This window comes from Lissotriton vulgaris, chromosome 7, assembly GCF_964263255.1.
Source record: "Lissotriton vulgaris chromosome 7, aLisVul1.2, whole genome shotgun sequence".
Lineage (NCBI taxonomy): Eukaryota > Metazoa > Chordata > Amphibia > Caudata > Salamandridae > Lissotriton > Lissotriton vulgaris.
This window is the reverse complement of record NC_141695.1, coordinates 800,081,920-800,370,277: the sequence shown is the minus strand read 5'-3', so window position 1 is coordinate 800,370,277 and position 288,358 is coordinate 800,081,920. Positions and strand designations below refer to the sequence as shown.

The 288,358-nt window shown below is 48.0% G+C and overlaps 1 protein-coding gene across 1 annotated transcript; it reads left to right on the top strand.

The window, feature by feature from the left end:
- The first annotated feature begins 109,988 nt into the window (after positions 1–109,988).
- LOC147702435 (chromobox protein homolog 2-like) lies at positions 109,989–278,792 on the top strand. Its single transcript, XM_086931059.1, has 5 exons — positions 109,989–110,327; positions 190,993–191,036; positions 221,863–221,928; positions 271,427–271,496; positions 274,661–278,792. The coding sequence occupies exons 1-5, from the start codon at positions 110,256–110,258 to the stop codon at positions 276,101–276,103; spliced, it is 1,695 nt and encodes a 564-aa protein (XP_086787185.1). The 5' UTR covers positions 109,989–110,255; the 3' UTR covers positions 276,104–278,792.
- Positions 278,793–288,358: the final 9,566 nt, after the last annotated feature.

The window sequence follows — 288,358 nt, the reverse complement described above, 5'->3', positions numbered from 1 at the left end:
AGCAATCATGGCTCAGGGCCCCCACCCACCCTGACGTTGTGTAACCTGCCCACGTCACTGCTCATGTCACTTTTTCCTGCTGTAATGCCCCGTTTGGTACCTGCCCACGAGACACATTATTAGGACTTGTTGGCTGTTCTCCGCAGAGGGGTGACCCGGGTGCTCTGCGTGACGCACAGGCTGTGTCCACTACCTTTTTATATTTTTAATCCCCTCTAATTTCATTGTGTTGAACGTTACCCATCCACCTGCCAGTGATTAGCATAACAGAACAGATTGTCTATGTGTGCTTTCTCTTTCTTTCTTTATACATTCTTTGCTTTTTTTTTATAAATGCTCTTTTTATTGAGCCTCCTTTGTCTCCTTAATGGAAAAGTGCAGGTAGTTAGCGTCACAGAGTACCTGTTTGCCCCTCAGAAGTTCCTGTCCTGTCCCGTCACTTCCCCCAACAACTAATTGATTCAATTTCAAAGGAAATGCCTTTTCTGAACAGCAGACATGCTTTATATTCACTGTGCTCATGGGCCTGATAGCAGTGCTCTGCACGTTTCACAATTCCATGTTATCAGCACCATACGCTCTCATCCGAGAAGAACACTGCAGCTGCTCCACTCTGGCGCACACCTGACAATTCGACATGATTTTCAGCGGTTAGAAGCAATCCATGGCTGCCACAGGTGCTATACAAACAGCCTCTACCTTAACATAAAACAGCATACCAAAACAATGCAGAGATGGCATGCTTGTACCTTCCCAGCACTGGTGGCGATGTCCGGACGGCTGCAGCGGGGGGCTGAAAAGATGGCAGTGGTACAGTGGTTGCCATGGGGAAGAAAGCGTAAGAGCTCGCAGTGTTTGCAGCCTTAAAAACCCTTGGTGTGGGCCCTTTAATAGGAGAGCAAGTGCAGCTCCTCCGATAGTCCCTGGTACCAGCTCTCACTAAATTATTAGAACCGTACAGTACAGTGAATATTCAATCTCTGCAGCCCCTCACTGTCTGCCCGCCGATCCTCACTGCCTGTCCGCCGGTCATGTCCGCTGCTCTCCTGATCTCCGCCGCTCCTCGTAACTGCTCCTCCCCGCGCTGATCTCTGCCGCTCCTCCTCACGCTGTTCTCCGACGCTCCTGTACGCCGCTCCTCGCATGTACGCCGCTCCTGATGTCAGCAAGCACGGCGCGGCTGGCGCTACTTTGAAGGCACTACTTTTTTTTTAACTTATATTTTTTAATAGTGTATTTATTTTTAATTTATATAGCCTATGTGCATCTGCACACCCTGAGGATTACAACGATGTATCGGGTGTGTGGATTGGCGCTGTGGTTCCCGAGTTTACCCGCCTCAAAGTTCTTCCTTTATAATAGTAGTATAGATATCGATTTAATTTACATTTTATAGTGTTAATTGTGGGAAGTAATTATTTATTAATTAATTATGAATTGGTTGTTAATTAGAATTAATTAATTGGCAACCAATTTTGGTAATTGTGTCATTTTTTTAGGAGCGGGTTGTTGGGTTTATAGGGGTATAGGGAGGGAAGTGATTTAATTATCATAAAATAATGTTTTTTTTAAGGTATTAATATTTATTTAATTTAGATTATATGGTGCGAATTGTAGGAAGTAATTTATTATTAAGAATTTGTTGATTGGGTGTTAATTACTATTAATTCATTAATTGGTAATAAATTATATTAATTGTGTCATTTTTTAGTAGCGGGTTGTGGGGTTTATAGGGGTAAAGGGTTGGAAGTAAGTTAAGTATTATAAATTGATGATTTTTTAAAATGCATTAATATTTATTTAATTTAGACGCTATAGTGCTAATTGTAGGAAGATATTTATTATTAAGTAATTCTTAATTGGATGTTAATTATTAATTAATTGGTAATTAATTATATTAATTGTATCCTTTTTTTTTAAAGCGGGATGTTGTGTTTATAGGGGTATAGGGGGAGTCATTTATATTTTATTAATTAATAATTATTTGTTCATTAATGCTAATTAATTAATTAAAATTTAAATATGACAATTGCATAATTAATTTTAGATGTGAGTTGTGGGGTTTATAGTGGTAAAGGGTGAGCAGTAATTTATTTTTAAGTAATTATTAAGTAGTTGCTAATTGATATTAATTTATTATTTTCAAATTAATTATGGGAATTGTGTGGTGATTTTTAGGTGTAGGTTGTGGGGTTTAAAGGGTTAGAGGGTGAAAGAAAATTATGTTTAATTAATTAATAATGAGTTGATCATTAATATTAATTCATCAACTGATAATTAAATAGGGTTAGGGTAATTGTTTATTTTTTGTGTGTGAGTTTTGGTTTTATAGGTGTAACATTTGGGGAGTAAATTAATTTGTATCTGTTTTTATCTGTTTTTTAATTAATAATATTTCTTTAATTGATAGTTAATTATGTGAGTTATGGAGGTACATTTCATTTTTATTTAGATGTGTGTTGTGATTTGTAAGGTGTTATAGGGTAGGATATGAATCAAATAAATGTATGTAATAATTATTATTAATAATAAATAATTTCCAATTAAAAATAGTTATTTGTACATTATTTTTAAATATATTTAATATAATAATTCTAGATATTGGTCATATCTATTTACCATTAGAATATGTATATTTTTCTGATTTTTTAAATATTTTTATATATTTTTCATTTAATTTTTTTAAAATATATTTTGTGTTGGTGATATTTTGTTTGTTTTTAAATTTGAACTGACTGGAGTGGGAATATTAATTTTTACCCCGCCGCTATCCAACAATTTGCCTACTGTTGCACTCACTGGAGTGGGAATAGTAATTTTTACCCCTTCGCTATCCAAAACGTTCCCTACTGATGCGCTCAGTGCAGTTGAAATAGTAATGTTTACCCCTCAGCTATCCAACACCTTCCCTACTGTCCCACTCACTGCAGCGGGAATAGTAATTTTTACCCCTCCACTATCCAACACTTTCCCTACTGTTGCACGCACTGGAGTGGGAATAGTCATTTTTACCCCTTCACTATCCAACACTTTCCCTACTGTTGCACTCAGTGCAGTTGGAATAGTAATTTTTACCCCTCAGCTATCCAACACCTTCCCTACTGTCCCACTCAGTGCAGTGGGAATAGTGATTTTTACCCCTCCACTATCCAACACTTTCCCTACTGTTGCACACACTGTAGTGGGTATAGTAATGTTTACTCCTCCGCTATCCAACACTTTCCCTACTGTTGCACTCTCTAGAGTGAGATTAGTAATTTTTACCCCTCCGCTATCTGACACTGTCCCTACTGTTGCACTCACTGGAGTGGGAATAGTAATTTTTACCCCTCTGCTATCCAACACTTTCCCTACTGTTGCACTAACTGGAGTGGGAATAGTTATTTTTACACATCCACTATCCAACACATTCCCTAATGTTGCAATAACTTGAGTGGGAGTAGTGATTTTTACCCCTCCGCTATCCAACACTTTCCCTACTGTTGCACACACTGGAGAGGGAAGAGTCATTTTTACCCCTCCGCTATCCAACACGACTTTCCCTACTGTTGGACTCACTGGAGTGAGAATAGTAATTTTTACTCCTCCACTATGCAACACTTTCCCTACTGTTGCACCAACTGGAGTGGGAATAGTAAGTTTTACCCCTCTGCTAGCCAACACTTTCCCTACTGTGGCACTCATTGAAGTGGAACATTTAAATTTAAAGACTTTTAAATTGTTTAATGTTTTAATTTATAATATGTTTTTTATTAGATTTTATGTTATTGGTGTATATATATCTCGACAACATTCAGCTCCCGCTACTTCCAACCCCACGCTACGGCGGCGGCGAAGAAGGAGACTCGGACCCAAGAGGACTTCAGGCAGGATTTTTATTGCTCAGAAAAACCTAGGCACGACGCGTTTCGGGCCACTAGAGCCCTTGTTCACATGCGGTCTTTGTTATTCACTGATGCATTTTTTATATATGTATTTAGTAACCACCCCCTTCACCTTTCCGAGTCACATGTTAATAGTCATGGAAAACAGACTCATTCAGAACGGCAGTTTACATAAAAGCCGGAAGCATCTGTCTCTTGATACAATGATTTGTGCATCTTAAAAAGAACACAGATTTAATACATACAATTGTATCATCTATGTGCAAAAATACCAAATCTGAATGAATAAATAAATAAATATAGTATTCAGATGAATACATATTACTGAATAAATCCTCACAGCATTTCTATAAATATTGTCCTTAATAATGAAAGGCAGCCCTTTTTAAAATGATGACACTCCCCCGTTTTTTATAAGTTTTGGAAAACACTCCATTTGTTGTGCCACTTCAATATTTCAAGAGGATAGCGGCGGGCGTCTCTAGTCTACTCTGGGGGTATAAACCAGCAGGTATAACACAGGACAAATTGGTAAGGAGCTGTTATGACGGCGGGATAGCCTTTCGGAATATACAGTTGTACTATTGAGCAGCCCAGTTAAAAATAATCAATCAATGGATACATGCACCTCAGACCGATCCAGCGTTCCAAGCCGACAGACGGGTTGGGAGAAGCGGGAATTATGTCTGTGTTGTACGATAAAAGTAGGTCATCCTCCCTCATTGGGCCGACGGCGCACACAGTTCACATATGGTACGTGGCGCAGGTCAGACTAAAATGCAAGGGAGTTATTACCCAGATGATACCCTTTGGTCTGCACAGCTTGGGCGGCTTAAAAACAGTAAAGGATTCCAGGCATGGGACCTGATAGGTATTTCCACGGTGGGGGATCTATGGGGGATCTATGAAAGAGGGGTGAAATGGTTTCATTTGCACAGCTTAGTACCCATTATGAACTAGCACCCACTGAGATGTTTAATTTCATACAAATTAGGCATACCAGAAGCCACCGCCTTAGAGGACAGACTACTGACAGAACATATGCCAAAAAGGCTACCTCCTTCACCTATTGCAAACTAATCAACAATATACCTGACCCGACGCAGAGGATTCAACACAAATTGGTCCACTGACTTGGAAGATATCGACGATGCGTACGGGAAGTGGCCATACCATCAAGGCTTCGTTTAGTGCAGTTTAAGATACTTCATCGTACATACTATACCAGAATGACCCTCTACAGGGAACCTTTTTTTACACCAAATGGCAGTGCCCCCAAATAGCAGCTTACTGGGTCCAAGTAATGAGAACAATGTCACAGGTTGTAGAAGTGTCACTTGTGCCGGAACCGCAGCGTTGTCTCGTAAATCTGTGGGAACCAAATTATCTTTCACACCCAGCTCAAGATTGGGTAACGATGGGGATGATGTTTGCCAAACGTAATATTACCAGGAAATGGGGATCTGGGGAATCAACGATCCTCTGAGACTGGTGCACAGATATGGTCGAGGCTATGATGGCGGAAAGGGTGGTATACATTAACCGAGGGTGCCCCAGAAAATGGGAAAAGGTGTGGGGAGCATGGAACAAATTCAGAGGCTACATCTGTGACCCGCCCATGCCGGACAGGGATGAAGTGTCTGAGTTGAGGAGGGGGGGTTAAGCAAGAGGCCAACAGTTCTATGTATGATGCAACGTGAATTTTAACATATGTAATATCGCCTATGCTTATTTAAATATGCAGTTATCGATGTGAATGCCATGTGATTTTGCAATGCCCTGATTTTCTTTCAATAAAAAGTTTTAAAAAAACCAGATCTAAAAAAAGTGGCAGTGGGTTTTATTTGACCAGTGCACCCAAATAGTTAGATAAATATCATTTTGTTGTGCTGGTCTAAAATTACCTGGGAAAATCCTGAAAAAACGTTATTTATATTGATAGCCCACGGAGTGTGATTACCTTAGAATACAGAAAAACCCCAATGCACAAAATTAAGCACAGAATAACTTATTTTTACAAAAAGTTGTGCATATCCTCCGTGTTGTTTAACCCGTTGGGCCACTTGCTATCGAACTCTAAGATGATTTTAGTTTCTAATTGTCTGAGTTGACGTTCCCTATTACCACCCCTTCTGGATTTAGGGATAGCATTGATTACATAATAGGAGAGACAATTAATATAATTTGCATGAGTTCGTTTGAAATGCTGTGCCACTGGGTATGCTGGGTCACTATGGAGAATAGCCCTTATATGCTGCAAAATTCTGACGTGCACCTGCAACTTGGTACTGCCAATGTAGTTAAGGCCGCAGGTTCACTTCAGAACATACACAGCATATTCGGTCTTGCAGTTGTAATTGCCCTGGATTGGAATAGGCAATTCACTAAATGGGGTGGAATAGTGTGTCATATTCTAGCCAAATTTGCATGCCCTGCTTGTTGCACATTTTCTGAACCCTTTCGTTGGTTGCAACCATGAAGCAGCTTTTCGGATCTCAGGGGAATTCTTATTCAGAATAGTACCCATAAATTTCCCTTTCCTGAATGTAATCATCGGGTCTCTGCTAATCTGTCAGTCAGCACTATCAGCCAATGTTTATTAATGATGGCTCTGATTCTCCTTTCTTCAGTGCAAAAGGCAGTGATCAATCTGGGGGTATCCATATTTTTTGACCTAGCAGGAGAATCAGACTCTTTCTCATTATTATCATTTTTTTTAAAACTGCGTCCGTCCGCCACCCCCGAGAAAGAGGGACCGTCCGCATGGGCAGAGGCGGTCCCTCCATGCAAATTAGGATGTGCCCACACCCTGGCGGTCACATCCTGTTCCTTTAACCTTTTGGCGGGTGCTGCTTCAAGCAGCACCCGTCGCAAGGTTAAAAATGCATGTTTAACATTTACATGCACAAAGCGGCAGGCACCGCGCGGTGCCTGCCGCTTTGTGCATGTAAATGCTGGGGGTACCACAGGTACCCCCCATGTGCAAACTCAACCCCCCGACACCCTGGGAGCCCGCAACGGTCCCCAAACACCAAAGACCACATGCTTTTCCACGGCGGAAAACCCGCCGTGGAAAAGCATGTTTCCGCGTGAATCCTAATATGGTTGGCGGTGTCTGAAAGACACCGCCACCATATTAGAGCTTTTCCGCCGCGGTCCGGCGGATGGTCTTCACGTCCGCAGATGACCCCCCTGCCATCCTAATCTGGCGGGGGGTCTTTGCAATCACCGCAGCGGTGAATCCGCATCCTCCAGGCCGGCGGTGGCTTCCGGCAGCCCGGAGGATGCGGATTCACCGCAATCCTAATCGGCCCCTATGTCTGGGTCGTGTGCTAGCTTTTGTTATTGCATCACTGACGATTTTATCTGTATACCCTCTGGCTTTTAATCTGTTCACGATATCGATCTGACACCTATTGAAATCTGCCTCATTGCTACATATACGTTTGAGTCTAAGAATTTCTCCATACGGTATACTTGCAATAAGGTGTTTGGGGTGTGAGCTGTTAGCATGCAACGTGATGTTGCCAGAAGTTGGTTTTCTATATAGAGTACTTTCTAATTTTCCATCAATTATGTGAAGCCTCACATCTAGAAATTAGATCTGCGTCTTATGCATGTGGGATGTAAATCTAAGGTACATGGAGTTATTATTGATGTCTTCAATAAAATGATGTGATTCAGTCTCACCACCTTTCCACAACATAAAAACGTCGTCTATGTATCTTAAATATGTCACAACATGCGACTCAAATATTGCTTGGTATGTTGTTTTGAGGACCTGTTCCTCCCACCAGCCAACATGGAAGCAAGCATAGCTGGGGGAGAAACAGGCCCCCATGGCCACACCCCTCAGTTGTTTGAAAATATCTTTATCAAAAAGAAAAAAAATATTTTTAAGGCACCATGTAATGAGCTCAATGAAGAACATAAAGGAGGGGACCCCTCTAATGTTACTTTGAGGTCAGGGAAAAGAGGGGGGAAAGGGTTAATATACTAAAGAAGTCCCCTCATGACCTATATAATTTTAGTTGCCAACATTGTTTGTATATTGCGATATGTTCACACACAACAACAACCTCAGGACTAGTATATAACATTTCTTTAGTATTTTATTTCATCATTCTTTGTTTTTCATTTTCATTTCTTATCAAATATTTTTATCTTTTTTATCTGTAATGCATACATTATTTTGTGCAAAACTCATATTCCAACAAATACAATTACAATTTCATAATCAATGGCCCCTTGTGTTGGACAGGCCTCGTGAAGGGGCCGCTCCCTCCCCGCATGACAGGGCCCGGACACCGACTCTCCCGGTGTCACCAGAAGAACTACCCCGGCAACCCACAGAAGCAACCCGCAACCCGTCCCCCACGGGACGCCTGCTCCCGAACATCCCAGCATCGGCTGACCCGGGCCACCGTCAGCACCATTGCCCGGGCCCAGCCGCCATCTTGGACAAAGCACCACGAGGCCGCGTGGCCTCAGCTCGACCCCAACCCAGGGCCTGGCCAGGCCCCGACATCGAGGCACCACCATCCACCCAGGAGGTGAAGAGACCACTTGGCAGGTCAATGGGAGAGAGGAGTGTCGATGGCTCTCCCCCGCCAGGTGCCGATCGCCCCCAGCCTCCCCGGGCGCTGGCTCCACCCCCCTGCTGGGTGTCTGGACTCCCTCATCCCGGACCTCCCGACCTCCAAGAGCGAGGGTCCGGACATCAAAGGAGGCCAGACCTATAACTGGGGCAGCTCCAGAGCAGGAAGGCAGTTGTATCCTGGAGTCGAGAGACACCTAGAAGAACTCATCCTTGACGGACTGCTGGCGCTGCCGCAGCCCTGCCTTGTGAATCATCGTCCTGCCTGCTGGCGCTGCCGCGGCCCTCTGCAACCTACATCCTCGTCGGGACCTGCTGGCGCTGCCGCGGCCCTCTGCAACCTACATCCTCGTCGGGACCTGCTGGCGCTGCCGCGGCCCTCTGCAACCTACATCCTCGTCGGGACCTGCTGGCGCTGCCGCGGCCCATCCTTGTGTGAACCATCGCCCTTGCCGGCTGGCGCTGCCGCGGCCCTTCTCAAGTGAGACTTATCATCCGAGCCTGCTGGCGCTGCCGCGGCCCGACCTTCCAGAACTCCGAGCTCGAGGATTGTGAGCTATTCATCGTACCACCTCAGTACCAGACCGGTACCAAGACTGTCCCGCTACCCCCTTTCCCTTCCAGAGACTAGAATTGAGAGGACCCTCGTGTCCCGATCTCACTGTATCGTGATATCTTTGCTTCAAGAATCGTATATAAAGAGTGTTGACCTTATCCTTGTGTGGTGTCCATCTGTGGGGGGGAAGTTACTTGTCTGTACGATCGCTGGAGACGGCCCTCACCGGAGGCCTCTCCCCTTGTCCTCGGCCAACCCTCCAGGTCCCCGTCTAACATTGGTGGCCAGCGGCCTGATCCGAACCAACGCGTAATCGTACAGAGAGTAACTCACCCCACGACTCAACCACAATGACAACAAAAGAGAGCGGATCCACAGAGAAATTCCAGATGGAGAAACTAGAAGAGTACAACCACCGAGATCTAAAGCAATTTTGCATAGAGCTAGGCATTGCTACCACCGGGTTGAGCACGAAAGAGGACTTCAAACACGCCCTAGAATCTTGGGCAGAAACGGGTACGGCCGTACCCCAGAACCAAAACCTCGAGGCACCAGAAACAAACACCACTCCGACGGAAGGAAGGAGAGCGGGTCTCTCCCTGGAAGAGATCCAAGAACGAGAGAAAAGCAGACTCCATGAATTAGAGTTGGCACGGCTCCGGCTGGACGAAGAGCTGAAATTGGCGGAACAAAAGATAACATTAGAACACTTGCGGCTCCGAGAGGAGCGGGAAGAGAAACAAAGGCAGAGAGAACTCGAAGAGAAAAAACTGGCATACGAACATGAGCGCAAGCTAGCAGAGATAGAGATGCGGAAACAGAATAAAGATCTCGGGGTGCCCGAGCGCCCGCACACCCCGGGCACTGCCGAACCAAAAGTCCACATCCCCAAGGATGTCGTCAGAGAATATTATCGGAACGATGATGTCCAGCAGTGGTTCAAGGCCTACGAGATCGCCATGGCCTCCCACCGGATTGATCGAAGTGACTGGGGAGCCGGGCTATGGGGGAGGTTCGTCAATGAAGGGCGCGACGCCCATGCTGCAGCTCCCGGACCATCAGATGACATCCTATGACCACATGAAGGCCGCCCTCCTCACTCGATACGGACTCACGCCCGAGATGTACCGCCAGAGGTTCCGCGGCTGCAAGCGGATCCCGGGTACAACTTGGGTGGAGTATGTGAACTATTTCAGCCGAGCCTTCAAGGGGTGGATCAAGGGCAGCCACGTAACCACCTACGAGCAACTCTTTAACCTCATTGTGTGGGAGCACCTCTCCAACAATTGCTTTGTCGAGCTCAGGCAGCACCTCCTCGACAGTAAACTGACTGAACCTCGGCAGCTCGCCGCCGAAGCTGACCGATGGGAAAGCACTCGAGTTGCCCGAAGTGGGCCAAGTGAACCAAACAGAACCAACCAAGGTCCCCATCGCCCCCGAGGAGGAGGAGGCCAGGGCCGGGGCAGAGACGCCGTCCCGGCAGCTCCCACCAGCAACACCCCGCCCCCGGCCGGTAGGGGAAACCCCCCGATGCGTCCAGGGTTCCGAGCCAACGTTACTTGCCACCGGTGCCAGCGGACCGGCCACTATGCCAGCGACCCTAACTGCCCGAAGAACCAGAGTCCCATACCCCGCCAGGTCGCTGCCGCCGCCCTGGGAGAGGAGCAAGCTCCCGAAGATTATGAAGAGTACGAACAGGAACAGCCCGAGTGGGAACCCGCCGCCATGATCCTGGCTTGCCTAGGGGAAAGACACATGATTCCGCGGGCTCCCCTACCCGCCAACACGAGAAAATACAGCCAGTGGGTGAACATTAATGGGCGCAAGGCCGAAGCCCTGCGTGACACCGGGGCCAGTTTGACGGCAGTCCGCTGTCATCTGGTAACCCCGGAACAAATCTTGCCAAACGTTCTTTGCCCCGTCCGATCAGCTGACAATTCGGAGAGCCTGTGTCGGATGGCCTGCGTCCCCTTTGAATGGGGAGGAGTATGCTAAAGGTGACAGTCCGCGATTATGCCCCGGTGGACTGCCTCCTGGGAAACGACCTCGAAAGTTCCCCCTGGGCAGCCGTTGAGAGAAGAGAGCACCTGGGGATGTTGGGCCTCCCGGACTGGGCCTGCGTAACGACCCGGTCCATGACTGCCCGCACCATCCCCAGTCCCGAAGAACCCGAATGGCCAGCACCTCCTCCTACGATCATCCCAGAGAGAGACGCCCTCAGTACTGATCCCCCAGAGCAAAACCAAGAAGGGCCCACTCAGCTCCAGGATCTTCCTGAACTGGCCCAGTGGCGTCAAGAGGGTGGACCCACCCAGGAACAATTCCGGCAAGAACAGAAGACCTGTCCCTCCCTCGAGGGACTCCGACAGCAAGCACTCGCCCAGAGCGCAGGAGACACCGCAGGGGCACACTGGATCTATTGGGACAATGACCTACTGTACAGCGAGCAAAGAATTGCTGAGTTGGGGGCCAGCCGGGTGCTGGTGGTGCCCCTCCGCTTCAGAGACTTCCTTTTGAACTTAGCGGACGATGTCCCCGTTGCCGGGCACTTGGGACAAGACAAAACTTACAACCGCCTGGTAACACACTTTTACTGGCCCAAAATGCGAAATGATGTCTCCAACCACTGCCGGGCCTGCCCCACCTGCCAGGCCAGCGGGAAGAGCGGACGAAAAAATCAAAGCACCCTTGCAACCATTCCCCGTCGTCACCACCCCGTTCGAACGGGTGGGAATAGACATTGTGGGGCCCCTGGATCCCCGAACAGCACAGGGGCACCGGTTCATCCTGGTCCTGGTGGACCACGCCACCCGCTATCCCGAGGCCATTCCTCTTCGGACCGTAACAGCACCAGTGGTAGGCCGAGCCTTAATGGGGATCTTCTCTCGAGTGGGCTTCCCCCGGGAAGTCGTCAGCGACAGGGGCACGAACTTTATCTCCAAATACATGAAATCTCTCTGGCAGCAGTGCGGGGTTACCTACCGGTTCACGACCCCCTATCACCCGCAAGGTAACGGACTGGTCGAACGGTTTAACCTCACTCTCAAGGGGATGATCATGGGCCTGCAGGAACCCCTATGTCGCCAATGGGACGTGCTGCTCCCGTGCCTCCTCTTCGCCTACCGAGAGGTTCCCCAGAAATCCCTCGGTTTTAGCCCCTTCGAGCTCCTGTACGGACACCCTGTCCGGGGGCCCCTCAGCCTGGTTAAAGAAGAATGGGAAATGACCCCCCAGAAGACCCCTCCGGACGTGTATAAGTACCTCCTGGCCCTCCGCAACCAGACCCGGCGATTCAGGGAACTCGCCAAAGCCAATCTTGAGGCCAGTCAGGAGGACATGAAGAAATGGTACGATCAACATGCCTCCTCCATTGAGTTCGAGCCCGGTCAGCAAGTATGGGTGATGTCTCCAGTCGAACCTTGTGCCTTGCAGGACAAATGGACGGGGCCCTTCAAGGTGATTGAGCGCAAGGGCCCTGTCACCTACCTAATAGACATGGAGTCCCCCCGGAACCCCCTCCGGGTCCTCCACGCCAACAGACTCAAACCACACTTCGTACGCTCGGAACTCAGCCTACTGATGGCAACAGATAGTGGGGCGGAAGAAGACTCTGAGCCCCTCCCTGACCTACTGAGGACCCGTGAGAAAGATGGCTCGGTGGACGGGGTCCAACTCTCCGATGCCTTGACCCCGGAACAACGCCAAGACTGTCGGGCTCTCCTGCTGCAATTTGCGAACCTGTTCCCACTCACCCCGGGGGTCACCCCCTGGTGCCTCCACGACGTGGACACTGGGGATAGTCCCCCTATTCGACACAGGGCGTACCGAGTGCCGGATCGGGTGCGCGCCTGCATCCAGGACGAAGTCTCTAAAATGCTCGCCCTCGGAGTCATCGAGCCATCCGACAGCCCCTGGGCCAGCCCAGTCGTACTGGTCCCCAAAGCTGCCGCCCCGGGCACCACCCCCGAGCACCGATTCTGTGTAGACTATCGGGGCCTGAACGCTGTCACCCGAACCGACGCTCACCCCATTCCCCGGGCAGATGAACTGGTTGACCGTATGGGGGCTGCCCGCTACCTGAGCATCTTCGATCTGACAGCGGGCTACTGGCAGATCGGCCTCACCCCCAGAGCCCAAGAACGATCCGCCTTCTCAACCCCGGATGGCAACTACCATTTCAAAGTGATGCCATTCGGCATGAAAAACGCTCCAGCCACTTTCCAACGACTCGTGAACCAGGTATTGGCGGGCCTCGAAGAGTTCAGCGCCGCCTACCTGGACGACATCGCTGTATACAGCCGTCACTAGGCAGACCACCTTCACCACCTCCGGGAAGTCCTGCACGCCCTCCAACAGGCCGGCCTTACCATCAAGGCCAGCAAATGCCAGATTGGCCAGGGGTCCGTGACCTACCTCGGACACCAAGTGGGGAGCGGTCTGGTGGCCCCCCTCCAGCTCAAGATCGCTGCCATCCAGTCCTGGCAGCCACCCATCACCCAAACCGAGGTCCGAGCCTTCTTGGGGCTCACTGGATACTACCGGCGGTTTGTGAAAGACTATGGCAGCATTGTGGGGCCCCTCACGGAACTCACATCCAAGAAAAACCCCAAAACAGTCAACTGGACCCCGGACTGTCAAGCGGCCTTCGAGAAGCTGAAGGCCGCCATGTGCACCGCCCTTGTGCTCCAGGCCCCCGACTACAGCCGGGAATTCATAGTCCAGACGGACGCCTCAGATCATGGCATTGGGGCAGTCCTCTCCCAACTCAATGCCGAGGGAATCGACCAACCAGTGGCCTTCATCAGCCGACGCCTGCTAGCTCGAGAACAGCGCTGGAGCACTATCGAGCGGGAGGCCTTCGCAGTAGTGTGGGCCCTCAAGAAGCTCCGGCCCCCATTTCCGGGTACAAACAGATCATAGACCCCTGCAATGGTTGATGCAGATGCGGGGGGAGAATCCAAAACTGTTGCGATGGTCCATCTCCTTGCAGGGGATGGACTTCACTGTGGAGCATCGTCCCGGCCAGGACCACGCCAACGCGGACGGCCTGTCACGCTTTTTCCGCCTCGACGAGGAGAGTACCCAAGAGGATGGGTGACTCTCCCCGCCTTCAGCTGGGGGGGACGCATGTTGGACAGGCCTCGTGAAGGGGCCGCTCCCTCCCCGCATGACAGGGCCCGGACACTGAGTCTCCCGGTGTCACCAGAAGAACTACCCCGGCAACCCACAGAAGCAACCCGCAACCCGTCCCCCACGGGACGCCTGCTCCCGAACATCCCAGCATCGGCTGACCCGGGCCACCGTCAGCACCATTGCCCGGGCCCAGCCGCCATCTTGGACACTGCACCACATGGCCGCGTGGCCTCAGCTCGACCCCAACCCAGGGCCTGGCCAGGCCCCGACATCGAGGCACCACCATCCACCCAGGAGGTGAAGAGACCACTTGGCAGGTCAATGGGAGAGAGGAGTGTCGATGGCTCTCCCCCGCCAGGTGCCGATCGCCCCCAGCCTCCCCGGGCGCTGGCTCCACCCCCCTGCTGGGTATCTGGACTCCCTCATCCCGGACCTCCCGACCTCCAAGAGCGAGGGTCCGGACATCAAAGGAGGCCAGACCTATAACTGGGGCAGCTCCAGAGCAGGAAGGCAGTTGTATCCTGGAGTCGAGAGACACCTAGAAGAACTCATCCTTGACGGACTGCTGGCGCTGCCGCAGCCCTGCCTTGTGAATCATCGTCCTGCCTGCTGGCGCTGCCGCGGCCCTCTGCAACCTACATCCTCGTCGGGACCTGCTGGCGCTGCCGCGGCCCTCTGCAACCTACATCCTCGTCGGGACCTGCTGGCGCTGCCGCAGCCCTCTGCAACCTACATCCTCGTCGGGACCTGCTGGCGCTGCCGCGGCCCATCCTTGTGTGAACCATCGCCCTTGCCGGCTGGCGCGGCCCTTCTCAAGTGAGACTTATCATCCGAGCCTGCTGGCGCTGCCGCGGCCCGACCTTCCAGAACTCCGAGCTCGAGGATTGTGAGCTATTCATCGTACCACCTCAGTACCAGACCGGTACCAAGACTGTCCCGCTACCCCCTTTCCCTTCCAGAGACTAGAATTGAGAGGACCCTCGTGTCCCGATCTCACTGTATCGTGATATCCTTGCTTCAAGAATCGTATATAAAGAGTGTTGACCTTATCCTTGTGTGGTGTCCATCTGTGGGGGGGAAGTTACTTGTCTGTACGATCACTGGAGACGGCCCTCAACGGAGGCCTCTCCCCTTGTCCTCGGCCGACCCTCCAGGTCCCCGTCTAACACCTTGGCTATAAAAACACATCAATATTAACACAATTCCACTCATTCAATATCATTCATTCCAACATATAACCATCCACACACACCATACATATGCAGTATCTGAACAAATCTTGATTCAATAGGCAGGAAGGTATTCTGCCTGACTTTAAACCATAAGCTGTTAAATTTGGTTCCACGCAAGGTCGATGCGCGTTTCGGTGGATTGTCCACCACCTTCCTCAGGACCTTTGCAGATACAAACATTCCATGTAAACCAGAAGCCAGGGGATCTGAAATCACAAAATATATGTTGTTGTGCATATGTACAAAGCATCATTTTTAGACTAATAATTCACATGTTTATACTTGAGCTGGCTGACAGCCACACAACTGTGGACAAGTCTCCACCTTGAGGAAAAGTAACATACAGATTAATTCACTTAGTAAAGTCAGAAGTTTAAACATTCATCACTAGCAAGAAAAAGCCATCACCAAAAGGGCAGAAAAGAAGAAAAGAAAGGCATAAGGGAAGAGAGACTAAAACCAATCCCTAAAAAGTCAGTCATTGTACAGTCATCCTAAATTTCAAAAATGCATCTTTTTAAATTACTACACTCAACTAAAGGTCTCTTAAAGAAGGAGGGAGGAACCTCCTAACATTACAACAAAAGTGACATGCTAGAGTCCTATACCTATAATAGCAATCGTGTCAACTTACTTTTGACCCACAATATATATGACAGCTATCTTCCTTCAAAGTTCAGTTAGTAGTACTGAGATTTTCGTCAATCAAGGTTTGCTCAAAAATTGTTCCTAAAATATATATATATATATGTAAGAGCAATCTATCAGAAAGCTATGTTTATTTAATTCTCATAGTTAAATTCTGCACTCTAAGGAGACCTACCTTCTATATTTCTATATAATGCCATGAAATGATGGCTCCTGTGTGGTAAATCCCTTCTCACTGAGTATAGTGATTGAGTATGGGAGACTCTCATAATTCCTGTAGAGGGAAACACACCAACCACGGACAACCATAAGCTAAAAAAGTATTGTAAGGTTGAGTGTTTAATTTCACAATATTGGTTCAAACTAACCTTTTTTTTTAAAGTATATGAGATAAAATCAGGTATGTTTTTTTCCATTTCATAATGGGTTCCTTTTTCTGTTCAAAAATCGTTATTTCATAAGAGTCACTGCTGCAACCTGTAAATTAGACATGCGCAAGGTCAGTATAATTACTACTCATCCTTCAACTCCACATTGCTAAAGAGACAACTGTTAGATAAGAAGAATGTTTTTTACAAAAAATGTCAGTACAGGAAAAGGAGAGCTATCCAGTCTGCCTAATCTAAACCTCATCATCTAACAATGATAACAGGACAGCCATTCCTCATCTTTCGTCCCTAACCTGATGGTCTTGTTATTTTGCTCATGTATCAGTGTTTATAAACATAGACGAGTTAAGTCGCCATCAATACAATGTCTCTGTTATCTTAATCCCAGCCTATAAATCCTGCACGCAACCTCACACTACTAGTTGATATAATAAATAACGGAGGAGTCCCTGCCCATCATCAAGGACATACATATAGTCATAATCTACTTCTTTTCAAGATCAATATATGGGCGGTATAACCAAACGGTTTACCCGATTTCAAGGTTCGCGTAAAAATGCATAAAACAAACGAGGAAAATCTTGTTTTTATTAAAGGGCAAACATTCCTCGTAGGAAGTCCTAGTGTAAAGGATTCCCCTTTTATATGTCCCAAGCTGTTTCTTCACTATAGTCCGGAACGTAAATAAAATGACAACCAAGTTAATTAGGAACAAACTCGGAAGCAGGAAAACCAGCCGGTTTAACTCTTCTCGAGAACAGAATATATCATGTGGAGAGATCTCATTAGTCTTTCAAAAAAGGTCAGCATTCTTCTACGGAGATCTAGATATTTAAAACATGCCGTTACATTCCAAAAATGCTGCCCGGGACCCATATAGTCCCGTATTGTTCTAAACATCCCCGTGGCTCACCTTCAAAATAGTACGTCTCCTCATACGGCTACCCTGCAAACCAGTGCTGCCACGTGACGAAAGAAAGAATAATGGGATTGCAGCGTTTTTAAACTGAAACAAGGCACCAAAGCTAGTATTGCCTTCAGCTGGGATCATAGAAATACTTCCTATCCTGGCCGTCCTCGAGGTAGATGATGGACTAGCTAACCTCTCCGCATCGCGGACGCCATCTTGGAGTTCTCAAATATACAGAAACTCCAAAGATGACCATATTACATTCTATCATTCTAGTGCTCAATGATGTACAGTGCGGATGGCATATCACCCTCTCACTCTGCTCCACTCCCTATTAAATGTTGTATATACCCCCATACTGTATTCCTTATCATGAAAGAAAGCCAACGCACACGTTTGTCTTGTGGTGGTCATTTGTTGGCCGCAGTTGTATTAGGAATACAAGGAAACATGTATATACTTTGCATCAATCATGCTATGCCATCCAAAACTTCCTTGGTATTGTCTCTTGGCCCTTCTGGGTCTTTTCCTTTGGTAGGTTGGATTTTTTGTGCCCCGTTTGCGCTGGTAGGGAGTAGCTTCTGTCCCGGAGTTAAGCCATCTCGCTACCTTGTCCGACTTTGTTGTGCCCTGCCGTCCGGCGGGGGCTGGGCTGCGAGCGCCGTCTCCGTCTGCTACCCCCCATTTGGTAGGCCACGTTACCCTGCTGTGAGGCATCCCCGAGTGGGTGGTCCTACCCACCTGTCCTTAGGCCAACTCACCCAGCCGTGCGGCATCTGAAGGTGAGTGGACCTATTCTGGCACACCGGCCTCCGGTGTGCCTCCGTACCAACCGCTATCAGCGTAGTTCTTCGCCACGCCTTGCTTCTTCCTCAGCTCTGCGATATTGCTGTTCCTTAGGTGTGGGTGGGTGGGACAAGATTGGGCTCCGCCGTTGTTGCTGCTCCACCCGCTCTGTGAGATAGGAGCCTGCCAGGGGGAGCAGTGGTTATGTACCCCCGACTCGCTTTCACCTCCAGGGAGTCCCCCCCTTCCATTGGGGGGTTTGTATCCCGCCCTGCCTCCCCATAGGCTGGGGGTGTTGGCGCTATCCCGGAAGCTGCCGCGGGGGCGAGGGGGAGCCGCTTCTGGCCTCTTTGTCTTTTTTCACGCCAAACGCTGCCCCCACTAGTTTGCCGGGGGGCACGGCGCTGGTTATGGAGCCGGCTCTCGAGCCCCCTATGGGAGCAGCCTCTGCAATAACCCTCGCACTCTGCCCCACTCCCTCTTGTATGTTGTATAAACCCCCATACTGTATTCTTTATCATGAAAGAAAGCCAACGCACACGTTTGTCTTGTGGTGGTCATTTGTTGGCCGCAGTTTTATTAGGAATACAAGGAAACATGTATATACTTTGCATCAATCATGCTATGTCATCCAAAGCTTCCCTGGTATTGTCTCTTGGCCCTTCTGGGTCTTTTCCTTTGGTAGGTGTTGTATCCATATGTAGAATGTGAGCAAGGAGGAGCATCAGTTGAGACTACCTGCTTGCTGTGGATGTTTAAGCTGTCTTATCTCTGCAATAAATCTACTTGCAACTTTCTCATGTGTGGACTCACTGGTGTGATTACCACAGTAGGTTGGATTGTTTGCGCCCCGTTTACGCGGGTAGGGAGTAGCTTCTGTCTCGGAGTTAGGCCATCTCGCTACTTTGTCTGACTTTGTTGTGCCCTGCCATCCGGCAGGGGCTGGGCTGCGAGCGCCGTCTCCGTCTGCTACCCCCCCATTCGGTAGGCCATGTTACCCAGCCGTGAGGCATCCCAGAGTGGGTGGTCCGACCCACCTGTCCTTAGGCCAACTCACCCAGCCGTGCAGCATCTGAAGGTGAGTGGACCTATTCTGGCACACAGCCCTCCGGTGTCCCTCCGTACCAACCGATATCGGCGTAGTTCTTTGCCACGCCGTATGGGAGGCTTTCGTCTCCCTGCGGCTCCCCCCCAACTACGCCCTATGCTCAGTCGCTTGCTGACCCCATGGTGCCCCAAAGGCTGCTCCAAACACCCCTTCCTTTCTTTGGCAGGTGCCCTTCCTCTGTGGCCTAGGATTCCGGGCGACCCTGTGGATGGCCGTGCCTGTCAGTCGGCCAACCCTTATTTCTGCAGAATTTGCTCACTGCGGGGTTCAGCTTCTTACGGGCTTCTCAACTGTTCTTATGAGTCCGCTCCACGCTATTCGTGCCTACTGATCACCTCTGACCAGCCCCCTGCGGTCTTCCTGAGCGCCCTTGCTGTGACCGTAGGGTCTCTCTGCAAATCGCGTAGGAGTGCCTTTTTTTTTTTTTTTTTTTTTTATCCTGGCTGCATCATTACCCACTTCTGTGGTTGGTCCACCCTCCGGGTGCCATGCGGTGTCTGCCCGCCAGTCTCCACGGGACACCGGCAGCTGTTAGTAGCATTCCTTGCCTATTCAGACAGGCCATCACGGAGGTCCTATGCAATGTGATTGCAGCCCTACTCTGTCACCGCCCTGCCTGGCCTTGGCGGGACGCCGGGGTTCTGCTACCGGGGTCCTGCCCTGTGCTGGCTTAGCCCGCCCTGTTCTCGGCCTGAGGCTGAGCGTCCATCGGTTTGTTGGATATAGGCCGTCATCTGTTGACGATTGGGAGAGACTCAACTCTACATGGGCGTAATTTCCAGTGCCGAGAACTTCCGTAAAGCATCCATTTCTGAAACCCGTGGGAAGGAGTCCCGGGTTAGTGTAAGCAGCGGGAGGTTCCGCAATAAGGAGTCAGGGTGATCTTAGCTGTGCGCCATCCTGGGTCCGTGGCAGCTTTTTATTTTCTATTTATTTATTTATTTTTAAAACCCCTTGCGCGATCGCTGTACAACCTTGAGCACGTGCCCTTTTCTCTCCCAGCCTCTCATGGCCTCTACTGCTACATTATCTAGACTCTCTCTAGGATATGGCTAGAGATTTGGACGCCTTGTCCCTTCTGGGGGCACCGCCCTAGTCGACGTCCCAACGCGGGTGGAGTAGCCCATGTTTCCTCCTACGCTTTACATGGCGAAGGGCGTCTTTTGGCAATAATCCTTCCTGTGATACTAGCCAGCGTATCGATCAGTAGACTTCAGAGTTCCTCTCGCTCCCACTAGGGTGTGCATTGTGATTCCTTTATCTAGTTATTTTTTTTTTATTCCACAGCCTTTCCTGGTGCCCCCTCAGCTGTGCACTTCCCTTGATCTCCAACCACACTGCGTCCGCTGAGGAATCTCTATGTGATGGCTGCACGGGCCCTTAGCAGCGGATGTGTGACCCTTTGTATGTCTCTTTGGGGAAACCACTCCCCTCCTTCCATGTGTCTATCGGTCACTCCATGAACACCGGCTCTAGCCTCAAATCCCTGATCGGGAGTCACCCAAGTTATTGCCTGAACTCTTAGTGAGCTGGTGACATAAGTGCCGAAAAACGCAGGCGCTATCCTCGTCAATTCGCTAACATGCCTTGCGAGACTTTGCACAGGTGACATGCTCACTGTCAGTGCCTGGCCAAAGAGGCGGCAACCCTCGGCTCCTTGCGGAACTCCTAAGAAGCCGCTGTCCTGTTTCAATTCTTGCCGGCGCACTGCCACTGTCTTAGAATGTGAGCTGTGCTCGCACTTGCCCTGTGCCCGAGTGACCCGCGCAAAATGGGGCACCAGAATGCCTGGCGTGGCTCCTACCGCTGAACTATTCCGGTCTGGCCACCTGGAGTACGTTTGTCCCGGGAGAGGGGGGGCTCATGAACAGTAACCAAATTCTGTTCCCGCCCCAATGCCACCTTTTTTAATTTTTTTATTTTAAAGACTCGGGCGTGTCAACGGGCTACCGTCCCTTTCTTAAACCTTTGCCGCGCTCCTATCACAAGCTGTGAGGAAAAAGTGCCTTTAAAGGCCAGGGTTGTTGTTGCCCTGGTGGCGCCCCTCTTGCCTAGTACCTCTGCTGGCCTGGTGCCTCCTGCGCCATGCGCGTTTTTCAACGCTTTGCGCATGGCCTTCCGCTGCTCTGGAATGGCCTCCGGTCTGATCCCGCCTCTGCAGCTTTGGGGTCCCCTGTCTCCCGGGCTTCAGTCGACAGGGGTGCGGGCTTGCGCCCTACACCTTCTTTCCTAACTAAGTCCCGGGCTGGGGTGGGGCAAACTATCGCCTCACTCACCGACTGTCACCCCCCCTGCTGTGTATTAAAAACAAAATCTGCCGTGCTGGTCCCCCCCAGGTCCCCTGCTGACTGGTCAGCCTGTGTCTCGAGTGCTGGTCGGTCGCCATCGACGTTCTTTCTCAGGGTGCTTTCCCTCGCACCAGTCCTGTTCCTAGAGGACCCACATTTTATTATTATTATTTTTTTTTTTGGGGGGGGTTATGCCCGGGGTGGTTAGTGATTTGCCCAGACTCACTCGATCAGTAATGGTCTTTGCAGGGCCTATACAACTCTATGCATCTGGATGGCCCCATTAACAACGTCCGGTTTGTACTTCTGAGAGATTTGAGCCCATATACTCCGTGACATCAGTGTCACTGAGCTACCCTGTGTGCATGTTCCTTTGGCGGCGATACCGCGCTGTGACTGCGCCCACTATTTTATCAAGGGAGATTTCAAGTTCCGAGGCGCAGTGGCCGCTGTAAGGTTATTCCGCGATGCGCCGGCAGGTAAACTTAAAAGAGTGAAACATTAGGTTTGGGTGGTGCTCTGTGCACAAAAAGGCATAGAGCCTCCCTGCTGCTGTCATGTGAACTGGCTTGCATGAGCCAAGGCCCGTTGATTTTTGGATGGCTCCCACTCCTTCACCTATATCACACTTACCAGCACTGCCATGTACCGGCAGTAAGGGGCCCATACCCGTTGAGGCATTTCATTGAATTCCTCCCTCTCACCTTAATGTTATAAACTCAATGTTGTACTCCACACTCAATATTTTTAGACTTGTAGAACACCGGGGCTGCAACGCAGACAAGGAGCCTTTTTCTCCCCTGCCTCCCTTGTGCCGTTGTCCCTACATGTACACCTGTTCGCTTTTTAGACCATTAACGCAGCCCTTTTCCACTATTCTTTCTACTGTCATGAAAGGGTATGATTTTTTACTCCCTCCCTGTTAATCGATTCATGTGATGTGCAATGGCACTATTTCTACTGTATCTAAGTGTGCTGTTTCATAATTCCTCAATTACACTTTACAAATAAAAATTCCCAATTACGCATTTCTTGCTTCAAAATCATGGGTGAAGTTTTCACTGAAGTCACTTTCTCTGATCTGAGAAGTGTCATAAAAGAAGCAGTAGTTATCAACGTCTATGTTGAAGGAAAAATATGGTGCAGCTTTTCTTTTGCCCCGCGATATTTGTAACATTTGTGTGACTCCCCAGCGGTGTAGGGGGTCATGAACTGTGACCTGGCACATCTGAAAGTATGTTTTCTGCCCTCTTGAGGTGCGCTCCGAAGGTGCAAACTGTATCGTGGTGCGCTATGTGGAGCACTCTCTGCTTCGTACATAAAATAGGTTCAAAACAGCCACTGAAAAGATCAGGAATCACACAGAGAGATAGAGCCAAAACGTTCACGTTTTTAGGTGCCAAATAAGTGACCCACTGTCCACCTTGTATTACGAGTACCTCTTGGGTACCTGAAACCAACCGAGGGAGCTCTAAGAGTTCCCAATGGCTTATACCGGACCGTCTTTGTACGAGAGAAATGTGTTCAGCATGCCGGACCTCATGATGGGTCAGCAAAGAGTCTTGAATAAAGTGAGTTGTAAAGCGCAGATAGTGAAGTGAAGCTTTGGAACCAGATATGTGGGAGTCCTGGGAAGGACGGAAAATAAAAACGGACTGCCATGTTTTGAATGCGTTATCAATGAGCACAGAGTCTAGGGCTGGGGAGGATTGCGTCCTGACTCATAGATACGAAATCTCTCTGGTTGGCCTCACGGTGCCGCTAACATGCCCTACTGCATTTCTCAGCCCTTAACCCCTCCCCTGCTGATGACGGAACCGCTCCGTCATCAGCTACAGTTGAGCTGTGCTGATGACGGAGCGGTTCCGTCATGGCCCAGCGCAGGCGCTGATTTCGCGCCTGCGCGGGCGTTCTAATGAGCGGGGCGGGTCATGACGGAACCGCTCCGTCACCAACATAGCTCAACCACGCGGCCGCCCCGCCCCTTTAGCGCTGCGGCGGAATAGCCGCCGCAGCGAAGGGGTTAAAAACCTCCCGCTGACCGACTTTAACCTCGAGCGCTCCTGGAGCCCGGGCTTGCTGAAACTATTTGGCATGCAACCTTTCAACGCATGCGCTGTCCTAGAGTGATTTGTCGCAATGCCGCCTGTGAGAAGGTGGCCTGATATGCAGTGCTCACTATTCTAGTGAACACTATGTATCAGTCCAGCAACCCTTATTGATGATTGGTTGTAAGTCAACCTTATAGACCAGCTATCCTAGTAGCATGGATACGAGCAGTCTAAGGCTAAAGCCTCGAGAGGACGTGTTAAGCCAGCTGTTTACCACACATATACCCCTTGAATACCCAGTGAAAGGACACCACACAAGTGTTATGAAAATAAACAAGATATTTATTAAGAATCACAACAGCCCTGTACTCTTTATGAGGACAGGGTACTAAGCACAACACAAAACTCTTACGAAAATACTTAAGTTAGCACAGTATATACAAATGCCCGAGGGGCACGGAAAACCATATACTCTGAAAGTGGAATGTGAAATTACTAGCAGGATTACTTCTAGGAGGCCTAGGGGACTCGGGTGCAGAGTGTGCACTCTCACGCGTGATGCGGGACAAAGTCTATGGTAGCTAGTAATGACAAAGTTAGTGTTCTCGGTCGAACCCGACCTGGTAGGAGGAAAACGAAAGTGGATCCTGACCCTTGGATAGTGAGGCTATGCTGGGGCACCGAAATGCCGAAGTTACCTAGCCCAGGGGCTGCAGCTGCATAGGTCTCAAAAGACGTCGGGAATCCTCGTAGACGGACCAGGAGCTTGGAAGAAAGAAGTTGCTGGCAGGCGACCAGTGAAGAAAGTTCGATGGATCCAAGCCTGGATCGAAGGAAGATGACACCTGAAAGCAGAGGGGACCAAGTTCGAGACTACTAGCCAGTAGTCAGGTGGCACCAGGAGGGCACCGGATGGTAGTCACCTCGACTAGGTGAGTGGGTGACGCTGTGCTCGCAGATCTCACGGACCAGGAGGCGTTGTCGGCGACCAGGATGGAGGAGCGAGCTGTCCCACGATGGATGAAGCTGTCGGCGTCGCTGGACCCAGGATTGGGCAACAAAGCCTTGGCAAATTCAAGCCCACGCGGTGGACTCAAAATGGCATCTGGAGTGGACCAGGAGGGTCCGGGGTGCCTCTCTTGAAGAAGGAAGCAAGGGCCAGTCTGGAGCAACCAGACCAGCAGCAGTGATGTCGTCGGGCGTCGTGAAGAAGGCCACAAGCCAGCCGGCTAGTAGCCAAACAGCGCGGTGAGCACGCAAAAGCAGAAGGGCCCCACGCAGATCGTGGAGATGCTGGAGGGCTGATCTTCGGTGCTGGAGCTGCTCAGGGTTGAGGCTTCTCGGACCCCAAAGCACTCACCAGTGGAGCACACGGTGGGCTTGTTGCAAAGAAGTCGTGCAGTCTTGGCGATCGTCGGTCCCTCGAGGTCTCGTCGCACTCACAGTTCTCAGCTTTGCTGTAGAGGTGAGTAGAGGTCAGAGGTGCCAGGGAAGCCGGGTCTCGTCGAGCTGGGTCGTCGGATTCGTGAAGAAGGACTTGCAGCAGACCGCAGTGTTCTTAGGATGGTGCCCGCTTGATGCAGGGTGACTACTCCTTAGCCACAAGGGAGAATCTTGAAGAAGGAAATCTTGATGTCTTTCGCAGAAAGTCGTGTCTTGATTCCAAAGATGATCTAATTTGAACAGGGGGCCCGCTCCTATCTTTATACTAAAAAAGGGGGCTGACCCGGTGACTAGGTCCTGCCTATGGGTGGGACTAGGAGGGGGGTGGTTACACCCCTCTGCCATGACAGACTTTCCCCAGGCCAGGGGCTGGTGTGCCCCTGGAACTGGTTCTGACCGGCCTATGTGTAGTGAGCACCGGGGTGCCACTCAGCAGTCACCTTCCTGTAAAGCCCTGCCTACCCAGGATACACAAAACCATGTCTGGGACGGTGCTAGCACCGCCCCTGACAGGAAACCCTTTGTCCAGGCTCCCCTCGCTGGAAGGACTCCCAGCTGCAGGGGGTCAGACTCGTGTCTGTGGTGGCAGCATCCATTTTGTGGAGCTGAGGCTTCGTTTAACTTTAACTGGGGTTCACAGTTACATACATGTCGTGTCCCTCTAGAAGGGGGGAATGCTAACCCCGTCGCCAGAATTGGCGAGGGGTTAGTATTCCAATTCGTATGACACCTTACTCGACATGTTTTGATAAAGCAATACCAAAGATAGCATTTAACCGCGAGGATTATAATGCACTTAAGAGTATATGGTATGCGATATCATGGAACAGCTATTTGGACTTGGTTCCGCAAGCTGCAGACAGGCTCAGCTCATGCCAGAGCACCATCTCACATGATTCCAAGCACTCTGCCTTCAGGATTGTCAAGGCCTGCCATAGGAGTGACTGATAGGAATCTGTGTGTCCATTTTAGGGTTAGATATAGGTATACTATATCTACAGCAAAGGGTGATTACACGACTTTGCCCCAGCTGTCATGCAGCCAGTTGTGTCAAATTTAGGAGGCCAGCCAGGGGTGGCATAATACATGCTTCAGCCCCTGGTAGGCCCTGGGTACACCTATGCCCTGAGTTACAGGGTCTGATAAGGTGGCCCAGTACCAATTGGAAATGTACCTAAGGTACATGGAATCCATTTTACAGAGAGAGCAGTAGGCCTGGGGTCCTGATTGGCAGGGTCCCAGGTCGACTATGTCAAAAACCAGCTAAAACACAGGGCAAAAAGTTGGGGGCAACCATAGTCAGGAGGTACCTTCCTACACAACCCCCCCCCCCCAAACGAAAGGAGATAAGGCTATCCTTGTCCAGGTAAGCCTCTATTACCTAAGTGGCCATATAAGGAAGGACCAGCTCTGGCTTGGTTTCCCCCTGTGTCATGGTCCACTAGGCAACCCCTCACCCTAAGGGTGTCTGAGGGTCTCCACCATAGGGAATCTCTGTCTCTGGTGTGTCTTGGGAAAGAAAAAGGCTGATGCTGGGATGGGGTGCTGAAGTGAGGCTCCTCTACCTTTGGCCTCAACTTCCTCCAATCGCCATCCATCATGTGTGCCTTTCTTTCTTTAGCTGAGATGCACTGAGCTCTCAGGGTCAGCCTCTGGCTACCTAAAGCTGGAGGCTGAGTCCCTCTGTTTGGCTTACTGGAGGGACAGGTCAGGTCTGGGGTTTTTAGGCCCCATGTTTGGCTGTGCCCAACAGTGTCCAGTTGTGGGAGGTCCCTAACTACTTTTAAGGGGGATCCCTCAGGAGTCTGATTTCTTTTCACTTGGCTAGGTTTACCAGCTTCAGTGATCCTAATCTGCTGATTAAGGAGTTCTTTTGGACAGGGGGCCCTTTGGGGTCCACCACTGGCCTCCCTGACCTCTTCAGCCCTGGGCTGACTGAGGCAGGGTAGAGAGGGGCAGGTTACCTGCTCCAGACTGGGTCCCACCTTGGAAGGGTCCACTGACATCAGGGGCTCTGCCAGGCTAGGCCTGACTACCTCTGGGGCAGTTCCTTCACAAGGGGTCAGATCAGTTCCCCGAGGAGGCTGATCCTTTCCTAAAGTCTGGGGGGAGGGAGATTTCTCTTCCTCCTCAATACTCTCTGTCTGAGTGGAGTGATCCATAGTTTCAGGCTTCACAACACTGTTATCTGTCTGAGTAGAGGCTGAGACCATTACAGCCTTGCCAACCTTTTCAGGAGGGCACTCAGTTTGTGTTTGGGCTGTGACTGTCACAGCCCTCCTATCCTGTTCAGGAAAGTCTGTCTGAGCCTGGGCAGTGGCTACCACTGCTCTTCCAACCTTTTCAGGGAGGACTGGTGCTTGGACTGGGGCTGTAGCTATTACTGCCCCACTAACCTTTCTGGGTAGGCCTATCATTCTGGAGTGAGTTTCTTGCTCCACCTCAGCCCATGCTGAGATTTCCAGGTCATTCCCCAGTAAGCAATCTACAGGTAAGGTGTCTGTCACTGCCACTCTCATGGGCCCTGTGACATTACCCCAACTGAGCTCGACTACTGCCATGGGATGCCTTCTCTTCACTCCATGAACGTCTGTCACCTGGTAAAGGAAACCAGGGGTCAGTTGAGCCGAGGGGACCAGATGGTCAATCACCATGGTGATACTGGCCCCTGTGTCTCTGTATGCCTCAACTTTCTGACCATTGATAAAGGGCTCTTGTCTATACTTTCCCAAAATGTGGGAACCAGTAGTGAAGTTGGCAAACCCCAAGCCAGTCTCACAGACAAGAGTGTTGTTAGGGGACCTGGCTAGGCCATAGTCCACCTGGTTTCCCAAAGTAATGCCCACCACATTCTTGGGGGCACTCCCACCACCTGGGGGATTACCACTAGTGGTAACAGGAGGTCTGGGAGTATTACCTGGGGGTATGTTTTCCTTATTGCTATTTTTAGGGCAACTGATGTCACTTTTGTAATGGCCCACCTGTTTACAGGTATGGCAATAAGGTTTCTTTTGGGTTTTGGGAGAAGTAGGGGACCCACCCTTGTCAGAGGATTTTTGGGGCCCTGTGGTCTGATCAGCAGATTTTTTCCCACCCTTCTCTTGAGGCTTGGTTGATTCCTTCTTTTGGTCACCACCCTGGTTCTTAGGCCTGACCCTGGTTCTGACCCATTTGTCTGCCCTCTTACCCAATTCCTGTGGAGAGGTCAGATCAGAGTCTACCAGGTGCTGGTGTAATAACTGGTTCTGACAATTACTTAAGATTTGCTCCCTCATAATTAGATTGTACAATCCTTTAAAATCAGTAACCTTACTACCCAGTAGCCAGCCTTCAAAAGCCTTAGTGGCACAATCAACAAAGTCAGACCAATCTTGAGACTGAGTTTTCTGGGTGTCTCTGAACAGCATCCTGTACTGCTCAGTGGTTAAACCAAACCCATCAACCAGTGTATTTTTCAAGATTTGGTAATTGTTAGCATCCTCCACTCTAGTAGTGAGGAGCTTATCTCTACCTTTACCTTCAAAGGAGAGCCACAAGATAGCTGCCCACTGACTCTGGGGAACACCTTGCACAGTGCAGGCCCTCTCCAAAGCAGTAATCCATTTGTGGATGTCATCCCCTTGTTTAAAGGGGGGCACTATCTTATTCAGGTGCTTTGTATCAAAACTCCTTTCCCTATTGCTAGGTACAATGCTGCCACCAGTGGGGACTACCCCACTTAACTGTTGCTCTCTAGCAAAGGCAAGCCTCTCTTTGGCCAGGGCAAGTTCTTCCCTTTCAATCCTCAGATTGACTGCCCTTTCTTTAGCTTCATACACTCTTCTCTGAGGGGAAGTCATCCCTCTGTGAGAAGAGCTTTGAGAGCCATTGGTCTGAATAGATCTGCCAGAGCCTCTTGATAGAGATCTAGCTCGTCCATTCCCAATGTTAAGCCGACCTGAGAGTGGCCCCAGGGGTCCCCCAGTACCAATCTCATGCCTGCTTAAGTTGGACCTGGTTAGTCTGCTGACTTCTACCTGTCCCTTATCTGCCTCATCCCCAGAGGGATCCTCATCCTCCTCCCCCTCTTCAGTCTCAGCTGAGAGGTGGATTAGGTCAGGGTCTCCTCTGGTTCCCTCAAGGGGAGGCATGCTTCCATCTGGATTAGAAGAGCTAAGACGTTTCTCAGCTTTTCTGGCATCATAAGTCTCTAAGAGACCAATCAGAAAGGAAGTTGTGGGGTTAGACCCCTGTTTTATCTTCCTGGAGGTACACACCTGTCGCAACTCCTGGAAGCTAAGAACAGTATATCTGGAAGTGGGGACCTGTGGAGGGTCCACTGACACAAGAGGAGACTCAGAGTTTCCTCCTTTGTCTGACATACTGTTTCTAGTGTGGTGTAAGTGATGCACCTACCTACACTATGTGTTTGCCTACTGATCCCTTGCTAAGAGCTGCAGCCAAGGTGTGCTAAGCCTTGAGGAGCTGCAACAGCTGGTTCAGTAGAACTCAGAGTATTCTAAGCTAAGTTATATGTACCTGAAGTACTTATGTGATCTTTCAACAAGATATTCTTAGGATACGTGTGGTAAAACAACAGCAAGCTCAAATCCCAACCGCTGCCACCAATGTGAGAAGGTGGCCTGATATGCAGTGCTCACTATTCTAGTGAACACTATGTATCAGTCCAGCAACCCTTACTGATGATTGGTTGTAAGTCAACCTTATAGACCAGCTATCCTAGTAGCATGGATACGAGCAGTCTAAGGCTAAAGACTCGAGAGGACGTGTTAAGCCAGCTGTTTACCACACATATACCCCTTGAATACCCAGTGAAAGGACACCACACAAGTGTTATGAAAATAAACAAGATATTTATTAAGAATCACAACAGCCCTGTACTCTTTATGAGGACAGGGTACTAAGCACAACACAAAACTCTTACGAAAATACTTAAGTTAGCACAGTATATACAAATGCCCGAGGGGCACGGAAAACCATATACTCTGAAAGTGGAATGCGAAATTACTAGCAGGTAAGTACAGTACTAATAGGCTTAGGAATCGCTAGGACTTGACTATAGAATCTTCAGATTACTTCTAGGAGGCCTAGGGGACTCGGGTGCAGAGTGTGCACTCTCACACGTGATGCGGGACAAAGTCTATGGTAGCTAGTAATGACAAAGTTAGTGTTCTCGGGCGAACCCGACCTGGTAGGAGGAAAACGAAAGTGGATCCTGACCCTTGGATAGTGAGGCTATGCTGGGGCACCGAAATGCCGAAGTTACCTAGCCCAGGGGCTGCAGCTGCATAGGTCTCAAAAGACGTAGGGAATCCTCGTAGACGGACCAGGAGCCTGGAAGAAAGAAGTTGCTGGCAGGCGACCAGTGAAGAAAGTTCGATGGATCCAAGCCTGGATCGAAGGAAGATGACACCTGAAAGCAGAGGGGACCAAGTTCGAGACTACTAGCCAGTAGTCAGGTGGCACCAGGAGGGCACCGGATGGTAGTCACCTCGACTAGGTGAGTGGGTGACGCTGTGCTCGCAGATCTCATGGACCAGGAGGCGTTGTCGGCGACCAGGATGGAGGAGCGAGCTGTCCCACGATGGGTGAAGCTGTCGGCGTCGCTGGACCTAGGATTGGGCAACAAAGCCTTGGCAAATTCAAGCCCACGCGGTGGACTCAAAATGGCGTCTGGAGTGGACCAGGAGGGTCCGGGGTGCCTCTCTTGAAGAAGGAAGCAAGGGCCAGTCTGGAGCAACCAGACCAGCAGCAGTGATGTCGTCGGGCGTCGTGAAGAAGGCCACAAGCCAGCCGGCTAGTAGCCACACAGCGCGGTGAGCACGCAAAAGCAGAAGGGCCCCACGCAGATCGTGGAGATGCTGGAGGGCTGATCTTCGGTGCTGGAGCTGCTCAGGGTTGGGGCTTCTCGGACCCCAAAGCACTCACCAGTGGAGCACACGGTGGGCTTGTTGCAAAGAAGTCGTGCAGTCTTGGCGATCGTCGGTCCCTCGAGGTCTCGTCGCACTCACAGTTCTCAGCTTTGCTGTAGAGGTGAGTAGAGGTCAGAGGTGCCAGGGAAGCCGGGTCTCGTCGAGCTGGGTCGTCGGATTCGTGAAGAAGGACTTGCAGCAGACCGCAGTGTTCTTAGGATGGTGCCCGCTTGATGGAGGGTGACTACTCCTTAGCCACAAGGGAGAATCTTGAAGAAGGAAATCTTGATGTCTTTCGCAGAAAGTCGTGTCTTGATTCCAAAGATGATCTAATTTGAACAGGGGGCCCGCTCCTATCTTTATACTAAAAAAGGGGGCTGACCCGGTGACTAGGTCCTGCCTATGGGTGGGACTAGGAGGGGGGTGGTTACACCCCTCTGCCATGCCGGACTTTCCCCAGGCCAGGGGCTGGTGTGCCCCTGGAACTGGTTCTGACCGGCCTATGCGTAGTGAGCACCGGGGTGCCACTCAGCAGTCACCTTCCTGTAAAGCCCTGCCTACCCAGGATACACAAAACCATGTCTGGGACGGTGCTAGCACCGCCCCTGACAGGAAACCCTTTGTCCAGGCTCCCCTCGCTGGAAGGACTCCCAGCTGCAGGGGGTCAGACTCGTGTCTGTGGTGGCAGCATCCATTTTGTGGAGCTGAGGCTTCGTTTAACTTTAACCGGGGTTCACAGTTACATACATGTCGTGTCCCTCTAGAAGGGTGGAATGCTAACCCCGTCGCCAGAATTGGCGAGGGGTTAGTATTCCAATTCGTATGACACCTTACTCGACATGTTTTGATAAAGCAATACCAAAGATAGCATTTAACCGCGAGGATTATAATGCACTTAAGAGTATATGGTATGCGATATCATGGAACAGCTATTTGGACTTGGTTCCGCAAGCTGCAGACAGGCTCAGCTCATGCCAGAGCACCATCTCACATGATTCCAAGCACTCTGCCTTCAGGATTGTCAAGGCCTGCCATAGGAGTGACTGATAGGAATCTGTGTGTCCATTTTAGGGTTAGATATAGGTATACTATATCTACAGCAAAGGGTGATTACACGACTTTGCCCCAGCTGTCATGCAGCCAGTTGTGTCAAATTTAGGAGGCCAGCCAGGGGTGGCATAATACATGCTTCAGCCCCTGGTAGGCCCTGGGTACACCTATGCCCTGAGTTACAGGGTCTGATAAGGTGGCCCAGTACCAATTGGAAATGTACCTAAGGTACATGGAATCCATTTTACAGAGAGAGCAGTAGGCCTGGGGTCCTGATTGGCAGGGTCCCAGGTCGACTATGTCAAAAACCAGCTAAAACACAGGGCAAAAAGTTGGGGGCAACCATAGTCAGGAGGTACCTTCCTACACCGCCCCTCCCTTCTCACAGGCATCTCTATTAGTCTTCATATAGTGCGAAACCTACCTTTGCTATGTGACGGTGGGGGGCTTCCTCAACGGAATCTGACATCATACTGCCACCCTGTGGCTCTTTAGCGTATCCTTGCCATGTCCTTTATAGTTCAAAATATTTTTATTGAAAATACATTTTACATATACAAAAACAAAACAGTTGTCTTACTTTGGGCTGCTCTTGCAATGTGTACTTTTTGCCTAGTGGAGCCACTCGCTGGAAAGGACCCCAAAGGCAAGATTGGGCTCCGTCGTTGTTTCTGCTCCCCCACTCCGTGAGATAGGAGCCTGCCAGGGGGAGCAGTGGTTATGTACCCCCCGACTCGCCTTCACCTCCAGGGAGTCCCCCCCTTCCATTGGGGGTTTGTATCCCGCCTTGCCTCCCCATAGGCTGGGGGTGTTGGCGCTATCCCGGAAGCTGCGGGGGGGGGGGGGGTTTGGGTGGGGAAGCCTCTTCTGGCCTCTTTGTATATTTTCGCGTCAAAAGCTGCCCCCACTAGTTTGCCGGGGGGGGGGGCACGGCGCTGGTTATGGTGCCGGCTCTCGAGTCCCCTACGGGAGCAGCCTCTGCAATATCATCTCCAATCTAATTAGGTTGATCTTTATATATATTAAATTTGTGAGATAAAGATTGATGTAAATTACACTAAATTCATATGATTACACAAAAAGAAGAAAAAACAAAAACAGATGGTTATATGTTTTTGGGACACCATCTACAAAGTCCACTTAAATAGATATCGCTCTGCACCCAGTCTCATACAGAGCACACGTGATGGATTCAGCGTTTATATCATATAATAGAAATTGCCAATGGACTAAGTATCAAAGGTATATAATCAGCACCATCTTAAAATAGCAGATTATAATATAGCGTTCTAGCTGAAAACCACTATATATAGATACATTTTCTATAGATTCTCATTATTACTGTCACAATCGATGTATGCACAAACTATGTCTTATGATAAGAGATAAAAATGGGCTAAATATCAAGAGCACATACTGGGAGTCATATTAAGGTTCATAAATGTAGTATATATTCATGGTTATGCTGAAGTGATTTCTTTTGATAAGAGCCAATAAACAAAATTATATTGGCTACAACTTCCCATTTTTAAGCCTGGTTATTACCTAAAGCCTATTTAGTCACATACCATGATATATCCTCATTAAGCCCTTGTCTTATACTGTCCAGATGGAAAATCCAAAATGTTTCTCGTTTTTTACAAGTTGTTTCGTTCAGTTGACCCATTTTAGTTTGTATTTTTCCCAAAATACACCATTTAAGTTCTAATTCATGATGTTGTTTCTCTAGAAAATGTTTGACCAGTGGTGCAGAGATCAGCCCACACGCCCTCACCTCCGAGAACTACATCCTACTAGGAGACCTCAACTTCCACCTGGAAAAGAATAACAACAGCAACACCACCACCCTTCTAGACAACCTGGCCAATCTCGGACTCAAACAACTTGTTGACACCCCCACTCACTCGGCCGGACACACGCTCGAACCTATCTTCACCTCCAGCACACACATCTCCTTCGATCACACCACAGCTCTCCATTGGACGGACCGCAGCTGCGTTCTCTTCAACTACAAAAAGACCACGACCCACATCCCACCACAACCTATTCCCCGAAGAAACTGGAACAAAATCACCACCGACCAACTCTTCACATCGCTTAATCAAAACCCCCCCGCCACATCATCGGACCCAAACCAAGCTGCCACCAAACTCACACAATGGATCACCCACAGCACTGACGAATTAGCACCCCTGAAAAACTACCAGATCAAACAAGGGAACAAAAAGGCTCCCTGGTTCAACGATGACCTTAAGAAATCCAAGAAGTTATGTCGCACCCTTGAGAAAACCTGGAGAAAAAACCCAACCACTAACAACCTGACCACCTTCAAGGACGCCACCCGCAAACACCACCAACTGATCCGATCCACCAAGAAATCAGCATTCAAGGATCGACTTGACAACAACACCCACAACAGCAAGGAATTATTCAACATTGTCAAAGAATTCACCAACCCTACCGCCGGCACCAACGACATCACTCCCTCCCAAGACCTCTGCGACTCACTATCGTCTTTCTTCCACAACAAAATCGCCGACATTCAAAACAGCTTTGAGAACCTGTCCAAAGAAGAACACACTCCACCCACCTCCGAACCAAAACAGCACTCTCACAACCTTTGCGCCTGGAACCCAATCACCATTAGTTATAATGGGGTTACCCAGTGACCCTTAGAACCTGGGTATTACGTAGTATGCAAAAAGTGGTTCTGTCGGATTATATACAATTTCTTTTGTTTCAACAATTACTTATGACATAGGTTTACTCATGTGCATGTTTTCATGAAAAATCATTGAAAGAAAAACGTAAAAAGCACACACCAAACGATAATTTTCTGGTTCACAAAGTTGTAATTATTCAATCACTTTGTAAAACACTTATTTTCTTTTAGTAAAAAGGCGGTTGTCCATATACAATGAGAACGTGAAATAAATAAGTGCAGCAGTGAATAATTGTGATCTGTGACTTGTGGTGACTATTATGGTGATACAGTTTCGTGACAGATGGAATTTAGATACTCTTGAGTTATTAACTCGAGAGCAGGAGAGAGATACAGACGCTTGCTGTCATGCCCTTCAAGTGATCGCGGCTGCGGCACTTCAAACCCGAATTCGTCACCGGACGGTGATAAATTCATTTCCAGAGATACCAAGATCCAATAGAAGAATAATCATCGTATAGAGGTTAAGAATAGGACACCCTCTTCCTTCAGGTTGTCCCCCTCCCTGTCCTGATGAAGACCCAATACGGTTGCAAATAAATTGGCACAATACCGCTGGGTCGAAACGTCGACGCTAATCCACCAATTGGTCCTCACTACGTCTCAACAGAAAAAATATGATTTGCAATACTGTTTGAGTGAATTGAAGTTATTTTTGGACCAGTGTATCTAAATTCCATCTGTCACGAAACTGTATCACCATAATAGTCACCACAAGTCACAGATCACAATTATTCACTGCTGCACCTATTTATTTCACGTTCTCATTGTATATGGACAACCGCCTTTTTACTAAAAGAAAATAAGTGTTTTACAAAGTGATTGAATAATTACAACTTTGTGAACCAGAAAATTATCGTTTGGTGTGTGCTTTTTACGTTTTTCTTTCAATGATTTTTTATGAAAACATGCATATGAGTAAACCTATGTCATAAGTAATTGTTAAAACAAAAGAAATTGTATATAATCCGATGGAACCCAATCACGACTGAAGACACCATCCGTCTGATGAACTCCATCCACTAAGGTTCACCAACCGACCCCTGCCCCCACCACATCTTCAATAAAGCAGACTCCATCATCGCACCCCATCTCCGCGATGTCATCAACTGCTCCTTCAACTCCGCTACCTTCCCAGAAAGCTGGAAACATGCCGAACTCAGCGCATTACTGAAGAAACCCACAGCAGACCCCGCTGAACTTAAGAACTACCGCCCTATCTCGCTCCTCACCTTCCCGGCCAAAGTCATCGAGAAAGCCGTCAATAGTCAGCTCGCCGCTTTCCTGGAATCCAACAATTCACTTGACCCCTCATAGTCTGGTTTTCGAGCCAAACACAGCACAGAAACCGCCCTCATCGCTGCTACAGACGACATCCGAACGCTACTGGACAACGGAGAAACAGTTGCCCTCATTATACTTGACCTCTCCGCCGCCTTCGACACAGTCTGTCATAACACCCTCATACAACACCTCAACAACTTTGGAATACAAGAAAAAGAATTGGACTGGATCATCTCGTTCCTCGCCGTAGGAACCCAGAGAGTCCGCCTCCCCCCCTTCAAATCAGAGGCCACCGAAGTCATCTGCGGCGTACGACAAGGATCATTACTCAGTCCCACCCTCTTCAACGTGTACATGAGTCCCCTCGCATCCATCGCACGCCAACACAACCTCAACATCATCTCCTATGCTGACGACACCCAACTAATCCTCTCCCTCACCAAAGACCCATACACCGCCAAAACCAACCTACACGAAGGAATGAAAGAAGTAGCCGAATGGATGAAGAACAGTCGCTTAAAACTAAACTCAGACAAAACGGAAGTCCTCATCTTAGGATCATCCCCCTCTGCCTGGGACGACTCATGGTGGCCACCAGCTCTGGGCACAGCACCCACACCTACGGACCATGCACGTAACCTGGGCTTCATCCTGGACTCCTCCCTCTCGATGACCAGACAAGTCAACGCCGTCTCATCGTCTTGCTTCAACATCTTACGCATGCTCAAAAAAATCTTCTGCTGGATCCCCACCGAAACAAGAAAGACAGTCACCCACGCACTGGTCACAAGCCGACTAGATTATGGAAACACCCTCTACGCCGGAACCACAGCCAAACTACATAAAAAACTCCAACGCATTCAAAACGCCTCAGCCAGACTCATACTCGACATACCCCGTCAAGCTCATATCTCCGGTCACCTGAAAGATCTCCACTGGCTTCCCGTCAACAAGAGAACAACGTTCCGTCTCCTCACCCACGCACACAAGGCCCTCTACGACCTTGGGCCCGAATGCCTCAACAAACGAATGTCCTTCTACACACCCACCCGCCAACTTCGCTCATCCAATCAAGCCCTCGCCGTAACTCTGCACATCAAAAGATCCACCATGGGAGGAAGATCTTTTTCCTACTTAGCGGCCAAAACCTGGGATTCTCTCCCCACTCACCTCTGCCTCACACAGAACCACCTCTCCTTCAGAAAGCAGCTGAAAACCTGGCTATTCGATAAGTAATACACCCACCCTCCCTCAAGCGCCTTGAGACCCTCTGGGTGAGTAGTGCGCTATACAAATTTATGAACTTAACTTAACTTAACTAAATCGGTGTCGAAACTCACAACTTGTTTCCCCTATGTATGCTAGACCACAGGAGCAAAGGAGTACATATATGATGTTACTACTCCCACAATTGGTAAGAGACCTGAGTTTCACATTGATGATATTATAGCTAAATGATTCAGTGACAACAGCCGCGTCACATGCGTGGCAAGAGCCACACTTGTGGTTTCCCAATATGATTGGAAGACCGGTTACAGAGGTTTGAGTTTCAGCTAACCTCAGTTTGTTCCTAGTGTGAACTAATCGATCCCTAAGGTTCCGGTTTCTTCGATAGGCTATTAGTGGTTGAGGAAGCTGAGTTTCTTGTTCATCAGAATTGAGAATTCTCCAATTTCTATTGATGATATTTTTAATCTTAAAATTCAAAGAGGAGTGATTAATCCCACACGTGACTTTCCCATGTGGTTCTCGTTTAGTTCCCCTCAATAGTGCATCTCTGTTATTATATTTTGCTCTTTTGAAGGCCTGACGTACCAACCGATGGGGATACCCTCGTTTTACAAGTCTCTTTTTCAAGGCTTCCCCATGAATGTGAAAATCACTCATGCTGGAACAATTGTGTCGAATGCGAAGAAATTCCCCAAAGGGGATTGAATCTTTCTGACAATTGGGGTGAAAACTCCCGTATTGTAGAATAGTATTCTTCGCTGTCGGCTTCCTATATAGACTGACCTGTAGGCTGTCACTGCCACCCTCAATCAAAATATCTAGGAATTTGACCTTGTTAGTACTATAATTCGCCGTGAATTTAAGGTTCTGATCACTCATGTTTAACCAAAGTATGTACTCCTGTAAATCAGTCTCATTCCCCCTCCATACAAAAAAAATGTCATTGATAAATCGACGCCATACAAAAACATTTTCAAAAAATGGGGCATCCTCATTAAAAATATTTTTCAGTTCCCATTCTCCCATGTATGTGTTTGCCACACTGGGGGCACAAGATGCCCCCATACTCGTGCCCTTAATTTGCATAAACAACGAGCCATTGAAATCAAAGAAGTTGTTCAAAAGAACAACCTCGAAGCATTTCAAAAGCTCAAGGAAGACATTGTTGTGTTCGTAGATTTCACTGGACCTGGTGTCAAAAAAATGTTTCACTGGTCTTAACCCTTGCACGTGGTCTATTTGTAAAATTTCATACATACAATTATAAAATAAATTAAAATAAATAGTTTAATAATTGTTTTTAAGTAAATATATATATTACATTTTATATAAATATGTTTACATTTTTTAAATTACATTTATGTGTTATATTTGTTAAAATGAACATTAAGGGTCCGATTTCGATTCGGTAAAATCCCCTACGAATCGCCGTTCAGAGCGTTTTTCTCGTACGATTCGTACACCTACAACGTCCCCATACGTACAATCAAGTACGATCCTAACCCAAAGCATATCTACGTACGAATCGTACCAAACACGGTACGAACAATAAATAAATATGATTCATATCCGGGTCTCGGAGTACGCGCCGTCAGTATGTAAATAAGCAGCAGTTTCCGGCCCAGCAAGTACGATTCGTGTTGGCGACACTCCGTACGACCGTATTGCTACGGGAGCTGAAAACATCCGTAAAAGCAGATCCGGCCCGACCCGCACCCCGGTACGCGACAGACATGCCATGAACCCCATCGGCCGTGTCATCCCAGTCCTGTACGCCTACGACCTGGTTGCCAGAAACCGATGACTGCGCATACGGTGAGAACAACGTACCGAAACAACGGAAGTGTACTTGTACGGTGCGTCACAACCTCGCGTATATCACCATTGCAATAGTGATACGAGCCACACACACGCCATTAATGTTGGGGTACAGTGCCTCACACGCTCGCATATATCACCATTGCATATAGTGATACGAGCCGCACACACGCCAATAATGTTGGAGTACGGTGCGTCACACGCTCGCGTATATCACCATTGCAATAGTGATAGGAGCTGCACACACGCCATTAATGTTGGGGTACGGTGTGTCACACGCTCACGTATACGATCATTGCAATAGTGATACGAGCCGCACACACGCCATGAATGTTGGGGTACAGTGCGTGACATCTGAGGGGTGGGTGAATATGACTCCCAGCAGTGCCGGGACATATGAGAGGTGGGTGGATATGACTCCCATCAGTGACCTGACATAAGAGGGTTGGGTGCAGAGGAGTCCCAGCAGTGCCCAGATGTAAGAGGGGTGGGTGGATATGACTTCCAACAGTGCCCAGACATAAGAGGGTGGGTGGATATGGCTCCCAGCAGTGCCCAGGCATATGAGGGGTGGGTGGATATGACTCCCAGCAGTGTCCAGACATATGAGGGGTGGGTGGATATGACTCCCAGCAGTGCCCACACATAAGAGGGATGGGAGGATATGACTCCCAGCAGTGCCCAGACATAAGAGGGGTGGGTGCAGAGGAGTCCCGGCAGTGCCAGACATAAGAAGGGTGGGTGAATATGACTCCCAGCAGTGTCCAGATATAAGAGGGTTGGGTGCAGAGGAGTCCCAGCAGTGCCCAGACATATGAGGGGTTGGTGGATATGACTCCCAGAAGTACCCAGACATAAGAGGGATGGGTGCAGAGGAGTCCCAGCAGTGCCCAGACATAAGAGGGGTGGGTGCAGAGGAGTCCCAGAAGTGCCCAGACATAAGAGGGGTGGGTGCAGAGGAGTCCCAGCAGTGCCCAAACATAAGAGGGGTGGGTGGATATGACTCCCAGCAGTGCCCAGACATATGAGTGGTGAGTGGATATGACTCCCAGAAGTACCCAGACATAAGAGGGGTGGGTGGATATGACTCCCAGCAGTGCCCACACATAAGAGGGGTGGGTGGATATGACTCCCAGCAGTGCCCAGACATAAGAGGGGTGGGTGAAGAGGAGTCCCAGCAGTGCCCAGACATATGAGGGGTGGCTGGATATGACTCCCAGCAGTGCCGAGACATAAGAGGGGTGGGTGCAGAGGAGTCCCAGCACTGCCCAGACATAAGAGGGGTGGGTGCAGAGGAGTCCCAGCAGTGCCCAAACATAAGAGGGGTGGATGGATATGACTCCCAGCAGTGCCCAGACATATGAGTGGTGAGTGGATATGACTCCCAGAAGTACCCAGACATAAGAGGGGTGGGTGGATATGACTCCCAGCAGTGCCCACACATAAGAGGGGTGGGTGGATATGACTCCCAGCAGTGCCCAGACATATGAGGGGTGGCTGGATATGACTCCCAGCAGTGCCGAGACATAAGAGGGGTGGGTGCAGAGGAGTCCCAGCACTGCCCAGACATAAGAGGGGTGGGTGCAGAGGAGTCCCAGCAGTGCCCAAACATAAGAGGGGTGGATGGATATGACTCCCAGCAGTGCCCAGACATATGAGGGGTGGGTGGATATGACTCCCAGCAGTGCTCAGACATATGAGGGGTGGGTGCAGAGGAGTCCCAGCAGTGCCCAGACATATGAGGGGTGGCTGGATATGACTCCCAGCAGTGCCGAGACATAAGAGGGGTGGGTGCAGAGGAGTCCCAGCACTGCCCAGACATAAGAGGGGTGGGTGCAGAGGAGTCCCAGAAGTGCCCAGACATAAGAGGGGTGGGTGCAGAGGAGTCCCAGCAGTGCCCAAACATAAGAGGGGTGGATGGATATGACTCCCAGCAGTGCCCAGACATATGAGGGGTGGGTGGATATGACTCCCAGCAGTGCTCAGACATATGAGGGGTGGGTGCAGAGGAGTCCCAGCAGTGCCCAGACATATGAGGGTGGGTGGATATGACTTCCAGCAGTGCCCACACATAAGAGGGATGGGTGGATATGACTCCCAGCAGTGCCCAGACATAAGAGGGGTGGGTGCAGAGGAGTCCCAGCAGTGCCCAGACATAAGAGGGGTGGGTGAATATGACTCCCAGCAGTGTCCAGACATATGAGGGGTGGGTGGATATGACTCCCAGCAGTGCCCACACATAAGAGGGATGGGAGGATATGACTCCCAGCAGTGCCCAGACATAAGAGGGGTGGGTGCAGAGAAGTCCCAGCAGTGCCAGACATAAGAGGGGTGGGTGAATATGACTCCCAGCAGTGTCCAGATATAAGAGGGTTGGGTGCAGAGGAGTCACAGCAGTGCCCAGACATATGAGGGGTTGGTGGATATGACTCCCAGAAGTGCCCAGACATAAGAGGGGTGGGTGCAGAGGAGTCCCAGCAGTGCCCAGACATAAGAGGGGTGGGTGCAGAGGAGTCCCAGAAGTGCCCAGACATAAGAGGGGTGGGTGCAGAGGAGTCCCAGCAGTGCCCAAACATAAGAGGGATGGGTGGATATGACTCCCAGCAGTGCCCAGACATATGAGTGGTGAGTGGATATGACTCCCAGAAGTGCCCAGACATAAGAGGGGTGGGTGGATATGACTCCCAGCAGTGCCCACACATAAGAGGGGTGGGTGGATATGACTCCCAGCAGTGCCCAGACATAAGAGGGGTGGGTGCAGAGGAGTCCCAGCAGTGCCCAGACATATGAGGGGTGGCTGGATATGACTCCCAGCAGTGCCGAGACATACGAGGGGTGGGTGCAGAGGAGTCCCAGAAGTGCCCAGACATAAGAGGGGTGGGTGCAGAGGAGTCCCAGCAGTGCCCAAACATAAGAGGGGTGGATGGATATGACTCCCAGCAGTGCCCAGACATATGAGGGGTGGGTGGATAGGACTCCCAGCAGTGCTCAGACATATGAGGGGTGGGCCGATATGACTCCCAGCAGTGCCCAGACAAAAGAGGGGTGGGTGGATATGACTCCCAGCAGTGCCCAGACATAAGAGGGGTGGGTGCAGAGAAGTCCCAGCAGTGCCCAGACATATGAGGGGTGGGTGGATATGACTCCCAGCAGTGCCCAGACATAAGAGGGGTGGGTGCAGAGGAGTCCCAGCAGTGCCCAGACATATGAGGGGTGGATGGATATGACTCCCAGCAGTGCCCAGCCATAAGAGGGGTGGGTACAGAGGAGTCCCAGCAGTGACCAGACATAAGAGGGGTGGGTGCAGAGGAGTCCCAGCAGTGCCCAGACATATGAGGGGTGGGTGGATATGTCTCCCAGCAGTACCAACACATAAGAGGGGTGGGTGGATATGACTCCCAGCAGTGCCCACACATAAGAGGGGTGGGTGGATATGACTCCCAGCAGTGCTTAGTAATAGGGGGGGTATTATCATCTGCATACCACAACTACTTGGGGGTATGTTTACATCCCTAACCTGTGAGAGTCCTGATAGTGCCGTAGCAACACATCACTCACAGCAGTGTCCCACTACACGGAGGAAGGATTTCTGTCACACACTGCGTGACATACCACATGTGGGTGTGATGTCAGATCCAACATGTAAAACCCACCCATGGAGGTTGCATGAAACCTACACACCCTACCATCATGAGACAATAGTGTATAGTCATGTAACAGGCCATCAAATAAAAATAGAGCAAAAGGGAATACACACTGTCATGTACATCCCTGGCCTGATATGAATGTCCAGGTGGTGGTCAGACCACCAAGATGTAGTCTCTCATGGAAGGAATAGGGTTGAAACCCCTTAGATACAAAGCACAAAATTGTGAGTCATGTGCACAAATACCCTTATAACAAATACAAACATGAGGGTAAGGCTGTGAAAATATATCTGCATAGTGGGGGAAAGGGTGCATGTGTCCAAGAAGGCATTTCTACATACCAAAAACACAAGTACAGTGAGTAGCATGGATGGCACAGACTAATGAGCAGTAGTCATCTGTGAGCAGGCATGGCCATTGCTGAAGGGAACGTTCTACAAAATCGGAAATCTGCACACATGTCAGCACAACAATTGTGCAACTGTCTGCAGTGAAGATCTCATGTGTCAGTGAGGAAGGGACACTCTTTGGGACAATGTCTGTATGCAAAGTGAACACACAGAAACAAAGAGTAATTGCTGCAACATTGTGATGGCACATAGATACCATGGGCCAACTCATCACCATCATAAAATAGACATCTTTCACAATCCCAAAACATTACCATAACCCCAACTTCTAGGCAAACAGCACCTGAAGCAAGTACCTGAAATGCAATAGTTCTGAAAATAAAATGCTTTATTCAGCTCCAAAGGAAAATGAATTGAAAAATGAGTCCCGGCTCAAACAAGGCCAATGGCCAGTCCACATAAAAGTCTGTTTGGGGGACGTTGGGGAGGTTCACGACCCCAAACTTGCCTGCACATGATGGAGTTAAAGGGTTGGTGACATGAGGGGGGCATCGTCTGGGTCAGGGACCGGCACCACAAGGACAGTAGAGGGAAGGTAGGTGTTGTGGGTGCAGGGGGGAGGAATCCTCCTCAGTGGCTTGTGCAGCGCCAAAGCTGGAAACATATTCAGCGCTGCACACTGCTGCCAGTTCAGCCAGACCACCACCTGCACCCGGGGACACAATGGGAGTGGAGGTAGAGGGCTCTGAGTCTTGTGGACTTTGTCTGTGTCTGCGTGCCCAGTCCCTGTGGGTGTGCCTGCATCACCCTGAGATTGTATGCCAGGAGATCTGCGCTTACACTTCCGTGGTGGTGTGCTGGTTGTGTCTGATGGTGTGCGTGATCTTGTGTGTCTGGGTGTGATTTGGACAGGTATGGGAAAGGGGAGTGTGGATGGGTCCGAAGGAGGGGGGGGCGCTGCAGGAGGGCAACAGCTGCCGTCAGTGAGGAGTTCATGGACGATAGAATCCGACGTTGGGCAGACATCGTAGATGACATGCCCTCCATGAATGACAACAACTGTGTCAGTATTGTAGTGTGGCCATGGAGGACAGTCAGCATTGATGTCTGACCAACATGAATCTGCCGGAGTAAGTCCACAGACTCGGCACTGAGGGCAGCAGGGGAGACAGGGGCAGGGGCTGCAGTGTCGGGGACAAAGGAGACATGGGGGGCAGCACGGACAGAAGGGACTCTAGCAACTGGGAGGGTGGAGATGGGTCTGGAGGAGGCGAGGACAGACACAGTGATGGAAGTTGGTGTCGCCGCGTATTCCCCCTCCTCCTGGGAGTCAGAAGCCAAGCAGTCTGCATGGTAAGAAGTGTCGCCTTCCAAAGGTTCAGCCGCCTGACTCCCCTCACCCCCGTGCCACTGGCTCCCTCCGACTCCTCAGCACTGGTGGCACTGCGGCTGGGTCCCTCCAACTGGTCCGTGCTCATGTCTCCTCCTGTGTTGGTTGATGATGCTGTGGGCAAGGAGAAGAAACAAAAATGCATCAGTGACCTGTACACATCTGACACATGAGTACTAAATCAGTTGGTCACACTGCAAATCATGGCATGCATCATGAGTAACAGCCAGATAGCTCAGCACATATTTGAGACTAGTACTGCCTAGTTGGTATAGACACAATGCTACTTGGACACAAGGATCCAAAGAACAGACCAGGCCACAACTTGAATGAGAGTCACACTGAGGAGCTTCTGTTTGTTTACAGGAGAGCCAATCTATACAATGAAGTGATGCCACCTCCAGTTCACAAAGAAATAAACAGTTGTGTTGCCCCTCAGGGCAAACTAACACACCTCACTCCCCAAGGTTACATCACACTCAGAGCCCTGTAAGTACACTTTGGTGAAAACTAATTTCACAAATTGTTGTCATCTTGGGACTCACCATACTTCACACCTTCAACATGTATAGAATGTGTAAACTAGACATCTTGTGGAGATAACACGTATGTGCCTGCATGAAAAATCTCTCACAAGGAAATGCACACCAAAAACATAGGCACATTCATTGAAACAGCTGGCACACTTTAAGATGGAACACTATTAGAAACAAATGGCATGGACCATATACCATATACATGGTCCAACGGAGGTCTTGATGGCTTGGGACACATTAGTTTGTACAATTGACAACAAAGGAGTCTCAAGCACACCACTGTGGGGACATGTATATGGAGATCAAGACACTACTTTAATCACTATCACTGGCCTCCTTCAAAAGCTAGGTAAACAAATTGAGGAGTACCATCATGGGAAGGTCAAAAAATGAGATTCCTAATGTGGTGGTAGGTTGACAAAAGGAAATAATTTATCCTCTTGTTAAAAACCCCTCACTCAGCAGCCTAGTGGTGACATGCTTCATCATCGGGGTCCACCCTAGTGGCCTAGCGTCACTAGGGTGTGCTACGACACCTGAGTTACAGTAGAGCAGGTTGTGAATGTAAGTGCAGAAAAAATGTTAAAAATTGTCCTGGTTTAACTTAAAATAAATTTTATTAACAAGTAACTGGACAATGTTAAAAAAGGTGGGGCGAGATACTGTGAGGGTATATTAAGGCCAAGAGTATCTCTTATATGTGTGGTGGTCTACATGTTTTAACCGTGATTGGGATATACCAGGTTTTCATCAGGACCGTTTAGTCAGGGAACTGGACGGTCTGTGTCCCCTAAAAGGCACACCCAATCCTCGTTCTCTGTGACCCAAAATAGCAAAAATTCGCTATCTGGTCTGTAAAGGAAGACTCTAACTGCAGTGGATGAGTTCAAAAAAATAAAAAAGACCTGTGGGAAGGAAGAATAAAACAGACATCAGTCAGACGTGAACAGTGTTACATGCCTGTTACGTAGTGCAGTGTTGTGTCATTCGACTCTTCAGGCTTACTACCACTCTCATTAGAAGGAATATTGTGAATTTGTTGGGTGAAATTATCACCATGTGACATGACCCCATGTGGGCTGTTTGTCTAGGTGATGCACGCATACATATCAAGAGGTGCGTGCTAAGCGGCAGCGTGATTGTTGCCGTTTTCTTTATATTTATTCAGGCTTACGTCCTGATCATGTCATTTAGGTGTTGTGGTTTCACAATCTCGCCATTCATTTATGGTGGTCGCAAAACAGAATTAAAAGTGCGCAATTTATCTGTGGCAATACACTCCACACACTCGGGCTTACTTGACATACAACATAGACATATACAGACACATAGTGGTTGTAATTGCTTGGCTTACTACTATTCTGGAGTCTTATATCATCGGAGGGCGGGAGGGAGTATCCCCACTACTCAACCAATTTCTGTAAAAATATGGGTAGAGTCTTTAGATGGCGAGTATTCTTTTAGGAACCGACAATCAACAGCTTCCGTAGAATAGAGACGCTCACGTGTTGCTGCAGCAACAACCACGTGACCTATAGCAGTCCCCGCCCAACCCGGAAGCCTAGCTGGAACTTAGTCACACACGAGACAGAATGGCTTTGTAGCAGGGCAGCGGAGGACAAGCATAGGTAACCGGCATTTCCACCACGAAGTAACTGTAAGTAGAAATGCTTCCCTTAACAGGAACAAAGACTGAAAACGACCCAATTTCTTTTACCGCGCAATTGGGCGGTTCCTAAAAGAATACTCGCCATCTAACGACTCTACCCATATTTTTACAGAAATCGGTTGAGTAGTGGGGATACCCCCTCCCGCCCTCCGATGATATAAGACTCCAGAATAGTAGTAAGCCAAGCAATTACAACCACTATGTGTGTGTATATGTCTATGTTGTATGTCAAGAAAGCCCAAGTGTGTCGAGTGTATTGCCACAGATAAATTACGCACTTTTAATTCTGTTTCGCAACCACCATAAATGAATGGCGAGATTATGAAACCACAACACCTAAATGACATGATCAGGACGTAAGCCTGAATAAATATAAAGAAAACGGCAACAATCACGCTGCCGCTTAGCACGCACCTCTTGATATGTATGCGTGCATCACCTAGACAAACAGCCCACATGGGGTCATGTCACATGGTGATAATTTCACCCAACAAATTCACAATATTCCTTCTAATGAGAGTGGTAGTAAGCCTGAAGAGTCGAATGACACAACACTGCACTACGTAACAGGCATGTAACACTGTTCACGTCTGACTGATGTCTGTTTTATTCTTCATTCCCACAGGTCTTTTTTATTTTTTGGAACTCAACCACTGCGGTTAGAGTCTTCCTTTACACACCAGATAGCGAATTTTTGCTATTTTGGGTCAAAGAGAACGAGGATTGGGTGTGCCTTTTAGGGGGCACAGACCGTCCAGTTCCCTGACTAAACGGTCCTGATGAAAACCTGGTATATCCCAATCACGGTTGAAACATGTAGACCACCACACATATAAGAGATACTCTTGGCCTTAATATACCCTCACAGTATTTTGCCCCACCTTTTTTAACATTGTCCAGTTACTTGTTAATAACATTTATTTTAAGTTAAACCAGGACAATTTTTAACATTTTTTCTGCACTTACATTCACAACCTGCTCCACTGTAACTCAGGTGTCGTAGCACACCCTAGTGACGCTAGGCCACTAGGGTGGACCCCGATGATGAAGCATGTCACCACTAGGCTGGTGAGTGAGGGGTTTTTAACAAGAGGATAAATTATTTCCTTTTGTCAACCTACCACCACATTAGGAATCTCATTTTTTGACCTTCCCGTGATGGTACTCCTCAATTTGTTTATCTAGTACTTCCACAGGGGAACAGGAGTACACTCCGTTCACCTCCAGTGAACATGATCCCTTGCTCTCTCTCTTGTTAGCATAACTCCTTCAAAAGCTGCCTGCTTCTTCCTGAAAATTGCAAATGTTGTTTTGTGTGCACTACCTTGGGAGAAAACTATAATGCAGGCACATAAGTGGAACCTACACATTTTGAATATGAACACATTCAAAACATCAACAACTCATAACAAGTGTTGGGAGTGCCAAGGTACTTTCATCAATGTGAGACAACTTCAAATGTGTCAGTCCTCACAGGGGCATCTATTACCTGATCATACAGTTGCTAGCACATAAGACCCACTGGCTGTCATGTGAAGTGGCCAAATGTCCCAAATCAGGACAATGCTCAAGCTAATGGGCCTGGAATTGGGATGAACAAAAATATTTACAGCATCGTGGACACCCCATGGTCCCCATGCAAAATGTTAACACAGAAGTGTGCACAATAACACAAAACAGCTTTGCACCAGAAGTGCATACATGTGGCAAAAATGAATCAGGCACAATCATGTCTGGAAACAAATGACATAGGCTGTCAAGCCCCAAATTGAAGCAATGGCCACCATCACAGGGGAAGTGCATGGTGAAACATGGTCCAGCCAATTCTCACACACAGGTCACAACCTCCAATGCCAAATCAACCTGGCCCATTGGACCTCTCCAGCACAACACCCCCATACCTCAGTCAATGTGTCAGATACAGCTCAAGAAGTGAGAACTCTGAATTGGGGTAACAAAAACTGTGCAGCAACATTGTAAAACGTAACCCAGCTCACCTGGTTGGGCTGACAATACATATTAGTCACTAACATCCAACTACAGATTGCTGTGAATAGGCACACAGGCACTGCCCAGTGTGAGTATGCACAAGCCAAATGGCGTATCCATGTCCAGTGGGAACATGTAGCAGACACTGGATAAAATCCAAACCATGCCAGGGACCAATGCCACTGAGGCAGACCCATGCAGAAAACACATAGAATGGGCACAGTGTTGGATGGCAGACATGATTAGGATGCCAGGGTATGTCGGGGGACTGTGGTGGGCACACTGATTCATGGGTCTGGAATGAGCTGACTGTAACATTAAGAACCGTCATGGCACTATGCATATCTCCTAAATAATATACATCATGTCTGACAATACAACATGGGTCATGCATGCTGCAAGGGTGTGCACTTGAAACCTCACACTCCTATGTTGAGACTCATCATCCGTGCAAACAAATGTGAAGGCCTAACACAGTGCACAGGTCATGGCACAGGCAAGGTCACAACACATGTCGCAGACCACCCTCCCACATGATGCGCTAATCAATGTGCAGTATAAATAACTTGCACCCTAGATGAGCATGTGCATATTTGAGTACACACAGACATGGGGACACATGTGAAGGAGGGGAAGGGATGAAAATGAGCACCTGCTGATTATGTGGAATTTAAAATACACTGCACATATGACCTGTCTGACAAGACACCCCAACTGTGGGAGTGTCTCCAGGCTTCTGAGCACCTCAAGAAGCAGGTGACACATCACACAATGAACAGGAATGTACCTGCCCCCTCCTTGCTGCTGTCCCTCCTGAAACTGCCTATTGAGGTCGGGAAAGACCACAGCCAGCACCCGGAGCCTGTGGGGGATGAGGTGACGGCTGCCGCCATGCTGGCGTGGAGCTTCCAGCTTCAGTTGGACCCGGGCGATACACCAGGTCCAGCACCGGATGTCCTGCCACCTCTTCTGAATGTTATGAAACTTCCGGAGATGGCCCCCACAGTCCTGACAGCCCTGACCATGTCCAGCCATATCGCTCCCTTCTCGTAGGCAGATACCTGTCTGGAAGACAAAGTGAAACAACATCACTACACCTGTCCCATCTCCCAGAGACACACACTTGCACACCATTGATAAAGTGAACAGGGCATAGTATGCTGACAGGACTTGCATCATTGTCCATGTGAATTAGGCCTGTGGTACAACCCCAATGCACTACATGGCATTGAAAGGCAACAGATGGCGTAACAGATGCAACACACACACTCATCATGGCACACACTGGAGAACACATGCAACTGCAGGGTGTGGGACAGCACGTGGCAAGCAGTCACATGTCTAACTCCATTTAACAACACTCAGCAGACCAGACAGACACACCCTGGCACAGATCACTCGCCCGTCACTGACAACAGTGTACACAACCCTTACTTTGCACATGTGCCACTTCACAAAGAGGTGTAACAGGTGTGGTGCTTGTGAGAAGTTGGCCCGATATGCAGCGTTCGCTATTCTAGCGACCACTATGTATCGTTCCAAACGACCCTTATGGTGATTGGTTGTAAGTCAACCTTAGACCAGCTATCCTAGTAGCGTGGATACGAGCAGTCTTCGGGCTAAACTCTAGAGGGCGTGTTAAGCCAGCTGTAATACCATCACATACCCCTTGAACACCAAGTGAAAGGACACCACACAAGTGTTATGAAAATAAACAGTATATTTATTAGAATCACAACAGCCCTGTACTCTTTATGAGGACAGGGTACTAAGCACAGAACCAAAGCTCTTAGAAAATACTTCAAGTGTACAATTTAAACAAGTGCCCGAGGGCACGGAAAGTTTAGTGGTCTCGGGCGGACCCGATAAGGCAAGTCGGAAGCGAGGGACTCGGGACCCTAGAGTAAGGAGGCTATGCAGGCACCGAAATGCCGAAGTTACCTAGCCACGAGGGCTGCGGCTGCACAAGTCTTACAGGCGTCGGGGGTCTTCGCTGATGAGCCAGGAGCCGGAAGAGTTGCTGGCCGGCGACCACTGATGAATAGTTCGTAGAGATCCAGCCTGGATCAGTGATCGTTGATACCTGAAAGCAGAGGGGACCAAGTTCGTACTACTAGCCAGTAGTCAGAGGGTACCAGGAAGGCACCGGATGGCCGTCACCTCGACTAGGTGAGTGGGCGACGCTAGGCTCTGCAGTCTCACGGACCAGGAGGCGTTGTCGGCGACCAGGATGGAGGTGCGAGCTGTCCCACGAAGGTTGATGCTGTCGGCGTCCCTGGGCCCAGGATTGGGGCAACAAGCCTTGGCAGATCTCAGGGCCACGTGGTGGGCCTAAGATGGCGTCTTGAGTGGACCAGGATGGTCCGGGGTGCTCCTCTCGAAAAAGGGAGCAAGGGCCGATCTGGAGCAACCAGACCAGCAGCGTTGGTTGTCGGGTGTCGTCAAAGAAGAGCACAAGCCAGCGGCTAGTGACCAGACAACGTGCTGAGCAGCGAGCAGAAGGGCCCCACGCAGATCGTGGAGATGCTGCGAGACTGCACTTCGGTGCTGGAGCTACTCAGGGTCGGGGCTTCTCGGACCCCAGAGCACTCACCAGAGAATTGCTTCGATGGTCGTGCTGGTTAAGAAAGCGTGCAGGTTTTGATGATGGCCGGTCCCTCGAGGTCTCGTCGCACCCACAGATCTCAGCTGAGCTGACGACGTGGGTAGAGGTCAGAGGTGCCAGGGAAGCCGGTTCTCGTCGAGCTGTGTCGTCGGATCCTTGAGGAAGGACTTGCAGCAAACCGCAGAGTTCTTAGATGGTGCCTGCGGATGCAGGGTGACTACTCCTTAGCCACAAGGGAGAAATCTTGAGAAGAGTCTCGAAGTCCTTTCGTCGAAAGTATTCTTGATTCAAAGATGATCTAATTTGGAAGGGTCCCAGCTCCGGCCTTTATCCTAAAGAAAGGGGCGGGTACATGACTAGGTCCTGCCCTAAGGGTGGGACCAGGAAGGGGGGTAGTTACACCCCTCTCCCCCTGCTGGACTTTCCCCAGGTCAGGGGCTGCGCGCCCCTGGAACTGGTTCTAGCCGGCAGATGCGTAGTGAGCACCGGGGTGCCACTCCGCAGTCACCTTCTAGCAAAGCCCTACCTACCCAGAATACACAAACTCTGTCTGGGACGGTGCGAACACCGCCCTTGACAGGAAACCCTTTGTCCAAGCTCTCCTCGCTGGAAGGACTCCCAGCAGCAGGAGGTCAGACTTGTGTCTGTGGTGGCAGCGTCCATTTTGTGGAGCTGAGGCTTCAGTTAACTTTAACCGGGGTTCACAGTTACGTACATGTCGTGTCCCTCTAGAAGGGCGGAATGCTAACCTCGTCGCCAGTATTGGTGAGGGGGCAGCATCCCGATTCGTATGACACCTTACTCGACATGTCTTGATAACGCGATACCGAAGTTACCGATATGATACGCGTTATCATGGAACAGCCATTGGGTCTTGGTTCCGCAAGCTGCAACCGGGCTCGGCTCGTGCCAGAGCCCAATTCACACGGTTCCATGCACTCTGCCTTCAGGATTGTCAAGGCCTGCCATAGGAGTGACTGAGAGGAACTCAGGTGTCCATTTTAAGGTTAGGTATAGGGATACTACACCTACAGCAACGGGCGAGTACGCCACGTGGCCCCAGCTGTCGTGCAGCCAGTTGTGTCAGATTTAGATGGCCATCCAGGGGTGGCATAATACATGCTTCAGCCCCTGGTAGGCCCTGGGTACACCGATGCCCTGAGTTACAGGGTCTGACAGGGTGGCCCAGTCCCATTTGGGTAATGCACCTAAGGTACACATCAATTTAGCGAGAGAACAGCTAGGCTGTGGGTCTGATTGGCAGGCCCACAGCCCGAGAAAGTCGTAAACCAGTGAAACAAAAGCAAAAAGTCCGGGTGATCATAGGATTGCAGACCCTACTCTCCTACATGACCCCCCCCCCCCCGAACCTTGGGACAATAAGCTAACCTTGACCAGGTGAGTCTTCTTGTTCTAAGTGGAAATACCTGGAGAGCCCATCTGCATTGCCATGATCAGTGCCAGGTCTATGCTCCACTGTGAAGTCCATCCCCTGTAGGGAAATGGACCACCTAAGCAGTTTGGGGTTTTCACCCTTCATCTGATTTAGCCATAGGAGGGGCTTATGGTCGGTCTGAATCTTGAAATGAGTGCCAAACAAGTATGGCCTCAGTTTCTTCAGGGCCCACACCACAGCGAAGGCCTCCCTCTCTATAGCTGACCAATTTTTCTCTCTGGGGGTCAGCTGTCTGCTTATAAAAGCAATGGGCTGGTCATTACCATCAAAATTCAGTTGAGATAGAACAGCTCCCACACCCAACTCAGAAGCATCTGTTTGGACAATGAATGGTTTGGAGTAGTCTGGACTCTTGAGGATAGGTGCCGTGCACATGGCCTGCTTTAGGTCATCGAATGCTTTTTGACAGCTCGCTGTTAAGCATGAGCGAATTTTGCGGATCTCGCGTTCGCGAATTTTGCGGATTTGCGGATTCGCAATCCGCAAAATCCGCGAATTCCCGCGAATTTGCGGATTTTTTTTTTTTTGTGTTCGCCCGTGTTTCTGCCAGTTCGCGAGGGTTTTTTACAATTTCGCAATTTGCGAACTTACCTGTCGGGTCGCAAGTTTTGCGAACTTGTTGTTTCTACGTGTCCAACCTGTTTGGGACACTCTTCTTCATCACTGCCACTCTCTGTCACCACTGCCACTCTCTGACTACTCATGCCACCCTCTGGCCCACCCATGCCACCCTCTGTTTCATCACCACACCCTCTGGTTGTCCAGTGTACATTATTTTCGGCAAAGCAAAGCACACCTTCCCTGCCTCAAGTGACCTGAATTAATTTGGGGCTGATTAATGTGTCACAGAATATTTTTTTAGCTGGCACCTGCTTCCTTAGTGCGCCCTGATTAGTGATCTTTTGCACTTGCTAAGTGCTTTCATTGTTGCAAAATTAGTTACAACACCTGCCCTGCCCCAACTGACAATAATGAATTAGGGGCTGATTAATGGATTTTAACTTCCAGCCTGGCTCCTGCTTGTCTCCCTTAGCTGTAATTCATGACCTTTGTGGCATATGTGTAACTATTCTGAGGTTCAGAGCAGGGTCACATAATAGTTTCAACTGGCAACTGAACTCTGGAGGGGCCCCTCAGGAAGCACTACAGGAAATGGCTACTAATGATGTGCCTGAACTTTTGAACCTGGTAAGTAGTTACTTTCAGTTTTGCTTAGATCGTATTTCTGCAATTTCGCACTTATTCGCGGGGCGCGAACTCACGCGAACAGTGCGAGCAGTGCGAGCAAAATCCGCTGCTCGCGGATTTGCGGATTTTGCAGGAAATTCGCAAATCTCGCGGATTGCGGATTTCCCGAAAATCCGCAAAATCCGCGAGCGGAACGGATTTTCCGCCCATGCCTACTCGCTGTCCACTGAACCTTTTTTGGCATTTTCTTACTCGTCAGTTCATTGAGCGGAGTCACAATCGATCCGTAATTCCTGACGAACTTCCGGTAGTAACCAGTCAGGCCCAAGAAAGCTCGAACCTGAGTCTGGGTGGTTGGAGGAGCCCAGTCCCTGATTGACTGTATCTTGCTCTCCAGTGGTTGAACTTGGCCTCCACCGACAAGGTGGCCCAAGTATACAACCTGTGTCTGCCCTATCTGGCACTTAGTAGCCTTGATAGTGAGACCTGCTGCTTGCAGAGCCTCTAACACTTTCCGCAGGTGGACCAGGTGATCCTCCCAGGTGGAGCTAAAGACAGCAATATCGTCAAGATACGCCGCACAAAAGTCATCCAGCCCGGTGAGAACGTGATTCACCAACCGTTGGAAGGTGGCAGGTGCATTTTTCAAACCAAAGGGCATCACCACGAACTGATAATGCCCACCAGGGGTAGAAAATGTGGTCTTAGGCTTGGCGTCCTCAGCTAACCTGATTTGCCAATACCCAGCTGTCAGGTCAAACGTACTTAAGTAGTTGGCCGAAGCCAATCTATCGATAAGCTCGTCTGCCCTTGGTATTGGGTGGGCGTCAGTCTTAGTGACTGCATTGAGACCCCTGTAGTCTATGCAGAACCTCATCTCTTTCTTACCGCCCGGGGTGTGAGGTTTCGGCACTAGAACTGCGGGACTAGCCCAAGGGCTATCCGAGGGTTCAATGACTCCCAGCTCCAACATTTTCTGCACTTCACTCTTGATGCAGTCTCTAACGTGATCAGGCTGCCGGTAGATTTTACTCTTGACGGGCAAGCTGTCACCAATGTCAACCTCATGGGTGCACCAATTGGTCTGACTGGGTGTTAGAGAGAACATATGCCGGAAGGATTGAAGAACCTGTTTACAATCCTCCTGTTGATGTTCGGAGAGGCTGCCACAAAAGACAACACCATCTACCGATCCATCGTCAGGATTCTGAGTGAGCAGGTCGGGGAGAGGGTCACTCTCCTCCTCCTGTCCCACATCTATGGCCATGAGCAAACTCATGTCCTTCCTGTCGACATATGCCTTGAGCCTGTTGACATGGAGCACCCTGTGGGGGCTCCGGGGAGTTCCCAGGTCTACCAGGTAGGTGACTTCTCCCTTTTTCTCCAGGATGGTGTAGGGCCCGGACCATTTGTCCTTGAGTGCTGCTGGGGCCACTGGCTCCAACACCCACACCTTCTGTCCGGGCTGGTAAACAGTCAAGACAGCCTTTTGGTCATGCCAAGCTTTTTGGAATTCTTGGCTGGCCTTAAGGTTTTCGGATGCCTTCTCCATGTATTCAGCCATCCGCGAGCGGAGACCAAGCACATAGTCCACTATGTTGGTTGCAGGCTTTTTGAGAGGTGACTCCCATCCTTCCTTCACCAAACACAGGGGTCCTCTTACAGGATGCCCGTACAAAAGTTCAAAAGGGCTGTAGCCAACCCCCTTCTGTGGGACTTCTCTGTAAGCGAATAAAAGGCAGGGGATCAGGACGTCCCATCTGCGCCGAAGCTTTTCAGGTAGTCCATGAATCATCCCTTTCAGGGTCCTGTTGAATCTCTCAACAAGCCCATTGCATTGTGGATGATAGGGTGTAGTGAACTTGTAGTTGACACCACATTCCTTCCACATAGCAGTTAAGTAGCTCGACATAAAGTTTGCACCTCTGTCGGAGACGACCTCCTTAGGGAAGCCCACTCTGGAGAATACTCCAACTAGGGCTCTAGCCACAACAGGCGCTGTAGTGGTCCTAAGGGGAATAGCTTCAGGATACCTGGTGGCATGATCCACTACCACCAGTATAAACTTGTGCCCTGATGCTGTTGGTGGTTCCATGGGACCGACGATGTCGATCCCCACCCGTTCAAAGGGCACCCCCACCACAGGCATTGGTACAAGGGGGGCCTTTGTCGTGCCACCTGACTTACCACTGGCTTGGCAAGTGACACAGGAGCGGCAAAACTCCTTGGTATCTTCGTTCATGTGAGGCCAGTGAAAGTGTGAGACAAGCCTGTCCCACGTCTTCGTCTGGCCTAAGTGTCCTGCTAAGGGAATCTCGTGGGCCAAGGTAAGGAGGAAACCACGCTGAGACAAGGGGACGACCAGCCTCCTGGTCATGCCAGGCTTGGGGTCTCTTGCCTCAGTGTACAGGAGTCCATCTTCCCAGTATACCTTGTGGGTACCTGTGGCGTTCCCAGCAGCTTCAGCAGCAGCCTGCTGTCTGAGGGGTTCAAGAGAAGGGCAGTCTAACTGGTCCTTCCCCAGGTCCTCTCGTGTGGGTCCCCCTGAGCCCAGAAACTCAACTTGATCAAGTTCGAGTTCTTTAGGTTCAGTTTCCCGCAATTCCTGGAGGTCAGCCTCCTCTGAGACCTGATCCTCGACCTGGGGCAAGGGGGAAGGCGAAGCCTTAACCCGACTGCTCGTCTTCTTGGGTGGTGTCTGGTCCGTTGTTCCAGGATCCAGCACCTATTCAGTGGGGCATCGTCTGACCTGTGACCTGGTCACAGCAAGCACGTGTGCTGGCAAGCCTAACATCTCCATGTGAGTCCGTTGCTCCACTTCTGACCATTATGATGACTCCAAATCATTGCCCAACAAACAATCCACTGGGAGGTCTGAACTAACAACAACCTTTTTCTGGCCATTTACCCCTCCCCAGGAGAAAGCAACAATCGCCATACTATGACTGGTAGTGACGTTGCTGACATTGGTCACCAGGAAATCTGTACCTGGCATGATCTGTCCAGGGTCCACAAAGTTAGGGGTCACCATGGTGACGCTGGCACAAGTGTCCCTATGGGCCTGAGCCATTCTTCCATTTATTAAAGGCGTCTGTCGGTATTTGCCCAAAGTATTGGGACTGACATCAGGGGATATATCCACATCCCCTGTACAGACAAGGACAGCCTGAGTGAGTGTACCAGCTAAGCTGTCACACCCCTCAGAACCCAAGGTTAACCCAACTAGTCCCTTGGGAGGCGCACTACTACTGCTGGCTGTACTAGGGGGCACAGGTGCCTTAGGGGCTGCAGTAGCAGGAGTCTGCCCTCCTTTCTTGGTGCACTCACTAAACCAGTGAGTTTTACTTTTACAGTATTGGCACCACCTTTTCGATTGGCCTTCTTGATTCTTCTTTTTCTGGGAAGCCTGACCCCCCCCCCTCTTTGGGTTGTTGGGGACCTGTCGAAGACGTCTGGTCAGTTTGTTCCCCTTTCGAATCTTTACCCTTCTGGTCTGCTTTCTTCTGACCACCCTGGTTCTGGCCCTGGTTTTGCTTAACCCTTGTTCGGACCCATCTGTCTGCCTTCTTTCCCAATTCTTGGGGAGAGGTCAGATCCGAGTCGACAAGGTGCTGATGCAACAACTGGTTCTGACAATTGTTTAAAATCTGTTCTCGCATGATCAAATTATACAATCCTGTGTAATCAGTAACCTTACTGCCTAGCAACCAGCCCTCCAAAGCCTTAGTGGCACAATCAACGAAATCAGACCAGTCCTGAGACTGAGTTTTCTGGGTATCCCTGAACAGCAACCTGTACTGCTCAGTGGTTAGGCCGAACCCATCAATCAGTGTGTTCTTCAGGATCTGGTAATTGTTAGCGTCCTCGACTCTAGTAGTGAGGAGCTTATCTCTACCTTTACCGTCAAAGGAGAGCCACAAGATAGCTGCCCACTGACTCTGGGGGATGCACTGTACAGTGCAGGCCCGCTCCAAAGCAGTAATCCATTTGTGGATGTCGTCCCCTTGCTTAAAGGGGGGCACTATCTTATTCAGGTGCTTAGTGTCTAAACTCCTGGGTTCCCGTGGGGGAATGCTGCCACCAGTGGGAATTGTCCCACTCAACTCTTGCTCTCGAGCAAAGGCGAGTCTCTCTTTGGCTAGGGCAAGTTCTTCCCTCTCGATCCGCAGATTGACTTCCCTCTCCTTTGCTTCGTACATTCTCCTCTGAGGTGATGTCATCCCTCTTCAAGCAGAACCTCGAGAGCCATTGGTTCGAGCGGATCTGTTAGAGCCTCTTGACAGAGACCTAACTCGTCCGTTCCCAATGTTAAGCTGGCCCGAGAGAGGGCCCAGGGGTCCCCTAGTACCAATCTCGTGCCGGCTTAAGTTGTCCTGAGTTAGCTGACTAACTATGACTGGACCTTTGTCTGCCTCGTCCCCAGATGTCTCTGGTTCCTCGTCCTCCTCTTCATCCTCGGCGGAGAGATGGATAAGGTCAGGGTCACCTTGGGTTCCCTCGAGGGGAGGCATCTCCATTTCTGGATGAGAAGGGTCGGTGTTACCCGCCCTCCTAGCATCATAAGTCTCCAAGAGACCAATCAGAAACGGAATGGTAGGGTTTGCACCCTGTTTTAACTTCCGAGATGTACAGATCTGTCGCATCTTGTGGAAGCTAAGTGCAGCATATCTGGAGGTGACGTGTGGAGGGTCGACTGACACAAGGGGAGACTCAGAGTTTCCTCCTTTGTCCGACATGCTGCTTCTAGTGTGGTGTAAGTGATGCACCTACCTACACTATGGGTTTACCTACTGATCCCTTGCTAAGAGTTGTAGCCAAGGTGTGCTAAGCCCTGAGGAGCTACAACAGCTGGTTCAGTAGAACTCAGAGTATTCTAAGCTAAGTTATATGTACCTGGAGTACTTATGTGATCTTTCACAAGATATTCTTAGGATACGCGTGGTAAAACAGCAGATTCTCCCCCTATAAACCTGTACGGTCCCTGAGATCTAGTGATCAAGCCTTACTACAGGTCCCAAGAGCTAGAAAGACCAGGCAAGGTGGAAGGGCGCTATCCATAGCCGGACCAAGGTTGTGGAACAGCCTCCCTCTCTCTTTGAGACTATGCCAGGACTATCTCCCGTTCAGAAAACTGTTAAAAACCTTCCTATTTTCCAACTAGAGATATCTGTGTACTTACTGCCACAAGCTGTAAAGGTGTTCAAGGCGCGGAGATACTCCTTCGGGAGGTGATCCTAGCGCGGTATAAACCCGTAAATAAATAAATAAATAAATAAAACAACAGCAAGCTCAAATCCCAACCGCTGCTCACCAATGTGAGAAGTTGGCCCGATATGCAGCGTTCGCTATTCTAGCGACCACTATGTATCGTTCCAAACGACCCTTATGGTGATTGGTTGTAAGTCAACCTTAGACCAGCTATTCTAGTAGCGTGGATACGAGCAGTCTTCGGGCTAAACTCTAGAGGGCGTGTTAAGCCAGCTGTAATACCATCACATACCCCTTGAACACCAAGTGAAAGGACACCACACAAGTGTTATGAAAATAAACAGTATATTTATTAGAATCACAACAGCCCTGTACTCTTTATGAGGACAGGGTACTAAGCACAGAACCAAAGCTCTTAGAAAATATTTCAAGTGCACAATTTAAACAAGTGCCCGAGGGCACGGAAAGTTTAGTGGTCTCTGGCGGACCCGATAAGGCAAGTCGGAAGCGAGGGACTCGGGACCCTAGAGTAAGGAGTCTATGCAGGCACCGAAATGCCGAAGTTACCTAGCCACGAGGGCTGCGGCTGCACAAGTCTTACAGGCGTCGGGGGTCTTCGCTGACAAGCCAGGAGCCGTAAGAAAAGGAGTTGCTGGCCGGCGACCAGTGATGAATAGTTCGTAGAGATCCAAGCCTGGATCAGTGATCGTTGATACCTGAAAGCAGAGGGGACCAAGTTCGTACTACTAGCCAGTAGTCAGAGGGTACCAGGAAGGCACCGGATGGCCGTCACCTCAACTAGGTGAGTGGGCGACGCTAGGCTCTGCAGTCTCACGGACCAGGAGGCGTTGTCGGCGACCAGGATGGAGGTGCGAGCTGTCCCACGAAGGTTGATGCTGTCGGCGTCGCTGGGCCCAGGATTGGGGCAACAAGCCTTGGCAGATCTCAGGGCCACGTGGTGGGCCTAAGATGGCGTCTTGAGTAGACCAGGAGGGTCCGGGGTGCTCCTCTCGAAAAAGGGAGCAAGGGCCGATCTGGAGCAACCAGACCAGCAGCGTTGGTTGTCGGGTGTCGTCAAAGAAGGGCACAAGCCAGCGGCTAGTGACCAGACAACGTGCTGAGCAGCGAGCAGAAGGGCCCCACGCAGATTGTGGAGATGCTGGGAGACTGCACTTCGGTGCTGGAGCTACTCAGGGTCGGGGCTTCTCGGACCCCAGAGCACTCACCAGAGAATTGCTTCGATGGTCGTGCTGGTTAAGAAAGCGTGCAGGTTTTGATGATGGCCGGTCCCTCGAGGTCTCGTCGCACCCACAGATCTCAGCTGAGCTGACGACGTGGGTAGAGGTCAGAGGTGCCAGGGAAGCCGGTTCTCGTCGAGCTGTGTCGTCGGATCCTTGAGGAAGGACTTTCAGCAAACCGCAGAGTTCTTAGATGGTGCCTGCGGATGCAGGGTGACTACTCCTTAGCCACAAGGGAGAAATCTTGAGAAGAGTCTCGAAGTCCTTTCGTAGAAAGTATTCTTGATTCAAAGATGATCTAATTTGGAAGGGTCCCCGCTCCGGCCTTTATCCTAAAGAAAGGGGCGGGTACATGACTAGGTCCTGCCCTAAGGGTGGGACCAGGAAGGGGGGTAGTTACACCCCTCTCCCCCTGCTGGACTTTCCCCAGGTCAGGGGCTGCGCGCCCCTGGAACTGGTTCTAGCCGGCAGATGCGTAGTGAGCACCAGGGTGCCACTCCGCAGTCACCTTCTAGCAAAGCCCTACCTACCCAGAATACACAAACTCTGTCTGGGACGGTGCGAACACCGCCCTTGACAGGAAACCCTTTGTCCAAGCTCTCCTCGCTGGAAGGACTCCCAGCAGCAGGAGGTCAGACTTGTGTCTGTGGTGGCAGCGTCCATTTTGTGGAGCTGAGGCTTCAGTTAACTTTAACCGGGGTTCACAGTTACGTACATGTTGTGTCCCTCTAGAAGGGCGGAATGCTAACCTCGTCGCCAGTATTGGTGAGGGGGCAGCATCCCGATTCGTATGACACCTTACTCGACATGTCTTGATAACGCGATACCGAAGTTACCGATATGATACGCGTTATCATGGAACAGCCATTGGGTCTTGGTTCCGCAAGCTGCAACCGGGCTCGGCTCGTGCCAGAGCCCAATTCACACGGTTCCATGCACTCTGCCTTCAGGATTGTCAAGGCCTGCCATAGGAGTGACTGAGAGGAACTCGGGTGTCCATTTTAAGGTTAGGTATAGGGATACTACACCTACAGCAACGGGCGAGTACGCCACGTGGCCCCAGCTGTCGTGCAGCCAGTTGTGTCAGATTTAGATGGCCATCCAGGGGTGGCATAATACATGCTTCAGCCCCTGGTAGGCCCTGGGTACACCGATGCCCTGAGTTACAGGGTCTGACAGGGTGGCCCAGTCCCAATTGGGTAATGCACCTAAGGTACACATCAATTTAGCGAGAGAACAGCTAGGCTGTGGGTCTGATTGGCAGGCCCACAGCCCGAGAAAGTCGTAAACCAGTGAAACAAAAGCAAAAAGTCCGGGTGATCATAGGATTGCAGACCCTACTCTCCTACAGTGCTAACTTTGCAAGTGTGGCACACACCACTGTTTACTAGTCACATCAGATGGCTATAGCTGCTGCAAACGCCATGCATCTGTGGTGCAACACTTCACATACACACTCACCCACATGACAAGGAACATTCACACACTGCAATGTCCATGAGATCAAACACATCATTTGTACAATATCACCACACGTCCCCACAAGTCATACACAGCTGTGAGTACAGTCAGCTGTCACTCTTGGGGGAAAAACTGTTACACCTCTGGACAATTTGGAATGAAGCCACCAAGGTGGTCTTGCACGCCTGAATGTGTCATGCACTATGCAGTGAATGTCACAGTAAGCACAATGTAAGTGAGGAGTGAACACACATGAACTACATCATGCTCTGCCTGAGAGACACCACCATGTACACCCCCTGGAAACTCTGAAAACCACATTGCATCTCTGTCCCACCAAATCACAATGCCTGTTGTTACAGTCACACAACAGGTGCACAGTCAAAGGTACTGCAGTCAGCACTCACCTGCTCCCCTGGTCTCCCATACAGCTTGCTGTACTGTGGTAGGAGGGCATCCATTAGGGCCTGGTTTTCCTCCTCAGTGAAAGCTGGTGCCCTCTCCATGGTAAGCAAAATCAGAGTCCAGGGAATGCAGAGACAGCAGCAGTGTGGTCCACTCCAATGTTGTGCAGGCAAGTGCCCTCTCACAGCTACATGCAGCCTTAAATCAGTGCTGCTGAGGGGCTTTCAGTCTCAGGAGAACAGTGTGATAGGCCAGATTACTTTGCATCCTACGTTTCATCCAATCACTTTAAACATAAGGCCCTGACACACATTTGCATGGTTCAAAAATTGAGCTCCAGTTCCACAACAAATTGTGCAACATTGTACCACACACGTGTACGTTGCGTTTCACGCTGCATATGGCACCTTTTTAATAGTGAGACGCTGCGCACACACGCACGCAATGTCGGGGTATGGTTCGCACGCGTATGGCATGATTACACTTGTGAAACGAGGCGCACACACGCACACAATATCGGGGTACCGTTCGCTCGCGTATGGCCCAATTACACTTGTGAAATGAGGCGCACACACGCAAGCAATGTCGGGGTACGGTTCGCTCGTGTATGGCACGATTACACTTGTGAAACGAGGCGCACACACGCACGCAATGTCGGGTATGGTTCGCTCGCGTATGGCACGATTACACTTGTGAAACAAGGCACACACACGCACACAATGTCGGGGTATGGTTCGCCGGCGTATGGCACGATTACACTTGTGAAACGAGGTGCACACAATGTCGGGGTACGGTTCGCTGGCGTATGGCACGATTACACTTGTGAAACGAGGCGCACACACGCACGCAATGTCGGGGTAAAGTTCGCTGGCGTATGGCACGATTACGCTTATGAAACGAGGCGCACACACGCACGCAATGTCGGGGTACGGTTCGCTCGCTTATGGCACGATTACACTTGTGAGAAGCTGCGCACACACGCACGCAATGTTGGGGTACGGTTCGCTCGCGTATGGCACGATTACACTTGTGAGACGATGCGCGCACACGTATGTAATGTCGGGGTGCGGTGCGTTTCACACACTGTAGTCAATGCAGGGGTACGGTGCGTTTTACACGGTGCGCTTCACACACTGTAGTCCATGCAGGGGTATGGTGCGTTTTACACGGTGCATTTCACACGCTCACGTATGGCAGCATTACAATAGTGATACGAGGCGCACATATGGCAGGGATGTAGGGGTATGGTTAAAACAAGGATGTCTATCAAGTTTCTGTCATTGCATACTTACAGGAGCAGGCCCTAGGTGTGTCAGGCAGTGATATAGCACAAGGCATCTGATCTTGTTGCGCAATCGATGTGTGATGACCTGTTGACCAATATCATGTGTGATGGTGCACTATGTGGTACACATTAACTTTACACTTTTCCCATATGTATCATCATGCACATGTTGTCATGCACATCAACACTGGGATGGCACAGTCATCACTACGGGCACCTGTCTCATTATGCCAGGGACCGGGGCACTTTCTCACTTTACAATTTGAGGCTATGCATGACCCTATGTGACAATGTCATGTGTGTATCATTTTAAAGATTGAGCTTGCTGTTTGTGTTCTGTTAACTGCATCTGCTGTTGGAGCATGTATAATGGGTCTGTGTTGTGATTGAAATGGTTTAACATGCACGCACACCATGCCACATGTGCATTTCCATGGTTCTTGTGTCTGATGGCATCATACATCATTTATCCCCAGGCATACATGTCTGCATCCTGACAACGGCTGTGGTGTTGTGTTGTCAGATGCACAGCTTATTAGCAATTTGTCTGATATGTACAATACATATACCATGTGACCTGGGCGTGTGCCTTACAGTCAGCTGTGTTGATGGGATGACAACCTTTTACTGCAGGTCTGGTGACGTGTGTCACTCCAGTGATATCTCAGGCAGTTCATTCACATCAGCCCAGCAGCTCTTTTTGCGTGCATGTTATGTTCATTTGACAAAAGACAGGTGTATCTGGGTTTTTGTTGCAGTGCCAGCAAGCTGGCATATGTGTCCTGGATGTATTACACACGCCAGACCCCATGGTGACTTGATGTGTAGTTGCAGTGTTGCATGTGCTATGGACATTGTTATTGTATTTGGCTGACAGTTGTTCTACATTCTTCCCAAATATGTCCTGCAGGGCAACGCCTCTACCAAGGCCTTTTCCAGACTCGGAGACCATGAGGGAACGTGATTGCATCCGACGTTGCAGATTCACTCGAGAGTTGATTCAGGACTTGAAGGACAGGCTGGAGCCACATCTCCAACCGCGACACAGGTATCCGACTGCGCTGACACCAAGGCTGAAGGTGAAGGCAGCCCTACATTTTTTTGCAACAGGTATGTTTCAATTTACCATTGCTGATGTGGGGGGTATGTCACAAACCATGTTCAGCCGTGTACTACGTGATGTTTTAGCTGCGATGTTGGAGCACATTGATAAATTCATCAAATTCCCTACTCCTGAAGAGTTGACAGATGTCAAGGGTGAATTCTATGCCCTGGGAGGGATGCCACATGTCATTGGGTCCACTGATGGAACACATGTGGCTTTGGTGCCACCACAGGCTCAGGAGCAGGCCTACCGCAACAGGAAACATTACCACTCAATAAATGCCCTGGTGTTGTGTCTTCCTAACATGCTGATTTCACATGTTTGTGCACATTTTCCAGGATCGTGCCATGATGCATTCATCATGAGGCGTAGCAGCGTACCACAGATGATGCTGCAGCTGCACAATGATCAGGCATGTCTTGTTGGTGGGTACACTCTGTTTGTCCTGTATGTCTCGTTTGTGTTTTGCTCTGAAGGCATTTCATTACACACTTATTTACATGATGTATATTTGTAGGAGACGCATGATATCCCAACATGCCGTGGCTCATGAAACCGCTCCCCAACCCAAGAACAGCTGCAGACCAGCGGTACAATAATGCAAACGGACAGACCAGGCGAGTGATAGAGCGGACGTTTGGACTTCTGAAGAGCCGATTCCGGTGCCTCGATAAGACTGGCGGATTCCTCCCATATGCCCCGGTCAAGGTGTGTCACATCTTCATCGTGTGCTGCATGCTGCACAACATGGCAGTTGAGAAGTCTGTGCCACTCATCCTGGATCCTGCGGAGCTGGAACATCCACCCTTTGAGGAAGAAGGGCTTGGCCACGATGAAAGTGGTGAGTAGGAGGATAATATCCGGAGTCAGCTCATACGCAACTTCTTCTCTTAATGGTGAGTCACTGGGAATTAGTGTGCAAGCTTGTGGCATAGAGTGGCATGTGTTGCATACTGTGTGTCAAGCTGACTGTATGCAAAGTCACTTTGATGTATGTTATGATGTGTCACACAAGTGATGATGTAATGCCACACTCATATGCGCAATGAGTGATCTTGGAATGTACATGTGTACTACGTTGTTAGTGTTTTTTAAATGACCATGTCTGTAGGGAAATCTTTTGGACCTGACCCCTTGTGTGCCTGTCATTCCCAGGTTGCTCTGCCTGTTGTCTGTTCATGTCATCTTCATCCTCCTGCTATTCCTCAGAATGATTGCAACGTGTGCCAATTAAGCGTTCCATGCACGGACATGTGGAAAAGTCAATTCGGGTAAGAAATACAAACAGGCTGTTTTGGGTTGGTATGGTTTGGGAATGTGTGGGAACTGTTTCTGTGCATGTTGTAGAACCATACATACATGTCTCATGAGCATAGATCTAATTGCATGTTGCACCACTCCCATGACAGGTCAGTCACCCTTCTTGATAGTCATCTGTTGTGGAATTTTGACTCTGGTGAATGCAATAATGTGTGTAAACCTTAACCCTGACACATTTCGGAAAATACCAGTTGACAATGTGTGGGACATCACAACCACAGGCTCTGTGTGGAATTGCAGCCTCACTGTGTGCAGCAGGATGTCTCAGGCTCATCCCCTTAATCATGTGGGCCAGTTTAGTTGGATTTCCAAACAACCATGTTGTGAAGGTGTGGGCCAGTGTATGTCCCACATGTTCAGTCAACTGTCCTGTGAGTCTGTTGTATGGATGCATTGCCCCTTGTGTCGGTATGTCATGTCACTGTCACGTTGCTACATCAGTGCGGATGGAGAACACTGCTTTGCAATCCTTTTCAGTAAGTTGAGCTTAACTTTCTATTCCCATGATGCCAGGAATGCTGCGCTGATGACATCCCAACTTTGTGCTGGGGCAAATGTAAACACTTACGTGACACCAGTCGGGTGACGTTAATCCCAGGATTCTCTTGTGCGCTGCTGCATATCCTGGTCACGGTAGGGGTGGTTTAGTGGATTTGTCCCTCATTACTCCCGGTTTAGTTTGGTCCCACCTGCTTTTCATGTTCGGCATTGTAAGGCACAGTTTTAATAGGCAATGACTCTCTTGCGGGGCTTCCTTGTGTTTCGATATTTCCATTCCTCCTTGGATGAGCTTGTTACGGCTCTTGCGGGTGATGTGTAATTTACCTTCATGACCCTCACGGATTCACAGGGCTAACTACGGTTTGTTGGCTTTGTGTGAGTAGCATTGCTACACATTCAATCTAATGTAATTTGGAGCCTCATTCATACACTGCGACCTAGTTGTTGACCGCATGGATCTAGTTGCATTGAAGCATCCTGGTGTGCGTTACACGCCATTCAGTTAGTTGACATACTCTGCTACCTTTTATGTGTCTGTGTTCAATCCTCAGATCTAGTATCATTTCAGAATATGTGATCCCAAATAGGATACAGTGGCTGTGGTTAAACTTCACAGGTGTAACTGTTACAGTGTAGCTAATGAGGTATTTGGTGATTGATTGACAAGAAGTGTTGAATACTTATGCTTGTTTATCTTTGTTTCAGATCTACCTCCCTGCTGTTCCCATCCTCTACTTCCCTCGCCTGATCACCCTTTGGAGTCTGTCATTTATACTCATACCAAGTGGCTATCTGGAGATGGACCCCTTTCATCATCGTACTACTCTGAGGATCAAAGGTACCGACAGTCCCTGGCAGTCGTGTGGAGATAGTTTCGCCAGCATTACAGGTAATATCATTGCATGACTGTTATTTTCTTCAGAGCAATGCCACTGGGCATGTACATTGGCTAAAGCAGCATGGCCTCAAAACAAACGTGATCCATTTGTGTAGTAAATGTGTTCCAAACAGTACATTGTGCCTCATTGCTGTCACCGCAGATATATTGCCAGTCAGCATGCGTCATCTATGGCATATTTTACAATGATTGTGCATATGTGGTTATGTGTACTGTGGCAACATGCATGCTGTTTGTAATGGCTAATGGTCCATTGCGCATGACGTACATGGTTGTCTTTGTATTGTTTTAGCTTGATAACCACAACGGGCAGGGAACACCTTCTGACTCTGTATGTCCTGTGCCCCGCTTAGCCCTTTGGTGCCAGATCCTGTGCCCGTCATATTTGGTGATTGTCTACCCATTTTCGTGCAGTGACCCATGAGTAACCAGACACACCTTCCTTTCCATACACATGTTACATGATGCCTTGCTTGCATAAATCCATCTTTTTGTGTGCTTGTTTTGCATGGTGTCTCACCCCTTCTGCCGTCATGTGTTCACTCATTCGTGCTGCTGCCTTGCCAGTGACACTGCAACACCGAGTGCCCTGATTCTGCAACACACACGCCTCCAAAATGCTCATTCATCCATTCTTAAGGCAGGCCGCAGGTTGTCAGTGCCACTGTTGCACCACCTCCATGCCAAAGGCAGGACCCTCGCCGCCTGCAACGTGCATAGTGCTAGACCCTCTGGTCATTCCATGATGCAGGTAACACAACAGAGTCATGCTCCTGCCACCCTCCAAACAGTGAACACCAGACAATCAACCACCTGGTATCAGGCAACCCTTAAGCTCAAACATGATAACTTTGCAGGCTGTGTGTGCAACTCATACTGCCAACACCACGCTGCCCCACTGTTGCGGGGGTGAAGGGGGTGAAGAAAGGGCACGGAGACAAGACCTTGGTTTGTAGAGTTTTATTTTTAGGAAAGTTTTCTTTTTCCGTTGTGAGAGTCTTTCTCTGGTCAATATCGCTGGTTGACTCCTCCTGCACTCATTTGGGGCCTTCTACTCTCTTTCTTAGGGTCCTCGGCTGTCCACTCCTCCTCGGTTATGCCACCGTGGGACACCCGTTAGGTATTGCCCTTCTTATGCAGTTCCCCTGGGTAAACCGGTTGTGTTTGGAGCACCGTGAAACGCGTATTCTACAGGTATTTACACGTGGCAAGGGTACTGTGAGGAGAGGGTGTGTAAGGAATCAGGGATAGGCAAGGGAGGGGAGCACACAGACTATATACAAAGCACTACGTACAGGCAGTACGTGCAACGTGCTCTCTTTACTACTGAGGGGTGCCTCCCCTCCTCCTGAGCCAGCCAGTTACGCGCTGCCGTACCTGGTTAAGCCACACTCCCCTGCGAGTGTGGCTGGGCGAATCACGGTGACGGTGGCCTCCGGGCTCTGGAACCTCCTCCGGTCGAGCCTTGTCTCGTCTTCCTCCCGCCTCCTCTTCGGTGCGGTTCTTCTCCCGACTCTTCTTTCCGCCACTACTCTTCTCCCGATTCTCCTGGAACTCGACTCCACTCCAAACGCGCTCTCCCGGTGTCGTCACACGCCTGTCTCCTTGATCCTCTATTTTGACCAATCCCGCAGAGTATACGTCATTCAGGGGCGTGTCTTCATCCTCGACATACGCCCAATTAAAGGAACCCTCCTGATCTTCATCGATGTTTTCTTTCCACATTGACTGGGAGTCCGAACTCCACTCATTCTGATGTGAAGGAAAAGAGGGAGGGGCAGTCATGTCAGTGACCCACCAGTCCACAACAGGTGTCGCCCTTCAGTCGGCAGGTTCTCCCCGCTACACCCACATAACAGTGCATGTCCGTACAACCATGTCATGTGCCTCGTACTGCACACACGCTACTTCCACCAGTACACCATTGGACTCTGCTACCTCATCAACACAACAGCAACACACATCGCCTTCATTACAGTAACCTGGTTGTACGCAACATCAGCACACTACTTATACATTGCCATCACAGACGGATACTAGATCCCCTGCAGGGACCAACACCAACACAAACAATCCAGGAGTATGATCAGCAATACTTTATGAGGTACACCCTCAATGTCACATACAACACTAAGAACACACTCCACATTGTAAAACATATGCACTTCATGTTTCACAACAACACCCTGACCAGCCTCAGTGTAACTATCATCTACAGAGCTCCAAGCTTACAAACACAATTCTGCTAAGCAATCTACAAATATATTAATATGCAATTAATGGGCGCACATTTAACACAATGGGGTGTTCCAGCGCTGTAGTGCACCGAAATAGAGGCAGCATACGGAGGAGCAAGTAATGAAGCAGGCAAAATGACCAGGTTTCAAGGGCTAGGCAAGACTCACATTCGGACAGGATTATACGCAGCGGAAGAGGTGGCTTAGTCCAACATTGGCTGGTTCCTACCTGTAAGGTTTCACCTTCTGATCTTTGTTTGTCAAACCAAGGACCAATGAGCAGGTGATTGTCATTGGAACGTAGAGATCGTGATTGGCAATAGGGACAGAGGCTCCTCCTTTTGTAGATCGGCCCACGGCCTTGTCCTGCCCAAAGGCGAGTGTCACCGCATCAAAATCTTGTTGTGTAGCCATGGTCAGTCAATGGACTAGTCGAAGAAACAGGAAGATATGTTGTCAAACTGAGACTCCGCGTGTCAGGCGGTCAGCTGCATTTTTGAGCGTCTGCAGTATACGTAGCAAGCCTAATGTGAGACACACGGATGGGCATTTTGCGTAGTCAAAATAGGAGGTGATCAGTGCGTGAACCACCGTTTTCTGGGATACATTGTGCAGATAGCTAATAGATCTATAGATGATTAAAATTTTCCCTACAGAAACGCCACCCGCCTCTTGTACCTGTGTGGGAAGGGATAGCTGATTGTCCCATCTGACTCACAGATCCCTGCCCAGTCCTTGTGTGCCAGAGCAATGTACAGTTACTCTGGCCACCAAAGTTGAGAAGAGAGGGCAGAAGGTTGGTTTAGGAGTATAGGACCTAGGTTTTATGTGGATGAAGTTTCAAGAAAATGTGTTCCATCCAGGCCGCAATTTTAAGACCATTTTGGAGAGGGTCAAAATTTGCTGCTCAGACAGAATTTTAGGTGATTAGAAGCTGGAGATCATCAGCATATGATATTATTTTTACTTTATATGGCAATCGATTCAGCCAGCGGGGTTAAGTAAATATTACAATTCAGCGGTCTCAGAGCAGAGCCCTGCGGCACGCCCCACTTCAGTGGTCTTACTGGGGTGAAGAATAGTTAAGTGCGGATCTTATGTGTGTGGCCACATAGTTAGGACAATATCCAGTTCAGCACTGAGGCGCCCACACCTATGGTCTTCATGTGGTTCAGAAGTATGGGATGGTCGACGGTGTCAAAAGATGTAGACATGTCTAACAGCACCAACTCTGCCTTGGAACTTCCGTCGACCTCCCAGCGTATTGATTCTGCCATTTCTATGCGGACCAACTGCGTACTATAGCCGGGATGGAAGCTGGAATGCACGTCGTGAAGGAGGCTATTATCTTCAACAAAGGGCATCAGTTGCTGCTGGGTAAATTTCACTGAATTCTTGGCCGGAACAGATAAATGGAGTTCGGTATATGATTGGAAGGATATTCAGGATCTACGTTGCCTTTACTTAAGATGGGCAGAGGAACGTGTGTCTACACGCATCCGGATTAGAGACCAATGTGAGCTAAAGGTTCCAAATGGGGTTTAAATGGTGAATGTGAAGCTTAGCAAGGATGTTGTATTGCTTGGCGGGCAAGGGGTCAGTAGGGAAGTCGATTAACACATCTGCTAATCGAGCAGAGAGGCTTCACCTTAAATTGTGTCAAAATCTGAGACCACTGAGCTGGGACACTACTTTATTGATTGATCCTCAGATATTGGAGTACTACATCAGCACGCATGCCCGCACCTACACAAAATACATGGGTCAGGGGTAGAGCCACTCCTGGCTGGGGGACATACACCAGCATCCTGCATTGGTACATAAACGTTTGCATCCAGTTCTCCAAGTCAACACCATCACTACCTCATGCTGCTAGTCCATCCACATGCTGTAAATTATCTTCAGATGGATCCAGTCCTAGTCAAGACAGACAGCCACCCAGGTCCACAAAACCAGCCGGCTCAACTACGACAACAACCTCTACACAGGAACAAGAGCCAGACTCCAGGAGTACTTGTGCACATCCAGGGTGCATCCGCACACCTCATCCCCAAAATACCCTGCCACAGCCACATGACCGTCCACCTGGGATAACTAAAATAGTCCCACTGTCAACTGCAGGATCACCTTCATACTCCTCAGCCACACTCAGTAGGCACTCCACAACCACAGCCCAAAAAACGAATATGGACGTCTCCCATCCAACAAAGTCCGTCCAGCCACCCTTGCCCTGGGCAACATTCATCACATCCACAGTACAAGTGCATGCGGGTGATAGTTCTCCCACCTCAACAAACAGACCTGGTACTCCATCCCTGGGCACCTACACATTACCCATGACCTCTACACCTTCATGAGACTGTTCCGTACCTGTCTGTCAGAGCAGTATGGCAAGTCACCCCCTCCCCGAGCAGATAGTAACCATCACGGGTTAGTATTGCCCTCCATGTATGTAGTTGATGATACATTATGTATAAACAATGAGATTCTATCAATGTGGTAGGTGTGATTATTTTATTTGTATTTGGCAATTATTAAAAGTGAAGACCTACTGTCTTTGGGGTGAGAGAAGCCCTCTCTGCAGATGGCAGATAGAGAGCACTATGTGCTTTTAAAATACCCCTCACACACTATGAATCCCATAGTGTCATGCTTCATCATAGGGGTCTTCTCGTCCCTCTACGGGGCGGGGCGTGCTACGACCTACAGACTACGCGGGAGCACTTACGTTTTTGACGATAGGCTATGTGTAATGTGAGGACAGTGATAGGTGATAGGGGTGTAGGGACCTATATACGTGAAGAAGTGGTGTAAAAAGATGTTAAAAGTTCCCTGGCTAGTCGAAAAAATTAATTTAATGGCTTCTCTGGCTGGGAAAGTTAAAAGGGGGTTGATAAGTAGAACAAAATGTGTTGTCTACTTGGTCGACATGACATGTTTCGTAGGCAGTCCCCTCCTGCCTACTCCTCAGGACCTCTATTGGTCACTACTAAAAATACTCAGTACTTTTGGGGGTTCATGCTGGTATTTATCACAGTTGTCCCCACGGGATGTCATCATTGAGGCCGGTGTTGTTGGTGTACAGGCGGAACACCCACTTTTTTTCCTTCTCTAGGAGCAGTTGTTCTCTTGCCACTTGTTCAATAATTGTCCATGAGATATCTTCAGGTTTGTGCTTCTTTTCCAGGAAGTGGGTGGTTAGTTATGTACTCGCTCGCTGACATTTAATAGTACTCTTGTGTTCCCCTATCCTGTTTTTTACGGCCCTGCTGGTCATCCCTACATACTCAAGGTGGCAGGGGCACGTGATAAGGTATACAACGTTGCTGCTATTGCATGTCGTAAAGCATCTCTGCGCCCAGCTCGTTCCGTTCCTGAAAGTCAGTTTTTTGCTCCTTTTGGTCAGGCAGCAAACCTTGCATTTGCCACATGGGTGGTGGCCTTGGACAAAGTTGGGGTCATTGCTGGAGTTGTTGTTCATCGTTTTGGGTCTGGTGTGTACCAGTATGCCTCGAATACTCCTTCCCCTTCTGTGGGAGAACATGGGTTTAGGCAACTGTAGTCCCCCACTATTCAGAATCCTCCTATGTTTATTAACGATCTTGGAGACCTGGTTAGAGCATGTATTATATGTTGTAATGCATATTGGTCTTTTCTCTTCCTCCTTGGATGTTTTTTCTTCCAGAAGACTCTCCCTGCAGTTGTTCCGTGCCCTCTTAAATGCTTGGTTGATTATTCTTTCTGGGTATTGACGGACCTCCAGTTTTTTCCACAGATCTTTTGATTGGAGTTTGAAATTCTCAATTTTGATACTATTCCGTCTTAGACGGAGGAATTGTCTGTAAGGCAAATTGTCCCGTAGATGTTTGGGATGAAAGCTTTTGTACATGAGCAGGCAATTCCTGGAGGTACTTTTAAAGTGGGCGGTAGTCATTAATCTTCCATCCTTTGGAAAGATGTTGAGGTCGAGGAATACAAGACTGCTGTTGGATACAGTACTCGTGAATCTTAAGAAATCGTCCTGTAGATTTAACCATGTCAGAAATTGTTGTTACTATTTTTAGTAGGGACCAATAGAGGTCCTGAGGAGTAGGCAGGAGGGGACTACCTACGAAACATGTCATGTCGACCAAGTAGACAACACATTTTGTTCTACTTATCAACCCCCTTTTAACTTTCCCAGCCAGCGAAGCCATTAAATTAATTTTTTCGACTAGCCAGGGAACTTTTAACATCTTTTTACACCACTTTTTCACTTATATAGGTCCCTACACCCCTATCACCTATCACTGTCCTCACATTACACATAGCCTATCGTCAAAAACGTAAGTGCTCCCGCGTAGTCCGTAGGTCATAGCACACTCCGCCCTGTAGAGGGACGGGAAGACACCTATGATGAAGCATGACACTATGGGATTCATAGTGTGTGAGGGGTATTTTAAAAGCACATAGTGCTCTCTATCTGCCATCTGCAGAGAGGCCTTCTCTCACCCCAAAGACAGTAGGTCTTCACTTTTAATAATTGAAAAATACAAATCAAATAATCACACCTACCACATTGATAGAATCTCATTGTTTATATATAACGTATAGGAGGGTGATTCTATCACTACTGCCTCTGCACTTCCTCATTTGTTTTTTGGATGATACATTGTGACCTATGTGTGTCCTCAACCAGACTCAGATCCCAGTGTATGGATGGCTTGAGTTTGTTCCACACTCTGGCATACTTTGACATATCCCCACACGTATGTTGTTGAACCTGGGGAAAAAGACTTCCACATCAATACGAATTGTGTTTGTTATATTTATTTATCCATCTTGTTTGTGACATGTGAGTAGGTGATAGGTGCTGTACAAAAATGCTGGGAATCCAAAGTTCACAGAGGGAGATGTGATGCCTTGCAGTTTGAGTCAACAGAGTCCAGACCACAGTGCTTGGCATCATTGGTGACACTGCGACCAGCAAGTCCATGTGGGAGAGTCAGACAGTCAATAAGGTGATGCTGTTGCACACAAAGGCAATATGCCAGACCAGGTGACCTGGGAGATGCGCATGGCCCACTGCCTCTCAACGTCTTCTCTCTGGACGACCCACCTTCCTTGGGGGACCCTCATATGCAGGCCTTGACAATGCCTGGGGTGCTCCGTCAGACAATTCCGTCTCCTCCTCCCTCCCTGTGCCAGTTGGCAGTCTTTGCCTCGATGTTTCTGGCCTGGTGACACAGGGAGGGTGCTGCATGTTGTCAGCAATCCAACGGAGTGAATTGCTTATGTCCCCCTGCATCGCCAAGAACTCAGCCAGTCTTGCCTCCATCCATCCTTGGTGTTGTCTTTGACTGGCGTGTTGCTCGGCCTGCTGGTTTTTTAATTCGATGAGGGCCCCCACTCCCTGGCTGAACTCCCTGGTGTCACGCTGGTATACCTCCATGATGTTTCTGAGTTCAGATATACCAGAGCCTGCAGCTTGCTGGTCAGGTTCTCACCTCCGCCTTGTGCCACTCCCACCACCCCAGCCCACACGAGCCTGGCCTGCGGTTGTGGGCACATCGGGTCGACGAGACCCCTGAGGGTTGACAGTGGTGGTGTTGTCTGCCACCTCCTGGGTGCCCGGCGAACCATGTCCCTCATTGTCAGACTGGTTCAGTTGTGGATTATGGGCAGGGCTACGAGCTGTCTGCTGGGATGTGGCAAGAATGGGTGTGGTGGTTGGCGCAGATGTCCCTGATCCAGATGCTGCATGGGTTTGGGATCCAGAGGTGCCAGGTTGGTCGGGGTCATCCATGGAGTGGTTAGAGGCGTCGCTGTTGGTGGGATCAGGATCCTGCGTAGCCTGGGACTGCGATCCATCTCCCCCCTGGTTGGGGATAGGTTCCGCATGTTGCCCTGTGAGAGTCAAACGATGTTAATGCCATTTCAAGCAACATCCAATTTTCATATACATTGTCGTTGTCACTGTTTGACCTGATTAGGATTTGTCTCAATGTTCACTTGTGGATGGGTATTTTGTGAGGTCAGATAGATCTGTGCTCAGGAGTCATTGACATGTGAGGGTCTATTTACAATGACTGGCACAGCCAGGCATATCAGCATGGATTTGGCAGTCATTGAGCACCACAGCTATGCCAGCATGGATGCAACACCTTTACACTGTGGATCACCATGGTGGGAAAACATAACAGCTGCGTCCCGCATCTGTGCCATGGAAGTGGCACATTGCTGGAGTTGTGTCGCTGGCGCTACGCAGATAGAACAATGCTCTGTGTGGCCCTATCTGCACAATGCTGTGTCAATCCTTACATCTGCTTCAAGCATGCACAGGCTTTTGAGGCAGCATGTGCATAAAAGTGACTGAGTGAAATGTTTAAGATTTCACTCAGCCACTTTTGTGAGGTGTTGCTGTGCTGTGACGGGCAGCCATCCCCCACCACAACACAACCAGTACACCGACTTCTGGCGCAGGGCTTTAGAACGTGGCACATGTCCCAGATGCATCACCGTGTCAATACCCAGCACCATGGCGCACATTTAGTGCATCCTTTGCCTCACAAAGGTGATGCTACGGCGTTGTGATATAAGCGCAAGGGACTTGTGAATCGGCACCGTGCATTTTTTGCTTGGATGCTTCATCAGATCTGTATTTGTTGTGTTACATGACAATTGTGACAGTGGGCTACTCTATTGCCTGTCCCAGGATGCTATGTTTAGTTAAGGGGTGTGTGTGACAGGCCGTGCTGGTAGTTTGAGTCTGATTTGCAACTGTGCGACACTCGTGGTGTGGCTGTCCACCCATGACGCATGCTGCCATGACAGTGGTTGTGAGTTCCTGTGCAAGATATCTGACCTTTTTGTCCCGGTGTTAGTGTTTGCACTGGTCACAAGAGGGCCTTGTGCTGCCTACACCAGGGCCCAGTGTCAGCTATCTTGTCAGTACATTCACACACCATGTACATTGAGCATGGTGCATGGGTGTGTACCTGGGCCATATGGGATGACTGCAATTGGGCATGGGCGTATACAGCTTTGTTGGTAGGGGTGGACACCAACCCCTCATATGTCTGGGCACTGCTGGGACTCCTCTGCACCCACCCCTCTTATGTCTGGGCACTTCTGGGACTCCTCTGCACCCACCCCTCTTATGTCTGGGCACTGCTGGGAGTCATATCCACCCACTCCTCTTATATCTGGGCACTGCTGGGAGTCATATTCACCCACCCTTCTTATGTCTGGGCACTGCTGGGACTCCTCTGCACCCACCCCTCTAATGTCTGGGCACTGCTAGGAGTCATATCCACCCACCCCTCTTATGTCTGGGCACTGCTGGAAGTCCTATCCACTTATCCCTCATATGTCTGGTCACTGCTGGGAGTCATATCCACTCACCACTCATATGTCTGGGCACTGCTGGGAGTCATATCCACCCACCCCTCTTATGTTTGGGCACTGCTGGGACTCCTCTGCACCCACCCCTCTTATGTCTGGGCACTGCTGGGACTCCTCTGCACCCACCCCTCTTATGTCTGGGCACTTCTGGGAGTCATATCCACCAACCCCTCATATGTCTGGGCACTGCTGGGACTCCTCTGCACCCACCCCTCTTATGTCTGGGCACTTCTGGGACTCCTCTGCACCCACCCCTCTTATGTCTGGGCACTGCTGGGACTCCTCTGCATCCACCCCTCTTATGTCTGGGCACTGCTGGGAGTCATATCCACCCATTCCTCTTATGTCCGGGCACTGCTGGAAGTCCTATCCACCCACCCCTAATGTCTGGGCACTGCTGGGAGTCATATCCACCCACCCCTCATATGTCTGGGCACTGCTGGGAGTCATATCCACCCACCCCTCTTATGTCTGGGCACTGCTGAGACTCCTCTGCACCCACTCCTCTTATGTCTGGGCACTGCTTGGAGTCATATCCACCCACCCTTCATATGTGTGGGCACTGCTGGGAGTCATATCCACCTACCCCTCTTATGTCTGGGCACTGCTGGGAGTCATATCCACCCACCCCTCATATGTGTGGGCAGCTGCTGGGAGTCATAACCAACCACCCCTCATATGTCAGGGCACTGCTGGGACTCCTCTGCACCCACCCCTCTTATGTCTGGGCACTGCTGGGAGTCCCCCCATGTGGCATGAGTTGTTTGTATACTCACCAGGCTCCAGGGCTCCTTCAATTCCATGTACTCCCACCGGTGATAGCAGGGCCATGACCTTCTCCTCCCAGGGATGGTACTGTACTGGTCTGCGGAGACCACCACCTCCAGTGTGCTGGCTCTGGGCGTAGTCCTCACCCATCTTCCGCTTCACCATCCTCCGCAGATCGTACCAACTGTTCTGACAATGCCTCCTGGTGCGCCTGATGGGTGTAACAGCATTTACCCTATTGACGATCCTCTCCCACAGCCGTGTTTTGTCAGCTATGCTGGTCTGACCAATGCGCCAAACAGCTGTGGCTCTACTCTGATGACTTCATCTGCAAGGATCTCAATCTCCTGGTTTGTGAACTTTGGATTCTTCGGTGCAGACATGTTGTGGGGTGAATGTGATTAGGGGGTGATGGTGTGTATGGATGGGGGGTGTGGGACTGAATGTGAAGGGGGTGTGTGGGTCTGAATATGATTGGGAGTATGTGTGAAGGTGGATGTGTGCAGTTGTTGGTGTGTTGTCAGTCTCTGTAGGTAAATGGGTATGTTGCAAAGGATGCTGGCTTGTGGGTGTGAGCCCTTTTTATTGGTCCATTTGTGGGTGGGGCTTAGTTTGAAATTTTAGTGGGTGTGTTATAAGGGGTGGATCTGAGTTGGGCCCTCTGTTTGCCAGTTTGGATCTGGCCAGGACGTTGCTTTGCAATGGTTTGTACACAGGAGACATGTTTTGTGGTGTTGTGCGACTCGTTTGCACCCTCCTTGAGCTGTTTTAGGGGTACGCGTGTGGTTCGTTGAGGGGGGTTTGCTTCGTAATTTATTGTGTAGCTTTCTCATACGCGACGTTTTACAGGGTACGCGCGCGCTTCGTTGAGGGTGGTTCGTTTCCTAATTTATTGTGTAGCTCTATAATAAGTGACGTTTTTATGGGGTATGCATTCACGTCGTTGAGGGGGGTTCATTTCGTAATTTATTGTGTATCTGTCATATGTGATGTTTTTACGGGTTACACGTGCGCGTCATTGAGGGAGGGTTCGTTTGGTAATTTATTGTGTTGCTCTCTCATACCTGTTGTTTTTACGAGATACGCGTGCGCGTTAAGGGGGTGGTTAATTTCGTATTTGATTGTGTGGCTCGTTCATACGCAATATTTTCCGTACAAATCGCAGTTCATACGCGACGACGTTTTCTAGTACGAATCGTGTTCTCGGTCCCCGGTCCGGATCGTACTTGGCGGGTCGTACGGCATGATACAAATTGTGCGGGTCATACGGCATGTTTACAAATCGTACGGTTCAATACCCAAGTCTGTATCGTACAGAGCTTTGCTTGTTTTTCGTACGGTTCGTAAATATTCGGACGTATTCTTTGGAAACGGATTGTACTATGCAATTCGGACGGCTTTGTACGATTCCTACGGAAGCGGCTACGAATACGAATCATAGGACGGTTTTCTTTCCAGAATCGGAATCGAGCCCTAAATTTAAAGTATTTTTTTTAAGTTAATTTTATTATTTAGCATATTTAAGATAATTTCTTTTACATATATTAAAATCGATATTTTGTACCACTATATTTTTTACATCCATATTTTTTTTCTTGATATTTTTGTACTTACCATTATACATATAGGATGTTGGTATTTTTGACATCGATATTAATAACTTTATATGTGTGTATGGGGATATTTTGGGGGTCGATATTCTACCAGAGAACCCTGTTTTGCTGGCAGAGGCAATGTGTGGTGCAAGTTGCAGTGGCCTCCTGTCAAGGGCCACTTATTTTTTCAAAAATTAGCCACTGGAAAAAAGCTACCTACTAGTATTCTACGAACCGGAAGCACATGTTAATCGTCACAATAGCCTTGGCTATTAACACATTAAGGCCCCTATTACGATGTCGGTCGGAGTTGCCTCCTACCGACACCGTCTCGATGTAGGAACTGCCCGACCATAGGCCGGCGGTTTCGAACACTGGATTAGGATGCAACTGCACTTGGTGCGGTCAAAAACTCCTATTTTTCAATGGAAGATTGTCTGGTGGGTAGAAACTGCCCGCAGCACAAGCACCTTTTGAGAAATGGGAGTTTGTGGAAATCTCTGCACCATGTAGCAGGCGGTGCAAGTATTTTTTAAAGGGAGGGCACCATAGGTCCCCTCTAGGCCCACAACCGGAAACTGTGGAGGGATGGGGACCCTGCTAGGGGCCTCCAAAGTCACTCTCTGACAGCCTTTCCATGTGAGAAAGGCAGACATTGAAGGCTGTCGGAAACCAACATCATAACCCCCCCAGCAGAAACGCAGTCCGTAAGGGATTATGATAGGTTTCTGGTTGGCCAACAGGCTCCTTGAGCCCATCGGATCTGAGTCGGATTGAACGGCCGGATTACATCTGACTACCTACATCTAAATTCGGTGGTCTGACTGTAAACCAACCGGTAAGCCTCCGACGAGAGGTCAGAGGCTTACTGACCGACATCGTAATGAGGACATAAGAGACTTTTTGCAAGACAGTAAATACCAGAAACTAGAAGCCTTTAACCAGAAGGGTAGCACTGCTGCCATTGATGTATTCCTATACCATCATTTCATGCAAACACTACAAACCGGTTTTACACGCTTTCCTGATACTCGACTCACTTTCACAGCTTTAATGCTGGGTTTCGCATCCAAGCCCCTTAGGGATTATTTACTAAACTTTATAATTAAACAGCGGTGACATCAAGGATGCCAAAATTGTTAGCTAAGGAGAAATAGGAGTGAAATTAAAATTCAGCGCTTAACGAAGCAAATAGGAAGATTAATCAATCAATCAATCAATCATAAACACTTGTATAGCGCGCTACTCACCCGGGAGGGTCTCAAGGCGCTTGGGGGAAGGGGACTGCTATTGCTCGAACAGCCAGGTCTTGAGTTGTCTCCTGAAGGCGAGATGGTCCTGGGTCAGCCGGAGATGGATGGGGAGAGAGTTCCATGTCTTGGCCGCCAGGTAGGAGAAGGATCTGCCACCAGCGGTTGCTCTTCGGATGCGTGGTACGGCGGCGAGGGCGAGGCTTGTTGGTCGTAGCTGGCGGGTGGGTGTGTAGAAGGTCAGGCGGTCGTTGAGGTTCTTGGGGCCCAGGTCGTGGAAAGACTTGTGTGCGTGGGTGAGGAGCCTGAACGTGATCCTCTTGCTGACGGGGAGCCAGTGCAGGTCCTTCAGGTGGCCGGAGATGTGGCTGCGTCGGGGGATGTTCAGGATGAGTCGGGCGGAGGCGTTCTGGATGCGTTGGAATCTTTTCTGTAGCTTGGCTGTGGTTCTGGCATAGAGGGCGTTTCCGTAATCCAGTCAGCTGGTGACGAGTGCTTGGGTGACCGTCTTCCAGGTTTCGGTCGGGATCCATCGGAATATCTTGCGGAGCATGCGTAGGGTGTTGAAGCATGATGAGGAGACGGCGTTGACTTGTCTGTTCATCGAGAGGGAGGAGTCCAGGATGAAGCCAAGGTTGCGTGCGTGGTCTGTTGGCTTGGGGGTGGCGTCCAGGGTGGGGGGCCACCAGGAGTCGTCCCAGGCGGAGGGCGATGGTCCCAGGACGAGGACTTCCGTCTTGTCTGAGTTCAGTTTCAGGCGGCTGTTCTTCATCCATTCGGCGACGTCTTTCATCCCTTCGTGTAGGTTCGTTCTGGCGGTGGCGGGGTCTCTGGTGAGGGAGAGGATCAGTTGGGTGTCGTCGGCGTAGGAGATGATGTTGAGGTTGTGCTGGCGTGCGATGGCTGCAAGAGGTTTCATGTAGATGTTGAAGAGGGTGGGGCTGAGTGATGATCTTTGCGGGATGCTGCAGATGACTTCGGTGGCTTCGGATCGAAACGGGGAGAGGCGCACTCTCTGATTCTTCCGGTGAGGAAAGAGATGATCCACTCCAGTGCCTTCTCTTGGATACCGATGTTGCTGAGGCGTTGAGCTAGGGTGCGGTGGCAGACGGTGTCGAACGCTGCAGAGAGGTCCAGGAGGATGAGGGCAGCTGTTTCCCCGTTGTCGAGCAGGGTTCTGATGTTGTCGGTGGCTGCGATGAGGGCGGTCTCGGTGCTGTGGTTGGCTCGAAAGCCAGACTTCGATGGGTCGAGGGATCCGTTCGTCTTGAGGAAGGCTGCCAGCTGTCTGTTGACGGTCTTCTCGATGACTTTGGCAGGGAAGGGGAGGAGCGAAATGGGGCGAAAGTTCTTGAGGTCGGTGGGGTCAGCTGTTGGTTTCTTCAGTAGGGCGCTGAGCTCGGCGTGCTTCCAGCTCTCCGGGAAGGTGGCGGTGTTGAAGGAGGCGTTGATGATGTCCCGTAGTTGGGGTGCGATGATGGAGTCGGCCTTGTTGAAGACGGGGTGGGGGCAGGGGTCAGTCGGAGATCCGGAGTGGATGGTGTTCATCGTGCGGGCTGTGTCTTCGGTGGTCACCATGGTCCAGGAGCAGAGGGTGGTGGTGGAGGTCGTTGGTTCGGTGGTTGGGTGCGTTGAAGGTGCGCTGAAGCTGTAGTGGATGTCGGCGATCTTTCGGTGGAAGAATGAGGCGAGGGAGTCGCAGAGGTCTTGTGAGGGGGTGATGTCGTTGTTGCCGGTGCTGGGGTTCGAGAACTCCTTGACGATGCTGAAGAGTTCCTTGCTGTCGTGGACGTTGTTGTCCAGTCGTTCCTTCAGTGATTTCTTCTTGGTAGTGCGGATGAGCTGGTGGTGTTTGCGGGTGGCGTGTTTGAGGGCGGTCATGTTGTCTGTGGTCTGGTCGAGGAGCCAGGCTTTCTCGAGGGTGCAGCAGTTTTTCTTGGAGTCCTTGAGTTCGTCGGTGAACCAGGAGGCTTTCTTGCTTCTGGGTCTGCTGGTAGGGCTCTTTAATGGCGCGAGGTCGTCGGCGCAGTCGGTCAGCCACTTCGTGAGGTTGCGTGCTGCTTTGGTGGGGTCCGTTGTGCTGGCGGGTGGGTTCTTACTGAGGGAGGTGGTGAGCTGTTCGGCGGTGATCTTGCTCCAGTTCCTGTGGGGAACCTGTTGCGGGTGGTGGACGCAGCTGTGGTCGGTCCAGTGAAGTCCTGTGGAGTGGCTGAAGGTGATATGCTTGCTGGATGAGAAGACTGGATCAAGTGTGTGGCCGGCGTAGTGGGTGGGGGTGTTGACCAGTTGCTTGAGTCCGAGGTTGGCGAGGTTGTCCAGCAGGGTGGTGGTGTTGCGGTCGTTGTTGTTCTCCAGGTGGAACTTGAGGTCCCCGAGGAGGATGTAGTCGGCGGAGGGGAGGGCGTGCGGGCTGATGAAGTCGGCGATGTCTTCGCTGAATTGTGTGCGGGGTCCTGGGGGTCTGTAGATGAGGGTGCCTCTGAATGTGGTCTTGGGGTCGGTGTGGATCTGGAAGTGAAGATGTTCGGCTGCCGTGAGGGTGTTGTCGGAGTACGTCGTGATGCGGATGGTGTTCTTGTGGACGATGGCGATGCCTCCTCCAGTCTGGTTGACGCGGGTAGCAGGTCCAAAGAATATTTATGAAAGCAGACATAGATTCCTACATGACTAAGCCTAGCTGCCCCAGCTGTCACTCTCCAATAGCTATTTCCATGTGGCATGGGCCTGTCCCTCAATTCTTTCATTCTGAGATAAGATTTTTTTATTCTTTCAGAAATTATTATGATTCCCCTACTTCCTTCTCTGCTACAAGCATTACTGGGTGTTAGACGGGGACCCGGAGGGTCGACCGAGCAAGGGGGAGAGGCCTCCTGGCAAGGGCCCTCTCCTTAGATCGTACGGACGAGCAACTACCCCCCCACAGATGGACGCCACACAAAGATAGGTTCTGTACACTTTTATAGGTATTCTTAGGCAGGTTAAACTTGACGATACAGCAGGACCAGGATGCGATGATCCCTTCAATTCTAGTCTCTGGGGGAAAAGGGGGTAGCGGGACAGTCTCAGTACCGGTCCGGTACAGGGGTAGCGGGGGTATAGCTCTCAATCCTCGAGCTGGAGGGTTTGCAAGTAGGGGCCGCGGCAGCGCCAGCAGGCCTTCAAAGATGGTTCACGAAGATGAGCCGCGGCAGCGTCAGCAGGCCTTCAAAGATGGTTCACGAGGATGAGCCGCGGCAGCCCCAGCAGGCCTTCAAAGATGGTTCACGAGGATGAGCCGCGGCAGCGCCAGCAGGCCTTCAAAGATGGTTCACGAGGATGAGCCGCGGCAGCGCCAGCAGGCCTTCAAAGATGGTTCACGAGGATGAGCCGCGGCAGCGCCAGCAGGCCTTCAAAGATGGTTCATGAAGATGAGCCGCGGCAGCGCCGGCAGGCCTTCAAAGATGGTTCACGAAGAGGAGCCGCGGCAGCGCCAGCAGGCCTCCAAGGATGAGTTCGTCTCGGTGTCTCTCGACTCCAGGATACAACTGCCTTCCTGCTCTGGAGCTACCCCAGTTATAGGTCTGGCGCCCTTTGATGTCCGGACCCTCGCACTTGGAGGTCGGGGGGTCCGGGATGAGGGAGTCCAGACACCCAGCAGGGGGGTGGAGCCGGCGCCCAGGGAGGCTGGTGGCGATCGAAACCAGGCGGAGGGGAGCCATCGACACTCCTTCTTCCATTGACTCGCCAAGTGGTCTCTTTCCCCCCTGGGTGGGTGGTGGTGCCTCGATGTTGGGGCTTGGCTGGACCTGAGGCTGAGGTCGACCCGCGGCCACGAGGCTTGGTCGTGGCGGTTCCAAGATGGCGGCTGGGCCGGGGACGGTGTTTCGGGAAAGGCCCCGGGCCAGCCGAGAATGTTGTAGTTACGGGTCTGGGTTCCGTCGGGGAAGAGCTGGGGGTTGACCCGGAGGGCTACAGGTGTGGGTCTTGTCCGGGGAACAGGGGTAACAATAGTCCGAGACCCGCCATACGGGGAGGGGACGGGCATGCCACGAGGCCTGTCCAACATGCGTCCCCCCAGCTGAAGGCAGGGAGAGTCACCCATCCTCTTGGGTAATCTCCTCGCCGAGGCGGAAGAAGCGGGACAGGCCATCTGCGTTGGCGTGATCTTGGCCTGGGCGATGCTCCACAGTGAAGTCCATCCCTTGCAGGGAGATGGACCAACGTAACAGCTTCGGATTCTCTCCCCGCATCTGCATCAGCCATTGCAGAGGTCGGTGGTCTGTTTGCACCCGGAAGTGGGTACCGAAGAGATAGGGCCGGAGCTTCTTGAGGGCCCACACCACGGCGAAGGCCTCTCGCTCTATGGTGCTCCAGCGCTGTTCTCGGGCCAGCAGGCGTCGGCTGATGAAGGCCACTGGCTGGTCAACTCCCTCCGTGTTGATTTGGGAGAGGACGGCCCCAACGCCGTGATCGGAGGCATCTGTCTGTACTATAAATTCCCGGCTGTAGTCGGGGGTTTGGAGCACTGGGGCAGTGCACATTGCAGACTTGAGGTTCTCGAAGGCGGCCTGACACTCAGGGGTCCAGTGTACTTTCGGGGGGTTCTTCTTGGACGTGAGTTCTGTGAGGGGCCCCACAATGCTGCCATAGTCCCTCACGAAGCGCCAGTAGTATCCGGTGAGCCCCAGGAAGGCTCGGACCTCTGTTTGGGTGACCGGGGGCTCCCACGCCTGGATGGCTGCGATCTTGAGTTGGAGAGGGGCCACCTGGCCACTTCCTACCTGGTGCCCCAGGTAGGTCACGGACCCTTGGCCGATTTGGCACTTGCTGGCCTGGATTGTTAGTCCTGCCCGTCGGAGGGCGGTCAGGACCTCCCGAAGGTGTTGGAGGTGTTCTGCCCAGTGGCGACTGTACACGGCAATATCGTCCAGATAGGCGGCGCTGAACTCCTCCAGCCCCGCCAAAACTTTGTTCACGAGCCTCTGGAAGGTGGCCGCGGTCGTTTTTCATTCCGAAGGGCATCACTTTGAAGTGGTAGTGGCCATCCGGGGTGGAGAAGGCGGATCGCTCCTGGGCGCCTGGGGTGAGGCCGATCTGCCAATAGCCCGCGGTCAAGTCAAAGATGCTCAGATAGCGGGGGGCCCCCAGACGGTCAATCAATTCATCAGCTCGGGGGATGGGGTGAGCGTCTGTTCGGGTGACGGCGTTCAAGCCCCGGTAGTCCACACAAAATATGAGTTCTGGGGCGACGCCAGGGGCAGCGGCCTTGGGGACCAGCACGACTGGACTGGCCCAGGGACTGTCGGAGGGCTCGATTACTCCGAGGGCCAGCATCTTGGAGACCTCTGATTGGATGCAGGCGCGTACCCGATCGGGAACTCTGTAGGCCCTGTGCCGGATAGGGGGGCTATCCCCGGTGTCGACATCGTGGAGACACGAGGGGGTGACCCCGGGCGTGAGGGAGAATAAATCGGCGAATTGTTGCAACAAGTCTTTGCAGCTGTGGCGTTGTGCTGGGGTCAAGGTAGAAGAGAGGTTGACCCCTTCCACTGAGCCGTCTTGGGCTAGAGTTTTCAGGAGGTTGGGGAGGGGCTCGGAGTCCTCTTCAGCCCCACTGTCGGTAGCCATCAGGAGGCTAAGTTCTGATCGCACAAAGTGCAGCTTAAGTCTATTGGCATGGAGGACCCGGAGGGGTTTCCTGGGGGACTCCAGGTCCACCAGGTAGGAGACGGGGCCCTTGCGTTCCACCACCTTGAAGGGCCCGGTCCATTTGTCCTGGAGGGCGCAAGGTTCGACCGGAGACATGACCCAGACCTGTTGTCCCGGCTCGAACTCAATAGACGAGGCGTTTTGATCATACCAGCGTTTCATGTCCTCTTGGCTGGCTTCGAGATTGGCCTTGGCGAGTTCCCGGAACCTTTGGGTCTCATTCCGGAGGGTCAAGAGGTACCTGTACACATCAGGGTGAGCCTTTGGGGGGTCACCTCCCACCCTTCTTTGACCAGGCTGAGGGGACCCCGGACGGGGTGCCCATACAGGAGCTCGAAAGGGCTGAATCCCAGGGACTTCTGTGGGACCTCCCTGTAGGCAAACAGGAGGCAGGGTAGCAGCACGTCCCATTTGCGGCGTAGGGGCTCTACCAGGCCCATGATTATACCCTTGAGGGTGCGATTGAATCGTTCCACTAGTCCGTTTCCTTGCGGGTGGTAGGGGGTCGTAAATTTGTAGGTGACCCCACACTGTTGCCATAGGGACTTCATGTATCTGGAGATGAAGTTCGTGCCCCGATCACTGACGACCTCTCGGGGGAAGCCCACCCGCGAGAAGATCCCCATCAGGGCTCGGCCCACCACGGGCGCTGTCACGGTCCGGAGAGGGATGGCCTCGGGATAGCGGGTGGCATGGTCCACCAGGACGAGAATGAACCGTTGACCTTGCGCTGTCCGGGGCTCCAAGGGCCCCACGATGTCGATTCCCACCCGCTCGAAGGGAGTGGTGACGATTGGAAAGGGTTGCAGGGGGACTTTTAGTTTACGGCCGCTCTTCCCGCTGGCCTGGCAGGTGGGGCAGGCCCGGCAGTGGTTTATCACATCGTTCCGCATCTTAGGCCAGTAGAAATGGGTAACCAGGCGGCTGTAAGTCTTGTCCTGTCCCAGGTGCCCGGCGAGAGGCACATCGTGTGCCAGGTTCAAAAGGAAGTCTCTGAATCGGAGGGGGACCACCAGCACCCGGCTGGCCCCCAGTTTGGCAATCTTTTGCTCACTGTAGAGGAGTTCATTGTCCCAATAGATCCAGTGGGCTCCCGAGGCATCCCCTGCGCCCTGGGCTATGGCTTGCTGTCGGAGCCCCTCGAGGGAGGGACACGCTCTTTGTTCCTGGCAGAACTGATCCTGAGTGGGGCCACCTTCTTGGCGCCACTGGGCCAGCTCCGGGATGTCCCGGGGTGGGTCAGGTTCTTCATTGTCGGACCCCGGGGGACCAGGTTCAGGGGTGGTCTCTTCCGTGACGACCAGCGGGGGAGGTTCGGGCCACTCGGGTTCTTCAGTGGATGGGATTGCCCGGGCGGCCATGGATCGGGTCGTCGCACAGACCCATTCAGGGAGGCCAAGCATCCCCAGGTGCTCTTTTCGTTCAACGGCTGCCCAGGGGGAGCTCTCGAGATCGTTCCCCAGGAGGCAGTCAACGTGGGCATCGTCTCGGACGGTCACTTTCAGCATGCCCGACACTCCCCCCCACTCAAAGGGGACGCGGGCCATCTGGCACAGGCTTTCGGAGTTGTCCGCAGACCGTACTGGACAAAGTACGTTGGGCAAGATTTGATCGGGGGTCACCAGATGGCAACGGACTGCGGTCACACTGGCCCCCGTGTCGCGGAGGGCTTCTGCCCGGTGTCCATTAATGGTGACCCACTGGCTGTACTTCTGCGTGTTGGCTGGGATGGGGGCCCGCTGGACCATGTCCCTTTCTCCTAGACATACCAGGGACATGGCTGCAGGTTCCCACTCGGTCTGGTATTGTTCGCACTCTTCGGCTTCTTCTTCGCCCTGCTCTTCTCCGAGGGCGACGGCTGTGATTTGGCGGTTCATTGGACCCGGGGCCTGGGCTGACTGGTTTCTCGGACAGTTGGGGTCATTGGCGTAATGACCGGACCGCTGGCACTTGTGGCAGACAATGTTGAAGCGGAATCCCGGTCGCGTCAGAGGGCTTCCTCTTCCGGCCGGAGACGGGGGGTTGCTAGTGGGGGGCACTGTGGCGGTGTCCCTGCCCCGACCCTGGCCTCCTCCTCCCCCTCGCGGACGGTGGGACCCCTGGGAGGCTCTGTTTTGTTCGCCCGGCCAATTCCGGGGGACCCGGGTGCTCTCCCATCGATCCGCTTCGATGGCGAGTTTCCGGGGTTCGGTCAGCTTGCTATCGAGGAGATGCTGCCTTAGTTCAATGAAACAATTATTGGATAGGTGCTCCCACACGATGAGATCGAATTGTTCGTAGGTGGTGACCTGGCTGCCTTTGATCCACCCCTCGAAGGCTCGGCTAAAAAAGTTCACATATTCCACCCAGGTGGTACCGGGAATCCTTTTACAGTCTCGGAATCGCTGCCGGTACATCTCGGGGGTGAGCCCATAGCGAGTGAGGAGGGCGGCTTTCATGTGCTCGTAGGAGGTCATCTCTGCGTCGGGGAGTTGTAGCAGGGCATCTCTTCCTTCGTTAACAAATCTCCCCCACAACCCGGCTCCCCAGTCTTTTCGCGGAATACGGTGGGAGATCATGGCTACCTCGTAGGCCTTGAACCATTGCTGGATATCGTCCTTCCGGTAGTACCCTCGGACGACGTCTTTGGGAATGTGGACCTTGGTGTCCGTAGGGGGAGCGGAGTTCTGGTTCTCGGGGACGCCGAGATCCTTGTTTTGTCGTCGAATCTCTAGTTCTTTCAAATTGCGCTCATGTTCGTACGCTAGTTTCTTCTCTTCCAGCTCCCTCTGGCTTTTTTTCTCTTCTCGTTCTTCCCGTAGCCGTAAGTGTTCGAGGGCTATCTTTTTTTCCGCTAGCTTTAGTTCCCCATCTAAGCGGAGTGGAGCCAGTTCCAACTCGTGGAGCCGGCTCCTCTCCCGTTCTCGGGCCTCCTCGGAAGAGAGGCCCTCTCGTCTTTCTTCTTCGGGGGTTGCAATTGTTTCCGCGGTCTCAATGCTTTCGTTTTGGGGTGGGGACGCTCCCGTTTCCACCCAAGACTCCAAGGCGTGCTTGAGGTCGTCTTTGGTGCTCAGTCCCGTGGTAGCGATGCCCAAGTCTATGCAGAATTGCTTCAATTCCTTGTGACTGTATTCTTCCAGCCGTTCCATCTGGAATTTTGCGGTTGTTCCGATCTCTTTTGTCGACATTGTTGCTGTGCATCGTGGGGCGAGTTACTCTCCAAACGATTATGCGTCGGCTCGGATTAGGGCCTGCTAAAAGTGTATTGTAAATTTGTAAATCCATATGCAACTGGGGATACGCCTGTTGGCTCACCTTGCGCCTCTCCCTTGAAACACCCCAGAGACCTAAGTCTCTTTCTTCCTAACATGTGAAAAGGGAATTTTTAATTTTGTTTCACACAATACCCTTCCCTTTTCCAAAAAGGGTTTCTCCTTCTTACTTTAAGATTCGGCTCGGATCCCGCCGCTGCCACCAATGTTAGACGGGGACCCGGAGGGTCGGCCGAGCAAGGGGGAGAGGCCTCCTGGCGAGGGCCCTCTCCTTAGATCGTAGGGACGAGCAACTACCACCCCCCACAGATGGACGCCACACAAAGATAGGTTCTGTACACTTTTATAGGTATTCTTAGGCAGGTTAAACTTGACGATACAGCAGGACCAGGATGCGATGATCCCTTCAATTCTAGTCTCTGGGGAAAAGGGGGTAGCGGGACAGTCTCAGTACCGGTCCGGTACAGGGGTAGCGGTGGTATAGCTCTCAATCCTTGAGCTGGAGGGTTCGCAAGTAGGGGCTGCAGCAGCGCCAGCAGGCCTTCAAAGATGGTTCACGAAGATGAGCCGCGGCAGCGCCAGCAGGCCTTCAAAGATGGTTCACGAGGATGAGCCGCTGCAGCGCCAGCAGGCCTTCAAAGATGGTTCACGAGGATGAGCCGCAGCAGCGCCAGCAGGCCTTCAAAGATGGTTCACGAGGATGAGCCGCGGCAGCGCCAGCAGGCCTTCAAAGATGGTTCACGAGGATGCGCCGCGGCAGCGCCAGCAGGCCTTCAAAGATGGTTCACGAAGATGAGCCGCGGCAGCGCCGGCAGGCCTTCAAAGATGGTTCACGAAGAGGAGCCGCGGCAGCGCCAGCAGGCCTCCAAGGATGAGTTTGTCTCTGTATCTCTCGACTCCAGGATACAACTGCCTTCCTGCTCTGGAGCTACCCCAGTTATAGGTCTGGCGCCCTTTGATGTCCGGACCCTCGCACTTGGAGGTCGGGGGGTCCGGGATGAGGGAGTCCAGACACCCAGCAGGGGGGTGGAGCCGGCGCCCAGGGAGGCTGGGGGCGATCGAAACCAGGCGGAGGGGAGCCATCGAACTCCTTCTTCCATTGACTCGCCAAGTGGTCTCTTTCCCCCCTGGGTGGATGGTGGTGCCTCGATGTCGGGGCTTGGCTGGGCCTGAGGCTGAGGTCGACCCGCGGCGACGAGGCCTGGTCGTGGCGGTTCCAAGATGGCGGCTGGGCCGGGGACGGTGGTTCGGGAAAGGCCCCGGGCCAGCCGAGAATGTTGTAGTTACGGGTCTGGGTTCCGTCGGGGAAGAGCTGGGGGTTGACCCGGAGGGCTGCAGGTGTGGGTCTTGTCCGGGGAACAGGGGTAACAGTAGTCCGAGACCCGCCATGCGGGGAGGGGACGGGCATGCCACGAGGCCTTTCCAACACTGGGAAATGTTAATGACATCCCTAAACAATACAGGTGATTTGAAGCTACTGCTGTACTCACAATATGTAGCTTTGCTATGGAATGGGGGAGGGGCGCCGTCTTCAAACAGATTGGCTACATTATCTTTTCTACTGCAGGGACAACAAGGATTTCTATGCCTCCACTCCCCCTTGCACCTCACATCTGAAAGACATCTACTTCTCTCATGTTTACTCTGACACGCTAATTTGGATATGTTTGTCCGAACTGTATAGTGCTAAAGGGGAAATTTGTAAATGACAACCTTGGTTTCCTACTATCTGTTGGACGGCTTTACCTCAGTATTTCAATTATCGAAACCTAGAGCCTATTTTGATTTCGGCGGGCAGGTTACTCTGCTAAAACGGTGACGGATATCCCATCCGCCAAAATATAAATCCCATAGGATTGTGACAGAGTTACACGTCCGCCGAAATATAAATCAGGCCCCTTGTCTGTAACTACTGTAAGTAACTGGACATGGACAAGTTATTGCTTGTGTTGTGTACACCTTGTAAAAATGCATTAAAAATAAAGATGTTTTTTTTAATTTAAAGAAGAACTGACCAGTAGACTTTCCTGCTCATTGGCAAGCTTTGCGAAGTTTGAAGTGTACAAAATCAGGGTTCATCTGGGGTCGGAGTGTACGTTTATTGCAGAGAAAGCCATGTCATAGTTGTTGTTGCCTCCAGTGTCAGACACTCGGAAAAGCTTGAAGATTTCTGCATAGTGTATCAAAAGAGAGCTCTTCATTTCCCTATACGTTTCTTCAGTCGCCTTGAAATAGTTGTTGAGGCGTGCAACCCAAGTGCGCCAATAAGGTTCAGCAGAAGGGGGATCACTGAGCACACTGAATGGAGCCAGCGAGTTTGCAGCTCCATTCACTGGATGTGAAGGCATGTTCCACCTGGGAAATCGTGATGCCAGTACTCCTGGGAGTACATTTTGCTGGACTGGTCAGACACTGATATAGGTCCTGAAAGTACGGCTTCTGAGGTTGCTGTAGCACCCCCAAAATAAAACAAGCTGGAGTTCAGAAAGTAAGTGAGAAATTAAGATGCAGTTAAATTTTGGTTTCTGAAAGTTTCACTAATAATTCAATATTGTTTGGCATCTAAAGGGCTGGAATTAGGTGATAATTGTGTTTTGTCTGGTCTTCCAACATTTACAAAGAGTCATATGTATGTTTCATTGCAATATCTTTATTGCAGATACCTACGTTCAATGACATAGACACAGGTTTAGAGAACAAAAAGTCTGTCCCAGAAACTTGGCTGGAATAGGCCTTGGATCTAAGGGAGTGCTTGGCTCAACATTCTCTCTCTTTGCTGCCCAACATCCATGTGCCTTGCCTGGCATATACTCCAGCTGTGGTTATCCTCTATTACACAGAACAGGAAATACTTCACCATGCAGAGGGAGATGACGTGAACAGAAGGATAGAAAAACACTACATCTGGACAATACATTCAAAGTCGTTCTATAAAGGGGTACTCCACCATATGTCTTGCATTCACTGATTCAGATATGGGCTGGTTTGCAACACATTTATTTCAGCACTAGGTGAACCTATTTCACCTATGCGTTCCTTATTTTTTCTAACAGTCTACTTCAACACCTTTCCAGTTGTTTATCACTTCTCTCACTTGCTACTGTGTTCTTAACATTGCACAGACCCCCAAGAATTGTGACCAGACAGTTCCATGTCACCGGGAAACTACTTTTCCATTCCTGGACTTTGCTCTTATGTTTCAGTGCATTTTGGGAGATGTAGTCTTGGTTTATTCCAATTGAGCCAATTGGACCAGCATAGCTGATACCAATATATGTAGAAGTAAAGTCCAGGAATAGAACAGTTCTGTCTAGTTTGCTGAAGACATCTTGGGGACATTCAGAAAGCTTTCCTGTGAATGCATTCCTTCCATTGCTTACTATTGGCAATATCTGTTGGAAATGGCCCTTTTTGCAGGGTTATACCCAAACTTTTTGCTTCTTCCTCCTATTTTTCCTGTCCTGTTTTTGTTGGCTTCGGGACTCTGGGCACTTTACCACTACTACTCAGTGTTAAACTGGATATGCTCTCTGTATAAATTATGATTATGATTGGTTGTCCATGATTAGCACATCTGATTTACTGGTAGGTACTGAGTAAAGTGCACTGAGTGTGCCAGGGCCTGCACATTAAATGCTACTAGTGGGCTTGCAGCATTGGTTGTGCCACTCAAGAGTAGCCCTGTAAATATGTCTCAGACCAACACTGTAGAGTCTATCAGTGCACTTTTAAACTGCCATGTCGACCTAGCAAGTTCACCAACATGCCAGATCCTAACCTTCCCTTTTCTTACTTGTAAGGCACCCCTCTTGTAGGCCCAAGGTGCCCCTATGGTCAGGATGCACAGTATGTAAAGGTAGGGCATTGGCTGGCGTGTTTTACATGTCCTGATAGTGAAATATTGCCAAATTCGTGTTTCACTATTGATAGGCTATCTGTCCCATAGGCTATATTAGGGGTTACTTTGTAACATCTTACATGTATAACTTTCCATTAGAACAAGATGGAGAAATAGAGTTTAGGCTCTCTGAACACAGAATTTACTAACACATCTTTTTTAGGAAGATGGTGTTTAAATTGTGTGTTTGAAAATGCCACTTTTAGAAAGTTTTACAGCAAACAAATGATGGACGGAATGCTGACAATCCAAACTTTCTCCCCCAGTGAAAAGATCTGGGTTAAATCCATCGTTCTTTTGCCCACTACGCCACCCGAGTTTGGACTCAGCCATATGCAAATCAGTCCTAAACCTTGTTAAAATCCAGATTGCAGCGTAAACATTATCGGCGCCATCTTGTCCCTTTTCAGGCTCGTATATGCGCGTACGTAGCAGCCATTTTGAATGCCATGGCCTCTCTGCCCACTGCCGATAGCCAGCGCGTCTCTCCCCCTCTCTCTCTGACCTCGCAAGCATCCCCCCGCACACTGACAGCCCCCGCTCTCACATGCTTGGGCCATAAACCTCCCCTTCAGCGCGGCCCTGCCTCGGAACCACATCCCGTACTCGGCTAACACCTCCCTCCATCCCTTTTGTGATCACACATCCTTTGATGAACCCCTTTCCTCTGTGCCCGATTGTCAGACCCGATCCCAGGCCACCACCTGGTCCTGCGGATGCAGTTTATTGCCCCCTACAGTAGGAAGCTGTCCCTCTTCAAAGGATCTACGACTGATCAAAGCCCCCACCCCATGAGATCCGATCAACCGTACACATTCCAGGAACCGACGGAATGTCCAGCTGCGCGACAGTCATCACCTACTGAGATCGGGGTGGGGACTTCTACTGTAGATGTGTGTCGGAACGGGTTTGAAGCGGGGATTCCGAGGATGTCTTTCCGTACATCAAAGTATTGACAAGAATGTGTTTCATGCAATAAACTATGTGAGACTGTGGGAAACCCACAGCCAAACCCTAATATCAGAGCAGTATAATAACTGCCTTTTTGTTGTGTCATAGATTACTGTGGATATTTGAAACTTTATTGAGAAGACACCTCAATTGACAGAATCGTATTCCCCTGACGAAGGGTTCAATACTACGAACCCGAAATGCATTGGGACTCTGGAACTTTTTGAAGCTTATAATGTTATTTTGCACATTTACAAATTCATTTGCCATTTAATTGTTTGAAAAATTCAATATCTATGATATTGCACACATGTTTATCAGCATGTATTTAATGTTCATAATCATGTTTATATGTTTTTGAAGGAATGACAATTTGATAATTGCAATATATATATAAAAGTACTTTTACTTTGAATACTTTGTGTCACTAGGTTTAAAATTCATTCAAAAATTTAGTTGAGACATTCTGTCCACAGGCTGTGCACTACCTTGGCTGTGGGTTTCCTACAGTCTCACATAGTAGTTTCAAATTGAGAAATCATAGGGTCTTTTTCTCAAACCAGGCAGTAGGACGCGACTCCGTCACAAACCAAGAATAAAACCCTCACACAGCTCTAATTGATAACCACTGACCGTTTAATTAGGTGTGCACTCACATACTTTATATAGTATTTCATGCAATAAAGCCATAAACCTGTGTATAAGAGGCCAGGCATCAGAGATGTGGTTAGAGCACCTCGAGAAGATACACTGTTGTCTGATTTGATGTGTTCTGCTCCGTCGGAATAAACTTCTGTTTCCTGCCTTCCAGTCTCCAGCGCCTGCCTCTTTGTTTGATAATCTCGAGTGGTTTGAGAGGCGGCTAACGCCGGGCAATACTTAAAGGTTATCAGTTGAAATCTGCCTACCCTTTTACAATTGGCGTCCCAAGCGTGGGGTCCATCAGCGACACGTGGATCCAGTGGGCGAGGTCCTGACGACAGAGTGAACGACTGCAACGATCGGGAGTGCACCTGCCCGATAGACCCTCGTCTGGCAGCCGATCATCCGAACTTCACCAGTTCCGAGCAGACCTCTCTCGAGTGATCTACGGCCCTGACTGGGAACCATCAGGAGTGCTGCGGCAATTACGGAGAATAGAGGACGATCGGGCGCTGGAAGCGGAAGACGAGAAACTGTCCATGCGGTCCGGGTAAGGTCGTGTAACACGACAAATTGCGAAACAATTGTTTGATTGTCTGAAAAATACTAGTATTGCTCATTGATTGTTTTTGAGATATTCTCTGCCTGCAAACGGGGAAGAATAGAAATATTCTCTCTTCCTTTGCAGACAGTGAAGGGTAGGTAACGCGGACTTTTGTCCCCCTTTGTAATATGTTGTGCCTATTTTTCTCCCCACTGATTGATTGATTGTCCGAACATTGATTGTTCGAAGTTGTTTTTTTTTAGATATTCTCTGTTTGCAAATAACGTAGAATAGAAATATTCTGTCTAGTCTTTGCAAGTAGTGAAGGATAGGTAGTGCGGACCTTTGTTCCCCTTTGTAATCTGTCATTCCTATCTTCTCCCCACTGATTGGTAGTTGGTTCAGCCCGGACCGCTTATTAGAGATGAACCAGCCAGCTCCACTGGAAGGCACCCCTCATAAGGACATGTTCACTAAATATGGATTAATCGCCGTGGCTTATAGTAAGCTATGGCACAAATACACAAGAAAGGATCAGGAAAGTCAGTGACCACTGATAGGATCCTTTGATGACGATAAAATAAACGTGCTGGAAACAGCCCTTCATAACAATAAGACAACGCCCACTATGCTTGATAGTCTCTGCATGTGGCGCAAAGAAGCAGAGCAACGGAAAAAGAGAAACAAAGTTAGATTAGAGAAAGAACTACGAAAAGCAGCTCACCTAGCCGCCAAAAAGTTAGAGGAAGTGATAAAGGAGAGGGAGGAACCCAAGCAGAAGCAAGAGTCCGAAACATCGGGCCAGTGCCCCGTTAGAATACCCTCTACGCTCTACCCTGAGTTACCCTCGAAACAACGAGCGAACAATGATTTATTACTAGGTCCCCCAATCATCTACATGCCCCCTCCATATGCCCCTTCCCAACCCTTAGTACAGCACCCGCAGCCCCCAAGTGCAGGTGAGAATAGAGCCAGAACCTCGGACCTCACGGCCTCCGCGCCGGCCGACCCCCTTGTACTCAGCGCAGCACAAGCAGCAACATTAGATGACCCTGAAGCTAGAAAGAAAGACTCCACTAGAATGAACCGATTAAGCAAAGATGAACGAACAGGGATCGATAAGATAGTGAAGACACTGGTGGAACGAAAAGAGAGTGAGGAATACGTAACGGATATGTACAATTCATATGCCAATAGCCACAGACGACACTTTGTCGTGCGATTTTGTTATCATACCCTTAATACCTATGAAGACCGATACCAAGACAAAGGCCCTGAGAGCCTAACGACTCTGTATAGGAAAGTCGACATTCGAGATGAAGGCGAGTGTGATGTGACGGACTTCTTCATGCGTACGCTTGAAGTTTTCCGCCACCTCACTGAACAGAGACTAGAAACTAACACTACGACTCCTGTAGCGACCTAACCCCGAACAGAGAAAACTGACACAATGATGCCTATAAAGGAGGCCCCTCCCTACTGGGTTCCCCCACGAGGACTGGGAACACATGATGACATTAACCACCAAGATGCGAGAGGGAGGGTAGTGTATAACTGGGTCTACCAACCATGGGATCGACAAGACATCCTGACTTTCCGAAAGTCCTTGCCTGATTTACGAAAGAACCCCACTGCCTTTTATACAGAATTAGGCACAGCCTTGGGTTCGACGATTATGACCCTAGCAGACATCGATTTGTTCTTCGGGCTATGTCTGCCAGCTGATGTGTGGAAGCAAATCCGGAAAGTCGACCACCTTGAGCTGTTCGGACATACCTGGTCACAACTCGATGGCATACATAGAAAGCGAGAGCCTGGACAGAAACCTTTAAAATCCATTTTAGACCTCCCAGACAAGATCATGCAGAAATTGAAAACCCTGATCCCAGAGAAGAAGGTGGACTGGTCGATACTAACGGCCTGCCGCCAGAAACCCCAGGAAGACGTATCAGAATACTTCTCCCGGTTTGAGACGGTGTTTTCCGATTACAGTGGCCAGGACATGACCACTGCAACCGGACATCATCTGTTTGTCCAGAATTATGTCAAAGGTCTGTCGCAGGAAGTCTCGCAGAAATTACAGACTAGCGAGAGTAGTTGGGCGGCCTCCAAACCTGCGGCTATCCTTCAGATGGCCCAGTACAATGAGAATCAAAAGAATAAGAACGATAGGGCGACTGAGAAAAATAAAAAGGACCTGAAAGAAAGGGTGATGATTGCTCAGTTGCAAGGGGTGACTATAGGAAGGGAGCAGTACAAAGGAAGCTACTAATCGAATGCTCCTAGAAATCCACCCCCTAGAGACCGTACATCCGCACCCTACGCTGGACGTAAAGACATCGATGAGAACCAGTGTGCGTTTTGCAAGGGATTTGGTCATTGGAAATCCCAGTGTCCGGTTCTGCAAGAAACAAACAAAAATAGGGACCCAAGGGACATAGCGGGTGGGCCAAGAAATAGAGGACAGGGACGAGGGTACACAAACGACACCAACAACGGCAGGCCAGGCAGACCGAACACGTTTGACCGTCCCCGACAGAACCAGTACCAACAATCTGACTGCGACGACGCCCACAACTTCGCATAGGACTGTCAAGGGCAAGGGAGGGATCCAGTCGAGCTCTGTGTTGACCAGCAAGGTCCTTATGTCACTGCTAAGGTCCTGGGTACAAAGTCTCCATTTTTGGTAGACACTGGCGCGACACGTAGTGCGTTATCTAAACGACTGATTCCAAGGGCACCCTTGTCTGGCTCACACGTAACATCAATAGGTTTTGATGGAACGCCCTCCACTAATCCCTTGTCCACACCGATCTCCTTTGACTTAGAAAATAACACCACTGACACAACGTTTTTGCTCTCATCCAACACCCCGACGCCATTATGGGACTTGACTTATTGAAACATTTCCGAGCTACTATTAGGTGTTCACAAGACGGAGTTCGAGTCATTTTATACGACAACCCGACTCTGCTCAGACTTTGTCCCACACAACGCATGTTTTCCATCACTGATGCTGACCTGTCCCTACTCGACACCCTACCTCTATATCTGTGGGCCAAAACTGACTCGGACGTAGGACGCATGATGATTGACCCTGTGCATATAACTGTTCGACAGGACGCTGTGCTCCCAAAACTTCCACAATAACGGATATCGCCCAAGGGCGAGAAGGCATTGGTAAAGATCATCCACTCCCTGATAGATGCAGGAGTGGTGGTGGAAGTAGTTAGCAATGTTTGCAACAGCCCTATCCTACCCATTGTAAAGAAGCAGGGTGAGGGAGATGAGAAAGCGTACCGCTTCATCATCGACCTACGAGAGGTCAACAAAGTAGTTGTACCTCAGTACCCCGTAGTCTCAGACATCACCACCATTCTGACTCTGATTCCTTCCACTGCCACCACCTTCACTGTAATCGACCTCAAGAACGCATTCTTCTCCATCCCCATCCACCCAGACAGCCGCTACCTTTTCGGCTTCACCTTAAAAGCCCGCTCATATAGATTTTGTAGAGCACCCCAAGACTACACTGAAAGTCCCAGCATCTATAGCCAGGCCCTCAAGAGACAACTGGACGCAGTCCAGTTACCAGATGGAGTGGTGTTGATACAGTACGTCGATGATATCCTTTTGGCGGCCGACACCACTCCACTTGCAGTCACAGCCACCATCCAACTCCTTCACTTCCTTGCGGAAAATGGCCACAAGGTCTCTAAGAAGAAGTTGCAATTCTGCCAACCCCAAGTCACTTACCTAGGCCACCTCTTGTCCAAAGACGGGTGAAAGCTTACACCCGATCGAATTCAGGCCATTCTAGAAACCCCTGTCCCTAAAACCCAGAAACAAGTCCGCTCCCTGGTAGGCCTCACCTCCTTCTGTCGACAGTGGTTGCCAAATTTCAGCCTCATTGTAAAACCACTACTTTCCCTGCTGGCTAAAGATGTCCCCTTCCCGCTCCCTTGGACCGCTGAATGCCAATCCTCTTTCAAAGAACTACGAGACGCCCTTTGTTCTGCACCAGTCCTAGGAACCCCCGATTACACAAAGCCCTTCTCCCTCTACACCCACAAAAGGGAGGGGTGCGCTTTGTCTGTCCTGACTCAGTCCATTGGCCCCAAGCAACTCCCATGTGCCTACTTCTCTGCCACTCTTGACCCCGTAGCCAGAGCTTTGCCTGCCTGCCTTCGAGCCGTAGCTGCCGCTGCGGTCTCTATCCGACAAAGTGAGGGGATCGTGCTCTCGAACCCCCTTACGGTGTTAGTGCCCCATGCGGTTGACACCCTCCTGAACCAGACTAAGACGCAGCATCTGACTAGCGCACGACTGACTGGGGACGAACTGACTCTGCTTGCACCCCACATCGCACTGAAAAGATCCACCACGTTGAATCTAGCCACTTTGTGGCCCCTACCCGAGAACGACCCCAATGTGTCCCCTATACATGACTGTGTGACCCTCACGGACGAACAGACTAGGAGTAGGGTTGACCTCCGAGACACTGCCTTCCCAGACCCTGACGGAGAGCTATGGGTGAATGGCTATTGTATTAAACTCCCCGATGGCACCACCTAAGCTGCTTATGCAGTTACCACAGCCCGAACTGTAGTTGAAACCGCCTGCATCACGCAACGATCCGCACAGGCAGCGGAACTGATTGCCCTCACACAAGTGTGTATCCTAGCAACAGGGACGACAGCAAATATTTACACAGACAGCCAGTACGCCTTCGGGGTGGTTCATCATTTCGGGCTCTTGTGGAAGGAGAGGGGATTTCTGAGCTCACACGGCACACCCATCCTGCACGGAGATCTAGTCTTCGCTCTGACTGAAGCGGTCCTCCTTCCCAAACAACTTGCTGTAATGAAATGCCAAGCACACAAAAAGGTGACGGACATCATTGGGCAGGGGAATGCACTGGCCGACATCACTGCCCGGACCACAGCCGAGAATAGGACGACGACACGCATGTACGTGACCAGGTCACAAACAGAAAAATGGAAGGACGCTAGGGAAACTATTAGGGACATCCAGATGGCCAGCTCACCACACGAATTGACTGAATGGGCACGGGTGGGATTGAAAGACGATGAAGGCTGCTGGCGGACAAAAGACACGAACAAATGGTTGCTACCCAACTCGTACTTGATCCCTGTACTGACCATGGCTCACTCCCCTGCACACATGGGATCTGCCCCTATGGCCGAACTTGTCTCCAAAGTTTGGCATAATGACAAAATCACAGACTCAGCTAAACGTCTGGTCCAACAATGTCTGATATGCCCGCAACACAACCCTGGGAAAGGAACTGTCGTACCCCGGGGAGGGTTTGGGGTCCCCAACCATCCATTTGAAGTCCTACAGATGGACTACATCCAGCTAGAAAGATGCCAAGTACTGAAGTATGTACTTGTTGTTGTGTGCGCATTTAGCAAGTGGGTGGAAGCCTACCCAACTTGTGACAACACTGCCATTGCCACTGCAAAAGTACTACTGAAGGAATTCTTTCCTCGCTACGGCCTTTGTCGAATTTTATGGAGTGACAATGGCCCTCACTTCGTAGCTGAGGTTATCCAACTCATCTTGAAGGGGTTGGTTGTAAAACAGAAATTTCACACAGTCTTCCAGGCCAATCTGCTGGCCTGGTTGAGCGACATAATGCCACGCTGAAGCTCAAACTAGCAAAAATAGTGGCTACCACAGGACTGAAACGGCCAGATGCTCTCCCACTGGCATTGTTGTCAATGCGTTCCACCCCCACCAAACACCACTTGACCCCTTACGAGGTCGTTTTTGGCCGGCCCATGAGCGTCTGGTCTGCACCAAAACCGACATCCATTAATGACATCCCGGACGTCCTAATGTCTGACTATTTGTACAATCTGACCAAAACACTGTCTATTATCCATCAACAGGTGCTGCAGGCCATCCTCGATGCTTCCAGGGGCCCCGGACACGACATCCAACCCGGTGACTACGTATTAGTCCGAAACTTCCAGCGTGCAAAGAGTCTGGAACCCCGGTGGACGGGCCCCTGGCAAGTCTTGATCACCACCCGAACAGCTCTTCGAGTGGAAAGGAAGCGGAACTGGCTGCATGCACACCATTGTAAGAAAATCTCCTCAACCCTGACGACGACCGAAGACGTGGCCACCCAAGAAGATCTCCTGAACAAAGACCGACCATCCCTGAGCTGTTACCCTGATACAGAGACACTTGAATTGGCAGAATTCCCCGATCCCACTGTGCCATCCAGAGAAGGGTATAACCTGTGACGAAAGGAGGGAGCTTCGGCTAAGCAGACCACTGACTAAGTTACAATTCTCAGAACGGTGGCCTAACACTACTAAGGCTGCCAGGAGAGAAGCGAAACGAAGTTTGTGGTTCTGCCCGCTACCGAGCCCCTTGAAGATGATGGAAGCGCCCGATACGAAGATGATGGAAGCACCCGACACGAAGATGATGGAAGCAACCGGACATCCGAAGACCCACTACAGAAACCCAAAGACTGACAAAATACACAGCTCAAAGACTATTGCCCTCTTTATCACCCTTCTCTTTTGCCTCCTCCTCATGACCACCCTCTGGATCGTGGAAGAGAGCGCACCAGCTCATAAGACATTTCTAACTACTGCACAGCCTACCACCATGAAAGAACACTACCTGGTCTCTCTTTCACCTCAACTCCGAGAAAGACGTAAGGAGTTCTGGAACAACTCCTTCGTGCAGTTGCTACACCCACACAACCTTGCCACCAATGCCACAAATTGCTGGATCTGTGGGTTGTTACCACATGCCACTGGACATTCCATCCCCTTCATCCCTTCACCTTTCTCCATTCATGGTTCCTGCCTTGCTTGGCTGATCCTCCTGCAAGAGAGTTACAGGGATAATGCTACTTCCAGCAAAACTGTGTCACACTTTTATCATGGGGTCTGGCTCGAACAAAACAGGATGAACTGCTGCTCCCTTTTGCCCTCTGACATCCAACGCCTCTATTCACTTGGACATCCCTGCCAAAGAATGGGTTGAAATGCAGGTGTTCAACAACCCAGCCAGACCCACCTTCTCCTACTTCCGAAAACGAACAGCTGCCACCCTGACTGTGGCCCTATCTGTCGTCAATGTCTCGGGCCTTGTATGCATCGAAGGCCTTGGGACACAGTTGGTGGGCCACAGCGCTTGCCGCATCACCAGAACTTTGGACTCAACTGATCCACCCACTTTTGTCACCTCTCCGAACATGTACTTTGTCTGTGGTACGAAAGCCTACACCTGGCTCCCAACGGGCTGGGGAGGTACCTGCTACATTGCCTTCATCCTTCCACCAACCTATGTGGCTCCAGCAAACCATCACCGACAAAAGCGGGCTAGAGACATTGAGCAAGCCGACTCCACTGGAGCACAGTTCCTGGACGCAATGAAGGAACTTTTTCCGCTCTGGGGTCCGATGGCGAACAGCCGTGCCATCCAACATTTGACCCAGGCAGTTGAAACAACGATGAACATTACAGCTGGCATCCTCACAAACAATACAGCCGAGCTTCAGGCGGTCCGCCTGGTGGCCCTTCAGAACCGCCTTGTTCTAGATGTGGTTCTAGCTGATCGTGGAGGAGAGTGCCGTATCATTGGGTCCAACTGCTGCACCTACATACCAGACAATTCGCCCTCAGTTTACAAAGCCATTGAACACCTCCACAGACTTCCCTCAGAAGTTCATCAGGAACAAGAAGAATGGTCGCTTGGGAGTTGGTTCTGGAGTGCTGTAAAGGACTGGGGGTGGAGGTTGTTTATGATCATATTGATACCGATTGTCATAATATGTGGATTCTGCCTGGGTATTCAATGCTTGCCACCCCAGTGCTCACTTTTTGCTAACTGTATCTGCCCTAAGACTCTGGACTTTGAAGCTGAACGCATGAAAGCTTTGTATGAAGTTGAAATCCAAAATATAATGGGGATAGATATAGATTGACAAGCTGGCTAGACATGTTGAAAAGGGAGGACTGTTAAAATCTAGATTGCGGTGTAAACATTATCGGCGCCATCTTGTCCCTTTTCAGGCTCATATGTGCGCGTAAGTAGCAGCCATTTTGAATGCCATGGCCTCTCTGCCGATAGCCAGCGCGTCTCTCCCCCTCTCTCTCTGACCTCGCAAGCATCCCCCTGCGCACTGACAGCCCCCGCTCTCACATGCTTGGGCCATAAACCTCCCCTTCAGCGCGGCCCTGCCTCGGAACCACATCCCGTACCCGGCTAACACCTCCCTCCATCCCTTTTGTGATCACACATCCTTTGATGAACCCCTTTCCTTGGTGCTCGATTGTGAGACCCGATCCCAGGCCACCACCTGGTCCTGCGAATGCAGTTTATTGCCCCCTACAGTAGGAAGCTGTCCCTCTTCAAAGGATCTACGACTGATCAAAGCCCCCACCCCATGAGATCCGATCAACTGCACACATTCCGGGAACCGACGGAATGTCCAGCTGCGCAACAGTCATCACCTACTGAGATCGGGGTGGGGACTTCTACTGTAGATGTGTGTGGGAACGGGTTTGAAGCGGGGATTCCGAGGATGTCTTTCCTTACATCAAAGTATTGACAAGAATGTGTTTCATGCAATAAAGCCATAAACCTGTGTATAAGAGGCCAGGCCTCAGAGATGCGGTTAGAGCACCTCGAGAAGATACCCTGTTGTCTGATTTGATGTGTTCTGCTCCGTCGGAATAAACTTCTGTTTCCTGCCTTCCAGTCTCCAGCGCCTGCCTCTTTGTTTGATAATCTCGAGTGGTTTGAGAGACGGCTAACGCCGGGCAATACTTAAAGGTTATCGGTTGAAATCTGCCTACCCTTTTACACCCTGTGCCCCATGGGAACAGTCCAGACCGAACTGCCAGGCCAGGTCCTCCCTGGACTAGAAACAAGCATCCTGGGACTGGTTTCAGAGTATGTCATCCTTCTTCAGCCAGGCTAGCTTGAATCCGGTGGCACAGTGAGCAAGGGGCCCATGTCTGGGCATACCCATCTCACTTAGGGCGAAAAATGTTACAGCAATCAAATGATGGACGGAATGCTAACAGTGCAAACATTGTCCCCCAGTCAAAAGATCTGGGTTAAATCCATTGCTCTTTTTCCCACTAAGCCACCCCAGTTTGCACCCAGCCTTATGCAAATCAGTCTTGACCGTGTTCTCCAAGGGAACAGTCCAGACCGAACTACCAGGCCAGGTCCTTCCTGGACAGGAAACTAGCATCCTGGGACCGGTTTCAAGGTATGTCACCCTTCTTCAGCCAGGCTAGCTTGAATCCAGTGGCACAGTGAGCAAGGAACCCACATCTGGGCATACCCATCCCAATTAGGGCGAAAAGTGTTGCAGCAAACAAATTATGGACGGAATGCTGATAATGCAAACATTCTCCCCTAGTCAAAAGATCTGGGTTAAATCCATTGTTCTTTTACCCATTACACCACCCCAGTTTGGACCCAGCCCTATGCAAATCAGTCTTCACCCTGTGTCCCAAGGGATCAGTCCAGACCGAACTGCCAGGCCAGGTCCTTTCTGGACAGGAAACTAGCATCCTGGGACTGGTTTCAAGGTATGTCACCCTTCTTCAGCCAGGCTAGCTTGAATCTGGTGGCACAGTGAGCAAGGAACCCACATCTGGGCATACCCATCCCAATTAGGGTGAAAAGTGTTACAGCAAACAAATGATGGACAGAATGCTGACAATGCAAACATTCTCCCCAAGTCAAAAGATCTGGGTTAAATCCATCGTTCTTTTGCCCAATACGCCACCCCAGTATGGACCCGGCCATATGCAAATCAGCTTCGACCCTTTGCCCCATAGGAACAGTCAAGACCGAACTGCCAGGCCAGGTCCTCCCTGGACCGGAAACAAGCATCCTGGGACTGGTTTCAAAGTAGGCATTTTCTTGTTAAACCATTCTGTGAGCATCTACTGTTTGTGTATTGGCTGTCTGGTTTTGGAGTGACAGGAGCTGGGGACGTGCATTCACTGTAGACAGCCACAAGGGGGGTTGAGGTGTGTCCTGCCTTTTCTATGTGCATTTAGAGTGGTTGGGAGGAGTTTCACTTGCACCTAAATAGGCTGTGTCTCCTTTGCACAATGCTGTCTCCACCTTCTGTGGCCATGCTGCACCAGAGAGGACAGAACTGGTTTGGACTAGGCGCAGAGACCCTTGCCACAATGAGTACAAAGAGAAAATGGGGTATAAGTATTGGACCATAACCCCCAGAGAATTAGATTACTTCTGGACTCAAGGGGAACCTCTGCCAAGGAGAAGAGCTGGAGTGCTGTAAGGAGGAATACTGCTCCTTTGCTCTGTGTGCTTTGCTCGGTTGGCCTGCAGTTGCTGCTTCTGTCAAGGAGAGAACAAAGACGGGAACCTGGCTGTGAACCTGCTTGAAAAAGAATCTCCCACGGCTTGTGTGTGCTGGCCTCCTGTTCTGAAGTCTCAGGGACACAAAGACTTCAGCTGTAACTCACTAACCAGCACCTGGACTCCTGTGTGGACTCCTGCATTCAAAAGGGTGCCAATTCCAGTTCCTGGGCCCTGAGAATTGTGTGGTTGGTGCTGAAAAGCAAGAAAAACAACTCCAACAAAGTCAGCGCCACCGCCAGTGATGCTGTGACCTGCACCAAGGCCGAGGGCACAGCGTGTGAAGTGCACGACGCACCGTCCCACATGCACTGCAGCTCCGACACCCTCAGTTATTGGCCTTCCTGATGCCAGTGCTACCACCGGCGTCGTCACTGCCAGTGCCTGCATACCATTATCACGGAGCTGATAACTGAGAAGGGTGACTTCATGAACTCTTCGACTTCAAATCGCCTCACTGTTGACACCTCACTGCCCACGCCACCTAACTTTCCCTGGATTAGATGCCTCGCCTCCTCGCACACTTTACGCCTCGCCACCCCCATGGCAAACAGGGAACTAGCCTCACCTTTGACACCTCAACTCCACGACGCTGTGCATTGACCGTAAAATTCGTTTTACGAGGTACTGTTGTTTGGGGGCCCGAATGACTGTCCAGACGCCGCGCACCTCGCGGTCTGCACCTTCGATTTATGACTGGCAAGAAGTTGTAATAGCCTTAGTTGGAGCTATTCGTTTCTCCAAGTTTTATTTTTGAAATAACTGTTCTAAAGTCATAATTTGATACATGTATGTTGGATTTTTGTCGTTGTAGTTTTGGTCCTGTTTGCTTTAGATGAAGATACTTTATTTTTCTAAACTGGTGTGGAGTCCATTTGTGGTGTTTTCACTGTGTTACTGTGTGCTTGGGTACAAATACTTTACACATTGACTTTGGGATAAGCCTTTCTGCCCAAGCCAAGATACCAAGGGGGTGAGCAGGGGTTATCTAAATTGTGTAACTCCCTTACCCTGACTAAAAGCAAGGGTCCCTACTTGGACAAAGGTGCATACCTGTGTTTAATTGGAGAACACCATTTCTAACAATTTCAGAATTACAAAAGCACAAATTAAGATTTTTTTTCGGGAAGTGTACGGGAAACAAATATTTTAATACAATCAAAACACATTGGTACACTATGTGATGCCATGACCACACATAATCGTTTGTGCGTTGTGTATAGTCGTATCAATAAAACTATATGTGCAGATGTAATTGTAATTTCCATTGAAAATGTGTTGCCTGTAATGGCAGTATGCTGCCACGCCTTGCATGCTCCACACTATGCCACTCTATTTATACACCACTACACTCTACTACACTCTATGGGCCTCCACTCTATTCCATGCCATGGCACTCTACTCAACTCCACTATACTCCACTCTATGCCACATCACACTAGGCCACACTATGCAAGTCCACAACATTTCATGGTACTTTACTCCACTTCACTCTATGACACCTATCCACTCTATGCCCCACCACTCTATAGCAATCTATGCAACTCCACTCTACGCCATTTTCACTCAGATCCAATATATGCCACTCCATTCTACGACTCTATTCCACACCACTTTATTCCACTCTATGGCCCTCCACTCTTTGCCAGTCCACACCACTAACTGTTAGTCATACTGAACAGGAGCCATGCTGGTGTATAACATAGTTAAAACAGATTGGCAACGCCAATAGCTTTTACATAGACGAGACCTATTGCTGTGCCAGTGCTTGTTTGCTCCTCCAGTCTCTCGGGACGGCACCTTTCCAAGAGAAAAATACTATCCATTTTTTCACATTTAAGACATTGCAAAGGCCAAAGCATGATACTTAAACAGAACATCGTCTGAATTGATTGATAGCATGGCTTTTAGACCTTTGTTTACTTACATTATAGGTCAGCAATTTTTAAGGCAGAGGTAGACACATTTTAAAGAGTTTTCTTCAAAGATTTACTCTTTGAAGTGTGTATTTCTGATGGGAAAAAAAGACTTTAGGTCATTTTCGTAATTTTTGGGATGGCAGTCATCTTGGCTATGATCAGAAGACTTACTCAGAAATGGGGTCATACTTGACAAAAGGCTCAATCTAAACTCCCACACCATTACAAAGAATGCATGTTACCAACTGCGCCTTCTCTGGGGGATTCTCTGCTTCCTTCCGGAGCAAGACCTTAAAACCTTGGTGCAATCTCTGGTTCTCTCTAGATTGGATTATTGCAATTCTCTGCTTGTTGGCCTCCCCAAATCCCACCTTTCCCCTCTCAAATCTGTACTTCATTCAGCGGCTTGTTTTGTATTTGGGGCCAAAAGAAGTGACCACATCACACCCATACTGTGTTCTCTTCGATGGCTTATCATCGAAGCAAGGTCAATCTACAAGACTGCCTGTATCAACCACAAAGCCTTGCACACTTCCGCCCCTCGATGCCTGACAAATAAACGTAAAATCTCTAGAGGCTCCAGACCTTCATGCAATGAGTAAAAGTTATTGCTTGAGCCCCCCACCTTCAAAAGGAAAGATCGATGGATTGATCCTTGTCAGGCAATGCGGTTAGATTCTCGAACTCGCTTCCTCCACTACTCCGTACCACCACCTCTACCCGGACTTTCCAAACTGACCTCAAATCTCTCCTCTTTCAAAGACACTTCCAGAATTAATACATTCCTTTTCATGTCCCTCAAGGAAGTTCTTACAATGTTGTAAATATATAATCTATGCCTATACGGCCCTAATTCTAATGTGTTTTTTGTGACTGACACCTAGGTCCCCATTAGGATGGCGGGCGGATTGCCCCCGCCATCCTTGTAAAAAAGACCCCCCCCCGCCATATTGTTATGGCTGGGGGTCCGCGGCGGACGGAAAGACCGCCCGCCGCATTTCCGCCCTGGTCGACTTGCGGTGGGCGGAAAAGGCTGCAATATGTCTGTTTGACACCACCAGCCAGATTACTATGTGCATTTAGGAATGCCTTTCCATGACGGCATTGCCGGCACGGAAAGGCATGCGGAGTCTGCTAGGTGGGCCCGTTGCGGACCCCCAAGGACTCCGGGAGGGGGTGGGGGGTGCACTTTGGTACCCCCTGCAGTTCCATGCACTGCGCGGTGCCTGCCATGTTGTGCTTGGAAGTGCACAACATGCCTCCCTGCTGAGTGCAACGTCTGCCACAATGTTAGGGATGCAGGATGCACCGGCCACTGTGGCGGGCGCATCCTAATCGCACCCACGGGACCCCTGCCCCTATGGTGGGCGGTCCATTTTCACGACGGGGTGGTGGGTGGACAATCCTAATGGGGCCCCTATTGTTTTATTTTACTTTTTCATCTATCTCGTTTGTATCTGTAATGTATAAGTATGTACATTTCCTTATGTAACATACTTGGATCTATTGTGAAGCGCTCCCACACATTTGGGTAAAGTCCGCGCTACGATAAAATTGCATTAAATAAATAAATTACCATAAAGGGAACTGCTGATTTGTGCAAACCGGTCAGTTTAGTGAAAAACCTACGGTGCGTGCACCTCTCAAACAGGTAGTAAGCACTATATAAATATTGCCATAGAATACATTATCTCCCTAAATCACTATCTCGGTACCAAACCCATTCCATTCCCCCACTTTTCTCGATAGTCCCACTAGCGCCCTCCTCTGCTTCACCCTCGCAACTAAATCCCCAACCTCTCAGAACCCCGCCCCTTGGCTCTCAATTGCCAACTCGGTTGTCTTGATACTACCTGGTTCCTATTCGCCAGGGCACTACCGAACTGCTGTCCTTCACGATGGGGCGGATCCTCTTCCTGACGACGCTACAACTACATAGCTTCCTATGTCTCCTGATGGTCATTCACTCCCTGTCGCTCAAAGAGAGGTGGGTCCGTGGAGGCGTTAGACTAAAGTCATTGTCCTCGCTATTTGAGTGGCTCCACCCTCTCGGGCCTGCGTTTCTTTTCTCGTTGTTAATTTTAACCCCGCCCTCTGACTCAATTCTTTCCCTATGGAAGTATCTCTGTAGCCCCTCCCTTTCATCTGGTATTGGTCAAACAGCTAAGGGGGTTAGTGTCAATCATGGGGAAGGGGTGGGTTTGCGACGGCGCGTTAGGAGAACGGACGGAGGGTACTGCGGGAAGGGGTTCCTCGCGCCAAAGCAACAACCGTCCGAATCCAGCGGAGGGGGCCGGGAGACTGAAGAATGCCACCCAAGTTATAAGGGTGCCACGGTGGGCAATAAACGAGGATACCGGGCTCCAGTGGATTGGGTTACGCAAGGGCGCGTCCTAAAGAGGGGCCGCAAAGCCCCCGTGAGCAATACTGAGGGCAATGGAGGAGCTCTCGGCCGTTGGGGAGCAAGTCTTCGCCGCTGAATGTATCCTGAACAAGAGGCTGCGGAAGGTGAGTGGTGCACAGGGAAGAAAGAGGGGCGGTGTGACGGGGGACTCTGAAGTAATTATATTAGCGGTGTAGAGGGTAAATAGAGCACGGGCTTTTGGAGCAACCTTTTTGCGAGGCGTCTGGGTGTGTGTGCTTTGTGAGAGGAAGGGTCGGTTGTGTTGTATTTAGGGGAGAATGGGGCCTTGTTTGAGGTGTGGTCAGTGTGAGCTCACCGTGTTGGGTTCGGTGGGTGTTCAATCTTGTTGGGGTCCAAGAGGGGTGTTCGGCTTCATGCGGATGTGGAGGGAAAGCGTGTTTGTTTACTTGAACACCAGGGTTCGGTGTGACCAAGTGCGCGGTGCGGTAGGCGGGTTGTGGTAGGGGGTGGGCGGTTCTTAAGTATTGGGAAGCAAGTTTATGCCTGGGTTGCGAAGGGATGGGTGCGTTTAAAAGTCTGGTGGGGCATTCTGTTTGCTTGCTTCGGGGGTGGGGTGGGGGAGTAGAGGAGGGGTGTGTCTTGTGCACTATACATGTCCACATAACAATACAGTAGAATTGTGTATGGATGGGCTACTTCAGAAACCCATGAAGAAATACCTTGACTGAAAATCACCCTAATGCCCAGAAGAAATTCCTGGTGAAAGTTTCGTAGAGCAAATTAAGGAAGCCTGAAAAATAACAGTGACTATAAGCGCATAAAGAGGGTGTTCAACAGCGTTAGTAAGATCTTATGGTTCATAGAACATTCTATATTAGGTGCTTAAGAACAGGCCGTTCTAAATTGAAAGAAACAGTGGATTGTCCCGGACAGCCGCTGGTAGTCGTTCTTTAATAGTTTTTGCAGTGGTTGAGAACCTCCAATGGGACTTCAGTTTTCTCTCTTGACCCACATGTGATTTGTAGAAGCAAGAAAGGGGCAGAACGGACTGGTATTTATCCAGGTCCAGCATACATGTCCGAAATTACAATTAAACAAAGTTAGTATGCAGTTCCTTTCAAAACAAGCAGGGTTTAGTGTGTTTTATGCAAATGCTCCATCATTGGTATGGAGTCATCAAAGCGTGGAGAAGAGACCTCTCCTTTCGGAAAAAAACCCTCACACAGCCAGCCAACTAGGTGTCTTGCTTCATCATCCGGTCTGCTCCTTATCGAGTCGGCGGTGCAATACCCGATCGGCACCCGTGGTGGGGCCTTCTTGGCGGAGATCTTTTTTCCTTTATGCCGGTGGGTGATGTGCGCTTGAGGGCCCTATGTTAGTGTAGGTGAAAGTGGAGTGTAAGCAAGTGATTAAAATAGGGGAGGTGGTCCACTCAAAACAATATTTAATGAACGTAGCCCTGTCCTAATTACAAATAAAACAAGGCGTGTATCTTTGCTCTAAGGATGTCGAGTGTAGTGACTTCTCCCTAGTGCATCCTATTCTTAGTTGCTCAGCCTGAATGAATGTGAAGTCTGCGTGGAATGTTGGAATGCCTGATGACAGTGTGATTGGAATGTGAGTGTGCTTGTTGGTATGTGAGGAATGACAGTTGAAGAGTGTAGGCTGAGCAATAAATCTTTACATGATAATACTTCACGGCTACCTCTGGTCATCTTTGGAATTACTTACAACATCGAGTCTATGCGCTAGTGGAAAAAGGTCAACATGTTTCTTGCCTTCCTACTTATTAGACAGCAATTTGTCAGGATCAGAAAGATCTACCTACACCTTTTGGTAGTGGTCAACAAGGTTAAAGAGTGAATGTGACCACCATTACAGCACCCTAAAAAGTGATACCTTGTAGATCATAAAAACACAACCTGCAAATAAAAACAAAAATAACAATATTAAAGTTACATCCAACAGTATTCTCATTAGAACTGGGGGCAAGGGCATCACACTGTTTTAACCCCTTCCATACTCATGACGAGCTCAGCTCGTCATGAGGCACAGTTGAGCTGTGCTGATGACGAGCTGAGCTCGTCATGAAAAGTAGGATTCAAGGGATGTCAGCACAGGAGGGGAAAATGCACAGCAGCCAAGGTGTTAATGATGCAGTTTAACCATGCTGAAGAATGTTAGTGACTCGTGGCATGTAATGAGTGAGCACATTGTGTCACTTCAAATGGTGTTACATAATAAAAACATAGCAGCGGCGGAGAGCATAAAACACCATAAACTCACCCAATTAGGGTCAAGACTGCACGGCATCAGTACCGGCTCGTGTAGACACTCAAGTGTAGTGTCCTGCTTAGTGGGAAGACATATGAGCAAACAGTCAACACGAAGGAAAAACAAAGTCCCAGGAGTAATAGACACAAGACCAAACAATGCTCATGGGCACCCACGATGGATGCCACAGATGCGTATTGCATCAGTGATGCTGAAGGTTCCAATATAAGACACACCAAACGTAGGCACTGCCTAGCGGCCTGTTGTATGAGCCGGGTACCAACTAAGCGCTATGGGCCACAAACCAGACCCACACAGCAGTGGGAATCTGCCTGAGTCCCGCGCACCCGGTCCATCCCCCATGTCACACACACACCGCGGTCCGGGCGGGGCTTCAAATTGCTCCGTGTGGTGGGGTCAGACACACGGGGGCAAATGCGGGAACACTGGTGAGAACCAGTGCCCTAAGAAAGGGTGTCCCAGCCGGTTGAAAGCCAAGTGGGGGTTGGCTGGCTCTCCAAAAGAACCACGCAGAAGTGGTGCACCTTCCCACCCCAGCAGCATGTGATTTGGCCTGAACTTTCTTAAACTTACACCTTACTGTACAGCGGCCTGAGGATGTGGATTTTTCATTTATTAAATATGTTTGTGCAAGTGTGTGTGTTTTACTTGCATATGCACGGATCCCTTTTATAAAGTGCACATGCATTATAATTTTAGTGTTTGAATTTTACTGTTAGTCCGTGCCTCTCTGGTGTTCTAGATCCTACCGGAGTTAGGACCGGCAGATGCAAGGAACCGGAGCTGGCAAGGCTGAGTCTTGCCTTCAATCCGTATGCTGGTGTTTCAATCTTAAAGGATATATCAACTTGGTGGTTGCGGATTTAATCATCATAATTTGGCAATGAGTTATCGGAGCACCAATAACTCACCCACATCTTGGAGGACATTTTTGGAAAATTTCTTTCAATCAAGTTTTATTGGATGTGTGTGTTAGTGTTGAGGGTGCTGCAGCAGATTACTTGAAAAACATTATTTGAATCTTTTACATGAGAATTGGAATATAGTACTTGCATAACTTCACTATATTGCAACAATACCCTGGCATCAAAATCATAAAAATTTTACTAGACCTGTAGGTCTGGTGACTTAAATAATCTTCTCGACCTATTTGTAATGCTCCTGACCCATAAACTGGTTTCAAATGATGTGATTGTGGGCAAATAATTTAATTAATTGAGCCGCAATTTTTTCATTATCAGATATGAGAGCACCATTAAATGTGAGAGTTCAGCATGTCTACCATTCAAAAAACTCCTTTGTTTTATTTAATAGACTAAACTTTCTTTCCATATATAATACAAATCTAGCCATATATAGGATACGCATGACCCCTGACTTGCCTCTTAGTTCATTAATAGCATTGTCATCAGGGCGGGGGCAGAAATGTTTCTCAAATCATGTTTAAGAACTATCACTTTTAAGTAGTAGCACCCTGTCATTTGAAATGACTAAATGATTCTGCTGCTCCCATCCTGGACTTTCTAATGCAGCCCAACTTTGACATCATTATGTTGGACAGAACTAGCGGTCATGGGGAGGCATAGTTTGCTTATATTGTAGTAATTTAATAGTGAGTCATTCATACTGACCTCCTGCCCTTGTGTGAATACCTGTGCATTGATGTGACTGGGGCAACAATCACTCATGCAAACTGCACACGTTCTACCACCCCCCCTTGTGACAACCTTCCCTTCACAGAACAGATCATGGACAATATTTCGGCCAACGGGGATTTCCAAGGCATGCAGTTCTTCCAGGGTGACTTCAACCTCCACTGAAACGATATGCTGGTTAATAGCCTAAATCCTTCCTACTTGACCTCAGCCTTATCCAAATATGTGACAGCCCTACGCATACAAAAGGAGCCACGTTAGATCTGGTCATTGGTAAGCCCAACTCTTTCCACCTGGGGTCGATCCTCCCATGTGACTGGACAGATCTCTATTGCATCACTTTTCTCGTCCATGAATTCGTAAGAGTAAGCAGATCCCAACCTAAGAACCCAAAAAGCTGACAAGATGCCTACGAACATCAACTCGCAAGACCTGAGAGCTTTGTGATAACAGCTTGCCCCACCTCCTCCTCCTGAACATGTCTGATATCCACGACCTGGCGGCCCACTATGACCATGCAATGCTCAAAGTTCTTGACTCAGTGGCACCACTTTAACTTAAGAGTGTCTGCTAAAATCTCCAAACCATAAGATCTCCAACTTAAGACTTGCACCGAGGGGGGAGGGGGGGGGAGTAGTGGGGAGGGGGAGGGGGGGGGGAGTAGTGGGGAGGGGGGGGGGCTCAGAGTCGAATATCTCGGAACACTTACAGCCCTTCAGCCCAAAAGAACATGCCTCATGGAGTTTGTTCCAAACTGTGGATGAACCCACTATTCGCAAAATGTTGTGGATCTTGAAACCTTCCAATCACTACATTGATCCTCTGCCATCTAACCTTTTACCTGAATTTGAGATCTGCCTTTCTAACTCATCACTAACATCCCCACCTTGGCAAAACTTTTGGAGAAATGTGTGCTCACCCAACTTTGTCATCACATTGACCAATGCCAATCTGGTTTCCGCCCAGGTCATAGCACAGAGTCGGTGCTCACGCACATCGTGGACAATGTGCTTAGAATGCTGGATCACAATGAGTCGTGCATACTGATCCTTCTCGATCTTTCGTCAGCTTTTGACACTGTCAAACATGATCACCTAATTGACCTCCTAGAACACCGAATAGGGCTATTGGGCTGGTTTTAAGCTGGTTCTCTTCGTTCCTTCAGAACAAATTCCAATGTTTCTAGGTGGACCAATCCTTGTCCCACCCTGCACCAGTCACCCTGGGTGTTCCACAAGGTTCAGCTTTGTCCCCCCACCCTCTTTAACCTGTTCATGTAGCCTCTGACTGAAATTTTAAAATCATCCAGCATTCGCTATCATATGTAAGTGGATGATACCCAACTATACCTGAAGATCACCTCCCCTGAAGACATCCAGTCCCTCAACTCAGTCCTGCTGGAAACACAAAGCTGGCTGACACGCAATCACCTGAAGCTTAATGCTCTTATAACTGAGTTCCCACTGATCTCACCCCACAACCAATTCCTCGTCGTGGAACAATGGCTGAAACAGCAACTACTTTTAACTGCAGTTCACACCTCGTGGACTCTGCATCATCTCTGGGTATCATTCTAGACAAAAGCCTGAACATGCAGAATCACATCCGTTCCCTCACCAAAGGAGCGAACTTTCAACTCTGCTTACTTAGGAAACTCTTCCTCCTGGCTCATGACTTCAAGACTGCAGTTCAAGCATTAGTGACTCAAAGCTGGCTATGGCAGTGCAACACTCTGTGGCCTGCCTAGAGTGAGTATGGCTTCTCTCAGGGCTACCCTCGATTCCCCAGCTAGGCTTTTAACTGGTACTAAAAAATACCAACACATCTCTCCTGACTTGCATGAACTGAATTGGCTTCCCTATGAAGCTCGAATTCCGTTAAAAATTGCATTCATGGCTCACAAAGCCATCCACTTCAAGACCTCACTGTACCTAGCACAGAAATTGGAACTCTCTTGTGGGTCTAAGGCTTCCAGAAGCATAAGCACCCTTTTGCTTAAGCCTAAAAAATTAAAGGGAAAAAAAAGACCTATACCGGACCTTCTCAGGGTTGGCTCAGAGGATCTGTAACTCCCTTCCCCCTGAAGTTGGGGTGAACCCTTCTACTGTCCTCTTAAAAAAAGAGGTCAAAGGGCTCCTGATGAAGACATTTCTACCTTAGTATGGCACTTGCATCGGATTCTGGTCCATACACGTTGTCACTGGCTCTGCCACCGGGTTCACGATTAGATCGGACAATGCTAGACTCTGCCTGTGGGTGTGTTACTTCCCTCACGTGATTGTTGGAATATTTTAGACTTTGATTTTGTAGCATGTCTATTCTGCTCTGTATGTTTATACCCTCTGATGCATAATCTGTATTATACCCTTATGATGCATAATTTGTGAAGCGCTCTGATACCCTCGGTGGTCATGTTTGCGCTGTATAAAACTTTCTAAATAAGTAATCTGCAGATTTTACATTGAAATGGCCACAAACTTTCCCACTGACATGCAGCTTTACTGATAAAACTATATAGTGTACAAACAATGTTTGGAAATAGCTTCTGCAAATTTGTATCATTTGCACATCATTGAATAAAGGGTTCTTGTTTGTTTTGCTCCTATTTACCGCTTTGTTTGCATCCCACTTCCTAATTATGAAAAATGTGCTTTTGTAATTCCTGATATATTTTGAAATATTTGTAATATTAATTTACAGGCTATTTGGTTAAATGTGTGTGTAATGACTGACCTCTTCAGACAGCTCAGTTTGCAAAAACCTTAAACTCTAGTAAGCTAGAGAAAAATAAATCAAATTTTTGGGGTAGCAATTAGTTAAAAGGCAAACTGACATATGACCTGTTTCTTGAAAAGACAGCAAATGTGGCAAGATAAACCAGTTTAAATGTCATCTTTAATGCTCATTCACTTTCTGAATGAACAGGACATCTGTTCATTTCCAGCCTAAGTTTACTGGCCAGATGGGACTAGTAGGTGCTAAAAAATAGATAGAAAAAAATTAAACAAACCTTTTAAAGAAAGTCTAAGGGAACACTTAAAGATCAAGCCTGGATATACTACCCTACATGTCAATACAACCTAAAAACCTGATCTGCAGGTGTGAAGATCCTCCGCAAGTCACAGGATAATTTTAGATCCCGTGTCTTCCGAGGAATGGACCTCACCTGACGACAGCTCAGGAATGGAGGCCCTGCACGCCTGCGGATCAGGTTTTTAGGTTGTTTTGATACTAACCTTTTTGTTAGTTTCTATTCACATATTTACATGTTTTCACTACGCAGTAGCAAACATTTATAGTGGTCCTGAGGAAGGCCTTGGATTAAATCAAATCCAGATAATTTAAATTTTAATTTAATAACGATTTCTAAAGCGCCTGGTGACCCAAGGGCATCCCCGCGCTATAAGATTTGTGATCCTGTTGAGGGGGAGGAGAGGGAGGGGAGACAGTCAAGGGGACTTCATTTAGGAAACAGATGAGTCTTTAATTTCTTGCGGAATGCTAGGTAGTTAGGTTCAAGTCTGAGGGAGCGGGGAAGAGCGTTCCATCCCGTAGCTGCTTGAACGGAGGATTGTCGTCCTCCTGTGCGGGTTCTTTCGAATCTAGGAATGCTAGCTAGGTTCTCATTCTGGGATCGTAGGGATCTGGTTGCTGTGTAGGGGGTGATCATTTTGCTGAGGATCGCCTGGCCAGATCCGTTGATCAGCTTATGTGTCGTACACATCGCTTTGAATTGCACCCTTTGGCGCACAGGGAGCCAGTGCAGAGCTTTGAGGGCCGGCTTGGCGGACATTCTGGAGGGGATGTTAGTGAGCAGGCGTGCCGCCGCATTTTGTGTCCGCTGGAGTTTCGTTAGGGTGGCCTCAGGGGCTCCCAGATAAACCAGATTGCTGTAGTCCAGGCGGGACAGTACTAGTCCCTGAATGAGTAGTTTCCTAGAAGTAGGTGGCAGTAAGGGCAGGATCTTGCGGGTCGTGCGCATGAGCCCGAAGCAGGTGCCCGAGGTTTTGGTTGCTTGTGTTTTCATAGTAAGCTCTGGTTCGAGCCACACACCGAGTGTCTTAATTTCACGTTTCGGGGGGGGGGGGGATTTCCCCAAACACATCGGGCCAGAGTGCTGGAGGGATGGTCGTCCATTGTTTTCCTAGGAGCATCACCTCCGTCTTTGTACCATTTAGTTTTAATGATGAGTTATTCATCCAGTTGCGAATTCCTGTAAGGCAGTTGGTCAGGTTTTCTGGATGGTCGATCAACTGGGACAGGGAGACGACCAACTGAGTATCGTCAGCATAGCTTACCATTTTTATGTTAAATGGTGTTACCCCGTCCTCAAGAGGGGCCATGTAGACATTAAAAAGCGTCGGACTCAGGGAGGAGCCCTGAGGGACGCCGCTTGTGAGTGGGAGAGTGAATGAGTGATGATTGTCGTCCCACACTTGGAAAGTGCGCCCTGTAAGGAAGGATTCAATCCAGTTGATTGCTGTCTCGGTAAGTCCTGCATCCGCCAGTCTATGCAGAAGGACACGGTGGTTGACTGTGTCGAAGGCTGCGCTTAGATCCAGGAGGAAACATGTAGACCAGAACCAGTTAAATCTAAGTAGTTCATTTGTTCCAACTGCTTTTGCACTGTTTTTAATCAGACCCTCCAGTTTATCGCGATTTCGCGATTCACGAAAAAATCGCGAAATCGGCAGACTACCGCGATGGCCGCGATAATAACCATATTGGCCGCGAAATTTAGAAAAAAGTGTCTCTACCGGCGGGAGACTGCAAAACAAACAATGCCTTTAATTGGCTGTGCGCCCCTCCCCACTCGTGTGTGTCAGCAGCTTCCCGGGGACACAGAGAGACAGTCTGTTTTTTAGCTGCCACCCGCAGCCGAGTACTTAATAGGTCTTTTAAAAGACCTTTCACTTGTTAATGAGTCTTTGTGTTTCACCCTTTCTTTGACCTCTCTGCCTAGGGCTGGAATAATTAACCTCGGCGATCAGGACAGTCGATGTAAGCCACAACTCTTGGAGCCTTATCTTCCCCGACTCTGAAAAAAGGGAAACGGACTGTTAACCAACACTACAACTGCACTACAGAGCACAAACTATACAGATTAAATTTACGAAATCTTCTATCGAACAAACCATGCAAATAAAATCAGATCTCAGTTAATGAGGGTTGACACCAGGTCTCTTTTTACAACCGAGCCTCACCAAGACAACAAATGCGCGAACAAGGTATTAGTAACTTCTCCGCAGTATAAAAAATGCCTTTAACAAAAAAAAATTGTATTATATGCATTTCCATTATTGAGACAAGATTAGAGACAAAATGCATGTCTTAGAAGACTAACGGAAAATGATAGAAATCTTCAACGGGAGATGCTACGTTTTCCAAGAATGCTGCCTCACAGCATGGGCATCAGAAAGATGGCTATGACAATAGAGTTATGTTATATTCTTCATTCATATGTATTGTTTGTCTGCTTTTTGTATAATTAGAAATGCATCTCACATACACGAGCCGAGGGGAGCTGGGGGGGGGGGGGGGGAGTGGCTGTAGTGTAGCCTTTTGAGCTCAATGGATGTTGCACACCTGGAGCTGTGGGTCCCGTGACACGTCCCCCGCCCCCAGCAGGGAGGCACAGAGATGCCCTCCCATGAGTGGGAAAGAAGAAGGAAGACGACGCAGAGAGATACTGATTCCCCCCCCCCCCCCCCCCCCCCCATTGAGAGAGGCACAGAAAAGGTGGGTGGATGAATGATGGGTGGATGGATGGATGAAAGGCTGAAGGATGGATAGATGTGTGAAAAGGTGGGTGGATGAATGATGAGTGGATGGATGAATGAAAGGGTGGATGGATGAATGATGGATGGATGGAAGGAAGGATGAAAGGGTGGATGGATGAAGGATAGATTGGTGAAGGATAGATGTATGGGTGGAAGAATGAAAGGGTGGACGGAAGAATGGGTGGATGAAAGGGTGGATGAATGATGGATGGATGTGTAAAAAGATGGGTGAATGAATGAAGGGTGAATGGATGGATGAAAGGGTGGACGGATGAATGATGGATGGAAGGATGAAAGGGTGGATGGATGAAGGATAGATTGGTGAAGGATAGATGTATGGATGGAAGAATGAAAGGGTGGACGGATGAAGGATGGATGAAAGGGTGGGTGGATGGATGAATGATGGATATGTAAAAAGATGGGTGGATGAATGATGGGTGAATGGATGGATGAAAGGGTTGATGGATGAATGATGGATGTATGGATGGAAGGATGAAAGGGTGGATGGATGAAGGATGGATGTATGGATGGATGGGAGGATGAAAGGGTGGATGGATGAAGGATGGATGTATGTATGGATGGGAGGATGAAAGGGTGGATGGATGAAGGATAGATTGGTGAAGGATAGATGTATGGATGGAAGAATGAAAGGGTGGTCAGATGAAGGATGGATGGATGAAAGGGTGGATGGATGAATGATGGATGGATGGATGTGTGAAAAGGTGGGGGGGATGAATGATGGGTAGATGGATGGATGAAAGGGTGGGTGGATGGATGGATGAAAGGGTGGGTAGGTGAAGGATGGATGTATGGCTGGGAGGATGAAAGGGTGGGTGGATGAAGGATGGGAAGATGAAAGGGTAGATGGATGGATGAATGGATAAAAGGTTGCATGGATGAATGATGGATGTGTGAAAAGGTGGGTGGATGAATGATGGGTGGATGGAAGGAAGGGAGGATGGATGTATGGATGGTTTTTCCCCTATTCACAAACCTAAAATTATACTGAGAGAGGGCCCTTTTCAGCGGCGGGCCCTGGGGGGATTGCTTTGGGGCATTTATTCATTAGTTTATGTCCTATATGCAGCCTTGAAGCCAAACAAAGTGTCTACATTGTAAATAAACCAAAAATACATAGTTTCATGTTGTTAAACAACTAAAAAAACGAAGATATCTGTGTTTGTTGTAGGAAAAACCGCCAAATAAAATGCCGCTAAATTGCCGCTAAATTTCCATATTTGTGCCGCTAAATTTCCATTTTTGTGCCGCTAAATTTGCTAATCCATGCCGCTATATCCTGGGGGGTCTGTTTAATTTGGATTAGTAGAAGATGCCCATTAAAACTTTTTTTCTTCTACTACAAATTTTATCTTCACATTCATGCACTACGTCAATCACTCATATTCACAGAATATTTTTTCACATCTGTAGTTTCCCACTTACCTTCTCTGTTTGAAAACATCCGTGTGCTACCCTTTCTTAGTGAGAAGGGTGTAGCCCCTGGTTACACTATTGAGTGACCAGGAAGGACAACCCAGATAATGAAGCATGTCACTTTGGTGAGTGATGGGTTCCGTTCTTTTTAAAGGATTTTCCTTTCTAAAGATGTGTATTTTTGCCTCATTAGGCAGTATCTTCTGCATAAGGCCCTCTAGGTTCTCTGCATCTTAATAGGTTTTTACACCTTCTACACTGTCTAGACCCATGGATAGTTTGTTTTGTGCTAAGAATAGCTAGACCTGATACAATTTTACTCGTAATTGCGAGTGAGTGAGTAGATTTTTCGAGGTCTGGTACCTCTTGGTGTCCGGCGGCATCTTTTGAAGGTACCTCAGAATTTCAGAGCTGTGTATTACTTCAAGGAATCTTTGAGCCTTGAATTGTGGCCCGTTGTGACTTTTCTGCAACGATGAGTTGCTTTGATGCTTCACGCTTGGAACGTAAGGCATGTGTGACGTTTCTGGAAATGTGTGGACGTGCATGCATGGGTACTTGGGCATGTGTGTATTCGAGCCTTTGTGAGCAAGCTTTTGTTTATTTTAGCAGTGGAACTCAACGCTGCTCGTGTTTCTTACATAACACGCACAACTAAACGTGTAGCCATCTTGGTTGTGTGGAGTTCCCAGTTCTTATCTGGTGAAATTTACCAGCAGTTCACATGCTGATGGTCTTATTCGTTATCTGTCAGTGCAAACGCATCTTGCCTGTGGATATGGCTTTTTTTTTTAAAGCGGAGTAAAGCGCTGCAAATAAAAGCTGGGTGAATTATTATTAGGTAATTAATTTTTTTACTCTATGCACATAATGTGTTATTACCCATACTTTGTGTAGGATAAGTGAACTTGTTCCTTTGGGTGAAGTTTGGACGCATATCCATGTCTTCATTTTTATTTTTAATGTACTTTAGGAAAATATTTACTTGTTTTTAGGTCTCGCGACCTATCGATGCGCACAAGCGCATCGAGCGGAGCGAGAATTCAAGTGGCGAAAATAATCGTCAAACCAAGGGCTTTCATCCCAGCGGTTTTCATGCAGTTCACGTGAACCACGTGATTAAACATTCACGCGCATTCCCGGCCGCACAGCACATCAAAGGGCTTCTCCTCCCCTAATTATTCATGGCCGGCCGTACTTTCAGTTTCCCGGCATTATCAGGTACGTGTTGTTTTTCACTACTTTGGTGCTTTTTCGTTCTAACCTTCATTAATTTCTCTCTTTCTTTGCAACATCTAATCTCTAGCTATTTACTCTTGGTCCGTCTCTGTCTTTGCCTGTTTTTCTCTCTCCGAGTGTCTCTCGCTTCAGCCCTACCCCCACACACACTAACTTGTTTATGATTCTTTTTCTTCTCCCCCTGTTCTTGTCTCTGTCTCATCTCCGCCCCCCACTCCCCTGGCACGTAGCATTTCATTTGCAAGAATCACGCCTGCGTGCCTTTCTTCTACTGTGGCTCCCCAAACCATTTCTTTATTGAAAATAAACTTTCTTAGGCAGCAGCATGCCATGCTTGATGATCATGACCCCGCCCACTTTCTCCGTGGCTCGAGCTGCCTCCTTCTTCCCCCTCAGGAGAAAGGCCTGCTGCCTGCACCCGAGCCGCGCTCCTTGCACCAGGAGACTTGAAAAAGCACTCCCCAGCTGACGTGAGAACTGACCTACAGGATCATTCCACGCAGATACCCGCCCACTTTCTCCGTGGCTCGAGCTGCCTCCTTCCCCCTCAGGAGAAAGGCCTGCTGCCTGCACTGTCCCAGTCTCATCTCCGCCCCCCACTCCCCTGGCACGTAGCATTTCATTTGGAAGAATCACGCCTGCGTGCCTTTCTTCTACTGTGGCTCCCCAAACCATTTCTTTATTGAAAATTAAACTTTCTTAGGCAGCAGCATGCCATGCTTGATGTTTATGACCCCCGCCCACTTTCTCCATGGCTCGAGCTGCCTCCTTCTTCCCCCTCAGGAGAAAGGCCTGCTGCCTGCACCCGAGCCGCGCTCCTTGCACCAGGAGACTCGAAAAAGCACTCCCCAGCTAACGTGAGAACTGACCTACAGGATCATTCCACGCAGATACGGTATGAATAGCAAAGGGGAGGCAGGTCCATCCACACAGCATGTCCCTCTCCTTCAATGTATAGAGCTCTTTGCTGCACATTGTGCGTTATGTTTGTGCTCCTGGGTCGCTTTACTCTTTGAATTCCAATGCATAGTAAACCATTGCACCTCATGTAAGGTTTACAGCTGATGTACTTCCATTGAGGGGACACTTAGAATCTGTTATGTCAGGGTTGGTGGCCTGGGTGTGGTGGGGTCAGGAGAGCACATTCTCAGCCCTTGATTATTAGCCAAGCTCTCATTGTACGCCGAAATTCACATCTAAAACAAAGTACACATTCAAGGTTGTTTCCACAGCTTTTTACAACTCTGGGTAGACAACAAAGTGCTGCTGCATGAATGTTGCGATTCATACAAAAACTGTAAAGATTATTTTATTGCAAACTAGCGAAAACAAGAGATGGGACTGCTTGAAGCCCAAAAACTTGCGTGGAAGTAAGGAGCCAGCTTTGGTTACTTTTTTCCTTGCCGCCATTTGTAGTTTGACTTTTAATCCCTTTAAACCAATGATAATCCCAGCTACCCCACTAACCACGAAGCTGCTAGTGGTCAGGATGCTGTGAGCTTTAGAGGCTGGTAGAAGCAAACATTGGCTGGAAAAGATGTCATTATGGTGCAAGAAATAGCGCATTAAAGTACATTTGTTTGAGTGGGTTTAAAATGCAGGAGGACTGACATCCAGACATTTAAGTATGTACAAACCATGCTTTGGCAATTCACATGTCTGTTTTAAGTAGATACATGGAGGTACCGATATCCCATTATTAAATATTATAAGCAGAAAATGTAGCAAGGTTTACTAACACAATGGGTACACGATGCACACATCTATAGCAACTGAAAACGAAAGCTGTCTATAGCCAAACTCCAAAACCAGATAACATTTCTCAAAAAAGTGGATAAAATAGTGCCAGATTTTACTAGTTAACTTCTATGGCTTCGAAGCAGTTTGTTTTTGTAATGCTACGACACCATTATTGAACTAACATTTATTTTTATTAAGTTCATTTAAAACTAAAGTAAATAGTGAGAGGTTAAAGGTGCACCTGGAGTGTGCTCACTTCGTATTGTATGCATGGGTATGTTTGTCAGAATTAGTCATTGCCATGGCTTTGTGGACAAAAGAAGCTGCACCTTTTTAGGTCTCGCCTGGAAATCGCATCCGAAGGATGCGTCCAGGCTGGAGACTTATAGCGAGCTGACACGGGGGAATGACGGACAAGAAACTGTCACGCGCTTCTCCCCGGCTGGATTCAGCTGCTTGCACGCGCACCAACATTCACGCATGCGCACATCACAGCCACACGCATACACAGCACTCACGCATGCGCACATACACACGCATACACAGGCACACCCCCCGTCGCCGCCGCCGCACCTACACGCATACACAGAGACCCCTCCACACACACCAGCCCCTCTCCTCCCGGCTCCACTCACCGGTGTCTGGCGGGCGATCCCCGGGTCTCCAGGCTCCTTCCCTTCCTCCGCAGCTGCAGGCTCTCTCTCCACATGGGAGCCCCGCCTCCTCAGTGCGCCCGCTTCGCCCCGCGGGTCTTCACCCGGTCCCCCATCTCGGGACCGGGACTTTAAGGGAAACAGTATCCAGGGCTCCTTCCTGGTCACGGGAGCCCCGGGGCCGCAAAGCTCACGCCACTTCCTGCTGCCGGCTCCTCTTCCTGCACGTCAGGTCCCGGGCCAGCAGCCAATCAGAGCGCGGCCCGGGAATGACGTCACAGAGGTGTCCCGCAGTACCGCCCCCGGCCTGCCTGACTTCCTGGTCGCAGGACAATTCTACTGCTGAACTGGGTGACGAGCCCACAATCACACACCTCTCTGAGCGCTTCGCGCACAGCAGTCACGAACTGGAGCCTGGAGGTCCGATGATTAATGGGCCTGCCTCTGCGCAGGCCGCAGGCACATGATTACCCCGCCCACCCCTCGAGCTGAAGGCAGCCAGGTCTGTACCGTCTCTGTGTGGCACGCATCCATCACTGATTGTGGCCTGCCAATGTGGGGGGACCAGGGGGGCTGCCCGTGATTCGTGTAGCATGCATCTCAGGAGCGGCAAGCAAAGAACTGGTCGGTGCCCGATTGTGCAGCCTGCTTCTGTTGCGGAGGTTCTTTAGGTGCCAGTGTATTCAGGTATGATTAATTTCATTTTGAAGTCCGCTTTTCCTCATCTGCCGTTGTCAGCTGCCCCGTCTCTTTCTGTCTCTCTCTGAACTGGGTGACGAGCCCACAATCACACACCTCTCTGAGCGCTTCGCGCACAGCAGTCACGAACTGGAGCCTGGAGGTCCGATGATTAATGGGCCTGCCTCTGCGCAGGCCGCAGGCACATAATTACCCCGCCCACCCCTCGAGCTGAAGGCAGCCAGGTCTGTACCGTCTCTGTGTGGCACGCATCCATCACTGATTGTGGCCTGCCAATGTGGGGGGACCAGGGGGGCTGCCCGTGATTCGTGTAGCATGCATCTCAGGAGCGGCAAGCAAAGAACTGGTCGGTGCCCGATCGTGCAGCCTGCTTCTGTTGCGGAGGTTCTTTAGGTGCCAGTGTATTCAGGTATGATTAATTTCATTTTGAAGTCCGCTTTTCCTCATCTGCCTTTGTCAGCTGCCCCGTCTCTTTCTGTCTCTCTCGCTGAAACAGTGCTTCGTTCCCTTGTGAAATGGATCCAAAAAAGAAAGAAAAACGAAAAACTTTTGTTGGAAGTGTTTCTGACATTTTCCAAAGTGCAGCCTCGGGCCTCCTGCTCCTTGATGACCTTACTTTGGTTGAGGCCACATTTCTTACACAAGTTTGCACCACAGGCAGACAACAGATGGAACAGATGAACTAGCTAGGAAAAAAAGTCTATACATGTATTCCACTGCCTGACATCCACCCATCTGTACCCATATGTTTCAACCTCTGTCCTTCTGATCATCTTATTTGCACTCTCAGGGTTCAAAATACAATAAATAAATAACTAAAGCATTACAGATCGTTCACAAAGTGGCCAGATTAGTTTTATTAACACCTAAACACAGTAGTGCCACTTTACAGGGTTTGCCAGCGAAGCACTGCTTTTTGTTTTCTCCTCTTTCTTTGAACAGCATTGTTTTCCCTGGGTGATGAGATGCACCATTCCTGGAGGTACTGCAATACCTGGTTGATGGGTGGAGTGGAAACCGATTAATGTGATCCTTATCCGCTTTTTTCCTTATTTTAGTTTATAAAATGCGTACCACGGCTCAGTGTTTTTAGGAATGTAGTCTTTGTAAACCATACTGCTCACGGTTAATAGGATATAATCCATGGACCATGATACTGGTCCCTCCCGAGATCTGTAGTGGTGCTTAAAGTTTCAGTAAAAAAAACTCTTGATTTCTGGATAATTAGTATAAAAGTGTTAAGGTAGCCATGTTGTTCTACTTACATTTCACATGCTTTACTTAATCTTGCATCCATATGAGGGTTTGCTTTTTCCAGGAAGGTACTTTTTTTTCCAGGCAGCATATCACTCTTGTGCATAATTTGAATTGAGCTGCATCCAGGTATATATAGCCGGGCACAACTGGGTTGTAGCTGAAGGCAGTGTGGGTGTCTCAGTGGGATAGTATGGTGTGAAACAAATGTAAAGGGTGTATTTTTATTGTTCCTCTTGTTGAGTGCTTCATTAATATTTTAATGTAGCAAATTAAAAACACAACCGCTAAATTCAAGAAATTCAGACGGACGGAAAAGATCTCCAGGTGTTTTCAGGTTTGCAGCCGGCATGTAGAAGCAGCAATTACTGAGCAAGGAGCAGTAGAAATCTGGTTAGAGCCACTTCAGTCTGCCCTGGCCGGGGGGACCAGTTACACAGAAAATACCACTTTGTTTAGGATCAGTGCGAGCTCGCCAATAACAGCGGCTTTCCAGTAAGAACTGGACGCCGTGGGAAGCTTCTTGAATCCACCACGGTGACGCAGGCACATAAGTGACTGTGGTCTCCTTTCGTGTGCTAGAAATTAAAAAGATTTACTAAGGGATACCACAAATTGCCCGGAGTTCCACTGGGAAGGGCGTGAGGACAGGGGTCATAGGCGCAAAAGGGGGTGGGGCCAAATAGTCAGCCTGTTGTTCGCTGTTAAATTGCAAGTATGTTGTTTTGGAAAAAGTGTCCACAAATAATTTGAAACATGAAAAAATATGATTGTTAGGATGTTCTGGCCCGAGGCCCTCCTTCAGTTTTCTGACCCCCCCCCCCCCCCCCCCACCCACCCCATCCGTTTGCAAATAGAATGTACATATAAAAATTATTTGGGCACATCATTAAAATGTTTAACTTTTCTACAATAAATATTGTATATGTACTTTTTTATGCAAAGAAAATGTAAATACTGCATAAATGACTTTTCTACAACACATATTTTATATGTACCTTTTTATGCAAAGAAAATTAAAATAGCGCATAAATAAAAATAAAAACATTGCCATTTACAGTACTAGTAGCTCAAACTTAAATAATGCGAGACCTATTGCATTGCAAATGCTTGTTCAGTTTGTCTCCGTGCGTGCGTCTCCCTCGTGGTTTTCCCCACCACTCGTGTTGTTCCCCCCCCCCCTTGCATTTCCCGTACTTGTCTTTATTTTTTTTCCTTTCAATTCTTTTTTTCTCACGTATATTTTTGCTTCTTTTTCCTTACATTCCATTATTTTCCTTTGTGTCTCCCTTTTTCATAGGTAATGTTTCCTATCCCACTGTTCCGTCGTTCCTTTTCTCTTTCTTTCGTGTGTCGTGTTGGTGACGCATTATTTAACTTTGTCTCCGTGCGTGCGTCTCCCTCGTGGTTTTCACCCACCACTCGTGTTGTTCTTTCCGTTGCCAATAGGTCTCGCAGTAGGAAAGTTGGAGCTATTACAATTGCAAATAACAATGCCTTTTATTTTTGTTTTCACTTAAAAAACATAAAGGGCTTTGTCATTTACAAAACAAATAGCTCCAACTTTCCTACTGCGAGACCTATTGGCAACGCCAGTGCTTGTTTAATTTGTGGTTTTCAACATGGCCACACAAAGTATTTCACTACACCCCCTTCAAGCGTTTTGGCCTGCAGGTGGAAGTCTATGCATGAAATGGGAGGAGTATAAGGCCTATTAAACTTTCTTGGTAGTATTGATGAGAATGGAAAAATGCCTGCAGCAAGGAAAAAAAAAGTTTTTTACATTCTCTGGGACTAGGAGGTGTTGAAAGTGTATGAAGAAATGTCTAAGACACAAGGTGGTGGTGATGTAAATGTTTTTGATATACTTGAGAATTTTGACTTCCACTTTTGCACCCTAATTATGCATTGGCATTGTGAAATATACATTTTAGGTCTAGCCTATGCCACCCCGTAGGGATGGTGGGCGAGATTTATAGTAAGGCTTCCGAAAAGTCTTCCCAAACTGCAGATTAGGTACAGTTCATGTGAGGCAGGCGCGTGCACATTGCCAGCTACATCCCACACCATGCCTCTGCATCAGACTTCAGAGGAAGCCGCTCCCCCGCCACGCAATGCCGCTTCCCAGCCCCCACCACTCAATGCCTAGTGCTTGTTCTCTTTCGGGCTCCTTCACTCTCTTTCTTTCTTTCTTTCTCATTTCCTGTGCCTACCGTCTACTGATATGAACATCAAGCGAGTCAGCTGCTAGCTGCTAAGCCCCTCCTGTCAGCAGCTTTTAAGAAGGCATTCGAGCGTGTTTCGGTGCACACCGGATACCGCTTCCCCAGCTGCACGGGCACCTCTCACCCTCAAACCCCCCCCCCCCCCCCCCCCCTCAATCCATTCTCTTCTGTACACAACGGTGTCGCATTTAAAACCCAGGCATTTAAATGAACGAGCTTCATGTTTTAAGTCTCTTCGGGAGTGTCTCTTCCCATCTAGACAGAAAGATTTATTGGCTTTGTGACAACACTGAGAAACAAGACTGTTCTCGTTTCCGTAGCTTTGTCTGAAAGAGCTCGCTCTGCGGCAACCCGAAAGCCTGAGTCCATCTTTTAAGAACCTCGCATATTACCAATCCGAGAATCAACTGAGAAGCACATTCTTATTTTGGGATAATCCTCATAAATATTGCACTAAGTAATGAAAGGGTTGGGAGAGAGAGGATTTGTTTTTTAACCCTGACCGCGCGTACACTGCTTGAGTAAATGCCACCTCCCCCCACCCTATTGCTTGCAGAGCAATAAAATCAGGATTCAACGGGCCCCTCCGGCGTCTGTGCCCCGGCGCCTCAGTAAACTCGGAAATATATACTGAATCCAGGATCTTTCTGTTTGCCTGATTTTTTTTTTCACCTTCAGAATCCAAACCTTACAGTAATGTATGATTTCCTTGCAAAGGTCGCTAAAGAAAGCTGGTATTCTTCAATCACGGACACTCCTAAAAATATATTCAAGAGGCATCGATTCAGCAAAGACAGGGCAATTTAGAGTAGGTCTACCCTTCAACATAGTTCAGTGGAAGCACTATGTTAGCCTTTAAACGCATGGCTACAGGTCGGGTTCTATTGAAGGAGTTCTGAGAGAGAGGCTTGTGAATTGTACGAGCTTGAGTTATAACGTGTCTTCCTGTGTTGAATCACATCGTACACCATTTCGGAGCCTGTGCGCCTCGGCATCCGCCTTCAAAGGGATCCGCCACCCCCTCCCCATATCAGATTTCAAAGGAATGCGCGCCCCCGCCACAGCAATGCCGAGAGTATGTTCTATTAACAAACACTACAAAACCTTCAGCTGTCCGCCCAACCAGAGCCCCCAGCAAACTACAACTTCGTGCCCCTCTGCTTTACCGCGGCCATGCCTCTTATCGAACTGCAATGCCAAGCCTCACACTTCTACCCTCGTCAGGGCCCCTATCAAACTACAAGTCTGTGCTCCTCTGCTCGATCCTCACTATGCCCCATCAAACTACACCTATATACCCTGTAGTGTACTTGGCTATGCCCCCCCTCGAACTACACCTCCGTACCCTGTAGTTTACTCCGCCATGCTCCCCATTAAAATACAGCTCTGTGCCGTGTGCTCTATCCGCTGTCAACTCTCCCATCAAACTGCAATGCTAAACCTCACAGTTCTACTCTTGTTTTTTATGTTATGGATTGGATTCTGTGCTTTGTTGTGGCCCTTGTTATTGGAATCGGAAGATGGAATAACAGCTGCTCCGACATTTCAGGAGAAGTCCCGTCTGACAATCCTCCCTCCATTTGGCTCTGTTGTGGTATCGTAGCACTTTACACTGCCAGATTGCTTTACTGCCAGATTGTTCGATAGCTCGCATTGCCCCAACTTCCATTAGTGCCTGTCTGCTGTTAATATATTTATCGTAGAGCTATATTTTGTAAGCGCATTCACTAGCATTCAATTGTGCTTGGCTGCCTTTGGCTGAAAAATTAATTTGTGCTTAGCGTTTTTTACGGTTGTGCCCCAATCCAGTTTCGCTTTTGGCCTGCTGCCATTTTGTTGTTTGTTGTTGTGCCTCCCTGCCCGGCTCTCCACCCCGCTCCCGCCTCCCAGCTGCCCCTCCCCCCCCTCCACTACCCACTTATGACAGATGCCTTTGCGCGCAGCGGGCGCGCCAAAGGTAAGCCCGTCTACGCCTGGACCGCGCCCAGCGCCAGACCCCCTGGTCCTCGCAAATCCCACTCCACCCGCATAACATATGATGCTGCATCCCTCTCAGCACTCCACCCCGGCCGTCTCCAAGACTGCTACCAAGCCGCCCCAGGACACACCCATGGACCCTTCACCTGCCACTCCTGCAAGTTCGACTGCATCAGGACCCACACCAAATCCACAGACTCCAAACAGAGCGACAACACCAACCACCTGAAGTGCATCCTACTCAACACCTGCTCGGTCCACAGACACGCCATTGAACTATGGAACCTACTCGACACTACATCGTCGCCTTCCTTACAGAAACCTGGATGAACGCCTCCTCGGCTCCAGACATCGCCATAGCCATCCCGGACGGCTACAAGATCATCCGAAAGGACTTCACCATCCAAACAGGAGGAGGCATCGCCATCGTCCATAAGAACTCCATCCGCATCACGACCAGCTCAGACGATAACCTCGCAGTCGCTAACACCTTCACTTCCAGATCCATGCCGACCCCAAGACCACACTCAGAGGCACCCTCATCTACAGACCACCAGGACCCCGCACACAATTCAGCGAAGACATCACTGACTTCATCAGCCCACACACCCTCCCCTACGAGGACTACATTCTACTGGGAGACCTCAACTTCCACCTGGAAAAGAAAAGCGACGGCAACACCACCACCCTTCTGGACAACCTGGCCAATCTCGGACTAAACAACTTGTTGATACCCCCACCCACTATGCCTGACACACGCTCGAGCCAATCTTCCCCTCTAGCAAGCACATCTCCTTCAACCACACCACAGCTCTCCACTGGACGGACCACAGCTGCGTTCACTTCAACTACAAAAAGACCACGACCCGCAACCTCCCACAACCAATCCCCCGAAGAAACTGGAACAAAATTACCACCGACCAGCTCTTCACTTCGCTTCACCAAAACCCTCCTGCCAAATCATTGGACCCAAACCAAGCAGCCACCAACCTCACACAATGGATCACCCACAGCGCCGACGAACTAGCACCCTTGAAAAACCATCAAATCAACCCAATCACCACTGAAGACACCATCCGCCTGATGAACTCCATCCACTCAGGATCGCCAACCGACCCATGTCCCCACCACATTTTCAACAAAGCAGACTCCATCATCGCACCCCATATCCGAGACGCCATCAACTGCTCCCTCAACTCCGCTACCTTCCCGGAAAGCTGGAAGCATGCCGAACTCTGCGCCCTCCTGAAGAAACCCACAGCAGACCCCACTGAACCTAAGAACTACTGCCCCATCTTGCTCCTCCCATTCCCTGCCAAAGTTATTGAGAAAGCCGTCAACAGTCAGCTCGCCGCCTTCCTCGAATCCAACAAATCCCTCGACCCCTCACAGTCCGGCTTCCGAGCCAAACACAGCACCGAAACCGCCCTCATCGCAGCAACAGACAACATTCGAACACTACTGGACAACGGAGAAACAGTTGCCCTCATCCTACTTGACCTCTCCGCAGCCTTCGACACAGTCTGTCATAGCACCCTCATACAACGCCTCAGCAATGTTTGAGTACAAGGAAAAGCACTGGACTGGATCATCTCGTTCCTCACCGGAAGAACCCAGAGAGTCCGCCTCCCCCTTTCAGATCGGAGCCCACTGAAGTCATCTGCCGCGTACCACAAGGATCTTCACTCAGTCCCACCCTCTTCAACGTATACATGAGGCCCCTCTCATCCATCGCGCGCCAACACAACCTCAACATCATCTCCTACGCAGACGACACCCAGCGGATCCTCTCCCTCACCAAAGACCCAAACACCGCCAAAACCAACTTACACGAAGGAATGAAAGATGTTGCCGAGTGGATGAAGAACAGCTGTTTAAAACTGAACTCGGACAAAACGGAAGTCCTAATCTTAGGCTCATTCCCCCTCCGCTTGGGACGACTCATGGTGGCCACTGGCCCTGGGAACAGCACCCATACCAACGGACCACGCACGTAACCTGGGCTTCATCCTGGACTCCTCCCTCTCGATGACCAGACAAGTGAACGCCGTCTCATCATCATGCTTCAACATCCTACGCATGCTCAAAAAAATATTCAGTTGGATCCCCACCGAAACAAGAAAAACGGTCACCCACGCACTGGTCACAAGCCGACTGGATTACGGAAACACCCTTTACACCGGAACCACAGCCAAACTATAGAAAACACTCCAACGCATCCAAAACGCCTCAGCCAGACTCATACTAGACATCCCCCGCCAAGCTCACATTTCCGGTCACCTGAAAGACCTCCACTGGCTCCCCGTCAACAAGAGGATAACGTTCCGACTCCTCACCCACGCACACAAAGCCCTCTACAACCTAGGACCCGAATGCCTCAACACGACGCGCCTGTCCTTTTACACCCCCATCCGCCAACTATGATTGTCCAATCAAGCCCTCGCTGCAATTCAACGCATCCATAGATCCACCATGGGGGGAAGATCCTTCTCCTACTTAGCGGCCAAAACATGGAATTCTGTCCCCACCCACCTCCGCCTTACACAGAACCACCTCTCCTTCAGAAAGCAACTTAAAACTTGGATATTCAATAAGTAAAGTACCCCCCTCCCACAAGCGCCTTGAGACCCTCTGGGCGAGTAGTGCGCTATACAAATTTTTGAACTTGAACTACCCGTTTTCATGGCCTTTATATTTGAGTGACCGTGAAATGGGCCGAGCACCGTGACATTAGGACATGGGCGCAAAATACCATGAAATTAACCTGTTCTGCTCGAGGCCTGGCCCAGCGTCGCCTTTGCGGGCTGTCCAGTAAGTCACAGGTGCTTTCTGTGTTCACTTTCTGGCGGTGTCATTCAGTACGCGTTGTTGGCTATTACTGTCTGTCACTTCTGTTAAATTTTTACTTGAAGATCTTTATCTCTTTTCCAGTGTATGTTGAGTAAATCTTACTTACATGTGACTTGTTGTGAAGGATGAATAGCTAGTGGAGATTTCGAAGTGTTTAATAGATAGATGCAAATGTAATTTTTGGCTGTAGAATGTAGGTTTAGACATAGGAACCAATGTGCTAACAGTTTCCGTCATTCCTTGTGGTGTACTTTAAAGTATGCGTCACACAGACATCGTTCAGAGAAAATGGTGCAATATTAGGTTATACCGGGCCCCGTGCGAACAATTTCCGGCTTTTTGTGCACATTGGGGCATGCGGTGGACTATTAAAGTATACGTGGCACAGAGCAGCGTTCGGAAAAAATGATGGCTTCACGGGTTTTACTCAACAGCCCTGAGATGGTGTGGCTTTACGGCCAGGTCTGCCGACTTTTGTGAAAATGCGGAATCTGATTCGAGTACCGGCGCCAGCTCCACATCCTTTTATTCTGTGCGCATTACTTAATTTCACCATGCCATAAAAAACAAAAATATATTCTGACCCTGTGCAGTGTAACTGGTCAAACAAAAGGAGATGATGGACAGAGCGCTGTCCTTCCTGGAGGGGCAGTTTTCCGCCTTGCCTTCTGCTTTTATGGAGAGTTCTCGTGATTAAAGCCGGCTCAGCCACACTGCACACCGCTCACTGCTCCCTGCACACCCATCATCCTGACAAGGCACACATGGCAGGCTGCATCGGCCTCGCCGCTTCCATCGACGCCATCAACTTTTATTGGCCAGGCTGGGGCGGCGGAGCCCATTAAAACCCCTCTTCCTCGATGCTTCATTAACCGATTCATTCACAACTTTCCAGCCCTGGGTCTGTGTGTGAACCGTGCTGCTAAATATGCCTGCACACGGCTGGAGCTAGCAAGCTTGTACGGGGAGGAACATGACATTCACCGGAGGTGGGTTTAAGAAAGTGATTTTTGCGTCAGTTAACACCCATTCATCTAGCTGGGTGAGTGAACTTTCACTGCATATATCTCTATCTCTCTGCCTGTGAGTCTGGTGTGTATGCTTGTAGGAAGTGGCAAGGAGTGGCATGATCGTACACTTCTGCCTTTCATCCTTCGCCGCCTTTCATTCATCTCATGCTGGTCAACAGGTTAATGCACATATGGGAGAGAGTTAAGCATGCACTCTGACGCTCAGGGGCTGGAACATTGTGGGCTGCCTGAAACTGAATTCCTTCAGCCACTGGTAATGTATATCAGTGGTTTAATGCGCATACTGCAGAGCTCAGCTTGCAACCTTAAAGGAAGGGACTGTCTCAGCCTTTCATCCTTTCTTATTCTTCCTTAGTGCCACTAAGCTGGACAAATACCTGTACCTAATAATCCTCGAGGCAGTACAACTTCTCCTCTGCACTAGTAACTTAAGAAATGTTATCGCCCTCTCTCTCTATCTCGCCCTCTCTCTCTCTCGCCCTCTCTCTCTCTCGCCCTCTCTCTCTCTCTCGCCCTCTCTCTCTCTCTCTCGCCCTCTCGCTCTATCTATCGCCCTCTCTCTCTATCTATCGCCCTCTCTCTCTATCTATCGCCCTCTCTCTCTATCTATCGCCCTCTCTCTCTATCTATCGCCCTCTCTCTCTATCTATCGCCCTCTCTCTCTATCTATCGCCCTCTCTCTCTATCTATCGCCCTCTCTCTCTATCTATGGCCCTCTCTCTCTATCACAATGCCCCCGCGTCACTGCAGAACGCCCCCGCGTCACTGCAGAACGCCCCCATGCCACAGCATCACTGAAGGATACAGCATCACTTGGCGCCACCACAGCATCAATCTGTGCAACCATTCAACAGCAACAACTGGTTCAAATATTTTCTCTCAATGTTTCAACCTTTATTACAAATGTCACCAAAAATGTTAATATTTCTCTTCTGTTCTTGGATTTTCGTCACAATATAATACACTGAACATAATCTTCACAAAAGTTATTTACAAAAGTGTAAGCTATTGCCATTATAAGTAACAACTTTTATTTAAGCTATTGCCATTATAAATAACAACTTTTATTTAAGTATTCATTATTAAAAAAAAATTAAAAGCAATCAATATTTGTAATATCAATACATCGAAGTCATGTAAATACAACACATTGCATTACAAATGCTATAGGCGTCACATTTGCGAGTTATAACTATTGGCATTGTAAATGACAAAGCTATTAATTTCACTATTTTCAAAACCAACACATAAATTAAAAAATTGTCATTTACAATGCCAATAGCTCAAACTTTCCTAATGCGAGACCTATTGCAATGCAAATGCATGTTTTTACAAGGAAAAAAGACGCAAATGTAACTGTGGAGGAGTTTATTGCGGTGGTAAGAAAATTAGCGAGCGATTGTAAATTTGATCATTTACAGGAACAACTCATTAGAGATCAGGTAATTATGCATACCAAAAATCCAGCTATATAGGAAAGGCTATTGATAAATGGAGATTCTTAGCTACATTAAGAAAGGCGGAGCTTTCCAGCCACAATGCTAGAACATTAAAGTGAATTTAAGGAGTTTTCTGAGGAGGTTGTTACTGAGGTTAGAGCCAGATCTGTTAATACATGTTTAAAAGAAAGTGTAAAAGGCCAAGAGTTCCAGAAAAAGAAAGTGAATTTGAAGTGCTATCGGCTCACATCTTGTACATTTTGCAAAGAGTGCTGCATGTGGCCTTTTTTTTTTTTTTTTTTTTTTTGGAAATATATTTTTATTGCAGGAATCAGTAAACTGTCACATATATGACCAGCATCAAAAATACACTGAAATCAATCGACTGCATCCCGTCCACCCCCCGCAGCACGTTTTTATACACTATCATCCAGCCCCCAGTTCAAAAGTCGGGCGATAAAATCCAGTGGGGGTTCAGCAGGAGCGAAAGGCTGGTCCGGATAATCCACTGTCCGTCATCTGCTTTTCTAAACAAGCCCCCAAACCCAAAAGAAAGTCCCACCCACAAAACACTAACTTGCAAAGAAATCCCTCCCCCCACCCAACCCCGCCATCAGTGTATGGTAGCAACCGCAATAGGATTCATGAGAGGACCCAAGATGAGCGTATCAGTAACAGAAAACACCATCGCCTATCGGGACTCAGGGCGCGCTGCTATCTCACTATCAGAGTCGCTGGGGGCGCAATAGTCTCTGAGGGCCTGCACTAGTGTCTCCCATTCCAGCGCTGTCTCCTGTGCTTTTTCGTTACGTTGTCTCCCAGCCAGTTGGTATCTCAGCGTGCTTTCCCCCGCCGCCCACTTCAATAGTTCGCTATGCCATCTGCTCCCAGTCGGACCAGCTCGTGCCTTCCAGTTCCTGGTCACCTCTCGTTTGGCCAAGAGAAGCCCTAAATCAATAAATTTACTGGAAGTTTTGTTTTTGGGGGTATGTGGAAACCAATGCAACAGACCCACCGCCGCATCAACCGATAGGGGTCTCCCCGTCACCTCCGTCAGGGTCTTCTCCACCTCCACCCAGTAGGAGGATAGACCCGGGCAGGCCCACAACATATAGAGGAGGTCTGCCTCTGGCGCCGGGCATCTGGGGCAGGCTGCCGAGCCCGTAGCGAAATACTGTTGGATTTTCGCCGGGGTCAGGTATGCCCGATGGAGTACATAATAGTGGACCAACTGAAAACGGGCGTGACGCGTCCCCTTCCAAGCTCGCCGCACGAGCTGAGACCAGGTCGCTTCCGGGATTTCCTTGCCTATGTCTGCCTCCCAACGGACCTTGAGGGTCGTAAGGGGGGTCAGCCCTTCATTGATCAACCTACCGTAGAGGCAGGTGACCGCCTTCACCGTGCCCGCAGACATCATGACGTATTGGCACACCGGAGACGTAGGAGGTTCCTCCTGTCCGCCTTTCCAATGCGCCTGGATCGCACGGACCAGGGCCGAGTGCAACAGGAAGTCCCCGGGGGGAATCTCGAAGCGGTCAATGAGCTCCTGGAAAGGCAAGAGTACCCCAGCCTCATAAAGATCCCCCACCAACTGCAACCCCGCGTCCTCCCAGTCCGCCAATCGTGACCAATCCCCGCCATGGGGCAACGCCGTCAGCATCCCCAATGGTATTTCCGGCGCATACGGTATCCGGAGTTGGCCCCTGGCGTGAGCCCGGTTCCAACACAGGCGAATGGTCTTTTCCTCCAACGTCAGGTCCTGTAAGGTCAAACGTTGGCGTAGAGCTATGAAAGATAGGACATGCCTGGCCATCCCTGTACCTCTCCTGTCCTCCGGGCCTCGGAATTCCCTGGCAACCTCCTGGGTGAGGGTCTGGAGCTGCGCCGCCAGATAGTATTTCTCGAAATCCGGCACCGCAAGTCCACCCTCGGCTTTCGGCCTCATCAGGGTCTTAAGGGCCACTCTACGGCGGCCCGAGCCCCAAAGGAATCTGGTCATCGTCGACCGTAGGAGCCTAAACGTGGCTGGCGGGATCCAAACTGGCAGCGCCCGGAAATAGTATAGCAGTCGGGGGAGAGCCACCATTTTGAGGAGGGCGACCCGCCCCGCCAACGAAAGCGGCAGTGTAGCCCAGAAGTCCATATTCCCCCGTAGAGCTCGAATGCATCTGGTGATGTTTCCGTCCAGGAGGTCAGATGGATCATGATAAATGTACACCCCCAGGTATCTGAAACAGTCAGGTTCCCATCTAAGTCCTCCATTGAGGACTGGACTAGGGGTGCCTCTGCGAACCGGGAAGAGGCATGTCTTGGCCCAATTTACTCGGAGGCCCGAGACCGCCCCAAACGCCGTGAGCACCGTCTTAGCTCCATGTAGGGCCTCGACTGGGTCCTCAAGGAAGAGTAATAGGTCGTCGGCATATAACGAAACATGGTGCGGGCCCGAAGGGGTCCAGAAACCACTGTAATGCGCCCCCGACCGGAGTAGCACTGCGAGGGGCTCCACCGCCAGCGCAAAGAGAAGTGGGGATAACGAACAGCCCTGTCTCGTGCCTCTTTCTACCGGGTACTGTGAGGAAATTAATGGGCCCGCCCGAACCCTGGCCGACACGGAGGCGTATAAGACCGCGGTCCATCTGATGAAGCCCTCACCGAGGCCAAACCGTCGCAACACCGTGTGTAGGTAGTCCCATTCCAGGCTATCAAACGCCTTCTCTAAGTCCACCGACAGGACCACTGGGCACGGAGCATCCATTAGCGGCTCACCCAGTAAGCGAAACAACCTACGGATGTTCATTGTTGTATTGCGCTTGGGGATGAACCCGGCCTGGTCCTCATGCACTAGGGAGGCCATGTGGCCAACTAGTCTCGAGGCCAGGATGCTGCTCAGAATCTTATAATCGACCGTCAGCATCGATAAGGGCCGGTAGGATGCCGGATCGGTTGAGTCTCGCCCCGGCTTGAGGAGGGGAACCACCAGGGCCTCACGCATCGAGCCAGGCAGTCGGCCAAGCCTCTTCGCCTCTCTATAAACAATCACCAGTCTCGGAGCCAGGAGGTCGGCATAGGTCGCATAAAATTTCACAGGAAGACCGTCTAGTCCTGGGGTCTTGTTCCGCGCCATCCTTTTGATGGCGCTGCGGATCTCCCCCAGTTCGATATCGGAACCTAGGGCTTTCGCCACGTCAGGCTCCACCACCGGGAGCTCTAGGGGTCCCAAATAGTCCTCAAGAAGGTCGGGGTCTTTGGCAGCACGACTGCGATATAACTGATCGTAGTAGTGCCGGTAGCAGCCTAAAATCTCCGGTTGAGTGTGCACCATGGTCCCGTTCGCCATACGCATGGATGTCGTCAGTGAGGTCTGGCGCGTAGGGTTAGCCAGCCATGCCAGCAATGCACTCGATTTATCCCCTTCTGCAAGGGACCGAACCGTATAGGCCTTGTAGTCGAAGCAGCGCAGCCGCTCGACCTCAGCCGCCACCGCCTCCTTCGCCTCCGCCGTGCGTCCCTGGAGTTCAGGGTGCCCGGGGCGGCGGAGTTCCAACTCCCGAAGCTTCCGATCGGCCATCTCCAAGTCATCGAGGATAACCCGCCTCATACCTACCTTCTTGGTGATGCAATAACCCCTCACCACCACCTTAAAAGCGTCCCATTCCAGCGCTCTCGAGCTCGCAGAGCCCCCGTTGGACGCGAAATACTCCTCGATCTTATCACCTAAGTCCGCTCTGAAGACAATGTCCTCGAGGATCTCAGGGCGTAACTTCCAGGTGGGCACCGCCGGCGCCCCCGGAAACCAGCGAAGGGCCAGCAGGAGGGGGTTATGGTCCGAGATGGTCCTAGTCAAGTATTCGGAACGGATGGCCGCTGAAACCAGTTCAGTCGAGCCAAGAAACCCGTCCAGCCGAACGTGCAACTCGTGAAGGCCCGAAAAGTAGGAGTAATCTCTAGTGTCGGGGTGTTGCGCTCTCCAAATATCCGTCAAACCCCACCGTGTCTGCCAGTCTCTACGGCCCTTGGCCACGCGGCGGACCGGAGAATCAGGGAGGGGCGGGTGCGAGCGATCGGTCTCCACATCCACCACTGAATTGAAGTCCCCACCGAGCAGGAGGGGCCCCGTGAAAAAGTGGGCTAGCGAGCCCGATAACCTAGAAAGGAAGGCAATCTGGTCCATGTTAGGTGCGTAAACACAGCAAACGTTCAGGTCCCTCCCCCCCAGAGTACCAGAGATGGCCACGTAACGCCCCTCGGGATCTACCACTGAGTTTGTGACCTGGAAGGGAACCCCAGCCCGGATCCAGATTAGCGCCCCCCTGGCATACGCTGAGTACGACGTGTAGAAGACCTGTCCCCTCCATCTACGCTGTAGCGCCGCCCCTTCCGCCTTGTTCAGATGGGTCTCCTGCAGTAGCGCCATTTGTATTCCCCTACGCACTAAATAAGCGTGGACTTTGTGCCGCCTAGACATGGTATGAAGCCCCCGCACGTTCCAAGTAATACACTTCACATTAGCAACGTCAGCCATTGTCCCATACTGTGCGTGCAAAGTCTCCCCATCTGGGTCTCAGCAATAGGCAAACAACAATCCCCCCAACACTGATGGCGGCCATTTCCCCCAACCAAAACTTAACAGATCTTACGTTACCCAAACCCCTGCCCACCCTCCCCAGAACAGGACCCAAATAACTCCATCTAGTTCCCATCCAAACCATGCCCTCAGGAAACCCCTCGTCCCAAACTAATCCTACGGTCGCCACCGTAGGAAGGCCTTAAGGGCCAGGTGCGGGCTGGGCGGTGGCAGTGGGCCCTCGATGCCCTGGCTGCCAGGACTAAAGCAAGCCCTAAACAGTAACGGAAACCCTCGGGGCAAAGGCAAGGCACCCCACCCCCCGCTTCTCCTGTGATCATGTTGGACCATCGGCTCCCTCCACCCCCGCTACGGGCCCCCACCCAAAAGGATACAGCTCACCCCGTCAACCCTGTCCATCAAGAAGGTCCTCAACCGATTTTGGTGTAATCACCGGTGTGCCGGTACTATCTGTCACCGAGTTCTCCGAGTCCGTCGATGCCCCCTCGTCACCAGGGTTCTCTTCTTCTGCGATGGCATCCTCTCGTGACCCAGACAGGGCAGACAACACCTCCAATACACCTTTCCGCTCCGTCGATGTCTCTGCAGTAGTAGGGCCGCCTGAACGGCCCCGGCGACTCCGCACCCTCGTGGACCGCCGTCGCTGTCCCGGCTCCGCCGTTGTCTGAGATGCGGAGGCGAAGCCATCTTTCCCAGCTCTATAAAGTTCAAGCCAGTTACAGGCATCCTCCGGGGTATCAAAAAATTGAGTCTTGTCATCTACAATGACGCGGAGCCTTGCAGGAAATAGGAGCGAGTATTGAATGCCCTCGCTCCGGAGCTCGCGCTTGACCGCCAAGAATGAGAACCGCCTGCGTTGGGTTTCATAGGTGTAGTCCGGGAAGATGTTCACCTGGCTGTTCTCCACCTTGAAGGGGCCATTATGTCTAGCGGCATTGAGGATGAGGTCCCTGTCGCGAAAATGCAGGAGGCGCGCCACCACCGGGCGCGGCGCACGGCCCAGTTGCGGTGGCCGTGCTGGGACTCTATGAGCCCGTTCAAGGGTGTAGAAAGAGGATAGGCCCTCCGGGGCTACCGTGTCTCGGAGCCAGGCCTCCAAGTAGGCCACCATGTCGCCATCCTCGATCTTCTCCGGCAGGCCCACCACTCGGATGTTGTTGCGCCTGTTACGGCCTTCCGCATCCTCCGCTCGCTGTTCCAGGGCAGAAATCCGGGTTAGAGCATCTTTCATTGCCGCGGCCAGGGTTCGCTGCGCCGGCTCCAAGGTTTTCACCGAGCCTTCTACTTCTTTGACCCTGTCCGATAGCTTGCCATGATCCGCCCCGAGGAGGCCCAGGCTCGTCGCCACCTGGGCAATGTCCTGCTGAAGGGCCGAGCGTGTGGTCGCAATCGCTTCCAGGACGCGATCAAACTGTTGCTGCAGCGGCGCGCCACCAGCGTCCCCCGGGTTGCCGCTGCCTTCCTTGTCTGGGGTCTCCGAGTCAGAGGCGGCCGGGGTGGGCCCCTTGGCCCCTCTCGGCTTCCCCATATCGCGGGAAGCGCACAGTGTGGGCTCAGATAAAGGTGCCACCGAGTGCGGGCGCCGACTATAACTCTCCCGAATGGAGGCCCTCGGGGTGAAGGCCGGTGATCCTCTTCTCCAGGGCCAGGTGGATCTCCACAGGTTCGGCTCGCGCCACCACCGTGTCGTCTGAGAGCGCTGAGGAGGAGGCGGAGACACTCGGCGCCAGGCCGGGCAGGCCCGTCTGGTTGACGAGGATCCGGAACGAGGGCCACCCACACCTCCAGAGACTTTGTGGCACCAGGGGGTTATGCTTCCCATGGGATCGGGACGATCGGGGGATGCAGCCAAGCGCCGCGTCGGGGGTCGCCACCACCGCCGGGACCTCCAGGCGTCCGCGTGCCGGGGTTTACTATGGTAGGAGCTTCCGATCGCCCGGGCGCATTCATCAATACCAGGGCCTCAGCAGGGCAGAGTCCAGCTCCTCACTCTCCAGGAAAACACAAGAGCGGAGGGCACGTTATGACCAGCGACGTTCATCCAGGCTAATGGCCCCGTCCAAGGGGACAAAGGGGTCCGGGCGCCATATTGGGTCGCTCTCCTCGGGACCTCAAACTTCGTGTTTCGGGCAGATCACCACCCGTCCAGGCCGTGCCGGGCGTCTCAGTGGGGTCCAGTTGGGCCGAGCGACGATTTGCGGGGGCTAGGGTGCCCCGCGGCCTCCGAGTAACAGGATAATCCCGGGCTCAGTCCCGGAGCCGAGCTCTCAGGCGACCATCGCCATCGGCGCCCAAGCCACGCCCCCTTTGCATGTGGCCTTTTGCTGAAGTTTGTAAGAAGAAAAACAAGAATTTGCAATGCAATAGGTCTCGCATTTACGCAAGTTTAAGCTATTGGCATTGTAAATGACATTGCCTTTTTTGTTTCATAAACCAAAATATAAATAAAAGGCATTCTCAATTTGAATGCCAATAGCTCAAACTCGCGTAAATGCAAGACCTTTTGCATTGCAAATGCTTGTTCAAATTCAGTCATGAATCTCTCCTGCAGTGAAGGATGCATCCCCAGTAGGACAGGCCTGTGGGTCCCAGGCCTGGTCCAGCCTTCTTACCTGGGTTGCTACGCCCCCCTGAGCCTTAGTTTTCTTCTTGAAATAAGATGAAACAAAGGTCTAAGCGCTGGAGCGGTTGGAACCAAGCAAAGAAGTGGAGTGCCCTGGTGTGGGAACGGATCCCTTTCCTTTCATAATTTTAGAAAGTAACCCTTTCACTACCAGAGTATTGGTTAAAAAGGTTATTTTAATTCTGAAGCCGGAGCAGCCTTGGGGAGCAGGCCTGGCTAGGCGGTTTGTGGCCAGCTTCTCCCAATACTAGAGACGTTTTCTAGGAGCTGCACATATCGTGTTAGGAATCATTTAGTTCATCAACGTTCTTTGGTGCATAGTTAAGAAGAAAGGAGTTCAACTATGCAAGACCCATTATTTTTAAAAATATTTATTTTATTGGCTCATAAGCCATTACAAAACATTTAAAAACGCTTTCTTACATTTCCATCTCCTAGAACCAGTAGCAGCCCTTTCAATTCTTTGGTAACATATTTATAACAATGTCACCATTAACTTGAACTTAATTTCTGCTTATTCATTCAGTCCGCCAACCTCTTCCACTTGATGTATTACAAGTCACGTGAGAGAGACATGAGCTTTTCACAGGTGAATCTCCTCCTCCACTCTGGTTTGAGGAGGATCTCCAAGAATGCATGCACACGTCTATATGTACACAATTTACAGTAGTTGTAAGAAATCATTTTTCAATAGGATCGCAAGTCTGTACTCGCAACACAATCCCTAACGCATAGATACAAGACTTATTTTCTTTGTCATATTTAATAACCACCTGTCCCAAAACAGCTTATTCCACCACAGAATAGAAACACAATCAAAGTAAAGAAAGCCCAGTGCCACCTGAGCTCAGCAGAAATTATGTTTTCTTGCAAGGGTGCCAGCCAATGCAAGTACCCACTGGGAATCCAGGCCCATTTCCAGCTTAAATGCCTCCAAGGGGATAGCTGTTTTCTCCTTTATAGGGCATGCCATCATAAATGCCCTTCTATGGAGTCAAAACTATTTTTAAAGGTTGTAAACTATACCTCCTTCACATATGTTACAATAAAGATTACTTTAGCAGCATATTAAATTCCAGGCCAATGTAACTGTATTGAAACTGCTGTAGGTCATTTTTAGGTCGAGCTCGACCTGCATTCAATGCGAAGCATTGATTGCTGTCTGCTCAACAACTATTGTCAGCCGTTTTTAGGAATGTCGACACGAGTGGCACAAGCGCAGATTTGACCTCGTGTGCGCGCACGGCGCCGTGCCCATCTCCTGCCTCGGAAGCTCCAACACCACACACGCATGCGCATACACACACGAGCGCCCATGCACGCACACACCCATACATACAGAGAACCTGCCGTCGCGCACACACACACGCTCCCCTACCCCGCCCCCCCCTTTCGGAAGCTCCAACACCACACACGCATACAGACACACACGAGCGCCCATGCACGCACGCACCCATACATACACGCACCCATACATACATACAGAGAACCCTCCTCGCCGTCGCATACACACGCGTGCACTGTTGCTCAGCCACTTTCACTTGTGCCCACATTGCTTTTTCTTTTAGTTTCTTTTGTTTAGCATCTTATCTCATCACTGCAGTATTTTGCTTTTCTCAAAATATCAACTGTTTGTGATTGCCATCAACTATGCCACCCAACTATTCCAGTTCATATCATTTCACTAATTTCAGGTCTCAAGCCATATACAAATCTGTATATAAAATGGCTCATGTCTTTCTCACTCAGATGCTCATAACCACTGTATTGTTTGAATACCAGCAGTAATCTTTCAAAGAATGAATGCACTGATTCTTTCGGTTCTTGGGTTGTTCTCTCAATTTTAACCCAATCTATTTCTTTAGGAGGAATCTTGCTTTTCAAAAATACAATTACTTTGTCATACATCTTCATTACATCTGGTGAAGGAGCACCTGTTACCTTGTCTCGAATAGGTTCTTCTCTAGGCCAATCTATAGATATTTTACATTCTGTCCAAATATCTGATGGGACAGTTATGTCGTCTGATTGCTATTCTATTTCGCTACTCACTTACTACCTACTACTATATTGTACCCAAAAGTTTGTTTAATCACTCTCTTGTTTCCCTTACCCCTTGTTTCTGTAAAGCGCTCTGATATCTGCAAAGATCTTGTTCGCGCTATATAAAACTTTGAAAATAAAAATAAATAAATCAAGATCAACCCACAAAACTTTTGAAACTTACACAAACCTTTTCTACCTGTCGATACCATTCTACAGGTTTTTCTCTCAAACGGGGAAATCATTTGTAAACAGTAAAAAATCCTGTCTTTTCCATGGGACATGCACAAAACCCCCACCTGCTATTTCTCTCATTGGAAATTCATTTACCAATTTATCTTTTTCTTTTACGAGAAAAATTAAACTTGTTCTATCTTCATCTCTTTTCGTTGTCCATTTTGCTCTCCATTTACTTAATTCACCCCATTTTCTCAAAATTGCAATTAAATCTTTTATATGTGTAATCCTTCCTGAATTATTCATGTTTTCAATGTCTTTCGTTTTCCATGTGATGCTTTTGCAAATAAATAATAATTCATCATCCCGATATGCCCTTAAAGTGTCAGTTCCAATATTTCTTCCAAATCTGTTTTCAATTTTCCGACCAAGTATTTTACCATCTGGGGTTAAATTTATCTTATTAATACTTTTTCTCTGGTGATTCTGAATCAGAGTCTGCACCAATTGGGGTTTTTCATGTTAAGCTTTGATTAAGTGTTAAGTCGGGCATCCTCATTCTTTCTCGATGTAATTCAGTTAAATCTGAATAAAAATTTTCAGTAACTTTTTGTAGTTCCGTATTTAAGGGAAAAGCTAAAGCTTCGAAAAAGATCGCAACAAGAAAATTGTATTTCCGCAACACCAACCAATCCGTGCGCGAAACTCACCAATAAGCCAATCAGGTTAAGCTATGTCACTATTCTGCTCAACCAATAGAATAACTGCTTCTCACAACTAGCCAATCAGCTGTAAGCTTGCCTTGTCCCGGGAACCAATCTGTGCGCGAATACTGTGGCGTATGTTAGTCAATCACAGCGCGGCACTAGTGACGTATGCTACCGTTGCAGCTTCTCTCTCCCCCTTCGCTCCTTACACTGACACCTCCTTTACAGAAAATTTTCACAGCGCCATATTTACAAAACGTTCGAATGAAATTCAGTTAGTAACACCACAAATAACAAACCATTTGTCTGTTTCGCTAAAATAAAGTAATAGTTTTCTCATGCATTCAAGTATTCTTTTCGCGTGAAATAGACGACGCTATTTTCACAGAATATATAAATTCGCCTAATTAAAGTAAGTAGCCTTACCCTACCCTTCTAACAAGTAATAACAAAGTCGTTTCTCTCCGAATGCACATAGAGATTTTTACACCTCCTTAGAAACAATTCAGAGTTTCACTCGATCAAGTATTACAAACTCATTTACGTACTTTCATGCGGAATCCCTAACCATGCATAAATGAATCTTTAGTAGGACATTAACCCACCAATAAAAATCCTCACTCGCCAGTAAGAGACAACGATTTTCTTACCCTTCACTCAAGATTAGATAAATTCTACTACTCTTTTCGCAGTGAGTTTTAAAGCAGGACAGAAGTAGTCCCTATACTCAAAAGCTACGATTTCATAGACAATCCTCACTATTACATTCTACCTTACACACCTAGAATTTCCCTAAACTTGTGCTGTACGTTCACAACACTAATGATATTCGACAATACCACTATTTGAAACAGAGCAAATGCACTGTGTAACTTCACTTGTCACACTACTCTTATGCCGGCACAACTAGGAGTTTTCACACTGCTGGAAAAAACCTTTCGACTACATATAACAATTGAACAAACTTAACATGTTTTAGACATATATCCTATGTAATTACCATGTAACATATCAGTTACCATAGTATCTGTAACTCTGCTACCAAGGAATTGATCCAGCGCTCCTATAGAAAAATTGTCACAAACGCTACCTACACCTCAATACTCACCATTATTTATAATCACTCAAACAGGCCCATAACACCAATGAGACAACTTTTGAGCAACTGAATCATGTGATTTGATGTATAGTCTATACACATTATATTTACACTATTATATATAACTGCAGTTTATTTTTCATTATCATGATATAAAAACGATTTTTCATTTAAATCAATCAACTATGGTTGATGGATCAACTAATGGAAACTAGACCATGGATAAACAAGACCAGCTTGTCTTTTCGAATCTAATTTTTAATAACTTTATTCTCATAAAAGAAAAGCATTTTAATGTAATAATTCTTTATTTCATAAGCAGATAAGAAAGTAGAATTTTAATAAGAAAACTGAATTAGAACCGACATTTCAATAGCGAGCTCAGAAACATGAATTAATAGCAAAGAAATGTGTTTCCTTTCCCTAAATCTATTTCCCTGTCTGCCTCACATCTCACCTAGAAGGGGAAAAAACAAAGGCTGCTGTCCTTATGTGCTTCAAAAGTCCGACAGCTTGTCGCCTTCACAGGATTCGGAAAGTAAGAGTTTTTTCCATAATCGCAATGTCAGACTTCATACCTTTTTCACTAGCTTATATTTCTACGTTATACATTTTTTCTTGAAAATCTCATTCCTCATTGGCTGTTCCAAGCCAGTCCACCAATAGGTCATTTGACTCTTGACCATATTCGAGCTTTATACAAGCCCTATTGTCCTTTTGATTCAACCGCGTTCTGCTTCCTTTATTTTGTTACATTTTCTTCCCTTCCGAAGATAACTTCCTAACCTTGGCAAACATCTCATAACTCTGTCCTTGGCTAGGCTCCGTGAACACATTCACTGTATCAAAAAACATTCTTTTTGTTTAGGCCTTGCAGGAAAAATCCTTCACAGCTGCGCATGTGCGAAATGTTACTCTGGACAAGCTTTTCGTATCCGCAGCCTTGTCAGCCATATTTCTGAACCACTTTTTCAGGCCTCACTTTGGAAACTATTATTTAAACAAACACAAGACAATAATAATTAAAGAATTGAGACCTATTCTGTTACCATCCCCTTTGCTAATTAACAGGTTAATTATGTTACCTAGCTTAGCACACAAAGCAGCATCATATTTACGTATCCTTTTTGAATCAGGAACTCTTGAGCTTTTATCACAAAAGACACAACAAAAGCACATAAAATAAGCACATGGTCCGTCCTGAAGAGGAGGCAGGCGGAGTCTTGCGGCCCGGGGCTCCTATGAGCGGTGGAGAGCCCCGGAGCCGCCAGCAGGAGGTTGCGCGACATTGGCCAAAGGGCTAGGGGGGGGGGGGGGGGGCTTGGTGCACTCATGTGTGCACTCATGTGTGCACTCATGTGTGTATGTATGTGTGCGACGGTGACGCTGGGGGGGGCTCGGTGCACTTGTGTGTGCGCGCGCGCGCGCGTGTGTGTATGTGGGGGGGGGGTGTCTCTATATGTATGTGCGTGTGTGTGCCCTTGTGTGTGTGGTTCTGTGCATGAGTGTGTTGTATTGGAGTGGCGCGCATTGCAAGAAACTGGCAACAGCGCTCGTACTGGAGCAGCGCGCGCATTGCAAGAAACTGGCAACAGCGCTCGTACTTGAGCGCGTGTCAGTTTGGAATCTCCTCCAAGCGATGCGCGCGGCCAGGAGTGTCTGTCTCCTGGGAAGCACACCCGCCGACAATAGGTTCTCGGCGAGAATGCGCTTCCGCGCGCTTAGCCGAGACCTAAACAGATGTTCGATCTCAAAAAGGGAATGGTAATGTTATTAGAGTTGGTATGTGGGTCAAAGTTAAGACATTTTTGAAGGTTACTAAAGGTGAAAGCCAATTTTCTTTTCTGATCCCTTGGAAGTTATCAAGTTTTAAGGAATGCTGGGTTAAGCGATGGTTAAGTATGGAACCTCTGGTGCATTGCTGTTTTGAAAAATATAATATTTTTCCAGGAATAATGCTGGTTGCAGTGGTATATCTAAATTTAATCTTGATTAATATTTGGTTCAGGAGAATGGTAATGATCGTGACTTACTTTGCAGTAATAATCTTAGAGGAGGATGTGCAGTTGAAGGAAGAAGTAGTTCATATGGGAGAAACAAGGCAAATTGAGGCATGGTTGGATCTGATTTGTTGAGTTGAGGAGGTTGTGGCATCTAAGAAGGTTGAGGAGAAGAATGATGACAAATACAGTAGATCCACATTTTTGCGGGCAACAGGAGAATTCAAGTTCAACCCCAGTGGATGTCATTTTATTTTATTCGAGAGAATTCATTGAGTGAATTTAGTTTTGTAGTTTTATCAGTCCATTAACAAGGGTAAGATATGGTGTTTCGTTTATTAAATGTTTGTGCATGTGTGTATGTTTTACTTGCACGCTTGTGCACGGATCCCTTGTATATATTTCACGTGCATTATAATGTTATTGTTTGTATTTTACTGTTAGTCTGTGATTCTGTCGTGTTCTAGACCAGTGGCCCTCTCCACACAAATTAGTTTCCCTACTTAAAGCCGTCCCCACCGATGACCGCTTATTGCTGGCAGGAGTAAAGATGAGGTAGGTGCGAGTGAGCCAGCACCCGAGCAAAATTATGAGCAAGTCCGCTGGTCTGGGGGCATCAGGAGCTATGTAGTAAGTGTACTACACCGCACTATACTGTCATTTCCAGGGGCGTATCTGATGTTTGTTTTACATTATGTCATCTGTTTAGCCCTGTAAGGTGCGGGCGTCCTACTTCCCTAGCCTATGGAGCAACTCTACCGATATTTAGAGGTAAGAGGATGTTGTGATTTTAACTACTGTAGACCACACTTGTGGGAGACTAGTTACGGCACTTGTAGGCTCCAACTCTTGTAGGAACCGCTCCGATTGTGCAACAGCCACTGGTCTAATATGCCAATCATAAATGTAAATTGATACTTGTATAGCGCACTACTCACCCGCAAGGGTCTCAAGGCGCTTGTACGAATACGGCTGTGGAACCCATCCTGGCCTTCCCTGTGAGGCGTCTACTCCTGGGCACCCCCAAGGTGGAGGCCAGGCATCCTTAGCGTTGTGGGGGCCGTTGTGGAGATTAAGCAAGCTATTGCCCAGAGTTGCAGAGTGGGACTCCGTGATTGGAATAGGCACCGAGGCGAGAATTATCAGGTCCGTGGAATTTTGAGCCCAAGAACCGCCGAGGCGGGCAATTGAACCCTGGTCCCGGGCTAGACCTCTGCATCATGGTCTGCCGCTCTAATCATTGAGCCACACTTCTCACTCACTGTTTAATATTGGGCATTTTTATTAGCGGGATGGCATAGAATGGGAGTGACTCCTGGGGTACCGGAGAGGCAGCACATGCTAGGGCCACTCCTCTGGCATGACTTGTGCTCAGCACATTTGTGACTCGTACTTAAAATTCCGCACATGTGCCGTCCGCTCTTGTGGTAACTTCTTGCATTCATGTCTCCTTCATGTACCACGACGTGCCTAGCCCAATGATAGGCTGTGTGGACTCATTGGTATGACACACATTTTCTCTTTACTATCATCTCTCTCCTAGGTGACGCACTGGAGGGGCCATAACTAAATAGTTTTTTGAGGCTAGACTGCAGGGTACACTGTTCCCTGGCCTGCCCGGACACCTCCTCAGGGTATTAACCCTGACACTATTCATGTGCACAACACTTCACCCTGCTTTTTCGGTCCTGAAGAGGCGCCATGGATCTTTGAGACCAAATAGGCCGAAACATGTCAACTTTTTTTTATTTTAGTTACCTGGGGCTCATTAAGCAGACTAAGGTAACCTCTAACCTTTGGGTTTTTACTCTGTCAAGGGTACCCCTTCATTAAAATCATAATTCTCACGTTGCACGCACCACACCACCCTCCAAGAGAACCCACTCCACACACCCGCAAGCACCGTACAATGTATTGTCTCAGAAAATCTCTGCTAAAGCGACCCTTCTGGGGACCAGTGGGGTATTGCAGTGACGGCCCGATGATGAAGCATGACATCCTTCGGGGAGTGTGAGGGCATCAAGAGACTAGACTTGCTCTTCCCTCACACTAGTGGGTCTTAAACACTAGGATTCCTTGCATCTTCCTCTCTGCTACTTCCTCCCCTTTTTAGGTCTCGCTGAACCAACGCGCATGCGTTGTTCTGCGAGAGTATAGTAGGCAAATCAAACTCTTGAAACCAGCGAGGATTGTCCCCAATGTATGTTAGGTACTCAATCGCGACGCTTCCCCAGCGCGGGCTTGGTCTCACTTCTCAATCACACCCCATATGGTGTTCCCTCCCACTCACTCGCACGTCAAAGGCTGCTGCTCCCCCGCCAATGCGCTCCCGCTCCCCCCCCCCCCCCCCCCAGCAATGCCAAGAGCTTATTTTTATTGTTATTTACGGCACCCCTTGCAGTCAACACCACACACACATCGCTGCTCTCCTCCGTCCAGACAGTGCAGCTGCACAACACCCCCTTCATTTTAGTCAGTGAGCACTATTTACTTTATTGACTTTCTCCTACTGCCGGCACAACGTGTTTAAATGTAGGCAAAGCACGTCACGCCTGCAGTAAGCAGGCGTGGCAATGCTCTTCCTCCCGACACTGCTTTCGGTTCTGAACGGACCTGTGTGCTTAGGATAACACAAAGACATCCAATTCTTCCCCCTATGTACCAACAGCCCCTGACAGCTACATAGAACTGGTCTGTTTCGCGCTGGACTCTGAAAGTTGTAATGCTACTGAACGAGTAATAAACGCACACAGTTATTCCCGACTGTTTTGGAACATTGTCAAAATGGCGTTTATGCCAGCACTGGACTTGCACCTTCCCAGTTTCTTTTCTGAGCTTTTAGTTTCACTTTCAGTAATGCATACGGGTTCCAAACTTGACAGCCGAACCTACAAAACGTGCGAATTTCATGATGAATAATATCTGTCAAAGTGTTGAGGTAACTGTCTGGTTCCTGCTTACATTTCACATGTTTTACTTAATCGTGCATTCCCTATGAATGATTGCTATTTCCAAAATGTTGTTACTTTTTTTTAGTTCAGCCAGAATATTACCCTTGGCTTCCTCGCGCGCATCTGTAACCAGTGCCCAGGTCCGTCTAGGCCAGCTATCGCGAGCCTTCATTGAATCTCATGTTTGCCTTTTGGCATTCAATTTCCTCCCAGTATAACGAGTGTGCTGTTGAAGACCTTGCAATTTTCCGGCCTGTGCAGCGATACATTTTACTCTGCTTCCCTTTTGATTTGGAAACTGCTCTTGTTTTCACAATTTCATGATGGTAATTTGTGTTTGTAACTGTTTGGAGCTGAAACTGGTTGATGGCTGGAAATGATTTCGAGTTTGTGAACTTTGCGTCAAGTTCTCAAAAGGTTCTGTCTAGAGCCAGTGAGGAGACACCCACGGGTCTCTCTCTTTCACACCAGCTGTTTACAAGAGATTCACAGCAGCCGGCTTTGGAGCAGATCTGAATCTGCCAGGGGCACCACTATACCACTACGCAAACCTGTCTATGCACAATTTGCACTACTATTTGCAATGTCTGTTAGTATATATGGTCGTATTCTGTGTCTGCATTTTCCTTCAAACTTACGTCTTTTGAAATGTAGTCCTAAGCAGTCATAAAGGTATTGGCCTCTGTTTATCTTGGGGTGTGTGTACGTTTGTTCGTGTTGCACATAAGCCATACAGCTTTGACCCGAGCTACTGAGTTAACCTCGCTTCCATTTAACTGGGAAGTCACTAACCGTCACGTGGTGGACGGAGCCTAGCATTTGGCCGGAAGTGCTGTGACATTCCCAGCCTTTTAAGGGCCCTGACTTTTACAGTGTAGGCTGTTTATTGCAATTGAAGTTTGTCAGGGGGAGGGGTGGCGGGCTCTAAGACTCTTCTGAAATTGGAATACTTTTTTTAATGCAGATTTATACCAGCGCGAACTCGTGCCGTAGGTATTGGAGCGCTTTAAATGAGCACGGGTTACGTTACACAAGAACACCTTCAGGCACAGGGAGATTAAGTCATTATTATGGTGGCCAAATGCTTAACTTCATTTTGCAGGCGGCACAAATGCTTACGTTTATTTTGCAGGCGGCACAGAACAAAACAGCAGGACGGTAAAATCCAGTGCTTGCTGCCTTTTTAGGTTTTGCCTGGCGAAAGCTGCGCTCTGCGCAGCTTTTTCGCGCAGGCGAAAACCTAATGAGTTCTGTGTGTGGGTTTGGGTCGGCCCTCGTCATTCATTGGCTGGCTCCATAAATGGAGCCTAGCCATTGGATGAGGGGCCTGTCCGTCAATGCCGGACCAGACACGGGGGCGTTCCCGAGATTCTTTGGCTTTTGCCGACGTCACGCGACGCCGGGAACGCCCCCGATTCTGGTCCGGCATTGCCGGGACCTGCCTTTGCTGATGTGTCGTGCCCGCCTTTCTGCTCCGGCCTCTCCTCCCCCTTTCCCGCCCCCTCCCGCTTGTTTCCTGGTGCCCGCCCTTCGTGCTCCGGCCGGCCGTCGTCAGCTCTCTCCTCCCCCTTTCCCGCCCCCTCCCGCTTCTCTCTGATGCCCGCCTTCCTGCTCCGGCCTCTCCTTTCCCGCCCCCTCCCGCTTGTTTCCTGGTGCCCGTCTTCTGCTCCGGCCGGCCGTCGTCAGCTCTCTCCTCCCCCTTTCCCGCCCCCTCCCGCTTCTCTCTGATGCCCGCCTTCCTGCTCCGGCCTCTCCTTTCCCGCCCCCTCCCGCTTGTTTCCTGGTGCCCGTCTTCTGCTCCGGCCGGCCGTCGTCAGCTCTCTCCTTCCCCTTTCCCGCCCCCTCCCGCTTCTTTCCTGGAGGCTGAGCCTGGACACAGCTCCATGGAGGCGGGCGGGACACAGCGGCTCCGCCTGGACCTCTCCCGGGCCGCTCCAGGCCCCTCAGGGCCCGCTCGTGCCCCCCGGCCGAGGAGCGAGGTGTGGGCCTACCTGATGACCCTGGCGGACCGGGGCCTGCAGAGGAAGAAGGCGGAGGAGGAGGCCAAGCACGGAGTGAGTGTCCGACACCGGGGGCCGCGGAGTGAATGTATGGGATGGCATCTGTGGAGGTGATGAGAGGCCGCGTTTGGGGGCTGGGAGGGGAAAGTTTGAAGTTTGGGGAGAGTTAATTGCCCTTTTTAAACACGTCTCACTCTCAGCTTTCGCCGCCTGACTCTCGGCCCAATTTGTCCATCGGAAGATTAAAAACGCGAGGTTGGGGCGGAACGTGGGACTTCTGAAGCCCGGACACATCCCCGGCCCCTTAAATTGGAAATTGCCGGAGTGAGCTGTCCTTTCGGGGTGATTTACGCCTCTGTAATCCTCGGGCGCGGGTCTCCTTAATAAATTTCACTTTGGAAGGCAGGCAATGTGCCTCGGTAATTAGTGCATTTGAAGCAGGTTCGCCCTTTGAAGTGCCCGTCCTGCCGGGATGACCCGCAAAGACCGGGCCGTGTGCGCGAGATCAAAAGGTGACCTTCAAGGCAGCTTTTTTTGTTGATTCACTTTTTGAAATGTTGTTCTTTTGTTCATTTTTTTTTTTTTTTTTGCAAGCTCCGCTATCTTTGAAGGATTACTTTATAAACGACTTAAAATCTTATCCCCCTCCCCCACAGCAGAGTCTGCTTCTGAGGTATTGTGTGTGTGTTTTATTGTTTTACCGAGCTGTGTATGTGCTCCGTGTAGTTCGTTGTCTGCCGTCCAGAGCCCCTGACCAGCTCATATGTGGGACCCCTTTGAAATCTGAAAGCGGTGTTTCAGACGCCGCTTGTAAACGGGAAAGGCCGCGGCTTCATCTGAATTATGGCCCCAAACGCCTCAGATCTGATGTATTAAAAACATTCCGAGCCGTCTTGGTTCGGCCGCAGGTTTCTTCGCGTCTGCTCGTTGTTTTCAGAACATGAGCTCTTAGCGCGGGAGCTTTCCCACCGTGACGTCATGGCTGTCTGCTTCAGTTTACGTATTTAATATTTTTTGGGGGTTCCCATTGCTTCGTGTCACCCACACAGCTGTTTAAGCTAGAATTATAATAATTTGGGGGGGTTGAGCGTGGTGATGGTCGTGGGGAGCGGATATCCGGTGTCGAAGAGGCCTTTGAGGTGGGATTGTACTAGTGTACAGAAAGAGGGAGAGAGGGGTGGGGGGAGAAAGAGAGTGGCAGGCCAGACAGGAGTAAAAAAAAAAAAAAAAAAAAAGACAATGCATGAGACAGAGCGACAAAGAGGGAGAAAAGTGTGGCCATGTTCATGGAAGCGAAAATGTGTGTGTGGGGGGAGGGGTGCGGGGGGGGGGAGCGATGGAGCAACAGATGGAGTGGCGTAGAGAGGGGATCAGTGCGGGAGAGAGAAAATAGGAAAGACAGAGAGAGACACACAGTTATGTAGAGTGTGGGAGAGCGCTTCACAGAAAGGAGATATAATAATAATAAATATTATTATTAATAATAATAAGTATTGTTATTCATAACAATAAATATTGTTATTCATAACATACTACTACTAATAATAAATTCTAGTGCAGCAGTATGGCTCTCACTTTATTTCACAGAATGCTGTGAACTCCGACTTGCCGTAATTAGCTCACTTCTATCGTACATGCAAAGAGACTGAAAGAGAGGACGCGGGTTTCGGGGCGCGAGGGGGAGCGGCCATGGGTTTCCAAACAGCTGCAACAACTACACGACCCCAAACACGTGGAAACAATGAGGTCGTATCCAAGTCCGGTTCACTGATTGCATTTGAACTGAAAAATAAAGCGCTTGCTGGCACTGCGAGGCGCTGTCAACAGAAGCATCTCTCGAGCCATTGCTCCTCTTAGAGGAGAACGGAAGGTGCAACTCGCGGGAGAGGGGGTGTTGGGGTGCACTTGTTTGGCACACGAACACGGGGTGCATCATCAGTGCAGCGGGTGCAGTGGCACCAGGATACGGCCCCACTGCCCCTCGTTTACTTTCCTCAATTATCAATGAGGAGAGGTTTTGGAGGTGTGGCTTGTGCTGTGTGGGTGTGTGTGGAGGGCTCTGTGTAGCTGTGTGTGTGGGGGGCTCCGTGTGTGTGGGGGGCTCTGTGTGGGGGGGCTCTGTGTGTGTTTGTGTGTCATTTGCGATAGATAAAGCTAGTGGCATTGTAAATGACAATGCCATTTATTTATGTTAAAAAAAAACATAAATAAAAATAATGTCAAGAGCAATGCCAATAGCTCTAACTTTAACAAAGGCAAAACCATTGCATTGTAAATGCTTGTTATTTTCTATCATTTCACGGACTCTCCTGGGTCCACACCCCTAAATGTAATCGGTACATAGCGGGACGGTAAAGCACAGTGCTTGCTTCCTTTTATTTTCTGTTATTTCACAAACTCTCCTGGTCCGTAATTTTTGTTGAATTTGGGGAAACGCCAGCCAGCCGCTTTCATGTAATGAGGCTGTTTTGTGATGCGTGTGCAGTTTTTTTTTTTCTAATGCTTTTTTTTAATGCAGATTAATACAGCGTGAACTCGTGCCGTAGGTATTGGAGTGCTTTAAATGAGCACGGATTACGTTACACAAGGACACATTCAGGCACGGGGAGATGAAGTCATTATTATGGTGGCCAAATGCTTAACTTCATTTTGCAGGCGGCACAAATGCTTAACTTTATTCTGCAGGCAGAACAGAACAAAACTGCGTGACGGTAAAGCACAGTGTTGCTTTTTTTATTTTCTGTTATTTCACAGTTGGTGCAGTTGACAGAGATGCATGTAGTTTGTACTGATGTGGGCAGAGGACACTGGTGTTGTTTTGTGGGGTTTAATGGTTTTTTCCCGCTATTTCACGGAGTCTCCTGGTACGTAATTTTTGTTGAATTTGGGGAAACACCATCCAGTAGCTTTCATGTAATGCTGCTGCTTTTTGATGCTGTGCAGATCCCAGCAGTGAGCCTCAGTTGGCCAGTCCCAGGAGCTTTCAGATCGTGAGTCAGCAGTCCTTGGCGGTAGGGAGGGGCAGTGATCACCTGTGGGTATGCATATGCGGGATTCGCCATAACCATCCCTATATCCGTGATGCAGTAAAGGCACAATTCCAGAGTGGGCGCCAACACAGCCAACAACCCCAGAGTGCCCTCTGGTACGATCTGAACGAGGCCCAGGGAATCCAACGCCACCCTCCAACGCCTCAGCATCACTCAGCACCACTGAAGGCCACAGCACCACTGAAGGCCACAGCATCACTCAGCACCACTGAAGGCCACAGCATCACTCTGCACCACTGAAGGCCACAGCATCACTCAGCACCACTGAAGGCCACAGCATCACTCTGTGCAACCATTCAATAACAATTGGTTCTAATATGTTCTCTCAATGTTTCAAGCTTTATTACAAATGTCACAAAAAGATGTTAATATTTCACTTCTGTTCTTGGATTTTCATCACAATAAAATACACTGAACATAATCTTCCCAAAGGTTATTTACAAAAGTTTAAGCTGTTGCCATTATAAATTACAATAACTTTTATTTAAGTATTAATTATTAAAAAAATAAAAGCCATTGTTATTTGTAATATTACATCTAAGTCCTGTAAATACAACACATATTTCATTACAAATGCTATAGGTGTCACGTTTGCGGAAGTTAAAACTAATGGCATTGTAAATGACAAAGCTATTAATTTAGCTATTTTCAAAACCAATACATAAATAAAAAAAATTGTCATTTACAATATCAATACCTCAAACTTTCCAGATGCGAGACCTATTGCATTGCAAATGCTTGTTGTATTGAGTGGGCGAGGATTTGCACCCCATAACTGGAACAGGGCCTCCCTTTTTTATTTAAACGGTTCACGTTAGGAGCACGGGCATTGGACCTATAACTGCTCCTGGTCCCCCCTCTTCTTGCATTTATAGAAAGAACCTATTCACAGGTGTACCGTTTAAAAACATCTGTGTGGGTCTCAATGATGAGATACCATGGGTATAACTGTGATCAGGGAAAGTCTTTTTTTTTTTTTTTCTTTGTCAACACTTATAGGGTGCTGAAATACTCCTTTTCCACTTATATCATGCAATTGTAGTGTACATTTATAACTAAGTACATGCAGCATCATTGGGTACTCTGTTGACATTTGAGTAAGTTAACAATTCGTATATACTAACTATACCCCCCAACTTGTCTAGTTGATTTAATATGCCTAATTTGCCCCTTCAGTCCCCCCACCCCCATTCTTACCTCCTAGCATTAGCACTATAATAGTAATGATTGGACTTTATCTCCAGCATGAAGTACGAGATCTGAGAAAACATGTTTCCCAGATTGCAAGGGACCAGTACTTGGAGAATATCTTCGTATGTATTTTAGCTCTCAGAAAACGACACTTTTGCAGCGTGAATCTTTCTGGATTCACTATGCTGTGCATTATTCCGCGGTCTAGTGGTTGGGTCTGGAATCGTAGTCTTTTCTTTGTTTTGTTTTTTTCGTAGCCCAGGTGGGCGTCGAAGTCCCACCTTTTGGTGTCTGTCCTGTGACGTCGGCATGCTTCCTGCGTAAGCTCCCACCCGTGGGCGCCATCTTCAGGTTCTTTTTTCCGCCGTTGGGTCTTGATTGTTCCCGAGAGGGCTCCAGAGATTTGGAGAAAAGAAGCAAGACTCTAGTTTTGGGAGAAAAAACATTGGAGAAGACTAAGGAAGACTACACCATCGAAAGGACTACGAAGAAATGAAGAATTTCGAGTTTCTTCGACGTCCAGAGGAGAATGCGCAATCAGGGGGCCTCCTGAACGCAAAAAAATGGACAACACACAATTCAAATTCTGCTGCAACTGTCATCATAAGTACGCGCAGAAGGACCAACACCCAGTCTGTAACCTCTGCCTGCCAGTCGACCATGAAAGCAGAGATTGCAACGCCTGCTCCGCATTCACCCCGAAGACCCTTCGAGTGAAGGAGGCAAAGGATCGCAAACTACACCATGCAGGGCAAGGCCCATCCTCCGTCCCTTCGAGACCTGGGACTCTCGACCGACGAGGAGGATTACGTCGCTGAAGAAATCGGCTACACGGTCGCAGAGACCGATTATTAAAAAGACTACTGAAAAGGTAGGAGAATCGACGCCCCAAAAAGGCCTGAAAGACTCTAGACAGTCCATCCAAGACTCTCGAAAAACGAGGCCAAGACCCCGAAAGCGCCGACGCTGAGAACTTCGACGTCCGCAGCGACATCCAGGCCCAGTGGATCCTCTCAGAAGGACTTCCTGGTGCCGAAGGACGGCGACCAACCAAAGTCGTCAAAGCCTCCAAGAAAAGGAGCGCTCGACTACGAAAACATCTTCGAAGTCGACGACGAAAGACGCAAGGCCAGCCTCGACGCCAAAAACAGCGTCGCTGCCGAAACCAGTCTCGACGCCGAAAACCACCTCTGCGCCAGCTAACGCGCCAAAGAGATCGGCACAACCACTCGACGCGGACCAGGCGGCGGAGATGGAAAGAAAGATGAGGAGACTCGAAGCAGAGATGGAGAACATCCTGCAGCGAAAAGAAGGATTTTGAAGAAAAAATGAAATCTTACACAATTCCCTCGAGGCCAAAGTCACCAGAGGTGCAGGTGGTCGAAGATGAAGAGGAAGATTTCGAAGTAGAACAAGCGTCGGAGAGCTTGGAATATCTGGCATATCGGGAAGATGATAATGCCTATTTCGAGGAGAAGAGAGAGGACGAACAGACGGTGTACCAAGAATCAACATACTCTGATACACAGGAGGTCGAGTGGCAGGACATCGACGCCGAAAGTCCAGAAGAGGGAGTGGACACATAACCAGCGACTCCCTCGCCACCGGACGACATTGGGCTCTATAATGAATGCATCAAGAACGCTGCAACAGTGTTCAGGGTCCAGCTCGAAGAGGTGCCGAAAGGGGATTTCCTAGTAGAACATTACTTCCAATGCACACTAGGAGCCAGTACCTGCTAATGCTTGAAAGCATCAAAGGGCAAGGAGGAGAGGCATTCAAGGAGCCTGCTACTTGTAAACCCGTTACGCCAAGGACGGAGAAAAATACAAGCACTCCTCAAAGGACCCAGCCAACATACAGGGGACGGTCGCTGCTGACTCTATCCTCACGGCAACAGCAAGAAGGGCCAATGTGCCAACTACTTCGGGTCCACCCCCTGATAAAGAGAGCAGAAGGATGGACCTAACAGGAAGGAAGATTGAAAAGAATGCTGCTATGCACTGGTGCATGGCTAATTCCAATGCACTACTCAACAGACACCATTACCAGATCATGGAGGAACTGGGGCAGTTGGTGAAACACCTACCTCGGGAGCACCAACAAAGGGCTTCACACCTAGTAGAGGAAGGCAAGAATTTGGCAAACTCTTGCCTAAAAACAGCACTGGACGGGGCAGACACGGCCAGCAGGCTTATTGATGCTGGGCATCACAGAAAGAAGACAATCCTGGCTCAGAATATCAGGCTTTAAACCGGAGGTGCAACACATCCTGAACACTCCGGTGAGACACTGTTCGGTGCAATAGTAGCTCTCACAGCTCAAAAAGGATAATGACATCGCAAGATCCATGGGGGCCTTGCAATTCAGGGGAGCGAAGAGAGGGACCCCGTCAAGGAGACCACACGGGAGAGGTGGGAACCAGCCGGGAACGTCGCATCAGTCCTTCCAACATTCCCACCACAGCGACACCCCTACACAACATGGCCATCAAAAACAGCAATGGCAATACCAACATAGGGGCCAGTCCTTTCGCGGGTGAGCGGGAGGACGTGGAAACACCAGGAGGGGTGGACCGCAAACCCCCTCCAAGTGACTCGTCCTCATTGACAGTGCACACCCTACAAAAAACTCCAAGGGTGGAGCACAAAAGCAAAAAACAGGAGTCTCACGCACAGAAACACCACGAGCACGTAACACCAGTGGGAGGAAGATTAAAACTCTTCCTTCAGGAGTGGAGAAACATTACAACGGACAAATGGATCATCAACACAGTGCAGTACGGGTACTGCATAGAGTTAGAAAAAACACCACCAAGCAGAAGACCAAAGAAAAGGGCACTAGCAAAAAAGGAACTAGAGCTTCTTCAGAGGGAAGCAGAGGAACTGCTACTAAAGGAGGCTATCGAGCCTGTACCTCCCATGGAAACGAACAAGGGGGTGTACTCTATGTACTTCCTAGTACCCAAAGTAGACGAAACAATGAGACCCATCCTGGACCTAAGGTTCCTCAACAAATTCATAAAGGCACAGAAATTCAAAATAACATCCCTGCAACAAGTACTCCCACAGATCCAAACAGGGGACTTCATGGTCACCATAGACCTAAAGGATGCCTACCTACACATCCCAATGAACAGACGGCACAAGCCTCTGCTACGGTTTGCAATCCACTCAGACCACTACCAATTCACGGCATTGGCCTTCGGACTAAAATCAGCACCAAGAGTATTCACAAAGTGTCTGGCAGCAGTCGCAGCCCACTTAAGGAGGGAGGGGGATACACGTATACCCTTACCTAGACGATTGGCTGATAAAGGCAAAGTCATACAATATGTGCAAACCGCACGTTCAGAGAGTGACAGACACACTAATCGCCCTAGGTTTCTCCATTCACTGGAAGAAATCCTCCATAAACCCACAACAGGTCAAGATATTTCTGGGGGCACAAATCGACACCATTCAGGGGAAGGTGTTCACCAGCGAGAAGAGTACAACGGCACTATTGAAGGAGGCGCGCCTCTACCAGAAGGGGCAAGCTCCGACAGTGAGGACGGTGAGCAAAATGATGGGCATGATGGCCTCATGCATCCACATAATACCAAATATCCGACTACACATGAGACCACTCCAGGAGTGGCTGCAGGACCAATGGTCACAAGCAACGGGGTGTTGGGAGGACCTAGTGGTTGTGACGCACGCAGTGCAAGTGGAGATATCATGGTGGAACAAAGAAAACCTAACAAAAGGGAAAACTTCTAACACCACCAACAGTGACCATCACCACGGACGCATCCCAAAAGGGATGGGGAGCACACATGGAAAAACTACGTGTGAGGGGCTTGTGGACACAAGTAGATGCGGTAAAACACATCAATTACCTAGAACTAAAGACCGTTCTCCTAGCTATGAAAGCCTTCCAGACGAAGTTATACAATCAAACAGTGCTGATCCAGACGGACAACACAACAGCGATGTTCTACATAAACAAACTGGGAGGAACACAATCAGCACCGCTGTCGGAGCTAGCGCAAGAAATATGGAAATGGGCAATACCATTGAAAATGGATCTACTGGCGATACATCTGCCAGGAAAAGACAACGTGGAGGCGGACTGGCTCAGCAGACAGACATCGGCCTCGCACGAATGGGAGCTGAATGAATGCACAAGAAACAGAGACTGTTCGACAGGTGGGGAACACAGTCAATAGACCTGTTTGCAACACACCAGAATGCGAAATGCCAACACTTTGCATCGAGGCAACCAGGGGAGGGGTCCCTGGGGAATGCCCTATGGATAAGCTGGTCAAAGACATTTGCCTACGCTTTTCCGCCGATTCCCCTGATACACAAGGTACTCAGCAAGTTCAGGACATTCAACATGACACTCATACTGGTCGCACCCCAGTGGGCCAGACAAACATGGTACTCACAGATTATAGAAATGACAGAGTGCACCTCACAAATTTGGGAGGAGGAAAGACCTACTCTCCATGCAAAACGGAGAGGTGTTGCATCCAGAGCCAGAAAGTCGCAGCCTGGCTCCTGAGGACATAGTGTTCGCACACCTAAGGCTACCTGAGAGCACCCTGAGGGTTCTTCGAGAGGCAAGAAGACCAAGCACACGTAAGTGCTACGTGGCCAAATGGAAGAGGTTTACATTATGGTGCAAAAAGGAAGGTCTGCACAACAAGATGACAAGACTCTACAGTCCTTAAGTACCTCACACACCTGCTCGAGACTAACCTGAGCTCATCAGCGCTACGGGTACACCTAGCAGCCATTGTTGCCTACACTAGAGGAGAAACAGGGAAAAGCTTCTTTACTTCTATAATTGTAAAAAGATTCTTGGAAGGTGCAAAAAGAATAGCACCACCTAAAAGGTTACCAGCACCGGCATAGAACCTCAATATAGTACTGACAGAACTCATGAAAGCACCTTTTGAACCGATGCATAAAGCCTCACTACAGATGCTAACGTTAAAAACAGCATTCCTAGTGGAAATCACCTCGCTACGCAGAGTAAGCGAGCTGCAGGCGTTAACACTACAGGAACCCTACATACAAATTCACAACCACCAGTTGGTGATGAGAACGGACCCACACTTTATTCCAAAGGTGGTGTCCAAGTTCCACATCAATCAGACGATTCAAATACCAAGTTTCTTTCAGAAACCAACAACAAAAGCAGAAAGGGCACTGCACACTCTGGATGCGAGACGTGCAGTCATGCATTACATAGAGAGTACTAAATATCACAGAAAAACTAAACAGTTTTTTGTCTCCTTTGCTGAAAGTTTCATGGGGAAAGCTGTTACTAAAGGAACAATTGCACGATGGATCGCGCAAACTATACAATTCTGCCACAAACAAGCTGGACAAGAACTAGTAGAGGGGCCAAGGGCCCATTCAACAAGAAAGAAGGGAGCTACAATAGCCTTCTTGGCAAACACTCCCATTCAGGACATATGCCTGGCGGCAACATGGGCTTCTGTGCACACGTTCACAGAACACTACTGTGTGGACATACAAATGAACAAGGAAGCACAAGTGGGACAAAGTGCTTCAGCAGATATTTAAGAACACAAGCTCATCTTCCACCAAGCCGCCACAATAACAACAAACCGCTACGAAGTCTATGCACAGCATAGTGAATCCAGAAAGATTCACGCTGCAAAACGAATAGTTTCTTACCTGTCTGTGTAGTTTTGCAGCTTAAAGATCTTTCTGGATTCACTAGCGAACCCACCCACCTCCGCCAGAAATATGAGGCTGGAGAAAAGAGGTGGTAAACAAAAAAAAAAAGGAAAAAGTATAATTAAAAGACTTCATGGAATTTAAAGGAAGACAGCGCTAAAAGAGAAGATAAAAACATTGCCATACAATTCGGAAACAGAACACATACGGAAAAGAAAAAAGAATCCGAAGATGGCGCCCAAGGGTGGGAGCTTCCGCAGGAAGCATGCCGATGTCACAGGACAGACACCAAAAGGTGGGACGTCGATGCCCACCTGGGCTACGAAAAAAAAACAAAGAAAAGACTACGATTCCGGACCCAACCACTAGACCGCAGAATAATGCACAGCATAGTGAATCCAGAAAGATCTTCAAGCTGCAAAACTACACCGACAGGTAAACTATTTGTTACCATGAACAATTGCACCCGCTCCTAGTCCTGTTGCAGAAAAATTAAATGTGGTAATCTAAAAAGAACGATCCATCGCCGGGAGGAAGAGCAACTAACAGTAGGCTAGTAACCATTTCCTTTCCTTTCGCTAGTAACCCTTTCCTTTCGTTTCGGGATTATCGGATCGCCGGACAAACGAACTGACTGCCAGGAGAAAAGGAGCGGGGAGGCCGACTTAAAGACTAAGGAACGGACCGAATTTAAAACGGACGATATTTTATTGAAACCATACGCGACACCTAAATCAAATAGGTAAAGAGACGGCAACCAGATATTACAGAACGGTGGCTCCTCCTGGTGGTTGAATACATTGCTATTTCATGCAACACAACCAGAAAGAAACTTGATGGGTAGAAGAATGAACAATAGACCCGACAATTGGATGAAATATTGAAAATATTCCTTCATCTAATAAGTGACATCGCAACTTGAATAAATCTTGACCGGTATACTATTCCGAAGCCCATAGTTGATACATGGGAAGAAAAACGCCATTATTAAATGGAGATATAACACCTACCAACAATAAGAATCAGTCCTGAAGGTCTACTATCAAAAATACAGAAACGCCGCGTCGACTGTCTTGATTCTTTGTTTTTTTTTAAAAAATTTTAATAAACTGTATAAAATGTATTTTTAAAATTATTGTAATAATGAGAAATTGGTGTAATAGAATAAAGTATAACAGAGTTTTTATCAAACGTATTGTGTGAATACATCTCTCTTTCCTGGTCTTACGTATGTTTTTTTAAAAAAAACTTCATCTTTTGGGTTCTGAAAATTTTACTTTTGAAAATTGTGTCATACTATAGTAATAATTGGAGTACAATTTGTTGAGGTTGTCTAGTGTAACTCTTAAATTCTCAGGAGAATTTTATGATATATCTTTGTACCTTTGCCTTTCCCGCCCAATTGGTGGCATGCTTTTTTCCAGATAAATAGTTCCACTTGAGTGATTACTCATTGTCATTGGACACCTGTCCATCTCTAGTGGGGACGCCTTCACCTTTTTAAAAAACTTTATTCCCCCCAGTTCCCTATAAATCTGTGCGGGGTCCTCCTTTACTTTTACTACAAATCCAGTGAATCCACACCTTTCTCAGACGTCAAATCTAAGAGATATGATCTCGGAGGAGGGAGGTTAGAAGTCTTTTAGAAAGTTGACGCACCATCACAGTTCTAGCCTTGCAGATGCTGAACTAAATAATACTGTCCTTGCCTTCTGTTTTTAATCTTGCCAATGAGACCCTTGTTAAAGGCTTTGCCTGGGGATACCGTGTAGGCATTATAACCTAAGATCCCACCATCATTATCAATACTGCCTTGGATACCAAGGTAGAAGCACATCTGTTACACCAGGGCTTGAAACATCCACTGGCATGGTCAGACAGATATAATCAGGACCAGCTATTTTTAGGGACTAATTGCCCTTTCTGGCCAGCTGAAAATCCTCTAACCTCAGTAACAGAACAAAAAGTAAATGTAGGAACAGGAACTGACTTTTGACCTCTGTCTGCGTGTATAGAGCAGGACTTTTTTTTATCATGCTTACCAAGGTCATTAAAAAGTGGAGGGGAAGTAAAGATTGAAATGTTTAAGACTTATATCCCAACTAGTTCTTAGTGAAAACAAGTGAAGAATCCAAGGGAAGTTACCTTCTACTTTCATCAAATTAGATGGTGTTGATGTACACATGTTGGTGGATTAGTGGTGGAGTCATGTGATTGGTATTCTCTGATTAGCCACGGATGTTTAAGTTGTTATGGCCAAAAAGAAGAGTTCATTTTAAATTGGCCACAGTAGGAATATTTAGAGATCAGACTAAACCCCTGAGGTATACCCCAGTTTACTATGCGTTTAATGAGCTGAGACGTAGTGCCAATTAGGATTCAATACAAATGTTATGGAAGAAATTCCCTGATATTTTTAGAGATGGGCTTGGGAGTAGAGATGTTTTAAACATAAGGAATTTCTTAAGGAGGGTACAGTGTCTGTTTGACATAAAGTCACGAATGCTCCAATTAACTATAGGGGGAAAATGCAACCAAATGTTTTAGGATCGGAGTGCAAAAGGTATTATTGAGCCTATGGAATTTTCACCATGAGCTTTTTAAGCAAAAAAATCTCATGTATGCCTGCTCTTATCAGCTGTAAGATGGAGCTAGATAGACATCATGCACTCTGAGATCTTGAAGTTGGAAAGCATATATTAACGACAGTGGTTACCATGCTGAATGTGTCCGAAATTAATGCCCTTTGTATGGTAATGGCCAAATAATCCTAAAACATGGTACCCGACAAGGGATGTCTCTAAACTGACCTAAATATCTAGGAAGAGTACTACAAAATGTGGTTTGTGGGGTAAACATAACAAGCCTTTCCAATGCAATCAGTCTTGCATTTGTGATAGTTTGAGTTTCTGGTGTTGTAAATTACAATGTTTTTTGCTTGTAATGTATCCTTTAAAGCAGATGACATGAGGTACACGAATAACAAAATAAATGTTTAAATATGTAGCTATGTGACTAGGCCTTCTTATGACAGGAAAAAAATGTGTTTTCTTGAAAGTGTGTTAGCCATGTATGCAGTCACTGTTTGACAGCGGCTTAGAATAGTTGCATCTTCCTGTTTTAAATTGGCAATATAAATGTTAAAAATTTAGCAGTGTGCTGCTAACACCATACATATATTCCCCCATTTGCTTGATGACCAAAAGCTCGTCTTCGAATTCTGGAGCTGCACTAGCAGACATGACTGGCATACCCACAACTACTATGCTCTGTAACTCCAAGGGTTAGATTACGTATTTGTCACTGCCTCTGTGCTCCCTTATTTGGTGCTCCCATTGCAGACCAGGACAGCACCCCGGTAACGCTGGGTTGGAACAGACGTGAATCCTCCTGAGTTGCGGCGGGAATAGTGCTTCACTGAAAGACGGAGTGATAGTTTGTCTCCAACGCTGTCAGTGCAGGTGTCAGACCACCTAATCATAAAAGGAGACCGTTATCGGTCGTTCGAATCTGTGTGTGATTGTACAGACGTGGGTGGTGGAGGGGGTCTGTGAAATCCCATTCTCCCTCTCAAGACTTCGGGGCTTTACCAACTGCACACTAAAGTGCAGCAGCACACTTGAGTGTGTGCAGCCTGGATGACGCAGTGTCTGCGTCGAAAATAGGATGCAGGGTTGAAGAAATTGCTTCGTTTTCGTGAAGGCACACTTCTTGCAATGAGTGAACACTTGAATGTGCGGACGCAAAATCTGCTCCCACTCACATCCCTCTTATAAGAGGGGCAGTCAGGAATCTGCCACCCTTATGTTTGTCAGCGGTGGTTGCACAAATACCTGGGGAATCCCAGACACACTCCCACAACACATGGCTACATTTTCAAATAGCCTCTTAAATGCTCTTATTGTCCTAGCCCTACAATTTGAGCACACCTTCCCCACAAATCTGCAGATGATGTAAACAAGCATTGGCATAGCCAATTGGTCTCGCCTTTGGGGCGTTAGAACTGTTTTGACAGAGCTATGAGCTTTAACGATTTTAATGTGTTGTATAATATTTGAATGTTGTGCAGCATGTTTGAAAGTTATAAGGTATAATAAAAATAGTGTTATAGCCATGTCTGGCAATATGCTTCTGTCGCTGTCAGGCCAGGGTCTTTTCCTGAACATCTCTCAGAACGTCTCTGCAATTAGGCTTGCCAATGCCAAGCCCGATTGACTACGCCAATGCTTGTTTGCTTCAGTAGTAATGATTTCCGTTTGCAAATGAATATACTGCTGCAAATAGGCCATACAAATACACTCTAGAATGTGAGTGAGTCTGGGCCAGATAGAGCAGACACTTCAAATTGAAATAAAATGCGAAGTGTGAGTTTCCTTTTAAAGTCTGGCTGCAGTAAAGCTCCGCGTTATTTTTTGCCACGGTGAACACTTGTAACTCGGGGATCTCTGAGGACTCACTCTGGTCATTCTCCTAATTTGCTTCATAGAGGTGTTGAGACGAAAGGTGTAAAGGCCAGGAAGCCCATGATAGCAAGTTTTTTTCCTATAATGACTTCTTACATCAGCCTGATTTACGGTGTAATGGGAGACTTTACTTCACACAGTTTATAAATTTTTCTCCTCGAAGATTAAACACAATGCACTATGCTATGGTGTTTAATTGCTCTGAGACCTAAAAAGGTCAAAGCAAAGGATGGCGATGTGTCCGATATACCTGTGTTTGGTGTTGGCTTTAAAACAAGCTGAATTCTAGTTGGGGAAACTACAGAACAATTCTAGTGTGTGCGTGGTTGAAGTCATTCACTAGTATAAAGAGTGAAATGCAGACAAAGCAACACTACTCCCTCTTGATATGTGCGCTTCTAATATACTAACCAATTATTCTGCATCTCTTCACTTAAAGGAGGCTAAATTGTGTTTATATAGTTCCTAGCGCCTTGCTATATAGTGCCTCCAGGCGCTGCAATCGGTTTAAAATTGCCGTTTTTGTTACTGTTAAACAGTACAGGAGGCTAGGATGCTCCGACAGGATTCAAATTGCAATCTATATCTCTCTGCCGATTTTAGAGGTGAGGGTTCAATTGGTAGAGCCATCTTGAGTGCATTTGTCATGTAATTGACACTTCCGTGTTTCGAGGAGCATTTCACACAATTGCCATTCGTGCTTCCAGGGCACTGAAACAAACCATCAAATATATGTGCACATTCTGATTATTGCATGTGCCATCCTGAGAGTGCAGTTATCTTCTTTAAAATGTAAGTTTTAACCGTCACATGCGCAAAGAGTACGCAAGAAGTGCTCTTATATCGTTCTTTTAAGCAGCTATTCTCAGTTTTTCTCCTTTGTGTAGTTTGTAGTCTGTTTATGGATGGGGGCTTTTTTATGTCATGCAGTGGGACTGGGCAGTTTTTAAAGGTCTCTGGTCCACCAGCTATTCAGACGATACCACAGTATTGTCAGAGAGGTGAGAATTGGGCTCCTGGCTGTAAATTGGGTTGACTAGTTTGCCCGCGTTGTTTACACAGGCTGCTCCCTTACACACACTGGGAGTTATGCTGCACACCCCACTGCTCTAGCGAGCTCTCACTTGTTTTTAAAAAAAACTCGTTTCGCTTTTTATAAAAATTTTAATTTCTTCATTGTAAATGTACCATTTGTAGTGCGGTTCCTGCTCTTACTTGTGGGGACATTTGGGGGCATCTTAGAGCCGTTTTAGGGCTCCTGTTTTACCGTCTGGCTGCCGACTAGCGTCACCTGCTGCAACCGCCATCTTGGGTAGGCTTTCGGACTGTTAGCGGTCTAGTGCGAGGGCGTTTCCTGCACCGCGCGCTTCATAAATGGCGGCTCTTCGTCGCCCGCATGGCGGGCGGCGCGCCGACGGCGCGCCAGAGGCAAGCCCGTCTGTGCCCGTCCGGGCCAGGACGGACCTAGGGCCAGAGACCCTGCCTGTTGCGGATGACACTTTCACCACATATACGAAAGAGGAATTACTCCTTCTACAGCCGTCAAACTCGCGAAATTGCCATCACGGAGTCAGATCCGATGTTCTTTTCACGCCATGTTATTATTGTCCTTTCAGGGACCAGGTTGGTGGAAACAAAGTACCTATTAAAGAGCCCCTTAGGTTAAGACTCCTGAATTGTAGGTCCCTGCCTAAACACTCTTTACAAATTCTACACTTGATTCAAGACAACAACCTAGATATCTTGTTTCTGACAGAAACCTGGACGTCGGCCTGCTCAGACTTTGACTTTGTCAATGGCCTCCCGTCCGGCTTTCTTATTCAGTCCTTCCATAGATCGCAAGGAAAGGGAGGTGGCTTAGCCATAATCCACAGGGAGAAGTTGTCTTGTAGAATAGATCAGGGGCCCATTCAAGACGCAGAAAGCTGTTATTTTCGGATTCAGCTGTCGCCGAATCATTCCTTATCTGGACTTCTGGTCTATCGCCCCCCCGGGGACGATAAAACAGTTTTCCACCTCCATTCTGGACCATGTTCCCGTCTTAGCAGCATCCTCTCCTAATTTTGTTTTACTAGGGGATTTGAATCTTCATTTCGACCTGCAGGAGGAGAAAATAGCATCTGACCTTAGATCTGAACTCATGACAGCCAACCTCAGGTTACATAATCTGGAACCTACACATGTGAAGGGCCATTTGTTAGATTGCGTGTTTTCTAATATCTCGCATCTTCAGACGAGCCCTCCCCTCCCCATGCCCTGGTCTGATCACTTTCTGGTGCTGTTTGAACTGAACTTCACTATTGACCCTTTTTCTCCTCCAGGTCTTAGGGCACCACGCACCTACAAGAGGATTTGGTCTCAATTATCCGCCGAGAATCTCTCCCGTACCCTTGAACAATCAGTTCCCCCATCTGGATGTGATCCTTTGGTAGCCGATGTCGCATTCCACGATTGGCTCTGCCAAGCATTAGATACTGTTCTACCTCTTAAAACCACTTCAAACATAAGGAGTAGCCCCAAGTCCTCTTGGTACACCCCTGAATTGGGATGTATGAGAAAGATGTAAAAAACTGGAGCGGGAATGGCGGAAGAACTGGGCGGCTAACAACAAAGATAACTATCGTGAAGCGATGAGAGCATACAAGGCGGCCCGCAATTTGACCAAAGCCGCCCATTTTGAGGAAAGCATAAGAATGGCAGGTAACTCTTCTAGAGAAACATATCAGATCCTTAAAGAGGGGGGGCGTGGCTAAGCACGCAATGGCGACGGACGCTCTTGGGTAGAGCTCCGTAATCAGCTCCCCTTCCCTGAGCCAATTATCCTCTAATTTCCACCGAGGCCGCCTGGAACTGTGAGCGGACCTCCCCGGAGCTCCCTGCGGCACTTCTGGCGGACTTTTATTTTCGGGCGCCGACGGGGCCGACCCCGACCTCTCCTACAATCCTCCTGCGGGACTGGGCGCCCACTGACCGGCGGAGCAGCCGGGAGAGACCGAGGCTTGGGCCTAGCGGACAGGCCCCAGCGGACCAACCACACCGAGTTGCCTGGGACCCACGGGCTGCCCACTGCCCTACCGGGAGAACCCACCAGAGGTCCGGAGGCCGCCCCGCATAGCCGCAGGACACCAGAGACGGGCCCGGGCGGCAGGGGAAACGGGCGCCCCCCGCCTACATCGCGGCCTCCACACGCCCGCCGCCCCGGACTGAGGTGAGGCACAACAGGGCCCCCCCCCCCCCTTGGCACACCCGAAGCAGCCGGGAGGCAGAGATTGACCCAGGGGAGTAGCGGGAGCCCCGATGACCAGCAGCCATCCCCTGGGAAGCCACACAGCAGCCGGCGCCACCCGGGGAGCCCACCATACCACCATACCCTAACGGACACAGAGGGGCCGGTGGGGAGCGGCAGCCCCCAAGCCCGACACTGAGGGCCTGAAACCCCGGCCTGGGAGCCACGCCGCTGCCGGGGACGGAACGCCCCCCCCCTGCACCGAGGACAAACGGAGAGGCATCCAACGCCGGGCCCACCTGCGGGCCCTCCTCCCACGGAAGTGGAAGCTGCCTGGTGGACAGTGGGGCACACGTGGTGGGAGGACCCGGCCCAGACAGTGACGCCCGGACCCCACGGGCGCACACACCGCACATGCCTCCTCGACCACTACTACACCCGGACCAGCGAGGCGCAGCCGTGGGGCGGTAGGGTGAGGAACCGCCTGACAGACACCCCCCCCCCCCCTGGGTGCAACAACGACGGCCTCGATTGAGGAGACGGCTGCCGACCACTGAGCCCCCCACCCAGGAGTGAAGCGAATCCGGGGGCACCACCATCGAAGCAGCACAGGCGACGACCCTGCTGGACGGACACCACCTGCACATGTCCGGGGGAGTGCGGACCCGCACCGGGACTGGTGGGGCCCCGCCAAAGGGGAAGACAGACAAACTGCTGCACAAAATGGCCGCCGACCAATTGGCCTCGAGGCTGGACAGCGTGCTGGCAGCTGTGGAGCGCATGGAACAGTCACTCCAGCAGACCAGAACCTCTCTGGAGTCCAAAATAGATGGAGTCGCTGTGGACCTGACCCTCCTGCGCGACGACCACAGGAAATTATCCGACCGGACCAAGACCCTGGAAGGCGCAGTGAAGGAGATTGAGCCCAAGGTCACCCAGACGGACAGGCAGGTGCAGGATCTCCTGAACAGAGTGGAGTTCCTGGAAGACAGGGCCGAGGACGCGGAAGGGAGGGCGAGACGCAACAACATCAGACTCGTGGGGGTTCCTGAAAAATGGGAGGGGAACCACCCAGCGCAACATGTGGAAGAATGGCTTCGGACCCTGTTACCCGAAGGCTCGCTATCACCCCATTTCGTCGTGGAGCGCGCTCACCGAGTGCCGACGAGGCCCCATACCACCGGCGCCAACCCGAGACCACTGCTCTTCAGAATACTGAACTATAGAGACAGGGACACGGTGCTGCGGTAGGCACGACGTCTGGGCGAGATACGTATAGACAACGCGTCGATCATGTTCTTCCCTGATTATACCATCCAGGTACAACGCCAGAGGCACGACTTCATGGAAGTGAAGCGGAGACTACGCACCGCGGGCCTCAAGTACTCCCTACTTTTCCCTGCCAAACTGAGAGTGGTGGCGGGGGACAACACCTACTTCTTCGGCACCCCTGAGGAGGCCAGTGAGTGGCTGGACGGGGGCACGGACACGGCACCCAAACGCTCTTGTGGAGGCGAGACGAGGTCCGGGCCACGGTGCCGCCGCAGACACAGAACTCAGCAGTCCCAGCATACGGAGGAAGGGGCACCCCACTCTCCCCCGCTAGACCAGATGCTCCAAGAACAGCGCGATGCACTGCGGAGGGTTTCTCAACTGAGCAACTCGCCCTCCCAAGAGACGGCCCTAGAAGACGGCCAGCAGACAGTACCAAGCGACGACGATGAGACCATATACGGGATCCCGAACTCACAGATCTCGGTGGACCTGCCTGTCGTCACACCACAAACCTCTGACCTGATTCACTGATCCTGCAGGTGAAGTTTGCAATGGTTTTGTTGCGGCGAGGGGGGGCCGGCGGAGGTCGACTGGACGATGGGGCGCAACTGGCGCCCACCACTGCTGGGGGTGTCTCCCTCCCCCCCCTCCCCCCCCCCCCCCCTGCCTGCCGTTTGAACAGTGGACGCCTGGAACAGTGAGTAATGCCCCTGCGGCACTGGTGGTCTACAGGGTGGGTAATGGCGGGGTTGTCTTTCAGCATGCACCCGAACTTGGTCGTCTCCATGTGCGGGCCCGGGCGGGAGGGGGCTCCTCCCAATAGGGGCCCACTGCCCACACCACATGGCACTCTGCCCCACGCCTGCAGAAACTCACGCAAGCGGGGCCTCACACGAGCAGAGTAACTCCGAGCACCGGAACACAGACGGTGGCCACCTATACCCTGTATTATATGGCTCGGGGAAGAGACTTGATTTCCCTAACTGACTACATATCCTCCTTGCCGAGATTGTGCTTAGCGCACATTGCTCTTAGACAAGTAAGGTTGTTCCTTTCACTTGAGAGCATGGACGGTGGCCCTTTTTGCCACTGCCCTTTTGGTATTTTAGTGGGGTTTGCCCGCTGTTGGTTACTGTTATTCATTGTTTTTCCCCGCCCTAATGTCTTCCCGAACATTGCTGAGTGTACTAAGGGGGGTGGATACGAGAGAGCTGGGAGAACCGATGTGAGAGCACTTGGTGGAGCAGCTGTTGGTAGAAATGTTGAGGGGGAGGGTATACTGCCAAAATGACTGCGATAAAGCTGTGTACCTGGAACATTGGAGGCATGCACACACCTGCGCGTAGGTATCAAATCTACTCCTACCTGAAAAGGCAACATGTGCAGGTTGCACTCCTGCAGGAAACACATCTGTGTGGGGCGGAGGTGACTGCGCTGAGGCAAAGATGGAGGGGACAATTGTATGCCACTGAATACTCCTCGTTTGCCCGCGGGGCGCTATTGTGGGTGAGGCCGGGCACTCCCTTCACAATGTCGGAAGTTCACATAGACACGGAGGGGAGGTATGTCCTGGTAAAGGGCCGTATGGACGGGCAACCAGTAGTTCTGGCATCCATTTACGCTCCAAACACGGACCAGGGCACCATCCAGGCGCGTCTATCGGAGAAACTGGCGCCCTGGCACAGCGTCCCATGGATACTGGGAGGTGACTACAACACGGTACTGGACCCTGTGATGGACCGTTCGGTCCCGCCCAGGCCAGAGGCAACATCCCTGGGGGCCACGAGGGCACTCACACAGTGGGCCCTGAAAGATGCATGGCGCGCGCACAATCCCGACGCTCGGGTATACTCTTACTTCTCAGGGGCACACACGTTGCACGTCCGCCTTGACAGGTACATGGTGTCAACGGACATGTTGCCGCACATTACTGACTCCCAATACCTAGGCCGGACACATTCGGACCACAACCCCCACACCCTACACATGGCATGGGAACGCCAGCACCCACCCATCCCCACATGGCGGCTACAACCTGCTCTGCTATTAGACGCCCCCTTTAGGGACTCCCTGCAGGCCTGCGTGGCACAATACTTCACTGACAACTCAGACACAGCGTCTTCCCCGAGAGTAGAGTGGGACGCCTTCAAGGTGGTGATACGGGGACACTGCCTGAGCGCTCAGGGAAGCATACAGAGGAAGTTGGAGGTAGAACTGCGCAGGGTGGAAGCGGACTTACTCTGCTGGGAACAAGAGGCGGTGGGTGGCACAGGAGACCGTCTGAGGGAGGCCCGGGCGGAACATGAAGCATTGCTGGAAAGGCTACGGCACGTTAACTTCGCGGCCCATTCGGCGCGGGTGCACCAATACAGTGACAAACCCGGAAGGCTGCTGGCCTGGCTGGTCAGACAGGAGAACCGCACGGAGCCAGTATCCGCTATCCGTACAGCTGAGGGAGAGATAGTGTACACCCAAAGCAGGATACATCAAGCGTTTGTGGGGCACTACCAGGCCCTATACAAATCACAACTGAGGGTCTCCGCGGCCTACATGGCGTATTACCTTGTAGACATCCCACTGCCCTCCCTCACAGACTCACAGCAGGACGCTCTAGGGGCACCATTCTCCCCGGAAGAAATGCGCGAAGCCATTTTCGCACTGTCCAACGGCAAGTCCCCTGGCCCGGATGGCCTACCCGCCGAATTCTTTAAGGCATGTTCGGACACTCTGATCCCGGAGATGCTCAAATTGTACAACAATGCAATTGAGGACTCGGCGCTCCCAGACTCGCTCAATGAGGCGAACCTGGTCTCACTACTGAAGCCAGGCAGGGACGGTACACACATGGGGTCCTATAGACCGTTAGCCATGCTGAACACCGACTATAAAATCTTCACCTCCCTCCTGGCCCGCCGCTTGGCCCTAGAGGTCCCAACCCTGGTGCATGCGGATCAGAATGGCTTCATGCCGGCGAGAAGCACCTCCCGCAACCTGCGCCGCCTCTTCCGGGTTCAGGAAGCGGCCGCGACGCATTGGCCCAGATCGGGGTGTCTGGTCTTGGACCTGGAGAAGGCTTTCGACTCTGTGGAGTGGCCGTATCTGGGGGCGGTATTGGACAGATTCGGAGTAGGTGATGCCTTCGCGGACATGGTCGGACTGCTCTACCAGAGACCCAGTGTCCGAGTGCGGACGGGCGGGCTGCTGTCAGTGAAGGTCAGGGTACGCAGGGGCACCAGACAGGGCTGCCCCCTGTCGCCCCTCCTTTTCTCTCTAGCCATTGAACCCCTGGCGGCTCTACTACGGGACAGAGGAGCGGAATGGAGGATCCCGCTGGCCGATGGAACACATACGGTCTCGCTATATGCGGACGACCTGCTGCTCTATGTGCGGGACCTTACCGCGGTACCCGCTGAGCTGTCGGACATTTTCCAGACCTTCGCGGAGGTCTCGGGCCTTAGGGTCAACTGGACCAAGTCCGAAATATACGCGTTCAGCCAAGACCAGGAGGAATGTGATGTGCACCTTGGAGGGGCTCGGCTCGCTTGGTACCCGACCACGTTCAAGTACCTCGGGCTACACATCTACAGAGACCCGCAGAACATACTGGAGGGTAACCTGGTGTGTGCTATCTCCTCATTGCGAGCCCAGGTGTCCTTCTGGAAAACTTTGCCATTGAACGTGCCCAGCCGGATAGCACTATCCAAAATGATAGCGCTCCCCAGGCTGCTCTACCACTTCGCGAATATCCCAACGTATGTCCCCTCGCGGATATTCCGCGACCTGGAATCAATGCTTCGCGGCTTGATCTGGAACGCGGGACGCCCGCGCGTGGCACTGGCTAAGCTGTACTCCCCGACTGCAGAGGGAGGACTGGCAGTCCCCAGCATGGAGCTATACAACCTAGCTGCACAGCTACAATGGGTGACGTACTGGCTTAGCGACACACATCTCGACGACACGTCCACCGCGGACTACCAATGGACCCACCCCCAGGTGTGCGCCCTGTTTCACCCCTTGACCAAGGGACCCCGCCCTCTACCCCTACATGTGGCTGTGGCCCGCAAATGCTTTGTCCGTAGCCTGAAACTGACGCAGAACGTCAGACCGTATGCTCCTGCCCTCCCCCTGATGGGCACCCCCAGGAGGAGTGGGATGGTAACGCCACGCAACCTGGAACACTGGAATGCAGCCGTAGTAGAGAGCATGGGCGACCTGTATGCTGACGGGGCCCTGCTTCCATTTGTGGAATTGTCGGAGGGCACGGGCCTGCCGGCTGGGCAATTCCTGCTCCACGCGTCGGTACTGCGGGCATATACTGACTTCTGGGGGGACATTCAGGAAGAGCCACCGATGCATCATCTGATCCAATACCTGCACGTAATGGGCAGAGGCTCACCCATTACACACTGGTTAGCGCAGGCGCTTCTCATCCACACACAAAAACCCACGCAGCAGATCAGGGACAAATGGGCAGCACACAGAGGGAGGGACTGGACAGATAAGGAGTGGAACCTGGTTCTAGCCAGCCCTGTGAACGTCCCCCGCAACTCCCGCTTCCATATCATCCAGCTGTACATATTACACCAGGCATACTTAACACCGGATAGAATAAATAAGTATTTCGCGATCAACACTGCCGCCTGTCCCAGATGTGACCTGCTGGGCGCGGACATCCTACATATGCTCTGGCACTGCCCATCTCTGGCTACGTACTGGGGGGAAGTGACATCACTCCTGACCCACAGGCCCGGGATTGCCTGACACGTGGGAGGCATGCATTCTCGGGTTGTATAAGAGGACTAAACTGAACAAAACGCAAGCCCGGTTCTGGGATCTGGGCCTCATCACGGCCAAGGGGCTGCTCACTAGGCACTGGAAGCGGCGGGAACCACCTACCCCAGCACACTGGTTCGCATACTTCACTAACTGGGCCAGAGCAGAGGGTACGGCACTTCACCGGGAGGAAATAGCAGGTCTGAGGCAGTTCCCGAATGCACAGCTCTGGGATGGCATCCTGGGGTCCCTGCAGGGGGAGGGCGCAGTCAGAGGGCTCACGTAGAGAAAGCAGTGCTGGGCGGATGCCACGGGGGCGACAGCTCAGTCGACGGAACCACCACGCATCGTGCCCCCCCCCCCCCCCCCCCCCCCCGATCTGGACACCGATTACCCAGCGCGCAGACCACAGACACGGCCAGCCACCCACATGAGTGCTCACCAGCAGACACCGCCTCGCAATTCACCCCCAGCTCCAAGTCGTTGACACCGCTCCCGCAAGTACACTCCACCCCCCCCACCCCTTCCCCTCATATTTTCACATGTTTGTAGTATCGGACTCCTGATCACCGGCTGTAGCCTCAACAACCTTCCACGTCACGGTGGACAGACGCCACTAACCGCGCCCCCGACAACGAGTCCAGGCGCGGGCGACATCTGCCACGCCAACAGCTAGGCTACCCCACTTGACTGCTACACACGCCGCTAGCCAGGCCGGCGACCGGCGAGACACCACGGCCCACAGGAGTTGTCCCACTTCAAGTCCGCGATCATTTGCGCATGCGCACCACTGACCCCCTAATGTACTGACGCATTATCAGTGTACACCACACTGTCTAGAGGGGTCTTCTTTTAGCACTGTGCAAGCAGGACAGACACGACGCGGCGCTGCCGCGAAAGGAACATTGGGACACGCCGATACGAATTGTTCTGTTTAGTTTGCTGAATTCATGGTTTAGTTCTAGAAAAATTGTAAAATAAGACGTCACTTATGGGACTGTTTATTTGCTGAACGAAAGTAATGTGACCATAATACCTGAAGTCTTACATGCCAGAGACAAGTGGGGCGCAACAGCACACCCTCCCCTGCAGACCTTCACCCTCACGATCTACCGCTCTTTTGCAGCCGGCCCGCAGGGTTGTAGGCTTTGCTATATGTACTGCACTTTTGAATACTAATAAACGTCTTACAAAAAAAAAAAAAACCAGATCCTTAAAGAGCTTCTCACTGTCCCCACTCCCCCGGTAACCCAAGAGGTTCACTCTGACAAATGCAATCTACTGGCTCCGTTTTTTGACATCAAAATACAGAACATCCTAGCCAGTCTTCCTCCGAGTACCGGGAGGATTGACAAAGCAGTCCTGGAGGCCGCTTCGGATGAGAAGGTGTTTGACAGCTTTTCCCCCATTTCAAGGGAGGCCTTCTGTGTGGAGCTCTCAGCTCTGAATAGTGGTTCCCCTTCGGACCCCATGCCCATTCGGATCCTCAAACAATTCACGAATATCATTGCAGGCCCAGCAATCGATCTTTTGAATGCCTCATTCACCTATGGTATAGTACCACCCAGTTGGAAGCAAGCCATTGTCAAGGCCCTTCTGAAAAAGCCAGGCCTTGACCCGGCTGATCTGGCTAACTACCGCCCTATCTCGCTCCTGCCTGGGCTGAATAAGATCGCCGAGAAGTTTGCTAATCGCCAGCTTTCGCACTTTTTGGAATCCAACGATCTACTGGGTCGGACGCAGACAGGCTTTCGTCCTGGCCAGGGAACCGACTTGGCCCTGATCTCGATGGTGGAGGAAGGCAGATGCATCTTGGATTCGGGAGGATCCGCTGCGGTGGTCTTCCTGGATCTAAGCGCTGCATTTGACACGGTGGATCATAATATTCTGATCCACCGTTTGGGGAAGATTGGAGTGAGAGGATCTGCCCTTAAATGGCTCTCGTCGTACTTGAGTGACCGGACATATCAGGTTTGCGAAGCCAATTTCAGATCTTTGCCTACCCCCCTTCAGTGCGGAGTACCGCAGGGCTCTTCATTGAGCCCTACGCTCTTTAACGTCTATATGGCCCCACTGGAGGCGGTGGTTTCACCCTTCGGTGTGAAAATCGTAACATATGCAGACGACACCCAACTGATCGTCTCGCTGTCCCTTTTGGAAAGCCAGGGGGAAAAGTTTGCATCTTGTTTAATTAACATCATGTCATGGATGTCAGATTCCCGGCTTAAACTAAATGGTACTAAAACGGAGCTGATGCTCCTTGGCAACCTGTGTACGACACTTCCTAAATCCATGTGGCCGTCCAGTCTAGGTGCCCCCCCAGCTCCCAAAGAAGCAATAAAAAGTCTTGGGGTTTGGCTGGAACCTGAGCTGTCAATGAGTACTCAAGCTAAACGAGTGGCAGGGACCTGCTACGGACTGCTCCGGTCGGTGCGGAAGATCCTCCCGCTACTCCCTGAAAATTCCCGTAAACTACTGGTGCAAGGATTAGTTTTATCAAGGCTGGATTATAGCAATGCCCTATTCCTTGCTTCACCAGAATCCACTTTGAATGTGCTCCAAAGAGCTCAGAATGCGGCAGCACGAATGCTCACTGGTACTGCCAAAAGATCCTCAGCCAAGCCTGCACTTAAGGCCTTGCATTGGCTTCCAATCCGAGCTCGCATAAAATTCAAATCCCTCTGCATTGTGTTTAAAGCTTTGCAAGGATCGGGCCCTCCAATTCTTAGGGACCTGGTTCGCCCTTATAAACCAACGCGAGCCCTTCGCTCGGATGATGGTAACTTTGTGGTGATACCCAGAGCAAAAAAAGGTGAGGTCCGGCGGCCGCCGGTTCTCCATTAACGCAGGCCAATTATGGAATGCTCTACCTCTGGCCCTGCGGAAAGAACCTAACCTAGCGAGATTCCGCAAAGCATTGAAGACTCACCTTTTCCCCCTGTAGGCTTTCTCTTCAGTTACATTTGGTGGTGGTCCTGTGTTTCGTTTTAGCGCTGGGACGCTCGAGGGCAGCCATGCGCTTTATAAATTCCTTTTCATTTCAAAGTTCCGCGGTAATCTGAGCTGCGCGTTTAATCCAATTGGACCAGGCATTCTTCTCTGCCTGGGGCTGCAGCTTTCCCATTTCATGGACCAACCTGATTATTGCAGGTGCCACCAGAGTCAAAGCTACGCGAGTAAGTCAAATCGTTTGATAAACGCTCGTTGGCTGTTGACACATGATGAACGCTATGGGTTGGGTGGACAATGGTTAAGAACCAACCACTCCAGAGGGACCATTGAACCCACTCTTTTTCCAAGGCTCGAACTAGTGAATCCTCGAGGCTTGTCTCTTCCATTCCCTTCAGTCACCAATACGTACGTGTGACCGAAGGAAGCAGAAAAAGTGAACGAAACCCGCGGTACTGACTGCTTGTGGCCAAACTTTATTCCTGATAACATAGCAATCTGCAATAAGGGTAACAGTTGCATACCTTGTGTGCACAACATGGCACCATGATGCTACTGCTGTCAGTTTTAGAATGCAGGAGCCCAAACACGTCATGGCGCCACCTACTGCTGCAGATGTCGTTGTGTTAGCGTTTTAGATCTTCATGTTAGATCACATTCAGAGAAAGACCAGTAGACCGAAGTTGCCATGGAAAGCAAAACCGAAACAATGCAGTGGACGTCAGGCGTCACTGTAATTCAATTTACAAAGGTGTCCCAATGACGCTGTGGCCTGACCCTAAAATGGACGCCATTAAATGGCCACATATAGTACCATTATTCTTTGTTATACCAGGTGGCATTTCCTGATGTTTCTGCGCTCAATAACCCCTTGGACGCTCATGACGAGCTCAGCTCGTCATGGTGTACACCTCCATACACTCATGACGAGCTGAGCTCGTCATGAACAATGAGAAACAAGAGCATCCAGCACAGGAGGAAAATAACACTAGCATCGATGGTGTTAATATGCTTACGTCGTAACTGTGGATATTTTTTTTCAGTTTCATAATTTGAGACTTGGTTTCCAAATAAACATGGTGCGTTTTGCTCTTACAATTAAGTGCTGTGCGCTTTTGTAGTTCTCTTTCTACCCCACATTAACTGGCACGCCATCTAAAAGCGCCTGCTTTGCTCAGGTTGCTGTACCATGCTGTTTTCCCTGGAGTGTGTTTATATATGGTTGCGTAAGGGAAGGGTTCCACGATTGCAGGCAGAGAAGAGCAGGTGTAGGAAGGAAGGGAGATAGGGGACTGTGAGGGAGAAATATATAGACTAGAAAGATAAAAAAGCCAGTGAGAAAGGAGGGGTTCGAGGCATGTGGGCTGCTTAATTCATACCTGTGCATAGATCGCCGCCTAGTGTTGGGTCCGGATGATTGCACATTGTTGTCCTGGAAGAGTCTTCCAAGTATCACAAGATAGGTGGCTCCTCCCTTGGACTACAGTGCGCATGGGCATCCTCTCCATGCTCAGATTGTTTTTTTCCGCCATTGTGTTCGGATGTACTTTCCTGCACTCCAAGTTCGGAATCAAGATAAACTTTTCTAAAGGCCAAAAGGCCTTCGGTTTTCGTCGGTATTGTTCGCGATCGGTACCGATAACCTTCTTTAACATTAGTTTGCACTCAGGTTGTCGAATTGGGCCGTTAGGCTTTCTCGACCCAACGTGGACCGACGGTCGATGGAACGAAACCCATTCAAATACTGGCCGCAGTTCAACTCGAAGTTCGCGCACACCGATAAACAGCCAGTGTGCAACAAATGCTTGTCTCCAGATCATAATGAAGACAATTGCCTTGCTTGTGCCCAGTTCCGGTCCAAAAAGACGATCCGGAATCGACGAGCGGGAAGGCAAGAAATGCAGAGGTCGGCACCAGAGCCCGAGAATATCTTCGAAGAAGAACTGGTTGATGCCGAAGACTCTGATCAAGAGGAAGATCAATTCTCCGAACACGACTCTGAATATTATATCGACGACTAATAACAGATCGTCTATGTCGAAGAATACGAACACGATATCGTAGCGGTCTACTCCGATGACGACGAGGGGCCAACCGTGAGTACACCGCCCCATACAGACACTACACCGATATCAGAGACTCAGGTCGAGGCATCACCAACAGGCCTTAGCCAAGATCAAGATGCTAGTTCTACAGCCCCGCCATACTGCCCGGCTAAGAACATACAAAAAGAGCCTTCTGAGACAAGTAATTCAAGGCCGGTTCCATCGAAACCGAAACTCATCGACATGACAGTCTTCGGACCGAACGTCGTCCAACCGAAGGTGATAAAGCCAAAGGGCACAGACCCGAAGGCCACAGTCCCATTAACATCTACGAAGCCAAAGGCCGTCTAATCGACCTCTGAGCCAAAGCCAGTCGACTTGAGCAAATCTGGTTCGACTGTCGAAAAAGGGAAGAAGCCTGTCGACGAAGGCAAAAGATGTACATCCAAGGCGGTCGTCGAACCAAAACCGAAACCTACGGTAGACCACACCAAATCGGTCGAGCCTAAGCCCATCGATCCAAACAGGGGCATCGAGCCAAAGACGCAGGCTCGGAAGACACCTCTACCACCTAAACAGGTTACCGAACCGACGAAACCGCTCGGTCCAAAAACAGTGGTGAAACCTGTAAAGGACGTCGGACCGAAAAAACCTTTCGGCAAGCCTCAAAAACCGATCCAAGCACCAAAAGCGGTCAAACCGAGTAAAGGCATCGAACCGAAGAAGGTCAAACCAAAAACTACGGTGCCAAGGCAAAAGACTGTGGAAGAGGAGATCATCCATCCAAATCCATCCACAGAAGATCAGTCAAAACTATATATTGACCCAAATACTGGGAAAGTGACTGTTTATAAAAGAAAGAAAAGACCAGTGCCTAGTGAAGGCTTTTCTAAAATTCCACTCAAATAGAAGAGACTGTGCTACCTCTCCTATTCTTTTCCAACCTATCTCTCCAGCTATGCTACTACTCCATACACACCATACTCACCTGCACACTCTGACTACAACCAAGATAAAGATCAGGATGCAGATGTGGGTTTTGGAGATATACAAAACCCATATGTAGACCCCCAATACACAACCATGGGGTCGGGGGGGGGGGGTGGAGATGAGCCAGAAAATGAGGGGGCTCTACCCATTATAGACCCTACTGTATACCCAGCTAAGCCATCATCCACAGAAGACACAGTGGCTTTTAACTCCTTAATACACAGAGCTGCAAGCTACCATAATGTAGACATGCATTCTGATGCTATAGAAGAAGACTTTCTATTTGATACACTGGTAACAGAAAGAAGTGTCAAACCTCTCCCCATGTTAAAGGGCGTCCTAAAGCACGCAAATGACATCTTCAATGACACTGCTAGGGCACGTGTCATCAACCCTAGAATAGAGAAGAAGTATAGGGCTGCACCAGTGGACCCTACATGCATCTGGGGACAACTGCCTTTAGACTCATTGGTGGTATCCAACGCACGAAAGCGTGCACATTCACAAACAACTGGAGAGGCGCCTCCTTCTGACAAGGAGTCTAACATTTTAGAAGCATCAGGCAAAAGAGTAGCAGCTCTAGCAGCAAACTCATGGAGAATAGCCAATACACAGGCCTTGCTGGCCAGGTATGACAGGGCACATATGAAACTTTAGAGGGACTTCTCCAATACTTACGCTAGCCATACAAAGAGCAGGCAGATAAACTTATACAAGAGGGAAAGCTCATCACCAATGCCTCCATTAAGTGTGCTCTAGACGCGTCAGATACAGCTGCCAGATCTATTAACACAAGCGTACTGCTTAGAAGGCACGCATGGCTTCGCATATCTGGATTAAAAAATTAAGTACAGGCCACAATTCTTAACCAGCGTATAAATCCAGATTTCTTGTTTGGTCCAGCAGTTGACTCAATTCTGGACAAAATGGAAAAGGACACCGAAACGGCAAAGTCCATGGGAGCCCTTCAGTCCCAACAACACAGAGGCTCCTTTTGTCGCTCAAGTTATATAGGAGGAGCGCGAGGTTACTCATCGCAGCAATCCTCCACTTACAAAACTAATACGCAATCCACATAAAATAAAAACACAAACAGGGGTGGATACAGAGGAAATAATACCAAGGGCAGGGGTTGTAGAGGCAATGCCAATAGATCCTCCACTAACACCAAACAGTGACTTCTTGGCACTACCCCCAGACCATATAACACCGGTCGGGGGAAGACTACAACAATTCCTGCCAGTCTAGTTAAACATCACTACAGACAGGTGGGTGAGGCAAATTATCCAACATGGCTATTGCCTAGAACTCACGTCAATACCACCCGTGCAATGTCCCATGTAGCAGGAACATATAGCATTACTGCAGCAAGAGGTCATCAGTATGCTACAAAAGGGGGCCATAGAACCAGTCCCACTACAACACCAAGGAACGGGAGTATACTCACTATACTTCCTCATTCCCAAAAAGGACGGTTCACTCAGACCAATATTAGACCTCAGGCCCCTCAACCTGTACATTTTGTCAGAACACTTTCATATGCTCACTCTCCAACCAATCTTACCACTGCTTCTCCAGGGAGACTTCCTAGCAACTCTAGACCTCAAAGACGCATACTTTCATATACGAATACACCCTGCTCACAGAAAGTATCTAAGGTTTACTATTCAAGGACAGCACTACCAGTTCAAAGTCCTACCATTCGGTGTAACAACAGCTCCACGGGTGTTCACCAAATGCCTAGCAACATTGGCGGCACATCTCAGGAGACAACACATTCATGTGTACCCATATCTGGACGATTGGCTAATACACCCGCCATCAGCCCAGCAATGTGCCAGCCACATGTAAAAGACCATTCATCTCCTGCACAGACTAGGCTTCTCGCTAAACTACCCGAAGTCGCACCTGCAACCCTCCCACGTCCAACAGTACCTGGGAGTAACAATAGATACACTAGCAGCAAAGGCATATCCAAACGCAGCACGAATAAACTGAATGCAAACGTTAATCCAAAGGCTCAGACCCCAACACTCATTGCCAGCTCTAGTGTTTATGCAAATCATAGGCATGATGGCCTTGTGCATATTTATAGTCCCTCATGCCAAGTTACACATGCGTCCGCTTCAGGAGTGCCTAGCAAGGCAGTGGTACCTGGCTCAAGGCAATTACAGGACCTAGTGTTGGTCACCAGTCGAGCATACAACTCTCTGCATTGGTGGAATCCACAAAACCTTTGCAACGGACGACTGTTCCTAGAACCTGTCCCACAAATAGTGATGACAGCGGACGCATCCCTGATAGGCTGGGGAGCCCATATCCCTCATTACACAGTTCAGGGACTATGGAATATACAACAGAAAAAAAATGCACATCAACCTTCTGGAGTTGATGGCGATCTTCCTAGCACTAAAAGCATTACAAAAACACTTTACAAGACTGTGTTGATCCGGGTGGACAACATGGCAGCTATGTATTATTTTCAGAAACCAGGAGGAACACACTCCACACAGCTGTCTCATCTGGCTCAAAGCATGTGGAAATGGGCCATTCAAATGAACATGTTTCTCATGGCAGAACACCTCCCAGGCAAAGACAATCAGATAGCCAACCTGCTCAGCAGGCACAGTCAACAGATGCACGAATGGGAGATTCACCCCAATGGGCTCCAACCATTCTTCCAGAAATGGGGAAAACCGGAGATAGATCTGTTTGCCACAAGCAAAAACGCAAAATGCCAGTACTTTGCCGTCAGGTTCCCACATCCGCAGTCGCAGGGCAATGCGATATGGATGAACTGGTCAGGCAAATTTGCGTACGCTTTTCCCCCAGCTCCATTAATACCGCTAGTGGCACGCAAAATGCGCCAACATTCGCTACGCTTATCCTAGTTGCTCCCACATGGGCGAGGCAACCATGGTACACGACGTTCCTAGAACTGTCAGTGGTGCCTCATCAAAGACGGCGACTAACACCCAGTCTTCTAAATCAGAGCTGTGGTGAAATCCAACACCCAGACCCGCAACAGCTGAACCTGGCGATCTGGCTTTTGAGATCCTAGAGTTTGGATACCTGAACTTGCCTCCAGACTACATGAATATTACCAAAGAGGCAAGAAGACCCACTACCAGGGCATGTTATGTGGCTAAGTGGAAACGATTCGTCATTTACTGCAGTAACAATGACATAAACCCATTAGACGCTTCGACATAAAACATCATTTGCTATCTCTTGCACCTACAACGTTGCAATTTAGCCTACTCATCCATCAGGATACATCTAGCTGCATTAGCAGCATATCTCCAAAACAGGCAACACCTTTCGCTTTTTAGAGTGCCAGCTATTAAAGCATTTATGGAGGGACTTAAACGAGTAATTCCCCCAAGGCACCCACCTTCACCAGTCTGGAATCTGAACATCGTTTTAACCAGACTTATGGGACCACCTTTTGAACCACTACAATCATGCGAACTACAATTTCTTACTTGGAAAGTGGCTTTTCTTATTGCCGTTACTTCACTTAGAAGAGTTAGTGAGCTGCAAGCCCTAACTATTCAAGAGCCATTCATTCAAGTACATGCGAATAGAGTAGTTCTCAGAACAAAACCCTAAATTCATGCCAAAAGTGGTATCCCATTTCCATATAAATCAAACTATAGACCTGCCGGTGTTCTTTCAAAACCCAAAGGCAGTTGCTGAAAGGGCCTTGCATACTCTGGATGTCAAAAGAGCTCAGCTTTATTATATAGATAGAACTAACCCATTTCGAAGACAAAACAGTTGTTTGTTGCTTTCTCGCCACACCACAAAGGCAACCCTATTTTTAAATCTGGTATAGCCAGATAGATCGTTAAGTGCATTCAGATATGTTACTCAAAGGCAAAACGCACCTTAACCGTTCCCCCTAGGGCACATTCTACATGCAAACTTGGGGCATCCATGGCTTTCCTACGAAATATTCCTTTACACAAAATTTGTAGAGCAGCCACATGGACAACTATACATACATTTACCAAACACTACTGTGTAGATGGACATTCCAAACAGCAAGCTGCTGTAGGACAGGCTGTTCTCAAAACTCTTTTTCAGACTGCTGCAGCTGGCACAGGCAGCCACCGCTAGGGGAGATACTGCTATACATTCTATGCACAGATATGAATTCAGCAGCCCACATGCCTCAAACGGAATATGCTACTTACCAGTATGCATCTGTTCTTGGCATGTAGAGATGCTGACATTCATATTGCCCACCTGCCTCCCCGGTGCCTGTCGCAGCTGTAGCATTCACTCTTTGCATGGACATCTCTTACTGTACTATACTCCATCTCTGCCACAATGGCGAAAAACAATCTGAGCATGGAGAGGATGCCCCTGCGCTCCGTAGTCCAAGGGAGGAGCCACCTGTCTCGTGATACTTCGAAGACTCTTCCAGGACAACAATGTGCAATCATCCGGACCCAACACTAGGCGGCGATCTATGCACAGATATGAATGTCAGCAGCTCTACATGCCAAGAACAGATGCATACTGGTAAGTAGCATATTCCATATGTATCGGTGCAAAGAAGGAAGAAAAAGTGGGAGAGAAGGAGAATAAAGGGACAAGAATCAACAGGCGGCAATAAAGGGGGCAAAGAAGCATGAACAAAGGGTGCCGGGGCAGACGAGGAAGAAAGGGGCAAGCAAAAGCGGAAGAAAGTTGTAGGCATAAAAGAGATGAAGGGAGAAATAGGAGAAACAGAGTGATTTCTCGAAGAACAAAAGAAAAAGCAGACATGGAAAACAGAAAAGGAAACCAGCCCGCGAGTGGTGCGCACGCGCGCCACTGCGGGCGATCTGTTTTCTTTTATCGCGCCCATGTCTGGGCACGATAATTCAAAACATATGTCGCCCGTGCGGGTAACCGCAAGCAAAAGGCTGTGGGCGGAGCAAAGGCCGGGCATGCACCCGCCTTAGCCCAATTGTGTGCTGTCTTTCTTAGAAAGACTCACGCAAGCCCAGTAGCCTGTGAGAATAACAAAAACGCACGAGCGTTTGAGCTTTCTGAAGCCCCTTACTAAAAGTCTCGCTCACACCTAAAAGAAGGCTCAAAGTGGGGCTTGCCCATTCTTTTGTTTTGCTCTTTCCCTTTATTATCTGTGTCGGGAAGTGCTACCCTTTTGAAAGGTAGAAAACACTGCTACTCTTTCTCTAACCAGTTTTCAGGTTTTCCCTTTCCCGATCAATCCAGGCTTTTATTTTGTTAACTATTCCCGCCCCAAAATTGATTCCAAAAAAATTACTTCAGAAAAGGAGGGGGGTACTTGATCCTGTGCTTCTGCATGTTCTGTCACTTGTTGCTCCTTTCATTAGGCTTCTTTCTCACAAAAAAGTATTTTGGGTTCATCTCCTAGGTTTCATGTTCTGTTACTTAAGGAAACATTATTATTTGATCCATGCTTCAGATTTCTTATTGCATGTTGCATGTCCTTGGTCCATGAGATAGATGGAGTGCTAGGTAGGAGTCCTTGATGCTGTGCCTATTTATCTCTTGCTACTCCAGTTGGTTCCCTCACTCTGGTCGGAACCCCTGATCACAGACAAGCCCCAAATATAGATTGTGACCCTAGGCTGGCAAGAGGCAGTCTGACACAGATCAAAGTTCAAACTCCAGATTGAATGGCCCATGAGAAACCGCTGAGACAGATGTGCAACCATATTGCAGAGCTTATAAAGCTATTAAAAGCATTTCCCAATGTTTGGTTGTGGTGGTTTTTTGCTGGTAAACCAATTGAAGACAACTGTACCTCGTGTTTCTTATTTTAGGAGACCCAGCTGAAACAGCGGCATTGACCAGCAAAGTGCTTATCAAGCTTTTCACCATAGAGACATTGCATTTGCAGCAAGGGGTTTGCGGGAACATCTCATATTGGCAGTCTTGCGTGTATTTTATTAGTACTTTTTATGCCCTAGAAGTACCCTGCATTGTTTAGACGGCATAGGTGCAGTGTATGTAGGTGGTGACTTGCAAATAAGGGGAGCGTTGGTCTCAGAAGTCTTTGTGGCATATAGCACCTTCTGTGTTGTCCTGTTTGTCTGTGGTTATTCGTATGTTGGGTTAGGGATAGTGTGTTCATGATTAATTTTGGTGTTCTTTTTTTAAGGGGTGCTGTTTGAGGGTTAGTAGGCTGGTGCCATTTCTTTGGTTGAAAGCTGGGCATCTTTTCAGATCAGATAATGGTATATCCTTCAGGGTGAATGGGGGGGGGGGGGGGGCTAGCAGGCTTCCGTGTTTGTGTGGGTGGTAACCTGTACATGCAGTGTTTGCTCCTGTTGCATGCCTGGTGGTGGGGTCATCTTGAATAAGCAGCCTAGCTTGGTGCCATGACGGTCTCAGTCATATATGTTTGGGCAAAGCAGTGCAGTTATATTACCAATCTTACATGTTTGAGCATGGCCTTGAACAGGAACAAATCTGTACCTTACAACTCTAGTGCCTTTTGCTGCAGGTGTGTGCATTTGTGCTTGAATGTCTACGGTCTCCTAGTGGATGACATTGATTTGGTGGGCATAAATGGCCTTTGCATAGAAGAAGCAGCGGAATGAACCTAGTGCGAGTATGTTGGAGTGGTTTCTGTTCTGTTCCTTGCCTCTTGTTGATGCTGATGTTAGAGTTGCGCTTGTAGTTATTAACTTTCACATCTCTTTTTTTGCAGGGTAAGCTAGAGTATCTTGTCAAGTGGCGTGGATGGTCCTCCAAGTAAGTGAACACAAGCAATGATGATGTCTTTATTCACAGGAGAGTAAATGCAGGGCAGTGTCATTCGTTATCCAAAGTAGGAAAAAACGGATTGTGTGGCAGTAGCTGTATAAGTGTAAAACTGTGTGCCAGTGGTGTGGGTTTTTCAAAATCTACTTGTCGAGCTATAATGTATAAACAGGTTACTTGTCCCTTTCGTGCTGTACATTGAGCTGAAAACTCCAGCAGCTTTCTTATTATATCAGATCTCTAATATCAAGCTCATATTATGCCTGGACTCATATCAGGGGTTGGATTCTAGCAAGGCTCTAATTCTGCCACCATCTTTGAATCCTCATTCTGTGGCTGAAAGGAGTAGTTCCAAGGTAGGAGTGCCCTGCACGTCTATGCTGATTCTCAAATTTAAATATTTAAGAATATTCACCAACCTCTTCCCATGCTGGAAAAGGTTTGACTTTGCTCCTGACAAGGAAGGAAAGGAATGCAACTTTCACATGAGCAAATTCTCATACAAAAAAGCAAATCACAAACTTTATCGGTAAGCACGGTTTCCAGATCTCATGTAAATTTCCCTGTGCCACGAACAACACTCCCTCCCCCATTGGGAAAGTGCCACCCTTTCCCGTTAGCAAACATCAAACTCCGTCCACCAATTGTTGTTTGTCTGCTGAGCTTGGCAAACACCATTCAAACTTTAAATTGTAACCCAGAATAGGCATTCCTGGTCCTTCCAAAACTGTTGTAATGGCCTCCTCTTGCGTGAAGGCTTTTATTTTTCAAACCATATACTCCGCTTTTAACATTGGGCAAGAGTGTCTCGTTAAAAGGTAGGAATCTTTATATGGCACTAACACCCCTTGACAAGGCTGTTTTTGTAGAGAGTTTACTACTGTGTAGGAGTCCAGTTTTAATAATTTTCACACCTTTAGGTTTGTCGCGCTGACACCATGCAGTATATTGGATTATGCAACATTCTACAGTGCCAATTCCAGATGAATGTTTTATCATCATGAGCTGTAGTTATATGGGATGCTTCACATAAATTCTAACATAATGCAACTGAATGTCAGTTGTCCTGCTGTTTGTAATGTAGTTGCAGTGCCATAGTACTTCATGCCATTATTTAGGTATATTTATTGAAACTAAGTATAGGATTATGTTCGATTGTAGGCTGGAGTTTGAGTGTTGGTAGTTTGTTGTAGTTCATGCTTAATCTGGTGTGCTAGTTGGGTAGGTTGGAGTAACTCATGTTTAGTAATTCAGTTACTCTGATTGCTGAAGAGCTTTTATTGGAAATGTAACAATACCCTAATCAGATTTTACCATAGAAATGTGTGACTCTAAAGCCTTCCCTTGTTCTGGATATGAAAGGGAAAACCATTGGGTTCAGTCTGTTGGTGTTAGGTGTTTATGATTGAACAAAAAATTGGAACCTGTTAATCCTATTCAGCCACTGAGGTAGTAGTTACTCTACAGACGTTTCAGGGAAGAAAGGCAGGTTTTCGCCATTTACAGGAATGCACATGCTTATGGGTATTCCCCAACTTTACTCCAACCACTTTAATCGGAAAGAGGTTTAATGCTTTCAGATAAGGGCAGTATTCAAATATTTCCAAGGCTGGGAAATTACCTTACATCATCCCAAAAAGGGGGTTTGCAGGGAAAGTATTTTTTTTCCTTCAAGGGCATATATTTTCTCCTTGGAGAAGGGCTGCAGATTTGCACTTACTCATTTGTATATTTGCCCATGCAAAAATCTGCTGATCTGCTTGTGCAATAATGGAATTCACACTGGTATGCTGGGAAGATCGTGTCATGGCCTGCTTTTTTTTTTTTTTGAAAACCTTTATTGTGCATCAAGTCAGTACAAATACGTGCCTACAACCTATCGGCCGGCCACGAAACAGTAAAGCACCAATGCAGCGTTACGGCGACATAGTAATACCTCTCATCGAAGCAAGCAGTAAAAAGGTTACACTGTAGTTACCGTATTACCATGTCCCAGAATCAGTGAAGGTTAATTTTAAAAAGTTTTCATCGCAACCATTAAAAGCAGGTCATAGTTCTCCGTACTGATACAATGAAAAGAAGAGAAACTAGGTCCGTGCAGGTGGGACCCACAATAGACACCCCTACCAATCAGCACAGTTCGCATCATGCAGGTCCCAACCAGAGGATGGCAACAAGTTATACACCCCCCTAAAGAGGACGCAACATCCCAACTAATACCACGCTATCACCCATCCCCCACTATGCCTAACACGGCCAAGAGAAAGAGAAGAAAGCATATAATAGCAAAAAAGGCACCATAGAAAGAAATACGAACTGAAATTTAACCCCCCACCCTACACACATGCAGAGGCTACGGCCTACCCCCCCCCCCCCCCCTTAGCAGAGTGTTTGTCTCCCCATAACCCGAAATAAAGCAAGAGAAGAGGAAAAGAAGAAAGAAAGAAAAACAAAAGGGGAAAAGGAAGAAGGAAGAAAGAGCACAGTTCACCTAGGGAAAGAGTTCCGTTAGGGAAGAAAAAAGTATAAATCACATAAGACCGGGGGAGGGCCGTAAGAATATGTCCAAAACCATCAAAGTACGTTAATCCGGCCACCCTTACCCCGACCCCGCCAGCAATACAGTACCAACATATGAAATCCACCGGCAGTCCATCAGTGTCCCAGCAGTACAAGGAAGACAGTTCCGAAGGGAAGGGGGACCCCCTCAACCTTGCCCCTTACGATAAGATGCAGCGACGCAGTCCAACTGGATCGAAAACGACGCAGATGAAAGAAGGGGATGAGGGGACCTCGTCAGGATAGGAAAGTGGTCACAAACGTTCATCCAGTCGGTTGCCGAGAAAACGTCAGTGATGCAGGAAGCGTCGCAAGGTGATGGATCACCCCGTGCAGCCAGTCCCAACGTTCGCCACCGCGCCAAGAAGGGGAAGTGCATTCCGCTAGCCGCCATCAAGGGAGCCTCGAAAAATGGCGCCCGATGCCGTCTCTCCATCCGTAAAACAGTCCCAGACTTTCCGGTGCTGCCCAGGGGTGTTGCCGCTAGTTCACTTGCAGGATTAGAGTCCCACGCCGTCTCCACCTCAGCGGCGACCGGGGCAGAGGGGCCAACAGGATTTATCACCGGATGTGGCATAGCGGCCAGATGCTGCGGCTTTTCACGAACAGATAGGGGGGCCGCGGACAGTATCGCGTCCATCCGACCCCCCAATTCCCCAGCGACGGTACGCAGGTCAGCCCTCAAGACAGACAGGGCACTCAGGATATCACGTAGCCGCAATGGCTCCGAGGGGGGAGAGGGCGCCGCATTGTCATCCAGTTGGAGCAAATGTGCACAGTGTCGTTCCGCCGGTCGATAGCCTTCCTTGCCAGCATTCCCCAATAACTCCAGCTGGTCCATAGTGAAGCGAGCCCGGGCGGGGGGCGCAGGGGCAACGGTCTCCTATCACCCACTCAGCAATGCTTGCCCAGACCCAGTCCCCCTTCGAAGGACAAAGGCAGGCGATAAGATGGCGCCCGTCCCTGCCCTGCAGTGAAACAAAGTAGCGGCGGAACCGATTCGGGTCCGAGGGCTTGCTACAGTGTTGCTTCTGGAGCGTCGGCGTGCAGGTCAGAGGGAGCGGCAGGCAGGGTTACAGGATCGAGGAGCTGCTTCGGTGACACGGCAGCCAGCCCCTTCCAGCAGTCCCAGGCGATCGTCGGTGCACACGGGGCCGGGCTCAAACTGAGAACAAAGACCCCGAGCCAGCCTCGCCGAGTCCGGGGGAGGTGAGGGCGTTGCGGCGCTTCCACTGCCGGGTCCGGGCTTCAAAGGACAGCGGCAGGATCAGGCTCCCTTCCCGGTTCCGCCAGAGCCATGTAATCCGAGGAGTGCGTGCAGGATGTCGCGGAAACCGGGAAAGTAGTTTGGAGGCGAGCGGAGCCGAGGAGTCAGGCGGCCATCATGGTCGCTGGCCAGGCTCCTCCCCCATGGCCTGCTTTTTAAAACTCTTGTGAATTTCTGAAAGTTGTAAGTCTGCATCCATGCGAGGTCCGACCTGCAGGTGCACTTTTGTGACTTTTCAGAATAGGGCCCTAAATCTCTTTATCAGCATTTTGCTAGTAATGGTTTTATGCTGATTCCCCATTTAACCCCTTCTATGCTCATGACGGAGCCGCTCCGTCATGAGCCTCGGTTGAGCTGTGCTCATGAGGCAGCGGTTCCGTCATGGCCCGCTCGGCGCGCCTGCGCGGCGCGAATTCCGCGGCTGCGCTGGATGTTCCATTGAGCGGGCGGGGCCATAACGGAACCGCTCCGTCATGAGCACAGCTCAACCGCGGCTCTTGGCGGAGCGGCTCCGCCACGAGCATGCGAGCGCCGCTCGGCCCACCTGCCCCCTTAGCACTGCGGCGGAATTCCCGCCGCAGCGAAGGGGTTAAAATTGTTAGCCACACAGAACACTTCTGACTTATCAAACACGTGCTTCACTTCGTTATGTTGATCTCCTGTCATGGGGCAAGCAACTTGAGGGAGATGCGGGTGAGTGGGAGGGAGCAGCAACACAACGAGGGAGGGGAGGAAGCAAGATAAGTGAGGTAGGTTGGGGAAAGAGCATGAACGATGGGAGAAGGGACTGCGGACACATGCTCACTTATGGAGTGCATGACCAAGAGTAAAAAAAAAATACCAGCATGGGTAAACACTTGAAGCCCCAGGAAGAAGCAGGAGGCACTGAACAATAGGCAGCAAGGAAACCAGAGTGGCACCAAAGTCAACAAATGATAAATAATGGGTCTGCTCGAATCCCGCATGAAAACATTCTTTGGTGGTATTTAAAAAAAAAAAAAAGATTAAATGATTTTGCTGACTGCGCATCTGTTGTCTCGAGCAAATCCTAAAACAATGAATCCTATTCCTTTTTCAACATCTTAATAATAAGGATGCTTCTCTTGCCTTCTCATTAGACAAACCGCCCTTTTCCACACAACCATGCTGCGGTATTGGAAGCTGGCTGCCAATGGGCTTGTCCTGTAGAGGGTTGGGTCAGCTTGTCAAGTAGACAAATTAACCCCTTCGAAGCTAATGACGAGCTGGGCTCGTCATGGCGCTTACCTGCCGTGCGCGGATGACAAGGCCAGCTCGTCATGAATAATGGTCATTTTGGTTCTTCAGCGCTGGACGGGAAAACGCCTAGCAGCCATGTGGTTAAGTATACATACTTCTGTAGCAGGGGATCTCTGTTATAGTCATAATCTAGTGAATAGTCCCGCCCATGTGCGTGGACCCCGGCAATCAAAAATAATCTCTTAAGTTGTCAAGAAATGCAGAACTGCAAGACACTTAAGAGAAAATTAAAGACAAATAATGCAGCCTATATACTCAGGCTACACTGTCCAGTACTTCAACTAGAAATTCCACCAAAAAAAACCACACACAACACTGCCTGCCCAGTTTCTTCCATAGAGAAACTTGCCTCTACCAGAAAAAAGCCTCTGGAATGATAGAGATGAAGGCATGGACAGACAAGCCCCATAGGCTGCCATTATGTGGCTTACAATAGGATACTGTGCCTTTAAGAAACTTTCCAGAACTTTCTCCCAGTATCCCAGAATGCACAGCAGGTCCCTTTTACTTTCAGTTCTTTTTTCCGGCTCCTGCTAACAGGACCCTAGCATTGAGCTCTCCCCTTTTTCAAGGGTTTATTGGACTTTGTTCACTTTTTTGCCAAAAAGTGTTTGAGATTATATTCCTTGGTGCTTTTCTTCTCTCCTGTGTGTTTGTTCAGGCTTTTAGGGCTCTAAAATGCCTGCTCTTTTCGACAAATGCCCAGTCTGTGGGAGGAAGAAGGCCAAGAGTGATCCACATGAGGTCTGCATTATCTGTCTCCCTGAGGCACATGTCCCTGAAGACTGCGACATCTGCCAGCACCTTTCAGCAAGGGCCCTGAGGGAAAGGCTGAAGATTAGGCTTCAAGGCCTTGAAGAGAGACGACTGCAGGCTGCAGGTTCCCTCTGCCTCTGCTGAGGCCTCTAGGGGGCTCCCCAGAGGCAGGAAGACCAGCAAGCGGTCCCAGTCTCCGCCGGCGTGGATTGCCTCGACGACGGCGTCGAGAGGGATGCCGACGGTGTGTTCCCCTTCTCCCCGGTGCTCCGGGTCGAGAAGGCGTGAGAGATCGACGTCGAGGGGCCAGGTTCGGCCGCCGTCGAACCCACCGTCGACGGTGTCTTCATCGTCGGCGTCGAGCCATCGACGTCTAGGGAGGACAGACAGGCGTCGGCGCTCCTCGTTGAGACGATGTCGCCGTCGGGGAGACGATGTCGCCGTCGGGGAGACGATGTCGCCGTCGGGGAGACGATGTCGCCGTCGGGGAGACGATGTCGCCGTCGGGGAGACGATCGCCGTCGGGGAGACGATCGCCGTCGAGGAGGATCTTCGGCGTCGAAGACTTCGAGGAAGAGGACGGCGGCGAGGAGGGGGCGACGCTCGTCGTCGAAGAGATCGGTCGACGTCGCGGATGCGGCGTTCGATGTCGAGGAAGGATAGTTCGACGGCTGAGTCGCGGAAGCGACATCCGACACCGGAACAGCGTCGTTCGGAGTATAGGAGAAAGGTCAGCGTCTAGGAGTGGGTCGCACTTCCCAAAGCGGCGCAAAAGAGATTCTGGCGCCAGAAGTCACGCTGGGTCGGATGGAGGACGCCGGAGGCGGCGGTCAGGTACAGGAGGGGCTGATTCGCAGTCCACTCCTCCGAAGCGGTCACTGGGCTCGGTGTACTCCGTGGTATATACACCACCCCGCCAAAGTCTGTCTCCCCCTCCTCCTATACCGAAGGAGAATCCTCCCGTCAACCCTCCTCTACCATCAGGACTGTCACCTCCACCGCTTCCACCGCATGGGCCCGCCCTTCGGTCGGTGATACCCCCGGTCCCTCCACCGAGATCAGTGTCCCTTCCGCCTCTTCCTACTCCGCCCAAGGGGACTCCAAAACCCCGTCCCCTGGATAAGCCACGGAAGACGCCCCCAAAGAAGCCTGCGGAGCGCCCACGGACCGGGAGATCACGCTCTCGTTCCCGGAGGAGGGAGCGATCGCGTAACAGGTCGTCCACGCGGTCGAGACATCGCCATAGGGGGCACAGATCTCGCTCACGCACGAGGTCCTCAGGAACCAGATACAAGGGTGTCCCCGGTTGATGACTTGGTGGCCTTCCATGATGTCCTTCTGCGAGGCGCTGCCAAATTGGGCATATCCTTGACGGTGCCCACGCCTAAGACGTCCGTCATCTTCGAGACACTGCACCAGAAACACCTGTCTCGTCCACTGCTACCTTTGGTACCGGGCCTGGAGGAACCGGCCAAGGACCTTTTTCCTCTCCCCTGCGGTGACTAAGGTGGCTCCATCGAGATTGCAGAAAAAGTACCGGTCTCCCGATTCGGACCTCTTTTCTACGGATGGATCCTCCTCCGGATTCAGTGATTGTGACGGCGGCCCGCAAACAGCATGCCACCACCCCATCGTCCACAGTCCCCCCCCCCCCCCCCCCGGACAAAGAATCTAAGTGGATAGATTCAGCGGGACGGAAGATGTGTGGAACATCAGCGACCTCTATGAAGGCTGTGCGTGCCATAGCTCTGTTGGGTCGCTACGACCGCTCCCTATGGGAGTCTCTTCAGCAGTTTGCAGAACATTTACCTCTCAAAGAGGGAGGATTTCCAGGAAGTGCTGAATGAGGGGATGCTGGTAGGTAATCAAATTATCAGCGCGGCGGCAGATTCATCCCTATTAGCGGCACATGGCTTTTGCCATGGAATTAACCAGAGACGACATGCCTGGCTCCGCCTTACGTCGCTAAAACCAGACGCACAACAGAGGGTGGCCAATCTTCCATTCTCTGGCGAAACCCTCTTTGGGAAACATGCGGATGACGAAATGGCCCGCATGAAGGCGGAGGCTGAGACACTCACAGCTGTGGGTCTGGAGAAGCCTAAAGAAACGAAGAAATCTTACCGCCCATTCCAACGGCGGTTCGATGGACAGGACAGAGGACGTGGCCAAGCTTCGGGACAGTCACAACAACAACAACAGTTCCGTAAGCCGTTCCAGAAGCGCCAGAAGGGCAGAGGCGGCCAGCAGTCCGCTCCAGCGGCCAAGGGCCAGACCGGCTCTAGGCCCTAGGAACCTACTTACCCCGGATCTGTTACCCACTCCGGTAGGGGGAAGCATTCAATTTTTTCTGGCAGAGTGGAGAAAAATTACTCCGGACAAGTGAGTGCTGAATATTGTTTGCAATGGGTACAGTCTTCGGTTCACCAGCCCTCCTCCATCAATCCCTCCGGTCAAGAACTCCAGGCGGAGGCAGATATCCTGCTAAGGAAAAGGGAGATAGAAGACGTACCTCTGTCTCAGAGGAAGAGGTCTGTACTCCCGTTTCTTTCTGGTTCGCAAGAAGGACAAGAACAAGTTCAGGCCCATTCTGGACTTGCGACAGGCAAACAGATGGATTCGCAGGGAAAAGTTTTGCATGCTGTCGTTGCATCAGATTTATCCTCCGTTGCAACAAGGAGACTGGCTGTGTGCTATAGACCTACAGGATGCGTACTTCCATGTGCCCATTGCACACAAACACAGGAAGTTCCTGCGGTTCCAAGTCGACGCCAATCATTATCAATACACAGTACTCCCATTCGGACTAAAGTCGGCACAGAGCACGTTCTCAAAGTGCATGGCGGTGGTAGCGGCACACCTGAGGAAGAACAAGGTGTTTGTCTACCCGTACCTGGACGATTGGTTGATCAAGGCATCCTCCTTCTCGGAAGCGCGAGCACACTTCCAGAAGACGTGCGTTCTCTTGAACAGGCTCGGGTTGCACATCAACATGTCAAAGTCTGTCCCGACTCCGGTCCAATGCATACAGTACTTGGGAGCCTCCATCAATACGCTGTCAGCAAGCGTGTCTCCTTCGGAGGAGCGACGGTTATCACTCCTTCGGAAGGCTCAGGCTCTTACGACCAATCCATCTACAACAGTGAGGACGGTGTCTTCTCTACTGGGATCAATGACCTCTTGTATCTTCCTGACGCCACACGCACGGCTTCACATGAGACCGCTGCAGGAGTGCTTGGAAGACCAGTGAGATCAGAGGAAAGGATCTTGGGAAGACAAGATACGACTGTCTCTGCATGCTCTTCAGCCTCTGAAGTGGTGGTGTTCAGCGGAGAATCTCCTCACAAGGGGTTCCCTTCCACAAGGACATTCCCACGCAGACTGTTGTGACGGATGCTTCTCTCCTGGGGTGGGGAGCGCACTCCGGCAACCTTCAGATTCAAGGAACGTGGTCCCCGATGGAGGCCACGTATCACATCAATTTCCTGGAACTCAGAGCTGTTCACTTGGCACTGAAGGCCTTTCTTCCGTCCTTCCAGACCAACTCTCTGCTTGTACAGACGGACAATACCACCACGATATATTACCTCAACAAGCAGGGGGGCTCGAGATCACGCACTCTGTCGCAGGAGGCGCAGGCGATCTGTCACTGGCTTCTGGCCAGTGGACTGACGATGATGGCTACCCATCTACCAGGTGTGCAGAATGTTCAGGCAGTCGCGCTGAGCAGACTGATTCAGGAAAATCACAAATGGGTCATAAGCGACGAAGTACTAGGAGACGTTTTCACAAGGTGGGGGACTCCAGACGTAGATCTGTTCGCCACCGCCGAAAACAGCAAATGTCGAATTCGCCTCCTGGTACTGCCAGCAAGGGACGCTGGAGAATGCGTTATGGATCAACTGGTCGAACAGCTTTCTGTACGCTTTTCCTCCCATCCCCCTGATTCCGGCGGTACTCATCAAGCTGGCCTGGTCCCAGGCTCGGATGATACTCATCGCCCCGGAATGGCCCAGACAGTGGTGGTTCACGGACATGCTTCACCGGTCACTCCTTCCTCACATTTGGTTGCCGTGCATGCCGGACCTTCTCACGAAGTTCGGGGGCAGATGTTGCACCCCAACCTCTCGTCTTTGAGTTTGGCGGCATGGCTCCTGAGAGAGTGCAATATGGCCATCTCAATCTGCCAGAAGATTGCATGGACATACTGAAGGAGTCTAAAAGGCCTTCCACTCTGACTTCCTATGCTTACAAGTGGAAGAGGTTTTGTATCTGGTGTCAGTCCAAGAACTACGACCCGACGACGTGCAAGGAAGATGTCATCCTTCCTTACCTTCTACATTTGGCGCAATCTGGCCTTAGTGTTCATTCCATTAAGGTTCATCTAGCTGCATTGACTGCCTACAGGAAATGCCCTTCACAGACTTCAATCAATCAATCAAATTCACTTTATTCGGTTTTCAGTATGAAAGCCACAAAAGTACAAATTACACAGTAAAAACACCAATTAAAAAGACGTTAAGAAATTCATGATATGTTTAAAATTAAGATCTCTAAATACTTGTACAATACATTTACTAGAGACTATGTTAAGACAGGTTCTCAGATTACTCATAAGTTCGTACGGTGTTTGAGGCACATTCTAAGGTAGTGTGCCACGGATCTTGACACTAGGGGATTATCCAAGAACTGCAATGCCAGAAATGCTGGGCGACATCTTCTGACCTTCATTGCTTTTAAGATTGGTAAAATCCATCTCTTACGGAATGGAGTATAAAAGGTACAAAAGAAAAGGACATGGATTGTGGACTGAGAAGAATTAGTCGCAGGGGCACGCTGTTGTGGTATATGTCCAGTTGTTCTGAGTGGGGAATGAAACCATGATGTGGAAAAGATTGAGCCTGAAACGAGTAAGCAGTAACTTTTCAAAATGAGTCAGGTCTTCCTGTAGATATGGTTGTATGGATGGAACAGTTTGTATCATGAGGCAATGTTGTACTGACGGTTTGCCTATTTCTGTCATCAGTCTTAGTTGGTTTAAGTGAGACAGACATATCTTTGTTAGTTCTTTTTTTGCTATGTCTGTTACTGACTGTGGGTCATTGAAAAACCTCTGAAGGCCGATATCTGTAAGGAAGGTTTTTACGTAGTGTAGCCACTTTATCTTTTCCATATGCTCTAGGTTCATGCAGTCCTCGATGATTGCTCTTGTGAGAGTGCATTCGTCCGTAGCCCATATTCTGCGCCATAGCATTATGGGTTGGATCTTGATAAGATCGGAGATATGTTCGAGTCCAAGTTCTAGGTGGCATCCGAAGGTGGTCGTGCTCTTAGGGACTGCTAGTAAAAATTTGAGGAAGGTGTTTTCGATTTTTTGAATTTGTTCGACGTTTGTCGTTCCCCAAACTCCTGCTCCAAAGATGGCCGTGGTAATGCATGTTGCAGTATAGATCTTTAACATCTCTACCAGGGGTTTTTTCCCTAGGCGAAGAGAGAAGGCTTTTAGAGCGCCGACTGTTCGTATGAGCGATAGCTTGCGGGAATTAATTGCATCTTTCCATTTGAACTCCTCATCGATGGTGATACCAAGATATGAATAGGTTTTTGTTGTTTCAAGTGGTAAGTTGTCCACGAAGATTGTTTTCATCCTTTTCCCTTTACTGCCGACATGCATCACAAGTTTTCTTTATGTTAACTTTCAGGTTAAGATTAGTCATGAAGGTGCAGTAGTTGTTTACAGCTCTTTGTAGCTGTATTGGAGTTCGGGCAAGAATCACTGCATCGTCGGCGTATAGCAATGCTGGGATTGGTCGCCGTCCAGCTGTTGGAAAGTCTTTTGTACCCTGCAGCATTGCTGCCTCTAGTCCATTAGTGTACAGCGTGAATAAGAAGGGGGCCAGTACGCACCCCTGCCTGACCCCCTTCTGTATTGGGAAGCTATCTGTAAGTTGTCCTTCCAGCCCGTATCTTACCTTGCCTGTGGCATCAGAATATAACTCACGTAAAAAATCCACTATTGCAGGGTCAATCCCCATTTCCAGCATTATTAGCCAAAGTTTTGTATGTTCCACACAGTCAAACGCTGCCGTAAGGTCAACGTAGACCAAGTGGAGACTCGTTTTTTTAACAGTTGTATATTTTGCGGCCAGTAGGGTTAAATTCAGAACTTGGTCCACGGTGCTCAGGCCTGCCCTGAACCCGTATTGAAGGTCTGAAAGGACCCCATGTTCCTTAGACCACTCCTGGAGACGATCAAGAAGTATCCTTCCTGCCATCTTTCCCACAGAGTCCAGGAGTGAGATGGGTCGGTAGCAAGAAGGACTGTCTCTGTTACCTTTCTTGAAAATGGGGATCAAGATTGATGTTGACCATGATTTAGGGAGATTGGTTTCCTTGGCTGCGTTCAATACTTTTGTTAAAAGTGGGGACCAAAGGTCGGGAAGAAATTTGTAGAGGTCCATTGGAACGGAGTCTGGACCTGGCGCTTTACCATTTTTTGCCGAGTTAATGGCTTTCTGTATCTCATTGATAAAGTGTATATCTAACGGGTACTTCACCGATGGAAGCGCAGGTCGAGGAGTTGGGTCTCCGGTTTTTGCCTCTCCAAAGACTCCTGAAAAGTACAACACCCAGTCCTCCGCATTAATTGCAATGTCTAAGGATGGACCCTCCTTGTTCCCAGCTAGAAAAGGAGTCTTGACTATTCTCCAGAATGCTATATTGTCTTTTTGCAAACTGCTATCTAAAAGCTGAGTCCAGAGGTTGAGTTGCATCTCTTTTTTCCGTTCTTTAAGTGCTTGCGCGTATGATTTCCGTAAGTTGGCTATCTCTTCCCTGTTTCGTTCTTTCTTTGCTAGGGCTTTCTTTAGATTAGAATAGGCTTTTGTACACTTGGTGTTAAACCATCCTTTTCTTTGTGTGTTTTTTTGTTTTCTAGGCTTGGTTAATTAATTTCCTATGATTTTCACTATTCTATCATAGTCATTCAGGATTTCAGCAGCAGCAGCAGAAGGATTTAGGCAGTTTTCAATAAGTGTCCTGCATTTTTCAACTATTCTTTTGGTAGTTAGTTCTTGGTCTAGAATACCCCATTTTAGGGTGAAGCCGTTCAACCTGTTTAGCGTGAGTTTTTCTTGGTGTAGTAGAGTAAAATGATCCTTTGCTGGGTTCTTGTGGTGATCAGGTTCAAGGTATGTTAATTTGAGGGGATAGTGGTCGCTGAGTACATTGTTGATCACTTCAAAGTGCTTTATACATTCTGCGTTGATGGTGGAAACCAGGATGTAGTCAATTAATGTTTGGGCCCCTCTGCCGTGAAAGGTTGACGTGAATGGGATTGTTGGTGACATTATCATATTCGCAAACCCTAGATCTAACTCAAGCATAGTGGCTTGTGTATTAGTTCCTTCCTCCGTATGTAGAAAATGAGTTAGAGGGTTATCATGTTCATCGGTAATCCCGCAAATGGGTACGTTACTTTGGCCACAGATGTGTAAATTGAAATCTCCGCCCCAGATTATTGAGTGTGTGATTTTAGCGTATTTAATTTTTTGCATGTTTGTTACTTCAGTGATTTCGCTTAGTGTTTTGGTTAGGTCTCCCAAGCTCATGTTGTTGTAGAAGTTTATTATTGTATAGGAAATTTGAATAGTTACTTTGATATAGATTACTTGGTAGTTCTGATGAAGAACTATGGGCGTTATTTCCTGACAGGGCCAAAGGTTCGAGATGCAAGTTATTAGACCCCCTTTGCTTCTCCCTGATTGTGATTTTGTTGCTTTCGAGAAGTATGTTCTGTATCCCGCCAGGTGAACTGGATCATTCAACCATGTCTCCTGAAGACATATTAAATCATTTGTATGAGCCAGGTCCAGGAAGGCTTTCTCTTGATGCTTGGTTGCAAGACCCGCCACGTTCCAGAATAACAGGTTCCGCTCGACTTTGTTTATATTATCGATGAGATGGTTCGGGGGGGGGGGGGGGGGGGATAATTCATATACCGTTGAGTTTGGTTCGTCTACAATCTGGTTCGTTTCAGGCAGTCACTTTTTTAAGGGAGATAATGACGGTTTCTGCAAACCCGGTACCAGATTAACATATTGTTGTCTGGTTTCAGTCTGGCAGCCTCCGTTTGGATTTCTGGGTTTTAAGGTGACGTCTTTTGTTCTTAACTGTATTAAACATTGAGCTTTTCCTGTGGTATTTAGTTTAGAAATACTAGGTGGTGAAAAAGGTAGCGTGCTAGTTTTATACGGGAGACTTGGAATATGGGGCTGAGATAGTGGTCAGTCGACCATGTCTAAACAGCTGAAGTGGTTAAAGGTCGGAATTCCCGACCATGGTTCATTATACGTTTGTTGATATGGTCTTCTGGCAAAATTCCAGTCACCTCGTTCACTATGTTCATATCCCCAATCCCCCTGCAGGTGGAACCTCTGGATATTTCCTTGTCCCCTGTTTCCCTGGTGCCAATTTCTTGGTCCTTGCCCGGGTTGACTCCAGGACCAATTTGATGGCCAACTGGGGTCCTCAGAGCGATGATTTTGTCGGGGGTAGAAAAAGGATAGTCGTTTAACATTTATTCCTTCGTTGTTTTCTGGAGTGTCCCAGGAACAAGTGTAATCGACTGCCCGTGGATTTTCGAAGTTTACGATTATGCAGTCTCCAGGGATTGTTTTTGGCTGGTGGCCTATCCAAGAAACCCTTCTTACCGTGGTTATTCTGGTAATGTTATTAGGGTGATTGGGCCTGTTGATATTTAACCAGTATCGTACTTTGTTTAATAGAGACCAGGTAGGTTCGTCTGAGTCTCTGCCTAATTCAGGGACACCCGTTAGTATGGCTACAAAAGGAGCTGCTTCCGGAGGGAGATTTACTACCTTCCTCCATCTCTTATTAGGTTGTCCTGATTTACTATTATGGATCTGCGTTTGTTCAAGTCTTGGAGTATTTGCAGTAGGTGTATTGGGAGGATTTTTTGTCTGGTTAGCATTTGTTGAAGTGGAGTCTGTAATTGGTTTATTTTGAGTACCGGAAATGAGTTTTTCGTTATTTTGATCAGGCTTTGTTTTTACGGGGTTGGTTTGATTAATAGATTTATTTTCCGATTCTTTCACTATTTTCGTTGTGGTAGTTGTGATATTAGTAGTGATTGGTTTATTGACTGTTTGTTTTGAAGAGTTAGTCGCGTTTCTTTTTCCTGAGTCGGTGGTAGCGCCTAGAGGAACAGGAAGAACGTTTTTCCTTAAGGTGGTGGTTGTTTTTGCAGAGGCGATTAATATAGCCACTTGTTTTTCTATTACTTCGAGACTTTTTTGTAGAGGTTGTAGTTGATGTTTTATTATTTCCGAGATTTTATTTAGCAGAAATGTATCTACTTTAGAGTGATTTGTACTTTTTTCCGCACGAGGAATCGGTTTATCTTGACGATTCTGGTTGGTGCTGGGTCTATTAGCGTGGTCTTCAACTATAAGGACATCGGATAAGATGTTTTTAGAGGATTCTGTAGTAACGATGTTCTGTTGAATTTGTTGGCTAGCAAGTAGAACAGTATCCGAGTTTGTGGCACTTATGCGTTCTGGACTATTAGATCGTAATTGTAGGTGGTTCTGTTTTGGGATTGCTCCTTCCCTTATGCCTCTGAGTTCTGGCTGCATTAAGTCATTATTTGTTGGTTGTAAACTTGCAAAGATATCGGGGGTCAGTTCGAGGTCCTGTGATGAGAGTGAGTTTGACAGTTGTGTGGTTACTGATAGGTCGACAGTATTTGGTAATGCGTGTATTTCGACATTTGTATCTATGGTTGACTTATTTAAGGGTACCGCATTTGGAGTTTGAGCCTGTGCCAAGATACCCATCGATGAGCGCCGTGCTTGATCTAGCTCATATGAGACACGGCGATCGATCAGCAGTACTGTTTGATCGATGGTTTCATTTACTTTATATAAAAATTGTTCAATTGGACCTACAGTAGTTGTTATGTTTTTTTTTCATGGTTTTGCTTCTGGAGCCTCTCGTGGTCATTGTATATTAGATAACCAGGTAAAGTAAAGAGGGTGGAACTTGAGTTAGTGATGTTTCAATAGGAGGAGTGCTTATACTTTTATTTTCTTTGCCTCTTGAGGAACCTTTACTCGATATTTTACCTTTGCTTAGATGTTAGGGGGGTGCGCCCGGCCCGGTCTCCTCCGGTCTGTGACGGGCTTGGACGGGCCCACCCTTGGCCCAGGCTTCGCCCAGCGTCCCGCTCGCGTCACCCTTGGCCCAGGCTTCGCCCAGCGTCCCGCTCGCGTCCCGCGAGAGGGAGCGGCGACGCCCTTTATGCGCCTCCTAGCGCGTCGTCAAGGGGGTGTGGCTGGAGACCTCGAAGGCTGCCGGGAGTTGTAGGCAGCCCCTCGCCTCGCTCCACTCGGCGGCCCCGCTGTCAGATGGAAACGAACAGCGGGACGGCGGAAGGGAGGCGGTGGGGGGTCTCTACAGCGCGGGAATCCATTTTAACAGCAGAGCCTTCCTCGCTCAACAGGATACAGGTCAGGTCAAGAATACTGCTGGGCTGGACAGAATGTTCAGGCAGTCGCGCTGAGCAGACTGATTCAGGAAAATCACAAATGGGTCATAAGCGACTAAGTACTAGGAGACGTTTTCACAAGGTGGGGGACTCCAGCCATAGATCTGTTCGCCACCGCCGAAAACAGCAAATGTCGAATTCGCCTCCCGGTACTGCCAGCAAGGGACGCTGGGGAATGCGTTATGGATCAACTGGTCGAACAGCTTTCTGTACGCTTTTCCTCCCATCCCCCTGATTCTGGCGGTACTCATCAAGCTGGCCTGGTCCCAGGCTCGGATGATACTCATCGCCCCGGAATGGCCCAGACAGTGGTGGTTCACTGACATGCTTCACCGGTCACTCCTTCCTCACATTCGGTTGCCGTGCAGGCCGGACCTTCTCACGAAGTTCGGGGGCAGATGTTGCACCCCAACCTCTCGTCTTTGAGTTTGGCGGCATGGCTCCTGAGAGAGTGCAATATGGCCATCTCAATCTGCCAGAAGATTGCATGGACATACTGAAGGAGTCTAAAAGGCCTTCCACTCTGACTTCCTATGCTTACAAGTGGAAGAGGTTTTGTATCTGGTGTCAGTCCAAGAACTACGACCCGACGACGTGCAAGGAAGATGTCATCCTTCCTTACCTTCTACATTTGGCGCAATCTGGCCTTAGTGTTCATTCCATTAAGGTTCATCTAGCTGCATTGACTGCCTACAGGAAATGCCCTTCACAGACTTACTTCTCCCAGATCCCTGTGATCAAAGATTTTTTGGAAGGCTTGAAGAAAGTGTTCCCGCCTGTCCGGCTTCCTTCGCCTTCATGGGAATTGAATGTGGTGCTGTCCAGATTGATGAAGGAGCCTTTTGAACCTATTCATAAGGCTTCGTTGCAGCACCTGTCCTGTAAGGCTGCGTTCCTCGTGGCCATTACATCGGCCCGCAGGGTGAGTGAAATTCAGGCGTTGTGTTGCCAAGAACCTTATACTGTATTTCATGCTACTACGGTTGTTATGCGTACTCACCCTAAATTTCTTCCCAAGGTTCTTTCTAATTTTCATGTCAACCAGACCATAACTTTGCCTACGTTTTTTCAGAATCCTTCATCTCCAGCGGAAAGGTCTTTACATTCCCTGGATGTTAGGAGGGTGTTGAAATTTTATCTGGATAAAACCAAAGATATTTGTAGGTCTGACCAATTATTTGTCAATTATGGATCGGTCAGGACGGGTCTAGCGACCTCTAAGCAGTCCATCTCTAGGTGGATTGTGTCTTGTAGCTAATAAGACCTTAGGAGGTAAGCCTAAGGCTCATTCCACCAGGGGAAAGGCTGCCACGTCCGCTTTACTCCGTAATGTTCCGATTGCAGAGATCTGCAAAGCGGCCACTTGGAAGTCGGTTCATACCTTTGCTAAGCATTACTGCCTGGACACATGCCAGGGCGGATGCTCAGGTTGGGCAGGCTTCGCTGCGAAATTTGTTCGCACAATAGTGGTGGTAATTTTCCTTTCTCCACCGCCGCTTTGGTGTGGGGATGGGCTTGCCATTCTAGTCACTAGATTATGACTATGCACAGAGATCCCCTGCTACAGAAGGAGTAGTTTCTGTCCTGTAACTCCAGTTCTGTAGTAGGGGTATCTCTGTTATAGTCATAAGCGCCCGCCCTCCTCCCCGGTGGAGATGGATGTTCATTTACGGAATGCTACAGGTCTGGCGTGCTACGCCTTCAAAAAGAGCTGAAAGTAAAAGGGACCTGCTGTGCATTCTGGGATACTGGGAGAAAGTTCTGGAAAGTTTCTTAAAGGCACAGTATCCTATTGTAACCCACATAATGGCAGCCTATGGGGCTTGTCTATCCATGCCTTCATCTCTATCATTCCAGAGGCTTTTTTCTAGTAGAGGCAAGTTTCTCTATGGAAGAAACTGGGCAGGCAGTGTTGTGTGTGGTTTTTTTGGTGGAATTTCTAGTTGAAGTACTGGACAGTGTAGCCTGTGGGTATAGGCTGCATTATTTGTCTATAATTTTCTCTTAAGTGTCTTGCAGTTCTGCATTTCTTGACAATTTAAGAGATTATTTTTGATTGCCGGGGTCCACGCACATGGGCGGGACTATTCACTAGATTATGACGATAACAGAGATACCCCTACTACAGAACTGGAGTTACAGGACAGAAACTACTCCTTTTTGTCCTTGACCCCCAGAATTGAACTGGACTACGGGGTATAAAAATGTCATACCTTTGTATCACATTAAGTGTTTTGATGGGTACTAGAATCTGGAATGTTCAGTCTGCCCATGGCTCCCCCACCCCCCTCTTTCAGAGGGGATGCTTGTGGCGGGGCATTTGAAAACCCTGCAAGAATAACTCTGCTCAAAAAGTTTATTTTTTCTAATTGGACATCCTAGCATGCTTAACTGAATTTATGGGTAGATTTACTAAGAGTTTGGTACGGTATTTCCAGCGCAAAAGTTATTTTGATTTTGAAAAAAACCCTTTTATCAACGCAAATAACTCTTGCTACTGTGCTTTGCTTTATCCCACTTTGAGACAAGGGGTCGGTACTCTGGTGTGATTTATTTATTTATTTTGGAAGTTTTATATAGCGCGAACATGACCACCGAGGGTATCGGAGCGCTTTACAAATTAGATAATTCGAAGCGCAACCACAGCTTGTGAGACACGTCTGATCTTAATAGATAGTCAAGCTGGGATTTGCATCAAAAAATGCTTCTTGAAGCAGGCGCTGACATGGAGAAATGTTTTTTAATTTCTCCAAACGATTCACACATTGCATGTGTATTGCACTTTACAACACACATTCAGTATGAGGATGGTTAAAAATGTGTCGAAGGGCATACTTTTGTACTTGGGTATACTTCCAGTACAAAATCCTGTGCTAGACAACAGACAAAGACTCTACAGTATTGTGCAACATATCCATGGTTCATGCCTGATTGCGTGCCATTACCGACGTAGTGTGCAGAAGTAGGTAATGTTTTACAGAAATATGACTTTGCGCTGCTTTGTACACAACACCCCCCCCCCCCCCCCCCTCCCTCCTCACCTTGTGCAACACAGCGCAAGATTATAGGTTGCTGCCCTGTTAAATAAATCTGCCTCTTGGTGTGCATGACTTTACTTGGCCACCCTTTACCTGCACACTTATTCAGTTGGTGGCAATTGTAATTTCTCTTGCTCTACATCTCAAAGTATCTTGATCCTCGCTCTTTATCTCAGCTTTGTCTTTCTCACCTGTCTCTAAAAATACCCACTATACCTCATTCGATTTAATGTTTCCACTTCTCTCATAACTTTGCCTTGCCCCTCACCTATTTTTTGCATACATTTATATCCATCTCTCTAGGTTTCCTCTGTCTAACTAAACTGTGTCAATCTCTGTCCTCACTTGGCTTTTTTCACCTGACTTCCCATAATCTCAATGTATTTCACTTGCAAACCGTCCTCCATATATTCACTGCTTCTGTCATTTCCTCAAGGCGTCTACTACCATACCTCCCTCTCAGCCCTTTCTCTGCCTCCCCACTCCCTTCACCTCTCATTTTGATAACTCTAGCACACATCTCCTTCACCTGTCAGCCTGCCACTCACTACTTAACCATTCAATTGTCCTCCCTAGTAGTTCACCACCACACCTTTCACCTTCCCTTTCTCTTGCTCTGTTTAACTCTCTAAATACCATACTCCTTTCTTTCTACCTGTATTGTTCTTCATCGCCCATTTTTCTATCAAATCACCCCTCCAATATTTTGCTTAGCTTCTTTATTTGTAGATCTCTAGCTCACCATTTTTTTCTTATCTCACAACTCTCTACCTCTTGTCTTATTTCTGTATTCTTTTTGATCTACGCCACGTTTCTCTTCCTACCCTTCAACCCTATCTCTGCCTTTCTTTCCCCTCTTGCCCCTTTAAGTGGCACTTTTTTATTCCTGTTCTCCATGTGCTCTCACCACCCTTCTTCTCTTTGCTTTTCCCCCCCAAGTCTCTTACTGCGTCTACCTCCCTCTGTCCTTATCCTGTCTCTAATTCACCTCTTTTTCAACGTTACTTCTGACTCCCCTCTTGGTGTACTGTACTCCTCTACCTCACTAATTTGTTCTCCTGATCACCATTTCTCTATTACACACAAATTACTTGCTTATTTGTCTACCTACATCTTCTCTTTAGCTTTCCTTGTAACTCCCTCATGGTTCTCCATTTACTTATTTTCCTCCCTCACATCTAGCCCAACATAATCTCTATCTGTTTACCCTTCTCCCTCTCCTTCATACGTCTTGCTACATTGTTTTGGGTCTCTTTTCTTCTCTTGTATCCTGCCCTTTCCGATTCTTTTACAGCAGGGTCAAAGGTAACTGTCTAGCCAGAGAAGTGCACAGAGGATAAGAGGAACTGAGCAGTGCAAGAGAAAATAGGAGGCATGTATTTCGTTTTAACGAAAGGAATGGCTAGAAATCTTGAGCAGTGCTTAGTTACTGCTGTAGCATGAACACTGTAGGAAAGGGGGATTTTTGCAGCATGAATCTTTTCTGTATTCACTATGCTGTGCATTATTCTGCCATCTGGTGGTTGGGTCTGGAATTGTAGTATCTTTTTTTTTTTTTTTTTTTTTGTGGGTGCGCGTCGACGTAGTAACATTTGGTGCCCTTCTGTGAGTTGGACTGGCTTCCTCCCGAAAGCGCCCACCTTTTTGTAGCCGTATTCAGATTTTTTTCCACCGTTGGGTCTGGATCGATACGGAAGAGCTCCCAAGATTGGGGAGAAGAATCTTGGGGAAAAATCGGTAGGACGGTGTCTTCCACTTTCAACTTTAAATCAAAGATGACCGCAGTTCGGCGAAGAAACAAGATACTACTACTCCTCAGGGTGATCAACGAATGCAAGATCAGTCACATGACCATGATTCTCATTGCCCCACAATGGGCGAGACAGACCTGGTGCACAGTGATAATCGAGATCTCTCAAGGATCAATTCACAAATTGCCAAACAGACAAAACTTACTAACCATGCAAGAAGGAAAAGTACTTCACCCAGAACCTGGGAGCCTGAGCCTCGCAGCATGTCTCCTGAAGACATAGAATTTGCACACCTAAAGCTACCAGAAAGCTCAATGGCAGTTCCACGAGAAGAAAGCCGTCCACTAGAAAGTGTTACACAGCAAAGTGGAAAAGATACTCTCTATGGTGCCACTAGGAAGGTTTTTAACAAGAGAAAAGACTGTTCTGCAGTACTTAACACATCTCTTAAAAATTAAATTAATCTACACATCATTGAAGGTCCAACTTAGCAGCAATTGTAGCGTATACAAGAGGCCACACATGTAAGAGCTTTTTCACTTCATAAGTAATCAAAAGGTTCCTAGAAAGAGTGAAAAGAATCACCCCACCCATGAATGTGCCAGCACCCACATGGAATCTAAATCTGGTTCTTGCTCAGCTGATGAGAGTACTGTTTGAGCCACTTATACAAGGCAAAGCTACAGATGCTCACACTAAAAACTGCCTTTTTAGTAGCAATACATAGTTAGTGTATTGCAGGCACTAACATTACAAGAACCTTACTTCCAAATACATAATGACAGAATTGTCATGAGAACAGATCCACACTTCATGACAAAGTGGTATCATGATTCCACATTAAACAATCCATACAGATACCAAGTTACTTCCGAAAACCCAAGCAGAAAGAGCACTACACACACCTGACGCTAGAAGAGCAGTCATGAATTACAATGAAAGAATGAAAGATTACAGAAAGAAAAAAAACACTCTTTGTAACTTTGGCAATCCGTTTCCTGGGAAGACCAGTAACCAAGGACACAATCACAAGATGGAAAGCACAAGCCATACAATTGTGCCACAAACAAGCAGGAGACTTATTAGAGCTCCACATGCTCACTCGGCAAGAAAGAAAGGAATTACTATCACCTTTCTAGCCAATACACCACTTCAAGACATTTGCATGGAAGCAACATGTTCTTCTGTGCACATGTTTAAGAAACACTACTGCGTGGACATCCAAATGAATAAAGAAGCACAAGTAGGACAAAGTCGTGCACCATCTATTCACAAACCAACGCTCATCTTCCACCCAACCACCACAGAACTAGCAAACCGCTACAAAATCTATGCACAGCATGTGAATCCAGAAAAGATTCACGCTGCAAAACGTATAGTTTCTTACCTGTCTGTCGTTTTGCAGCTTGAAGAATTTTCTGGATTCACTAGTGAACCCACCCTCCTCCACCAAAGATAAGAGAGTAAGAATAAAAAGAATCCAAAGATGGCGACCAAAGGTGGGAGCTCCGGAGGAAGCATGACGATATCACAAGGAGACACCAAATGGTGGTACGTCAACGTCCAATAACAGAAAACAAGCATTTGCAGTGCAATTGGTCTCGCCTTTGGAACCTTCTATATTTTTGGCTATGCAGCACTTTAGCCTGGGAGCTGAAACATCTACTGTTCTTTAACATGGAGGGAAAGTAAGCACCAACCTGCTTGACACGCCAGGTATGGGAACACTTGGAGAGAAATATTGCCTTTAAGCGGAAAATGGTATAGTCCAAAGCTCTAAAATCGGGGCCTTCGGTGGTCATATCACTAAAAATACAACATTCGAAAAAAATACTATTTTCTACAGGTGCTCGTGGAAGACCATTTCTATGGACTGGAATCTAGAGAATCCTAAAGCGATTCTGGTATTTTACTGACCCCTACTGGGCGTTTTCGATCAAGAAAGTTAAGTAGAGGCTGTTGCCAGAATTGTTTTTGAAAAAGAGTCCCTCAGCAGAAAGCAATTCTGGTATTAAACTAACCTCTATTGGTAGTTATGTCGACCAATGTTTATAAGAGTTAGGAAAGGTCTATAGCAAAGTGACAGACATTGATTAGATAGTACAATTTGCGATTTTTTGTAAATAAAAACCTAGACTGAAACAGTATATTAAAGTCCACTTGTGTACAGAAACCAATGAGTAAAATAATTTCTGATAGAGCTTTATTGTTTATTGTTGTTGACTATTTTTCTTTTGTTTTGTACTATTTTTTACATATATATAGTTTTTATAAGTGATTGTGTTTAAATTTTATATAGTCTTGAATTAAAAAATACAGAAGAGAAAATACAAAATCAATAGACATGAAACATATACACAGTGATGAAGGCAAAGCGGTAGACATCACTACGCGCGTTTCGGCTCTTGAGCCTTCTTCAGGTGACCGTCTATTGTTAGTTTCAAAGAGTCCAGGGCTCACAGTTAGGTGTGGCGTGGATATAAAAGGTCAGTCGGTAAAAGCAGCTTCTTAAGATCTTGAAATGTGGAACGATGTAGTCCTATAACTTGTCATATGATGTTATGACATCAGAGAAAAGGAGGTGGTATAACAGTATAGTGGAGGTAGCTTAGATTCAGATCGTTATTTGTGTTGACATTTGTAGAACCTCCACGAGGATAACTGCCAGTGAATAGATGGTAATGTGATGAGAGCAATAGTGAAGGAAGCGAGTATTTTATCTCCACAAATTGATAAAATATCCGGAGGCGAGCAATAATGATGTATGATTGTTAGCGCGAATATTTTGTATCCACCTAAAGATAAAGTAGAAAGGATGTCCCAGGAGCGGAAGATACTATGGAGGATGATCTGGTCATAGCATTGCCCGTGAGGTTTGATGAAAATAGTGACCCTCCTGGTAAAAAAAGGACTTGTAGCAGTACTCGACCGCCAAAAGACCGCACACCGGTATGCTAGAATGCAAGACCAATGTTTATGATGCATGATGGGTTTGGGATTCAGGGGCTGCATGGCCTGCTCGATTGTTTGCTTGCATTTCGAAGACTTATGTATAGCGGTGTCAATTCGCGCTCATGCCACTGCATCTTACTGCGACCAGGAATGTTTGGGTGGGGGGGTTGGGGGTTGGAGTTGTTGTTTTGGGGAAATCACAAAATGAGACCGAGATTCCATAAGTGTGCTGCAACTGCAGGTGATGCGATGGAACTGGGGCACTGGCTATCAATAGCTTTGCATTGTTTCCTTTTTGCCTTTTATTGCTGAATGCTCTTGATTGCAGGTTCCGTATTATGTGCTGTTGACCTGATTGCGGCCGGCCCTACTACTGGGTTGTAGGCGCACTGCTGTGTATATGTATTATGTGCAATAAAGGTCTTTCCAAAAAAAAAAAAACTATTGGTAGTGTTCTATCAAGGCAGTTAAATAGAGGTAGTTGAACAAGCAGAAAGCAATTCTGGTATTGCAGAAAGCAATTCTGGTATTGCAGAAAGCATTGCTGTTATTTTACTGACTTCTACTGGTCATTTTCTATCAAGATCGTTGAATAGAGGCATTTGGACAGAAAAAAAAGTCCCTAAGCGGAAGCAGACCAGTCCTAGGGCTAATCTCCAGAACTCGTAAAGTACATACACATCAGTATATACTAAAGTATACACAAACTGTTTCGAATGCTCGCCCTAAAAAAAGGGGGGGGGGGTGGGGGGGTGGGGGGGGTGATGCAACAGTTCCAGACCGAACCACGAGATGACGAAATAATGCACAGCAAGTCAAGCCAAAAAATTATTCAAGCTGCAAAACTACACCGAAAGGTAAGAAACTATACGTTCTCTGCAAATGGAAAGTACCTCACTGCTTTTTAGGTCTCGCCTGGCGTTGGCCTGCAGCGCTGCCCTTGCCATGCAAGGGCCTTTTGTAATCGATTTAGCCAAAGCTTAATATGCACGCATACGGATGGACTAAAATGGGCACACCAATGTGGAAAGGCCGACGCCATATCCGGTCCAGAGTTTACTTGAATGCAGCTTAACTTATGATGTGCTGCCCTCTAGTGGACACATGACAATCTTCAGGGCAGCAGCAGCACCTGACTTAATCAACAACATTTTCAATGCTGGTCTTCGCTCTCTCTTCTCCTGTCTCTTCCTTCTAGTCTGTCTTCCTGTTCTCGTTATCTGCCTTTCTCGTATCCTTTGCCTCCCAATCTTCCTATCTACTCTCCCTTTCAACAGCTGTCCATGTCTCCCTTCTTTCCCTGTCCTTTCGTGTCCAGGTCTCCTTCCCTCACCCTTTCTCCACTCTTCCCTGTCTGGCGCCATCACATCTTTCTTAACCTTCCCCTCTCGCTTAGACTCTCGCTTCCGTGGTCTCCTGACCCCCCCCAGCCCCCCCCTCCTCCCCACCTTCGGTATCTGAGCGTTCCCAAGTCTGTCTCCCTCTCTCAATAACAACTCCATGCTTGTTTTATTTAGTTTTTTCAACTGCACTCGCTGCCTATCAAGGGCTGGAAAGAGACTGTTCAAATGATGCCAAGTGCACCTTGGGAACGTTTATCTTTCCAATGCCCCATCTGCCATGCTACTTAGATTGCGGAAACCAAACTCAGTGAAAACAATGACATCGCATTCCTAACTCAAACCTGGCTCACCGCACACTCCACTCCATCCTCGACTTGCTTATTCCCCCTGGTTACTCTATCATTAAGAAAGATAGAATCACACGAACAGGAGGACTCGCCCTAATCTTTAAAGTTGAACTTAACATCTCGCTTGTCCATCTACAAGACCCTTCCCCCACCATTCGGTTGCACACTATCTACCACCCCCCGGGAATTAACATCCCCTTTACTGAAGAGATGACTGATCTTATTATTCAAGCAATGCTCTCACACTCCAAAAAATCTCTTCCTTGGTGACTACAACATCCACTGGAACAAAAGTGAAGACCCTGCTGTCATCCTATTTAAGGATACCATGGACATCACCAACATGACCCAACTCTGCCATTCTCCCACCCATAACAAAGGTGCCACCCTCGATGCTATGACTAGCAACCATCTGGCCTCCCTCTCTAATATACTTCCTGTAGACTGGTCTGACCACTACCTTATCCTCTTCATCATGAATAGATCAATTACTCGCCCCGCCCTCATCAGCATTTTACTTAAGAAACCTACAGGCAACCTTCACCTTGTTCCTCCTGGCGAATTGGAATCCACAATTAAGGCCCGTTTACTTCTCCCCTCTCTCTCTGACAGCACCAGCGACCTAACTAACCATTCTAATAATTCTATTCTTGAAGCCCTCGACCAAATTGCTCCAATCAAACCCAAACAACAAAAAAGCAACCCTCCGAAGTCTTGGTTCAATTCCGAACTTAATAATGAAAGTCGGGCCCTCAGACAATCCGAACGGGTTTGGAGGAATCATCCAACCGTTGATAATCTAGCTCTCCTTAGAATTGTTAGAGCCCCATACAAAAAACATATCTTCAACAAAGCCACCTTTCTCCGGTCACAACTTGGCCAGGCTAGAAACCGCCCTAGAGACCTTTTTAACATTGTTAAAAAAAAAACCTCCACTGGCCCTCCTAAAATATTAGCCTCTATTGACAGATGCGAAGAAATTGCCAACTTCTTTACAAATAAAGTCAACAAGATCGAACTATCATTCTCTTCCCTCCCCCTCTCACTCCAACCTCCTCCCATCTAACACACCCTCCCCAACACTCCTAACTCACCTTTGTCCACTTTTCCCACTCCTCACGATCCTTCTCAACCTCTCCCTGCTCTCCCCAACCAGACCCCTCTCCCAAAGGCCTCCCTGCTAAAAATAATGCTTCATGGAGCGATTTTAGTCCAGTATCGGAATCTACGATCACTAATATCCTTGCCAAACTCAAACCTTCCTCCCACTCCAAAGATCCTCTCCCCGCCAATTTGGTTCAAGAACTCAAATTTATCATTGCCCCTATATGGACCAATATCCTAAACTCATCACTTTCCACTGGCTGTGTCACCGCCTCCCTTCAGCTTGGTCAAATCTCACCCATTCTTAAAAACACCACTGCCGATCCCAATGACCTTAACAACCTACGCCTTATCTCTAACCTTCCATTCCTCTCTAAAGCCCTTGAAAAATGTGTCCTATCGCAATTAGAGAAACGTATCGTCTCCTTCAATCTCCTTGATGTTTTCCAATCCTGCTTTAGAAAGGGCTGCAGTACCGAAACTGCTATGTTAAACATTACTGATGACATTCATCGCTCCCTAGACGAAGGTGAATCCTCATTACTAATCCTTCTTGGCCTCTCGGCTGCATTTGATAATGTCCACCACTCCATCCTTCTCAACACTCTCAAAGATCGGTTTGGCTTGGAAGGCACTGTATTCAAATAGTTCTCCTTATTCCTTCGAAATAGATCACAGCAAATCAAGCTCAGCCACTTCCTCTCTAAACCTCAACCTGTCTCACTCTGTGTCCCTCAAGGATCCATCCTCTCCCCAACCCTATTCAATCTTTTCATGGAACCACTCGCCCTCATTCTCAAACAAGCTAATATCTGCTACCACCTCCATGCCGATGATGCCCAATTATATTACAAGATCAAATCCCACAAAGACATTCTTCACCTCCATGACATCTTGACTAGAGTTCAAACCTGATTCCATCTGAACCATCTCAAACTGAACCCGAAAAAAACTGAAATCATCCTTTTCACCCCAAAAACAATTCCCTTCCCATTTAACTATGGGTCAATGATATCCAAGCTTCTTAACTGCTCACTCTACACCTCTAATGCCGTTAAATCCTTAGGCATCAGTATCGACCAGAATCTAAATCTCATCCCCCACATCAAAAATGCAGCCAAAAGTGCTCTTTTTACCCTTCACCACCTCAAGAAAATTAAACCATTCATTCCAGCGGATGATTTCACTCTTTGTCCAATCGCTTGTCCTTTCCAGGATTGACTATGGTAACGCCACACTGGCCGGCACTCCTAAAGTCCATCTGTCCTCAACCTAGCTGCTAGACTTTTCTCTGACTGTAAACAATTTGACCACATCTCCCCCCGTCCTCAAATCTCAATTGGCTCCCAATAGAAGGAAGATCCAACTACAAGATTGCCTGCATCACTCACAAAGCTCTGCACCAAAACACCCCCTCTTACCTTGCAATCAAACTACATAAAGCAGGGTGCTCCAGGTCCCTGAGAAGCACAAACTCCCTTGTCCTGATCCCTCCCAGACTCAATTGTCAAAAGACCCAATCCTGTGCATTCTCTGGTAACGCTCCTACGATTTGAAACTCTCTCCCCGAGGATCTTCGCTGCAACCCCTCTTACCCTCTCTTCAAAAAGGAACTCAAAATACTTCTTCTCAACAAATATTGGGGTATCTAATGTTACTGACTCCGAACATGTTCACTCTTTTCTCTTGTCCATCCTCTTCCCAACCCCTCAATCCTTTCATATTCCCACTCCCCCTCTCTACACCCCCTTCTCTCTCTTAACTTTCAGTATTCATCTTCCCCTTAATTTTATCCGTTTCTTTGTCCCCTTAGCTCTTCTGAATGCAACACTATATTGTGAATTTTTTGCACAGTGCTAATGTTATCTTATTATGTTCACCTCCCTTGTAAAGCGCTCAGATACTTTTGGATCCAGCAGCGCTATATAAAACCTTTGAACTAAATACATAAATTATCCTGTTTCTTTTGCCCCACCCAACAAAATCCACCCCTTTTACGTATCAATTTTCACATACAAATAAATCCCCTCTCCCCAACAAAATCTATATCTGGAATGTCTCACCAATCGCCAAGTGTCCGCACTCCTGCAAAAAAAACACACAACTGCCAATAGGAATACCAAGAAGTACAAACACTGACCCTCCCCCAATCAAAATCCATAGCTGGCATACATTGCCCTCGCCACTCCTCCTCATCCGACTACCCAGGCCGGCAAACACATTTGGTAGTTGGCATACATCGATGGGGGCACTCCCATAACTACATAAATTCACCTCTACAGTCCACCATCCATCACCCCTCTTCATGGCACAAGTCCTATAAAAAGAAGTGGGGGAACTGACCAAGTTAGGCAGTATGCAAGTGACATAACGTGTTCCAACACAGCACATGACATCACGACGCGTGACATCCCACTTGGCATCACAGGAAGTGATCTCACTGGAAGACTCCATCAGGACGAGTAGCGCTATAAAAAGAAATAAAATTGTGCTATTTAAATTTTTTGTGTAAATACTGGGACAGACCCACCCATCTGACATTCTTAAAGTGCGTGCACTTATATACACAGACTGAAAAAAGTAACAAGCATTTGCAATGCAATAGGTCTTGAATTTGCAAGAGTTTAAGGTACTGGCATTGTAAGATAATGCCTTTTTATTTAGCCGTTTTGAAAAACACATAAATAAAAGGCATTTTCATTTACAATGCCAATAGCTCACTCTCGCAAATGCGAGACCTGTTGCATTGCAAGTGCTTGTTTTCATAGGCTGTTCAATACTTTAGTGATTCATTCTGCACGCAGAATGTTATAGTTCTGTTGACTTCCAAAAGAAGAGTTTCCCAGATAAACCAGAAAGGACTGGGTGATCTCAGTAAAGAAAAAGAATTCCTTTCTGTTATTCAATCTAGTGTTGACCTGTCAGTCTACATTAAAAAAATAACTTTCTAACCCTTGTAATGACACAATTAGTTAATACAAAACACTTGAATTGCTAATTTCTCTCAAGACTTTTATTCTTAACATTTTTTTCATACTATAGTTTAAAATTGTTGGTACACATTTGATAAAACACAATACATTTTCATACTCATCATTACAATACAAATATCTGAGTAGCCTCAGTATAGTGCAATAAACAAGCTCAAATTAGTACACGAATTACAATAACATTTGTTATAATATAAAATTGGGTCCTTATGTCACAAATTTTATTCTTAAAAAATGTTTTTTTTAAGAATAAAAGTCTTGAGAGAAATTAGCAATTCAAGTGTTTTGTATTAACTAATGGTGTCATTATAAGGGTTAGAAAGTCATTTTTTTGAATGTAGACTGACAGGTCAACATTAGATTGAATAACACAGAAAGGAATTCCTTTTTCTTTATAGTTCTGTTGACTTGCATTAAGGCACTTGTCTTTCTTTCTGTGCTTTAAAAATCCTTGGAATGTGTCCATTAAGGTTTCCTGAGGCAAGCATGTATTTCTGAATCTAGACTGCATGACCTCATATGTAGTACTTTTATTCCTTTGCAATCCCTGGCGGCAGAGCACCCAGGATAACGTGCTGCATGGCTAAACACCAATAAGGTACCATAGGTGAGACATATTGGTTATGCCAATGCTAGTTAAGATACTCTTTCAACTATAAAGTGTTAAGTAATGAGTCTTCAGAGCGAAGCCTAAACTGTATAAAATGCCTCCCGAAGATTTTAAAAAAAGCTCTATCGAATATTCCGTCTTAACGCCTGCTGTAGCTATAAAGTGCAATTTACCCTTTCTGTTTGATTTAGCAGCTTTGTTACATGTCTCAATTGGGCGTTAACCTGATTTGTTTCCTTTTTCCTTTTTTTTCAGACACAATAGCTGGGAACCAGAAGAAAATATTCTGGACCCCAGACTTTTACTTGCATTCCAGAAAAGGTAACTTAAAAATGGCTGACTTTCAAAGTTCTCATTCAATTTAAAGCATGGCTAGTGTGACGATGGGGTTTACGGATTTAGTATTGCTGATCTAGTTCTGGACGTAGGAATTAGTCATGTGCCTGTAGGGTTTGTGTACAAAATGGTGTCACTTAGAGCATGACTTTTAGAACTAATATCCCCACCAGGAAACGTTTTCACAGGAACTTACAATATGCTCAGTTTTACTCCTCATTTTTGGGGCTAACTGGTGGTAGTTGGGATGGAGTTAGTGGAGCATTCACAAGCATATCTTGATATTCTCAATTCTGCTCTGTACGACTCTACCCGATTTACTTGTGTTTTAATGTCCTCACACACTGACTGTCCATATAGATTGAATGTTTGCAAAGCACTAGATCTGCTCCACTTTCCTGAGGCGCAGCCAGGAAAGCTAGGCTTTACACCTAATTTTAAAACGGTATGCTTTTTAAATTTTGCATTACTCGCGGTGTTCATTTCATCCGCATTGCTACCCCGATTCCCTCACAGCCGAATAGGTGCTGCTGTGGGATTGATTCTGGGCTAGACGCAATTTAGGGAGGACTTTCTGGGTTGCGGCCTAGTTGTTGGGAGACTCACGCCCTCTTCCAGCTCTAATAAATGGCCACCAGCATCCGACCGCGCAGTGGGTGCGCCGACTGCGCCAAAGGCAAGCCCGTCTGCGCCCGTCTACGCCTGGACATCGCCTCTCGCCAAAACCCCTTGCTATCCTTTGAGGGAATCTCTTTGCCATGATAGAGAGACCCTTGTAGCATTGAATCCAGGTGTCTGGAACTGCGATGAGCCACTATCGCATATGGGGGGAATCACACCTGAAATGCGCTATAAGCAACTTTACTACACCTGCACCCTGCCTTGTGCGAGGAGCAGTAGGAAGAGCTGATCAAGTTCAGCTTAAGATCTTCCAATTGAACGTGAGGTCACTCGTTAAGCACCACATGGAAATTCAGACTTTTATTTGAGGAGTCCCCGGACATTGTTTTTGTCTGTGAAACATGGCTTAAGGATGATATGACATTTGTACTTAATCTGACCCTCCCTGCAGGATACTCGATTAGTACTATAAACAGGGACTCTAGGGGTGGGGGAATCGCGATAATCTATAAATCACAGTATCCCTGTTCTTTTATTAAGGAAAATATTAGGGATTGCGAATGCGCCCGTTTGATGATCGATATAAGTGCTCACTTTACCTTTTCTGGCCTGTATATTTATTGCCCTCCAGGGCCTGCGACCAAGTTCATTGAGGCATTTCTAGAGACGGTTAGTGCACTGGTTGTAGGATCTGCTAACTTTACGATCTTGGGAGATCTTAATCTCCATTTGGATCAGACCCAGGATAGTGCCATCCACAACCTATCCGCTCAGCTGGTCGCCCTACAGCTGGAGCAATTAATATCTGATGCTCCGCACATAGCCGGCCATATACTTGATCCGGTGTTTTCTAACATCCCAGCTATGAGCATAGCAACGCCCAAGCCTATGGGCTGGACCGATCACTTCTTGATAGAAATAAGATTATGTATCACTGAACCATTTAAAGTTGACATTGAGAACCCGGTCCTTAGACGCCCATGGCATAAACTTAAATTAGAAGATCTCCATGCCTTCCTTGTGGCCAACCCCTTAGGGGACTTGACTACCCCTGAGGTGGCTTATACTGCGTTTTGTGACTGGATCCTAAGTGGACTGGACACCTTTATTCCGGCAAAATGGACCAAAGGGCGTACTTCTAATAAGAGTCCATAGTATAGTGAGTCTCTGACAGCCCTGAGGAAAGAGTGTAAGAAAGCGGAACGTGTGTGGAGAAGGGAATACAAAGGAGGGGACAAATCTATGTATTTGTCTAAAGTCAAGCTCTATCACAAAGCTATTTGTACTGCACGTGCTGCTTTCTATGCTAAGGAAATAAAATAAAGCTCTAACCCTACGAATTGTATATTTAAATTCGTCAAAGAGCTTAAGAGTAATAAAGCGGCGCTACCCAGCATAGTATCTGCACAACATTGTGAGGAGCTTGCGACTTTTTTCGTGGAAAAAGTACAAAAGATCTACCAATCTTTTCCACATGTTTCCCCTGACTCCACCTTTTCAGTTGTTAGAGATGAGTCCTGCCCTACTCTATCAGCTATTCCGGAGATCTCTAAAGAGAAGTTATCCAGATTATGTAGTAGAATTAAATCTGGGTCTCCCTCGGACCCTATGAGGCCAGCCCAATTCATTGAGTCCCTGCAGCTTCTTCAGCAGCCGCTGTGTCAAATACTCAACCTTTCCTTTTCCATTGCGAGCGTTCCTGTGGCCTGGAAACAGGCTTGGGTGTCTCCTATTAAGAAACCAACGTTAGACACCTCAAAACCTGAGAACTGTAGACCTATCTCCCTTCTTCCTTGAGTGGCTAAGATCGCAGAAGCCCATGCTAATAATATCCTATCCCAATTTCTGAGCTCTCATAACATTCTGGACCCGTCACAGAACGGTTTTCGGCCGGGCCACAGCACGGAATCACCCTGCTAGCCACTACGGAACATCTTCGGATGATTGGATGCCGGTTAAAGTGCAGCGATGATTTTGTTGGATCTCAGCGCTGCCTTTGATACGGTGTCACATGACCTTCTTCTTCATCGTCTAGAGGCAGTATGGGTCACCGGAACTGCCTTAGAGTGGTTACGGTCATTTTTGACTGAAAGATCTTTCCGTGTATCGGCCCCTCCGTTCCTTTCTCAATCCCATTCCATTGGTCAGGGGGTCCCCCAAGGCTCCGCATTGAGCCCGCCTGTTTAATCTCTACGTACAGCCACTGGCGGCTGTTGCAAAAAAATGGGAACTCACAATGGTGTCCTATGCTGATGACACCCAGCTTGTTATCACCGTAGCTGAGGAACCATCAATATCGGCCACTAGATTCAGAGACGGGATGACAGCAGTGGCTCAATGGATAGCAAAGAACTGTTTACAGTTAAGTGAAAGTAAAACCGAGGTTTTACTGGTGGGAAAGAACACCGCCCTTTGGAATGAACACTGGTGGCCGGCGTCCCTTGGTACAATGCCAACGCCTAAGACATTGGTAAAGAATCTAGGAGTCTGGATGGATTCTTCGCTTAGTTTCTAGACCCACACAAAGAGAGTCGCGGCCACCTGTGTTGGCTTGTTAAGGGGCCCCAATCCTCTATTGAAATTCTTTGACTCGGAAGTACGACAGCTCATTGTGCAGTCTACCATACTTTGTCGACTAGACTATGCTAGTTCTCTGCTCCTAGGGGCTAACAAAGCAGAGATACGGCTACTACAACGAGTTCAAAACTCGGCAGCCAGAACTCTGGTTGGACTCTCCCGTCGGTGTTCGGTCAGGGCCATTATTCAAAGGCTGCACTGGCTACCGATTGACACCCGGATTCAGTTCAAAGCTCTTTGCCTGTCTTTCAAGATCTTAAATTCGGGGAGCTCGGAGGTGCTGGGCAATCTTTTGACCCAGTATGTGACCCACTGACCACTGCGCTCGCTGGGACAGCACAAGGGGGCTGTCCCGCGGTTTAAACTTTGCCGAGTAGGAGGTCGTTCATTCCGGTATCTGGCAGCCAGGCTCTGGAATTCTCTGCCAGTACATATTCGTGGGATGGAGGACCTGCTTGCTTCTCGAAAAGCCATTAAAAACTTTCTCTTCCCTTCAATATAGCTATAGCTGTGACAACTCCTCTGGGCAGTGTGTTATTCAGATTTGGTAGCGTCGGGATGCCCCTTTGCTGGGGCAGCTGTTGCGCTTTAGAAAAACTACTAACATAACATAAACATTTGTTTTCATTTAATGTCTTTTCACATGGGCACTTGAACAAGTACCATTAATCTACTTCTACTCAATCTGTTTAATAGTCTTTCCATTCCACCATTAGAGGTCCCCCCCAGCCCAAAGTATTTAAAAGATAACTAGTATCAGTAAAATCTGTCTTGTCTGTCTGTCCTTTGGGCACATAGGGCCCTAGGTAATATGTATAACCTAGGTGCACCCAAATATTGGGTGGCTTGAACTTGGTGACCTCGAAGTCTGAGGCAGTGTGTTCCTAGAGACCAGATTCGCAATGGTATCCTAAAAGATAATTAATAACAATAGGACTGACTCTTAAACGGAGCTTGAAATTAAAAATAGAAACCATGGCTTTTTATTACAAAATGTAAGCTACAATGTAGAATTTGTAAAATTCAAATGCAGTAGTAACTCATTAAATTAAATAGCATTAATTTGCTATGAATTTCATCACTGTAAAATAATTAAATATTTGTCTGAAACCTGAGAAATGCTAAATATCAAGTATGCAGCAAAAATAGTAAGAAATTACTGCATTCCTGGTAGAGGCCAAAAGAATATGTTTCACCCCCCCAAATTTCAAGGGTTTGTATACAGTTTTCATGCTTGGAATATCACAGGAACTGCAAAGTCAGCAAGGTACAGTTATAAAATGTCACTTTGCCCTATCACTAACCCACTATATGAATATTGATTCGCCACCTCCTAACCATATATTGTCTGGATGTGTTTGAACAAATATGTGACATAACAGAACGCATTGTGAGTAAATTAATGAATGCATGTAAGAACATAGTGTGCAGGCAGATGGGACCCTGGCGATTGGAGCAAAATGGTGCTCGAGGCATATGAGCTGCAGAGTCGTACACTGTGCATAGATCGCCATCTGGTGTTGGGCTTGGATGCTTGCACCTTGTTGTTGTCTTTGAAGAGTTTTTTGTAGTCACAAGATTGGTAACTTCTCCCTTGGAAGATTGTGTGCATGGGCATCGACTCATCAGATTGTTTTTTCACGCCATCGAGTTCGGATCTAACTTCTGCGCTCTGGTTTGGCACCATATTCTCCAAACCTTTTAGACGCGCAAACTATCTTAAACTTGACGGTATTGTTTTTGATCGCGTGATCTTCGACGCACTCCTCAAATATTTGATTCCGGACGTAGACGTGGGCCGCTGGGCCTATCAACGCCGTTCGGGCCTACGGCTCATGTAAAAGGACTCCATTTAAAAAATGCCCCCAGTGTGGAGCTAAATTCCCACACAGTGACCACCACAAGGTCTGTAACCTGTTTCTCTCGCCTGAGCACGACCAGAATAATTGCCAGGCCTGCTCCTCTTTTAGTTCCAAAAAGACCATCTGTGATCGCCGGGCCCGACGACACATCATGGCACAGCGAGCAACTCCGCTAACAGTGGACATCTCCGATGAAGGCCCCAATGTCCGGGAGGAGAATCCTGAAGATCTGGAAATCGTGTCCGAAGCAGACGACTCATACCACCACATCACTCCAGGTCAACAAGTGAGCACAATGGCCCCTACCCCAACCCCACCTCAAAGAATAGCGGCCCTGGTCAAGACTTCGCCTGTTTGCCCCAGTCGCGACCGAAATCAAGCTTCAGAAGCCCTGGGCCAGCTCTGAAGATAAGGGACAAGCCTTCTGGCTTCTCGAGACAGAGCAAGACGGATATCAGTGTTCCATCGGCACCAAAGCCGGGCGCGCAGCCTACTCCCAAAAAGACATCGGCACCGAACACCTCTGTGCCGAAACAAAATGTCTTGGATCCGGAACCAAAACATTTGGAACAGAAAAAGATTCCTGCCACCACATCTAAGCTGAAGGACACAAAACCACCTTCCAAGGCTTCGGAACAGAAATCCAAACCTCGCTCGTACCCGAAGAAATCTGTGCCGAAAGAGTTTACCGAAGAGGAACAACTTTTTCGACCGGATCCTATCGATCCTAAGCAAAAAACTCTCCACATAGACCCAAAAACAGGACTTATCCAGTATTATGGGTATCTTTCATAGATTCACATGCCTGAATCATTCCCCGTCGTCGGGGTAGGAGTCCCCGGTAAATAACAATAGTAATGTCACATAGACATATACTTAGTACTAGGCCAGAGGCCTCACATTAGTAGCCTATCTAGGTCCTTATGTAAAAAGGACCAAACTTTGGCCAGGAGCCAATCAGCTACCATCACCCTTCTCACCTTCCTGGAAGGAGCCCTAGTCCCTCAGATTTTCTACCGCACGTCGTGCAGAGGAGTCTCCACTGAGCTCTGCTCAGGTTTTTTCCTATATCTTTGGTTTTTTGCCTACTAATTCTTCAGGTTCAGTTGGAAAAGGAGTATTGATATTTAATATGTCTACTACTCCTAAAAAAGGACTTTTTAGGCCATGTGCCTCATGTAGTAAAATGAGGCTACACATAGAGGACAAGCATGAAGAATGTTTGTACTGCCTCTATCCTCAGCATTCTGCCAAGGAATGTAAGATTTGTCGCACTCTCCCGGTCAAGACATTGAAAGACAGGGAAGGGCGACTGCTTCTGTGGCTTCAGAGACTGAAGGACAAAGACCAAGTCTCCTCAGGTGAGAGTGAGTGTTCCTTCAGAAGTTTCCACTCCTCTCCTAAAAGGCATCGACAGACCTCTCCAGGTCAGTCTGCTGTGCCTCCTCACAAGAAGCCAAAGTCCATGGAGGGTCATCCTAAGGTCAAGCCTTCTCTTCAGATGACAGCCTTCAAAAAGCCTGCTGTGGTATCTTCTGGCCTGCCTGTGACGATGTCGACAGTATCCATTTCGACATCCACTGCGTCTACTTTCTCCATGGCTTCAACTGCTACAACGTCGTCGACGATGGGTAGGTCAATACCTTCTGTTATTCCTCTCACAAAACCGTCGACGACGCTCCCGTCGACGTCTGCTTCATCGTCGACGAAGGCAAGGCTTCCAGCGTCGACGAAAATCCCATCGTCTACGTAGAGTTCATCGCCGACGAAGACTTCATCGTCGTCGAAGACACCGTCGACGAGGACACCGTCGACGTCGGCACCTTCGTCTACAAACCCGTCGACGTCGAGACCGTCGACTAAGACTACATCGTCGACGAAGACTACATCGTCGACGAAGACTACATCGTTGACGACACCGTCGACGAGGACACCGTCGACGACGAGGACACCGTCGACGACGAGGACACCGTCGTCGACGAGGACACCGTCGTCGACGAGGACACCGTCGACGACGACACCGTCGACGAAGCCATCGTCGTCGACTTCTGCAGTGTCGACGCCGCCGTCGACGAGGGCATTGACGTCGACGAGGACATCATCGACGTCGATGCAGTCGACGATGAAAATGCATGATAAAATGTCAACAATTGTAGACGCTCCATCGGACGCCACAATAAATCTACAATCGAAGGGCTCTCCATCACTGAAGTATTCCTTTACCCATTTTAAGATGTCATCATGCATGGTGACACCAGAGATGACTTCACCTAGCAAAGTCCAGCAACTGCTGCCAACGCAGTTTCTAGAAGCAGAAGATCCTGACGTGGAGAACATGTTTCCCATAGCATCCAGTCCCTCTCATCTTAACATCAAGGTTCATGAGAGTTCAGACTGTGAAGATCTTGAAGAGATGACAATTCAAGAAGAAGTCCGACAGCATACCACTGTTCAACCTATGGTATGCCTTCCGGCGTCAATTGTCTCTGGCCTACAGTTTCTGATTTCGGACTATAAGCAAAGATTTCCGTCTTCTGCTCCTGCTTCAGGAGTGCCAGCACAGCAGGAAGCTCCAACTCCTCAACGTCGCCAGCGACCACCTCCGCTGGTTGTGCATCAGGAGCAAGAGAAATTGCCTCCTCAAATTTCTTCTGATGAGGATGAATATGAGGAAGAAATGAGACATGATGAAGTCCAAGATGAGGAAGGTGAAATACATGATGAGGATTCTGATAACGCCAACCTGGATCCGGCATCCCAGAGCAAGTACAGGATGATTCACCCCCTGAGGATTTAGGGGGATTCCATAATATAGTAGGAAGAGCGGCTGCAAGATTCAACATCCAAATAGCTTCGGAAACGCAGGACTGTTTCCTCCATGATTTTAAGGAATCCTTCAAAAGATCTGTTCGATCCATCCCAGTAATCGATTATATATGGGAGCAAGGACTTAAAATTATGAAAAATCCTTCCTCTCTCATTCCAGTGCCGGCTAGACTTGAAAGGAAGTACAAAGCCCCAGACACTGCGCCCGCATGTTTAACTGGCCAGACTAAACCGGACTCAGTTATATCACAGGCCGCTCAGCAGAAGTCTAGCAACCCGTCAGCGGCAATAACAGCGCCTCCTGATAAAGAGGGGAGAAAACTTGATGCCATTGGCAAAAGATTTTCTTCCATGTCCGCCCTATCAGTCAGGGCTGCAAATTCTCTGGCATTACTAGGTCGCTACAATCGACAGATATGGGCAGATATAGCCCCATATCTAGAGGCAATCCCAGAAGACCAGAAAGAAGAGGTTAAGAAAATTTTGCTGGAGGGCGAACGCTCTGCCTCAGAAATGATCGATGTGGCCTTGGATATCGCTTCCACAGGATTTCGTCAACTGGCAGGAGCAGCGGTTTTGAGACGCCAGGGCTGGCTTTAAGCCACAGCATTCCGGCCTGATGTGCAAGCCTGCCATTTGATGGAGAACTGCTCTTCGGTGAACATATCGATGATATGCTGCAAGGTATTAAGAAGGATACCGACACGGCGAAAGCCCTAGGCACCCTACAATACAAAACGAATTCCTTTCGAGGATCCAGAGGTAGAGGGCAACAGAATCGAGGCAGCTATCAAGGTTACAAGTCCGCTTATGACTCTTCTCAGCAGTACAAGCCTCAATATCAGCAGAGACAGCAACAAGGACGAGCTTCCTACAACAAGTCGTCCTTTCGAGGGAAAGGAGGAAAGAAAGATAATTACAGACGCCAATGACTGCTTTCTCCAGCATGCCTCCACCTCTTCTCCACAATTCGCAGTTGGAGGAAAAATTACCAACTTCCTTCACAATTGGAAGCAAATTACAACAGATCGTTGGGTGCTGCAGTTAGTTCGCTTCGGACACACTTTGGAGTTTGTGGAACATCCTCCTCCGAACCCACCATGTCCTATGCAGCACAAGAATCTACAACTACTTCAACAGGAGCTCTCTCTAATGCTCCAGAAAAGAGCAGTGGAGAGAGTTCCTCGAGGTCAGAAGGGGAGAGGATTCTATTCCCGATTCTTCCTGGTCAGAAAAAAGGAGAAGAAGCAATGGAGACCAATACTGGATCTGAGAAACCTAAATATATACCTCAAGAAGCAGTCCTTCCGAATGGTTACCCTCCAGGAGGTATTACACCTACTCAATCCAAAAGACTATATGGTATCCTTAGACCTCCAGGATGCCTATTTTCATGTCCTCATTCACAAGAGTCATCGACAATTTCTGAGGTTTGCAGTGGCAGGCAGGCACTACCAGTTCAGAGTTTTACCATTCGGCCTGAAGTCAGCTCCACGCATCTTCACGAAGTGTCTGTCACCGGTAGCGGCATACCTTCGCCAGCATCATCACCAAGTCTTTCCCTACCTAGACGACTGGCTCATCAAAGCTCCGACTCGGACAGGCGTAGCCAAGTCCTCTTCGGCCTGCCTTCATCTATTCAAAAATCTGGGCCTAACACTCAACCAGGAAAAGTCAACTCTCCAACCGTCACAACGTCTCAATTTCCTGGGAGCAACGTTGGATACACAACAAGAGAAAGCCTTCCCTTCCAGAGAACGTCAGGTCAAGCTGAAGACCCTGGCTGTCCACATTCAGGCCAAACAGAGAGTCAAAGTTCGACTATTCAAGTCATTGCTAGGAATGATGTCTTCCAACATTTTTCTCATTCCTCACTGTCGCCTACACATGCGGCCTCTACAGGAAGCCTTAACAAATCAGTGGATCCAATCTACAGGGTCTTTCAACGACTGGATCAGGATCACTCAGATCATGAAGAAAGCTCTGAGATGGTGGCTTCTGGGCGACAACTTAAACAAGGGTCTCCCTTTTCTTCTCCCAGTCTCTCCTCATGTGATAACCACAGACGCTTCACTGGAAGGATGGGGGGCGTTCCTGCAGGAACTGCTAGTACACGGTCAATGGTCAGTGGCAGAAAAACAACTCCACATCAATCTGCTAGAGTTGAGAGCAGTGCGCTTGGCACTTCGAGCATTTCTGCCCCGAATCAGGAACTCCCCAGTGCTTGTGAGGACGGACAACACCACCACAATGAACTACCTGAACAAGCAGGGGGGTACTCGATCCAGGACGTTGTCTCGAGAATCTCAGCAAATTTGGATCTGGCTGGTACAACACGACATTTCTCTGCGGGCAGAGTATGTCCCAGGAGTAGACAACACCCTGGCAGACTCGCTAAGCAGGCAGCGTTCACTTTGCCACGAGTGGGAGCTCGACCAGCAGCCGCTCGACTCGGTGTTCTCCCGTTGGGGCAAACCTCACCTGGATCTCTTTGCGACGGAAGTGAATGCGAAATGCCAACATTACGCAAGCTGGCTTCCCCAGAAAAGGTCCCTAGGGAATGCCTTTTCGATGACATGGTGCAACGTCTTTGCTTACGCTTTTCCACCGTTTCCCCTGATCCCCAGGGTTCTCCGGAAACTGAAAGCAGAGAGTTGTACCATGATCCTGATAGCCCCAGCGTGGCCGCGCCAACACTGGTATACAGAGCTACACCTTCTATCGCTGCAACCTCCAATTCTATTCAGGACATGCCCACATCTCCTCACAATGAACCAGGGACAAGTCCAGCATCCGGATCCAACATCTCTAAAATTATCAGCTTGGCTCCTGAGTTCAGAGAGTTCCAGGATTTAGATATTCCACAGGAATGCAGGGTCGTCTTAGCCCGGGCTCGGGCTGAAAGTACTAATAAGACGTATTCCCTCAAGTGGAAAAGGTTCTGTTTGTGGTGTAGAGCTCAGAATTTGCATCCGTTCACTTCTACTCCAGCACAAATTCTGCCCTACTTGCTCCACTTAGCCAATTCTGGACTGGCACACGCTTCAATAAAGGTCCACCTGGCGGCCATATCCAGGTTCAGACGATCTTCGTGTGGAGCTTCACTATGGACCAACAGACTAATCAAACAGTTTCTGAAGGGATTATTCAGATCTTTCCCTCCAGTTAGAGCACCTCCACCTACATGGCAACTAAATGTGGTACTAGCTCAACTAATGAAACACCCGTTTGAGCCAATCCACAGAGCAGATCTAAAACATTTGTCATGTAAAACCGCTCTATTGCTGGCGCTCACGTCAGCAAGGAGAGTGAGTGAACTACAGGCTTTTTCTGTGCAAGACCCCTTCATCCAGTTCAAGAACGACAGGGTCATTCTACGGACTAACCCTAAGTTTATACCGAAGGTTCCGTCCTCTTTCCATCTCAACGAACCTATTGTCCTACGATCTTTATTCCCGAATCCATCATCTGCGGCTGAAAGATCTCTTCACTCATTGGACCTCAAACGATGTCTCAAATTTTACCTTCACAGGACGGAGCAATTTCGAAAGTCCAACCAATTGTTTGTTGCATTTAGCAGACCCAGGAAAGGCTTAGCTTTAACAAAACAGAGCATTTCCAGATGGATTTCAGCGGCCATCGCCTTCTGTCACCAACAGGCGGGCCACCCTCTGCCTTCAAAAGTACGAGCACACTCCACTAGAGCGGTTTCCACCTCCATGGCGCTCTTTGCTGGGGTATTCATTGTTGACATTTGCAGAGCGGCGACATGGAAGACACCACATACGTTCACCAAGCACTACTGCTTGGACTCTGAACTTATGAAGGATGCAGCAGTGGGGCAGGCTGTCCTACGTCATCTATTTCATTAGTGGTGAGCCTTCTTCCTATCATCCCACCTTCCAGGTAATTTATCGCACATTTCTTATCAGGTTGTGAGTATCATGTACACTGTAACAACTTATGATAAGATTACTATGTCTTTACGAATGTATTATGCGAAATGTGCTCATTATTGCTTGCTATTCTGATTCAGGCATGTGAATCTATGAAAGATACCCATAATACTGGATAAGAAATGCGTTACTTACCTGTAACAGCAGTTATCCAGTATTGGTATCTTTCATAGATTCACATGCAACCCACCCGCCTCCCCTGGAAGGGCTCACCTTCTCCCTCTCAGTAGGTACTACTTAGCACTGTGCTTACGAAAATCTGAGAGACTAGGGCTCCTTCCAGGAAGGTGAGAAGGGTGATGGTAGCTGATTGGCTCCTGGCCAAAGTTTGGTCCTTTTTACATAAGGACCTAGATAGGCAACTAATGTGAGGCCTCTGGCCTAGTACTAAGTATATGTCTATGTGACATTACTATTGTTATTTACCGGGGACTCCTACCCCGACGACGGGGAATGATTCAGGCATGTGAATCTATGAAAGATACCAATACTGGATAACTGCTGTTACAGGTAAGTAACGCATTTCATGTGGCTACTGTTCCAAAGAAGAGGAAATTTGACACCCCAGGCATTCCTGCAGTGTCTGTAAAGAAAAGACTGTTCTAATTCACCCATACAACCCTCTTCTCCTGGTCTTCCTCCTAAGCCTGTCTTTCCTCCACAATCTCCTATACTTCCACCAAATTCACCACTACCACATGTTGAGGATGATTTAGGGGGTGGGGTTGGCAACAATGACCCTTTTAATGATCCTGATAACCACAGGACGATTATGATGACCCAGTAGATCCCCAGAGGACCATATTGGTTTTAGTCAACTTGTAAATAGGGCCGCTGTGTACCATGGTGTCAGATGATTTCCAACGCCACAGAGGAGGATTTTCTAGCGGACACCTTTGAACAGTCACTAAAGACTGTACAAACCCTGCTAATGTTAAAAGGTGTCATTAAACATACCCCTGACATATTCAAGGACCCTGTTACGGCTAGGATTCTCAATCCGAGAATTGACAAAAAATATAAACCTGCTCCCAATGATCCCACCTACATTAAAAGGCAACTACCCTTAGACTCCCTAGTGGTAACTAACGCTAGAAAACGTGCCAACTCACAGACCTCTGATGTGCCACCTCTGGACAAAGAGTCTAAATTGTTAGATGTTTCCGGCAAGCGAGTTGCTGCCCAAGCAGCTAATCACTGGCGAATAGTCCACACACAGGCATTACTTGCTCGTACGATAGGGCCCCCCCATGACCAACTATAAACCCTATTGCAACACTTACCTGATCAATATGAGACCAAAGCCAATGATTTGATTCAAGAGGGTAAATTAATAATCAATGAAGTGTCCTTGATGCAGCAGACACCGCCTCTAGGTCCATTAACACTAGCGTGTTGCTCAGACGACATGCCTGGTTACGCATCTCTGGCTTCAAATAGGAGGTACAAACTACTATCCTCAATCAACCGTTCAATCAAGAACAACTTTTTGAACCGGCTGTAGACACCACTCTAGAAAATATGAAAAAAGACACAGACTGCTAAATCCATGGGACATTACAGTCTCCATCCTAGCGTGGTTCCTTTCGATGCTCCTTCTGTAGAGGAGCATCCAAAAACATCGGAGCAGATTATTCTTAGTCTTCTTATAAAAACACCACACAAACATCCCCCCAACAGAGGATATTTTAGAGGAGGATATCGGGGAAATAACAACAAAGGGAGAGGCTTAGGTAACAGCAACACTCGCGCCTTCCCCACTAATAAGCAGTGACTTCCCTCATTTCCCTCCAGATCATACCACTCCGGTCGGAGGAAGACTATCACAGTTCTACCTGTCTGGAATTCCATCACTACAGACAAGTGGGTAAGACAAATGATCCAGTATGGTTACTGCCTGGAACTTACAGCAACCCCACCAATCATACCACCCAAACAGCGACCAATGTCCGCAGAACATCTAACGCTCAAAACAGGAAATTCTCTCACTGCTGCAAAAGCATGCAATAAAACTAGTTTTGCAGCGTGAATCTTCCTGGATTCACTATGCTGTGCATTATTCCGCCATCTAGTGGTTGGGTCCGTAATAGAGTATTTTTTTCTCGTTTTGTTTTTTTTGTTTTTTCGTGGCCTAGGTGGGCGTTGACATCCCACCATTAGGTGTCCTTCTTGATGTCTATGCGCTTCCGGCGGAAGCTCCCACCTTTGGTCGCCATCTTCAGATTCTTTGTTCCGCCGTTGGGTCTGTATCGTTGCCAAGGAGTTCCAGAGTTTGGAAGAGGAATGCAAGCAAAATAGAAGGTATTCGACAAAGAATCAAGTTTTTCAACTAAACCGGACTACAGGTCAGGTACACGGAGAAACAAGGGAGGAGTTTAACGAACGAAACCTCGACATTTGGAGAATGCGCTCGCAAGAGGCTCCCTGAGCGCGGGGATTGACAAAACACTGTTCAAGTTTTGCACCAATTGCCACCACAAGTACGCCCAGAAGGATCTGCATCCAGTCTACAACCTCTGCCTGCCGCTCGACCACAGAAGCGAGGACTGCAACGCCTGCTCTGCGTTTAAACCCAAGACCCTCCGAGTAAGGAAGCGGCAGAGAAGGGCAAAGCACAACATGCAGGGGCAGGGCCAGCTCCATCGCTCTGAGGTTTGGGCCTCTCCAGTGGAGAAGAGGACATCGCCAAAGGACCAGAAGACTGCACGGTTGTCGAGGTCCATAAGAAGTCTTCGAACTAGGGGGGGGGGTCGACCTCTAAACATCCAAGCAACACCCGAAAGAGTGAAGCAAAAGCCTCAAGCGACACTCTTAGAAGTGAAGCTAAGTCCTCGAAGGGAGCTCTACCGCCAAAACGTTCGACAAAAGCAACAGCCTCCAGGGACAGTCAGCCGAGCAGATCTTTCAAAAGTGACTCCAACCGGCGTAGACCCTCAAAGATGTCGAAGGTTGCCCTCAAAAAGGACATCTCGGCGCCGAGGAAAGAAGGACCAACGTTGATGTCCTCTAAGAGTAGCACTCCAACCCTTGATGCCGAACATGATACCGAGATGGAGAGGAAGAAGAGGAGGCTCGAGGCCGAAATGGCGAGCATCCTACAGCGGAAGAAGGACTTTGACGAGAAGATGAGTCGATACACCATCCCGCTGAAACTCTAGGTCGACTGGGACGACGAAGACTTGGAACTGCTGAAAATGCCCGAACCAGTTGAAGAACTGGGAGAAGGGGACTATTTTGAGGGAGACGGCGACGAAGATCTGCAATCCTACCGGGACTCTACGTCCTTGGAGGCGCAAGACGTGGAATGGCAAGATTTCTACGCGGAATCGCCGGAAGAGGGCGTAGACCCTTACCGTTCGAGGCGTTCGCCACCAGACGACATAGGGATCTACAATATGGTTGTGCAGAAGGCTGCACAGACTTATGGAGTGAAAATGGAGGACGAGAAGCCCAAGGCATGTTTCCTCCTGTAAACCCTACTGCCTCAACAGACCAGGAACCAATTCCTGCCCATGCTTCCTAGTGTGCTGGACCAGGGAAGAGAGGCCTTTAAGGAACCAGCATTATGCAAAGCTGTGACACCTAGAACCGAGAAGTACAAACATTCTTCAAAGGACCCTGCATACATCCAGGGGTCAGTGCCAGCCGACTCCATAATTGCAGCAACAGCTAGGTAAAGGGCTAATGTTCCCATAAATGCCGGACCACCTCCAAACAAGGAGAGTAGGAGGATGGATCTCACAGGGAGAAAGGTGGAGAGAAATGCAGCTATACAGTGGCGCATTATGAATTTCAACGCCCTGCTGAACAACCAAAGCCAGCAGCAAAACTGTCAATATCCACCCTGGGGACAGTTCTTTCGAGGGTGCAGAAACAGCAGAGGACAAACACGAAGGGGAGGACAACAACCCTCAACCAAGTGACTCCGCCATGCATCAGGCCCCCACCCTAGCAACACCTGTGGGTGGGCGGAAAGACAAAAAGAAAAAGTGCAGCTAAACATTCAACAACAAACAGTACCACGAACACTCAACACAGGTAGGGGGAAGAATGAGAGACTTCATCCAGGAATGGAGGAAGGTCACATCGAACAAATGGATACTAAACATCATACAATATGCATACTGTAAAGAATTAGACAATCTCCAAACTGAAGCCCAAGAAGAAAGGCACACTCATAAAAGGAGCTCCCGCTCTTGCAGCTAGAGGCACAAGAACTGCTCAGCAAGGAGGCAATAGAAGTGGTACCGCAAAACCAAAGGAACAAGGGGGTTTACTCAATCTACTTCCTGGTGCCAAAGGTGGACAAAACACTAAGGCCTATCGTATATTTAAGGTTCCTCAACAAATTTTGTAAGGACTCAAAGATTCAAGATGACCTCCCTATAAGAGGTAATAACACAAATACAGCAAGGAGACTTCATGGCTACCGTAGATTTAAAGGACGCATACTTGCACATCCCCATCAACCACAAACCCAAGCGACCTACTAAGGTTTTTGATAAACCAAAGCCACTACCAGTTCACAGTACTGGCATTCGGACTGAAGTCCGCACCAAGGGTGTTCACACAATGTCTAGCAGCTGTTGCAGCACATCTACGAAGGCAAGGGATACGTGTATACCCCTATCTCGATTGCTGGCTCGTAAAGGCAAGTTCGTACGATCAATGCAAACTACACATCCAGCAGGTCATACGAACACTGACAGGGCTGGGTTTCTCGATTTATTGGGAGAAATTGTCAACCGAGCCAGAGCAAACCAAGATATTCTTACGGACCGAGAGACACTATACAGGCCGAAGTGTTCCCCAGCAGGAAGAGAACTTTGGCGATACTGAAGGAAACACATCATTACCGCAAGGGGCAAGTTCTGACTGTGAGAATGGTGAGCAAGCTAATGGGAATGATGGCGTCTTGCATTCACCTAGTCCAAAATATTCGACTACACATGAGGCCGTTCCAGGAATGGATACAACAGCAATGGTCACTGGCAACCGGGAGTTGGGAAGATCTAGTGGTTGAAACACGCACAGTGCATCAGGAAATAGCGTGTTTGAACAAACTAAACCTATCACAGGGGAAACCATTCACACAACCAACTCCAACAGTGACCATCACAACGGACGCATCCCAGCTGGGTGGGGCGTGCATATGCACAAGCTCAAGGTGAGAGGGCTGTGGTCGCAACAGGATGAGGTCAAGCACATCAATTACCTGGAACTAAAAACAGTGTACCTAGCCCTGAAAGCTTTTCAGAAGCAGCTGTACGTAAACAGGGTGTTGATCCAGACAGACAACACCACGACCATGTTCTACATCAACAAGTAGGGAGGAACACAGTCAGTAGCGCTATCAAGGCTAGCACAGGAGATATGGACATGGGCCACCCGCTAAAGATAGATCTATTAGCAATGCATCTCCCAGGGAAGGACAACGCGGAGGCACTCACTCAGCAGACAGACGTCGGCATCACCCAAGTGGGAGATCAACCAACAGAAATTACATAAGGTATTCTGGAAGTGGGGTACACCGCAGATAGACCTATTTGCAACATACCAAAATGCCAACACTTCGCAACCAGACCACCGGTCCCAAGAGAATGCCCTATGGATAAGTTGGTCAAAGACATTTGCATACGCTTTTCCTCCGATCCCACTGGTACACAGGGTACTCAGCAAGTTCAGGATCAGCAACATGTCACTGATACTAATAGCAACACTGTGACCCAGACAGTCATGGTTCTCGCAAATTGTGGAGATGGTGCAGGCACCAGCACACAAATTCCCAATCCTCTAGAGAGAGAGAGGCCAATCCTCTAGAGAGAGAGAAAGGCCAATCCTCTAGAGAGAGAGAGAGAGGCCAATCCTCTAGAGAGAGAGAGAGAGAGAGAGAGAGAGAGAGAGGCCAATCCTCTAGAGAGAGAGAGAGGACAATCCTCTAGAGAGAGAGAGAGGCCAATCCTCTAGAGAGAGAGAGAGGCCAATCCTCTAGAGAGAGAGAGAGGCCAATCCTCTAGAGAGGGAGAGAGGCCAATCCTCTAGAGAGGGAGAGAGGCCAATCCTCTAGAGGGAGAGAGGCCAATCCTCTAGAGGGAGAGAGGCCAATCCTCTAGAGGGAGAGAGGCCAATCCTCTAGAGGGAGAGGAAATGGATCAAACTGACATACCTTCAAACTAAGACCCACACAAAAGACCTGTGAGGGGAGGATATTCTTCTTCCAAAGAGAAGGGGAAAGGATAACAGACAATTTAATATTAAATTTGATGTATGGGTATTGCATAGAACTCATTTACGTACCACCTGCAAACCCATCAAAACAAGAAAATGACTGAAGCCAGAACAAAAATTGTTAAACGAAGACATCGGGGAACTATGCCTAAAACAGACAATAGAAAAAGTACCAAGACCGTAGTGGTTCACAGGAAACTATTCACTATCTTTCCTAATACCCAAGCAAGATCTAACTCGAATACCAATCATGGACTTACGCTTCATAAACAAGTTCATACGATTCTAAATGTGCACGCTCCGAGAAATAAACCCACAGATTCTAAAAGGGGATTACATGGCAACAATAGACCTCAAAGATGCCTACCTTCATATCCCAATGAACAAAAAAAACAGGAAATACCTAAGATTCCTGCACAGCGGAACACACTACCAATCAAGGTACTTCTGTTCGAAATAGACAGCTCCGCATCTGTTCACAAAGTGTTTGGCCGCAGTGGCGGCACACCTGAGAAAAGATGGAATCCACGTCTACCCCTATCTAGATGACTGGCTCATAAGGGGAAAATCGAAACAAACCTGTCACTATCACCTGCAAAAAGCAAATCAAACGCTACAAACACTTAGTTTATCCATTACCAAAAGAAATCTTCAACAATACCAGAAGGGAAAACCTTCCTGAGAGCAAAGTTTAATACAATAAAACAGAGGGCATACCCCACAAAAGCCAGGTCAGTCTCTGGCGGTGAGGAGGGTCATGAAACTTATGGGCATGATGGCATCATGCATCCCACTGATCCCTCATGCCACACTACACATACAACCATTGCAAGAATGGCTTACCAACAGCTGGTCTCAAACCACAAGAAGTTGGGAGGATCTAGTGGTTGTTACACAAAAGGTGCAAGCGGAGATGCAATGATGGGCATCCAACAAAATAGCACAGGGGAGACCTTTCAGGAACCCAACTCCACCATGGACGAATCCCTCAACGGTTGGGGATGGCATTTCAACCAGCTGAAAGTACATGGGCACTGGAACAAGCAGGATCCCACAAAGCACATCAACTTTTTGGAAATAAACAGATTTTCTAGCTCCTAAAAGCATTCCAGAAACCCATTCAGGGGAACACCATCCTGATCTCAACAGACCATACAACAACGTTTTATCTGAACAAGCAAGGAGGGACAACATCCTTCCCCCTGAGCAAACTTGCACAGAAAATGTGGCAAGTGGCAATAATTCACAAAATCAACTTACAAACTGTCCATCTACCAGAAGTAGACTACATCACAGCGGACCAGCTGAGGAGACAGAACTTCTTCCAAGAATGAGAATTGAAGATCAAAACAGTACAGTATATGTTTGCAACAGTGCAGAACAAAAAATGCCAATCCTTTGCCTTGAGGTTTCCACACCACCTAGCAGAGGGAAATGCGCTTTCTCTCAACTGGTCACAGATAATTTGCTTACGCCTTTCCAGCGATACCCTTGCTGCAAAGAGTGTTACAAAAAGCAAAAGATGCAGGAACAAATATAATTCTTATTGCTCCACTATGGCCAGGGCAGACATGGTATTCCACTCTCCTAGAACTATTCACAGAGGAGATGGTCAGGACCAGAGCATAAAACCAGAAAAGGACCTGCTAACATTGCACCAGGGTCAGATCTTTCACCCAGAGCCAGCAACACTACCTTTAGCGGCTTGGCGCCTGAATAAATAGAATTTGGACACATCAATCTGCCTCTACGAACCGTGGAAATTCTAAAGAAAGCAAGATAAGTCCACAAGAAAATGCTATACAGCAAAAGGAAAGCGATATACCACATGGTGCGCTTCTAGTGTAGTGTATTTCCTATTTTCCCTATAGGCCCTGCGCATTGGAATAACATAAACAGCAGTGTAGACGTAGGACTGAGGTCATCTAGGTCTCTACTGACTATGTTAGACTTAATTTTGGTTTGCGCCAGCTTGCTCAGAGGTCACTGGAAACTTTCTTGACTGAATAGGAAGTGATCAGCTTCCCTGGCTCAGACAAGGAGGGATTCAGCTTCCGACAACCGCATAAACATGACAACTTTGCTCCCTCAGAATAAGAGTCAATCTCTAGAGTCGTGTGAAACAATAGACCGCTATTTCACTCAGTCAGATGTCCATTCGTAGTTTCACCAGAGTGCAGAGAATAGAGAGACGGGCGTTTTCAATAAAAGGTATTATTTATTGAGCAGTCTTCCTTCTCATGCAAGAGAAATGAATTGCCACAATTGCAATACTTAATGTAAAGTACGTACAGTAAAACGAGTATTATGAAATAATACTGTAAAAGCATTGATATGGTTTCTTAGCCATAAGACACTTTAAAAAGGATAAAATATATATATATATACATATATACATAGGCTAACGTGCTCATCTGGTGCTTCTTAAATACGCATACCCCAGTGTACCTGACCTAAGCCTAATACGTGGGAAGGAGTAAGTAAGTAGCAGTTTAAGTTAAGTAGGTTTTTGCCAAGAATCTGACTCCAGAATTCTCTCTAAGGGTTTAGTCAGCACTGTACCTTGGGAATAGAATGTAGGAGGTCTGGTATCTCTCTCTCAGGACTCGATATCCCAGTCACCCGCAAGGGTAGGCTGGAAACGACGGAGCTGGATTTTCTCGGCAGGAGAAAAGACAGCGTCTTTCTCAGCGCGTCAAAGAGGAGGGGCAGCGTCCGTGGGCTCTCCGCGTCTGCTGGGCTCTCGGCAAGTAGATTAGCTGCTCTGAAACCACCACTGTGTGTTTGCTTAAGGCAACATTGGTATATTTATACCTGAAAGGTGCCGAGTTTGACGTAAGGTTTGGACATAAGACGTCAATAAAGATGTCACTAAGAACTGGCCGTTCTTACAGTGCTCGCAGGAGTTCTATTACAAATCAAAACAAAGCAAGCGGGGATTTCCCAGGTTGCTGGAGGTTTGGTATGTTGAAAGAACTCTGTGCTTTCTAGGAATCTAAGGAAGTAGCTTTGGCCATGCCTTGGGCTGCAAGGGGCGATTTACTGAAAAATGGATCTGCTTCTTATGCCATTATAGGGATATCTATTGATTATAGCCGTGTAAGGGCATAAAATGGTAGTATCGATTCAGGTTCCTAGATAAAAACACTACACTAGCTATGAACAGAGTTCAAGCAACCTGCAAGAAACAGTTATTACTTACCACTTAGACAGTAACATCAACTACTCAAGCATAAAGGTGCACCTTGCTGCCATAGTAGCATACACAAGGGGAAAAACATGTAAAAGTTTCTTTACATGACTAGTAATTAAAAGATTTTTGGAAGCAACAAAAAAAATGCACCACCAAGAGCAGCTCCTGTACCCACATGGAGTTTAAATATAGTACTTAAGCAACTAATGTGAAAACCCTTTGAGCCTATGCATACAGCGGACCTCAAGCAATTTACTCTAAACACAGCATTTACAAACACAGCAAGTTGACAAATTCAACGCCTGGGTCAGCCATGGGGTTGAATCCATCTGTAAACTAGTGTCTGGAGCCCGCCAGCGTGAGCTGCCCTCTCAACCCTGGTACTCACCTATGCTAAAAGATCTGAAGCTGAACTGTAAGAAGTTGGAACGGCTATGGAGGGCGGCCAACTGCCCGCAAGCCAAATCTAAGCTTCGCTCATCTCATAGAATATACTACACTGCAGTGAGGAAAGCAAAAAGCGAGTACCACGCATCTAGAGTTATGAAGCCAGACAACAATGGCAAAGAGATGTTTGCCATAGTACAAAGCTTTGTCACCTCAAGCTGAGCGAAAGTCTAACCCCGCCTCCGCAGGCTGGTGTGAGGAACTTTCGTCCTTTTATCAATAAGATCAAACTTATTGAAGAAAGCTTAGCTCTGTTTGCCACCCCCTCACACCCTCCACCTGACTCTACGACCTGCTTTCCCCCCAGCAGGTGTTTCTCACAGTTCAATATGGTAGAACTCCCAGATATTCTCACCGTCCGCAACGGTGCTGAGACAATGGAAGCAGGCTAAGCTCCTTCCACTGTTAAAGAAACCATCGGCTGATCCGATCATAACAGCTAACTACCGGCCTATTTCCCTGCTACCAGCATTAGCTAAAGTCTGCGAGAAGGTGGCCTTTCGCCAACTGAATGCTTTTGTTGAGGATTCGGGGGCTCTCCACCCAGCACAGTCAGGCTTTAGATCATCTTATAGTACGGAGACTGCCCTTGTTGAGGTGACAGAGGCCATCAGGGAATGTTTGGACAAAGGCAGCGGAGTGGCTCTGATTTTATTGGACCTCTCTGCTGCCTTTGATACGGTACCTCACCAACTTCTTCTGGCGCACCTATCACACATCGGCCTCTCCGGGTCAGTGTGGGCATGGCTGGAATCCTTTCTCAATTCCCGCTTCCAGCAAGTCTGGATGCCCCCTTATTCTTCTTCGGCCAGAGAAGTTCAGACGGGAGTCCCCCAGGGCTCGACACTGAGCCCGCTTCTTTTTAACATCTACATGACCCACCTGATCTTCTTGGCCGAAGAACTGGGCGCCAAGATTATGGCCTACGCCGTTGACCCTCCGCTTCTGTTTACCTGGGACGACTTGAACGCCGATACAGAAGCGGCGCAAAGATGCCTAGCCACCGTATTCACAAGGCTTGCCCAGGCAAAATTAAAATGTAATGAGGGGAAATCAGAATTCTTATTATAAGGGCAATTTCCCTATCCGTTTACAGAAGCTTTGTGGCCTCCGGATTTTCCCAGTCCTATATCTGAGGGTGGCCCAGCCTAGAATCTAGGTATCTGGTTTGGTGAAGACCTTAGGTTCACAGAGCACATAAAGACTCACAGGCGTCTGCTTCGGGACCCTCAAGTCCTTAGGCAGATTCTTTCCTTTGCTCTCTCAACCAGCTAAGGAGATGGTCGCCCGGGCACTCATCTTGTCCCGCCTGGACTATGCCAGCGCACTCTTTCTTGGCATTCCGGCATACCTGGTCAATAAGCTACAACTTATTCAGAATGCTGCAGCAAGACTTCTTCTCGGCATCTCTAAACTAACCAGCATAAGATCACAAATGTGCTCGCTCCATTGGCTGCCGGTGGTCCAGAGGGTACAATTTAAGGCTCTTGTCCTAATACACAGAGCCTTACACAACTTTGGCCCCTCCTACATCAAGAAGAGTGGCATTCTACATCCCTCGACGATCTTGAAGGTCAGCTGCCCAGCGACTAATGGTTATCCCCTACTTCCGTCGAGCTAGGATGGGCTGCCAGTCTCTTTCAGTTAAAGCAGTCACTCTCTGGAATGCGCTCCCTATAGCGCTGCGTCACACTCAGGACCTAAGATGTTTTAAAAAGCTCTTTAAAACTCACCTTTTTAAACAGGCCTATTAATTCACTTTTCTCGCCACCTGTTTGTTACTGCTTCGCGCCAGGATACTCTAGTAGTTGTGCGCGCTACAAATATCAATATAACATAACATTTCTCATTGGTATAAGGTCTCTACGAAGAGTAAGTGAACTGCAAGCATTCAAGAATACAAGAACCATACTTAAAAATCTACAAGGATAAGGTGATTTTAAAAACTAACCCACATTTCGTGCCAAAGGTGGTATCGAAGTATCACTTAACTCAGAACATTCTCATACCGTTTTTCTTTAAAAAAAAAACAAAACTAAAGGAGAGAGAAACCTCCATACCGTGGATGTAAGTAGGGCATTATTGTAGTATTTGGGAAAAAAAATGGAAAATAAAAAAAACAATTGTTCGTCGCATACGCACATACCAACACAGGATCACCTGTCACAAAGGCAACTATTGCAAGATGGATAGTACAAACCATCCAATTATGTAATGCCAAAAAAGAACAACTAATTCAATCAACAGCTCACTCCGCTAGAAAGAAAGGAGCAACGCTAGCCTTTATGGCCTATGTACCCATTGACTCCATTTGTGCAGCAGCAACATGGGTGCCACCACACACCTTTACAAAACATTGTGTGGATATACAAATGAATAAGGTAGCTCAAATTGGACAAAAGGTGCTTCAACACCTGTTTGCAAGGCATTCCTTTCTCCGCAGCCTTCCAAGCACTGAAGAAACCACGACATAATCTAATGCACAGCATGTAAATCTAGAAAAGGATTCACGCTGCTAAACTTAATGATTACTTACCAGTAGGAGTAGTTTTGCAGCTTCAAGAATTTTCTGGATTCACATGTGACCCACCCGGCCTCCCCTATAAGGAAAACAAACCGGTGGTAAGCACAGGATTTCATCACTTAATATACCCATCTCCAGGATTACACACAGGAATAAAAACGGGGAAAAAGAATCTGAAGATTGCTACCACGCACGTCGATCTCCAGGATACCGTCTGACGTCTCACAGGGGATGTACCTGGCACCAAATTGTGGTGGACAGCGGCCAAAACAAGAACACTATAATAGACAATTTTTTGACCCAACCACTAGATGGCGCAATAATGCACAACATGTGAATCCAGAAAATCCTTCCAGCTGCAAAACGACTCTTACTGGTAAATAACCATTTCGTTCCTCCTGAGTATAGGCCTCCCAATGTACTCATACCTGCTTCTGCGAGCATGCAGAATGCCTTAGGTTCCTGAGTGACTGAAATTGCTGAGTTGTTCAGTAGAGGCAATGTGGGTGAATAAGTGGGAGTCTTACTAACCTGTACACTAAGCATGTGCCATGCCCTCGTGGTGCTATGTATAGTGTTTTCCATTCTTGCTGCGTCTTTGCGCTCATTTGGTAGAATGGCTCTGAAAGACTAGGGGTACGCATGATTAGCTTCTATAGCTACGAGGGGCATTACTTAAATGGGAAATACCAATAATGAGCAAACTGCCTTTGCACATATGTAAAATAAGTGCAAATGGAGGACTCCGAACCCTCCCTCTGTGTACGGCCGCGTGAATGTTTTCCAGCCGAATATCGGATGCTTGCTCGCCCATGCTAATGTAATTATGTGGGATTCGAGAGTGGCGAAGAAAGCCTTTGTTAAAAAGATGGGTTGTTGAGCCGGTATAGAAGTTTGGGCAATACATTCATCTTCATGATTGCTATTCTTTCAGCAAGGAACAATTGCAGTCTTGTCTACCTGGCTAACTGATCTTCCAGCTTGGAGATCCCTGTTCCATAATTGTCTGGTGACCATCTCTGGGTCCCTGTGTACCCCTATTCCAAGATATTTGACTGGCTCCCCACTTTAATCCCGAGGGAAGTCCAGCGTGCACGGCTTGTGGCCTGCTGCGTTAGGGGGAAAATGTTAGACTTCAACCAATTAATACTTAGCCCGGAGTACCATTCATATTTCACATACTCTCGAGTAATGTAGCAAGCTGCTCAGCTTGATCTCGAATAGAACATCATGTAGTGTGCTTAAAGTGAATGGCAAGGGGGCATCGCCGAAAACATAGGACTGCATCTGCATGTCTGTTTTATTGGGCATGCCAGTGCAAGGAATGTTGTATGCTATTCTTTTCATCTGATCGCAGTGGGATAAGTTAGAACGGTCTTTTTTAATGAATTTGTGTATAGTAATGTTTCTTAGGGCAGGTAGCACTGGGGATAGCTCTATTCTGGAGCACCCACAGTAAAGTGTGATATTTTACACCTGGCTGTCGTTTATTCATCCTGTAGCAGAAATTAGCAGCTCCTCCCCTACGAGGCCCTCATTGATTTTCCAAGGGCAGCCCTCTGGCAATTCCTTCCATCCTAGCACCCGGTCTCTACCTTCAAGTCATAGGAATGCATGCAAATGCCATGGTCATAATCTGATGTTCAAAGCCCTCACCACAGGCAACTAACACTTCACACTTTGATAGTAATATTTTTACAACAGCAGTGCGGACTAATTTCTCATACTCAAAGTGCTGTTAAACGTTACTTTAAACCTCCCATTTTCAGAATAAAGTTAACCAAAACTGTAGATTAAAGACAACACATTACATCTTTAATCAATACCAATCTGTAAAGTTTGTATCCCTTTGGAGCGGTAGAACACAGTTGCACTTCAGTCTATTGATTCGGTGAAGGGCACTTTTAAAAATACTATGATGGGTCCTTTTTGTCCACAACCATTTTTTAGAGGACCGATCTCAAGTTTCAAAGCCTTTTAGACACAGGCTTGAAGTCTCTTATGAATGTTGCCTGTCTTTGAAACCTAAACTCCCCGATAACTAAAGGTCACAAGACTGATGACGCACAACAAACAGGCAAATTATCCAGTATTATGGGTGTCTTTCATAGATTCACATGCCTGAATCATTCCCCGTCGTCGGAATGGGAGTTCCCAGTATATAACAAAGTAATGTCCTATAGACATATAGAGAAATAGGCCTATAGGCCTCACATTAGTAACATATCCCTGTCCTTTTGTAAAAAGGACCAAACTCTAGAAAAGAGCCAATCAGCTGCCTCCACCCTCTAGAACTCTCCTGGAAGGAGCCTCAGTCCCTTAGATTTTCTACCGCACGTTGTGCTAAGGGAGTCTCCTCTGAGCTCTGCTCAGGTTTGTTTCTTGACAACTGGTTTCCAGTGTTTTGGGATATTGTTTTCCTGTTTCTTCAGTGACTACTTGAGAGTATGGCTGACACCAAAAAAGGGTCTTTTTAGATCCTGTGTTGCTTGTGGAAATAAAAGGCTACATATTGATGACCAGCATAAAGACTGCCTGTATTGCCTGTATCCGAATCATTCTGCTAAGGACTGCAAGGCATGTCATACCTTTTCCACTAAAACCCTCAAGGATTGTGACGGGCGCCTCTTAATTTGGCTCCAGAGGCTGAAGGACAGAGACCACCTTGATTCCTCTGAGGAGAGTGAAGGTTCTTCAGTCTCTTCAAAATTATATCTGAAGAGACCAAGGGTGGCTTCTTCTAGCCCTACGGCTCCTCCTTAAAAGAAGACATCAAAAAAAGTCTTCAGAGGTGCTGGCTAAGACCACTTCTGTGAAGGAAGTTCACACCTTCAAGATGCCGATTTCGACATAGTCGACGACGATATAGTCGACTACCTCTTAATCGTCGAAGAAAACCGTGTCTGCAGCTTCTTATGTTTCTACGTTGACGATCTTAACTGAGTGTTTCCAAATAAAATTTGGTCACAAGCCCAACTGGGGCACTCCTTATAAGTGATCACAATCAGAGCTTCATATTTTCACAGTTTGAATCTTTTATTTTTTCATTGTTTCAAAACGAAAGAGTTCATTTAAATTTCATTTGTTTCCAATTATTTCAAAGGACCTCCTGAAATTATTTTCCAATCTCCAATGCATTTCGAGCGGACATTCCGCTCTTCATCAGGGAGTGCATTCTAGAAAAAATCGATACAATACAACCAATAAATTCAATTTCAATCGTAAGAGACATCACATTTTGAAAATACATGGGTGCCAAAAAAGCGTCTGTTTCAAAGTCACACAAGCATAACTAATACGGTGTTCATAGAGTGCCGGTATAGACCTTATAACCCAAGTGAAAAGTGTGTTAAAGTGCACAAGGTTGTACAAAACTACTCACGTACTCATTAGACGAGTAGTAGAAAGTCTAGGGAAAAAATAAGGAGTATGTCAGACAAAGGTAGGCTGACTAAGTAAATGAAAAAACTCAACTCGCGCTTAAAAAATAAAGCGCTTCTGAAACGATACGGAAAGGATACGGAAGCGTAGCCCTCTCAGGACTGCTTACCTGGTGAGATTTAGATACGCGCGTTCAGGGAACCGTCCATAACACCGTGTACGGTGATACTAACATTAGTGTGCTCATTATATACGCAAAGGTTAAAAAACGCGGGGTTTAGAAAAAACCGCGTAGCGTTCAAAACAATCAAAATGGTGAGACGGACTAAAGTGAGTGGTCACGTGAACGAGAGCAAAAAGGTGGCGGCCATCTTAAAACGGTGAAGTTCCAGCAAGATAGACTATAACAATAAAGACAAATCGTAACACACATGTAATATTTAGAGGCATCACATTTACAGAGAATCAAAGAGCAATATAAACAAATGTCTGTAATGTTACAAATAGCAGACAAATTCAATTCGTTCATTTAAACCGTTAGGTTTCAGCGCCTGCAGGTAATAAATCCAGAAGTTCTCTCTGCGCAAGAGTTCCTTGTTGTTGTCTTTTCCTTCAGATTTTTCTACAATTTCCAATATCAAAAATCTCAATTGCGCAATGTTATGTTTTGATTCATGGAAATGGGTAGCCACGGTAGATTTTGCATTTTTTGTCCTAATGTTTGATTTGTGCTCGTTAATGCGCAAACGAATTTTGCGCTCAGTCTTCCCCACATAAATTTTCCCACAGGGACATTTCAAAAGATAGATCACATTTGCAGTTTCACAAGTTGCTGTTACTTTTAGTTTGATTTCTTGGCCCCGCATGGGGTGATGGATAACATTACCACGAATGATGTTATGACAGTTCTGGCAGTTTAAACAAGGCATCGTGCCTTTATACATCTTTTTCCTTGGTTCTTTTCTTTTGATGATCTCTCCTAGGTTTCTGTTCCTAGTGTAAGCAAAAAGGGGAAGTTCAGTGAATGAGGTTTTAAAATCAGGTTCCATAGTCAACATTGACCAGTATTTGTTGATGATTTTTTTGAAAATGTAACTGGATGTAGTGAACTTAGTAACTACCACCATCCTGGTGGTTTCCTTTCTTTTACTTTTAGTTAAAGTCTCCTTTCGGGTAACTTGTTGACATTTTGAGGATGCATCAGAAATGACAGTTGTAGGGTACCCTCTTTCACTGAATCTGTCAGACATTTCTTTGATACGCTGTTCAACTTTTAGTTCATCAGATACAATTCTTTTAATCCTTAACATTTGAGATGTAGGTAGATTGTTTTTTAGAGAATGTTGGTGATGACTTGAATAGTGGAGAATGCTATTTTTATCGGTTGGTTTCCTGAAGATGTCAGTTTCCAGGCATTCACTTTTTTTCGTTACAAGTACGTCAAGAAACGTAATCTGGGTATTTGAAATTGTGTGGGTAAATTGAAGGTGTTCATTGAATGAATTCCATGTTTCGATTGCCATTTTGGCGCTTTCCTCATTACCTTTCCATAGCATGAAAATATCATCAATATAACGTTGATACATTAGGATGTGGGGCATCCATTCCATGTTAGACAAAATATGATCTTCCTCAAATTTTTCCATTACTAGATTCGCATATGAAGGGGCCATACAATTTCCCATGGAGGTACCACTAAGTTGGAGGAACCACTCCTCCTTCCATTTAAAGTAACTATGGTACAACGAGAAGTTCACTAGTTCCAAGATGAATATTTGCATGGAGTGTTCCAGATTACTATTTAGCAAAGTACGTTCAATGGCTTCCAAGCCTAATTGGTGGGGAATAGAAGTATAGAGTGATGACACATCAGCTGTACAGAGGGTAATCTCATCTCCCTCTGACCATTTGATTTCTTGAAGTTTTAGAATGAAGTCAGTCGTGTCTTTTGTAAAGGATTTCATTTTCCTTACACTTGGTTGTAGATATTTGTCAATAAATTGACCAGTATGTTCATGGATACTCCCACAAGTGGAGACAATTGGTCTAAACGGTGGGTCTTTCAAGTTTTTATGAACTTTGGGCAACATATATATGTTGGGACTCTTAGGATTTTTCACGAGTAGAAACAGTTTTGTTTTCTCATTTATAGCGCCCATCTCTACTGCATTTTCAACAATTTTTTCCAAAATCAAACTAAACTCTTTGGTTGGGTTGTTAGCAAGTTTTAGATATGTATTAGGATCCGTTATATGTTCCAAAACTTTTCCTTCGTAGTGTGAAGTGTTAATGATAACCAGTCCTCCTCCTTTATCAGCCTTTTGAAACGTGATTTCTGAATTGTTAGATAATTTCTTTAAGATATCCCAATCTCTTCTTGTGAGGTTTTTTTTATTTGTCGGTTTGAACTTTAAGGAATTGAGTTCTTTCTTCACCATATTTTCAAATAGATCGAGAGTTTTATGGCTGATTGGAGCCATATACGTACTACGAGTTCTTAGTCCCATAAGTTCATCATCTTCTTCTTTCTGTTTTTCACCTGACGTATCAGTTTGTATGACATTATCAAAGAAATTCCTTAAACGAAGTTTCCTCATCAACTTAAACAGGTCAATCTCCAATTCCAGTAGGTTACTGTCAGATGTAGGTACATATGAAATACCCTTTTGTAAAATGGCTAGTTCCTGAGGAGCAAGTTCGTGGTTGGAAATGTTTATGACTAGGTTTCCTTCCCAGTTTTCTTCTTGTCCTTCTTTGGGACATTCGTGCTCCTGGTGTTCGGGTGCTCTTTTTCTTTCTCCTTTTCCTTTTCTCTTATGTTTTCCCCGCCTGAGTCTTCTATTAGATCTTGGCCTACCTCTAAAAAAGTATTCCCAGAGGTTGTAGGTACATTTTTCTCAACTGTAGTGGATGAGGATCCACTAGTCGGTTTAGCAATTGTGGTTCTTGATTGTTGCGTTCTTCGAGGTTGGTGGTCACTGTTCTCGCTGGCAGAAGATGAAGTGTCTGTATTTTGAGTTTGCGGTCGGTTTCTACGTCGTTGGGCATAAACATCCGCCCAAGTATACACTTCTCCCAATTTATAGTCTAAAGTGTCTCTTTTAAATTTACGTATCTTCCGTTCATTGACTTCTTGGGAGTGTTTAGAGAGTTGGTTGTTGATGTCCTCTAATACTTTAGACCAATCATCAGTTGTCATCATTTTACTTAGTTCATCCTTGACTTCATTGATTTCCTTCGATAATTCTTCCAAAATGTTGGATAACTCCTCAACAATTAGAAGTATCAGGTCCAAAGAACACTTATTCAGGATAGCCTTCTTCTGCCAGCGAGAACAGTGACCACCAACCTCGAAGAACGCAACAATCAAGAACCACAATTGCTAAACCTACTAGTGGATCCTCATCCACTACAGTTGAGAAAAATGTACCTACAACCTCTGGGAATACTTTTTTAGAGGTAGGCCAAGATCTAATAGAAGACTCAGGCGGGGAAAACATAAGAGAAAAGGAAAAGGAGAAAGAAAAAGAGCACCCGAACACCAGGAGCACGAATGTCCCAAAGAAGGACAAGAAGAAAACTGGGAAGGAAACCTAGTCATAAACATTTCCAACCACGAACTTGCTCCTCAGGAACTAGCCATTTTACAAAAGGGTATTTCATATGTACCTACATCTGACAGTAACCTACTGGAATTGGAGATTGACCTGTTTAAGTTGATGAGGAAACTTTGTTTAAGGAATTTCTTTGATAATGTCATACAAACTGATACGTCAGGTGAAAAACAGAAAGAAGAAGATGATGAACTTATGGGACTAAGAACTCGTAGTACGTATATGGCTCCAATCAGCCATAAAACTCTCGATCTATTTGAAAATATGGTGAAGAAAGAACTCAATTCCTTAAAGTTCAAACTGACAAATAAAAAAAACCTCACAAGAAGAGATTGGGATATCTTAAAGAAATTATCTAACAATTCAGAAATCACGTTTCAAAAGGCTGATAAAGGAGGAGGACTGGTTATCATTAACACTTCACACTACGAAGGAAAAGTTTTGGAACATATAACGGATCCTAATACATATCTAAAACTTGCTAACAACCCAACCAAAGAGTTTAGTTTGATTTTGGAAAAAATTGTTGAAAATGCAGTAGAGATGGGCGCTATAAATGAGAAAACAAAACTGTTTCTACTCGTGAAAAATCCTAAGAGTCCCAACATATATATGTTGCCCAAAGTTCATAAAAACTTGAAAGACCCACCGTTTAGACCAATTGTCTCCACTTGTGGGAGTATCCATGAACATACTGGTCAATTTATTGACAAATATCTACAACCAAGTGTAAGGAAAATGAAATCCTTTGCAAAAGACACGACTGACTTCATTCTAAAACTTCAAGAAATCAAATGGTCAGAGGGAGATGAGATTACCCTCTGTACAGCTGATGTGTCATCACTCTATACTTCTATTCCCCACCAATTAGGCTTGGAAGCCATTGAACGTACTTTGCTAAATAGTAATCTGGAACACTCCATGCAAATATTCATCTTGGAACTAGTGAACTTCTCGTTGTACCATAGTTACTTTAAATGGAAGGAGGAGTGGTTCCTCCAACTTAGTGGTACCTCCATGGGAAATTGTATGGCCCCTTCATATGCGAATCTAGTAATGGAAAAATTTGAGGAAGATCATATTTTGTCTAACATGGAATGGATGCCCCACATCCTAATGTATCAACGTTATATTGATGATATTTTCATGCTATGGAAAGGTAATGAGGAAAGCGCCAAAATGGCAATCGAAACATGGAATTCATTCAATGAACACCTTCAATTTACCCACACAATTTCAAATACCCAGATTACGTTTCTTGACGTACTTGTAACGAAAAAAAGTGAATGCCTGGAAACTGACATCTTCAGGAAACCAACCGATAAAAATAGCATTCTCCACTATTCAAGTCATCACCAACATTCTCTAAAAAACAATCTACCTACATCTCAAATGTTAAGGATTAAAAGAATTGTATCTGATGAACTAAAAGTTGAACAGCGTATCAAAGAAATGTCTGACAGATTCAGTGAAAGAGGGTACCCTACAACTGTCATTTCTGATGCATCCTCAAAATGTCAACAAGTTACCCGAAAGGAGACTTTAACTAAAAGTAAAAGAAAGGAAACCACCAGGATGGTGGTAGTTACTAAGTTCACTACATCCAGTTACATTTTCAAAAAAATCATCAACAAATACTGGTCAATGTTGACTATGGAACCTGATTTTAAAACCTCATTCACTGAACTTCCCCTTTTTGCTTACACTAGGAACAGAAACCTAGGAGAGATCATCAAAAGAAAAGAACCAAGGAAAAAGATGTATAAAGGCACGATGCCTTGTTTAAACTGCCAGAACTGTCATAACATCATTCGTGGTAATGTTATCCATCACCCCATGCGGGGCCAAGAAATCAAACTAAAAGTAACAGCAACTTGTGAAACTGCAAATGTGATCTATCTTTTGAAATGTCCCTGTGGGAAAATTTATGTGGGGAAGACTGAGCGCAAAATTCGTTTGCGCATTAACGAGCACAAATCAAACATTAGGACAAAAAATGCAAAATCTACCGTGGCTACCCATTTCCATGAATCAAAACATAACATTGCGCAATTGAGATTTTTGATATTGGAAATTGTAGAAAAATCTGAAGGAAAAGACAACAACAAGGAACTCTTGCGCAGAGAGAACTTCTGGATTTATTACCTGCAGGCGCTGAAACCTAACGGTTTAAATGAACGAATTGAATTTGTCTGCTATTTGTAACATTACAGACATTTGTTTATATTGCTCTTTGATTCTCTGTAAATGTGATGCCTCTAAATATTACATGTGTGTTACGATTTGTCTTTATTGTTATAGTCTATCTTGCTGGAACTTCACCGTTTTAAGATGGCCGCCACCTTTTTGCTCTCGTTCACGTGACCACTCACTTTAGTCCGTCTCACCATTTTGATTGTTTTGAACGCTACGCGGTTTTTTCTAAACCCCGCGTTTTTTAACCTTTGCGTATATAATGAGCACACTAATGTTAGTATCACCGTACACGGTGTTATGGACGGTTCCCTGAACGCGCGTATCTAAATCTCACCAGGTAAGCAGTCCTGAGAGGGCTACGCTTCCGTATCCTTTCCGTATCGTTTCAGAAGCGCTTTATTTTTTAAGCGCGAGTTGAGTTTTTTCATTTACTTAGTCAGCCTACCTTTGTCTGACATACTCCTTATTTTTTCCCTAGACTTTCTACTACTCGTCTAATGAGTACGTGAGTAGTTTTGTACAACCTTGTGCACTTTAACACACTTTTCACTTGGGTTATAAGGTCTATACCGGCACTCTATGAACACCGTATTAGTTATGCTTGTGTGACTTTGAAACAGACGCTTTTTTGGCACCCATGTATTTTCAAAATGTGATGTCTCTTACGATTGAAATTGAATTTATTGGTTGTATTGTATCGATTTTTTCTAGAATGCACTCCCTGATGAAGAGCGGAATGTCCGCTCGAAATGCATTGGAGATTGGAAAATAATTTCAGGAGGTCCTTTGAAATAATTGGAAACAAATGAAATTTAAATGAACTCTTTCGTTTTGAAACAATGAAAAAATAAAAGATTCAAACTGTGAAAATATGAAGCTCTGATTGTGATCACTTATAAGGAGTGCCCCAGTTGGGCTTGTGACCAAATTTTATTTGGAAACACTCAGTTAAGATTTATTGTTACGTTGTATTGGACGGACAACGTACCCAAGGGAGCAACCTTAAACCTTTCTAAATACACGCAAATACACACTAACAACTTTATTCACCAAACAATAGGTTGTGCACTTGTCCTACTTGGATTGTCTACGTTGACGATGACAGTTTCTACGTCGACGGCATCGTCGTCATTATAGTCGACGGCAGGTAAAGTTTTGTCGTCGACGATTGCCATCAAGAAGACACCGTCGAAGACCCCATCGACGCTGACCTCGCCGACGACTGCATCGGCGACAACCTCGACGACTAAGCCAATATCATCGACGTAGACTCAGTCGATGAAAGCATCGGCGACAAGGGCTCGCCGGCGAAGACACAGTCGACGAAGGTGAAGAAGATTCTGCAAGAGGGTGAAACATCAGTATCAGAAATTATAGACTGTGCGATTGATATCGCTACAACAGGGTTCCGCCAGTTGGCGGGAGCAGCAGTCTGAGACGCCAGGGGTGGCTGAAAGCAACTTCGTTCCGCTATGAGGTACAAACGAAGATATTGGACATGCTGTATGATGCCCAGTTACTGTTCGGCTCCAAAATTGATGAAGCATTACAGAATATTAAAAAGGACACAGACACTGCGAGAGCTTTGGGCAATCTCCAGTACAAGAACCAGTCCTTTCGTGGAAATAGAGGAAGAGGACAGTCTTCCTATAGAGGACATTTCCAATACAGGTCTTCATTCTCGTCAGGCCAGAGTGGACCCCAATATCAACAGCGCGAAAAACAGAATCCGCAATCTTCTTATAGCAAGTCGTCCTTTCAGGGTAAAGAACAACGAAAAAACAACGGACGTAGACCATGACCCGTTTATTCAGACAGTCCAGATTTCATTTCACTCATTAAAAATTGGAGGAAAGATTACCCACTTCTTGAAAAATTGGAAAAAGATTACCACGGACCGTTGGGTCCTTCAATTAGTGCAATTCGGACATTCTATGGAATTCATGCAATCCCTCCCCGCCCAATGCGTCACTAAAATCTACGGCTGCTTCTGCAAGAAATCTCTATTATGCTCCAGAAAGGAGCAATAGAGAGGGTACCTCCATCTCAAAGGGGAAAGGGATTTTATTCCCGCTTCTTTTTAATTCAGAAAAAAGAGAAGTGGAGACCGATTTTAGACCTCCGGGCCCTCAACAAATTCCTGAAGAAGCATTTGTTTTGCATGGTGATGATCCAAGAGGTCCTACAGCTACTGGAAGAGGAAGGTTTTATGACGTCCCTAGACCTTCAGGACGCTTACTTCCATATCCCGATTCACAGGAATCACAAAAAATTCTTAAGATTTGCAGTAGCAGGCAGACCCTTTCAATTTCGCGTCCTGCCCTTCGGGCTCAAGTCTGCACCTTGCATCTTAACGAAATGTCTTTCCCCAGTGGCGGCATACCTCAGGCAGCGCCATCACCAAGTCTTTCCATATCTGGACGACTGGCTGATCAAGGATCCATCCTTAGAAGACGCGTCCAGGTCTTCCAATGCCTGTTTAAGGCTCTTTGATTGTTTGGGTCTCACGTTCAATCGAGGAAAAATCAGTCCTACAACCTTCTCAGTGCATCAATTTCTTAAGTGCAACCCTGGGCACGCGTTCGAAGAAAGTTTCCCATCCCAAGAGAGGAAGAAAAAGCTTATGGCACTAACTGTTCTGGTGGCATCAAAGAAGCCCTTGATGGTCCGCCTTTTCAAGTCCCTTCTGGGGAGGATGTCATTGTGTATCCTCCTGATTCCTCACTGTCGTCTTCGGATGCGACCTCTACAGGAGGCACTCTCAAAGCAGTGGATCCAATGCACAGGGTCTTTCGATGACCTCATAAAAGTAACTCCCCAGATGGTCTAAGCCCTGCAATGGTGGATGTCCTCTCGAAACCTTTCTCAAGGTTTGACATTCCTGCTTCCAGCTGCTCCTCATATTATCACAAACGATTCCTCCTTGGACGGTTGGGGAGCTTTTCTGCAAGAACTGCGGATTAGCGGGAAGTGGTCTTCCTTGGAGAGAGGACTTCATATCAATCTCCTCGAACTGCGGGCAGTCTTCCTGGCCCTTCAGGCTTTTCTTCCAAGAATCAAGAATTCCCTTGTGCTCGTCCGGACAGACAACAACACGACGATGCACTACCTCAACAAGCAGGGAGGGATGCGCTCACTAACACTTTCTCGAGAGTCGCAGAGAATCTGGAACTGGCTAATCACAAACAAGATATCTCTTCGGTCGGAGTACGTCCCAGGCATGGACAATGTACTGGACGACTCATTGAGCAGACAGAAGACCGCATCTCACGAGTGGGAACTGGATCAGGAGATCCTCAACCAAATCTTCTCGCGATGGGGCACTCCATAGATCGACCTATTCGCCACAAGATCCAACGCTAAATGCACACACTGCAAGTTGGCATCCTCAGTCTGGGTCTCTAGGGAATGCATTTTCAATCGCATGGTGCAACGTCTTTGCGTACGCCTTTCCGCCACTCCCACTCTGGAGCCACCGATCCACCTGAAACAGTGTCCATCTCTGCTCACAAAGAACAACAAACAAGTCCAATATCTGAATCTGGTATCTCTCAGGTTAGCCGCCTGGCTCCTGAGTTAAGAGAGCTTCAGAATTTGAATATTCCACCTGATTGTAGAGCCATCCTAGCACGAGCAGATAGCACCAATAAAACATACTCTTTGAAATGGAAGGTTTTGTGTCTGGTGTAAAAATCGAGGAATACACCCTTTCTCTTGAGCAAGTTTTACGTTATCTTCTCCACTTGGCAACATCAGGCCTTGCTCACTACTCCATCAGAGTCCACTTGGCTGCAATATCCCATTACAAGAGTTCTTCAGCGGGTCCTTCTCTCTGGTCTCGCAGGCTGATCAAGCAATTTTTAAAAGGATTATACAGGACTATCGCTCCTGTGAAAATGTTACCTCCAGCTTGGCACCTTAATACAGTCCTTAATCAGCTCATGAAGCATCCCTTTGAACCAGTACACAGGGCTGACATGAAATATCTGTCTTTGAAGACAGCTCTCCTATTTGCGCTCACATCCGCGAGGCGGGTGAGGGAGCTGCAAGCTTTCTCGGTTCAAGATCCTTTTCTGCAATTTAAACAAGACAGTGATTTTACGGACAAATCTGAGGTTTATTCCAAAAGTCCCATCGGATTTCCATCTAAATGAGCCTGTGGTTTTGCGTTCCTTCTTTCCAAATCCCAGTACTGCAGCAGAAAGGTTGTTGCATTCATTGGATCTCAAGCGGTGCTTACAATTCTATATCGACAGGACAAAGGCTTTCAGAAAGTCAAATCCGCTATTTGTGACTTACAGCACGTCCAGGAAAGGTCTTCCGCTCACTAAACAGAGCATTTCCCGCTGGATCTCCGCAGCTATTTCTTTTTGTCATGAACCAGCAGGACATCCCCTGCACTCTAAAGTACGAGCTCATTCTACTAGGGCGATGTCCACATCCATGGCACTTTTCGCAGGTGTGCCTGTCATTGACATTTGCAGAGCGGCAACATGGAAGTCGCCACATACCTTCGCTAGGCATTACTGCCTGGACACGGAGCTTATGAAGGATGCTGCGGTGGGACAAGCAGTTCTTTCTTCTATTTCACTAGAGGTGAGCCTTCTTTCATCCCTCCATCCTTTTCATGTACGCACATTTCTCTGTTGTGTAATTTGATGGTATTTATTGGTTGCAATTATTTGCTCCTGTTAGTCGCTTGATATGTTTTTATCTAATGACTTGCATATACTGTACCATCCGACATGTGCTTTATGCATTGCTGGCTACACTGATTCAGGCATGTGAATCTATGAAAGACACCCATAATACTGGATAAGAAATGCGTTACTTACCTGTAACTGCAGTTATCCAGTATTGGTGTCTTTCATTCACATGCAACCCTCCCGCCTCCCCTGAAAGGGCTCACCTAATTCTCTCAGTGATACCCCTACTTAGCTTTGTGCGGACGAAAATCTGAGGGAGTGAGGCTCCTTCCAGGAGGGTTCTAGAGGGAGGTGGCAGCTGATTGGCTCTTTTCTAGAGTTTGGTCCCATTTACAAAAGCACAGGGATATGTTACTAATGTGAGGCCTATAGGCCTATTTCTCTATATGTCTATAGGACATTACTTTGTTATATACTGGGGACTCCCATTCCGACCACGGTGAATGATTTAGGCATGTGAATCTATGAATGACACCAATACTGGCTAACTGCAGTTACAGGTAAGTAACGTATTTCGTCCTTGTACAGCCCGCAAGGGGTAATAAATGTTTGCAGCAACTCTGGCATTTTTGCAGCAGGAAGTGCAGTCTTTTCTGGCCAAAGGAGCCAAAGCGTGAGTTCTGACCTCGGAAGTATGAACTGGGTGGTTCGAGGCATGTGGGCTGCTGAATTCATATCTGTGCATAGATCGCCGCCTAGTGTTGGGTCCGGATGATTGCACATTGTTGTCCTAGAAGAGACTTCGAAGTATCACGAGATAGGTGGCTCCTCCCTGGACTACAGTGCGCATGGGCATCCACTCCATCCTCCGTTTTTTTCCGCCATTGGGTTTGGATGTATATTTGTTAACTCAAGATCGGAATCTATTAAAAAAACTTTCCTTTTGGCCAAAAGGCCTTTAGTTATCGTCGTTATTGTCTTTGCGATCGGTGCCCAGTACTTGTTCCAGCTCTGTTCCCGAGCTGGACATCCAGAAGAGCCGCGTGGCTTTTCGGCTTTGAAGGCCCGGTCAACGCCAAAGGCCTTATCGACGATCCATCATGGAACGGAGCCCGTTCAAGAGATGTCTCTTTTGCAACTCCAAGTATCCTCACATCAATGTCCACCCGGTGTGCAACAAGTGCCTGTCTCCGGATCACGATGAAGCCAGCTGTATGGCTTGTTCTCCGTTCCGCTCCAAGAAGACGATTCGCCTTCGACGGGCTGCGCGGAAGGAGGCCCAGCAGACGCCACCTGACCCGGTGAACATCTTCGATGCCGAGGAAGATAAGGGGGTCGAACAGGAAGTTCGAGAGGACCTGTCTAATCCTGCATCGGAGATTGACTCAAGTTACGAAGCAGATGTGGAAATGGTCGATAATGAAGAAGTCGTCGACGAGGTAGGAGATGACGATGAGGCCTTCGGGCGTGGAAGATGGCTCGAGCGAGGAGCTAAGCCCAACCGTTGGTACGGGGGCCGAAACAAAAACACTCGATAAGGCTCAGGTCGAGGGATCGACACATGGCCTTACCCGAGATCGTACACTTGGTTCTACAGCCTCGCCTCAAGGCCCGGCTACGGACATTTCTAACGAGCCATCGGTTGACCAATCGAAAGGATCGGTGTCTACAAAACCGAAAGCACTGGACGCTAAATCGAAACCGAAAGTGCGTATTGCTTTGGTCGGTTCGAAGACCTCTGAACCATTGGCACCGACGAAGCAAAAGAGTGTTATCGACCCGGTGAGGTCGCTAAAGGGTGTAGAGCCGAAGACCGGGGCACCGAAGAAACTGGTCAAGGACGTCGAACCGAAGAAGTTGGCGCCGAAAGCCATCGACACAGACAAGGGACTCGGAACTCAGAAAGTTCTTGATCCTAAGCGTCGACCCAACAAGGCTAAAAGCACTACAGACCTCGAGTCCACACCTGGCGGTGGCTCCAAGGAACCCGTCGAGTCAACACAGCCATCCGCCTCCTTTTCGAAGCAGGTGTCGGACTCGCTAAAGCGCATTAAAGAGAAGGCTACTACTGTCGGACCAAAGGCTACTCCACCCCCGAAGCCAGTCAGTAAACCTCAAAAATCGTCGGCACCCATCCAGTTCACACTGCTGCCGAAAGTGGTATCTAAGGCCTTCGCCCCTAGGACGGCCGTCGAAGCGACAAAGAAGGTGTCCATGGGGCCGAAGCCTACAACTGTGGAGGTGGCCAGCAAGCATAGACAGCCTCCGCCTGAAGATCAGTCTAGGCAATTCATCGACACCGAGACGGGTAGACTTTCTATTTACAAGCGAAAGATCGCCCCTGAACAGCCTATGGAGTCATACAAAATTCCATTAAAGAAAAAGAGGGATTCTGCGACGTCACCTCTTCTCTTTGAACCTATAACACCACATGGCCAAGATACTGCTCCTATCTCGCCCACATACTCAGATGTGGAGGCAGGGGATGGTGACAATGAGGAGTACAGTTATCCTATAGACACTGATCCTGAAGATCACACTGAACCCTGGACAGACGCTGCTGACCCAGGAGATCCACACACTGCCCCAGAAAACTTCGCCTACTGAAAACACGGCTGCGTTTAATGCACTTATTGATAGGGCAGCAAAAAATCATGATGTCCAGCTCCATGCTGACCCTATTGAAGAGGATTTTTTGTTTGACACCTTCTCAACCTCAGAGAGAACTGTCAAGACTCTACCAATGGTGAAGGGTGCCCTAAAACATGCTGGCGACATTTTTAAGGAGACCACAAGGGCAAGGGTGATAAACCCCAGAATTGAGAAAAAATACAAACCAGCACCTGGGGACCCTACTTATATCAAGGGACAGTTGCCGTTGGACTCTCTGGTTGTTTCCAATACCCGGAAGAGGGCAAACTCGCAAACAACGGGTGATGCTCCTCCCCCTGACAAAGAATCGAAAGTGCTAGAAGCATCAGGGAAAAGGGTGGCAGCTCAAGCGGCCAATATCTGGCGCATCTCCAACACACAGGCACTCTTAGCCAGATATGACAGGGCTCATTATGATACACTTGAAACCCTGTTACAACACTTGCCAGATGAATATAAGGAGGCAGCAGAGATGCTAATACAAGAAGGGAAACTTATATCAAACGCATCTATTAAGTGTGCGCTGGACGCAGCAGACACCGCAGGCAGGGCAATTTAATACAAGTGTGATGTTACGGCGACATGCCTGGCTGAGAATCTCCGGTTTCAACCCAGAGATACAAACCACCATACTAAATCAGCCTGTTAACCCTGATCACTTATTTGGCCCAGAGGTGGACACCACCTTGGAAAAAATCAAAAAGGACACTGACTGCTACGTCTATGGGGGCTCTACAGTCGCAGCAGTTCAGGGGTGGTTCTTTTCGTCGCTCCAACAATAGAGGAACTTCCAGAGGCCAGCTGTCCCAGCAGACACAATACAGTAAAGGAGGCACGCAGACCACCTACACCAAACAGTAGGGGTGACAATCGTGAAAACAGCACCAAGGGCAGAGGTCGTGGAAACAACAGCTCCCGGTCCTCCGCCACTAACAAACAGTGACGTCTTGTCACTGCCCCCCGACCATACCACACCGGTCGGGGGAGACCAACAGTTCCTGCCGGTCTGGAAATCCATCACTACAGACAGGTGGGTGAGGCAGCTTATCCAGTACGGTTATTATCTGGAGTTAACATCCACACCCACTCCACCCAACATACCCCCAAGACACCGTCCTATGTCCACAGAGCATTTGCTATTACTGCAGCAGGAGGTAGTCGTCCTGCTTCAAAAAGAAGCCATAGAGCTCGTGCCTGTGGAAGAAAAAGGTACAGGGGTGTACTCGCTGTACTTCTTGATCCCAAAAAAGGACGGGTCCCTCAGACCCATACTGGACCTTAGGCCCCTAAACCAGTACATTCTATCAGAACACTTTCACATGCTCACATTACAGCAAGTTCTACCGTTACTCAGTCAGGGAGATTTCCTCGCAACATTAGATTTAAAGGATGCATATTTCCATATACCGCTACACCCGTCGCACAGAAAATACCGCAGGTTCACCATTCAGGATCAGCATTATCAGTTCTAGGTCCTCCCTTTCGGAGAGACCACGGCGCCCAGGGTGTTTACCAAGTGCCTAGCGACAGTGGCTGCACACCTACGGAAAATTAATAACAACAACTAGAGAGAGGGAAGAGACACTCTCGGTCCCCCAGGTAATAGATATAAACAACAGAAGAGTCTCCACTCTTCTGTTTATCTTTTTTTGCACACCTACGGAGACAGAACGTTCACGTCTACCCTTATCTGGACGACTGGCTTATCCAGGCGAAGTCGGCCCAGCAGTGTCCCACACCATTCACCTTCTTCACGATCTGGGGTTTTCACTGAATTATCCAAAGTCCCACCTTCAGCCCGCCCGCATATGGCAGTATCTGGGCGCGACGATAGATACTCTGGCAGCCAAAGCACAGCCAAATTCAGTGAGGATCGACCGCATGCAATTGCTGATACAACAATTCAAACCACAACACTCACTTCCAGCACGAGTGTTCATGCAGTTGATAGGCACGATGGCCTCCTGCATCTTCTTAGTCCCGCATGCGAGACTACACATGCGTCTGCTTCAGGAGTGCTTGGCACGTCAGTGGAATCAGGCTCACTGACAGTTAAAAGACCTACTGTTGGTGACCGGTCGTTCATACAACTCTCTGCATTGGTGGAATCCACAAAACCTTTGCAGGGGACGACCGTTCCAGGAGCCTGTGCCACAGATTATTCTGACGACTGACGCACTCTTCAGGGATGGGGAGCTCATGTACTCCACTACACAGTGCAGGGACTATGGACAGCACAGCAAAGGAAGATGCACATCAACCTTCTAGAACTGATGGCTATCTTCATGGCGATGAAAGCATTCAAGGTACATCTGTGCAACAAGGTTGTGTTGATCCGAACGGACAACAAGACAGCCATGTACTACATACAGAAGCAGGGAGGTACACACTCTCCACAGTTGTCTCATCTGGCTCCGAGCATGTGGAAGTGGGCCATTCAGAGGAACATCTTCCTCATGGCGGAACACCTCCCGGGCAAGGACAATCAGATGGCGGACCTGCTCAGCAGGTACAGCCACCAGATGCACGAGTGGGAGATACATCCATCAGTACTCCAACCGTACTTCCAGCAGTGGGGTCATCCAGAGATAGACCTGTTCGCCACAAAGGAAAACGCCAAATGCCAAAGCTTTGCCGCCAGGTTCCCACACCCACAGTCGCAGGGCAATGCGATATGGATGAACTGGTCAGGCAGATTTGCATACGCTTTTCCCCCAGCACCTCTAATACCGCTGGTGGCACGCAAGCTGATGCAACACTCGACTCTGATCCTCGCTGCTCCAACGTGGGCACGCCAACCATGGTACACCACGTTTCTAGAACTATCCGTGGTACCGCATCAAAGGCTGCACCTCACACCCAGGCTTTTGACGCAGAGCCATGGCGACATTCAGCATCCAGATCCGCAACAGCTCAACCTGGCGATCTGGCTCCTGAGGTCTTAGAATTTGGCTACCTTAACTTGCCTCCTGACTGTATGGATATCATAAGGGAGGCAAGAAAGACCACCACCAGAGCATGTTATGCGGCAAAATGGAAGCGGTTTGTCGTTTATTGTGCCGACCACATCAACCCGCTAAATGCATCTACTCACAACATCATTTGTTATCTGTTACATCTATACAAATGCAATCTGGCCTATGCTTCCATTCGTATACATTTGTCCGCAATAGCAGCTTATCTCCAAAACAGGCAGCATCTCTCACTTTTCAGAGTGCCTGCCATCAAAGCCTTTCTGGAGGGACTCAAACGCGTTATTACTCCCAGACACGCACCAGTGCCTGTATGGAACCTTAACGTGGTCCTCACCAGGCTGATGGGTCCACCTTTTGAGCCTCTACACTCATGCGAGATTCAATTCTTGACGTGGAAAGTGGCTTTCCTAATAGCAATCACATCGCTACGACGAGTTAGTGAACTTCAGGCACTAACTATCCAGGAGCCATTCATACAGATTCACTCCAATAGGGTGGTACTCCGCACTAACCCTAAGTTTCTGCCTAAAGTGGTTTCATAGTTCCATATCAATTTACTATAGAACTGCCAGTGTTCTTCCAGAATCCTGAGTCAGTGGCAGAGAGAATGCTCCACACACTAGACGTCAAAAGTACTCTAATGTACTACATAGATAGGACCAAAGATTTTAGGAAAACAAAACAACTGTTTGTTGCCTTTTCGCCACAACACAAAGGCAACCCCATTTCCAAATCAGGCATAGCCAGGTGGATCGTTAAGTGCATTCAGATTTGCTATCAAAAGGCCGAGCGCACATTAACGGTTCCCCCAAGAGCCCACTCCACGCGAACGTTGGGGGCCTCCATGGCTTTCCTTGGAAATATTCCTTTAGAAGACATATGTAGAGCAGCCACATGGTCTACCACACACACATTTACAAAACACTACTGCGTAGATGTGCACTCCAAACAGCAGGCAGCTGTAGGGCAGGCTGTTCTAAAAACACTTTTTCAAACTGCTGCAGCTGGCACAGGCGGCCGCCGCTAATGGAGGGACTGCTATGTATTCTATGCACAGATATGAATTCAGCACCCCACATGCCTCGAACCGAATATGCTACTTACCAGTATGCATCTGTTCTTGGCATGTAGGGCTGCTGACATTCACATCACCCGCCCTCCTCCCCGGCCCCTGTAGCGGCTGCAGCACTCAGATTTACTCTTAGCATGGTCATCACTTACAGAGTTACACTCCATCTTTGCCACAATGGCGAAAAACAATCTGAGGATGGAGTGGATGCCCATGCGTACTGTAGTCCAGGGGAGGAGCCACCTATCTTGTGACACTTCGAAGACTCTTCCAGGACAACAATGTGCAATCATCCGGACCCAACACTAGGCGGCGATCTATGCCCAGATATGAATGTCAGCAGCCCTACATGCCAAGAACAGATGCATACTGGTAAGCAGCATATTTGTTACTACCACTACTTCCTTGTGCTGAAGGAGGACAGAGGCCTTGGTTGTATTTTAGATCTATGCCCTCTCAACATGTTCCTGCCAAAAGACCAGTTTGAGATGCTCATGCACCTGCACGATGCCTATTTCCATATTTTTTTCTCTACAGGCCTGCTGAAGTTACCTGCTGTTCATTGTGCAAAGAGTATTTCCAGTTTGGGTGTCACCATTTGGCCTCACCAATGCCCCATGTGTCTTTATGAAAGGGGTGGCGGTGGTCAAAGAGCATCGTTGGATGTGTGGTGTGCAAGTGTTTCCAAACCTTGTAGACTAGCAATTGAAGGTGGGCTCGTCCCAGGCAGTTGTCGACTACCATCAGATGGCTGGCATGGTGATGGGGAACCCCAAATATGTTAGGAAGATCGCACCGTCACACCTGACTCCTTTCCGGATGCTCCCTTTCGTCAGAACTATCTCGGATACTGGGCAGTATTATTATTCCATACTTGGAGTGGAGAGCCTAGGATATTCGGGCTATGATCCTGATGTTTCAGCCTCTTTCCTAGATATCAGTAAGGATTACGTTGAAGCTGTTGGGGCTCTTGGCCGCCTGCTTTTCCAATATAGCAAATGGCACATGCAAGCTCTGCAGTGGAATTTAGTGTCCCAGTGTTCACTGTACCATAGGCACCTATTGGATTACATCCAGTTTTTGGTGGAGACTGCAAAAGGTCTACAGTGGTGGCTGCTATATCACGATTGGGCCAGTGGCAGGCACCGCTCCTTACCCCACCTACAGCTGACGGTGGTCACTGATGCCACCTGGGCGTTTTGTAGGTCAGAGGATGATGGTCTCTGGTGGAAACGCATTCTACCATCCATCAAGGGAAGGCAAGTAAAGGTACTCTCAGAGAACATCACTCAAAACTGGAACTGCAACAAGCAGGGTGGAGAAGGGTCTTTGTACTGTGCAAGGAGGCTGTTCACCCCTGAAAGTGGCTGATTTGCAATGGCATTACTTTCGTCGTGAACCACCCCTGGGAGAGAGCTCCAAATAGTAAGGTAGCCAATCTGAGTTACTGATGCTTAGCGGTAGACACCGAGAGGTAGCTGCAGCCTTTTCCCCGCAATAGGGAGAAGCCTTGCCTGATTGATTCGCCACTGCCATTTTTGCATACTAGAGTTCTCAAGAGGGCTTCCTCTTGCAGACCTATTTTGTTTGAGTGGAACTCTGGCCTCCTTTAAGCCTTTGCGCATCCTACCCCCCTTTGCGCATCCTACCCCCCCTTTGCGCATCCTACCCCCCCCTTGCGCATCCTACCCCCCCCTTTGCGCATCCTACCCCCCCTTTGCGCATCCTACCCCCCCTTTGCGCATCCTACCCCCCTTTGCGCATCCTACCCCCCCTTTGCGCATCCTACCCCCCCTTTGCGCATCCTACCCCCCCTTTGCGCATCCTACCCCCCTTTGCGCATCCTACCCCCCTTTGCGCATCCTACCCCCCTTTGCGCATCCTACCCCCCTTTGCGCATCCTACCCCCCTTTGCGCATCCTACCCCCCTTTGCGCATCCTACCCCCCTTTGCGCATCCTACCCCCCTTTGCGCATCCTACCCCCCTTTGCGCATCCTACCCCCCCTTTGCGCATCCTACCCCCCCTTTGCGCATCCTACCCCCCCTTTGCGCATCCTACCCCCCCTTTGCGCATCCTACCCCCCCTTTGCGCATCCTACCCCCCCTTTGCGCATCCTACCCCCCCTTTGCGCATCCTACCCCCCCTTTGCGCATCCTACCCCTCTTTGCGCATCCTACCCCTCTTTGCGCATCCTACCCCTCTTTGCGCATCCTACCCCTCTTTGCGCATCCTACCCCTCTTTGCGCATCCTACCCCTCTTTGCCCATCCTACCCCTCTTTGCCCATCCTACCCCCCTTTGCCTTTGCGCATCCTACCCCCCCTTTGCGCATCCTACCCCCCCTTTGCGCATCCTACCCCCCCTTTGCGCATCCTACCCCCCCCTTTGCGCATCCTACCCCTCTTTGCGCATCCTACCCCTCTTTGCGCATCCTACCCCTCTTTGCGCATCCTACCCCTCTTTGCGCATCCTACCCCTCTTTGCGCATCCTACCCCTCTTTGCCCATCCTACCCCTCTTTGCCCATCCTACCCCCCTTTGCCCATCCTACCCCCCTTTGCCCATCCTACCCCCCTTTGCCCATCCTACCCCCCTTTGCCCATCCTACCCCCCTTTGCCCATCCTACCCCCCTTTGCCCATCCTACCCCCCTTTGCCCATCCTACCCCCCTTTGCCCATCCTACCCCCCTTTGCCCATCCTACCCCCCTTTGCCCATCCTACCCCCCTTTGCGCATCCTGCCCCCCTTTGCGCATCCTGCCCCCCTTTGCGCATCCTGCCCCCCTTTGCGCATCCTACCCCCCTTTGCGCATCCTACCCCCCTTTGCGCATCCTACCCCCCCTTTGCGCATCCTACCCCCCCTTGCGCATCCTACCCCCCTTTGCGCATCCTACCCCCCTTTGCGCATCCTACCCCCCCTTTGCGCATCCTACCCCCCCTTTGCGCATCCTACCCCCCCCTTTGCGCATCCTACCCCCCCCTTTGCGCATCCTACCCCCCCCTTTGCGCATCCTACCCCCCCTTGCTGAGGTTGATTTCCCAATGACTTTTGATTGAGCCAGGAGGGTCTGGTACCAAGAACTAATTGGCATGATAATCTGTCCTCCGATCAAGCTGCAACTTCGGGAGAATCTATTGTGGCAGAAACAGGGGAAGGTCCTGCTTCTCCACTCATGAGATTGAGTGATTGCTGCTAGTCTCCTTTGATTTTCCTCCTGAGGTTATTGATGTGATTCTGGCAGGCAGGTGTCCATGTACAAATTCATTATACTCCTGGTGCTGAGACTGGTTTGTGGGTTGGTGCGGTATCGGAGTAAAGGTTAAGCTGTCTGAAGTATTTTTACGTAGGCCCAGCGAGGACTCGTGCTGGGCACTGTTAATGACTTTTTGCCAGCTCTCTTGGCCTATTTTCTTTTTAGGTTACTGGATAAGCCTTCTTTATTTAGATCTGTTTGAGACCTCAAAAAGGTTCATAATGTTTCCACTGAAGCCATTTGTCATTACACAGTGTAAATTTAATTTGGTTCGTATTTTTTTTCTGTGTACCATATTTGAACCAACGCACAGCTGTTCAATGACTATTCGCGACCAGAAAAAAGGCTTTCATGGTGGTCACTTCAGCTTGTCATGTAAGTGAGCTGCACCTTCTTAGTACAGCAACTGTATAAGACATTCTTCCCTAGACAAGCTAGTGTTAAACTCTAGCTGCTTTTCTGCTGAAGGTAGTATCACCTTTCCATGTTAGGTAGGTTGTCAGCATTCCGACTTCCTTTAACCAGTCTCAGGGGCACAAAGCCCATTGACTGGCAGGAATATTTTTATGAAGTAATGGATGGGGGTTTAGCCCATCCTGACATCAGGTCCCAACCTAAAGCCTCAGTTCTGATTCACTGGGGACTAAAGCATCCCCATCACAAAGGAGAAGTAGTTTTGATTATTCTGGGCATAGTTGTTACATGTGGGCCAGCCGGGAGGAGGCAAATCCCAATTTTGTCTAATTTGCCATGCTGAATAGCTACATTAATTGTGCTCTTGGCCTTCCTCCACCTAGGGAAACAAAGCACACCCAGACCAGTTTTGATAACTGGACTCATGGGGGGAGTATGCTTTTGTGAATTGTATGGCTCCCACTACTTTTACTTGCCTACTGTGCCCAGCAAACCTTGCCTTAAATCATGCATGCACTCACATTTCAGTGACAAACTTTTAGAATATGCATGGATTCCCCAATTTCCTACCTCCGCATTCCCACACTTGTCCTTATAAAAATAGTGCCCCACTTATTTTGCAGGGCTTAGTTCACTCTACAGGAACTGATCAAACCGGGGTTGTGGGAGTTTTCTGTCCCAGACTCCCTGTGATCCATTCCTTTTATTTGAAGGAAGTCTTTCTTGATACATTGGATGTGTGTGTGAGGTATTCTTGATGCAGAAGGTCAGTCTTTGATATCTTTCTTCATGTTTTCGGCGGGGACTTCTTTTGATAAAGCCTGCATTGACCCAGGGTTATAGGTTGCAGTGAGACTTTATTAGTGCACTCACCATACAGCCTTAATTGGTGAGGTGGTGTGTGCCCGCGGTGATAGCATAAAAATTTGTGTTGTGAATGTTGCTAGTTTAGTGACATTCTTTGAAGCGATTTATCAAGTTTTCTTTAGTACATGCTATGGTGATTCTGCAGTACTCTATGCTTGACTAAGATTGTTTTCTTTTAAAGGGAACAAGAGAAGGAACTTCAGAATCGTAAGAGGGGTAAGCGACCTCGAGGGCGGCCACGGAAGAATGTGGTGAGTAGTTTCCGCCACTTTGCTTATCATGAACTCCATGACTTAAAGCCCAGGCTTTCAGAAATGTAGTTAAATCGGTTATTAAAGATGTTGGGGGCTAGACTGGATCAGCACAAACAGGCACTGTTACGTGGGGGGGGAGTCTGCCCTACCAAAACATTTATTGGTCTGGCCATGGCAAGCTAGTGTAATGGTTATAATTTATTGTTTTTTGCAAACGTATGGGACAGATAAAAAAAATTAACATAAATGTGGAGCCATATGGTTGCGTTAAACTTTATAAGCAATGATTACTTTATTTGTATTTTTAATAATAAAGTATGACATAAGGAGAAACGGTATATAAACCCTTTTAAGTCTTCATACGATTCGCAGGGAAATTATTATCCATGCGAAGGAAATGTACAATTTGCTTTGAATTACTGTAACCTGTGTAGATAGTATAAAAACACAGGGAATACAACTAGTTTTGGAAAAAGCCAATAGATCAGCCTTTGGCAAGATTTACATTTATTTATTTTTTATTGCAAACAAGAGTTGCTGCCTAAAAATGGTAAGCAAGGGTGCTTCCTAGCAGGTAGGTGTAATTAGAACAGGTATATAAACCCTTTTTGATTTGAATGTGCATAGCAGGAAAATATTCTTGTTGGTGCAAAATTATACTTGTCTTAAACTCCAGTCACAGTTATTCCATATGTAGTTGAGTGGTAAACGCCACTCACACGTCCATACTTACTCACCCCCTCCCCATCCAGGAGGTGGGAAAACTGCTTCTGGTGTGGCTTAGGTTCTGGACAGTGAGCGGGTGTGACTGAAACAGGAGCCAACGCCTGCCAAAATGTCCAAGGTGGTGTCTGCTACTGAGGATCCATGTGGGCACTGAGAGCAGTGAGCGCAATGTAGGAGCTGTGTCTAAAGTCCCGGGACCCCTGAGCCAGTGATCGTTTCCGACATTCATTGCAAACGGATTCTACGACCAATGGGCCACAGTCCTTACAGGCGATTCAACACGACCTGCTATTCAATTGGACTGCTGTGCAACACACCTCTGTCTTGAGAAAGACCCGCCACGACTTTAGACACAAGCGCAGAAGGGTCGAAACGTCGACACCCCACAACAGGCCTTTGACATCTAGGATTTTAAATACTTAAAGAAACATTGGAAAATCCCTAGAAATTTGTCAAGAACAGCTTTTGAAAGAATAACTGTGTATATATTAATTGTATAGATTTGAACCTCCACTGTACATATATAGGAAGTCTCTTTTCACTATTCACTATTGTCACTTTCTTCCACATTAATTCACTTTGACAGTCTTTTTGTTTGTACTCCTGGATTAACTGAATGACTTTAATTCATAAAAAATATGGAAATGCAATGAATAAGACCTCGAGTCATTAATTGTGAGGTTCTGAATTGTGTTGTCATAAGAGGGTCCAATAGTCAAGAATATTCTAAAAATCACTTTTGGTTTTCACCCGACAGAACCATTTGTTTTATTAACCAGCTTGCTAGACTATTCAAGAATTTAGTCCTGGTTCTGCATTGTAAGAATCTTCATTGTACAATGAATTGTTTGAAGTCGAGTTTTAAAGGGACAGATCTCTTTTCTTAATGCAAGCCTATCGGGATGCATTTCCTCCCTTTATTTATACAATGTGTAAAGAGGATGTAGAATGGCATGCTGTAATGCACTTTATTTTTATGCATTCTGCAGCAACATGGACATTCAGGATAAACAATGACCATGATATATTTACTTTGTATTTGATTTTGCGGGAACTTGTGGATAAGGAAATTCGACAATGTAATTCCATTGAAGAACTACTATGCAAAAAGGTGTTCCGTGGTTCACGCAGGCAGTGGGGAAATTCAAGCGTTTGACTTCAGTGAAGAGCTCTACGTAACAGTACCAGGACTACGACCAGGACTTTTCTTATCCTCATTGCATACTCTTAACCATATTAATTGTTTTATGACTGTCTATCTTCCAAAGGGGAATAGGAATCTAATTACGAATGCAATTATTGGAGACCCCACAATAATGGATACTTCAACAGCTTTTTACTTTTACACGAGTCTGTGCTGGTACCTAATCTTTGTAGAAATTGTAATCTTTTAAGAAAGAAAACTATTAAGGGTTTAAATTTGGGAACTTTTGGAACATTGTAATAAGTATCAGTGTGCAATATTTATTTGAGAGGGTTGTAAACAATTGCCAAAGCCACCTTAATCTGTTTTAATGGACCCACTCAAAAATATATTGGTAGTACCATTAATTTAACATACCTCGGTGGACAATTACTTGAGAAATACTTTTAAAAATGACAAACGTAATAAATGAAAAAGCTGATGGTTTTACTAGAAATCTGATATATTGCTTGAATATTTTTCACTGCATATAAATGTTAAGGTTTTCATTCCATTTTCAAATCTCTTGTTGTATCTGGTTATGTGTTTTTTGTAATTGGGTTTTATAAAGAAAGTTATTCAATAAATGTTTCTCTTCTCAAAGGCGGGGACCTAAAAAGGTCTAGAATTGGGTCAGAATTCTCACGTCGCAGCATTGATCGCTCCACACAAATATTGCAATCTGTAGATGTCCAGTCTTCTCTAATATGTGTAGCAAATCGGTTTAGAGAAGAATCCGCAAGATCGTGGTAAAAGGAACCCCATGTCTAACAGCTCCTGTAGAGGAAGAGAAAGTATAGTGGGCGTTGACGTTTCTGGAATTTTGCCCCTAGGAAAAAGCAGTGAGTGAGTTTGAATCCATAACTAGATGCTGCCTCTCAGATCAAAGCAAATGCGGCACTGTGCCCAGGAGTCACTTAAAGTTCAAAAGCCGTTCCACTGTTCACTGAAGTTAAAGCTGCAGAAAGTCATTTACCAATGAACCGTAAAGAGACCTTAGAAAATATTTTGGGCCACGACCCATTTTACTCATTCTCTGGCTTTTTTGTCACTGCTGCCCTTTAACTTATTTGAATTTGGTGTGGCTACTTGTCAGTGTGTATGTTCTGGATTCATTATTAGGTTGTTTACCACTTTGCTCGCAAATGGAGACTGAAGTTGAGAAATCAGGAATATTGCGCTGCAAATAAGAAAAAAAAACGCATTGATATGTATTGTAACTGGATTTTCTTTTTTTTCTTCCCTCTTTAAGGAACCAGAGATGTCCCAAAAAGTCAAATTGACTAGCTCCTCTTCTTCTTCCTCATCATCCTCATCTTCATCCTCTTCCTCGTCGTCGTCCGAAGAGGATGATAGTGATCATGAAGCTAAAAGGGGTCCCCGTGGACGGGAGACTCACCCAGTTCCCCAGCAGAAAGCCCAGATTGTTGTAGCCAAGCCCGACCTAAAGGAGCCAATACGCAAGAAACGTGGTCGCAAACCGCTGCCCCCAGAGCAGAAAGCAGCAGCCCTACGTCTCAAGTCCATGGCAAAAATAATGAAAACTACCTCACACGAGGTGCCCATCGGGGCCCGTCTGATTGGTAAACTGCAGCAACGTAATGCCCAGGGGGTTGGTTTCGGCACTCTGAAGACTCACTTAAATGAGCCCTCAAGTCAAAACAGTGGCGTCCCTGGGCTTGGGGGCTTGTCAGTGGATCACCTTTCTAATATGGCTAGAAATTTGCCTGGACATGGGAACGGGGGCCTGAACCGCAGCTTAAGCTGGCAAAGTTCTATTGTACACTACATGAATCGGATAACCCCAAATCAATGTAGCAACAGTGCACCACCTACTGTCAAGGTAACGCCATCTGTACCAGCATCAAAGAGTAATATCTCATCTCCGAACTTAAAAGCGAAGAGTGCCAAAGTGCTTGGCGGGTTAGGGTTAAATGCTCAGCGATCCAAGCTTGCCAGAGTTGCCAGTACTGGGACTCCCACTGAATTGAAGTCTGATTTTCCTGTGAACGCTAACAATAAGAACTTGTCCAGCAGTGGTGCCTCTAGAGGTGTCCCTCCCAGCACCTCATGCCTTTCGAGCCAGGAAACTAGTCTTCAAGCTTTAAACTTGCAAAGTGTAAACAGAACTGTGCCGAACACCACAGGCTTAACCAGCTGTCCTTACACTGCTGCTTTGCAGACAGCTAAAAGCACTAAAAACTGTGCTGTAAAAACAGGCTCAGCTTTTGTTCCAAAAAGTGACGGGGGACCGGTGATCAACCCTGCCAGTTCTGTGAAAGTGTCTGTTTCACCTGACCCAGCCAAGGGAGAAAAGGCAGCAACTAAGAAGATTCCAACCAGCGAGCGAGATACTGGAAAATCCGGCACTAACCCTGGTTGCCCACCCAACCCAGTACTTCATGATGGCAGCCACCAAGATACCGGAAAGCCTGGGGCGGAGAACCGCAGGCCAGTAGCAGTCCTTGAGATGAGCACTGGCGAGGACACCACCAGTTCTGACTCCGATCAGGACTCTGCCATTTCAAGCCGGGCCCAGAACATGTCAGTTTCCATCCAGACAAAACAGGACTGGAAACCTACCCGCAACCTAATTGAGCACGTCTTTGTGACGGATGTCACCGCTAACCTAATCACTGTGACCGTGAAGGAATCACCAACAAGTGTCGGGTTTTTTAATATGAGACACTTCTGAGCCTTCCAGCTGGGATTATTCTAGTGCACCATATGTTTCCTTAAATATATTTTAGATTTTGAACCTATACCTTTTCACTGGTGCCTAATTGTATATCGATCGTTCAGTTGTGGAAAGTAATTACATGGGCTATTTGCTCAAAATGTTTAATGTGGGCAGGCAGCTAAATGTTTCTTTAAATTTGAGAGTTTTTTTACACGGATACACGTTGAGGAGTGGTAAGCGACGAAAGAAATGGAAATAAGCTCTCCTGTGCATAAATGTGTTAAATATCACCCTGTACCTGAATTAAGTGTTAAGTTCCTAGGTCTTTTCAAGGAGGTGCGGTGAAGGAATCCTTACCATCGTAACTGATAATGCTCGGTTTCTAAAATGGCTTTTCTCTGGGATTTTTCCGAGATCTTTGTACAGACTTTTAATAATGAGACACTTTCCCATTTCTTTGCCATCCAGGGTGGCTTTAAAGCATGACTACCCCCTTTCCCCAAATATGCTCCCTCTGGAAGCTACAACGTGAAACGGAGATGGCAGCCTTCGTGTGAATTGTCTTTCTGATCTTTTTCTATGCTAACCTGCCGAGATAATGTAGTTCGCTGACCTTTTTTTTATTATTATTAATCTGGATTAAACAAAAACAGTTTTGAATGTTAACTGTTTTCATGCAGCTGCCAGTGGCGCTGATGACTGCAAACTCCAGGTGCCCTTCTCTCCAAATGTTGCCTGCTGTTTCTTAGGAGATAATGGAGCGAGTTTTTTGTTGTTATAAGCTTCTCAAATACCAAAAAATTAGGAGGGCTTTTATCATTAACAAGAGTAGTTAAGTGCCTTTTATATAATGTGCTACGTTTTTCCCTCTATCTTTTTTTACATGGCTTTCGTTTTTGTGCTTTATATTGTTTGTGATGTGGCACGCTAGTAGATGTGTACACAGGAACAGGTCTGCTAAAACTGTTTACACTTTTGTGGTTCAATTGAGCTCCCCTGATACTTAATCAGTTATCAAAGTGTATTTGGAGGGAAAGGTATTGGTCTTAATTATGTCAGTGATCTGTCCCTTCGGCTGTACTTTGACTTTCATCAAATGTTATTGTTTTTCTGCATGTTTTCCCACCATATGCGTTCAGGTATAGCCTTTAGAGTCGTCTAATTCTCACCGGAACCTAGCTACACCTGACAGAAGAGCATAATCTGGATGAAACCAGTCTTGTGCTGTTTGTATTCCAGTTTGGAGAAGGACGTTTTCATATTGCTGGGTGTAATCTAGGGTGACATGGTGGGCAAAAGAATTATGGGCCGGAATGCTACACTAAGCGATTGCCAGGTTGAGGCTTGCTCTAAGCATCCTCCCATCACCTTTTGTGTGTTTGATTTAATACCCAAGTGGTCAAGGATACACTTACACATGTGTCCCTTACTCACTGTGTCACTGGAACAGAGAATTGACAGCAGAATCACAAACACCGCAAAACCGGTCTTGGGATGTAATATTGGAAGGGAACATGGCAGCAAGCTGAGGTAGCTGGCTGGGATCTTCTCACCTCTGGTTCTGGCTCCACTTCTGTACTGTGGCTTTGCTTCTTACGAAGTGAGGCTTTTTGCTTTTTTGTATCTGAATAGAATATAGACTCTTCAATTTTACTTTGGTGTACAGCATGAAAATCGTCTGAAACAAGAGACTGTATTTTACAGCATCCAGAAGAAAGTATGCGTTGATGTCTGCTTTTTAAATACTACTTTGTTTCTAATTTTTTCTTCCTAAGATTTTATTTTTCCCCAGGTTGCAGTAGTAGAGTGCTGCTGGGCAGGGTTCTTTCCAGTTGCTCTGTTTCGTAAAATGCCTATAAAATTATTCCTCCCTCTTGCCTGCTGGGATGTGGGGCAAAAGACATAACGTGGTAGATAATAAAAAAAAAAGTACTTAACAGTTTAAGTACGTTTATGGACCTGTTGAGTAGAAACCTTCCTACTCAAGCTGGATATATTGCAAGAAAATATTAACGGAATGTTTCTAAAATATTATAGTTTTTTTAAGGGTGCTAATCAAGTACGGCTCTTCAGAAGTTTTTATTTTGAATTGAGTTGTGTATGCACAATTTTATTTTAATTTTTTTTGGTCGGAACCCTGTTTTTTGGCTGCAGGTTTTCACATAAACCTTAATACTTTCGCCTTTCATTAGCCAGTGACACTTAGAAAACCAAGAAACAGATGTTTTAGCCATGATACAGTTTGCATGTGTCTTTAGATGGTGAAGTTTTATTTTAAAGCTTCAGTAGCATTACATTTTAGTTAACGTAACTCCAATACCGTTCATTTGTAATTAGAGGACATTCATTGATGTTGGTGAGACTGGATAGACCTCCAGCCCATTGTTTTGTGCATATTCAGCAAGCAGCAGAGAAACATGTAAAAATACATGTGCCAGCTATCTCACAAGTTTAATAGCATTTCATCCTGCTATCTGCATTTTTTTTTTGGGGTACAGCATTCTACTTGGTTTTCCAGGCAGTTCCTGTGGAGTCTGTATATTCTTTGTTGGCGACTGTCACTGTTAGTCTTGAGAATTAATGTAGGCAGCGTTTTTAATTTATTGTCAATTAAAAGCACACCAGTAAAGGTGGTATATGTAAAGATTTTTGTACATTTTTGTTTTTGTTTTAGTATAATAAATATTTTTGTAAACTTTTCAAACTCCTGTTTCTAATAATTGTTGAAGCACTATTAATATATGCTTCTGTTAAATGCTATACTTTTCTTTAATTGAAGGTATGTTCTATATTTATTATGTATGCAGCGTCTCTTAGGATAATTTTTAGCACTTCCTATTCTGCTTGCAGAGAGGAGGATGTATTCGTGTTCAGTTCAACTCCTGTGTCTGTTGACAAAACATTGTATTCTCTAATATGTCCTCTGTACTTTTCAGGGGGAAATGGCTGGCCGTTGTCTCTCCAGTGCATCATCAGCAATAATGGGTTGTTAATAGAAAAGGTCCTACAGAGTTATCTGTGCATGTAATGATGGGGTGCATGAGCATCTGTCCAGTCTAGCAGGAAGGTCATGCGCCACAGAATAATTGGAGTCTTTGACCAGTGGATAAGCAGCGTGCCAGGAGTCCACTAGGGACCAATGTGACAGCAACACGCTCATTATCTTTTCTATCTTCACTGCTGGGGCAGTGGGGATGCCACATTAGTGACGCAGTTAAAAGCTCCCACTATAATGGATGGGCAGTCCATCCAGTTAGTTAACAGGGGAGTCAAAGAATTTCCTCTCGTCTCGAATTGGTGCATAAACACTTAGGAGGATGTCTGTACCATCCAGTTAACCTCTGACCAGCACATCTCCCCTCTTTAATAGTCGTAGTGAGAACCTGGAATAGGACCTCTGGTCTAATCCACGCTAGTGCCCCTCCTGCACACATAGTGGCTTCTGTAGATAGTTGTCCTCTTCGTCTTTTATGTAGTGTTTTACCTTCACCTGATTGTGTTTTCTGTAAGAAGGTGTGACTACCAATCCTCTTAAGATGTTTGTACTTTGTATTGTTTGGTCATGTTTTGAGGCCTGATATTCCATGGAATGCGTTTTTATGCACTGATTGGTTATTGTCATGGATTGGACTATCCCTAGTGGGCCCACACTCCCACGAGTGCTAGGCCGATGGCCAGCTTATTAACCAGTTGTATGTGTGGGATAAGCATTGTCGTCATATGGTCCCCAGTGCAAGTGGCTTTACTTCCCTTCATATCCCTTTCCCCAGTACTGAGAGGACAAGTCCCGTTACCTGTAACATCTGATAAGCAGAACAAATAACTAAGAATCAAACATAGTTCAATGTGTATCTATAGAAAGGAGTGGGTTATCCATTATCTGACATCTCCAACTGGCTAGACATGGCCCTTGCCCCATCGACCCCATACCAACACTAGTTACTGCTCGCCTCCCTTGCCAAATTTAGCTATGCTGGCATTTCTAGGGACTCTGTGTATAATTACCTGTCCGCCAACAAGTGTTTTGGCCATTCGTAAGATATCAGCAGTCTGAGAAGTCACTTCTTTCGATAGTGATCCCTGTCCTGATGCCAGAAAACACTCCGAATCTGTCTCTCCACCCGATGTGTTGGCTGTGTCTGCTTGCCTTATTTATCTGCCAATTCTAGTCGCAGCAGTTACTGTGTTGACTTTGCTCTGATGGATTTGGAGTCTCAATTGTCTGTGGAACCTAGTTGACTTGCGGTTATTTTGCAGAGATCTGCGTCTTTTCCGTGATGCTAGATATTCTTCCCCATCATCGTTCCAGGCTCTCTGTAGGTCCGTGAAGAAGTGGGTTTTGTTTTCTGCTGTACTTTTCAACTTGGCAGGAAACAAAAGTTTACTCCAGTATTGGAGCTTTCATTGATTCATATGCCTGAATCATTCCCAGTCGTTGAGATGGGAGTCTCCGGTATTAAAAAAAGCAATGCGTAGTTTTATAGGAAACTGATAAGAGCCCTAGGCCCATTCACTGTTCCCAACAACGTGCGCGCGTGGGCGCGCGCTCACGTCTGTATCATGAAGCGCGCAGTGCTGTCTGAGGAGCGCGCACAACACAGCACTTCAATCAACAACATTCGCGCCGCTGCTTTTAAAAAGCGAGCGGCGCGAAAACCGGGTGTTTCTATGTTTGCTTTTGTTTAATGTAGTCATGTCAATTGCAGCGCCCTCATGAGCTGCAATTAACATGAACACTTTAAACAAAAGCAAATAATGTGCCCATCACCCCTCAGCTGCGCTCTATTAAGTCGAGAAATGCAGCAACTCTACAAACACAGCGTGTGCTTTTCACGTCGTGTTTGTAAAGTTGCTGCATTTCTTTTCTTAACAGAGCTAGGCTGCGGGGTGATTGTGGGGCTTTGTTAAAGTTTTCAGGTTAATTACAGCACCAGACGGGCGCCGGTGATTAACCTGAAATTTTTAACAAAGCCCCACAATCGTCCCGCAGCCCAGCTCTGTTGAGAAAAGAAATGCAGCAACTCTACAAACACGACGTGAAAAGCACACGCTGTGTTTGTAGAGTTGCTGCATTTCTCGACTTAATAGAGCGCAGCTGAGGGGTGAGTCATACTGTTTCTGTCCTTGCATTCAGATACATCATACAAGTAACATTATGCACATATGGGCTCACAGGACAGCATGCCAGCAAAGACCAGCCTATCGGTGCTGCTTTCTTACCCAGTTTGGCTCTTGGCTTTTCTCTGATATCATGGACAGGTGATAAGCACCAATTAATGGGCCACAGATCAGCATGCCTGTATTAATCTTGTGCATCATGCTTCCCATAGAAGAATTAAAAGTTAATAATTTGTACAGGTAACCCACAAGCTGCATTCTTTCGTTTACAATTTTCTCACCATGCACTTGTTGAAATGTTACTTGTTAACAACAAAGGGCTGGGAAGAGGTTCAAGTTATATTTTATCATTAATGCTGATAGATTTGCCTCGAATTCCATTGACAGTAATACATTTGCCTACTACACTCAGTTCCACGTGTTAATTGTTTCTGCTCCTCCCACTGCCTGTTGATCAACCTGTTGTGAAAGAACGGGAAAACAACTTGGGGGCAGATTTACAAGCCCCTTGCGCCTGTTTTACGCTGCCGTTGCGCCACTTTTCTGACGCGGCGGCGCAAAAGATGCGCCATGGTGCAGGGTATTTACAACATGACGCATCTGGGAGATGCGTCATGTTGTAAAGCCCTGCGCCAGAAGTAGGCGTTTCTGCGCGCGGGGGGGGGAGGGGGGGCTCCGGCGCAGGAACGCCTCCTAAAAGTGGCTGAATGAAATCTGCAAGATTTCACTCAGTCACTTTGGGCCCCATGCTGCGTCAAAACCCTGCGCCTGCATGAAGCAGGCGTAAGGATTAACGCAGCATTCACAATATAGGGCCCCCCAGAGCATTGCTGGAGCTGCGTCGCACTTGCGACGCAACTCCAGCAATGCGCCGCATTTACAGCACAGATGCGTGACACATCTGTGCTGTTTTGCCCCATGGTGCGCCGCATTGTAAATGCGGCGCATCCAGGGTGGCGGAGCTGCGGCGATCAATTACTGGCGCATCCCTGCTGATATGCAGGGATGCGCCGGTAATTGTAAATATGCCCCCTGGTGTTCTGTCTCCTGTAATTTACGTAAGAGCCCACTCGTAATATTTGTGTATCTTGGCTCATGTTTCAAGAATTTGTTTTAGCAAAGCATAGACCTTGCCAACCGGGACCAACATTGGTGAAATAACTCTGTAATGTTTGTGTGTGTGTGGAGCACGATAGGCAGCTTTTTATCACAAGTGTGTCTTGTTACGGGGCTTTCGAGAGTATGACCCAATCAGAGTCGGTAATAAAATGCAGTTGCTTATGAGAATTGATTAGTAGATCGGGCCCTTGGTGATCTGCAGGGAGATAGTATAATCTTTTTTCCCTGGGAGTGCTCCCATATGAATGAATTTCTCTGACCCTTATATGGAATTGCTCTTAATATTGTGCCTTTTTTTGCTGTTTCGATTGAGCTTTTGATGTCTTAAAAATTTGTAAAATGTTCACGTGAAGATATCTTGGTCAAACTGAGGAAATATAAATTTTTGGTCATGTTATGTTCCCTAGCACGTACCCCACCGACTCCATGTACCAGCTTAAAGTGCATGTAACTTCCCTCTTGTGCCAGCTATGAAGACGCAAATACATTTGCGTCCAACGTTAACTTGTCCTCTTTCAGATCCACCATGAATGGATTATATAGTCCGTTCCTAAGTATGCTATGCCACCGTCTTTTTGTAGTACACTTTACGTGTTTTCCTGCTCCAGCAGAATAGGCCCTGAATTTCTGCCATCGAACCTCTTTTGTGGCTCCTGACTCTGGCAGCCTCTGCCCAGGCTACCTCTGTACCCGTGAACTCTGACTTACTTTCAGCGCGGCCCCTCGCGCTCAGCTCAGCCTGCTTTCTGCCAAGACTGACTATAACCTTCGAGTTATCTGTTCCGCTCCCCGAGAATACATTCCTGCCTACTAGATCCTGTAAACATCCTCTCCAGCTGCAGAGCCAAAGGGCCGACCTGTCTCAATGCAAGTAATTCATAGCCTCTGTTACCATGCTTCCATGGAAGGCCCCGTGCCCCCACGCTTCTCATGTAGACACTTAGGCGCTCATACACGCATCCACAGTTAGCATAGAATAGTTTCTGCCCTAGAGACCTTTCCGTCCAGATAGTATAGTTCCTAAACATCAGATATCAGATATGATAGAAGTACAAGTTGATCTGACATGCCAGACTTCTGTCTCTTTCCGTCAGTGTAAATGTCAAGTCCCCTGCACCCCGTCAATCACACGTCATGCAGCTGCGCGCGCATCCAAGCTTCCAATTTCTGCTGACATCGCAACAATTCTGTTAGCACCACCCCTTGGTGCCACCCACTTGCGTCACCTATCAGTGACGTTTCTAGCACACACCTCTGGTTCACGCCTAGTTCACGCCTCTTGATTACGTATTAGTATCACGTGTATACTGTTATCTTGTCTTCTCTCAGCTGTTACGCCTCTTACACTACTTCTTATGGTATAAATCAAGTATATAAGCTATGTATTGTTAATAAACGAAGGCGCGCTCTATCCCTTCTGACACCCCTGTGGTGGTCAGAACATGATATCCTGATCAAGACCATTCCTTTATGAGGAATAAAACCCTTAGAAACTCTAACACCACGGACTCTGTCTTTTTTCATCCGATCTGAGTTATTATTGATTAAGTACTTACCTGCATAGAAATTAAGAGAGTAAATTAATTATTTACGTCATTTTGGCGCCCGAACAGGGACCCCTCCCCCACCTCACGCGCCGGTTGGTGCGTTGCAAGCTATGTCCCCTGCCATCAGTTAGAAGGAACCTACGCGTACTGGCAGGATTTCCTGCATCTCCCTCTGACTCAGGGAGGTGACGAAGACTGCGATCAGTGCCCAGACGAGGCGGTGAGGAGTGCGGAGGATCCCGACCAGAGCCTAGCCGAAAGAAGCAAGGTCCGAGGTGTCAAGAGGCCCACCAGGTTTCCGAAGTTTTCCGAAGTTTTCCGAAGTTCTCCGAAGTTTTCCGAAGTACCGAGTCGAGTCCAGTCGAGTTTTCCGAGGCCTTCTGTTTCCGTGCTTCCCGGTGAGTACCATTGCTGGGTCGTATCTAGACGGGTTTGGGTACGCAAGTCCGGTCTGCACTGTTTTTAGGCAGTGTATCTGTACTGTTTAGCAGTATATCTAGTATTCCGAATTTCTGCACTGTTACACCAGTGTATCTGTACTGTTGAGCAGTACATCCAGTATAGGGGGGTAGTCATCTATGTCTTAAATGTTTTCATGTGATTAATGTCGTGGTATGAATGTGACCGTTTAATGTGCATTATTGTGTTTCTTGTATCAATTAAGTTGTAACCAGTATTAAGTAGTAAGGATCGAGCACTCAGTAATAAGTAAGCAAAATGCCGTTTTTCAACAAGTTAAAGCAGATAGGAACTAGGAAAGGGATACTGGAGGAAGAAATTCCTATTCCCCCTAGGGACACTCCCGGCAATTTTATGTACCAGAAGCATGGCATAGATGCCATATTATATCTCGATTTATGGGCCGATTACACCAAACACCTAGACGAAAGACACAGATGGCCTGTCACCGGAACATGGGATGCCGAGTGCATCATGAGGGTAGAAGAAGCATTATGGAAAAAGAAAGCTAGACAATCTCAGAAGGACGCCATAGAATTTTGGCGTAAGGAATCACGTAAGCGTGCTGACAAAGCACTCCGTAGAGAAGACAGACTTAAAGAATCAGAGAAAGACCAAGACAACGAATTAGTTACTGAAGGGATCCGAGTAAAAACAGAACAAATAGACCGTGCCCGAAATAATCTTGTAAACGGTATGTATCTTGCAGCAGATGGCACATCTGAAGCCCTATCAGAAATACCGAAAAACTTACCGACACCATTAGTTCCGACTAAAGTAATGCATAAAACTACTAAAGACATATTCCTAAATTCATATTTAGAGGATGTAGTACCAGCTTACACCAATCTGCCTGTTCGTGCCCTGCCTACTGACAGGGATGGGGGTGGCACTACGCCCCCAGATCATGTTCCGCCGGTACCGCGACAGGCCTCCCCTGTTCCGCCAGCTCCGCCACTTCCCGCACTCAAGATTGACTTACCGAAACAGGTCTTACCTGATCCTACTAAACGACAAATTCAAGTTCAGATACAGACTCCGCGGAGAGATAATGCCCAAGCATCCGCCTCAGGAGGTGCGACTGCGGGTCCTCAGACCCCGCCACCGACACACAGATTCAATTTAAGGGACACGCAGAATCCTTTCCAGTCTCCCCACTTGTCGCGTCTTGACGCATTAAAGGAAAACATGTCAGTTTGCAGATATGACCCAGTACCCGGAAAAAACGATCTAATGATATTGGCATCACTACGATTAAGATCTGCCACCGATAGCTTGCTATGCTATGTAGGAATGAAGGAGCGTCTCGATAGAATATACGAGTTTGTTCAGACAGGGAAAGACCCTGACAGTGTCAAAGATGCCATGCATAAACAGAAAGTTGACATTCAAGCCCAGATATTACGATTTTTCATAAATTGTCTAATAAGAGAACGAGACAGGCCCGAGACAGATCAAAGTGAATTAGACGGACTAAACAAGTGGGGTCAAAATATAGCCGAAGGAAAACATGATAGGGGGGCTTGCATAGCCAGTATGTCCCAGAAAATTAGAAAGGCAGTATTAATTGCACACCAGGAAGGGAATGATAAAGCTTCCTCCGAGGAGGAAGAAGAACTTACAGCACCAGGAAGGTCTACAGATACTATAGCGTATGTAGGTAAGGGAAATTACCTTAGGAAAGGCATCCGTCCGGAAAACAAGAGAGTTTTTCTCTCTGCTTTAACAAACCCGAATTCTTCTGAACATCAGTTCCAGGAAACTGATAAAAGGCTTCGAGACCGAATGGGGTACCATGTACTCAATTCTATGGATGAACAGGAACTAGCCCGGTCAGCCGTGTTATGGGCCGAAAACCCAGACATATACAATGATGATACGTTAGTGCAGACATTCTTGAACCTTTCCCCAGAAGAGCAGAAAATAGCAGGTGTATACATGATTCAGCACCTCCTCATCAAGTTCAGAAACAACCATTCCGATCCAGGTCCCTTACACGAAACATTAGAAGCACTACTCATGGATAGATGGAGAGGTTTCAGTACCAAATTAATACAAATAATTCTAGAACAACGACGTAAATATAACACCTTCATAAGTTCTGAATATGTTCCCGCCCCGCCTCCAGAAAGGAAAACGTATCACATGCAATGCCTGAGTGGCATTGAAAGTCAGAACCCCTTACGAGAAGTACACCCAGTTATGGGTGCGGATCAAGTTTTGAGGCGTGTGTATGTCCACACACCACTGACTAAGTTAGAACTGTTAGAAATGAAAAAATTAGTCCCGTGTCACGATAAAGACCCTGCAGGTTTTCACAGAGAGCTTAAAGACATGTTACTGATGGGAGATTACACGTATGATGATATTATGAAAATGTTAAAGGTACTGTTGCCCACGGGCATTTACGAGAAATTAAAGGAAAAGGATTGGGAGGTGGGAGAGTCTAAGATAGCATGGGCAGAAATAGAAGACGAAGAAAGCAAACGAATCCCAGGGTTAGGCCTTGGGGATAAGACTAAAGCATTGCCCGGATTAATAGTACAGGTATTGCCAAGATTATTGACAACTAGAAAGGAAGATTGGGACGCAATCTCGTCCTGTAAACAGAAACAAGATGAAGATACTAGTGACTTCTATTCAAGATTCGAGAAATGTTTCATTATAAATAGTGGCCTACAACCCAGTAGCGAGTCATATCCACACCTTTTTGTATCAAAATTAGTAGAGAATTCCCTACCATTAGTCAAAAATAGGGTGTACAAAGTTGAAAGTACTTGGCAGGCAAATACGCCATCCCAGATGTTACAAATGTTACAATATCATCAGAACAGAATTAGAGAAGAACAAGATCAGGAACAGAAGCGTATGAAGGACACGAAAATGAAAATGCTAGTAGCTCAGACAATACCAGCCGACGGTCAAAGAAAAGGTGGGGCCCAGACCAATCATTCTGCAGTTCCCGTTAAAGGGACATGTAATTATTGCAAGCAGCCAGGTCATTATGTACATGAATGCCCAGTCCTGAAACATAACATCTCAACAGGTAAAACTAAAGAAAGACCGCATCCGCCTAGACAAGATCAGATCCAGCAACAGACTTCACAAAATGTACAGCCAATACAGAATACACAGCCTATGCATGCTCCACCTCACACAGCACAGACAGTAGCAGTACCACAGCCACAGCCCATTGCCGCGACTCAGCAAGTCTCACAACAGATGTACCAGTATGCCCAATCTGCATATCCAGATTACCCCCGATACACATGAAACAGCCTAGGGAGGGAAGGTGGTTTGCCTCTTATTGAAATTCCTGTAGATCAAGAAGGTCCTTATGTACACAGTCACGTATTAGGAAAAGACAGAAAGTTTTTAATTGATACAGGGGCAAGTCGCACTACCATCAGTCACAATGAAGTCCCAGGGGCACCCCTCTCAGGCTCACAGAATGTATCCCTTGGTTTTTCAGGACAGCCTATTGTAAATGAAGTATCGGAACCAGTACCATTAGCTGTGGGTCCATTATCCCGAGTTACAGATTTGTTACTTACGAAATCATGTCCAGAAAATCTGTTAGGAATTAAAACACTGAAGGCTCTAGGAGCTATAATATGCTGTTCCCCGGAGGGAGTCAGACTCTTTCTACGGGATTTCAAGGGTCATTATGTTTTACGTGATTTTGATGTCAGATTGAAAAATGTACCAGATCACTTATGGGCAAAAGGCCCAGCTGATGTAGGTTGTATGCATATCACTCCATATCGTGTTACACTCAAGACAGGAGTTGTCCTACCCAGAATCAGACAATACAAGTTACCACCCGATGCTGTAGTGGCTTTACTGAAAATCATTGAAGAGCTTATTGCCCAGGGGGTGGTCGTCGAGACCGACTCCAATATCTGTAATTCACCCATCATTCCAATTCTTAAACGTACAGACCGCAATGCACCGCCAGTATATCGGCTGGTGATTGATCTTCGAGAGCTGAACAAATGCATTGTACCACAGTACCCTGTGGTCCCCG

What these genes read in the sequence shown, in the direction of transcription:
- LOC147702435 (XM_086931059.1), top strand. Translation starts at nt 110,256, where the DNA reads ATGGAGGAGCTCTCGGCCGTTGGGGAGCAAGTCTTCGCCGCTGAATGT. An exon ending in TGAACAAGAGGCTGCGGAAG is followed by an intron (nt 110,328 to 190,992) that starts GTGAGTGGTGCA and finishes CTTTTTTTGCAG; the next exon opens with GGTAAGCTAGAGTATCTTGT. An exon ending in TGGCGTGGATGGTCCTCCAA is followed by an intron (nt 191,037 to 221,862) that starts GTAAGTGAACAC and finishes CTTTTTTTTCAG; the next exon opens with ACACAATAGCTGGGAACCAG.